Here is a 267,075-nt window from a genome sequence, read left to right on the forward strand (position 1 = left end):
GGATCAAATTCTGGATTACTGACACAGACTTACAGAGTAATCCTCTTTTTTAAGGTATAGAATTATCTGTATCCTTCACTGCTGCACAGTTTTATACACACATTGAAATTATGTGAGCTTTATTTCTATTTTTTCTATTCCTATAATTCTCAAGCTTGGGAAATTTATCATAAGTTGTTAGCATAATCTGAAAAATTATGCAATCATTTTATCAACTGATGTAATAAAGACAAATCAATTTATAGGATTGATTCTTGCTCAGTAAAAATGAGTATACTTTCCTACTTTAAGTTATACTGCCATCTACAGGTAATCCAGGTTGGAGGAGACCTCTAGTTTAGCTGCCTCCACAAAACAATAATAAAAAGGGAAAAAGTATCTGATGCTCAATGCAATTGCTCACTACCCTCTGTTTGATGCCAGACCTCCCCTCAGCAGAACCCAGATCACCTCCTCTTCCAAGTAACTCCCCCAGTTTATACACTGGGCATGATGTTCTATGGTCTGGAATATCCCGTTGGTCAGTTGAGGTCACCTGCCCCAGTTATGCTTTCTCCCAGTTTCCTTTGTGTACCTCCTCACAGTACACAAAGAGCAGAGCACGAGACAAGAAAAAAGTCCTTGACTCAGGATAGTTAACTTAGCAAAAAGACCAAAATATCAGTGTTACCAACACCGTTCTCATTCTGAATGCAAAACACAGCACTGTAACAGCTACTGTGAAGAAGTTAACTCTACCCTAGCTGAAACTAGGGCAGTTGCTAAGAGCTTTATTTGGTCCTACAAACCTCCTCAGATGGAGGCTGCACAGCCTCTGGGGAACATGTTCCACTACCTGACTGTCCTCACAGGTAAAAAGTTCTTCCTTTTAACCATTGTAAATGTCATTTCAATTTAGGCTCATTGTCTCTTGTTCTCCTGCCACACTCACTATGAAGAGCCTGGCTCCACCTTATTGCTAATCTCCTCATAGGTGCTGGTGAGCTGCTGTTGATTCCCCCCAAACTATGTCTTCTCCAAGCTGATGAAGCCCAGTTCCTTCAGCATCTCCTCAAATGACAAGGGCTCCAGTGCCCTAATAGCTCAGAGGCTCTTTGCTGAACTTGGAACTGTTCTTGTACATTTTTCTAGTGCTAGGGACCAAAATGGAATGTAAAAGTTAAATGTGGTCAAACAACTGCTGGAAATTGGGATGTAATACCTGCCCAAGATCTATTGGTTGTGTCCCTGCTACCCTATTCCAGAAGGCTGTTGCTCGTTCTTGTTGCCAAGGAGCAGAGCTGGACAGGGCCCCTGTTCTGCTGCTCACCATGTCCCTGCAGAGCTGGCAGTGGCACTGGTGCTTCCTTCCCATGGGTAGCACTTCACATTTGTCCTTGTTGAGTGTCACACAGCTCCCATTGGCCTCTTCCTTCTGCATATGTAGGCTGCCCTGAACAACAGCCTGACCCTCCAGAATATCCATTTGTTCCTTTCATTTGGTGTCATCTGCAGATTCAATGAAGGTGAATTCCATCCACTCCTTCAGGCCACTGACAAAGACACAAAGCTTGATGGGTCTAGAAAACACCCCAGTGACATTCACTCCAGGGAGGGTGTGACCCCTTAACTACTACTCCCTGCACCTCATCATCCAATCACATTTTCACTCATCTGGTTGTCCACCTATCAAAACCACAATATCCTAACTTGGTTTCACAAATCCTGTGGTACAGTGGCAAACCGAAAAGATAAATGATGCTTTTTTTGTTCTACCCTTTTTCAAAAATCCACTCATTTTATCACAGTTAACTGCCTTTTTTTACTTAATCAAAAAGAAAATAGAAAAGTTTTTTCTCCAAAGTTGGTTAGTATATTTTTTTGTACTACCATAAGACTTGACAGTAACAGCAGAGCCTGCATCTTGTAAACAATGGTTTTATTATACATGGTTTTGATTTTATTACAAACGTTTTTCCAGTGATGTCAAGTACTCACCTGATCTTGAAGAGCTTACTGAAATAGGCACTCCCAGCTATGCACTACTGAATCCTGAAATGGTCAGCATTAACTTAATTTGGGGCATTTATCAAATGTCTCTGATAATGCAACCGACAACTTGTCGCTGTTGACTCAGGACTTTAACCTTTTAACACTAAGTACCTGAACACAATGAAACACAATATATTCGGGAAACCTTAGTACAACTTTTCAGTTAGAAACTTTTTAGGCTGTAAACTGGTAACATTACTGCTTGAACAGCATTTAGTATAAAAAATATAAAAAAATACTATGAATTATAAGACACACTTGTTTGCTGCAAATACTTTTCCAGGACTTTGCAAGCCACATGCCTGTGCAAAGAGGAAGTTCATGCTGGTTGCCCATGGTTTCTTTAAGTTGTTAGACCTTCCTGGTGCAACAGCTTTACTCCAATGAATTCAATGCATTCAGAGTTTGGAATTATTTTGAAACATTCCAAAGGATTTTGGTAATGCTTTTTTTCCTTATCTGTATGAATCTCAATCTACAATTTTTTCCTGTTTGTGACTTGAACCTGTTATTCTCCATTATGTTTCTGGCATTACATCTAAAATAACAACATTGTACAACATTCCTGCAATCTTTCGTTAAGTAGAATCTTAAAAATCACATTTCATTATTTCTCTCAGACAGACTGTTGCATAACATGAAGGATCAAGGTCAAATGATATATGAAGAGAGACTTTTAAATCATTCAGATGGTCATCCTCAATTTTGATCACTTTTTCACTACTTTCCAAAAAATATGAGAGATTCTTAACATTTTTCAAAATGAGTCTGTAGCATCCAGGTATATTTAGCTGTAATGGAGACACTCTGAATTTGCACAACTCCAGCTCATCCTTAGAAAGTCTTTCACGGTACCATTGTCCAACTTTATTACTGGGATACTTGATACTGTGTCCCACCATCGGAAGAACCACCTTCAAAGAAAAAACCAAACATATTTCAGGTAATGCTCACCCATTCCCCCTTAAATAAATGTGATCATTTAAAATGTGTTAAAACCTTGTGTTTTGGGGCCTGAAATAGTAAACCAGCAGACTCTCTTGTGAAATGAAGCTGTGCATTGGCAGATCTATTGAATGTCATTAAAGCAGAAAAAATAATCAATGTATCCGGATTCCTAAAACAAAGCAGTGTATAGCAGTAAAGACATTCAGTTGCCATATATTCAACTGCCATGCAAGACTTCACAACTATACTTTGAAACCTTCAAAAATTAGAATGTCAACTTATTTTGAAAGTTTTTCCAAGTAGACTGAAATCTTTCCCGAAGTATTCAGCTTCAGGATAAATATTGCCATACTGCAAATGACACTGTACTTACTACCAAGTAAATTTGTTATGAGAGTGGAAATTACTTCACATGTGTTTTCTTCAACGAGCATTCTGGCAGGGACAAAGACTGCACCAGTTAAATTGATCACATTATTTAAAATAAAACATTTTAATCAGATAAAAAGATCAACAACTCAGAATTTTTCATACAGACTTACTTGGTATATAGAATATTTGTTAGCTGATTCTTCTGCAGCAGTGACTACATGAACCTGACAAGACATTTAAGAAGAAAAAAACACCAACTTTTTAAAAAGTAAAATCATATGCTTTATTTTAGGAATTATGCACTGTACTCACAAACTTGCACAGAATATTAAGGTTATTTGACTACTGCAGGGGCAATAAACTCAGGTATGAAAAAATCTTAAGATATGCTTAATTTATATTAATCAGTTTACTGGTAGATGGCATTGCATTAAATATTTACTGATGTCTACCACTATTATTCTTTGAGTCTGAAGTTAACAAATGCCATCTTGTGCTACATCAGCAAATGTAAAAATACAAAAAAAAGTTTTATATTAAGAAGGAATATATCTATATAAAACTCAGTAACTCAATACTGAATTGAATACATCTTTTAATTTTATTTGATCTAATTGTTTCATTAACATTCACTCTCAAAAATACTAGTAAACAAAAATATCAATTGAAACACAAGCTAATCCATAGGGACTGGAGGTAGCCTTTCAAATGCTCTTGCCTTCAAACTTGTAAGAGGTTCACCAAAAGAAATTAATTACATTCTGCTTCTGCACACACCTGCTTGTTCTCTAGGAAACAGTCAATGATTGATCTGATCAGGAGAAAGACAGAATCATAGAATAATCTCGATTGGAAAAGGTTGAATCCAGCTGCAAAACATTGCCAAGTCCACCACTAAACCCTCATCACAGACCTGTAGGGATGGTGCCTCAACCCCTTCTCTGGGCAGCCTGTTCCAGTGTTTGATAACCCTTTTGGTGAAGAATATTTTCTAATACACAATCTAAATTTTTCTGGCACAACTTGAGGCTATTTGCTCTTGTCCTACCTCTTGTGCTACTTGGCAGCTGTCTTCACAATAAGGTATGCTAACCCTAAAAGAGAGAGCATCTGAAGAGAGCACTTCAGAATGGACTATGGTATGTCAAAACCTGGGATCAGACACTTCACTGCCAGATTCTACTCACTGGCTCACCTCTGGCTCCATGCACAGCTCCCAGGCTGAGCTATGGGCAAGCAGAAGCACTCCCTTGCCTTTTAGTACTTTACCGAGAAGACCGCTGCATTTTTTGAACAGCTGGTACCAGTTTAGACCCAGCACCAGTGAAACTGTGCTAAACACATCTTGCTCTGTAACTGCAATGAGATTATCAGATCAGCCTGAGGCTACCTTTCACCCTGGACTCACACTCAGCATTGTATTTAGGAAAGGCCTGATGTGGAGAGCAAGACTCTTATCTGCACTGACTAGTAATATGGAAACACCCAGAGTCTTCTACTCTGAAGTCTTTCCTCAGTCAGATCCTAAGAGCATTATATACCATGGAGACTAAATTTCCATATGTATCATTTCTGACCTCCTGTTCCTTCCTCTCACTTGAATAAAATGAACAGCCAAAACAGATTAAAGATGCTAATTGTATGTCTAGCTCATAGCTCTATTTATGGTGAAACAAAAAAGAATCCTACATGATTTTTTTTACTTAGTCACAAATATTAAATATGTTAATGAGAGAACCAAAATAAAGTCATTAGAGTTTGTCTGCTTATGTATTTAAGTACATTGAGTTGTTTGGAGTTTTTGTTGTTGGTGTTTTCTTTTACAAGAACTACTTTACAAAACTCACCTTGTCATTCAGGGAATTGCTTTCATCATTTTCTTCCAAGAAGACAAGATCACCCTCAACCACTTTGGAGCCATAAGTCTTCAGCCTGTATGATGCTGCTTCATTCCAAATTTTACTGCAATAAGCATGGACATAGAATATGCGCAAGGAGTGAGGAATGTTGAGCCATCCTTTGGTACAACCTTCATGATTTACACCATAGCGGTTTAAAGCTCGTAGCAACATCTTCTCTCTCACTTTAAATTCTGGCAGCATTACAAGTGTGCCCTTTGCATCTTCTGACATAAACAAAAAGAACTATGTCAGTAATCCCTGATTATTTAAGTATTACCTGACATTTAAAAAGATAAAATAATCAAATATAGAAAAAAAGTGTCAGTCTAATGTCTCCATGCTTTGATTATTTCCTTTCCTTCAATGTGTTGCCTTAGATAAATTTCATCTTGTATGCCTATCAACACAGACCCATGAATTTTATTCTGTTTCATGCAGTATAAGTTAAACTAGCTGTCATTCAGTTATTCAGCCTAGTTCAAACAATTTCTTTTTTAGAAACTTTTTTTATCACTCCAAAGTGTTTTTTTGACCCAGGTAACTGGAAGGAAAAACCAAGCTATAAAAGAACATTAAATCTCTACTTCTCATAATTTCAGAAGATGTATTTCACAGCAGGTAAAAAACATGTCTTTATTTTAAAGGCAAAAATTACACTGGCCTCAGGGAAGTCTGACTCTTAACCAAGATGAAAATGCACTTAATCAGATTTTTACTGCATTATATAAATGCTGTATATTTAAAATTTTACCGGGTTTTTTTTTCATATTACAAGTGATTACCTGATGAAGTCTTTTGCACAAACTTCTGTGTCTGCTTTCAGGAAAAGGCAAGCAGCTGCTTTCAGGGTCCACATCAATTGGAAGTTCCATGCATCATACAGCCATGTACAGAACAGAATCATTTATCTTACACTTTTTTGTGAAACCAAACATGTCTTTGGCTTTTGAAGCTACATATCATAGTTGGTAAGACAATCTACAGTGATAAGCAGGCTAGTAGATGTGGAATATTTGAAAAGAAAAGTATGTTTGAAGTTGAAAGCAACTTCAAATTGTTGAGAAAGTTCGGCTGAATGATATAACCAATAAATATGGCAAACAGAGCAATCTACTCAGCACACTCCTGCCTTTGACCTATTTTGTTGATTTTAGTTCAAGAAAGAAAGAAAGTAGATGTGTTAAGTGCTGAGTATGAGTTGGGTGCCATATTCCTGTACACTTCCTTCACTAGGGAGAAGGAGGTCATTATCCAAAAGCAGACAGATGGAAGGAGGCCAGAACTCCCCTGATAAATCTTGGTCTCTTCCAGCATTATGATATACAGTGTTTGCTTCCATATTTTCTTGTACCTGAAGTACATTCATTTTCCACTATTTTGCACATTTAAGACCTCATCCTCATATAATTTTGAAACATGCAATTCTATTGAGTTGCACATATAAAAATTATAATGAAGTTCATTATAATGAAGTGTAAGTAGCATAAAGCAGTAGGAAAATAAAAAGTATTTCCCTGTGCAGCAACACAGTACCTCACAATATCAACTCTGCATAAATACTTGGACAATTTAAGTGGACATACCAGTTTGAAGAAAGTATCTTTTTGCATTGTTTACAGGATCATCCGTATCTTCGGGTGTGAAAAATAACTTCACAGCTTTCACCTTAAAAGTACAATTTTTTTTCAGTTAAATATGACTATTTATCAGCTAAACAGGTAATCATGCATCCAATTCTGTCTCAACATATTCTGCAAGCTCTCAAAAATAAATCAGTTTTTAGTGTCAAATTCTCCCTTTCCCAGAAGATCTCATGAACCGCAGAACAATGTGTTGTACCCCTTCTCAGATTAAAAAGAGGTTTTAGTCACCCAGAAAATGTAAAACAGTTTTCAAAGCTCTGTGAGAAAACAAGTCACTTTCTTGGTCATCCCATTCAAACTTTTCCACATGAAACTGTCATCATTCTATCCTGAACAGGAAGGTTCCTTCCATCCTGCATGGTTCATGAAAAATTTAGACTGAACACTTTCACAGTTTCATACAGAGGGAAAACTTTTTTAATTTTGTTTTTTAATACTGACCTGTATTAGGTTAGATGACACTGTGACAAGAAAAACACTACAGTAATCTCTGCTGCTTGCAATACTGGAGGAGCTGCTCAATTTGCTAGCACTTCTACCAACCTGTGACACCTGGCTCTTGTCCTCCTCTGCATTGGACTGTGCAAGCACATACTGGCCCATTTTTAATACACACAGTAATTCCTACCTATTTTAAATTAAATTACTAAGTTAAGACTAAGGATTTAAATCATTACTCCTCAGGGACTGGCACCTGGTCCAACTGCTATCTGATGTCAGATACATCAACAGCAACTTTCATGGACTGCCCTCAAATCTTCTCAGAATCAAAACAAGATTAGAAGAAAAGGATATTCTAGTGTCCTTTTGACTTTGTAGTGTCTGATTAGTCTCCTACCTACTTCTTCTATAGTGCCAAACACTATACTACGTACACTGAAAAGTACATTACTCTTATCTTATTAATTGTTACTTAATAAGCTCAGAACTGAGAGTTTGGGAAAGTAGTCAAGGAATAATGGAAAGCAGAAATCTCTTCTATATTTGCAGATAAATTACTGCAGTATTGAAAAAGCAAATCCTCTCTTACAAACTTATGTGACATTTTTAAGAAGTAAACAGACCCCCAGCAGGATAAAGAAGCTCCAGTTCGGAGGTGATCAGGACCATGAATAAACACTGTATGAAGCCTGCTTCTTCAGTGTTCAAATCCTGTATGGAATGCAACCACTTTGCTGCCAAGTGGCATGATGAAAATCCCAATCACATACTGAACTATCACCCCAGAACTATTTAAAGCTTCACTTGCTGTTTAAAAGAAGGTTTTAGTTTCAGTGTGAATATCTTCATGCTTAAGCTGTTATTGAAACTGATCTAGCAATTGCTTCCAGCACACAGGTGGATTTATCTCACAATTGAAACTGTTCACTGAGAAGGTCAACTCCAGTGCTAGATATTGCAACAGCTATATGAAATTCTCTTGACAGTAAATATTCAAATTACAAAATGGAAATACCATTTTTTCATTCAGTAAAGCCAATCCTATTTGATCTGTCTGAACAATTTGTCCTTGTCCAAATCGCTGAGGTCCGTAGTAATTCACAAAACCTTTTGTCTAGAATGAGAAAGGATAAATATGTTACATGCATGAAAGTACTGGGTATGATCAAGACTAGGCAGATAACACACATACATCTATATTTATATCCAAAATGTATAAAACCAGAATCAGAAGTTACATGAAAAGCAAAACTCAAAATTCATTACGATATTTTGGCACTAAAAAGATATCTAAAAAGACAATCAAGTTCTACCATTGTCTTCACATAATTAAAAAGATCCCAGGTAAATGAAACAAAATTATTCCTATATAGCTGATTATTATAATTACAACTATAGGTCAAGTCAAAGTAATTAAGCTTTTTACATGTGTCAGATTATGTTACTCTACTCAAGCAAATGCAGCACAGCTAATGAACAGTAACCATGGGACATTTTTTCTTAAAAACACAAATCTTTTTAACATGAGATAATTTCTGTTATTACTGCAATATAAAGGTCAAAAGTGAACACTTCTGCTAATTGGGATTTTAAATCTCCTGATGAGTTCTAGGTCACATGTGTGAAGAAAAATCACAGTCATGTGACCCAAGGAGAACACCCTTTTCTAGAAAATAGTAAGTATACGTGGAGTAGACAAGTACAAAACGCATATTTGTTTTGCAAATGGTTATTAGGTTCAAATTTTATTATCTTGCTTTGGACACCTATAGGTTCCATACACAATTTTGCTTTCACAGAAGATGAAAAATGCATATTTTGGATAAATATGTATCGGGTATTGTCATTTATCTTCTGACCAGTAAGGTAAATCTAATAAAGCAAGACACATGATCACAGGAATTTGGGTTCATTTTCCAAACAGTAAAAAAAACAAGTCAGATGGAGCAAAGAAAGCAATATAGTACCAGCTGAATGCTTTTCTCAATAATAAAATTATTTTCCAAAATACATGTAATGTATTTTACTTTTGCACAGTGGGTAATTTTCATTCAAGAGTTTATTCCTGGGTGAATCTTCTAAAAGCAATTTATATTATAGTTATTACTTTGAAAGATAGGGCAAGAAAATCAATACTGTAAAAATATCTACAGTTTTTCCCTTCTATTATTTGCTTTTATTTTTCTTGGCGGCTTAAGAATGTCTGATGATTGGAGTTTCCTTCAGGTACTAAGGAAAGCAGAATCAAACTGCATTTCAGAGGAGTCTTCCTTCTCAGAGATGGACATTCCACATATGTTCATACCATGAAAGTTTTTCATCCAAGCCAACCATGCATGTTCCTCACATGACCAAAAAAGGCAACCAGCTGTAATGTGCAGTGAGCATGTGTGTGTGTACAGGTATCCCATACACACCATATGGATGTGTAAGTACATTGTTTCCCCCTCCATCTGCTTCAGTGAGACCCATCCTTTGGTCACCCCAGCTCTGTGCAGCAATGGCTCCTATATCCACACTCATTGTTACTGAATTCCCCTTTTCTTTTGCTGCACCACCCTGGGGTCTCCAGTCTGAAACACAGAACCAATTCACTTCTTGGAAGGCAATTTTACTCCTGATTCCTTAAGTAATGCAGGAAAGACATAAAACTGCAAAGGGCACCAAACTTGGGAAACATTGCCATTATTGTGCTATTACAAGCATTTTCCTTAAACGTACTTTTTATAACAGCAAAGAATTAAAACTCTGTCCATTATCATGAGTCTTTCTTACCTCAACACTTTCCACTGCTTCAGCTATTCTCTCCTTCAAATCTGCAGAGGAGTCATGGCTGTGGTGCTGGAGGTCTCTCACAACTATGTCAAAGTGATTGCCCTTCAGCTGACCAAGCCTGAGGTGCTGCTGTGCTGGACGGATGTTGTATATTTTCATGCCTTTTTTTTCCATTTTATTTCCAATTTCCTTCAACCTAAATAGGTAATTGGGAGACATTATGAACCATCCTCTACTAAAGCTATACAACTTCTAATTAATGTCCTTTTCACCTTTGCACTCATATTGAAAACACTTTAAAAAATAAAATTGAAAACACTTAAAAAACTAAACACTTAAAAAAAATCAATTATTACAAGAAAACAATATCAAATTAAGAGATAGAGGTCTTAAAATTTATAGTTCAGAAGTACTTTTTAAATTACTGGCGTTTTTATGCTGGAAGTAAGCAATTCATGGAACTTTCTCAGAGCACACAGAATTTATTTTTTTTAATCGAAAAACTAGTAATTTTTTTACTCTTACCTCCTCAAAATCTGTTTTTCATTAAAGAGAAAGGAAAAGAAAAGGTAATGTGCTCTAGCAGACTCCAAAACACAATTTCTCTTTCTCCATCAGCCTTAACAAAAACACTTTCAGTGCACTGATTCTCTGGGTGTGCTCACACATGCTTGTAATTGGAAACACAGCTGACAGTTCAAATATTTACTCTTTAAAATATCCACTCAATCTCTTTGTTCTTATGTGTAAATAAGAGTCATTCAAATATGTGGAGGGATAGAATGTAAGAAAATAAAGGGAGGGCAAAGCTAGTCTCACACCTGAGGAGTTGCAGCTGCACCAATCACCAAAGATCAGGAACATGCCTGCCCTTAACAGGCCACAGCTGTGTCCTATAAGGATGAGTGCTACAAAAGAGTTGGTTAGCTGAGTGAGGAGAGAGATAGAGATTGTTGGCTGTGCTGTGAGGAGCTGACCATGAGAAATCACCAAGAAGGTATGGGAACTTTTGTAATAAGATGACAACACAAATCAAAGGAAAATTCCAGTATAAGAGCTTGAATCCTAATCAATGTTTTAATAACATCATAAACTGTTCATTTATAAAAAAATATTTTTCTTGCTGTGTGGATGCATTTACCTATTTTTCTTCATCATTTCAACACTCATGCCAAGTTTTGCTAATTATCTCTTGGACAACTGGCCTTACAGTCCAGTTTGCAGTGGAGTTTTGCCATTGACTTGAATGCTAAATTGCGTTTAGCCACAAAAGATTAAAGCCGTTTCCACTGTGCTCTATATAGGCAAGGGGAAGACACATCAGTAACAACATTTCAAGGGATTCTACCATGTTGATATTTATTAACACCAAAAACTACATGGTAAATTGCTTGCACCCAAATTTTAAGTACCTCTCAGGAGTCACCTTCTTCACCACCATAGGCTGCAAAGTGATAGCCTTCTTATCTTTGATGCCAGTGTAACTGAAGTCTGAAGGAAGAACATCAAGCTCAGCTGCCAGCAAGCCGATTGCTTCTAGTGTTTCTAGGTTTTCTTTCTGAAGGGTGAAAGCTGAAACAATCATCTCAGAATTATTAGAAACTTGCCTTTATGTTTCAATCTTCTGCCATGACAGATGGGCAGGTTCTGCCCCTTGAACTGTAACAGCATGGAAACTGTAAAGAAACTGCCCTCCTACCCCACCAATCTAAATCAAATGGGGCTTTTACAGCACAGAAGGAAAAAAATAAAAATGGTACACAAAACTCAGACCAAAAACCCTGATGCCTTTAAAAATAGTACCTCATAAAATGCAACACAATTCAACAGACATGCATGGATGTATTGCAGGAAACATTCTCCGTATCAGAGAATGCTTCGAAGAATGAGATCATAAGTCAAATTTGACCTTACTAACTTGTTCAGTATCTAGATGCACCTCCTAAAAGACCACAATTATTTTCAAGGGAAAGCTATCACCCTGGGAATGCCACAGAATGAGTGGCTACAATCAAAAGAACTGTAACCATTATCAGCGAGCAGGGACGCCAAATCCCTGCAGTAACTTGATTCCTCCATTTCATTCTCCAAGGATGTAACACCAGTGCACTGATAATGATTTATTTCAACATAAACAGTGACCTGACAGTATAAAAATTATCCTGAGTATCAGTCTTACCTACAGATCACTATAATACCTGTCATCTTCACTAAAAATGTATTTACCTGTATAAACATCTTGCTTCTCCTGAAAGCCACCAGCACACCTTTTTCTGGACCCACTTTTTTCTCGAAACCGTACCATTATTGATGTACTTGGCTGATCACTGACATCTGTCACGGTAAAAGATTTTGTTTCTAAAAGCTTTCCAAATTTTCTATTGATAAAGTGGTGAACTGTTTTTCTGTGCTCTTTGTTTCCATCAGCCTCAAAGGAAAACGTAGAATTTTCTAGCTTTGCATCTAAAAATTTAAAGAAACCACTTGTTTCCTTTTCAGTCACTAATTGACAAAGTTCTTTATAATCAGGATTCCCTTTTACAATCATTTCGTTGTCTTTTGTAAGAGTGACTAGAAAGGGGAATTTCTGCCTAACAGCACTGTGTAAATCAGCCCGAATTTTCTTGTCCAGCCTCGGTCCTAGCGAGAACTCCCTAGCAGCAGCATCCGCGCTGTTTCCCGAGTGCCACGCATCCTTCACATCGCAGGCAAACTTGTGGAGCAGCCCGCTCACGGGCTCGCCGAGCAAGGATTCCAACACTGGGGCTTCCCCGAGGCCGGGCTGCAGCTCGGGCTCTCCCTCACGCCCGGTTTTGCCCGGGAGTGCAGCACAGCCGCCTCCCGCCCGGCCTGGGCCCTGCCCCGCAGCTCTGGGAGCAGAATCCCGGGGGCACCCGGGGGGCTCCGTCCTCCGTCTTTTGGGCTCCCGCGGACACGGGCTGCTCTGTGCCGCTTCGCTGCTCTTCGGGAGCAATTCAGCTCGGGAGTCCCCGAGGAAGAGCTCGGGCACCTCGAGCTCCGTCACTACGAAGTCCCCGGGCGCGTTTTTGATGGTGCCGCGGAAGCCGGTGTGCTCAGTCAGGTAACTGAAGGAGGGCAGCATGGCCGCGGCCTGCCCTGCGCCCCGCCAGGCCGGACAGGAAAAGGGGAGAGGGGCGGAAGAGCATCAACTGCTACGGAAAGGCTGTTGAAAGGCGGGGAGGGAGGCAGGCAGGGATGGCTGGACGGACGGACGGACGCACGGAGGGAGCGGGGCACGGACAGACACAGCGAGGCGGGAGCGCCGCGCCCCCGAAAGCCGCCACCAGGGGGCGCCACGGCCTCCTCTTCCTCCCCCTCCGCCTCCTCCCATCAGAGGGGCCCAAGGACGTTACCAAGCTCCCCAGGGCCGGGGGGAAAGACAATGAGACAGCGAGCCTCCCCTCCTCGGGTCCGGACATGGGTCGGGCCGGGGGCGGAGCCCCTTTCGGCCGCCTATGGGAGCGCCAGGTGGGAGAGCGCTTCCGCTGTGTCCCCACCGCCCCGGTGACGTCAGCGGCACCGGGGGCTGGGCCCCGCCCCCTTAAAGGGGAAGCTGTACAGGCGGAGGGGAAGCGGCGGTACCGGCCGGTGGGCTTGGGGCCCGGGGGATCGCGGGCGGGCAGCGACGGTGAGGCGTGAGGGGACTCCGGGCGGCACTGCCCCGGCTGCGGGGTGCAGGGGCGCTCCCTGCCGGGAATGGTGGGCGGGGGCCGGGGCGGGCGCTTCCCGGCGAACCGCGAGGGTAACGCTGTGTCCCAGCAGGAGCGGAGGATGGGCGAGCCCGTGACGGATTCCACGCGCGTCCGCTGCCTGAGCTACGGGCTCGTGCGGCGGCTGGCGGAGCTCATCGACCCGCAGGAAGGGTGGAAGAAACTTGCGGTGGATATAACCAACCCGTCCGGGGAAAGCAGATACAGCCAAGTGCACATAAGGTCCTACACCAAAGTCCCGTAACCCAAACTCGTGCATCACCACAAGTACCTTGTTGGTACTTGCCGGCCCCTTACTGTAACTTGCTGCACCTCGTGTGCTGGCGGGCACTTGTGCCTTACACTCCCATTTCCTTAGGGAACGCAAGGTAATTACTTCTACTTGTACTGCAGCTCGGGCTTAAGCAAGCCTCAGAAAATTGACTGAAGAAATTAGGATTAATTAGAACTCCAGACACAGGTATTTTTTGCAATACAGGACGGGCTGCATAACTTTCTGTACGCTAAAGACTAGTAGGCATTGATGTTACGGTGCCCAAGAGACAGCTGCACTGTAACTCCTAACTCACTGCTTCAAGAAAATGGCCAAAAACCTGGGGAGCCCGAGGCCTAAAACTCACAAATTTACTTGAGGAGTAATGCTTGCAGTATTTTACGAGCACCTCATTGCTTGAAGGGCTTGTTGAATCTTTGTTGAAGCTGAGATTTTTACATGCTGTATATATAATTTTGGGTTTCCAGTCTCTTCTAGTAATGGTAGTGTTAAATCTTTGTTTTTCTTTCAGTAATAATATTAAATCAGAATGCTGGATCTCATTTTCTTCTTAATGCCCATCTCAAAATATTCAAGGTGGAGTGTGAATGCTAAATGGATGCAAAACAATTATTTTTGCCATTTCATCTGGGTCTGACTAGCTCTGTGTCTCTGTCTGACATTCTCTTCTGTGTGAGTCCAAGATGCCAATATATTATGGATCCTAGACAGACAGCTGAAGCCATGTATATGTGTATTTCCCATAGTTTTTCCCATATTTAGTGTGCTTTTACCCCAATTTTAAATGTGTTTAGGTTTTTTTGGCTGTGTATTCAGAAAACTCTGATTTTTGCAGTGCATTCAGATTTTTATTTAATGTGGATTATTTTTGTCATTTGCCTTTAATCTCTTTCCCTTTATGCTTCTTGAGATAATTCTTTTTTAAAATACTGATCTTAATATTTATCTTTTAAGGAAATTTGAGGCATTTGTACAAATGGGAAAGAGCCCCACATGTGAATTACTTTATGACTGGGGAACCACAAACTGTACAGTTGCTGATCTTGTGGATCTGCTGATCAGGAATCAGTTCCTAGCACCAGCAAGCCTTTTGCTTCCAGGTAACTGTTACTCTTGCACATTTTCTATTGTGTTCTCAGTTTTCTAAGATGCTAAAGAGCTTCATGCCAACTTGAAAATCAGAAAGGATTAGGTTAAAATAACCCAAAATGAATATATTTTCCACTTTCTATCATTTGTAATAACAGTTTAAGTATGAATTTAAAGTTCCAATAAGAGTGCTGGCGTTTACACATAGTGGCACAATATAACCTGGTGATACTTATGTTTCTCCTAATTTTGAAAAATATTGGCATTAACATTACTTAGTTTTTCTCTGGTTCCTAATGTAGTTAACACTTTTTCTAAATTCCCTTTTCAGAAGCTGTAAGGATGCCACAGGAAGTTACATTACCTCTTTCTTCACAGGAAACCTTGCCTATACATGAGAAACAGTTACCTGTACAAGAAAAAAAGGTGACATCTGTAAAGCCTGCTTTAGCTCAGAGTACTGAGAAGCAGCATTCAGATTCTTCCTACTCAAGTGAAGAAAAAAGCAGCTCACAGTCCAGTAACACAGGTAGACATTTACTTTGGTAGAATTCAGTGCTGTTTTTTTGCTGATCTGTCCTTCCCCCCTTGTGAAATAAATCATAGCAGTTCATAAGAATGATGACTCTATTCTTGTCATGGTGCATCTGTGAGAAACAGCATCTTGCCAATAAATCACCTGCTTTGAGGGAAAACTTAACTGTTGATTAAATTGCAATTTCTTTTTTTGCCACACATAATCCTGTTGTACTTTTCCAATACTTATTTTATAGACTGTTCAGCATCTCATGCTTTGAAACTAGATTTTGTATGTCAGAAATTACTAAGAATGCTGGAGAAAAGATGACTGAAGAAAAGATTTTCAGAAAGTATGTGGTTGGTCTGTTGTTTCCTAAAGGTTCACTTTTGGGTTGCTGCCAGGAGCATGATGTAACCTTGGTGTATTTTTTGTATATAAGCCACTGTGGCTCTCTCTGTGATCTGCTACACATTTAATTCCTGCTACCTGTATTGCAAGTATGAATCAAAAATGCAATCAGATGTGTGCTACAGTGTTAGTTGTGAAGAAAATGTTGCATAGGTAATTGTATGTGTTTATCTGCCTTCCTTTTGTGTTTCTGGTATCTTCATCACAGAGCTGGAAGTAGGGCTCCGCTGGGTCAGGTTTTGTGCAGTAGCAAGTTTTTGTTTTAAGAGAACTGAAACAGAAAACCTTGTTCCTTAAGTGAAAACACAGTTTTGTGCTAAATGTCAATGTCTTTCAGATTTCCAGAATTTTTTGTTTCATGACTTGGAAAGCATTACAAATAATTTTGATGTGCGACCAGAATCAGCTGGAGGTAATAAACTGGGAGAAGGTGGCTTTGGCATTGTGTTCAAAGGCTACATCAATGGCAAAAACGTGGCTGTGAAGAAGCTCATTGCTGTGAGTTGTCCTGGGGATCTTTCATTTTAATGACTGTGTACTTTATCAAATAGACTTGTTTATCTTGTTTATTGTGAAAAGCATGGAATGATAGATTTCCAAAAGTTGTCACTGTCCTACGCATTAGTTGGCTTAAGAAACTTACCCTTAGTCCCATCAGTGTTGCAAGTCAGCACAGTCACAGGAGCTAATTCTTGCCTTCTCTGTAGCTCTCCTTTGAGGGGCTAAGCGAGTTGTTGGGAAGAGCAGAGTGTTTCCCCAGTTGTTATTCCCTCACCCTCAAGAAGTGCCAGAAGAGAAAGGGTCCTAAGGTGGTTTCCATTTCAGATTACAATCGCTGAGATTCACAAGCTAAATTGTCACAGAATTTTAGTCTTCATAATCATTGTTTTGTGTGAATATTGAATTTTTAATTAAGTACTATTGGGGTGTAACTGCAATGAAGGGAATAAGTTGTTGATTGCTGAAACTGGATCAATTTTTCCAGTTATACAATGGTCCAAGGAATTTAAAGTGACAATCTGATACTTATTTTTGAACTTAGTAAAAGGTGTATTGTGAAAAGTTAACTAAGAAAGGCATACAATTCTTTTTGTTGTTTATCTTAATGAACAGCTGTGCGTTTTATTATGAACCAATGATGTTAATGTCAAATACTTGTTTTTATAGATGGTCGATGTTAGTGTTCAGGACTTAAAACAGCAGTTTGAACAAGAAATAAACATAATGGCAAAGTGAGTATGTCATTACACAATTTTTGTCTTTCTAACATAACGATTTGCATGTTAACTGAAAATGTTTCTTGTACACAATCACATTTTGTTTGTTTTAAAACATCACCACACAAACCTGGCTTTATGCAGTAGAGGTGAAACAAGTCGTTGGGAATCCAGTTCCCCGTGCCTTGTGTTTTCCTCAATATTGAAAGTCTCTCAGAGCACATGTGAACAGATTTTTTTTTGTATAGGTGTCAGCATGAAAATTTAGTAGAATTGCTTGGTTTCTCAAGTGATGGTGCTCAGCCATGTCTGGTGTATGAATACATGCCCAACGGTTCATTGCTTGACAGACTTGCTTGTCTGGTAAGTGAATTTTTTTCTAGCTTCCAATTGCCTTACTTTGCTAAAGTACAAGAATCTGTGGAATGTCTTTTAAATGGAACTGAACTGTGATGGCCAGATGATGTTTTACTACTTTCTTATTGTTTTCTAATAACAAGTATTCCAATAAGATTTTACACAAACATTTTAGATAAAGTCAAGTCAGGCTGTCAGTGCAATGTCATGTACTGGTATCTCAAGCATCACAGAGGCTTGCACTGACTGTGCCTGTGTGAGGCAGTGCAGGGTGTGCTGCAGTCTTGTTCCCAGTTCTTATGTTGGTATGTTCTCTGCTGGTCCCTGAGATTCTGTGAAACTGACCTTGTTCATTGTCCTTGTGATAGTGGTTATAATACAGTGCTCATAGTCTGCTTATCTCTTTCTGAAGTAAAGAGATAAGAAATTTAAAGTAAAGTAAATGTAAGTAAGTAAATGTAAATTTCAGTTAAAAAAACTATTATTTTGTATAAATGCTTATGATTTAATCAAATGGTGTATGTTCTAGCCTTGGCCTTATGTAAATAACAAGTTGCTTTGGTTTGGTGAGGCAACTCTGTTTATCAAGGACACACAGTCCAATAGTAAGCCAGACTTAGGGTAGTAGATTAGTGTCTGTGTTAATTTGTTGAAGGAGTTCAAAAAAATCTGCTCAATATTAAGCAATTGCAGCTTCTGAGATTGTAATCTGGTGAACATTTTACATTGATGCTACTTTAACCATTCATGTCCTCAGACCTAAGATCTTGGGCTTGCTTTTTTCTTCTGCACTGATAATCTGGTTGTACTGGTTCAAGCATCTATTAGTTGGAGAAAGATTTGGATTAGGGAACTGATCAGGCTGGTAAAATAATAATTGGTGAAAAAATATTTAGTTTTCATTTGGAGACATTTCCTTTGTAGGGCTGCACAAATACTTCTGCTCCAGTGGGGAAAACATGGTGCTATGATGAGAATGAATGGCAGTGCTTGAGGAAGGAACTAGTTCTGTTAGCAATGCTGCCTCAGTTTACATTTATTTGCTTGCATGTACTGCTACAGGTGCAGTATTTTTTTAGTTGAGTCAGTGCAGAAGAGAGACTGTCTTACCTAAGGACAGTGCAAGTTTATCTGTTAAATGAGCAGCACTTAACAAGGATGTATATGAAAATGGTCATCAGTGTAACTAGCTGTTATCATCAAGGGAGCTTTAAAGATTGGGGAAAATTGAAAGCTAAAGGAGAAATAAATATCTCATCCTTTACAAGAGGACAAATTTATGGCATAAATCAAGGGATCTAAATCAGAATCTATAAATTAGAAAGAATCTTTTTCTAATAAGATCAGAGAGGTGAGTAACGTATTTACTTGAACATCTGTTCTTGCTGATAATCTAATTTTATGACTTCACTGGATGTGTTTGATGCACGGACTCTTGCTTGTATCATCTTTGTGTCTGGATGTTGAGCAGGCAAGGGAGGTGGTAGAATGGGGAGATACTGTAATCCACTTCCCTTGGTCACTGACAACATTTTTGATTACTGGTTTTTAAATGTAGATGTCCTTACTTCTGAGGTTTAATTAGTAGCATGAATAAAGCTATACTCTCAAAAAATCCAAAAATCCTGGAAGACTGGCTTCTTGTTGTTAGTAAAAAACAGTGGATTGCTTTGAATTAGTTGCTTTGGGTTGAAGGCTCTGGTATCAGTGCCAGTACAAAGTGAGAGCTGCAGTAGATACAGATAGGTCTTTGCAGAGCAGCTGACCTTGGAGAGTCAGGGTCAAGCATTAACCAAGAACATTTTTTGCAACTGACAACTTAATCTAAGGCAAAATGCAGGGAAAAAAATGTAATGTGACAAAGGCATGCATTTCTGCCCAAATCAATTAAGAAATGTATGCTGGTAGTGTTTTTAATCATCTACTTGAACACAACAAAACATAGCAAGAAGTTGCTTTTGGGTTGTGGGGGTTTTGTATGTTTGTTTTGGTTTATGTGAGTGTATATATATTTTTCAGATTTTTACTTGCCTTTCTCTCTTCTTAATAAAGGATGAAACTCCACCAATTCCTTGGAATATGAGGTGTAAAATTGTTCAAGGTACAGCAAATGGCATCAACTTTTTGCATGAAAATAATCACATTCACAGAGATATTAAAAGGTAAAACCTGCAGACTATGCCTGGCTACATTTTCACATTTTCATTTTTCTTTTTCATCTTTCCCCTGTTAAAGTAATTTTAGAGAGAACAAACTGCAAAAAGCATTACTTCAGTCAAGGGTACAATCTTCTGCAAGTGACATCCATCTCCACAATCTTGTCTGTGCCACAAGGGCATGACTAGTACAGATTTCTAAAGATAATTATGGGGCTAGTAGCATAGAATTGCTTAGGGTGGAGAAGACCTTTAAAATTATCAAGTCCAACTGTTAATCTAGCACTGCCATGTCCACTGCCAAGCCGTGTCCCCAGGTGCCTGCATCTAGATGTCATTTAAATATCTCCAGGGCTGGTGATTCCACCACTCTCCTGGGCAGCCTCTTTCACTGCTTCACTTGGTGAAGAAATTTTTCCTAACAGCAAATTTAAACCTCCTGTGGCACAAATTGAGGCCATTTCCTCTTGTCCTATTGTTTGCTGCTTGGGAAAGGAGACTGACCCTTCCCCACCTGGCTCCAGCCTCCACCTGGCTCCAGCCTCCTTTCAGACAGTTATTGCAATAAGGTCTTCCCTGAGGCTCCTTTTCTGCCAGCTCCCTTCGCTGCTGGACAGCTTTCCAACCATGAGGTTTTGCATTGTAATTGTAATTGTGTTATATTATGTAAATTGTAATTTGTATTTTAAATTGTATCTGTTACTTTCAAATAGTTATTTGAGTGCCATGAGAACACACAAAGTTCTGTTCTTTAACTGGTTCTGGTGAAGCTGCTGTTGAAGAACAATTAATTTTTAAATAGGGAATTTTTCAGATAAAAACACTTTTTTTTTGTTTTTGTAGATCACTTCTTCAGTGTGTCTCCTTTGATTTACCCCTATTTTTAATGAATACAGTAAAATTACTTCAGTCAGGTTCATGAAGTTCAGGGTTCTTCAGTGATAATGAATGGTCATTGTTTGTTATACCAGAGTTTTTTCCTATGGACATCAGAACTCGGAATAGGTAGGGGATTTGTTGTAGAGTTTGGCTGGCTTTTTCTGGTATTTTCATTGTTGTTGTTTTGTTACTGCTACAGTTGACTATGTTGGTTTTCTTAAAAAAGAGGCCCAAATCTTTGAAGAGAAGCCCCAAATGCCTTCCTCTCTGTGATGGTTAAGAAGGAACGACTGACTGCGTGTTACAGATGAATGTTTCAGTAGCTTTCTGGCTTCTGGCACCTCTGCTAAATACAGGCAAATTCAGTTTTGTGACCTTTCAGCTTGGAGGAACAAGCATTTGCTTCAGCTATCTCATGTATGTGCTTGCTGCTTTGACAGTCTGTTTCTTCTTTCTTCCCTGCTTAAGCCTCTGGAGAAGTGTAATGACTGCAAGGGATGCACTTCTTTACCTTGCGCTGCCTCTGCCCTTCTAACTGCTGTGAGTTGATCATGTTGGAGAATTGGGTTTGGGTTTTTTTTTGTTTGAATAACATTTTGTAACTTGTGTGAGTAGTTCAATACATTTGACTGGTACTATTAATAGTGCTGCCACTCCCAGATAACATTTAGATGAAGAGACATCTAAGATGACTTCAGTCTTCATTTTGCTGTGATGTGTAGAGCATTCATAAACACACAGGCATTAGAACAGCTCCTCTAGGCTAGAGGGGACAAGATTTAATGGGTATTCTCACAGTTGTTTTTTGGGTTGGTTATGCCCAGGAAATAGTTCTGTTCTCTTTTAAAGCTTGAAAGTTGCAGTAAAACTTGCATTTATTGTGCTTTTTGTGGTGTACCCAAAAAAATGACCACTCTTTGGACTGGACTCAAGTTGATAAGAAAGAAGCTGAGATTTATGAAGTTGTGATCTTGTTCTCTTGGTGGATGATGCCTTTTGTAGTGGTCATTATTTACAGAAGCTCTCACATCAAGTGATCCATTGTAACTTACAGCTGTGTTAATTGTGTTCGGGTTGGGTGAACAGGAAGGGGAAGTTAGCAGTATAACTTTCCAGCAAGTGTTATATGTTATATCAGGCATTGTGGATTTCTTACAGTCCCATTAAAGGGATCAGAAAATGAGGATTTCATGAATATTAAATCAAGCTATTTTAAAATGGTTTTAAGTGGTACAAGTTTAAAACCCAGTAGATTTCTGCTGTAATTCATCCCACTGAGCATTTTATGAAAGCGTTAAGGACTTTGAGATGAGCCTCATTTGCCAGGGTTGCCTTTTTTTAAGGAAAGTAAAAGCTGGAGGTCAAGTGAAAACATGGCACATAGAATATTCTAGCAGTAATAAGTTTTCTAGTTTTCTTTCAAGACAAGAGTATTATTCATTTAGCACATGAATTTGTCATGGTTGACTTGGTATTAGATAATAGGTATAAAACTCCTGCTTTTGTTAGTTCTGAGCAGAGATTTAGACTGTAAGAATTAAACTGTGATCCAATAGAAGTTGATCAGAGCTAATTATTCTCTATTGTCTCTCTTAAAGCCAAACCATAAATATAACATAATTGGTCTGTTAAAAGAAAGTTTTGTATTTCTAAGGTTTGGGGGTAGGGGGAGTGTCTAGGTTTTTTTCCTTGTGTTTTGTTGTCCTGCCTTTTATTTTTTTATGCATGCACACACAAGAAAAACATAGATGGATCTTGCAGTCAGTTCTTCATTTGTTTAGAGGAATGAATTTTGAAATTGAACAATTTCCAGCAAAACTAAATTTACATAACTTGTTTTATGAATAATATATAAATATCTTAGTTTTCAAGATAGTCAAAATAGCAGTTTACATAGCAGGTTATTAAAGAATTATTAATCTGTCATAAAACCTATTTACTGTAATGTTCAGAAAACTCTCTTGTTTTTTTTTGTTTCTTCCCTTACCTCCCCTCTCCACCAGTGCAAATATCTTATTAACTGATACATACGTACCCAAAATTTCTGACTTTGGCCTTGCAAGAGCATCTGTAACATTCACACAGACAATCATGACTGAAAGAATTGTTGGAACAGCAGCCTATATGGCCCCTGAAGCTCTGCGAGGAGAGATAACCCCTAAATCTGATATCTTCAGTTTTGGAGTAGTAAGTAGAATGTGGGAAGCAGTATACGACTTCTGTTGTAAAAGATAAAAGCACACAAAATCAAGAGAATCTGAAATGAAATTATTACTCTGGTCTATAATTTTTCTTAAGATAGATATTTTCCTAAGATAGTGTTTCTAAACTTTGTGTTAAAATCATTTGAATATGTTGATTTGCTATGTGAAAGACCAGAGTAAAATAATATTGCAGGTTCTAGCTAAATGTGGTTTGAAGTAGTGTGGAACGTGGTTTTTCCTTGCGTGGTGTTGCACAAACGTGTAACTCAGGCTGAAAAAGAAAATTTTAAATAATGTTCAAAAATTATTGTGTTTTACTATATTCAACACCAAAAATACAATGTCCATGTTATATTTGCCTTAGAGCAAATGTGAAAAAATTCCAAACTATCTCTGAATAGTTTGGAAATCCTTCAGTCTTGCTGTGAAGGAACATGATTTAGGCTGAGAATAACTTGTGTTGAATTTGTAAGCCACACTGCTATTAACAGTTAATGAAAATAAAGATAAGAACAAAACCAATGAATTGTATAGGAAATCTTTGGACAAACACAAATCCTGAGGGTATTTGTTGACAGCCTGGAGGTCATGCTCTTTTTTGCAAATCATATATATGCTAAGGATTATTCTGTGCTTTATTTTATCTTCTGATTTTTTTTCCTCCTAGGTCTTACTAGAAATAATAACGGGTCTTCCTCCAGTGGATGAAAACAGGGAGCCACAGTTGCTGGTATGTTCTTCATGTTTTCTCTTTCCCTCCCACTGCTCCAGGATCACTTTTTTGAAATCATAGTCAGTAAAGAGGTTCTGAGAATCAGTGGTTGGTCAGCAATTTCAGACTGACCCCTGCAGAATATCTGCCTCTACTCATTGCCTCTTATTTATTCATTTATGCTTCCTCAAACAGTACGTGTGATTACAGATAACCCACTTCAAGTGTGTTGGAGCTGAGGACTTTTGGACTAAACCAGTCAGATTTAAAATTTGATTTCTGACTAGAAGTTTCCAGCAGATACTGCAGTCACTGAGACTGGAGACAGAAGATTACTTTACACACAGACATTCATTTATAGGAAGAGGCTTTATAAAAGTGATTTAAAAAATTATACAAGTTTAACCTTGGATATTTGTGTATTATTAGGATACTTAGTTGGTTGTGCCTCTTCTCTTACAAAAGAAACAATACTAGAAAACTGAGCCTTGAAGTGGGAGACAGCTAAATCTGTATGATTTGGCTTAAAGAAATTTGCTTTATGATGTTGTGGTAATTAAAATTATATAGAATAAAAATAATAAATTAATAAAAATTTATAGTTTATTTATAGTCTCACATGCTGTTCAGATACTTACAATGTTATCTGCGTGTTGGTTCAAATTCTCTTGTAGTTAAGTATAAAAGATGAAATTGAGGATGAGGAAGCAACTATTGAGGATTATGTTGATGAAAAGATGAGTGACTGGGATGTACCTTCAATTCATAAAATGTATTCAATTGCTGATCGGTGTCTGAATGACAAAAAAACCAGAAGGCCAGACATTAAGATGGTATGTAGTCTTTCAGAAAACAGGCTTATTTTGGGTGAGTGTGTGTGTTTCCCCTGCATATGGTCACACTATCAGTTAATTATATTTCTGTCTGTTCTCTTCCAGGTCCAACAGCAGCTGCAAGAGATAAAAACTTGATAATGTATTTCTTCTGACACACCAGTGTTTCTGTAATGGAGACACCAGTACCAAACATTTAATCTGTATTTAGTGCAACATTATCAGTGATTCTGCTTTCCAGAACTTTCTGGACACATGTAAGGTGAGCTGTTGGCCTGTCAGCAGCTCTTTCACATTTCCTTGGTCACTGGGCCCTTAACATGGGAAAACTTTCTTGTATTAACAAATTGCAGTGCTGGTACATCATCTTCTCCTGTAACTTTTTAAATGCATTTCCATATTACAATCTATTTGAATCTTTTTATTTCCATGTTTAGTATGTCTGCTGCAAAGAAATATGACTGTAACTGGGCGGAATATTTTTTCTGCAAATTGCTTTCTTGATCAGGTTTACTAGGCCTTTGTCTATTGAAGACAAAACCATTTAATAGCTATAATGATATTTAATGTTGTCTTTTTGAGAAATGACAATTACCCAATTTAAACAAGCTTCTACTTAACATTTTAGCTTGAGAGTTGATATTAGAGTGAATGGTCTGGTACTGTTCGTGAATGTGATTATTATCAAAAAGTCTTCCTGGTGTTAGTTCTAGTCAAATAAAGGCTGCAAGACATTTTCTAGGTTGTTTTTTTTATTTCAAGGATTCCCAAGCAAAATAGTTATCTTGCTGTGCAGATGCATTTACACTTGCAAATGCTTTTTTACAGTGAACTCTATGATGACAAACCATTTAATTTTTATTCACAGGAGGACTCTTAGCTACTTTGACTATTTTAGGAGGATTTAATATTTTTAGTACTTTAGGAGAAGATTCCATATGGATTATAAATACAGATGGTTGCTTTTCTTAAAGGGATCAGAATGATGATGTGAAGACCAGTTCTGCATTTTACTTAGTCAAATAATTAAGCTATTTTTAATATAAATATATTTATATTAACTAAATACAAAAATACACTTCTGAAAGTATAAATGGAAAGCTTTTAAAAATAGAAGCATTGACAGATCAAAGCAGACTAAAAATGGAATGAAAGTGCCTAGTAAGATTCCAGATACTTTGGACTAAGTATGAGCATATTACCATTGTAAATGAAAGATGTTTCTTTCATATAAACTCATTTTGCACCTCGTGAACTTTGTTAATAGCTTAGGGATAAGAACATAGTCTGGCCTACAGTTAAATTTGAAATTCTGTGATTATGTGTGACTTCATTCAGGAATATATATTTTGTTGTAGGAAGCATGTGATTTCAATGTGATGATATCATTAGATTTCTGGCTATTTATTCAGTTTGTATTGCCTTTTCAAACTGCTAGCTTAATTTAGAAAAAAGGATCTACCTAATGGCCTCTAGATTTTTTGAGTATAAGTTGTAAAAAACTGTTAACATAGAAAAACCTGCTGCATTATTACTTCTTTCTACTATTAAAACTTTGAGCCTTGAAAATAATCATCATTTTATGTTGCTTGCATTTCTGTTAATAACATTATGGTAACCTCACTGCATGGAAAAAAGCTGTACAGCTCTGAACCTGGAGAAGAAAGCTGCTATAAAGCTAAATTAGAATAAAATCTGCTGAGGCCATTCTTCAGTTTTAAGCATCTCCAGCTGTTATGTGAAGGTCTATTAGATCACACCTGCTTTTTACTGCCCCTGGAGCTGGAATGCAGCCACAGTGTTGTCTGGAAGTGTTTGCTGTAGCAACTCCCTGCTCAGCTCTGGTCGCCTCTGGTAGGGTAGAGCATTTTTGTTCCTACACCAACTGTGATATTCTTCGGTGTGAGGAGAATCTCAGCCACAAGCACAGGAGTTCCTGCTCTGTCATACTTGACCATTACTGTTTGCAGTGCTGCTCACAGCAGTGAGGTTTTGGCAGTAGTTTCCCTTCCTCACTGAAAATGAAGCATGTTAGCTTCTATTTCATACAGTTTAGAAAAAAGTTTGGAACTTCTTTAGTGAATATGAGGGGTTAACTAGGTAAAGCTAGCTAACTTATGTAGCAACTATTTTTTTTTTTTTTTTTAATATTCAGGGGACAAGGAGAAGGAACTTCCCTTTCCCACCCCAGATTTTTTTGAGGTCTCCATACAGTAAAGTCAACATCTTGAAACACTAACAGAGGATAAGAGTAGCTGTCTTTAGTTTCTTTTGTTCCTTCCAAAAACATTAAATTATCCTAGCATACTTGTTTGTTTTAGTTACTATAATAAGGTAATTCAAGATACTTGGGAAGATCTGGTTTCATAGAACTGGAGCTGAGAGAAATCCAGTGGTATAGTATAGTATAGTAGTTCATGCTGAGCAAGTAAGAACAGATAGAACTGTTCAATCACCTGACAACTACTTCAGCATTTTAAAAGAACAGAAGAAATTTTTGAAGGGGCATATTACTGAAAGTACAGAAACCTCAGGCGAACACCCTTGGATTCTGCTATGGAGCCCTTGGTGCTGCTCCCATAAAGCAATGATAGAGTAGATGTTTCTAACATAGTGATTTTTCTCTAACAGCAAAAGCCAGGAATTCTGTTTCTGCTCACCTCCCTTCTTACACCCCACAGTCACTTTCTAGTCCCATGAGAACTGCCTATTACACATTCTGATCTTAGATCTTCATTAAAGAGACTATGAAATGATTCAAACAACACCAAGCCAAAGCATCAATCTTTATTTATAAAGTAAATTACAAAATAGATAAGGTAAACTTAATTAATTTTAGCATCTGAAGGTGGCTTTCATTGAATACATAAACACACTGATAAACAAATTTTTTCATTTACAATGTCAATCTGAGCAGCAGAGCAATTTTTACCTTGATTAGTTTAACCGTTGATAGGAGTGTTTTAAAAGATCAAGATCTCCCTAAGTTGCAACATAAACATTTATTAAATAATTACCTGTCCTTTTAATTAACTATTTAATAGCTTGTGAGTGAACTGCAAGCAGCTGCATTGCTTTTGGGCTTTATGAAGGCCAACAATTTGAATGGATACTTTCAATTATTTAATGACCAGAGACAGTTAATGGAGCAACTTTGATTAATGCCCACATTTTGCCCTGGTTCTGAACATTCATGAACAGAAGTGGAGGCAACTATGTAGATGTAAACGTGACAGATTTTACAAAAAGAACAGATACTTCTTATTGCTGTTAGGAGAATAGCTACAAGAGGCCTGGAGAAGCAGCCAGCAGTGCAAGACTTCATATAATTATCTTTTTGGGAAAAGAGAAGCAGACATGCTCAGGATATGACTGATTCCTGTCTGGGCTGGGTGTGTACATCACATAGAATATTTTCACATAGGGAAATTTACAATGTCTGGTTTGGGCTGAACTCTAAAGCAGCTCATCATAAATGCTCTTGCATAACCATTTAACCAGCTCTCATCCTCCTCCAGATTAAGTTTTCCATCTCCTATCCTCGTCTACCTAGGGCAGCATTGCACAAAAATCCAAAAACAAAACCAAAAAGCAACAGTGAAAAAAAACCCAAAACAAACATCCAACAAAACCATCACAACATCCACACAACCATATCAGGTCAAACTGTTCATTATTTAAATAAAATATTTAGTCTTAAAAAGCTGAACCTCTTTACTGACCCAAGAAAGTGTAGAGGTATGGGCACTCTTGCTATGGCTGGCACAAGGGCAGGAATACTAAATTCAAACAACCCTCTAGCCGTAATTTTTCAATGCTACAGTCCTTAAAACCAAAACAATACAAAAATTCCAAAGTGAATTAGGTGTGTTGCAAATATTTGAGTTAACCAAAAAATACATTTAATTACAGTGTACAATGAGCTGCACACACAATAACCATATTTAAAAAACAATGACATTTGCCTGACACATAGTACAGAAGGCAAGAGGCAGGAAAAGAACACAAAAGCAAGCAGGAGATTAGCTGAGGATCAAGAGCTATTGAATTGGACTGATGTAGTGTGTAAAATTAAATGAAAAAAAAGCTGAAGTGTAAAATTTCTGCTGCATGTAAAAACCCCATGGTAATACCCACTATTGCAACCTTCACATTATATAGTGCAATCTCAGATGTCAACAGTAAGCTAGTATAGCCAAACTAGATAATAGATAAAACAAATTTTTTTTTCAGGAACCACTACTGCCAAAACATTATCCCCTACCAACCTTAAATCCATCTTTCACCAGGTAAACACACCATTCAGCTCTATAATGAGTATATCCAGCAGCTATGATAATATCCAATAAACCAAAGCTGGCAACTCCTGTGTAGCTTTAAAAAAAACCAAAACCAACAAAACTCAAAAACCACAAAAGTCACATAAAAGACACTAAAAAGCAAGTCCTCACTGGGAATATAATCTATTCACAAGTATTTGCTTCATCACACAGTTTTAAATATTTAAGGTCATCCAATACTTGACTTCCACATCTAATTCTCCCTTAATGCACTTATTAAAATAATCTACTTTTCCTTTTCCTGTTAAACACATTACTTACAGTTCAATCAAGTTTAGACTATTCTGGCTGATTTAAGTATTTTGAAGAAGGGAAGAAGGGAGGAAAAAATCATCAAAATCCTAACTAGGGGCTTGCTGCCAGCAGTTATTCAAGACCTAGTTGGACTTAAATTACAGATGTAAGTTACACTGAAGTTCAGACATTTAGAAAAAGTAATTTTCAGAATATCTTGAAAGTAAAAATTGCAGTTGATAGTACAAACACAGTAGGACCTCAAGGATAACTCACTGTTATGAAGCAAGACTGCTTCATTTTTACTGAACTTACACATTTTTAGATCCAACTGCACCAATAATTAATTACTTTAGACATATTGCTCTGAAAGTAGCTCCATACTCTATTGAATATACTAACTCATTGACTTTTAATCTCCTTTTACTTGGTCATTCAGTACCTAATATGTAACACTTTAGAGTGATACAGAAGTCTGGAAAAGCTATTGTGTTTTATGTCAGATTTCATTAAAAGATAATTCATTAAATCAGTTATAAATTTGAGATGACCAAGTCTTTGCTTCGGAAAATGTCCATCTATTCCTGAATGCTTATATTAATTGAATGACAACTGATTTTAGTTTATCTTTTCCCTTACAAGGAAAAAAAAAACCCAAACAAAACAACAACAAAATCCAGCAATGCATCCTGTCAAAATCCAAAGACAACCTTTTATTTTACTATTGTCCTTAAGTGCTACAAGGAAAAATAAAGTTTTAATTGGGACAACACTAGTCCTTCATCTCTTCTCACATGGAAAGTCTTAGAGGTTTAATAGGCTACGCATAAGAATTCAGCTGTGACTTACTGACAATAAATGAGCTTCACAGTCTTATGTCTGCAAAGTTTATGATCACATGTACAGCTATTAAATAATGGCTTCTAAATTAAAATAAAGGGGTACTATCTTAGTTTTTTTTCTTCTAGCTTCAAAATAATTATCTCTTCTATATGTCATAAAACATGGTCAACAAATATAATCATGTAACAATATAAAAAGTGTTGAGGTCAGAAAAGAGAAGAGTACAAAGAGCTTTTATTTATCCCTAGCATCTATGAATGGAATGATTTCAGTTCAATACCAAAAGCCAGAATTCCACTTCTTACATTAATACTTAAATACAAACAGTTTCTAATCACTTGGTGTTTCAGTCTCTGCTGGACCTCTGATCAGTCTTCGTATTCCTCTCTTCCCTGCAGGACCTTTTGGTTTAGCAAAACTCTGTTTGTAAGCATGTTGTTTTGGATGTACTTCTTCATAAAGAAAGTCAGCAGTTAACTCATCACCATTATCTATTTCAATCTGGCAGAAAAAAAATCATACTCAAAGTCAAAAACATTTAGAAACTTCGCTGAAACTCAATACTATATTAAAACCATATGTGCAATAATGTTGGAAGTCAATCATGAAAAGTTCTCCAACTTGTGCCTAATGCCCTGAGAAATCTTGGATAGTTTTTCTGAAACTCCCCTATACTCTTACCACTATTAAGTGTGACTTAATTAGTTTCCTGAAATGTAAGCACAACTAAACAGTACATATGCTAAGGACTTCTTTTTTGTCACAAGCTTTGGCAGTGTACCTGTTAACACTAACTAGGAGAACACATTCTGTGTTACTTATTTACTCATTTTAAGCATTTAGACATTTTAGGAATCAAAACTGTTCCCTATAACGTGTTTTAAACACTAACTAATTAAGCAATGTGGATGCATATTGTTATCTCTTGAGAAAGAGGGGGAGGAGTTACAAAGAAGCTTATATTATTGGCTGGCTACTGCCACTCAGCAAAAGTACTCAAGTGTTTAGCAAGAAAAAGCTAAAGTAATGAACAGAATGGAGGGGAGTGTTTTAGTTTTCAAAATCTAGATATATGAAACTAAACAGAAAGAAAATAGTGTTCTCAAGCCAAACTCCCCTGTTTTAAATTGCAGGAATTTAGAATTCAGAGAAATGCTATGGCCTTGCTCTGCTGAGCATTCAGCACTTCATGCCCTGCCAACCATAACACCTGACAGACTTGCAGCCCCAGTTTTGCTGTTACAAGGACATGCTTCAGAAATTTCAGTCTGCAGGAATTTTCAGGAGTCACATGGTGCTTTAGTTTTGTTGCAGAAAGGCAATTTCGAAAAAATAATTAAATACAAATACACATAGCAAAAATCTAGTTAATTCGTGTCATCTTACTAAAAATGGTTAGTATTAATTCTGCTATTTTAAGGTAAATGTAACCTCTACAGAAACTAAGCTTCCACAAAAGTGTTAAAAACATATCTATAGATTTGTTTTATGTGGACCATTTCTGTGTTCTCTTCTTGGGAGGTGAGAAGCCACTTTTTGCATTGCAGTAAAATCTATAGAGTGTGAAAAGATCAACTTACTTGGAAATACTTGTTTGCCCCATCAAGGACTCCTAAGATACAGTCCTAATTTTCAGAACTGCAGCTTGAAATGATTTTGAAAATCCCTACATAACTATGGCTTAAAGGAATTTAGTGTTTAACAACAGCAATATGTCGTGGTCCAAAATACAACACAACTCTGAGTAAGAAATCATGTTAATTCTATAAAGTCCTTCAAAGTACTCTCACATACTTCCTTGATGCACAAGGATATATTTGTTCAAGATAAAAGTGTAGAAATTATGAAACACAGTAAAACTTCCATGACTTAACTTTGATCCTCTAGCTCCATCAACAACTATTTCCTGTTCAGGACAAACTAAATTACACTTGTCATTGTTTACACAAGGTGGTGACAGAGACAATTATAGATTTCAATTAAGAAGAGAAGACAGGTATGGAGAAAATACCCATACACCCCCTGGACTTACCTTTCTAGCTATCTGCATCCACAATTGTGTTTCTACAATTTCTAACAGTGGACTTTTGCAACTAGAGTAGAGCATTCGTTCTCGTATACTACAGGTATACCCTGGCATAGAGTAGATGAAAACTGCAGGAAAAGAAAACAATGACACAAATCAGACCACAAATACACTCCATCAAAAGTTGTATCATAAAACCATTTATAGCAAAGAGGCAATGGAAATGAACTATGCAATCTGAAAGCAAAATGTGTAGTGCTGTTCTGGAGCGTTTTTGCTTCAGCAAGTGTTTCATTTCAAACAGGGGACAAGAGAATGCCCAGTATCTGTATCTTTTCACATTTATGGGTGCTCATAATCAAAAGGGATAGCTCACATAAGAGCTCTCCTTCACAAGTTCACAGTTTCACAACTCTGAAATGACTCTGAAACTTATGATCATGCTGACACATCTTTCTCTCTCACTCAAAATTCCTAAGGAATTTGAAACAAGCCAATGAAGTCTCATATTGAGAAATTTTCTCATACTTATGGATTCCAAATAGTCTCCTTCATGCGTGTGCTTATACAGGAAAAAGTGGTAACGTGCAGCATCCTTTGGAACTCTTTTTGGCAAGTCCTTAAGTTCAGTATCAAGGGTGTTGGCCAAAATAATAGTTTCATTCTTCATATCAATTTGCTGTAAACAAAGCAAACATGAATATAGTTAATACACAAAAAAACAAACCAGAGAACATGACAGGATGGAATAAAGTTTGGATTAATCTAACTCAAAATAGTAATTTGTCAGCATACTACATCAACACACATTATTTAATATGTGGGTAATCTATTTTATACTCATTATTAAAAAATAGTTAAAGTGTTTTATACTTGCCAGTTGTACATAATTGAGTTTCTTATTTTTCAGTTTCTCCAGAGCCTGAATAGCATCTTTAGCAATGGGGAATGCTACTCCTTGCAGTGTTTGATGCTTGGTATCTACACCAACATCCGCCTGTACCTGGAACACAAGTCAGCTGAGCTGTTAAAAGAAACCTCTACAGGCATTTATTTGGTTTCATACGATGACTGACAATGCAATTCATATGGTTACACACAGAGTTAGCAGTAGCTAGTACAAGAATAAACCACCCCAAGAAATCATCCCCATATACAAAAGATTTGCATTTTTTAATTTACAGGTCATGTTTGTTTGCTAGCCTGCAAAATTTCTTATCTCTGAAACATGCTCTGTTCTGCTTAGGAGAGCAACAAAGTCATCAGAGGGAAAACTGGTTCAAGTGTCAGTGAAGAAATTCTAAGTTAAAATCTGTTACAAAGACAACAATAATCCAGGAAAAAAAATATCTTGATTTTCATATGTTGTGTTATATTTTAAACTGAAAATATTCCCTATAAACTTTGTTATAGCTTAAAAAAATTTATATCAAAACAAAGACATGATTTCTAGGGAGTCAAAATTTTTGAAGGGAGAAATTATGAGACAAACTGATATTCTAGAAGGATAAGTAAAGTTTCTACTCTCCCTCCTGCTTCAACATACTCCCGCAAACAGCCTCTACCAAAACGAAAGCAAACAAAATAAACAAACAAAATCCTATTTTTTTATTTCTAGACGGTCTACCACAAAGTAAAAAAAAAAAAAATCCAGGACAAGCTAGACAGTTATTCATAATCCAGTTATATTAGTGTCAAATTATTGGAGAGAACAGTTATTTTAAAGCTGATGTTCAAGAATTTATGTTTATCTTAGTATTCATTCAGTTTCTCTTAAAATGAGCTCTGGCCTCCAGTCTTCTTCAGTCTTAGTTTATTGTCCAAGTACTGCTTTTTTAATATATTTACTTACTTTTAAAGTTTCACAATTACATTTAACATTGGTTATGAAGCTGCAAAAGTCAAAAAAGTGTACCAAATGGAAAGTGTGGACCTTTCCTACCCTAGATCTATCAACTAGAAGATGTGCAGCTTTATTAAAAAGAGATGCTAATAAAATATGAAACAAACTGATAAAAAAATTAAAAACAAACACTTGTGGCAAAACATACTTGTACTTCACATTTTCAAGAAAAGCTTGTCAGCAACAAGGAAAGAGGAAAAGAAAGCAGGTGGGGAGCTTACTTTGCACAAGGATTGATAAATTTATGAACAAGGTAAGAGAAAAAATGTTTTGCAAAATCTAAATCTGCATAAAAGCCTGACTGACAAATGTAAAATAGGCATCCCAAAAATAACAAACCATCATAAAATACCATAGTCTAGAATCTAGATTAGAGTACACGTAGAAAATAAGTACTCCAAACTTAAAAACAAGCTGTGAAGTGTGGAGATAGACAAGGGAAGAGAGTAACACAGTGTAACTCCAGATCTAGGAAAATGAACAAAGCACCTAAGTCACTTAAGAATATTTAAATTCACACTGCTAAGATTTAGTTAATAATGGCTCCTGAGTGCTGGATAAAATGGCAGATGAAATTTGCTGTGAATAAATGTAAATGTATGCAGGAGGAAAAAAACCCTCCTCTTCTACTTGTATGGTGACTGGGTTGAGCTGGCTACTACCATTCAGGAGCAAGACCTTGCATGTCATTCTGACTAAATCTGAAAATAACCCCAAGGCAAAAAAAAAAAAAATCTGAACACTCCCCATCCACAATGAAATGTTACAAATTGTTAGAAAAAAGAGTAGAGAACGGAACACGTTATTACGCACTGTAGATATCAGTAACATGCCTGCATCTTGAATACCACATGCAGATCTGGCTTCCCCATCCCTCCATCTCATAAATTACATAGCAGAACTGGAAAAACTGCAGAGAAAAGCAAAAGGATCAGAAGTATGGAGTGCTTTGTTTAGGAGGAAGAACTACCCATATTAGACTTGTCAGCTTGGAAGAGATAACTGATAAGGAGTACAACAGAGGTCCATGGATAGAGAATCATGGCACAGTTGTGGCTGGAAGGGCCCTCCAAAGGTGATCCAGTCCAACCCCCCCCACAGAAAGCAGCAACATCTTCAAACAGATCAGGTAGCTCAGAGCCCCATCCAACTGACCTTGAATGTTTCTAGGGATGGGGCATCTACCACCTCTCTCAGCAAACTCTTCCAGTACCTCATCACACACCATAAAAAAAATTCTTGCTCACAGCTAATCTAACCTATCCTGTTTTAGCTTAAAACCCTTCTCCCTTGTTCTTTTGCAACAGGCCCTGCTAAAAAATCTGTCCCCTTATTTTTTACAAGTCCCCTTTAAGTACTGAAAGGTCCCTAAGATTTCCCCGAAGCCTTCTCTGCTCCAGTCTGAACAAACCCGACTCTCTCAGCCCTTTCTCACAGGGAGTATGTTCCATGGCTCCCTCCTGGACCCATTCTAACAGGTCCCTGTCATTCCTGTGCTGAGTACCCCAGAGCTGGATGCAGAGCTCCAGGGGGATGTCACCAAAGCAGAGCAGAGGGAGAGGACCACCTCTCTTTACACACTGTCCACACTGCTTTTGATGCAGCCCAGGACATGGCTGGCACTCTGGGATACAGAGGGCTTTATCTAAGGGGAGGGGGACACTGAGGATTGACTGAATGACTCTTTTCTGCCTTCACCATACTATCTGTAGGGGTATCAGAATAAACCAGAGATTCTACAGAGCAGTCAATGGCTCTTTACAAAGTATTTTGTCAAGCTGTGGAATATGCTGTCACAGGACCTGTGGCCAACAAAACCTTTATGTGGATTTATAGAAATGACAAGACTAGATGGAAGATGGATAAAAATTTCATTAAGAACAATATAGTAAGATGTCACCTGTTGCACAGGAAGCCCCCTACCTGAAAAGGTTGAAGCAACAGAAGAGCATTTAAGGTACTTATGGCCTTCTTGCCCTGCTCCTACATCCTTCCTAGATTTCTGTTGTTCCCTCAAGGACTTGACAACAGTCTAGGTGATCCTTTGATCAGGCCCAGTAAAATATTTCTTACGGTAATTAGGAAAGAATATACATATGGAAAACTTTTTAAAATCAGAAAGCTTTTTGTTTTCTAAGTCTAACTACAGGCTTTGTGCAAACAATGAAGAGAAAAATGACGTAAGCTAATGTATTGTGAGATGTTTCAAACAAAGCAAAAATGACAGCAATATATAATTTATGTGTCCCTGAAAAGCAAAGGTATTGCTGCTGAAATTTCAGAACACATGAAGACTTGGTTTGTATGAATCACCTTCTAAACACATTGTACATACACTAATACTAGAAGTGATCACCAATCCCAATCCAGAAGTTTTAGTTTCATTACTGTTTTATTTTTTTAAAGCTGATCAAGTAAAATGCAGTATTTCATAATTTCTGCATTGAATTGTTGAAATCAGACATGAAAACTAACAAAAGACACCACTGGGAAAAATAGTGAATAAAATTGCAGCAAAAGCACGGTAGAGTGAAAACAAAAGATACACAACTGTATTTAACACAATGGTATCCAGCTGCAAAAATAAATCATACTTCAAACACATGTACCACAGCTCGAACATACAAGTCTAAAGAACAAATAAGTTCAGCACATGACCTAATTTAATATACATCTGACATAAACAGTGTTGAAATGAAGGAAACGTGATAAAAAGAGTCCTCTGAAACTTTCAGTCATTAGCTATTTGGCAATCATCAATTCTTCTGCTTAAAGGCTCTCTCTCAGGATAGAGATTTTTCTAAAAAGTGTTTTAGCATAAGCAAATCAGTCTTTTAAAGTGATCAGCTATTTGGTTTGGATTTCTGTTTTATTTTTATTGGAATCCTCTTCCCTTCTTCTCAGTCTTAAAGACGTATGCACTGGTACCAGAAACTATGCACCTTTCCTCTAAGAATAAGACTGGTGAAATTCTCCTGGCAATCCCTCACTGCAGTAATTGCTATTCTGTGTTTTCTCTACAATTTCTCCCACCATGGGAAATGCAGGCAATCACACGTGGACAATGACTGAGGTTGGAAGACATCGCCTTGTCCAACAAGACTGTTCAATCAGGGCCACCTAGAGCCAGCTACCCAGCTGTGTGTCCAAACATCTTTTGAATATCTCCAGGATGGAGACCCCATAACCTCCCTGGGGAACCAGTGCCAGTGCCCAGTCACCCTTCACAAAGAAGGACATCCAGTGATACTAAAAGCTCAAGTTGCAATAATTAGGCTCTGCATTTGCCAGGCCTCTGATTCAGACACTAGGCCTTTCAAACACCGTGAGATCTCTCATGCCACTTCAACTCCAGCCACCATCCCCCTGTAGTTTCAACTCATTGAAAAGTATATTTATATGCTCATCCACTCACACTTCCTGAAACTTTCCATTTTCTGTTCTGCCTTTTTTTGCCCTAGAAAGACATTTCCCTACAACACATTTGGAATTCTGCACCATTTCCCACACATTCTTGAAGACATTTTAGGTACCTCATTAATCTTAATTTGTCGAAGTTCCTCTTCTGCTGCAGTCAAAGGTGCGGGGGAGGATTGTGATATCAAATATTTTTTATATCCATTCAGTGAAACATCATCCTGAAAGCATAATATCAATATTTATCAGGGTTTTTTAGAATATTAGAAACTTTTCTTCAATGATTTTCTATGGCGCATTGCAAAAATCAGTTGCCTTCCATACAATTATGTTCATTTTATTTCAATATTCCGATATTCCATTATGTCTTATTTCAGAAGCCCAGAGGTACCCAGTTTTATACATATGAATTAGCAGGTGGGATCACAGTAGGGTTCCACCAAAGTAACAGTGCCTGTTGCAACCAAACCATTCTTAGGTTTAACAAAATAAAGACAAAGTAACCCACTGGATGCTAACGATCAAGATCCTGACTGAAATCAGCAAATTGAACACCTTGAAGAAGCTGTGATTTTCACACAGAAGAACATTAAAGACCAGCAACAATTAAGAAGTTTATAAAGACACTGAAACCAGCATTTTAGAGATATATAAGCTGTAACATAATGAGCCTGGGAAAAGTGAGTTATATCTATGTCATCTTCCATGTGCCCCAGGCCCATTCTGAAATAACAGTAAGACAGAACTAATGCTCTCTCCTCAAAACTGAGATGGAAGCTCAGACTTGTAGGGCTAGACACAAATTCCATATATTACATAGACTGCCAGTGGTTTGGTGCAAGAGGCAGTGAAAGACTGGTTGATTGAACAGACAAGAAAAAAATAACAGGATCCCTACCAGTAAACCCCCTTAGCACATCAGTTATCTACTCCCCTAGAATACAGCCTCTCCATATGTTTGTTAGAATAATGAAGCCTCCATGACAGGTTAATGATAAATATAACAAATTATTTACTCAGTGAGCAACAGAATTATTAGCCTCATGTTCACCACAACAGCCCATTTCTCTTTCACGGCTTTTTTCCCTATTACAATATCCTCTATTCTTCCTCAAACCTCCAACTCCTTCCATTCCATTAAAGAACTCATGCTCATGCAATGAGATTAGAGATATGCCTATTATTCTTAGGTTATTTAGTTTCCATAGCGATTTGAAGCAAGGACTTTAAGCCTGACAATGAACTACACCTATTAACTTGTTTAAATGAGCTTAAACACACTCTAACACTGGAATAACACACATAGCTTTTAACTCTTTTTTTCTTTAATCCAAAAAGACCATAAGCAACCCACATTCATACCAATAACATCAGCTACAATATTCAGTATTTAAAGTCAATGTCCTGACCTTGAAAAGAAAAACATACCTGTACAGTTCCAAATACTTCATCCTTAATGTGGCCACCTCCAAACTCTTTCTTAAGTGTTGCCCGGGTTGCTGCATACAACATTTTTTGACGAACCTAGCAATATAAAAGAACAGTAGCTTTTTGGTTTGGTTCTTTTTTTAAAATTTTGCTGTACATAGAGAATCCAGCATGTTGGTGCACCAAGTCCATCAACAAACAATACTTTCTTGAACAAGTATTTCAAGTGTTGAAATTGCACTATTAAACTAGAAGAGCTCTGAATCATGATACTTACTCATATTATTAAACTCACAAGGTCATGATACTATGTACTATTATCAAAGTAACTTCAAAACTGAATTGCAGCCTTAGGAGTATGAGCTTTTCTTTAAATAGGAAAAAAAAATCAACATAATCGTTACTAATTTTAAATGGGAAAAACCATAATTGTTTGAACCTGTTGTCACCTTGTCTGTTTACTAATGGATGCAACAGAACTAACTCATTATTACTTTTGATTTGATAGTGACTTCAGATAGTTATGGTTCAACTAGAGGGGAAAAATTATGTTTGCTCCCTCTTAACTTGCTGTCTCACATAGTCACTTACTCCTCTCTCAGCAGTCCCACCTTCCCACTTTATTTCACCATCATGTTATCCTCTCCACAACACTTCACCTTTTCCACATAATCCTCTCTATGCACATCAACTTTTGATGTCTTATGATTTCCTAACTGCTAGTGAAAGCAGTAGGAATACTGGAAAAGCTTTGCTTTCTGCCTTCCCTTATCCCACATTCCCAGAATTGGTATCCTAGTTTCTCCTAGAAATCCTTAATTCTGACCTCAGTCCTCTCCCATGCTCTCAAAGCACTAAGAAGGAGTGTATTCTGTGGCACACCACATAGCTACGAGTGCCAGCTGGGCAGCCAGCAAGCCAAACAGAATAACAGTTTGAGCTCACACTGTAATTCTTCTCTATATGAGCATCCATTAAGATTTCTGTCCTATATCTTTCCATAAATTTTCTGAAATCCTGACAGTAAGACAGACAAACAGGGCAAAAAAACTGTATTGTGTCCACCAGTCAGGCTAAAAATACATAGGATCAGTTGTACTCCATTTAGACCTACTGATTTGCTCTTTAATCATCTTAAAAAAACATCTTCCTAGCTGTTTTCTTCTTGGAATGTAGGAAGAGGTTGGGGATTGCTTCATTCCTCAAATCCTATTCCTTCATATCTCAGATTCAGATCAAATGGTACTGTTGAAAAATTATTACCGTGAAGCCTCTGACGACTGTTACTTACAGGAGAGTGATCAGGTGACCATGCAATGAAGATCCATTCATATCCTTGAGCATTCTGTGAATCTAATCTGTATAATATATAACATGGTTGCTTGTCTTCAAGAAGGGGAAGGACAAAGGAATCATAATCCTTTTCCCATGATCCAACTGGCTGTCTAGAGGATCCCACAACAAGCTGCTCTAAAACCAATAACCAAAGCTACAGGTTAGCAACTATACAGTTAATAGCATCTGTCAAAATTAATAATTACAATAAGAAGTTAATTAGACACTTAATTGTTCATAATTATGCCCAGAAGAATGGAAGACAAGAACAGTCAGTGTAAAAGTAGGTGAATTCCTACAAAAGCTGTGTATGTTCAAACCCTAACTTACTTTAACCAAAATTCTGATAGTAGAGAAGTAACAAGCTGGCTGTCATCAAGTTCTATGATCTGAAGCAATACTACTGATTTTAGTTTTTTTAGCATAACATACACAGAAGGGAAATAAGAACTGTGTTCTAACACTAAGTTTATTTTTTAATTTGGAATACTTAGGTATAAATAAGAGTAAACTTCCCAATTTTAGAATTATAATTATATTGCTCTTGGTATAATGTATTACTGTTTGTATTCATTGTAAGGACTCAATAACCCAGTTATATAGTGAAAAGAGTTTGGAATTAATATGGTTGCACTAATCACTAACTTGTCTATGTAAGTAGATAAACCTCTTTCTAAAATAGCTTCACAGCTATGGTCTCTTTAAATGACTGAAGTTGTTTATTATGTATAATTGGTTTAAGTCTGTATAGAATACTTCAATGGTATTTAATTATGTGAACAGCTGTAGCAACAAGATTTTTCTCTTATTTATACATCACACCTCTGTTTCCAAAGGAAATATTAGCATACTGTCTTACAAAACATTTAACAGCTTCCCAAGAAATACTAGCCCACACAAGTGGAATAGAAATACCTTGTTTAAATGGGGTCCTGCAGCAGTTTGAAGACCATCATAGTAGCTAGTATACAAATCACCTTTTGGGAGCCTAGGTCTTCCAAAACTTCATACAAAAGTACAACAGCACACCAATGCCTCTACAGCAAAACTTTGAGCAAAGCATTCCACCACAATAACTCACAGAACATGAACAGCTCAGGGCAAGGGTGTCTGGCCCTTTTTTGAATTAGACACAAAGTACCTGAACTACCTGAAGCTGGACAGTTATACCAAGGGTATTCAGAATGTACTCGCAAATTCTGAACTCTAAGTGGATTTATACCCACTTGGATTTAAGATACAGCCAGAGGAACTTCATGCCCAGCAGCAAATCTCTTCTCTTATTAACTCAGATTAGCAAAACATGATTTGAATTTTATCTGTTGGCTATTATCTGTTCCTTAAAGCTCCTGAAGACAGATGAGGAACTGCTCTTCTTCCAGTATACTGGGAGTTTTACAGGTTTCTTTTTGAACTGCAGAAAATACTATCAAACACTGGATTCTGCTTCTTATGGAGATGAAATGCCTATATGCCGATACCTATATGTTTATATCTATATATATATATATGTTTATACACACGAGTACATACACACAAAAATAGGAAATGAAAAAATAGGGAAAGTATTAAATTTGTATCTTATTTCTAGGGTTCACTTCATATTGTACAGTAGCATATACACAAAAGCATATTGTTTTGCCTTGGTTAATGGGAAAAAAAAAAACCCAAAACAATGGTTTGTCAGCATTTACTTTGTGCTACTCACACTATCACAAAGTCCTGCCCGTAATCTTACTACTCCCACAGTCTCAAAGAAACCTATCTTAAAGTATCAGAAGACTTCCTAAGAAAAGCAAACACAAGAAAGGTAACAGTAGGTTATTTACCTACCAATGAAAGTGTATCTGTATTTGTGTATGTATGTACATGTAATTTTCTCCAGCTAACAGATTTTTACTGTACTGTAAATGAATGAAGTCTAAAACAAACGCCTTCACAGTGGACAACTGACATGCTTGAAAAGATGGACTAAACCAGGAAATATCTTATACAACCAACATTTCTATTAAAAAAAATAAAAGTAATTATATAGTCTGTCTTTCAATGTTTGCAGTCTACATCCCTTGCCTAGAAGTTCAAAAATCAAACTCCAGTTCTGATCGAAACGGTGTAATTTTCTATTTATACATACATGTTGAGATTTAAGAAACAGCTTTAACTTTGAAAATTTAAATAAAGTCACAGATTTATAAAGACATTTTCTATGTAGTCAGATTACCACTTAAACATCTGCTTTAGCAGGACTTTCTACATGCAGCACTTTTATCTGCCTTTTTAACCAGGCTGTATCAGTATAAAATTTACAGTTCTACATTTAAGGTGACTGGTTGTTGTGTAAGAATAGCTCTCTGTCTAGTGAAAGTAAACAGTGCCCAAATGCTACACAGGTGTGGAAATTTTAATTTCCTCTACTCTTTCTTTAGTAAGCGATAAGAATAAGCTTATTTATACTATCCACAGACAATACAGAGCAGTTCTCAGTAAAATATAAAATTACATTTGGGAGAAAAATTCAAATGCAAAAATACAACAGTATTGTAGTAAAAAAGCTTAGGATCACGAAAATTAAAATTTTACCTTCTGTATATGAAAAACCTTAGTAGCATTAAATTTGGCAGAGTTCTGATTTTTAAACAATTGTACGTGTAAGTCATTAAAACTACTAGGAAAATATCTAAAAGAATCAGAAAAAAAAGAATAAAATTTGACTAACCATTGTCAATGACTATTTTTAAAAGCCTGTATTGTCCATTTCTGGCTCCAACAAAGATGTCTTTAACACTTCCACTAGCTGAAAAAGAGAAAATAAAAGTAATCAAATTAACACATTTCACTTCCCTAGGACAAAGAATATTCATGAGGGCAAGAACAACACTGGAAAAAATGTACAATTGGCCCTTTGCTGCAAAGTTGGACAGCAAAACAAGCCCAGGAGTGATGCTGCTCCTACGCTGCACACTGTTCCAACCATCAGCATACCACACAAAGATGAAAGGCAACATTACAAAACAGCCCTGCTTTCTAGCATACCAAATGATCTTCAACATTGTGAAAACTACAGGTGACATCATATCATCAATCTCATGTTTCAGAGTTAACACAGCAACACAATAAAAATATGACGCATCTCAAATTACAACAGCTTCACCAAGTCTGCAGGCTTAGCACAAACTTTCAGACAGAAACTTTACGCCTGCCAGGAAAATGTTAGAGCTTGTCTGGCTGAAGTGATGGTCCTTCCTGAGAGCACCTCTCTGCAGAGTACCAGTGGAAGCTGCCACTCATTGCTCATCTTTCATACCACCTAATCTCCTTCTATGGTAGGCAACATTGTTCAAGCCCCAGCCCACCGTAGCATGATAGCTTTATAGTGAATTTACAAAGTAATTAAAATATTTTTACATGTTTGTAAATCACATTGACACTATACCACCATCATGACAGACTCAATTCCATAAGCACACAGAAGAACTGCCCTTGACTCACATAAAGACTATTCTTAACTGCCCTGCTAAATAATCCAACTGCAAATCAGTTTAAGTATACCAGAGTTGTAAGGATTTACTGAAAAACATTTATTGCAAGCTGGTCCTTTAAGTAATCCCACAGGACAGAGCATAGCACCAGCAAAACAAACATCACACCAGGAAACAAATAAATGGATTATTTATAGTCAGGTTGAGGCCAAGTGAACAGATGGGATCCAGCAACATTTCTGCCCATATTCAAAACATTTTACATTTATGTTCATCCAAGTGGTGCCAGCCCCATCCTGAGAGTCCAAAATGGCATGTTAAAAGAACGTGTTAAACAAACAATTGCAGTGGGTTTCCAGTTCAAGCCCAGTTTCATCCCAGCTGACTTCCCCAGTGCAGACCCCCACAGTAATTTCCTGCCAGCTTTTCAAGTCATCTCTGCTGGTCCTCACCATTCTATTCAGCAACCAAACATTGTGCCGTTTTCTAGACTTTTTGTTGCCCCAAAACATTCTTTGTCCTCTTCTTGTCTATTACTGTTTTGTTCCTTATTCTCTCATTACAATATTGCACACGAAAACAAGAACAAAATACAGCAGCCTCTACACCAATTCAAGAATTGTGACATTTTCCTGAAAAAATATTTTGAGGCACTTGTGAAACCAGCTCACTATCAAGTGACCTATGGGTTTTGCTCATCATGAAGGTTGTTAAATTCCCAACAGTGATATTATTTTCTTCTTAAACTTTCTGTATAGCAGAGGGCAACAGAATCAAATCTGGGCTTATTTCACAAGTATTTTGCAGGGAACATTATATTAAAATTATTTAGAAGACTGTAAACCCATTCAATTGTATTTCCCTTCAGTTTCTGCATTCTGTAACTTCCTACAGAATTTATCTGCACTGGCCCGTTTAAAACGTCCAGTCCTTTTAGCAACTGCCTGGTACATATCACTGTGCCCATGACTTCATTTCTGTTTCCAGAAAAAAGTAGCCCATGCTGCCAAATCTTGTAATTGTTTATGAGTGACAGTAGCCTGTTTGTAGCTAAAGCCAGCAATGGCACAAGTAGAGCTATTCCTCTTCCAAATGGCAGAGGCTGATGCTCTGCTGCAAACAGGACTCCTGATTAGTGCCTGCTGAGGCAGGTTCCCAAAGGAAAGCTGCCGAGCTCTCTCTCTACAGCTCTCCTCAGAGGACAAATGATTCTCAGACACGAAGCAGAGCTGCAGAAGAGGATTAGCCACTCTTTTGCTTACAATAAGCAACAGAGTATTATTCTGCTCCTCCCTGCCTGCATCGCCTGGAGAACAAGGGATTACGATTCACTAACAGGTTTCCCCAGACTGGGGGAAAAAAAAAAAAAAATTCCAGGTGCACCTCTAGCCTGAGAACGGCTGAAGAACTTAAAACAAGAAGCTGCAAAAAGACCAAAGACTGGCATGCAAAGGAAGGAAAAGAAGAGCAGGAAAAGGGTGCAAACCACACGCAGCCAATGGACAAAAAAGGGCACAGAAGAGAGCTAAGGGCTGCCGTGGCTGGGACAAAAGTCACCTTCAACAATAAATACCGGAGAGCAGGCAAAGTACATGGTGCTAGTCACCGAACACGCAGATTGCAGAAATCCAGACAGTAAAACCCGACCCCTCCGTAATCCTGCTATATAATCCCTGCTTAGCAATTCTGTGATTCAGAGGAGCCCGCTAATACTGCGAAACAATACGCTGTCTCCTTCTAATTGCTCCTCGCACCGTCCAAGGCCTGGAAACACGGGAAAAAAAGGTTCCCACATACTTTCCCCCTTTGTGGCCTCCAGTGATGAGCTTTATAGTGGACTCTCGTACGCCAGGGCTCCTGCTCCTCCCCAGGCTCTCGCTCCACGGGAGCCAGCAGCGGCCCCCGGCATATCCCGCGCTGTCCAACCCATCCCAAACTCGGTGCGGCGACCCCGAGCCGGCGACAGCCCTCGGCCGGACGCTGACTCCGCTGCCGCAGGGAAACCTGCACTGGGGGAACTACCGGAGCCCAGGCGGGCCGTGCCTGCCATTCACGGGGCTCTGCAGCGAACACTTTCCTCGGGCGGGCTCCCTGCCTCTCCGGGGCGGACGGGCGCGCTTCGCCGGGCCGATAAACCCTGCACGCTCCGCCTGACTGGGAACGGAGCTACGGGTTCGAGCCCGAGGAGCCGTGGCCGCAAGGGACGAAACCAACAGCAGTTCCCCCGCTCGCTCACCCCCTCGCCAGCCCGCGGCGCAAAGGACGGGCTCCTCCGGCAGCAAACAAAGAGCGCAGCAGTGGGAAAAATCCCGCCGGGAACGGCCCGCTAAGCGCCCGCCGCAGCCGCCTGCCCCCGCGCCGCGCCCCGACCCACGGAGAAAGGCGCTCCGCCCGCCTCCCGCCCGGCTAGCACGGCCACGGCGGAGACGGGGCCGGCTGTCATGAGGAGCAGCGGGCACCGCGGAGCGGAGGCGCGGGGAGCCCCGCGGGTACCTTGGATGCCGGTCTGGTGGGACATGTCGCACCGCGCCCGGGCACCGCCGCCGCCGCCTCCCCGCCCGCCCGGCACGGCCCGGCCCGGCCGCGCGCACGTGACGCGCCGCCGCCACTCAGCGGCCGTGAGGGAGCGCGGCGCCTTCCGGGCCGCGCCGGGCCGGGCCGGGGGCTGAGGGCAGCGGCTGCCCCTGCCCGGGCACCGCCCTGCCCCGGCACGCCCTGCCCCGCGCCCGCTCCCCCTGCGCCTCCCCTCGGCGCTTCGGAGCGGGCACCGGGTGCAGCTTTTCCCTCTCCCGTGCCCTTTGCTCTCCCTCTCCTCTCCTTTCCGCCGCCCCCTTCACTTGCTGTCCCGGAGCCGGCAGCGCGACCCGCCGCGGGCATCGCGGGCGCAAAGCCTGCGGTCAGTCCTGCCTGGCAGGAAGGGCCGTGTGCCCCGCGGCACGGGCTGCTCGTTAACCGAAGTAATCGAAATACAACAGATGAATTTAGTTGGTCTGTAGAAGCCCGTGGTGGAGACCTGCCCCTCTCTCGCTTGGGGCAGCACAGAAGGATCCATCAGGTATGACAGCAGGCTGCATGCATATAGTGTAAATTTTGGATTAAACAGTCCCTGACAAAGAGCCCACAAGTCAGGGAACAGAGCCCACAGCCAGGGCTCACTCCGTTCAAGCCCTTGCCCTGACAAGGCAGTCTTTGTTAATTTTGCAGTATTTGGTACGCGGTGGCACTGCATCAACAGAAACAAGATTTCTTCTCTTTCAGTGCAGATCTGGTGGTTGAGCCACTTGTCTGCTTCAGCAGGGCAAGGATCTATGCTTAGGAAGGATGCATCTGCTTCTCAGGGCCCTATGCACGGCCAAAGGCTCCTTTATGCCTTTTCAAACTGTGTTGATACAGTTTCCCTCAGCTTTTTCTTTCAGAGTTTACAGTGAAGAAGAGTCCTGCACCATGAATTTAAGCAAACTCTGAAGGTCGATTTGCCTTTGCCTTTGCTAGCTCTTTTCCAGGCTTATCTGTCTATGGGTTGAGAAGCATCCTCCTCTTAACAACAGAAGGATGGGAACTATAGCTTCTTTGAAAATCGCTTCATTGTCGTTTTGTTAAAACCTCCCTCATGGGTCCCCCTGATGGGGAGACCCCTAAAAAGTTCTGTGCCAGGAATGAGAGATGGACGGGACTCTTGGTTTTTCTGTCTTCAGGTTGCTGTTTATTTTTCTCTTATCAGAAGTTCAGCATGCTGTCTGCATCTCAGAATCAGTGTACAAAGATAAGGCACAAAAGTCACAAGACACACAGATTCAAGGTCCTTTACAGCTATTTTGTCCAATTAACTATCAGAACATACTTTATTTTTACCTTTCTACCAATAACTAATCATTTTTCTCTCCATGCAATATCTGCATTACGGTTCTCCCTGTGCTCCCAACACTGCAGAAGATGGAGCAGATGAAGAACAAGAAGGAGATCAGACAATGCCAAAAATCCTCCATCTTGTCTCCTATCTACCTCTGTACAAAACTCTAAATTTTTCACCCTGTGTCAAACTATACTGCTGTCTATTTCACACACTCGAAGATTCCTATCCATCCCAATGTCTTAGAAGCTTTCTCCATGGACAAAGGTTAAAAGCAGTGCTCCCCTGGGGGTCAGGACCTCTCAGGACAGGCAGGGAAATATTCCCTGTTCCCTGGGTTCCAACATCATGTAGTTGGCATTTTTAATCTGTGCTGTGGTCTAGATTAAGACTTCACAAACAAAATGTGCATGCTGTAGGCATTGATGCTGATGATTCCTTCAGGTTCCTGGGAGTTACAATAGCACCCCATACAGATTTTATGGGGTGCTATTCAGCTAGGGAACACAAGAAGTGCTGCAAGAGGGCATATCAAATATCCAGCCCAATGGGCCAGACGAGAATTGAAGAGGAAGGTGGCACATGGTAATCCTTCCCTGGTTCACCTTCCAGCCTCCAGGATGCTGCAGCTCAGGAATTTCTGGAGTCAGCTGTGTTGATTAATGTGGGTGCCTGTGCTTTGTCAGATCCCCAGTTTAAAGAACATGTGGGATTTAGTGTCCTATTTGGGAAATGTGAAACAACACTGTAACTGTTATGTGAACTGTGCTGTGTAATGCTAGTCCAGCACATACAGAGTCACTGTGGAGACAAGTCACCAGCTAATGAGCTGGGACTGACAGCAGCTGGGCAAACAGAGAGGCTGCAGTTTTTCTTTCTTCTAGCAAGGAGGCTGAAAGTAACAGAGAAAAGGGTTCATGTGAAACCAGGAAATAAGAGACAGGTAGCACCTACCAGGTACTCAGTAGTTGGCTCTTGTTCCTCTATTGTAAGGCTCCAGGAGCACCAGGATTATATTAAAAAAAGAAAGAAACTCTTGGAGAAGAGCTTTTTCAAGAGGAAAAGAGTACTAGAGATCCAATCAAAGTGGCAACCAAAGATGTGGTTCCATCACAATTACTTTAAATTATTTGATCCCCAGCTTGACACAGGTTCTAAATTCTTGGGTTATCCCTGTTTTAGTATTACTGCTTGTAACAGATGGAGTTGCCTGAAAATGTATGAGGGAAAAAGAAGTTTTCATTGATAGAAGATGTCCTGAAAACACCAATCAGTTCCTTGCTCCAGTTAGTTATGTGTCCCCAGAACCACTGCTATTGTCACAAAGTGGTAACAAGGATGTGTGGTTAAGACTGTGGAACTGGTTTTTTCAGAGGAAATTTATGCCTAGACTGGAAATACCAAAATGGTTTAACATTTGTCACTATATTCAGATTGTCTTATTTGTCTGTCTGAGGACATACCACTGCAGCTTCCACCAGTCTGAGGGCTCTGAAGTGCAGGAATGTGATCTTAACAACAGTTATATATGAAAAAAGACTGGCACACGTTGACATTTTGTAGCACCTTTTTGGCAAAAAGACAAACTGAAAGTCAAACATATTTTCTTTAAAATCTCAGTATCACATATATTTACAGTGTTTGATGTATGCCCAAGAAGAGATGTTGCATGGAAACTAACCCAAGCAAGTAGGGATTTTCTATCTAAAGTTCTGAATTTTAGTGTCCTTCAGATTCTCACTAAATTGCTTTAAATCATTAAATTCCTATCCAAATCATAAAGATCAAAGATGATATAATGAAGCAGTAACTGAAGCCATATTACTATTTTCATTCAGCTGGAGTGAAAATGGTCTTCATACCACCGATTAGAAACTTCGCTTAAATAACACATATTAAAAATGGAGATCATGTATTTGAAAAAAACTACAAGGCAAACATGAGGTGCTATTTGCATTCTTGTAAAACATTTATTTGTGTAACTCAAGATAGAAAAAAAAAATCAAGTATCTATTTATTTTTTAGGAGATTGGGTATGTCTTACAGCAGTCTCTGCTTGTATGTTTTCATGTCAGTTAGGACTGCTCTACCTTCCACTCCATTTGATTTGCTAGCTTTTTCTCCAAGACAAAGAAAATATGCTTAGGACTGTTTCAGTTCCATTTGGATGATCATACTGACAGCCCAGCACATGGTGACTGGAGAAAGACCCCTTTTAGAAAGCTACTGAGGCCTGGAAGAGAGCCACCAAACACAATACAGCCTAGATTTAGAGTAGATCTTATCTGCCAAGATTGTTAATTACCTCCTGCAGGGGTGGCTTGTCTGGCCAGTAGTCATGTCTAAACATAGAGCAGTATTTGAAGTTTTCATGATCTAATGAGCTGCTAGGTAGCTTTGAGTACTCTGGAAAGCAGTAATTTTCTCAAAGATTTCCTCACTCAAATGTTCTGTTATTACAATATATAAAAAATAATTCCAAGGCATATACAATGATTAGGTGAAAATGCATATTACAAAAATTAGAGATTATGCTTCTATTTTTCCTAACATTATCTGAAGGATATAATAACCCTATAGAAATAATTAAGAATTCTCTCACTGACTTTGGTACAAACAGTATCTTCTAGTAGGAAGTATGTGAAATGCTTTTAGTGGCAGATGATCTAGGATGATAAAATGAGCACTTGCATGGATCCAGTAATTTTCCTAGTGAACTCAAAAGAGACATGCTGGGCAACATTCCTTTCATGCCCATTTCCACTTTCTTTTATTATTTACTTTAGAGGAGTGCATTGAGTCATCATGAAATAGTATCAGCTCAAACATCAGCAGCATGCTGATTTGTGCAGTTGTTTATCTTGTTTTCCATTACTTTAGGGATGGCAGCTCCTCTCTTGACAAGGTACAGCTAGTACAAACTAATTCCAGAGGAAGCAAACACAGCTCTGGCCAAGGCATTGTTTGCACTTGATGCTGAAGACAAAGTCCCAAGTCACTTCCTGTCTTAATCAGCGTTTGCAGAGTCTCTGGGCCTTGCTGAGAGTTTTTACTTTGTAGCCTAGGAGTATCAATATTTTAAAGTTTGGGTCATTCATCTTCTCTTTTCTTTGACATTTTGCCTAGCCTTTCTGAGCTCCCAGATTCCTGCCTGTTTCTCCATGGTATGTAACATTGTATGGCTATGATGTAACAGATCATAGAATCATAGAACATTTGGGGTTGGCAGGGACCCTTAAGGCCATGTAGTCCAACCTCCTGCAATGAGCAGAGACATCATCAACTCTATCAGGTTGCTCAGGGCACCATCCAACCTGACCTTGAATGTTAGCTGGAGTGGGGCATCTACTGCCTCTCTGGATAACCTTTTCCAGGGTTTTACCGCCCTCACTGTAGAAAATATCTTCCTTATATCTAGTCTGAATCAACTCCCTTTTAGTTTAAAACCATTATCCCGTTTCCTTTCACTACAGGCCTAAAAAGACTGTTCTCATCTTTCTTATAAACACCCTTTCAGTATTGAAAAACTGCAAGGAGAAGTTTTCTCCACAACCCGAACACTCTCAGCATTTTCTCATAAGAAAAGTATTCTATCCCTCTGATTATTTTTATGGCCCTCCTCTGGACTGTCTTCAACACCTCCATGTCTTTCATGTGCTGGGGACTCCAGAGATGGATGCAGTACTTCAGGTGAAATCTCATCAGAGCTGAGTAGGGGTAAAAATCATCTCCCTCAACCTGCTGACCACACTTCTTTTTGTGTAGCCCAGAGTACAGTTTGTTTTCTGAGCTGCAAGCAGACATTGCTGGCTCATTACCATTTTACTTTCATCCACCAGTACCCCCAAGTCCTTCTGAGCAGGACTCAATCCAGCAATCCCCCAGCCTTTATTGATTCCAGAGTTTGTCCCAGCCCAGGTGCAGGACTTTTCACTTGACCTTACTGGACCTCATGAGTTTCACATGGACTTACTTCCTGAGCTTGACCAGGTCCCTTTGGATGGCATCCCATCCCTCAGGCAAGTCAACTGCACCACTCAGTGTGTTGTCTGCAAACTTGCTGAGGGTGCACTGCATCCAATTGTCAATGTCACTGACTCAGAAGTAAGGAGTATGGGTCCTAATACAGATCCTTGGGGGACACCACTTATCACTGATCTCCATCCTGGCATTGAGACATTGACCTCTACTGTCTGGATGCAGCTATACAACCAATTCCTTATTCACCAAGTATCAGGTTCCTTCCAACGACTTCTTCTTATTGATTCCAATGCTTCTTATTGCTGCTTTATGGTCATTTCCAAAGAAGAAAAGAAAAGGTTCAAACTGTTGTTAGATAATTCCACATTTTTATATAGGCTTCATGAGGAGAGCTAAGACCTGAGGAAGGTCTAAACTGAGGTGAAAGAATGGGAAGACCTGGGACAAAGGATTCCTCCTACTCATGGGGTCCTACTTGCAGGAGAAGAATTCAGTAGGACAGGCTTTTCAACTGAGTCATGTAGAAGTGACACCCAATTTCTACCCATGAATTACTCTATAAAAATAGTAGCAAGAGAACATGGGAAGTTTTATCCCAAAAAGATTCCACAAGGCCAGTTAGTTTGTTGTGGAAAGCATTTCTGAGATGTGGCAGATCATTTCTGAGATGTTAGAGAATAAAATCTAACACAGATCCTTACTATGCAGTGCTTATTGTTTAAATAGAGAGAAATGTGGAAGAAGGGTAAGAGAAAGAATTGCAGTGCAACCCAAAGTAGTTACACTGTTCCTTTCTAGCACTGTGACTGCTTTGACTAGGTCAGCCTGCTTTGTTAGTGCTCAGCTCCTTGCACTTGATTCCCAGCAGAATAAGACCCTCACAGGCACACACAAACTCAGATGTAAGCTATGTCTCAGCATAAACTGAGGGACTCCAGTATTTCATGTTCCAAAGATTCTACAGTGCACTCACTACAGTGCTCTTAGAAATGGAAGGAAATTGAGGATGAAAAAACAATGGATATTTTGAGTCCACTGTGCATTCTTACTTGTTCTCTCAGGCAATTATTCCAAGTGTATGTCCATTTTCAATAGATTTCCAGCTGCTAAATAAATTATTACATTTATCATTGAATTTTTTTTTGCATAATTATGCTTTTTCACAGTGCATTAGCGTGAGATAAAAATAACAGACATTTACCACAGGCTGTTCTTTGGACATTGAAAAAAGTCTAATTGCATAATAGATACTGCATATCCCTATAAAGGACAAGAAAAAGCTGAAAAGAAAGGTCACAAAACCTGGTCTTCTCATCACTTCAAAACTAAAGATCAGACAGCAAAGCCTCAACTCTCTAGACATAGCAGTGTATATATGATTCCCTTATTAATTTTCTTCAGACTATGATTAGCTCTCTCATATTTAGTATTGATACACAATTATTTTCAGTGAGATTATAGTTCTGATTTGCCAACTGCTACCATATGGACAGTCATATTGAAGCTGTTAGCAAGCATATGTCCCTTCTATTCCTGTATTCGATCCACTGCTTGGACCAGCCTTGCTTTGAGGAGGACACCTGAGGGATCTGCTTTGGCAGCATCAGATTTGCTCTTCATTTACATTAGTGCAGTGTCTGCTTTGCCACAGCCTCTATTGAGACAGCCAACAAAGCAGCCAGTGCCTCATAACATTCCCTCTCCTGGCTGCATTTCTGTTTCCCTATTTTGATCAGTTGTACATGGCAATGCACGATCAGAGTCCTTTTATTGTAATAGATAGCATACACTAATTTCAGGTATGCAGAGATTTGAAAATAGTCATTTAATTGTTTGAGTTATCATACTATATTTGAGCTTAAAAGAATACTTTGCCAAGATGCAAAAAGTACTTCTCTCAAAATGCCAAATTTTTATGTCATGCTACACCTACTTTTGTTTTAACAGAAACGGGACCAAGAAGTAGTGAATTAATATGACAACACGGTAAAGGCTCCAGGTTTTTTATCTTACAGAGGCAATGCATTGTTGTAATGTAGTTGTACACACTAGAGTTGTTCGTTGCACTTTAGAGGAGCATCATGAGGCACAGTATGTTGGAAACAGGACATTTTTTGTTTTGTGTTTTTTTTTGTGAGGTTAAGAAATTTCCCCTCATTATTTTTAATCAAATGTTTCTTTAGTATTAAATAAACCTCCAGACTTAACAGCCCCAACTCTCTCAACCTGTCTTCACAGTAGAGATGTCTCAGCCCTCTGATCATCTTCCTTGCCTTTCTCTGGGCTCTCTGCAGCAGGTTTGTGTCCATCTCACGTTGGGGACCCCAGAGTAAGACACAATAGTGCAGGTGATGTCTCATGACAGTGGAGCAAAGGAGGGGAGTCCCCTCCCTTGCACTGCTGCCTGTGCTACTTTCTGTGTAGCCTAGGACACATTTGGCCTTCTGGGCTGCAAGTGCACATAGCCAGGTCATGTTGAGCTTCTTGCCCACCAACACCTGTGTTTCTTTCCAGGGCACCTCTCAATGCATTCTCTGCCCAGCCTGTACCTTTGGGATTGCCCTGATCCAGGTGCAGGACCTTGGACTTGGCCTTGTTGCACTTCAAGAGGTTTGAACAGACTCACCTCTTCAGCCTGATCAGGTCCCTCTGGATGTCATCCCTTTCCTCCTGTGTATCAAGCACAGCCCACAGATTGGTATCCTTGGCAAACTTGCTGAGGTGCATTTCAATCCCATGTCACCTACAAAGATGTTAAACATCACCTGTCCCATTACTGACCCCTGAGGGGTCCCTCAGCACTGGTCTCTGCTTGGACATGGAGCCATTGCCACAGCTCTTTGAGTGCTACCATCCAGCAAAGATGGTCCACAACACATCAAGGGTTCAGCAATATTAGAACCTATTTTTTCTCTGAAAGAACTTATCTTGCCACTTGTGTCTTCCAGCTTAGCTCTATTTTTATGGTCTTCCTGTACCATTGCAACCAACTTGCACAGTGTGGTTAAATAGAATCTGTGTAAGGCTGAAATCAGATCCCACTTTTTCTTAATTTGTGTTTTCTCTAAGTCTGTACATGCCACTATCAGAGTAGCTGCAAGCTGATTATTCCTTTCTTTTTCTAGTGCAGAAGTCACATGTAGTTATATTTGCTGAAAGCATCCATATGGCTAGCAGATGTACTTAAAAGGTGTTTAATGAGTGGGGTAAATTCACTTCATTCAGTTCTCCTTTAGTGATTTCATCAAGGCTAAGTGTATATTGCCTGTCTGTTTGAAACCAGTATGGATTATCTGAAGTAGAACCATGCTTACTTGGAGTAAACTTGGTCTGGGTGAACAGAAGTCATTGGACTATCATCTTCAAAACTGTCAGTTCTGCTTCAATTTTGGTAAGCCCTATATCATTTGACTCTGGGACTGAAGTTCTGCTTGATCATAAATAAAAGGTCACGTAAAGTTCTGGTTCTTCTACTGCTTTTTTTGTTCCTAGTTCCACCAGTATTGTAAAGGTGTCTGTATACTAAATATATATAATAAATATCTATATATTCTGCTCAACATTTTAATTTTGGGATTTAACCTATCAACAGCGATGAAACCATGCCTAACTTCCTCTTAGTAATCTAAAACCTAGTGGAAAAAGATCAAAAAGTACATATTGATCACCCATATCCCAAGATTCCATTAACATTTTTACCTGGAGCATCACTTATATTTCTGAAAATCTATATCCAAATCCTTTTTTCACTATTTTTTTGCCTTAACATGTGTACACACATGTGCATTCATATGTGGTTGTTTTTTTCCCTTTCACTCATTACAACATTAACTTTCTTCTAGTTCTGTGAATTCTTCTCAGCATTTCAGCAGTTAGGAAGCAAACTTAATAATTAACATTGTTGTCTATCGTGTCTTTATTTTTTTAATAAATCTTCAACCTGCCATTTAAGTGTTTAATTTTAGTTCATGCAGTTTACTATCCTTTCATATTATTGATTTAATGGAAAGTATTTCATGTTATGTAATATGCAAACACTGTTACTGTTTGTTTTCCAAATATGCAGCAGAAGCATTCTGCTGTTCCATATTTTTTTACACAATTCTATTTTTTCACATCTAATTGTACAGCAGTATTAGTGTTTGATATATCATTGCCTCTGATTAACTTAACATTCTTCATTTCCACGAGATGTACCTATTTGCCTTTTCTTTCCTCTAAGTTCTTCAACTATTTAATTCTTCAGTTACACACTGTTGCCAGCTTTTGTGTGTTTTTTTCCTCTCCCATTTGCTTCATGTTTTATTGTGCTGCTTTCTCTTCTTTTAGAAGATAGTAAGGAATGAGTTGGGGATGAGATAAGGAGTGGGTTTGAAGTGTTATAGCTGAGACATGTGGTCATAATCATGATAGTGAAATTCCAGAGCAGGGAGTCTTTTGTTCCAAGGATGTTTTCACAGGTGTACTGGTTCTGGCCCAGAATTGACTAGCATCATAGCAGAGAAATTATGCTGTGTTTTGTGTTTGTGATTAAAACAGTGTTGAAAACACACCAGTGTTTGGGCTATTGCTCAGCAATGCTTGCACAGGATCAGGACTGTCTTGCTTTCCCATTCTGCCCACATTCCCATACCAGCAAGTAGGCATGAATTTGGGAGAGGACAGAGGTGGGACAGCTGACCCCATATAATCCATAACATCATGCCCACCAATAAAACAGGGTGGAGGAAAAGGGTGAGATAGAGGGTGTATTCAAAGCTGTTTATCAGAGACTGATGGTCTTCTGTGGCCTTTGGTGAGTGGTTGCCCTAGCATATATTTTTTTAGTCCTTACTTAATACATTTTATAACTCTCACTTTTCCTTTACTTATTAAACCATCTTTCAGTTGACCTACTGGTTTTCTTTCTTTTTCTCCTATTCTCTCCCATGTTTCACTGGGGAAGGAGGCAGGAGGAAGTGAGCTAGCAGCTGTGTGGGTGCTTACCTGCTGGACATGATCAACCCACAACAGCAGGATGGAAGAAAAATACATTAAGAGCACAATCTCTGAGTAGTGGAGGTTTGAGGTTTGAGGGAATTAAGTACCTTTAATGAGAAGCATGCCAGGGAAGAGGCATTTGTGCATCCGCAAATGAAGGAAGGAGGATAGGATGAGAAAACTGTGACTGTTTAACCTTGAGAAGGGGAAGCTCAAGGAAGAGGATCTTATTGATGTGTCTAAAAGCCTGATAGGAGGAGAGATGAAGACAGACTCCTTGTGATATCCAGTGAGGGACAAGAGGCAATGGGCACAAACTGAAATATGAGAAGTTTCATATCATTTATTACAAAAAGAACATTCCAGTTACAGACTATTGTGCTGACTCCTCATATCTGAGTGTAAAATGACACTCAGACAAAAATTGATACTGTAATATCAATTAGTAGTATCAATATATGGTTAGTTCAATACTGACAGCTCTGCTGGAATTTGGGTGTAAAATGGCAGCCTTTACACAAGTGCTATTTTGTAGTAGGAGTGTTGATAGATTAGTTCCATTCACAAGTATCAAAACTAACATTTCAAGATGACTCATTGTCCTGATTCAGCCTGCCTTTTAAGTTCAATTTACTGGTTTTACTTCTGGCTTTTTAATTTGCTGACAGTTTTGTAGGTAAGAGTTTGTTTATATTCTTCTGTTGCAGGCAGTCCCTGGCTTTCAGTGAGCAGGCCTGATTAGTCTCGTCTACTGAGATTATTTGTTAATTGTTGATATTCAGGTGTGTATTTCATCAAGTAAATCTTGATTGCTTGGTTAAAAAGAAGAAATAGGAGCAGTCCATCTTTTTTTTATATATGAGTGAAACACTACACTTTTAAAAATTATATCAGCTTCCTCTTAAAACAGCAAAGGAACAACATGAAATTTGGGGGAGATATATGGAGTGCTTATGCTTTTGGTTACTTTAGTAGAAAAGTAGATAATTTTCATTTTATTAACTTAGTGACTTCAAAAACTTGCTCACTGATTTACTATCTGAAAAAAAATGTTCATGGATGTTTTGTAGTAGCGTGGGTTCCAATCTGAGCTGAAGAGAATATTTTTTGGTGTGTAGGTGCATGAAGAGTATGATCTCTTTGTAGTGCATGCTGCCTCCCTCTCTGTGGATTCTCATTAGCTGAACATAAGGAGACAGAGTTCTGCAAGCGTGGCAGTACACACAGAACTGTTGCATGAACAGGCAGTGCTTTCACTATATTTCTGTACTCTCACATTGCACATTATGATTTTTCTGTTTGAATTTTCTTTTTACTGTAAAGATAGCTTGGGGTGTGTTAGTGTGAAATACTGAATACTGCATCTTTCTATATAAAACTGAGGGTCTCAGACGATTCCACTGAGGAAGATAATGTTGTGATTATGTTGGACATCTTCAATAGCAGTTACATTTATTTACAAAAATACATAATACTGTGTTGCCAGAAGTACAGAAGGGGTTCACAAGTCATCTTCAGCTGCTTGTTCTGATTGTGCTGGTCTTTTGCAACATGACTCTTCTAAAGAGCCTTCCTCATTCCTCAGTGGATCTCAGCCACATTCCTGTATACCTTGGCCTGAAGCAGCCAGTTGTCTGTCTGCCCAATTTCAGATACCCACTCCAGTGGAGCTACCTGACTTTTCCCAAAAATATATTGTGTCTAGCAACTTCAAGTTTGTTTTATCTGTCTTCAGCAATGACCAGAACTAGTACATACTGCATTAAAACCCAGTCATAATGCAATGCTAAGGGCATCCTGTAAACGTTTTCCTGGGATGTCAGCAATACCAGCACACTGGCACTAGGGACCACATCCCACATTAAAAGGCTTTGGTTGACAATTCGGCTGAAGTGCAACGTCAACAACTCTGGCAGGCAGCACAGGGGCATTTTGCCCGACACAGTGACCGTACAGACTGGGTGTGTACCCTGGAGCCTCAGCATAGCCCCTTTCCAAGTAAGTAAATTGGGTGTAGACCTCCTTCCCCTCCCAAATATGAGGGTTTTCGTAGCTCGTCCTGAGTGATCCGGCTGTTATTGCCAGCCCTGTACTTTTGCTTTGGGATAATAAATAGCCAGTTTTGACCGCCTGTTTTCCGTGTTTGTAAATTTGCATAATCCTGGAGTCTGACCGAAGGGAATTGAGTGCTGCTCGGGTTTCGTTCACCTGGGCGGCTGGACAAGCCCCCGTGGCTCCCCGGCCACCCTTTCCGGGGGTGAATAAAGACACCCGCGGCGCACCGCGCACGTTTCGGGTCCTTACCGGCGGACTCCGGGGGAGGGGCGGGCACGGCCGGGCACAGGCGCCGGGGGCGCCGGGACCCTGCCGCAGCGGCGCCGCCCGCTGCCGCCGCGGCTGCGGCACTGCCGGTGCCGCTCTCCCGCGCCCGGGAGCGGAGCGGAGCCGACAGGAGCAGCGCAGCCGCCGCCGCCGCCGCCGCCACCGCAGCCGCTGCCTCCCGCGGCGGCCGGGGGGCGGGACGCCGCGGCAGCAGCGCCGCTGTCAGCGCCCGAGGGGCTGGGGGCCCTGCCGGCCGCGGCAGCGGAGCGGGGCCGCCCGCCGCCGGGAGCCGCACCGGGCGGGCGCCGAGCCGCGCCGCAGCAGCAGCAGCAGCAACAGCAGCAGCAGCAGCAGCAGCGCGCCCGCGGCGCCGGATCCCCGCGGTGGTGAGTGCGGCGGGCGGCCCGGGCGGCGGCGCTGCGGGGGCCCGTGGCCCGGTGCCCGGCGGGGCGGCGGCGGCCGCAGCTACCGCGCCGGGGGAGGCGGCCGCGGGTGCCCGGTGTGCGCCGGGGGCAGGGGCAATCCGGTCCATTTAACAGGTTGGGACGGGCGTGTGGTCCGCGGCGCTGTCGGCACCCGCGATTTCGGCGTTGAGGTGGGTAGGAGCAGGATTTTTGTTAGCAATTTGTCACTGCTGCTGTTGCTAATATTGGCTTCCGATTCTCTAAAACGCTTCCTAAGAAGCCGCGTCTTCAGCTGGGTTTTTGATAACTCTCGGCTATCCGGCAGCTGTCAAAAATACCAGGACGTGTAGTTGTTTTTTTCCGGCCCCATTCGGGTTTTAAGATGGCTCATACACATAAGGAAATACCAAAACTTTTCTTAATGGTAACAGAACGAAAGGAGAACAAGAAATAGCTTTGGGCATCCTTATGGCTCAAAAGGCAGTTTAATCTCCCCAGAGTGGTATTTTCTTAGGCAACGACCCCTACTTTAAATCAGTTTTTTTCATAAAGTTTTCAAAGGACCGGCACTTTCCTTGTGCCAACTTTTAAACTCGGTAATGTGGTATTATTTTCTTTTTCATATGTAATTTATGCATAATGGAATATTATTACCTTCTTTTATTTACTGAATGCATTGTCTGAATCTGTCGAGGGGTTCTTTTATGCTTTTCATTTATTAGGTACAGGATTACTTGCAATTTTACTAATATAAATTAGGTTATGGAATTAAATCATTTTGGGACTAACTAAAGGGAGACATTGAAATTTATGCCATTTCTAAGTTTGTAAGTCCTAAGTTAGAAGTCCAGGAAGGGATGAGTAATTGATAGGGGGTTTAGGTCTTTTGTGGGCTGGGTCCTGTTTGTTTTGGGTTTTTTTCTGCAGGGCATATGACATTTACAAAAATTTGCCACTGTATCCTTGAAGGATCATGCTGTGATAAACAAGCAGTATTACTAGACACATTTTTTTTCTTCCTACACACTGTGTCGCTTGAATAATTTTGGTGTTCTACAGCACAAAGGCCTTGTATCTGTGCATACAAAGTGGTTGAAGAGGATGAAACAACTAATTGGTTGTGAATAAAAGAAAAAGAAATCAAATGGCAAACAACTAAAGTGGTCCATGGTCCGTTGCATGTTTCTATAGCAGTACTTAATAAGTAGGCAGGTTTCAAAATGCAGTTTTTGCATTCATACAGAACAGTCTGTTTTCAGGGTGTCTTATTTTATGGTTTTGAAAATATAGGGGAACTCTCTGAAATCAGTGAAAAGATTTATGCAGGCTTGCCCGACTTGCAGGAATTAATTCTAGAAACTTTTCCAAGATGTTATTCTTTCATGTGAGCACACGTTTCTGATCTTTCTGGGTCATACGCTTTTAAGCTTCCAGTAGAAGACCTCTGGACTTCTGGGCTGGTTCCATCCTTCTCCTACATGGAAAAAGATTTCATTTAGGCTTAGCATAAATTTTTTGTGAAATCTGTGTTGTATGTTTTATGTGGCTGGAAAGGCAATCTGGGTTTTAGGTGCCTTGCCATGTTCTTGTATTCCTTCTTTTCATGCCCAATTATGGAGGAGGTGCATGAAGTATAGTTATTTGAAACTGAAAATCTTGTGCTGCAATGTACATATGTTTGGTTGTTGTTTTTACATTGGAATAGAGAGAAATTTCAGTTTTTCCTGTGTCTGGATCTAACAATATCTTTTGATTGAAACTTTCATTTCTAGTCAAGTCTAAAGTATTAAAAATTACTGATGACAAGGTTACAATGATTTGATTTTGTAATGTGTGAGTCTCTTCTAAACTCTGAGAATTTGGAGTACATATAACATTATGCATTTGTGTCTTTACAGGCAAAACCCAGTTCTGCAGTATCTGAGGATGGGTAAAGACTTCCGCTACTACTTTCAGCACCCGTGGTCTCGCTTAGTTGTGGCTTACTTAGTGATCTTCTTTAACTTCTTAATATTTGCTGAGGACCCAGTATCCCACAGCCAGACAGAAGCCAATGTTATTGTTGTTGGTAATTGTTTCTCCTTTGTAACAAACAAATACCCTGAAGGAGGAGGCTGGAGATTTTTGAAGGTCTTTATGTGGCTCCTTGCCATTCTCACAGGACTGATAGCTGGGAAATTTCTCTTCCATCAGTGCTTGTTTGGTAAGTTAAAAGATGCATCTGCTGACTTCCTGCTAATGGCTTTCTGACTTTTCCATTTAGCTTTCTACTCATGGCAATTTAGTAAACTTTGCTTTTAATCACTTCTACTGTTTAGAGCTGTATAGAACTCAGTACATGAAAGCTTACACTGTGATGGAAACTAATGCCATAGCATAACTCTCTGTGATTTCAGTCAAAAAAGGATAAAAATAGTGAAAGCTGACATGTCTTAAATACTTGGGAGGCCAGTAACTTTCAATTTTTCTGTGTTATAAATGTACTTCTTTGCACTATCAGACATGTTTTTATGTCTTATTATGTAATTTCTCAAAAATTTGAAGAAAAGGAATTCTTCCTTGGGGCAGCTGCTCTTCATGTCTTGTCAAAAGACACTTAAGTGGAAGCAGAGGCTCTCATAAGTGTTAGCAGAGCTGTGCTGAAGAGCTCCCATGTGAAAATGAGAATTCTAGAGAGGTAGGACCTGTCTCTGTTTTAGTACAAGAGCAAATCAGTAAAATGGAAAAGTGAGAAATGGGGAAAAACATGACAGGAAATGTTTCCATACACAAACTGTGACTTAACTGAGGAATGTACCATACATGAACTAACTGAAGGGGATGAAATGGCTCTGGAAAAAAAAAATCTGAGACTGAGAACTTAGGTGTAAATATATAGAGATAGAAAAATATCCATTGTTGTCTTAATTCACCTGTAGAGAATGTTGCATCTGAAGGCTCAAGGCTGTCTCTATGTTCTAGAGGTAACTAGAAATCTTCAGTGGAAAAGATTTCTTTGTTTCTGCCAAATCTAGGGGTCTCCTTGAGCCAGATCTTATGAGCTCTTGGAGACCTATATCGCACCTGAGATAACTCAGCCATCTCAGATGGCATAAAATCAGCAGGATGGCTTCTGTGGTAGTGTTGGAAACAGAAAAGTTTTAATGAAAGGCAAAATAACAAAGCTCTTTACAGAGAAAACCCAAGCCAGGGGCAAGAGGCTCTTGCTCCTGCTAGAACACCTTACAAAAGCGATTAGTTCCTTTTGTTATCTTCTTTTTCTAGTAAATTGCTTAGGCGGGACTTTTTTGCTTCTGTCCAATTAGCTTTCCGTAAGTTTGAGGTGAAGTCCCCAACGTCCTATGAGGTGTCTTTTTACTTTACTGAGGAGAGAAACTTTTGGGCTTACTCCCTTTTTAAGGAGACAAAGGATAATTTGGTCATTCCATCAACAGGAGGCACATTCCTCCATCTGCCAGTTGCACTATTTTTTGAAACGTGATTCTGGGTGTGTTGCTGCTGGTCTGGATGGACAACCCCCATATTCTTATATTGGTAGCACTGCAGGATGGATGGTTACTGGAACACCTCAAAGCACATGAGCAATAGGCCGTTTCCTTAGTCTGTCTCGTTCTATTAAGATCAAGAGAGAGCCACTATTGTTTCAATAAATCAAATGTAAAGTGTTGTGTTGAGGAGTGAACAAGCAAAGCCACATCAAATGACTTTTAATACAGACTTCTCTTGAAGTCGTTATTCTGAAAAATAATTAAGCATCATGAAGACTATTCAGCTGTTTTACCATAATGTAATGGGAAATGTAAAATGTTCCCATAAAGAGAGGATTTTACATGGAGCAAGGACTACCAAAGAATGCTTTCAATTCTGGCTTCCCCAGTTGAGAAATTTTGTTAAACTGAAGATGTTTAAGGAAAAGTGATGAAACTGATGATAAATTTAGAAAATTAGCCCAATAGTGAGAGGATTGAGAGGATAAAAGGAAGATTAGAGAGTGACTTGCTCAAATTTGAAGGGCAGAACTTTTAGTTCAGCATATGTAATGCAAGGTCCAGTGCTTGGAAGTGGCAAATAGCCAGCATTTTTTTTTTATCTGAAAGGCTAGACAACCAGTGGAACAAGTTTTTATAGGCTATGACCTCATCAAGACATGAATTTTTACTTTTAAGAACACATTTTTCTGACAACAGAGTCATTACCTTCTATCTAGGTAGGTTATTATGATAATTCCTTCTGAATTTGTAAGTGAATATCGTATGTAGCTAAACATAAATTTTAAAGTGGCTTGATTCAGTCTTGCTGCCAAACAGGGAAAGTCTGTCAGTGTCTTCTGCTTTGTGCAGTTGCTCAGTGAAACAGGATATTACCCATATTAGCAGCACCCATCTTTTATTTCTGTAAGGATCACATGTCTGACCATTCTGATATTTGTGGCAGCACTAAGATGGGTCAGCATTGAGAGGAAACTAATGGGGAAGAAATTCCTAATCCTGAAGGCAGTGCTGGTTTATGGATATTTGTGGCTGTGGTCTGGGCAAGCAGCAGGGGTGTAGGTACAATCTGATTTGAGGCTGCACATTGAGGTTCATGGCAATTTGAGCCAATGTGGATCTGTCACAACCCCACTCTCCTAATGCCAGCCACATCATTCTGAGCCAGTGCTGTTGTTGATGTGACAGAGCAGCAAGCCAGCTCAGGCAGCCAAACTCATGGAAAATCAGTTGCTTCTGCTGTCATCTACAGCAGCTCCTTGAAGTGATGTGATCACTTGAGTGCCATTGCTGATGAGATGGCCAAGGACTGTGCAGCCAGGATAGCTGGGGGCTGTGGCAGCCATACCTTGTGCTGGCTCCAGTGCTGTGGGGCTGCACCCACACAGTGTGGCAGTGGAAATGCTGCTGGTGATGCGCTGAGAGCAGATGGCAGGCAGTGGGACTGAAGAGCTGACTGTATTGCTGACTGATGTGGCTGTGTAGCTGTGTGGATAGACATTGCTGGGATGAGAATGTGAGTTTACAGCTTCAAGTATCTCTGTGTCTCCAAGAGATTTGTACACCCATGCTGAAATATTTTCTGCCTGTTATTTGCTACTACTTTAATGACTTCATTGCCTAGAAATCATTCCTTTTATTGAGATCCTCATTGAATATGTCCTCTGGATCTTCTGGCATCAAGCAGTTAATGAATTCACCCCATTATTGTTTTTAATTTCTCTAGTCTATTTCTTTAAGTAGCTCCTACTTTTGTAATTTTTCTTTATTTAACTTTTTTTTAATGTATAATTGCTTAGGACCACTCTGGATTTAAATCCTTGTTTGTTTATTTATTTTTGTTTTTTTTTCTCTGCTAAACTCTGTTTGCAGAGGAAATTGTGACTGGTTGTTTCTTGTGGCCTGTATATAACTTCCTGCAGTCAGGAAACCAAATAGCACCAGTCAATCTTCCCTTGTCAGGTCTTGGCTCAGCATGGAGGCTGCAAATTGAAAATGAAAAGGATTAGTCTGCCTGTCTCACTTTAAATGAAGAGAAAACAAATTTCTTTCTCTATGCCCTTTCTGCTTTTTTATTCTTTGTCTTCTATATTTCTTGCTGCTGAGTTTGCATAGAAACTAGAAAGATAGTGTAGCTAGAACGGTGTCATAATACAGTTTACCATCTGTGAGTCACTGCCTGATAGCCATGAATGTCATGGATTAAAAAAATAAAAGAAATAGCACCTTATGTCTCTAAAAGTGGAAGAAGACAGGTGCTGAAAACCTGATTTAGGCTTCATCAGTCTGAGTTTACAGAGAGATAAGGGAGTAAGTAAACTATATTGATGAGAAGTAGAGATTTCAGCTGGAGGACATAGTGGAATGTTTTGTTGATAATATTTGTTGCAACCTTTGAGCAGTATCATCTTCAGGGAATCCTTCAAGACACTCTTCATGACTTAAAACAAGACTAGAAAACAATTAGTTTTCTTGTTCTTCAGTCAAAAAATAGCTTATTTCATTTGGTAAACGTTTCCCATGATAAATATTTCAATGGAAAATAGCCCTTATCGAAGGCATTCTTTATATATTCATGACATGTGGTCAGAACAAGTAGAATTTTAACATTGTCTTTTGGCTGTTATCCACTGTGTTATTTTGATCCATCACTAAGCATATCTTCTGTTTGGTTAGGTATTGTGTTCTGCTGTGCTTTTAATTTTGCAATGGAAAGTGAAAAGTCATAGAAGAATATTGGGAGTTTGGGAAAATAAAAAATAAAGATACATACCCCTGGTTTGCTTTTTCTTTCTGTATGAAAGAATTAATTGAGATAAAGAGGTAATTTCTTGATTAATTTTCTCCTTTATTTAAACCAGATTTATTTAAATCTGCTTGATTAATTTTTCTGCTTTATTACAAACTGACCCATTTGATGACACTATGCATTCAAAAAATCCATTCTAATCTTGGCTTAAAAGAAATTCCTAAATAAGCATTTGCCTATTTTTCATATTGCTCTGTGGCATTATATGGAAGATAGCACAGTCTTTAAGGTATAGAAAGTGTATGTTTTAATTGGCACCTGCTCAGCATCTTCACAGTTGCTCTTCTGCACTACTTCAGACCTAAATTATGAGTTCAGTGGGGGGGGGGGGTTGCCCAAAATTCAGGCTTTGTATTTTGCATCAGTATGGATGAACATGATCCTTATAAATCATTATCACTGAGCCCAGTACAATAGGTATTCTAATCCATACCCCTCTACTGTAAAAACTCCATGTTAGGGACAATATTGAAGCTATCTCTGGATAAGAGAGTAAGCCCAGCGACCAGAAAGGTATTAAAACCTCAAAAAAGCCTAGAGATTATACATATAAAAATAAGTCTTCAATTTGAATAGACTTTTAGCAGTATGCATAAATGGGCAGTATACTTGGAAAAATACCTTATTTTTTTCGGTCCAGGATTTTTGCTTTGACTGGTCCTTATGTGTACTAATCCTTAGCTTATGCTGCATATTAGATACATTAGTTTTTAAAACCTTACTACAAAATGTACATATTTCTGCTTGTCCATTTTTCTGCTTTTCAAGATGTATTAAAATCTGGTTAAAAGCCTGATTGCAGAGACTATGTTTGTATTGTATTTGTATTTGAATCAATTGTCAATGAGTGTTCTTAGATTTATATTTGTAAGTTCCTTTCTAAATAGTGTGGATGGAAAAATTAAATACTTAATGCGTTATAAAAAATTACAGCAAACAAGATATATATAGCTAAATCTGTATTTCTTAAAATGGAGGAATCATAATACAGCGAGTAAATTAGAGCCGTTGAATTAATGTTGAATTTAATGGGTTTCTCTTACAAATGTTCACAGTATGCAGTTTGTTTAAAATTAAATGATAATGTGAGCTTCATAGACACTGGGATAAATGAATAAATCACTCATTACAGGAATTGCACTGAACTGTGGGTGCACACAAATGTTGCAGATTTTTTAATGGACAGCAGTGCCATGCTGGGAGCAATTTCATGATAGATGGTTTCAAACAAAACACTCACCAAGGCTATGTGATCTGAAAACATTACTCTTTTTGTCAAACATCTTCTCTGGAAGCTCTAAAAGATCATGCAAATGTCTTAAAAGCAGACTCTTCAGTGTCACCTTTTATGCTGAAATTTAAGGGGTTTATTAACTGAATGAAGATTGCGAGTGGAAATTAGGCAGACTGGGATTTGGTCAGGTTGATGGTGCACTACATGGGAAAAGTGGATGTTAGGTAAAAGGATAAATTCATACAATATTACATATATGGTCAGTTAGTATCCTGATATTTTAGAGATCATGTTAGTGTAAAATCTAGGCAGAGGTATTGCTGCTGGTGTTGGCATATCACTTTCATAGTGGTGCTTGTGAAATAGCTAGTGAGCCATGTGATCTGTTTGGCCAAAGAAGCTTCCCATAGATTTGTTAAGATTTTTGCATGCTTGTTCTCCAGCCAGATTGCTTCCCATCCTTGTTTGATGGTAGTGATAGGAACAGTTATACCACCATCTGTAGAAACAAGTGGTGTGCATATAGCAATACTTGCATAAAATTCTAAGCTGATTGATAGAGCATATTCTTTTCTGTTGTCAGCTCTGTGTCTTACATTACACTAAGGACTGTCACTTAAAACCCAGCAACTTTGTTCCTGCTCTTTCTTTTCCATTGATGACTTCAGCCTGATAGAAAACAACTAATGTGATAGCTGGTAAAAAAGACTGTCTTCAAGAGCCTGTTCAGTATTTTAATAATAATGACCAAGTTAATACTGTTGAAGGTATTCAAGGTCTGCTGTGATTGCTTCAGGGTCAGTTCACCTCTTTTGTACCAGTAAAATGTTGAAGCAATACAATAAAATTATTTTGGTCCTACAAAATGTGTGCCAAGGGGCCAGTCTAACACTTTGCTAATAATAATGCACAAATGACTGTGAGCAAGCACTTCTGAGAGCCAGAATCCTCAAATTAAAGAAAAAAAAAAAAAGGCAGCAACATAAAAAGAAGAAGCTCTCAGCCAGCCACTGAATGAGTTGCAGGCTCATCAGATTCCAGCTCTGGCAAGCTGACAGTACTTCAGATATCAGTTTATTTTAAACTTTACATCATTCATGAGGGAGACCACAAGTGACCTTTCAAATATAAATGAAAAGCATGCAAGTGACCTCCTAATTTCTTCTCTTACTCTTATTTTTAGAAGAGCCATAATATTTCACTGCTTCCTCTTTTCACACTCAATGAGAAGACTGCTGTTGTCTGCACTTAGCCTTCGTTGTGGAATCAGTCTTTGGGTAGTAAATTATAGAGTTTAATTGGAGAAATATAGGCAATAGCTACAAAAAGATTATTCTCTCTTGGTAGCAGATTTGGTTCTACTGGAGGTGCATACCCCACTCCCCAAGCAGTAGCATAAGAGTGCAGAAAGAGCTACGTGTGTCAGATTTTCCATAACGGGAAAGCTCTAGATAATATTTAGCATCCAGTGACTAAAACTAAAAATAAGTTCATTGCTATTTTATATTGATGTGTCAAATCTGTGTTTTGATCTTTTTGACATAAGTTCCAGATTTTTCTTTCTGTTTGAAGCCAGGAGTGATTTTGGAATGATGCCTGCCTCTTATGGGAATGATGTGTCTCCATTCCCCAATTTCCAGAAATAGAAGTGAGCTTATTCTTAGTAGATGCATCCTGATGGGCACAGTGCAGGTGCAGCCTAGTGCAGGGGCAAATTTCATGTATCATTATCCCATATAAGGAGGAGATGGAGAGGATATTAGTGTGGAACATCACCTTGCCATATGCCTGCTGAAGAGTCCCTAGGAGAACATTATTTCCTTGGTCCCCTTAGGCTGTAAGTGGCATGAAGGTCCTTCACATACAAACTACATTTCTCTCTGTGTGATTCTGCTGGGACCCCCTTTATCCAGCCTGTGCACTCTCCTGCCTGTGCACCTGCCTTATAACGTTTGTTTTTTAAAAATATAAATATATATATAAATACAAACTTTTTTTATTTAATATATTTAATTCCAGAACAACAAAAAAAACCAAAAAAAAACCCTCAACCTGTTCTGGTCCTTAAAAAATTTTGAATGCATTATCAGGATATAAGAACTGTTTAGCAAATAGTAGGTGTGGTGTATGCATTTCGCATAGATATTTTACATATGGCAAAAGTAAAAAGAATTTGTAAATGTCTTCACTAACCAGACTGACTTTCAAGGAGGAAGGATCAGTAATTGTTCCCTATGACACAGGTAGGCCAGAAATGCAGAGTTTCTAAATGTGATTGCTGAGACATGAGGCACATGCCCTAATTTCAGATGCTGGAAAACAGGATTTTCTGCATTCTTCTTTTTTCATCAGGAGGGGCAATGCTCCTTTCCCCGTTGAGTAACTCATGCCAGGGGTTGGCAGGAACAGCAGAAACTCTCCTGCTTTGAGGAGTCACACTGTCCCTGGTGCCTGTATGTGGGAAAGGAGTCTCCCAGGAGCAGGCTGGACATCTGAGTAGAGGTAGCAGCAGAGCCTTGAATTCTGCTTTCATCTGCACCACTGGGGTATGACCTTTCAAAGTGGCCAGCTGTGTAGAGCTTTTTAGGCTCACTTATGTACATGCTAAATAATATTTTCTCTTTCTGTGGCACCGATGTAATGTCTGTCTACTATGAAGCACACTTTCATTTAATAGTAGAGCAAAAAAGAAATCTGTGCATGATTGAGGTAAATTCAAACATGCTAAACAAATAATGAAAAAAATAATTAGGGCAGTGAGGGAGCAAAGAGATGAGGCAAGATGAACAAAAACATTCCTAGAGAGTCACAGCAGCAACAATATTTAATTTTAACTTACTTGAGTAAAAGGCCTAAAGATTGAGAGACTGCAGTTTTAAATAACAAAACCTCACAAATATCCTACCTCTTTTGCTAATAGATGTAAGTGACAAAAAATATGGATCTTAATTCACACCTACAGTGTAATGTGGTAAAGGTACAGAAAAGGGAGAAGGAACTGAAAACTAATATTTTATAAGGAATGTCTGTGGAGTTCCTGATCTGGGGAATTCAGGGCTTAGCAAACATTCAATTTTGTATCGCTTCCATGCAACAAATAAAAAGGTATTTTCAAACAGTTTTCTCCATGTCTACCACTTTGCTTCATGTTATCCTTGATAGGTTCCAGCTAAGATGACTTTGGAGTGGTTTGGGGCTTATATCCCATGAGCTTTATCTCTGTGGCAGCCAAAGGTGGAGCAATTTTTATCTAAATTAGAGGTCACTTTTGTGTGACTTGTCTAAATTCAGAGAGTAAAGCAGGAATGCTGCTCTCTTGGGGATGCCTGCAGATTTCCATCTCTTAGGCAGCAGGTGAAAAGCAAAGCTCTCTTGAGGCTGTGTTTGTGCTTGCCTTGCAGGGATCAGGGGCTCTGCGGAGCTCAGGGCCATGCTGCTGTGCCAAGAGCTGGCCCAGGCAGCCTGTGCCTACCCAGAGCTTATCAGACTAAACTCTGGGTATCAAGGATGCCAAATTACTAACTAATCCTTGATTGGTATCAAGGATGCCAAATTACTAACTATTTCAACAAACCTATTTTATAATGGTGCCACCAAAGCAAGCGATACAAAATGGTACAAAATGAGCTTTCATGTGTTAAATTTTTTTATTTCAGTTTTGGGCTGAAGTTTCTGAAAAATGTCCTCAGGAAAAAAAAAAAGTCAGGTTCTCTGATAACTCAGGAATATGTTTATAATATTTATAGAGTCAGAAATTTAATAGCTATGTCTTCTTTTAATCACCTGAGAATTTGAGGTTTTGCACTTGACATTTTTCCCTCAATTCAAAATTCAGAGAAATGTCATGAAAATCTAAGTATGAATCTGTTTCATATAGTTAGCTTGCACCAATGCACAAGTATCCTGCAATGACATGATATTAAGCACTGTTTATTAATCTTAATTTGCTTTTACAGAAATAGCACATAATTAATTTGTATTTTGTACACCATATAATTGTGTCCAAAAAGGATAATCTACTACATACTGATTGAAAGAGACCACAGACTAGACTAAACTGTCATAGCCACTATATTTAGTAGTAATTTAGGAAAAACTGGATTTTCAATCATTTGATACTATGTTATTTGCAAGAGTAACCAGGACAAATAATATATTGCAAAAACTGCTTACTAGGAATACTCTGGCTGGAGAAACTGTTATAATAACCAGTGAAACTGAACAAAGTAATATTTCTATGGCAAATTTCCTTTGAAACTGGTGTATAATGAAGACAAATTTTCATTACTAAGAAAGCAAAAGGGTGGGTAGGTTGCAAGTAAAATATATAAAAATACACTTTCAAGGTAACTGAATAAAAAGCTAGCAAACTATTAGGTTGGCAAGGAGAAGGGGAGGAGTAGAAAATATTGTAATTGAAAAATATTTTAACTTTTTCCAATATGAGCTTGGTTTTTCTCCTTTGTTTTTAAATGAATAATGAATTTAATCATAAAAATAGTGTACAGAAATATACATTGCTATTCTTTATTTAGCACATTTAGCTCTCCTTATTGGAGAACTGTTTAACTAGCTGCCATGTTCACTTGAGACCACTAGAAGGTGCTCCTCTGTTGAAAGATAATTATTTCTCTCTGAATTGCTGTTAAAAGCTAATTTTCCTCTGATAACTGTGGTTCTGGCCAATTGTTTACACAGACTGTAATTGCAGCCGCTACCCCTGCTATAAACCAGCTGGACTTCATCTGCTGTAACCATTATCACAGCATGAAAATAAAAGATCTGTTATCACTCATTCTCTGATAAATCAAAATCCCATCTGAGCAGGACTCTAGTTATTTCTGCTGGAAGGTGAGGCATGGAAATTGTGGTGGAACTAACAAACCACACGTTATGTAAAGTTAGGAATCACAGAATCATTTTGGTTGGAAAAGACTTTTATGATAATTGAGTCCAATCATACACCTAACACCACCAAAACCCATTCCTGGAGTAAATTAAGGTGGAATGCATCCCTAGTGAGAGTTTGTACACTTGTCTGAAGTCTGAAGGAGAGTCCAACATAAAAAAAAGAAAAAAACAAAAACCCAAACCAAAACAAAAAACCCCAAACAAAACTGCGACAAACATTCAAACAGTCACTTGTTAGAAGTACAACTGCTAAATGTAAGACTGGTCCGAGTCTGGCAGAATAATAATCAGCCTCCCTGTGTGAGATCTGTGCAGATTGCTGCACATACTAATTCTGACATAGGACTGGATTAACTGATTGTATCCTTTCCTGGTGCTCAGACAGGTGTTGATCTGGGTGCATATACAGGCGCATCCTGTGCATGGCTTAGAAAAAAGAAGTTTTCACAGAGTCTGGAAAGGCTGAGGTCTATGCGCATACCCCTGTACTTCACTGTGAGCTAGAGAACATTTTTTGTCACAGGAATGTGCTTCCTCTGGGTCCCACAAAACCAATTCTCCACTTTTTGCACTGGAAACACAGACATGTTCAGTAATGGAGTGCCTGTTTGTCCAATGTGAGATCTAGTCACAGTCTCCATAAGAGACAGCAGAGTTGCAAATATTTATTGAAGACAAAAAATAAACCTCATGCTTAATCTGCTTTGTTTTTTGACTCAAAATTCTTTATAAATGTTTATTTTAAAAGCCTGTGTATTATATACATTGTAAGCAGTTCTATTTACTATTAAAAATAAGCTTATGAATTGGCTTCAGGAGAAAAGAACAAACAGTGTAGAAAAACCCTGATTATTTTGACAAGTTGTTGCAGAGCATCAGTAAACTGGTATTGAAGAACAGAAGTTTCAGCACTTCCCTTCAGAGTTCAGCATCAACATTACACAGGCTATAAATACTGCTATGTTTCTTTTATCTGTTACGAGGTCTGGATTCCAAAGAATTCAAAGAAGGAAAATGTAGTTTCTGGAAGAATGATATATATGATGCCTAAACATTTTGGCTCTAAAATTTAAAAATTAAGGAGGATCATGAAATTGCTTACATAGGTCTGGCAGTTAAAAAATGCTAAAAATTCTAAAAGAATAAAGAGTGCAAAAATATAATTAAATACTTACATGTCCTCTAACTAACTTTTTATTTAATTATGCAGTGAGGCCATTTAAAAAGAGAATTATTTTTTCCTAATTGTTTTGTAACCTGGGATTGGGTCGCATAGAATTAAAAAATCTCAGGAACAAATGCGTTAGCATTTTCTGTTGCTAATGCAGGGTTTTCAGTTACTTCCCCATTTAAAAATGTTCTAAAACATTACAGGAAATCAATATCTATTTTTACAAGTTCCCTTTTATCTGCATCAGCACAATTGTCTAAACCTGAAGTAATAAAATCAGTAATAGTAAATGCTAAAATTAAAATTATAGGCTAAATGTCTATAATGGAAATTGAGAGGTGCAGAAAAATTCAGAATTAAACCTGCCTACACATTAATTCTGGCACAGTCTTGGGCCTTCCCAGGTTATCTGCATTTTACAACTCTTTCAAATCAGCAGCCTAAAGTATTGCTTCTAGGTAGTAACAATGACATGAATGTAAAGCAGAGATGTGGTGCCTTCAGGACCCTCCTGCAAGGTTTGCTATGGCAGAGGGCACTGACCATCACCACCCGGCTCTTTCCTGCCTTTGGCGAATCCATTAGGAAAAGAAAGTGTCAGCTCTTTCCTTGTAGCAGCAAAAGTCAATCCTCCTCTTCTTGTTTTGGTATTCAAAGATGAATGTGCATTCTTATGAAAAATTCTGTTCTTTCCTTCTTTGAGAAATAGCAAGAAATCTTTAAAGGCTATGTGGGATTTCTAAAATGGCATTTCTTTCTCTAAGGAAGGCAGAGGGCTATGCATTTCACCCGTGTGCACTCACAGAGATTAGTTGAGATTAGGCCCTTGAGACCACCAAAAACAGGTAAGACAGGCTGCACTGGAAGCCCAATGGAAAGACATCTGGCTACAGACATCAGTCTTCTGACCAGTGTTGGCTGAACTGGTGGGAAACCCGAGATCCTGAGCTACCTTCGTCTTAGCACACAATGTTCTGTGTGAGGACATCAGTTTTCCAGCTGGGTCAGTAGCTGAGACCTTGGCTGTTACCTTTTGTGACATTAGGCTGCATTTTACCTTAGACTGCAGAAGCTGAGAGCTGCAGTGCTCCCTGATTAGGGTTCACCTTTCCCAGCTGGAGGAAGCCCCATCTGTGCTGAGTCATGTGAGCTGGAAGGGACCAAGCTGGTAAGTGCCAAGCTGAAGTCCTGAAAAGAACTTGGGAGGGCTGTAGGTTTGATAGATCCCTGCAGGAGGCCAGCACACCCCATGATCTCTTGATTGCAGACTCCAAGGAGACTTGGCCCCTCTGAGTCTTGGATGTCTCTCTAAAGAAAGAGCAGAAAAGTTACATTTCTTTACGAGGCAGAGGATGGACTTAGCCATATCACCTGCCTCGGCTGTGGTTTCTCCAGTCTAGCCACATTTTTTCTTGTGTCTAAAGAGATTTGACTTCCACAGATTAAAGCAATGTACAGTAGTGAAGTATTTTAATACCATTGTGGTATTGTTATAGTTTTTTTGCCAAGTGAGGTGATTCTGAGGCATGGCAAAGAAAAACTTTGATACTGGAATACACTCATTTATGTATATTGAAGAGAAAACCAAACTTTAAGCAACATGTGAACATTTTTATTCTAACAAGTAAAGTATTACAAAGACAAATAGAGAATATAAAGATGCTTTCCTTTGCAACTTTGGGAAATTTGTAGCAAAATTTATCTCTTCAATGTAGAGATTTGTGGTTTAATAATTTTTGCTTACAAAACCATGCTAAATGTACAATAGTAAATGAGAAAGTTGTTTTTCTGACAATAGCTGACCATGTACATAAAAGGTCAAATCTTTCAGGCCATCGTCTCTCTTGTGTTCATTGAATGTATTATGATGTTAGAATGTCTAGATAGGGTACACAAAAGCTACCTAGACCTTGCAGTCTGTTTTGTAGGCTAATACATTATTACAATATGCTATAATGTGTTCAAACTCATAATAGTTACGTATTTAACTGGATACCATGGCCTCAGATTTAATCCAAACAAAGATCAGTGAGAAACCAATATTGCAACATATTTTTCATAGTAGAAGGTGTTTACTTTGGCTCTTGGCTGCTTAGTTTATTGTTCACTTATTGTAGCAAAATGGAATAAACATATAATTTTATTTGTTTATGTCGTTCTATCCAGGTAGTATTATAATAAAACATTTTAGGAGCATGTATTTCAAAGTGAAATTACAAGCAAGTAAACATGAACAGATGTCTTGTGCCTTTTAACTCTTACTTTGCAGAAAACCTTTGGTTTCAATCAGGGCAACATGAGCATTAGATCAGTCTAGTTGAACAAAAATGCTTTTAAAAAGTGTTTAATTGATTATATAACCATTTATAATCAGGAAAACAAATGTCTAGAACCCTTATCAGCTACTAGAGTATATTCACTGCTGAGTATCATGAGAAACAGGAATATCTTGAGGTGAGAGATGGAAGGATTTTTTAAAGATTATGCAGTGCTTTTAGACTCAGCGTGTTGTATGAGATGTCCAGGCTGGGAGAACAGCCAGCAGAGGCACCGTGGCACCGATGTGTTTTGTAGCAATGCCCTTAATTGCTTTTTTCCTTCTGATCTTCATTATTCAGGGTTGGTTGAGACTAATTTTTCTAGAAGCGTGAGGTTGTTACTCTCTTTTTTCTCCCCTTTTTCTCTTACGTGTGTGAGCATCTTGGGACCTCTGTTACAGATGGCTTTACTGATAGATCATTAATGAGCTTTATGGAACTTGTGGACACAGACAGCGGAGGCAAGCAGAAATGGAGGCATGTTTCCAATAGACAATTATATAAAAAAAAAGACTATTTTTCTTTTAAAGTAAGAAAAATTGAAATTTTGAGAATTATCAAAGGAAAGAAGCAGTACTTAGAATGAAGTACACATAGGCATGCAATTTTCCTGTGATATTTTGTGTGTGTAATAGTATATCCCAACACTTGTAAAGTGTTTCAGATTATCAGAACTGGATTCTTTTCTTATCACAGTTACAGATAACTAAAAAAAATTCTAGATTTTATTTTTGTATATTTAGTCAATACAATTGAAACAGAACAAGAGACATTGAATACCCATATAGAATAGAATAATTTTATAATACATACAAGGAGAAAATTATATTTAAAACAGTGGAAATTAAAGAATTAAGACTGTACAAAGTATATTAAAATCTATTTTGTCATCAGTAACTTTGAAAGTAAAGTTAATGTGCTCACTGATACATGGGCTTTCATAATTAACAAGGTAATGTGTGGAACTTGGCACAAAAACAAGTCAGCAGGTGGCTGATTACTGGAACATGATTATTTTGCCTGTACAGTGTGATGTGAAAGAACATATATTTAATTACTCTTGAAGGTGGATGTTCTGATGACTGTTGTGCTGGTTGAATGACTAAAATGCATTGTAGTCTAATTATCTTGGACTGTCCTGAAACTGTGATGCTAAGACCCCAAAGGAACAGGAGAAGAAGCATTCTGTGTAGTGGCATCTCTTACCCTTCTTGCATTTCAGGGCTTTTCCAGTGGAGACTTCTCCCTGCTGAGGAGTTCAGAGTTCGTGGCAGAACAAGTGGCTGCCCTGAAGCAGAGCAGTAATAACAAACAACTGCGGTTGCCTGGGTTTGCAGGGAACCCCTGCTGCCTGGGAGAAGGCTTAGCACAGCTCTCTAATCCATGCTTGATTGTTTCATGAACAGATTCACTGTGGCTCTGACTATCCTCAGGGACTTTATCTTACTATTTATTTTTTGTTTGTTTGTTTTTGGAAATGTGCTGTACTTTCCTGGGTTAATGAGGTTCCCCTGCCAGTGGAACTCCAGAGAAAGCAGCATTAAAATGAAGTACTTGTAGAAAGCTTTCTGCAAATGCTCAAGCAGTTCAGCTGTAAGCATTCTGACAGTTATTAATTGCACAATCACAATCACAGCAGCACTTACAAACTGATGAAGAAATAATTCACAGAAACTGTAAGGAGGCTCCTCAACACTGTCTGCCCTTAATCTTGCTGTATTTTTCTCTCCCAGAATTAAAGGAGCTACTTAGAACTTTTAATCATTTTTAATTCCATATTGCATGTACATACAGATAGAAGTATTATTTCACAATAAATTAGAGTATGACAACAATATTTAAAATGCCAATTCTGTAAAGCTAAGAGCTGCTAGTATTTCTTGTCAAGTTTTACTCTGCATTTCTGTGTATTCTTGCTTATTCAAGAGATATCTGTACAATGTGGGCGACCAAATATGAAATACGTCTGATGACACAAAGCCACATGAGCAGCTGGAAATACAAGTCTTTGTACACTGGAGTTTAAGTCATAGTTCTCAGGGACAGAGTGATTTCCCTTACCCTTCCTGTCAGACAACAGCATTTGGGATGACATTTTATACTTTTAATTCTTTCATAGAATGTCTTATTTGCTAATGTAAAAATGATTGGGTCAAGGCAACTGTTGATGCTGCAGATGATCTCTGTGACTTTGTAAATGGCACTTAATGTGCCCATGTTCCCACAGGGTGATTGACAACTAATTCTGTAAATTAGTAACACCATCATCATGACATGGTAAGGTATGAAAGAAACAGCGAACACAACCATAGCAGCTGAAATCAGTAAGAGAGGCCTAACAAATCTGTTCCTTCTTTGCTGGCGTTTACTGAATTGCAGTAACGCTTTGAGAGTCAACATGTAGCATGTAAAGATAACTGTGGCTGGAATTAGGAATCTCAGGATAATTTTGGAGCATGTGAATGGCACGAAAAATTGTATAGGTTCTTCAGTGCTATCCAAGTGATCCGTGAGGCTCTGCTGTCTTCTAGATGCAAATGTGTAGTAAATCTCAGGCCCCGATGCAATCGCTATGAAGATCCAAACCCCGATGGTGCAAAACACAGCCTTTTCTTTGTCCCACCATGTCAATGAGCTGATGGGATGAACAGCACCTATGTATCTGTCAAAACTGATGAGTGTCAGGAAATACACACTTCCATAGATATTAATACTAAAAAGTACTGCTATGATGTGATAAAACTCTGGACTGAAATAGATAGCAAACTTCTGGATATTATAATATACTGAAAAAGGTGCCACAAGAGTCCAGGTAAAGTCACACAGTGCCAAATTAAAGAGAAATATGGTATTGGTAGTCCATGTCTTCATGCAGTAAACATAGTGTCGTAGTGCAAGCACATTGCCTAGAAATCCTGCTAATAAAGTGAAAAGGCAAACCAGAATCAGCAAATAACAGTACCACTCCAGCTTAGGATTTCTGTTGCAAATTAAAATAATGCATGTGCCATTCGTCATCTGTCCACGGGGTACACCTGAAGGGAAAAGAGAGACCAACAACCTTTAAAATAAAAACAGAGTTGGATGCATTGCATTTAAAATTCAAAAATTTTAAGTTAAATTCAGTGTGTTTGAACAGGCAAAAGAATTCAGAACGTAGTATAATGTACAAACTCTCTCCTCTATCTGAAAGAAATGTAAACTCCAAGTAGGTAACACAGCTTACTCTACAACACCCGCACAAGCAGATCTTCATGAACTTATATGAGAAGCTTTATGTACTTTCCTCTTTGCTATTTACTGTAGTGTACGATGGATATGAGAAAAAAAGTGTGCACTCTCAAGTGAGAGCAGTGTCCCTTGGCCACTAATCTATTTTTGGAAAAAGCAGAGGAGGTGACAGAAGGACAGTAATTGCCAATGCTCATTCCATCATTGCTTTGATTGCCTTGAGCATCCATATGGGGCCTAGGGGCAAGCTTCATGTGGGCAGCTGTGCACTGAGCTGTGACTGAGATCACAAAACAGCATCAAAACAAATGAGGATAGAATTCTGCTTTTAGTGAAGGCCACAGAAGCTTTTCAATCTAAAGGGCTACACAAGGTGCTTTTTTAAACCTTTTTCTTTCATTTTCTTCTGTAAATATTTATCCCAGAATTAAAATATTGTGCTTTGGTAGCATTAGAGAATATTCTTTTCATCCAACTTTATGGCCTACTTTGTATAAATTCCCATTATGGAATATGTGGAATTTAGATCTGCAGTGTATTTTTTTCAAAGCAAGTTTTTACTGCTTATTAAGTCTTATGCTTAATTCTAATGATTTTTTTCTCCTAATAAAATCAAAGGCTGGAATATTCTGTCAGAATGAGCTGTTACCAATTGCAGTTTGTTATGTTTCTAGCAAATTTCCAAATGATGCCAGACTGTGAGTCCTGTCCAAGTAGAAGCTTTTTAGGAGGATCATCCAAACAGCAATTTATAGATCAGAGTCCACTCCAGTGCTTGATAGGATGACAGAATAAAATTTTCATCAGTACAGGCCATATTTTGAGTGGAAGAAAGGACCTTTTCAGAATGTTATTGACTTAGTGAAAATTTTGGAACATTTTCAACCACTGAGTTGGCAATAGTGGATTTTTTCCTAAGGTAATGCTTTGCTTTTGTGTTAAGCTTAATACATACTTTTCCAAAGGTGTGTTCACATACATGGGTCAAACTATAACAAACAGAAGCTGCAGTGAAGACCTGCTAAATAAAAGCTGCATTATTGTGCTTTGCAAATTTATGGTCCACTCAGTTACCGGACAAAAAGGTGGTTTAGACTGTACTCAACAAAATTAGGAAGGAAAGTGGTTTTTCTAGAAGCTCAGCAACAAAGGCAGTCAAATAACTTTCCAGGAAATTATGTAGATAGAAAACCATCTGTTCTACTCACAGTGTATTTCACAGATGGGGAGTGTTTGTTCTATAAATGTATTTTTTAAAGTATGGAAGCACTGGACCTTAACCTAAGGTAGCTATACTTTCCCTGCTTCTTAGCATTTGTGAATATAAAAAATTACACAAACTGTGTAATTGTTTTCTTGTGACATTTATAAGATATCTCTGTAAATTCTTTAAAATGGGAAAGATGGTTAAGTAACATTTTCTCATGATATGTTCAATTAAAAGTAGTTTGAATAGGTATAGGAAATTTATATTTTCCTAAAACCCTCTTGGCTAGAGTTTGTGTGTTCTTGGAACTAAATGGCATTTCCTACCTCTCTGCTTTCCTTTTCAGTCCTTACAAATGGCAGTATAAGTAAGTCCTAAACTGGCTACAGACAGTATGGCCATAGCTGCACCAGGGAATTGTAATGCCAGGTTCCCAGTCTTATTGAGCCTCTGGCCAAGGGCAATAGGTAGGTCTAGATGGAGGGAGGCAAACAGCTGTGCCAATACCACCCGCTCAGCTCTGCTCCAAGTTGGCCATATAAAGTCTGGATGTGCAGCCTCGTAACTGTGTTAGGGCAGTCACAGACTTAAACAAAACAAACTCCCTATCTCCTTCATCACCTTCTGTTTGCTGGGCTGCACTCAGGACTGAGCTGTGTGAAGCTGGTTTTGTAGCTGAAGGGGATGGAGCTGCCCAGCTGTGTAAGGTGCATTTGGAGCTCAGAGAGTCATTAGAAAATATGTCTATTTGTGTAGGCATTTCCCCCATGTCTACCTTGGGATTCCTGTTTGAATTTTCTGAAATATTTTTTGCTTTCTCCTGATAATTCTTTGTATTGTAGTAGAGCTTAGAGACCATAAATAAGACTTGGTTCTTGAAGCTCTGCTTTGCAACTGAAGTGAGTGACTTTGAGGGTGGACACAGAGGTACAGGTGGAGAGATAAAAAGAACCTTTCCTGAGATTACTTAATAAGCAAGAGGAAAACACAAGGGGTTTGACCCCCCCATTTGGTGCTATTCCAGGATCTCTTGGTCTTCCATCAGAAGAATTTAAAGCCTATACAATCACAGTTGCAGTCTGACTGCATACAGGAGGACAGGCAGCATGCCCTGCTCTATGCTGAAGCCATTGGAGCTACCCTGATGTCCAGAAGATATGTGCTGTAATAATTTTCAAAAGTGACATTTTTTTATATCAGACAATTGCAAGTTTTTTGTCTACTGTCTTAGCACCAATGGCATAACTAAAGCTACAGGATATGACTAGATTGTCTTCACAGTTTGAATCCAAAATTTTGCATCTGTATTTTAAGAAAACTTTCTTTTTCTGAACATTACAGCATTCACTGCTAAGTCCATATATTCTTAAGCAAAGCCAGCCAACACATATATGCATATTGTATTGGGGTGGAATGAGCAACAGCACCGTGGCATATGTTGTCATTACTACTGGCTAAAATCAGACTTGTCAAACTTTGATAAAAGTAGAATTGGTTTGCAAGGTTAAAAAATACTTCCCATTTATTGAGGTTAATTTTTCAGTTAAACAGTTTCAGTCATAGACGAAGATGACCTGGAGCACTGAGTAGGCAGAAAGAGCAATCCCTTGATGGTGCACCCAGAATTAAAGTAATATATCTGATTCAATGAAGAGCTTGTTATTAGAATATTACAAATATGCCCAGGAAATGGTTGAAGTTTATGGTTTCCATCACTCATAATTAAGACAATAAAGCATGCTAAATGCATGGGTAAGAACTTACTGTTTCTCTTGTTTCTGCTTCTGCAGTTTAATGAGTGCAACTGTCTTAAGGGCTGTGGATCAAAAGATACTGGAAAAACTTGAGTTTTATAAAAAGTGACCTGTTTGATTCAATTTTTTGTATCTGCCTATTGAGTTGTCTTTTCTCTTGGACTGGAAAAAAAATACTGGTTGGTTACTGCCTGGTTTGTTGTAGAACCCTAAATGCTGACATCTCTGCTACCCTGTGTTCCCCCCAGCTGATGTGCTCTCCAAAGCCTTGGAGCAGATAAAAAGACCTGTTTACATTAAGAAACTACATTTTGAGGAAGCTTCTGGTGGAGCTAGGAAACATTATGATATTACAGTCTTGATTTTTGTATATAGTTAATTCACAGTTTATCACTGGTGGTCATTCATATGTCATTTAACTTGCATTTGCAAAGGTCAGTTAGGCTTAAGACATTTATTTGGGGTTTTTTAAGTATATAATTTTTTATGTTTAAATATATCCTAATAACCATGTTCTTCTCTGTCATACCTGTCAGAGTTTATTTTACATTTTTAACAAGTTCAAATAAGCAACAAATTTTCCCTGAAGTAAAAAAAAAAAACAAAACCAAAAAACAAAAATCAAAAAAAGAAAGCGAGTCAAAAGCTTATTTTATGTATTATTATTCCTTATCTACTCTCTTTTCCCCTTGCTACTTTTTGTTTGCTATTCTTTATGGTAAAGGCCCTAATTTTGCATGAACTGTTTTATTTTTCTGGAATTACTCTGAGAATTTTTGTAGGGCTGTTTTGAATTGTACTTGAATCTAGTACAAGTCTATTCCAATTACTAGGTAGGCTTTCCAAATTTCCGACCATTCACACCCCATAATATTTCTGTTATGTGTGTTTCAAAAGTGTAACCTTTTTATAAGAACAAAGCATTATACAGACTCCTAGTTTTTGTTATAAAACCAATAAGCATTATTTGCAATTTTTAGTTTAACAACTTACCTGTTAGGCAATCATCTGATCACCCATTTTTATTTCAACTGAATTGATGTGAAAGGATGTATAAAACAATTTGAACATTATGTGGATCATTTAACATATTTTAGTTTAAGTGCATTTAGCTTGTTATACTTACTGGTACGGTGGGAGCAATAAGTAACAGCTTTGACATTTGTATGCAGTTAGGTAAGAAGATTGTGCAAATATTCAATTCCTTTCATTTTTACGTATCTATGTTGTGATTAAAGTACTATTTCTTTCATTAAAAAATTATGTTGATGAGCCCTGCTTGAGAGTTAATGAAGTTGCATATGGCAAACACAAGCTACAGTAGAAGGAAAGTTAAAGTGGAAAAATTTGCCTACTGAAGACAGTATTTATGAAAATATTTTAAGAATATGATATTTATACACATTAGTAAGTATTAATCAATGTGTAATAACTAAATAGGAAAAAGCATTGCTTTGGAGGGTACAGGTGCAATGAATATTTATTAAATCTTTCCTCTTACCTGGTTTAGAAAAGTTGGAGTTATCTGTTTTACAGAAGTCTAGATTCCAGGCTGTGTTCTTTCTCTCCATTAATCTGGACCTCCTGAAATCACAACTCTATTTTGCGAGTACTGCTTATTATCCAAGGTGTTGGTAGTATTCCATATGCAGTGGCAGCTGTTCAGAGAGCAGGATTCAAACTGCAAGGGAAATACCTTTTATCATTAAGCCCCTCCTCTCAGTAAGTCAGGATAATATGTCATTGCCCTAGCAGCCTCGGGTTGCTCTTTAGGGAAGGACAGACTTATGGGACACCCTCAGTCTAGCCAGGCCAGGGGCTGTCATGGTTTCTAGCAGTGAAAATGTAGAAGAGTACAGGGGCTTGGGGCATGTATATGTGTGTTTGCACTTTCCCTTTCTTCATCTTTCTTCACTCACAGAAACCTTGTTGCTACCCTACTACTGGACTGGACTGTGGACCTCTGTTGCTCTTGTCCTACTGTAGAGCTTCATTCAGCCCCCCTCTATGGACCTGACACTTCTCTTGCCTCATGGTTTCCACATCATTCCAAAGCCTCAGCTTTTTCAAAGAACTCTCATCCTTCAACTGCTTAATCCAGAGTTCACATCCTACCTCTTCAGCCCATAGCCCATGTCTGCTCCAGGTCCTCAAGACTTGTTCCTCCAAACCTGCCTCTCCATCCATCTTCAGTAACAAATACCAGTCCTGGAATCTTCCTGTCTGTCTGAATGAGCGTTTCAAACTTTTTGTTATTTTCTCCCACTTGATAGCTTCCATCTGTATCCAGCCCTAATCAATGCTAAATGTGGACGGTAGTAGTTCAACAACCAGCTGAGAGAAATTGCTTTCATTCCAGACCATTTCACATGTCAGTCTGCTATATCACTTCTCTAGACACTTCCTGTTCAGCTCCTCATATGACTTCTGTTCTCCTTGTTTTCCCATCTTCTCGCACCAGACTGCTCTGTCTCCTCGGTAGATATTGTCCTTCAGCTTGCTGCTTGAATTATCCCTTGTCTTCCTTTACCCCCTCTTGGCTTCTGCTGTGGCACTCTCAGCCTTGCAAAAGCAAAGTCCCATCTCTTGTGCTGCTGAGGTTTTCAATACTCTAAACAATTCTCTAAAGGTAAGAGATGACAGAGAAGAAAAGCTAGCTCAGGAAAAATATGTTTGCGGCAACAATATCATAAAAGTTTCATCTAACACAAGTGACAAGAATAAGCAGAGCTTCTTTTCCAGTGGCAAGACACACCAATATTCTTTGAAAAAAGGTATTTTTTGCAGAATGAAGTATAATACCATATCATATGATTAAAGTGATTAGGTCTAAGAAAAACATTCAGTACAAGATTCTACACAGACTCATAATTTGATTACCAAATTAAATTAGGGAAGTAAATAATATTTGTCAGTGGACATACCTCAAATAATTCACACTGTCTCAGACATGAAGAGCTGTCTTGGACACGAAAAATAAAATTGTGTATGAATCACTAACCTTTTTAAGCACTTGAAATGCATTGTTGTGGCCTGTGGTCTTTCTCATCATCTCTTAAAAATACTGATATTAACAAGTTATTGTTGCCTTTTCCCCCCCCCTTTGGATTGCAAGTAATTTGTAATTTTGTAGCATTATCTGTTCATGCTGAACTACAGAAAGGTACTTCATCTGCATGATGCCAAGTACGTCCTCCTCACACACTGTGGAATAATTTGCTATAGGAAGAAATACAGTTTAGTAGTTTATTTTGGTTTTATTATGATGTAAACATGTATTTACTGACTGACTAAAATACACCGTCTCATAATTGTTGTACCATAGGTCGGTTGCTTCGTCTGAAAATGTTTCGAGAGGACCATGGGTCTTGGATGACGATGTTCTTCAGTACCATCCTCTTCCTCTTCATATTTTCTCACATCTATAACCTGATCCTCATTATGGCAGGGAATATGAGGTAGGTTCCAGAGTTTATTTTTGTCTCTTTTACTCTAGAATATACTTTACTGTAAACTTTTTTATTCCTCTGCTTTCTGAATTTAGGTAGAATAGTAATTTAATTGGTTAATTAGCCCAGAGGATTAAAGTATTAGTTATAAAAAATTGAGTCCTAGACTATTGTTAGCAACTGTTAAATCATAGTAATAATGAATATTATGCTTTTTAAAAAAAAAAAATTAAAATTGTAGCTAAACAAATTTGATTTGAATTAGGGCTGAGTGGTTTACAAGATTAACCATTAATTACCATTGTGCCTGGGGAGGAAGTTTAGAGTTAAAAGTAGTTGAAATATCTAAATTTGAGGAAGCTCATGGATATTAAATGGGTAATATAGTTCTGCTTTGGTTATGTACAATAATATTTGCTGATCCAATTTGTTTAGAATATTCTTAATTTTTTTCCCCATAAGGTGCTCTGAGAGAGCAAAATTGTGTTTGGCTGAGACATGAACAGCCATCTATTATATATGGATTATTTTAAATGGACCACTTTATAATAATTTTCTGTCTTAAGGCCTGCTTTCTCCTATTATGTCGGCACTTTCATGTGTTAATTTTCCTGAGAAAATCTATATTTTTACATATCTAATATGTTCAAAATGAGTTCATTGGGAAATACCCCACAGCAACGTTTTTTATGAAAAGCAAGATAGCATCTAAAAACTTCCCAGCAAGGAATAAGAAATCCAAAGAACTTATGAGTTGAAGAACAATGCAGGTAATTAAATTCCTTGTTCCTAGCAGAATATCAGAGCCATACCAACAGAATGATGATGAGTAATGGGTTGTGGTGTGGTGTGGTACAGATCTTAAGCATGTCAACAAAAATGGGCAGTGTTCAAAGTCCTGTAAATAATGTGGCATAAAGCAAAAGGTGAGTAGGAGGCAGACTGCCTGTCACTGAATGAGCATAAGCTCAGACCAGCTGGGATGATCATGAGATTGTGACATGACTGAATGTATTGGTTTGAGGCAGGCAGGTAAAGCAGCAGACTCATCGACTGTTTTATGAAACAATCACAGTAATGATGTGGTAAATATGAATGCTCAATAACAGGTGGACTAATTAGTAGGTGGGGAGCATTGCAGGTTTCTGGCTTCCCTATTTACATAGTCATACTATTATTGGCATCATGTTAAGTTTTTTATTTGGTCTTTCTAATGTTCCATAAGCTAAAACCAGCTAGCTGTTAGACAAAGCACTAAGAGTCTTGAAAGCCTGACTCATGTCTGGAAATCAGATTTCATTTGTCCGTTCACATTCCTGCTTCCTGTCTCTGCTACAAGCTTCCATTAGCTGCTCTGAAGAGACTGGGTGGCCATCAGCATCCACATCCATGGAAACAGGCACAGCCTTGTACTAAAATAGCTGTGTCAGACAATGTGCCCTCTCGCATTCTGTGGGGTGAAGCCTCTTCTTTCCTGGAGCTTATGCCCCAGCTCTAGATGGGTTGTGATTCTTTTGGCAGGTTCACCATAATGTCCTCATGGAATTACATGGTTTTCTTCAAAGTGGGCTGAGGGCTCATTATAGACATGTTGGCTCTCCATTCCAGGAAGAAAGCATATGGAGCAAACAGTTTCAGTCTCAAACAACAGAACTTAAATCATCAGTAAAACAGAGCTCTTGGATCAGTCCTCTCAAAGCTGGGCTAGAACAATGCGTAGTACTTTTGAAAAGAGGGTTTCTACAACAAACGTTATCAAACCCAACTACTCCATGTTGCCCTAATGAGGTGTTTCAAGGAGTGCATTTTTTTTTCCTGAGTAAATGTAATCCTTATGAAAGTTATTTGCTTCGTGGTTTGTACTTCTGTGCAAAAGAACAGCTCTGTCTGTATCTTTTGCCACCGTGCCTTGCTGAAATGATTGTCACCAGAGAGCCTGGTTTCCAGGATGAAGGTCAGAGTTTGCCTGCATGAAGGTTATGGTGTTTGTGCAGAGAAACTGACCTTTGAGCCTGTGGGCTCCTAGGAAACACAGGCATCCCAGATTTCACATCGTTCAATACAAGAGCTATGAAAGCCTTCCTGTCTACAAGACTAAGTGAAAAATGTTCTTTTTTTTTTTCCTGCCTTTTTTTTTTGTTTTCTGCTTGCAATGTCTCTGGATCACCTTTCCCTGGGTTCTGGCACCAGAGGGATTCTGACAAGTTTCTTTATGTCAGATGTTTGGTCTCATCAATGAAAATCCCTTTCTGACACACACGTGGGAAAGTCATACATCCTGCATTGTGGCAGCATGGGTGACTACAGCAAAAGCCCTTTTGAGGGCTCAAGAAACCTGAAAGCTCTGTCAAATAACCATAGCTAAAAAAGGTATATTTTACAGTTGCCAAAATTTGGGGATTTTTAAAAAGTACTTTTTAAAGACATGTCACATGTGTCTTAGTGCAGCACACTTAAAATAGTGTGAGTATATCCCTTAAAAAATGTAGCACGAGGAACTTGAATTAGCAGGGAAGAGCACAAGCTGAATATTGTGTTCAGTTCTGGGCCCCTCACTACAAGACAGACGTTGAGGTGCCAGAGAAGGGCAATGAGGCTGGTGAAGGAGTCATAAGAGAAGTGGCTCAGGGTTTGTGTATTCTGTAATAAAGGAGACTTAGGGGGGGACCCTGTCACCATCTACAATGACCTGAAAGGAAGCTGTAGTGAGGTGGGGTCCATCTCTTCTCCCAGGCATCTGACAGGATGAGAGGGAATGGCCTCAAATTGTGACAGGATGGTGTGTGTTGAATATTGGAAAAAAAAATACTTCACAGAATGGGTCGTAGAGCATTGGAACAGACTGTCCAGGGAAGTGGTGGAATCACAGCCTCTGGAAGTGTTCAAAAGAGGTGTGGCTCTTGGGGATATGTTTTAGTGGTAAATACACTGGTTCTCAGTAAACAGTTGGATTTGATGGCCATGGAGGTCTTTTCGAGTGTTAACAATTCTATAATTATGTGAACGAGTTGCTGGTATTTGAATTACATTGTACAGCTGTCTGCTGGGTGAAAGCATGACTATTTGAAATAAAAATCTTGTGACCCATTGGAATGTGTCATTTTAAATTTAAAGTCACTGTTTGTTTTTTTTTTTTCTGTGATGTTGCCTTTTAGGTACTTCACAGTGTAAGGCACTAATCCACTGATCACTAGTGTAACGTCAGTGTTCTTGTAGTCAGAACTGAATATCTGGTGGCCATATCTGTTATCAAAATGCCATTGAATACTTTTTTAAAAAGTGAGGGACTTGGGTGTACATTTATTATCTTAGGTCATTTAGATTCTTAAAATTAGGCAGTGATTTTGGCTGTGTAACAGATGAGCATCATGGCTTATTTATTAAAGGCTGTATTTGAGACATAAATGAAAGGAGGAAACTTTCATTTTTCTATATCAAAAAGTGTCTTGCGGCAAGGCCACGTGGTGGCAGCAAAGGGCACAGTTTAAGATGCTAAATCCCCTGGAAGTATATGGGTATCCTCGCTATCAAACTTTTTTTCTGGGTTTTTCTGTGCCACAAGCAAATTCAGAGTCCTTTATTTATTGTTTCTTTCCTTAAAGGAATTTCAGGCCTGGAAATGTCCAGGGACTGTCCCATATTTTTGTCATTTATGTGTGACTTTTGTACGCTTGGCTTACTGAGGTATTCCAAGCCTGTACCTTCTCACATTGAAGTTTTCCCAAGCATATTGCTTTAAATAGAGAATATACCACCAAAAGGAAATCCATTTTCTTCTTTGGGAGCCTGCATCAGTAAATTATACTTTGATGTTTAACGTTGCAACACAGTGATGTCCTTATCATATGACATCCAAAAATCAAAGTTGTGACTCTTGTGTCAAAAATGTCAGCTATCTTGTCCTAGATGAAGAGATTTGCAGTTGTCCAAAGGATGTTCAGGTGCATCATTATTCAACACTGCAAAGTGTCATTGAAATAACAGACACAAACCCATTTTCTCTTTAGCTGCAAATTGTCACATTGCTGTAGCAATAATACAAATTGTTGGGATTGTCTTCTTTGAGCATTCCATGTGTCAGGAGAGGGTTTGGTGTGAATTTGTTACCTGTGCTGTCAAAAGGTTTTGGTTATTCTTATTAAGCACTAGGAGCGAGCACATATTTTTTGGTGTAGTTTTATCTTCTCTTACTGCTCATTTCCTTTGCAGCAAAAAGTGTGGAATTTCAATACATTTTGCATTACTTGCAGAAATTCCTTAGGAATAGCAATGCAACTTTAATTAATTTTAGTTAGAGTGATTTAGTGGATTTGGACCCAATTACAATCTGCATCTGACGAATGCCTGTACAGAGGGCTTGCATTTCATTTGTCAGGCTGAAACAAGGAATCATTGGTAAATTTAAAAGCCACAATAATAGCTTTCTATTAAATATTTTACCCTTATCCAAATTACTTACTGCTTCTTTTCCTTTTTCCCCAAGATACAGATTATTGTGTCCCTGGAAATGTGTATTTATTCAAAGCTTAAAAGCTACATGTTGTTCAGGATTCTGTGCTTAAGTTTGATTGCTCATTAGAGTCAAGGATTAGTCATCATTAGCATAATTTTAGAACAAGGTTTAGGGACAACACAGATTTGGTCTGTTTTCCTAACTATGGTTACTGTTCTACAGAACTCTGAGGCCCACAGTGGATCTATATTAGGCCCCCAGTATACTTTCATAGCTGTGTCTACCTGGCCATATGTTTTGTGGGCTTTATTTTGATGTGTTCTCTGTGTATATTTGGTGTAGCTGTGTATTTGTACTGTAGTCATGCTCAATATTGGGCAAAGATTATAGTGTTATACTGTGAGCTTCAGAAAGTTCAAGCTTTTGTGAACTGCTGGAAGGAAACGTTCCAAATCTGTAAGGCTTCTGTGCTGTTCTCAGACATTAATCCTTTGGGGCCATCATTCTTTCTCAAAATGTGAGTGGAAAACAGGAACACTCTTAGAATATTTGTAGCTTCTAAACAGCAAAAACTGTGACAGGTTTACATTATGTAAAAGTATATAGAGGCAGAAAGTTTATTATTTCTTATTGTATTATGGCTATACAAATTATGGATGTAAATTATTGCTCTCAGAATGCAGTCTGTAAGAGATTTACAAATCAGCCTTTTTATTTCAGGTCGTCCTCCCAGCTGGCATCCTAAGGGACAGGTGTCTAGTGAGATCCCAGCAGCAAGAGATACTGTATTTTCCAAGGCACTGTAATTGGAAAGTGTCTTGAGACAGGATTAGTACTTGAAAATCAAAGTAATTGAAAATTCCAAGCTAGTTCATGGTGTTTCAACATTTATAGCTAAACTTACTCCCAAAAAAACCTTACTTACTGATCAAAAAGCTAAACTTACTGGTCAAAAAGTACCTCTCCATGTGCTAAATCTGCCATATTGCTTTTGTCTTCTGTGAAGTAGACTTCATCAAACTTTTCCTTCTCCTAAGCCAGGAAATGGCAAAGAATAGAAAATGCTTAATTTATGTGTGATTACAAGATGATGATTCTGAAAACCCAAACCTTTTAATGACCAAAAAACTCATTCCCCAAACCACACTCTCTGCAGAGAAAGGGCAAGGGAGGTCTTGCACATCCCAAAGCACGTGGCCTAGAATCATCATAAATCCCAGGGAGGATGGTATCCTAGGACACCAGAGCTCTCTTGTCCATAGAACTATCCCAGGACTACCTGCTGGTTGCTGGTATCAAAGGCTGCCAAAACTCCTGTGGCATAATTGGCTCTCTCATAAGGCAGGTCAGTCAGGGTGACAGCAATGTTAATCACTTGGATAGAATGACTGAATTAATAAGAATTTGTGGAGAACACCAAACAGTGAGAAAAAAAAATCAAAATCAAATTATTTTCCTGTAAACTCTTTTAAAAAGCTTACAGGCAAAGGCCAAACCACAGAATCTCAAGTGACACATACCAGTTTTGGAAGGAGTTCTTTGTCAAGATACAGGCAGAAGACGCAGCTTGGGAGTAAAGTACTTGTCATGTGGCTGACTGAATTAGTCTCAGGTACTTGCAGGTGTTTAGGTAAGAATTATGGTTGTAGCACTGTTGTAAAGCCCCTTCCTCTAAGAGCTTTTTTCCTATTGCCCAAAATCAATGACTCTGGTTCCAGGAAGGTTCTCACTGATAAGAGATGCCAGAGGGAAGAACTGCACGTGCTGAGCACAACCAGACCTGTTAGCTATGAGCACCAAATACAGAGGATGCTGGAGGCTGTACTGGGAGAAGCATGGGAGAGACAAAGGCATGTCCAGCACCAGAGGGGTCTTGTTCAAACCCTAGACAGAGGGACAAGTAGCACTGTGGGGAGGGATAGAATGTAAGAGAATAGTGTAAAGGTAGTCTCACACCTGAGGAGCTGCAGCTGCACCAATCACCAAAGATTAGGAACAGGCCTGCCCTTAACAGGCCACAGCTGTGTCCAATAAGAACACGAGTGCCACAAAAGAGTGGGTTAGCTGGGTGAGGAGAGAGTTGGAGTTTGTTGGTTGTGCTGTGAGAAATCACTGAGAAGGTATGGGAGCTTTGCAATACAATGACAACAGCCTTGTGGCTGTGTCCTAGCTGTCCTGTGGTGTTGCTATGATGTGCCTGTGGAAATGTCTTAGGGCTTTACAGACTCATTCCCCTTTCCTCTTTTCAAATAAATTTCCTTTCCAGTGCTAGGAATAAATGACTAGGTAAATTGATCACGGCACAATGTTATTAAACCTTATGCAAAAGTTAATTGATGGCACAGATGTTACAGATTTTCTTATTTCATACTCCTCTGTATTGAATTGACATGTAGACATTGAGAGTGTTTTCCCTTAACCACACTAACCTTGCTGCTGTGGCATTGTCCAGTAGGATTATGTGAGAATACTCTGCTCCAGCAGCTCTCTTGCCATTTCAGGAGTTATAGCATCACTGCTGTGTTCATTTCTCGTCTTTGCTCATGACACATGCGAGTTGAGTTCCCTGAAGACTGTAAAATACTTTTTCCTAGCCTAGATTATTGAGTTCCAAAGAGAAGAACAGTCTGTGGAACAAGTTAGTGGCTTGCCCTGTGTTTGCAGCTCATGAACTGAGGCCACATGTCTGTGGGTAATATCTCTGTGTAGAAGGTCCAAAGACACCTCCTGAGGCCTGTTAGGGAATAGTCCTTTTGGAATGGTCTGAGCAAAGCATAGTTTCTTCTTGTCTAGGATATCATGTTTTTAGGTCATCTCACCTTGAACTAGAAAATCTGTAAAGCTGCAATCTGCACTTCTAGGAGGTTTTTATTTTCTAGGGAAACCTAAAATTGAGGTTTATCTTCTGAGAGACCTACTGCCAATTTCCTTTAGCTGAGGAGCTGGTCCGTTACTGTAGTGTTTGCTTTTAGCTTACAAGAGGACATTGAGATAAACAGTGTTTCAAAAATAGAAATTTAGTAATGAAAACTTCCATTAAAATCAGTTTTTTAAGAGGAGAAGTCTTCCTGACACTTTTTATCCTTCTTAGTTTTGGCTGAAAACCCTGAAGATACCAAGAACATGGAATAGATAATTCTGTAGCCCAGCTGCCACCCTAGTGAGCCATTTGCTTGCTCTAGGTACTGCTGCTGTATTCTCTTTTTTTCATGGGAGCAGAGCTGGGGAGAAGAGCCCCCTGTCCCCAGCATGCCTGGTGGCAGCAGATGGGAGCAGCCTGGTTGCCTCTTAGGCTGATGGGAGGGCAGGCTGCAGCTGGGATGAAACATGAAAGCCATGGCAGGGAAGTGAAAGAATTGGAAAGTACAGGAAGAAATTTTGCAGGCGTTTGGTGTCCCCTGGCAGCAGCAGCAGCAGTGGCAGCGCTGATGGGATTCACCAGATTTGGCTCCCGTGGTGCATTCAGCTCCCACAGGTAATGAAGGATGATGGGTTCTGCCCTTCTCATACTCCTGGATGCATCAACTGCCTTGTGCTTGCAGGTGACTGCTTGTGTGAATTAAATTGAGCATTTGAGGTAATTCTTGCCAGATTATGGCCCTAATGCTATAATGCCAAAAGTTAAACTGCTCTTGCTAGAGAGGGCAATTTGAAGTATCTGGGTTTTTTTTACCGTTTTGTAGTACAGGGCTAATGGAAGAAAACAGAAAAACGGGTTTGCTTTCTGAGAAAATATGACTTGAGCTCTTTAAAAACATTTAAAATTGAAGTCCCTCCCAAAATTACATGCATTTGTATGACACATTTTATTGTCATCTTGAAAAATTACTGCACAGACATTTTTATATAAATGTCTGAATTTAGCAAGTAATAATGCATGTCTCCCTATTGTTTATCTGATGGTGAAACCATCAATCACCCTAAAAACACAACTGTAACAAAGATGAGTAGTCAATTTTAAAAATATTTACAGGCACTTTTCAGCAATTGCCTGTTTTCTTGGTCTTCTTCAAGAGAATCTCAAAGTGTGATGTAAATAAAACAGCACTTTAGTGATTAACCTGCGTAGTTAATGCAGGTTGTTTTTAAAGCAGGGTATCACTTGTAGGTGACACCTCTTCATTAATATGTTCATACCTCTGCAAATCAGCAGACTAAGAAATGTGCTTGTACATAGGAAGTTATAAATGTTTGATGCCAATTAAAAATGGACCACCTTTTTTCCAAACTAGAAAATGTGGTGGGTTTTTTAAATCAAAATCTTCTGGGTTTTTTTTTTAAACCGAGGCTTATGAATGCTAACATTTTGTTTGTGAAAGGGAAGCTGTGAACAGTTTTTGAGTTTCTAGAAAACCCTCAGGTATATTCCAGTGGGAGAAAAATGCTTAAAATATCTAAGTGTTTTAATCTCTAGAAATGACATGGACAGATTGGAAATAGTTACCAGACTGTAAAGGACACAAATTAAGGTGGTAGAGCAATACTGTATCTCATTCCTGCTACTTGCATTATCTTATCTGATGCTTACCTAGCTTAATCTAAAATGAAACTAGCAGTATTTTCACTATGGAATTGAACTTGAATCCTTAGTCTTCTCTTAGCAATACTCATAGTATGGAGAAACCTTCATACTAGGCCCCCAACAGGAAAAAAAGACAGGAAATTTGTGGAGGGAGGAGAAATTTTCAAGATTTGATACAAAAAATTTAATCTACAAAAGTATTCAGAACTTTAAAGGCATTTTTGCTTTATTTATTTTTTTCCAGTTGATTACTCAGATTGCTGTTTTTTTTCTCTCAGTGAGTCTTCATGCCAAATCTTGAGTTCTTTAGTCAGAATATGCACTAGATGATCCAGGAATTTTTTGCTTGCTAGTAGCTGTAGCCCTCCACTTTCTTTTGCATGTTAACAAGAAATAGTGTCTTAGAATGTCTTCAGTGTTTTTCACAGCATTACACATTTTGAGCATTTAAGCAAACTCTCCAGGTTTTGAAGTAAGTGGTTTTATTTGCTGTGTAGTAACAGTGTACAAAGTTTTGAGGCAGGAATTACTCCTTTTTTTTTTTTTTTTTTTTTTTTGTGCCAGAACTGCTTATTCTGTAGTTTCAGCACCTGAAGGAACTTCACATTCAAATGAGTAGCCAAAGCTCCAGCAAACTGAAGCAGATATTTTCAATAAAACATTGAGTACTTACTTTAAGAAGTTAACAAGCAGTCTAAAATTCAAGAACTCAAAAATAAGTTTGAATAATATACAGATAACTACTTGTGGTGGTACCAGATGGCAGGAAAAAAATGCTAAATTAAAGAGCTTCTTTATAATTAATGTGCCAAAAGCTTTCTCCATGTTATCATTCTTCAATTAAATTTACTGTTAAACCTTTAAAATTAGGCTGAAAGTTTCAGTATTATTTAGACAGAATGCAGTTACATCTATTCTTGTCCATTCTGTAGTAATATTCTTTGAAAGAAGGAAAGGACAGTATATTTTAGTATGTAAGTGTTTGTGAATTGGTACCTGAAAAAAAATATATATAGATTGAGAGGAATTGTGATATATTGCTGTTTCTGAAAAAAAAACGAGAACATACTCTTAATTCTACAGGCATATATCTTTCCTTAAATTCATTACTGGCTGTAGTTATTTAAAGAATTTTTCTTCTTTTTAAAAGTATGCAAGTCTTTTAATGCAATTCATCACTCTTTTAGGAATGAAAGAACTTAAAAATAGCCGAGTGCAAGAATTCTGAATTTGCATGCTGAACTGTTACTCATATAGGCATGCAAAAAAGTTAATGTAACTTAGGATACCAACATTTTCCAATCCAAAATTCTTCATGTGATGATTTCTTACAGAAAATCTCTAAGTATAGGTTAGAAATGTTTTGCCACTTACCAATGTTCACCTAGGAAAAACATAGGATAGGAATTTATTTTTAGAAACATTTTTGCTGTAACATGTAATCAGCATGACTGCGATGGAGAGCACTGCTGGTTGTAAAAATTATAATGAAACATTAAAAATGACACAGTTAGAACCTATCTAAATGGACTCAACCTGTAAAATGAATTGTGATAAAATGACTTTCAGTGACACATGCTCTGAAAAGTGGAGTCAAGATGGACAATAAGTTCTGCTTCTTTCAGGTGACCCATTGTAATACCTCAAGTCTATGTAACTCATAATGGTAACTGAGAACATAAGTTGGTGCTGGGTAACAGCAGCATTTGGCATGTGCAGTGCTACATTTAGTCCCACAGAGAAGAATAAATGAGAATAGACTCAAAAGAACTTTGCCTAGCCTTGAAATGCTTGTGAGGCTAAGAAAGGGAATATTCCTTTAGTACTGTGCTGCAGCAGGAGGGTGATGCCTTGCTCTGTATGAAGTGCAGTGAGGGACCTTGCAGAGGGCTTTTGTTTTTGTCCTAGAGGAGTGGAGGCTGGTCCTGTGTGCACTCCCTGGGTGACAAGCCCACCCTGGAGCAGTGTGACAGCAAAGGCAGAAACCTGCAGTTGTGACTGTGACCCCAGCTATGAGGAACCTGTGTGTGCTGTGATTCCTGGGCTTAGTGCTGGGGCTTGCAAGACTGGCTTGGGACTAAACAGAAACAACAACAACAAAAAAGAAAAGCCAGATTAGAGACTTCTGAAACATATCACAAAAGCCTGAAATTTTCCAGGGCTGAAAATACTCTTCTTAACCTCTAGTCGTATGTAGCATAATGTAGCACTTGGGGGTCACAAAGATATTTTCTAGTCTTTTTCAGAATGGTTTTCTCACAGCATTTACCTGCTAGAAGTATTCCACGCTGAAACGATTTCCATATATGCATGCAATGAGGTGAATGGAATTAGGATAGGAAAAATGAAGAAAAAAAACCCCTGCCAGTACAGGGACACCAAAATTCTACAAGCTGGAGCATACCACCATCCCAAGCCATCTGTCTATGATCAGTTCTTGTGACTCAGAAACACTGATCTTTTTAGATATTTCAGTTTTGGACTTTTTCAAGTAGGAACTGTCTTACCTCCTCAAGGAACTGTAGAGTAAATGCTCAGTTCTCATATTGGTAGGGTTGAGGAAAACCTTGTTTTTAATCTATTGCTGAAAGCATCCTGTATTTCCACACAGTGGATGTTAAGATCCAGGTTCTCATAGTTTTGTTTTGCCTTATGTTGTAGCTCCATAAATGCAACATAAGCATTAAATAAGCAGAGTGCACACAGTGTCAGAGATATGTCTTGAATTTTGTAGCTCCAAACATCGCAAAGAATTTAATGTTCTCATCTGTTATCATTAGTTCCAGCTGTTTTTCATTAAAAATGAGAACAGAGTGAAAAAGGCTATTTAAAAAAAATTGTTTACCACACAGTTATTCTCAGGATTTATACATTAAAATTACAGTAGGCTAGGGTAGAAATCTGAAATGTTTTTAGTACCTCGGTGATGCTTCACCTAAGTTTTCCAGTTTTACCCCTTCTTCTCACCTTTCCTGAAAAAAGAAAGCCAAGGAAGGAACTTCCTTATTATGGAAGTTGTGTCAGACTTCAGGACTGCAGGGGGACTGGGAGCACACTGCTGAACATGATTAATGGCAAAATAGTTTAAATAGATCATTATTTTGTGAAGGTCTGCAATTTCCTGGTGTTTTTTTGAAACAAAAGTGACTGGGTAAAAATTTCCTGTATGTAAGTAGTCTTGTCTATAAAAGGTTAAGAAAGAAGCTGAGTGCATCTTGTTACAGAGAATAAAGTTGTCAAGGAGTATTTAAGACACTGAGTATATCAGGTTTTAGTTGAATCAAGTTTTAGTATGATTTAAGAGGTCTGAAGTGGGCAAGGTGTAGTCTCAAGAGAAGGAAGAGAATATCAAGTGTCCATCAGGGAGTGTTTCTGGAAGACACAGCCTTTGAAAAGGGGCCCAGGTCCCTAAGCCAGCTGGATTAGAAAAAAACATGATAAACTGCCTCTTGCCTGTTTGCAGCTGACTGGTGTCATCTGAGAAGGGAGCCTGGCCTTAGTGTTTTTATCTACCAGCCCACCTTTCCAGGTGTGCCCAAATGTGCTGCCCTTTACTGGTGCTTCAAATTCAAAACAAACAGCATGGATTGCACACAGAAGGAAAAAGCAGTGATAGGTAGAAACCCATTCTTTCTGTTGAGGTTTTTTTGGTCCCAATGAAAATTTCTAATCAGTTTCTATTTTCTTCAGACTGGTTTCCCGATCTATAATTTTCAGGCTGGGAAATGCAATAAGAAAAATACATTTTGTTCATTGGATGTTAGAGAGAGTGGGGTGGGTGGGTCATCATGATAAGGAAAACTGGGTAGATGTAGCACAGTTGGCAATACCTATACCTTTTAACTGGTGGTTCATGCAGAGATTTTTGCTTCCATGAAAACTACACTGAAATTGTAAAATAAGTATTAAGACAGCTAGAGGGCACTGTGGCTAAACATTTGTAATCTGCTATTTACCAAGATCTGATTTATTTGCTAGACATAAACTGTAAATTGAAATTAACAATAGCTTTAAAGTTACCCCTCATGTCTTTTTTTTCATATGTAGAATGCATCAAAATTACTGTAAAAATGCTCTTTCTGTCTTTCATGAGCTCTTGAATGAAGAGATAAAAATATACAGAACTGAATATTATTAAAGTCCCACAAAAGAATATATTGACTATAAACTGTATGATTTTTTACAGTACCATCTACACATTTTCACATGCTGAAATCTTCTATCCGCTACTCACATTTGTCTAATTGATAAATAATTTTTAATGAAGTTGGTATCCACATGTTATACTAAGACCTTTATTTATGTGTATAAGTGACAGATGAGATATTGCTATATATGTCAAAAGTTGGTTCCAAAGGAGGAATTCTGTGCAGTACATAAAATATTGCTGTTTGAGTTTATTTGGTCATTAGTCTGAATGTTTGGGAATCTAAATAAAACTAATAATTTTCTGTAACCTACTCAGTTCCCTCACACAGGACTGGCAATATTTCAGCTGTGAGATGTATCTCTTGGAAATCTTACCAAAGAAAGGTTCCAGACTTTGACTTACTGAGAATGGCAACTTCTGAACAGACAAGGCTGGATTTACTGTCAGATTCTGTTGTATTGATTTCTTTGAGGAATGCCTTAGCTCTCCTGTGACCTCATTTAAACCAGTGGAACAACCTACTGTGAATTGGTTCCCATGTGAGTAAAGCACACCAAGCCTGTCCATAGCTAAACTGCTGTGAATTAGTCATTCAGGTGCCAGATAATCCACTCTAAATCACAGGGTAATCTCTGCTGCATAAGTGATACATGCACAGCTAATGGAGAAAATATGGAATCTTTACAAAATGTGTTTTTAAATGTGTACAGAAAAGTGTATTGAGATGCACAAGGCTGTGATGAAATTTCAAATTTGTGATTCAGAGCACTAGCTTTTTCTTTCTGGATCCAAATGTTGAAAACCAAAGGATGTATAACGTTATTTTTCACAGTTCCAGAGTTCTTGGCTTAATAATTCATCAGGATGCAAAATGGCTATGTATAAGGTTCATTAATGCAAAGTTTACATCTGATATGTCTGAATGTTTTTATCTACATAAATCACATACCAGTTAACTGCTGTTATTTAATTGCACCATCTATTTGATGGAATCATTTATTAATCCCACCTAATTGGGTGTGTGTTGGTAACTATTATCAGTTGTGCAGTTCAGCTGGGATTAGTTTCCTGCTGGGTGTTGCAGCTGCACCATGACTCAACTCCTCTCTTTTGTCTCTGTTTTGTTCAGGGAGATGACAGTGTAGGTAACAGCTGAGCCAGTTATTGGCCTTGGGTTTATTGGTGACTTGAATGCATGCTCGAGGCAAAGATAAAGTGATTTCTGTCCCAAGGGAGCAAGTATTTTCCTTTTCAGGCTGCTTATGGTTGAGCCTATTCCTGATTTTTGGACTTGTTTTTCCAGTGTCATTGAAAAATGTGTGTCTGCACCTTTACAGCAGCACTAAGTATATCCTGTAGAAGATCTGAATTTTTAGTAGGCTTGCAAACATTAAATATTGGTATTGAATTTCTGTCACCCTACCAATAGTTATTCTACTTCTCTGACTAGTGCAGAAAGTATGCTTTAAAAATGTTAATTGGAACCCACTGTGCTGACTTGAACAAATGGTTGCACTAAGTGTATTAAATTAATGATTTTTAAGATTTTATACCATATTAACCTTCAGTAGTCTTAATTGAAGCTGATTCTTATCAGTTTGGTTGTTCTTTACTTTCAATGAGAAAATGGTATAATATACCATGAAAAAGAAATTAATGTATATTGAGGTAGGTATGAAAAAATCAGGTTGACCTGCTAAATCCTTAGCTTACAGGGAAAGTACCCTGATAATTGATGAGAGGATAATTGATTCCTCTCATTAAAATCCAGAGTCTTAAGGTAAAAGCTAACTCTCTATATTAATGCTTTGTCAATTCTAAGCTATGTTTGAGGCAATTTAACATACAATGGATTGATTTTCTGTCTTGTACCTTCCTCTGTCCAACAGGAAACTTGTTTGGCTCCCCTCTGTCTTGTGGTATAAAGATCAAAACAAGAGTAACTCAGGGATTCAGTACAGTGCAGGTTTTAAATAAAAGTCCTCCTAACAGATCATTCTGCAAAACACATATTTCATAAGTGTAATTTTGTATAATCCCAGAAGTCTACAAAGAGTTGTTTTTCCTTTATTATTTAGAAAATTAATGTGAACCAGGAGAGTTATTGGTCTGCAGCTATTTTTTGTGACTACTTAAATTGTGATTTCATGTAAGTGTAATGAAACCTGAAAATTGCTTTTATTCTGATTATTTGATAACATTTTAACCCAGCAAGCATTTTCTGTGTCATTAGTGACAATGTATTTTACGTCTAGGTATTGTAAGACCAAAAGTAGAGAAATAGCTTCTCTTGCACCTGTTCTTTCCTTGTTTATGCATCATAGTCTAATAGATGGTTTGAAAGGCAGGATGGATCAGAGTCTGATTTACACTGATAAAAGTCTTTCCCAGGTAAATGAAGACACACAGAGATTGATGTTCAGGCCGTATTTTTAATAATAAAATTTTAGAAGAGAATAGTGTGTATCCAGTTTCCTGTCCTGTGTGGCGGTGACATTTACATGGGTATGAGTGTCCAGTCACAGAGGTCTCACTACACTGCAGCCACTGATTCAGGTGAAAGCCCTCCCTTCACCCACTCCTAGGAACGAGCCTGCTCCTCATTCCACTGAGTTTTGTCTGGGAAGATGTTACTTACCCCTTATCCAGTTCAACTGTATATTGGGGGCTATTAGATATCACCTTGTTCTGAATATTAGTTTTGCTGAGGTCAAATATCCTCCACTAGAGCCTGTCCTCTGTTGTTAACACACACTGGGACTGAAAGATGTACTGAAAGAGATGTTTCAGGCACCTGGCACCCTCAGTGTTTTGGTTGCTTCCATCAGTGCTCATCAAACAGTTGATGAATACTGGGATACAACTTGCACTCCTCAACTTCAGTCCTTTATTTTGTTTTTTTTAAGGCCAGAAGGACATCGAGTTTAAACCTCTGCTGATGTCTGTAACAAAAGTGCCTTTGTTTGCAAGGAGAACGAGTGTCATCCCTGTCCTGCTGTGTACGTTGCATGGCATGAGCTACTCCTGGAGCTACAGGAAAGAGTTGGAAGATGGGAGAATAATGAAACTTGTAGGCCCCATAGGAGAGTGCCTTGGAGACAGAGCACAGTAGCTGGCTTCCTGTAACTTGTTTTAATAAATGATAAACAGATACTGAAATTAGTGCAAGTCAAATGCCCTCAGTGCCCTGCAGCTGACTGTGTTGCAAGAGCATGGGAAGGAGATAGCAATAAGATTTGTGTAGGAGAGGCACTAAGCTCAGGGAGGATATTTGAATCCCCTACACTGGCACTCCCCATGCCAGTAAAGAAATTCAGAGGTAATAGTCACTTTTGGATTTAATGTATTCCAGTTTGATAGGGTTTTTTTCACGCAGAATTGTGTTTCCTTCATCCATGAGTTTCTCACAGTGTTATTAAGGCCTTTTGAAACTGTTTACATTTATGGGTGATTATCTTGTTCCCTACTCCAGGCATTTGTTGTTCAATAGGAGCTGTTTCTTTGTTTTGCTTATTTTCTCCCCTGGTTTGCTATTTGCAATGCTTTTTTTTTTCTGATTGCTGTATTATAATAACTAAAAGTGGCCTAAACTACTAAACTATTTAAAAATCCAGTATCCTGACAGGTTCCAGATAGTTCTAATATCTGTTCCAAGATATTATTTGGAGCATCTTAAAGGAGTCTGTGTTGATGTTTGTATTGCTTGGTGTCTGGAGAAGTGTACTGGAAAGAAGCAGAATGGCAAAGGTTTTGATGGTCCCAAACTCACTGCAGAGATGCAGAAGGATTTCACAATACTAATTTACTAGATGACAGAATGGCAGGTGACAAGCTATTCCCTCTCAGAACACAGGGCTCAGAGCTAATATAGGTGGTTTTATAAAGACTGTCCATGCAAAGGTGAGCAGAGGGCAAAGAAGAGCATGTAAAGAAATATTAGAAAAAGAGCAGAAAGAGCAGAGAACCAGGAATTGCATTTAGAACAAGGCAGAAATTATTGGGCAACTCCTCATACCACTAATGCTCCTGCATCTTGAATAATATACATGGTTCTGCTCCCCTTCAGAAAATAGTTCAAAGAACTCAAGAATGCATAAAGAAGTGCAGAAGGGATGGTCAAAGGAACACCTTCTATATTATAAGCTGTGAAGTAGACTAAAGTCTATGAAAAGGTCTATAAATTAATGGATGGCACAGAGAGAATTAACTAATTAAACTGTTTATCCTGCTATAAAATTTAGACTATATCAAGTGATATCAAAAACATGCTGTGGAACTCATTGCCATAGAAAACTGCAGATGTCTGTGTAGATGCAAAAGCGATTAAGAAACTCATGGAACAGGAATATGCTAGACTTTTACACGCAGTGTTGTCTCCTTTGCCAGAGAAAGTCCCTGAAAATCTTCCTGTCTTGGAGTCTGTAGTGGGAAGTATCGCTCACCGGGTTTCTCTATTCTAATACTTTCCTTGGTCATCTTACATGGGTAAGGAAATATTGGGACAGACAGATGTTTGGAAAAAATAGAGCCATTATTATTTTATCCTACAGATTTGGTAGTGTGTGTCTCTCAAATGTTTGATCATAAGAAAAGAGATAATTTAAAAAATGTCACATTTGCATTAAGCTGTGTGCAAACACACAGAAGAATGTTACAGATCACATCTCTGATGTGCCCTTTCTACCATTCTCTGAACACAAAATTGATGATTTTTGAGGTGTCTTCTAAGTAATCTAAGTAATGAAGGATAGAAATTGTCTTCCAGATACTATCATGAAAGGTGTAATGAAAAATCTCATGAAGGACAGAAATTCTCTTCCAGATACCGTAAGGAGTGGTGACCTTAAAATCTGGAAATGCTTTGGCACTGAAAGGAAATTTACCAAGAAATCGGGGAAAGTGTATATAGACTTAGCAATAGGGAAATTGGTTAAAAATGCTGGCCTGTGTTTATGGCCATCTGAGATTCTGGTTGTGTGTCTAATTCTATTTGGGATTCTGTTTCTGTGCTATTCTATTTGGATTAGTAGCTTTTGATTCAGTATATATTATTTAAGAGTTGCAGCAAGTACAGGGCTGGTGTATCAAACTTAACCAAATATCCATCAGAGATGCAATGAATATTTTGTCATTCTCACAATGCTGCTAAGCATATAGGAAGGATCATATGCAAAATGTAACAAAGCTGCAAAAGAGTAAGTGACATTGTGAATTGCTAAAGTGTTATGTGAGAGAGATAACAAAGGTTGGTGAATGATTCATAAAGATATTTCAGTTTTGTCAGCAAACTAATGAATTGACTTCTGTCAGACTGTTTCTACTCCTTTAGCATAAAAGCTTGTTCTTTCCTTTAAAAGACACAAGTAGTGAAAGAAACATGCAAAACATGTACTTAGGAAAGTAAAAACAGGTGTTTTGAAGTTTTTTTGTGGTACAGCAGAGATAACATTGTACATTCATTGGAGTACACTGTATATTCTAGTTCTGTTTAAATCCTCCTGTTAACAAATCTGTTCTAAAGACAAGGTGCTGGTTTCATTCAGTCTGTCTTAATTTCATTCATTCGCTCATACAGCACCCAACAGACACTGGACTGAATATTTTCAAATGTTTTCTCTACAGTAGTAAGTTATTAGCTAAATAAGCCATCACTACCCTGACCCTAATGAGTGACATCACATTATAAATATCTAAAGAAGGAAACCCTGGAAACCTTGGCAGTGTAAATCAGCTCCTCTCAGTTTCTCTGGCACCCACACGCACACATGCGTGTGTGTTGCGGATCACATGAAACATTCAAATCCTTAAAGTAGTTCAGTATCTGTCCTTATATTTGCAATTTTTATACTGTTTATCATCACAAGTGTACACATATTATGGTCTTGTTTTTCCATATCCTGTAGGTAACACATTTTTGTTGCATGTCACTAGGATAATTTTGGTTTTGTTGTCAGACTGCTAAATGACAGTGAAATGTCTGCAGTATGCATAAAGCAGCATCTTGTAATAGACTGTAAGTCCCATGTGAGAGCTGAATATGAGTACATTTGAAGTTGCAGCAGTATAGCCTGAAAAATTGTCATCAATAATCTGATTGTGATGTGTGCATGTACTACTTTTTGACATGCCTGTATGCATCTTGATGTAAATCTTCCATGAAGACTGGTGACAGTATTATGACCTGCAGTTAGCAGCTCCCTGTGTTTCTTAACTAAATGATATTACATCACAGAATATCAATAGTTCTGCTCCTATTGGAGAACATGTAGAAAATTTAAAAAGCAGTATTTCAGTATTGCTAGTAATGTGTACCTGTGTTTTCAGAAACATGTGCCTGAGTCCCAAGGATTACCTGAGCAGGAATAGGATGCAGGACAATAAATTAAATTTTAGCTACTCTTGTATAATATAAACATAGAGAATTAGTAAAATATTAGAGAAGTGCTGATGAAATTAAGGTGTTCTTCATTTTTGTTCATTATACCAGAATGTCAGAAAGCTTTTTTACTGACACTTTTCTTAAAAATTGCAGAATTGCAGGTTTAAGAACTTAGGTGCGTAGGAGGCATCTCTCTTTTTGATTATAAATTCTACCAGTTTGTCACATATTCATAGACTTTTGGAGCCAGGACATTTCCAAGATTAATTATTTTAATAGTAGAACATTGCTACCCTTGTTCTATTTCGGTATTTAACCTAATCTTTCCATCATTTAATGATGGTACTTTCTTTTTGGCTGGATTAAAGAGCTCTCTACTATAAATAATCTCCCATGTAAGTATTTGTATAGTGTAATCAAGTCCCCTTTTAACCTTTGCTTTGATCAGATAGACACAAATTCTTAAGTCTGTCATTGTAAGGCAGGATTTACAGCCCTCTGATTATCTAGTACTTCCACTATATGTGTTTTTTTCTTTTTTGCTTGTGTTTTACTTCAGAACATCAGAACCCAAAACAGCACTCTGAAAATACACATGCTGTTCAGAAATACCAAGATATTTACAGGGAGTACCATCACTGGAGTCTCCATAGATATTCCTCTGCTTATATTCCCAGGGATGTTGTTATCCATTGGCTGTGATACTGCATTGGGACCTTGTGTTTTGTTAGCAGTAATGATGCTCATAGTATGTTTTCACAGATGATGTGTCTTGTTTTACAGATTAGGATTATTTTATTGAATATTAAAATGTTATTTGAATGAACACAATGTAATGTGTAATGAATGAACACATCTGTAAATTATACAGATGGCATTATTGTGCCTCTGCTTTTCAGTATAGCTCTGTGTCATCTGCAATTTTTTAAACAATAAACTTGTAGCATTTTCAGGTCAATGACAGCTGATCTTGTAGGACCTCACAACAAAATGTACACAAAAGCATCTTATAATGCAAAATAATTCACCGCACATTCTTTTAGATATCTCTTGTGAAAAAATGATTTGGTTTTGCATTCAGATGTGATCAGTTGAAAGGGTTGTATTCTCTTGCTGCCATGTGTGATGCATGGCTTTGCTAGATGGCTGCTAGTCGGTGGAGGTCTTGAATTAGAATTTTTGAGATGACTCACCTGCATGAGTATTTGAGAATATTTACCTACATGAAGTCTGTCTTATGCTGAAATGGTCCTTTCAGGTTGTTAGCTATAACTGGTAGAGTGAAATAGTGATGATTAAAATAATCATTGGAAACCTTTTCAAACTATGGATTGTGTTTTGTTATGGTTCTGTTGGTTGTTCTGTTTTTTTGTTGGTTTTTTTTTGGAGAAAATTTTACTCAGCTGTTTATGCACAGAGTACCTTTTTAAAGGAATCAAGACTATAGGCAATATTACTGAGAAAGGTGCTGTCTTGGCTCCTCGAGAGCTCACCTCTCCTCCTGCTGAAATCAGTGAAGCTAAATAAACTTTTACCAGCTCAGGATCTGGCTCAGCTTCTGTAATAAATTTTCCACTCACTGGGTAAGCTGACAATCAGATGTTTTGAAGTCAATCTTTTGAGAGGAAAAAAAATGTTGCTCTGGAGATATCTGTCTCTCCTTTATCCTTCTTCCTCCCACTACCTCCAAAAATACTACGCTTGCTCTCCCAGAGTGGATGAAGTTTCAGGGAACATGAGGAGGAAAACAGAGCTGTCCCTTCCAAGGGCACCACACTGATGAAGATACCCTTTTCCTGAGTGATTACTCCACTTCTCTAGGCTCTCTTCTCTGTTTTTTCAAACTCAGATGCCCTTATTGCAAAAGAATATTTTCTTCCCTGAAAAACCATTAAACTTGTTTTCAGACATGTATTTTAAACAATTTGGAGTGGTTGCGGATGAAGTTCTGCATGATGTCAGGCCAAATTTGCCATGACAATTAAGCAATTTTACTGATACTGTGGTACAGGAAAAACTATATTGGGAATTTTGTTTTCCTTTCAGTGGAATACCAGTGACTGCTAAAGACTGCAGGAATGAAATACTTGTCTTATAAGAGTGTTTTCTCTTTGCTACCATCTGTGAAAATTTGAAGCTTTAAACATTTGTCTCATGCATTTCTGTGTGGGAGGTGTGATACTTTCAGTTTAATAAATGAGACTTAGCTTGTTTACAATATATCAGAATTGACTATAATTTGGACAGTGTGCATCTGTTCTGGAAAATGTCTAGTGTACTTGCTTCATAATGGAGTGTGATTATGTTTAATTTGATTTCTTCTGCACAATGAAGCATAATTAATATTTAATTTGTAATCCTTCGGTAATACAGTATGAGGCTGCTGTCAATTAATTGGAAGCAATTAATTTATTAGCTGGAAATGTTAGTATCACAGGAACAATGAGCATACATAGTTGGGCAGTGAAAACATCTGTGGGTGACCAACAAGTGTAGTTCAAGTCTCCAGGCCAAAGATTTTCTTCAGTAGTAAGTGATTTGCTACAAAGAGATGTGCCCGTATTGGTTTTAAAATCTGTTTTTGCATTGTTAGCTCCTCCTTGGAGTCTGACTTTGTGTGTGAGTTGCCATTTTTATTGGCAATTTCCTTCAGACTGCTAAGCATTTGGTCTGGTTTGGCCACTGCACTGCCTTTTAGGAGACAAGTACTTGAGGGGAGGTTCAGGGGAGGAGCAGGGACAGGCTGAGGTACTGAGAATTACTTGATATCTTGGTTCATTCATGAAACCTTTTTTTTTTTCATTTCTGGCTGGAGGTGAGCTTTCCCACCTTAAAAATGGAAAATGAGCTTTAAAGAGAGAAAGGAATAGAGCCTGAGAAACAGAACCCTCTGTCACCACCTCCTAATGGCAGGCAGGAAATTTCAATGGAGTATCCAGGCTACAGAGCTGCGCACAGACCACACAAGGTACAATTTACATACCACCACAAGAGAAGAAGGGATTTTAAGTGTTTCCTATGTACTCAAATAGTTAAAGGACTTCATGTGACTCACCTGGTGCATTAAATCTAGCTGAATTCTTCAATATAGACATGATGGACTATATTCCTGTGGTCTGACTTCTCTTCTGAGACCACCTCAGGGTCACCAGTTTGGTTCTTTTTTCTTTGTCAAGATTGCAGAAAAAAGAAATATCTATTACCACCTAAAGGTGTTTCACATGAATAGCCTAATTTATTGATGTGCTCTGGCCTATGTTATCTTCACAGGACCCCTTTAATTGGCACAGGCAAGAACTACTGTGATTGTCTTGTTCCTTACTGCTACTTTTTTGATGGAGCCTTTCTTTCTGCTTCCCCAGATCTGTTTGCATCTTCCAGAAGGGCAGAGCTTAGGCTGTCCTACTGTGCTTATACATCATGGACTGATCAAGTATGGGTGGGATCCACCATTCCTGAGGAACTTCCTGGCCCTTGTTGTGACACCCTGTGAAAACTCTACCTCCTAATTTAGTATATATTTTTTGACCTTGGGTGTCAAAGCTTTTTTTCTGTTGAGAACCTATATATATTCTAAAATACTTTTGCCCAGTTTATCCTGTTAGGTCAAAATTTGTCCTTGCTTGGAAAAGGAAAAGTCATGGAACATACCCACTTCACAGTTTGATAAAGTCAAAGTGACAAGAACAGGCTCTGTGCTAAGCTAGGACTACCTGCTAGCTTTCTCAAAGGACAAGAATAAACACAGACTGGTCTTGCTTCCAGCTAGTCAAGAGGGACCTGTGCAGCCCATATCTGTGCTAGCAAGTTGCTTAGCAAAATAGGATTGGATCTGTAAAGAAAAAAAGAGAGGTGCTGAGGACTGAGCATCCTTAATACATGTGATGTGGGGGGTGTGAGGGGGTTCAGCCTGGCTCTAGTCTGGTACTGGGGTGAGCAGAGGTGCCCCTGCAGGAGCACAGGAGGTGGGAGCTGTGTAGAAAGCTGGGATCTCAGTAGTGGTCAGCCTTCCCTTTCAGTTTCAATTTTTTACCAGTCAGTTCCTATATTCCTTACCACTGGGAGGTAGCTGATGTCTAGGATCCAAACCAGCACCATGCTGCACAGCAGCCTTGAAAATGGTTTGTGTTGTTAACAGATACAGATGTTCCATAGAGAGATATGAAACAGATCTGCTCAAATACAGTGAAAGCTCCAGTTTTGTTCTGTCTTAGGATAAGTTAAGGCAGCACATTGCTTCCAGTTCATTAGGCTGGTTGTAATAATTTCCTTTTGTGCTGTTTCTCTGAAGTTTTGTGGGTCACTAAAATATCTGAAAACTAGTGACTCTCTAGATGCAGCACTGCAGAGAAGAATGTGAGCTTAACTGAGAACTGAATTTTGATTCCTGTCTATTTACAGCATTTATTTTTTATCAAAGTATCTTTTTTAATATATGCACCAAGGTATGATTTCCTGTTGATATAGTGTGTTAAAGACAATTGCAAATTCAGAGGAACTGTATTATTCTGCAGTTCTTTTGGGGAGAAAAATTTTTTAGTTATTGGTGTAATTTGCTACAGTTAAAATATGCACAGTGGTACCTCAACATGTTAAAAAGATGTTCTGAAACTGTCTGCACTTCAAACAAACAGTGGTTAGTTGCTCTGTGGAATTTTCCAAAGTGTCCTTGGATGAAATTTTGTTGTACCAGGAGGAACATTAAGACATTAATAAATTATTTGTCAGGTTTGCTGCCAGCATATACATAAATAAAACACTGTTCCTACATGTTTGTTTTCCCTGGGACCCAGAAACAATATAAAGCTTCTCTGGTGATACTATTTTACATAGATTTAAGACCTATATTCTGGACCTATATATAGTAGTACTTAATACTACTTTAGCCTATACTACTTACAGTAGTAGGGGTTTTCTTAAGGTGAATTTAGAATTCCACTTCTTTCAAGCTACCTGCATTTTTTGCTTACTTTAAGCACTCTGGAAAATACTTACTTTAAATTACTGATAGTTATATTGGCTATTTCCTAGATTTTATGTTAGGAGACAGATGTAGTCATACCCTCTGTTCATATTGTTTCTCCTTATAAAATTTTGTAATTTATAATACTCTTATATGTCCTCTGCTGCTGTTTGTTTTCTTTTCTCTTAAATGCTCAACTTAAGCCTCAAAAATGGCATTATGTTCAGTGGTATCCAGGAAACAGAAGTGGGGGCTAATTTGCTAAAAAAAAAGGCAGGATGAGGCCAGGGAGGACAATGGCCATCTTGAATTAATGACATTATTGTACCTGCAAGGTCAGCACCAGGTGAGATTTAGTTTACAGTGAAGGAAGAATCCCATGAGGAAATGCATATAAAATGGAATTTATTTTCTTGGATATATAAATTTGAAGGAAGCACCATAAATGGAAATTTATAGACTTTATATAGATTAATTCACTAAATTGTCCCAGTCTGCATTTTTCTTCCCTTTGTTGCATCTATATGCAGGTAACTCCCTTAGAATTTATTATTGCTCCTTATGTATTAGAACAGCAATTTAGCTGGCACCAGACACCTTGCAAAAGAAAGCTAAAATTCTGCTTACTGTCATTGAAAAAAGAATTGTTATTACACCCAGATAGCAATGAAGTGGAGCAAAGCAGAGTGAATGATTTTTTTTTTTTTTGCATATTTCCTCTATTGTATCATCTGTCCTATATATCCTGTCTCATCATCACTAAATGGAGTTATTAAATCTGCTGGATGACTGTGCTGTTTTGACCCAGGGAGGAATGCTCCCATTAAAATCAGCACTTCAGAGAATATTTTGTTTCCTTTTCATCTCATGTACCCTCATTTCTAACTCTTAATGTACAAAAGCCACATAAACTTGGATTTTTTCTTCTTTTCAAAACATTTTAAAAGATTTTTCTGTCTATTTGTCAATCAAATTTAAGGTCTGCCACCAAAATGTGACCTACTTGTTGTGTTTGCATAGTAGTGATTTCTACACCAAAAGCTTTTCCCCATCTTTTCTGCTTCTATCATCACAGAATATTAATTTTAAAGAATTTGATCTTGATGCCTGCAGCTGAAACCAGTTAAGGTGACACAAAACTTTAATGAACAAATTACTTTAACATGGTACAAGGCAGTGAAATTCAAGGGTAACACTGTACTGCTGTTACCAGTTTGAAACTGAAATAAAGTGAATAGTTCAGAGTGTGGTGGAGTAAAAACAGTATGGTCTTCTATGAAGCTGGTGATGAGTTCTGCTTAGACCAGAGTTGCTCTGTGCAAGCACATCTGAGTTTCATCACACATGACTGCGTTTCAGTACAAAGCATTAATTTTTCAAGGTATGTCCTCTCTTTAGAAGTTTTGCAGGAAGACTTTAGGGCTTTTTTCTATTTACTGCTCAGTAATGAAGGCTTTGAAAGGGACAGTCTGACTGAAAATCCTGCCATTCCAAGGACATTCTCCTGCCTGTGGACCACTGAGAAAGAGAAGAGACAGCATCTGTCTGTGGCTTTATACATTCAGGAGAGGGAATGAGAGAAGGAAAGGTACATTTATATCTAATTGTGCGCATTGTTGAGAATCTTACTCAAGCTTTGTGTACACAGAGTTTTGGCATCAGCAGCTGCAAAACAGAGTGAAGGTAGAAAGCTTCTTGAGAAGCCACTTCAGAGCCTGAAAGCTAGGAGAGGGTAACTATGTGAGGCCAAGAGCGGAGAGGAGAAATGGAAATAGCAAAGTATAAATATTTCTAAATTAGGTTTTATGTAATAGAACTTCTTCACATGTCCTTGTAGGTACTCATGGATGTCCATGTTCAAAATACCTAATTTTCTGCTTTTACTTAGTTTTGTTTTGACCACTGGAGGTGGTCAAAGGTTAGGTCTGTTTATGTCTTCTTACTGATACCTTAGTAATGAGGCCTTACAGCAACTTTAAGTAATTCTAATCTCTTAAGAAATAAATTTTGTAGTAATAAAAGTAATTCTCTTTAGCAGTTATGTAATTTCTTTAAGCTACAAGGAGATGCACCCTTTATGTAAATATTTCTTCTATCAGCCACTAAATCTATCGCAGAAACTGTGGCAGAGAACTTGGGTGATGTGTCTGTATTTACGAAAGTTGCTGGTTTCAACAGTGGGTTGAAACTCTTGAACTACTCGTTTTCAGCATTCCTGCAGTATGTCATTAAAAATGTTTGCACATTGCCATTCCTGAAGGCTTCCCCAAATTTGGTCTGCATATGTGTCTGATTTCCCTGTGGCAGATTTTTCTTGACGTCTGCTGTCAAGACAACTGTAGCTAAACCGAGGTGGAAAATGCTGTGGCTCTTCAAGTGTGCTGTTTGACCAAAATCTGCTGCTCCAGACAGGGGAAAAAAAGCAACCAACCAACCCTCATAAATTTGTATTACAGTTGGATAAAACTTTTAATTAAGAATTTTCTACAGAAACTATATTTTCTGCTAAAATAAAATTTTCAAAAATACACTATTTTTTTAATGTTTAAGGAAAATAGCTTAAAAATGGTGGCTTTTACAAGGGTTTTCCATTACAGCTTGCATAAATCTAGGTCACTGTGGTCCTTTATGGGATTATAGGAGGTATAGTTTGGATAACTCCTGTCTTCATAATTCCTTGTCACCAATATAACTTCACGTTGTAGTGAATCATCTCTGGTAGCAGGATAGTCCACAACACAGCACAGAAGATATTCTTTCTAAATTCAAGTCTGGAACTGAGTTTTTAGACTTCATCTTCCATCAGAAGAATTTCTGATATCAATGTTTTGCCCCTATTTCAGGGAAAAATGAGCATTTAAATAATTAATTCATTAAAAATTGGAAAATTATCTTTTTTTGCCAGCTTAAACATGCATGTAAAATTAATTTATTTATTCATACATTTTTCAAGCAGCTCTAGGAAGACTTGGCAGGGCATTCACTGGCTTGTTAAAAATAGGCACTACCAGGAAGGTGAGGTCCAGTTTAGGCCCTTACGTACCAAGGAGGAGAACTAGTCATGTTTAAGCTATGGACCATTTATAAAATCAGACTTTTAAGCTGCTGCCATATAGGTGACATATATAATCTGTTAGTGATCTTGAGCAAATACTTTTTACGAACCAATGACTAGAAAATGTAAAAATGTCTTTACCATGAGACACTCTGACAAGTTCTTAAATAACAAATCTATCTGCCATACTTGGCAGCAAGAAAGGCTTAATAGTCTTAACCTGCTTCAAGCAATGCAAACAGTTCATTAACACTGTTGCTTGTATGAAGCATGTCTGTATTTAGTTTTTTATTAAGTTTTTTGCAGTCAGTGTCTTTAAAGCTAGACGTTTTTGTAAATAAAAATGTGGGAAAGATCTCTGGGTTTCCTTTCTTGCATTACCAAAAAATTGCTTGCATTACCAAAAAAAAGCCGTGACCCACCAGTGGGCACATGCATCCCAGAAAGCCAGTCTTACTGTGGGTTGCATCAAAAGATGTGTGGCCAGCAGGTTGAGGAACAGCGCCATTAGTGAAGTATTGATGGTGGATCATAAGAAAGATGGAGATAGACTTTTTACCAAGGTCTTAATGACAGGAGAAAGGTCAACACTTTTAAACTGGAAGTGATTGGATAGAAGGAGGAATTGTTTTTTGATGAGGGCTGTGAAGCACTGGGACAGGTTGCCTGGCAAAGTTGTGCATATCCCATTGTTGGAAGAGTTCAAGGTCAGGTTTGATGGAGGTTTGAGTGACCCGCTGGTGAAAGGTGTCCCCACCCATGGCAGGGGGTTAAAACCAGATGAATTTTAAGGTCATGTGCAGCCCAAATCATTCTGTGATTCTCTAGTTCTGTGAAACGTTCCCAAATGCCCAACTGCATCTAATCTTTGATGTAGCTTTGCCGTTTTTTATTGGATGGTGAAACCCAGGCTGTCATTTATTGGAAAATAAAAAATGTATGATGCTAAAGATACATAAATTATTTTCTGTCATTAGAATTACTTTGGAATTCATCAATTCCAGAAACATAAGCAACAGCCTGAACTCTGAGATAAACACATCAAGTTCCATATCCCATTAGGATGTAAAATTTGACTAGAACTGTACCTTTGTCCTAGTATGTATGGAACCAATGTTTTTTTTTTTTTTTTCCTGTAGCTTTAGGATTCATTTTAAATGACATCTGTTAAATTGCTCAACTGCATTTGGTACTTTTGTGAGTGTCTGTCTACAAGGAGTTAAAGTAAATTATTTCTATTTATGTCTGGAAGCTGGAAATGTTAGTGGGAATGTCAACCTTCCTCATTTTGGCATTCTCTAGAGCAAGGCAAGTGATTCTAGCAGCATGATCTTATTTATCTCTTGTCAGCTCCATGTGGTTTCTTTGGTCTGTCTGTGTCTGGGATATTAATTCATAACTGAATTATTTCCTCCTCAGCCAGGCATTTTTGCAGTGTCAGCATCTCCCGATTCACACTCCAGTACTGTAATCCACAGTGTAAGCAGGCCTAAGGCATGGTGACATAAAGAGAAATAATAGAAAACCAAAAGACTGAGATGACAGAACCAAGCATGTAAATAAAAAACATAGATAAATATTCAGGAGTTGGAATGCGAATGAAGGAATCAATATAATTTCCCCCACACTTGTGTTAATAACAGAGATTTGCACACAGTGCCAATTGCTGTAAAATGTAGTAAAAGAGGAAAAATTCAGTAAAATTACTGTTGTTCTTAGGTCTGCATGAGAAAGTATGTATATTTAATTCCTAAATTACAGTAACTTCAAAGTGCCCTTGAGTGATTTGCTGATAAGGATGTTTCAGCAGAGCATATTCAAATCTGTAATGGCCCAAATTTGTAGATATTACATTCTTCATCTAGCAGCAATTTTCTTAAGTATTATTGTTTGGGCCTTCTGTTATATGTTAAAGGTAGTATTTGGTGAAATCAGTCTGTATGCAGTACAACAACAAGGTAATGTGCACTATTAATGACCACCGTCTATCTCATATTGAGATTCCTTTTCTTTACTGGATAATCTCTAGCATTAACGCATCTTAATGAAATGAGGTAAAGGTAGGGTCACCTCATCAGTGAATGGAAATTAAACCAGTCCAGTTGGTACCTATTTACAGCAGGATTACCTGCTGTAACATTAAATTACTGATAGTCTTTTAGCTCTAGTTTGACAAAAAACTAACATGTAGCAGTAATTCAATTAATACATTCAAAATATTTTTTATGTCAATGAATAAAGTTTTATTTTGAAGCTGCCAATACCAAGTTGAACTACAGCTATACCTATGAATTTAATATTTTATTTGACAACTACTTTCATTAGTCAATCAGTCATGAACAGATACTGTTTCATTTTGATCTTTTGCTTATGTGTCTACTTCATTAATTATTAATGTCCTGAATTCTGCATTTTTTTTTATTTTACCCTTTTTGTTGGTCCAGGAATAGATAGTTTACTATTGGATTGACTAGATTAAAGCCTTTAGAATGGCACTTGTGAATTTAGAAGCCCATATTCAACCTTAGCCTTTTTTTATCTGATTGGATTTGCTTCTTATTTGCAACTTACATGACTCCGAAAATGTAAGGAGTCCACTAAAAGGAGAGCCAGCTGATATGAAACCATGAGTTGTTTAAATTTGTGAATCCAAGGAACTATGCAGCTCTCCTTAGCTGCCCATCTAATCCAGTGTTTGTGACTTTTGGTTACATTTTTCTTTCTTCAAGCAAGTCTCTCCATGGAATTCTTGACACGAGTACCTGGTATTACATTTTGCTTTGTTACAGTTGATAACATTTACTTAGACATTATTTCTGGTTTTGTATGTTCCTACCATGGGGTATATATTGTGAATTGTTCTTAGTTTGTATTGTTTACCTATGTGTGTGAGGAATTTTTATCTTGAGAGTAGTCCAGTAATCTGCCAAAGAAAATGCATGCAACTTTCCTTAGTAACTTTATATTCACTTTCTGTGAAGCCCTACACATATGACACAAAGTAGTGGAGATCTAGGCCTGTAATGGTTGTAGTTTTGGAGCAGTTGTTTTAAAAATATTTTTGGTTTTTTGTTTATTCAATTCTGGTTTTGTTCACTTTTCCTGTATGAGTGCTGAGGGCACTCTGCAGACTGTATCACCTAAAGCAGCTGAGAAACATCTGCTGTGTAGTGACTGATAAGAAAAAGCCTCTGTTTCCCCAGAATTATTAGGTTACTTCCAAATAACTTGGTTTTACCAGAATACTGTGTTTCAGGGAACCATGCTTAATTTAAGTACACACTTTCTGATATAACTAGCTGTAGTGATACACCTGAGGGTAAGTGTTCTGTTATAGCTGACTATAGCAACCAGCTTGCAGCACAATTTATTTCAAAACCAAAAAGTATATTTCAGTACCTAACTGCTAGTAAAATACCTAAGTTCTCACTTTCTCTCTGGGAGTCACATGAATGTAGGGCCAGTTATGTATTTCACTACTCCTTCCATGCTGTAATGTACTCCTTACATCCTTAATGCAACTTGTATTTGGCTCTGTTGTTTCATTGGATCACTGCTGCATATTTTGTCTCAGTACTTGTTCTTATTTGTAATTAATAAACCCATGGAAATACTGTAGTTGCTGGAATATTGTTTACTTCAGTTGTGTTATGGTTTTATTAGGACATTGAGTGTAGGCTTCTAAAAGGTTAGAACACAGTTAAAAATATGGTTAGCTTAAAATTTCAAAGCATTATAAAAATTACTGACTCTTGTAACCTGATAATACTAAACAAGCACTGTAAACTTTGAACCTATTTTTAAGATTTCATTGACTTGAGCTTCAATTGAGTTCAATTGAGCTTCTAGATTTATTGACTGTTACCACTTTGGAAGTAAATAATTCTCAGGGGGACCTATTTCAAGGCTGGAATGGATCCAAGATAAAAGCCTTTGGACAGGGGATACACATAAATCCCTGATCTCGTTGGTCAGATTATTTTAGGGAGGCCTAGCAGATTAGTGATGTGATGCCTTTCAATTCCACTAATGAAATCCTGTCAGAATAAATTAATGAATATCATACTGATATTTTAGGCTATCTTATGTCCATGTAATGCAATTGTTTAAAAACTCATTGCACAAACCATTTTAAGTGTTGTTGACATTAAATAGTAACCCACAGAGTTACTATGTAACTCAACCTTTCCTGTTAACAGCAGTATTGATTTGGTGAAAAGCAAAATTTACAAAACTATTTTCCAGCAAAGTTGCCTGTATATGACCAAGGTTGCGATCCTACTAACACAAGAACAGTGTGAGTTCTGTACAGGATTGTCTTAAAGCAACTTACATTTACATTTTGAGATTTTGAGAAACATTAATTTTGATCATAACAGCTTTTCTGTCCAAAATGCTGTAACAAAAGCCTGTTTTGATTATATCAGCCTGAAATGAGCTTAAATGCCCTTGCACAGAAGTAATTTATTTATTGCCTTTAATAATTTGTATTTCTTAATGCAATGCAATATTCAGAATTTTAAAAGGAGTGAAAATGAACTGTAGTCAATTTCATTCAAGAAGGAGAGAAGGGAGCAATGCAATTGAACAGAGGTGGCTTGGTCTTGTTTCCATAAAGAACTTACATAAAATCAGGCTCAGAATGCCTCATACACACTGATGTTAGAAGGTAAGTATGAACATTATTCAGGTAATGTAGATTATAAAATATAATTCAGGTTAAATGTATGCTTTCTTCATTTTTGGTTTAACTTTACAAATCCATCATTAGTGTGGATCCTCCTTAGATCACCATGTGAGTTGTCTTTATATTGCTCAAGACTGTAAGAATGGCAATTAAGACAGAAAGAGCTGGACCTTCAGAGACTAGTTAATGGCCAACAAACATGTTTGTTTCTAGAACCCATAAACAAACAAAGAAAAAAGCCAAGGCTCTGAAAAACAGTGATAATGATATCTGCTATTAGTATTTCCATTTGCTGTTTGTACTCTGGTAAATCAGTTTTATGCTGCTCTAAATATAATTTCCAGATAATTTTTTTTTTTACCACCGCAAGTTCTCCTCCAGTCAGAAGAACTTCATTCTAGAAAGTACTTCCCCAGTCAGAAGTTGAACCTTCATCTGTTCTAAAAGTTTTAAAACATTTTTATTAAACCAAAGCATGTTGGCTTATACCACCTACATTCTGAAGAGCAGCTTCACTTTGGTATTTCACAGTTTTATCTTCAGGATCTTAGTCTAAAAATTTCTCTGATGGAGACTGGAAGGGTAGAAAATTGGTGTTCCACTGTACTGAAAATGTTTTGCCCACCTGCAGAGCTTGCATTCCTGCTCTTGAAATGGCAGATTAATCTGGAAAATTGACAATCAACTGTGCTAACCTTTAATCTCTTAACCTTCTCAAAGGTCAGTGCTGGGATAACAGACCAAACCTAAAAGTGTTTTATCCCCAAAACTTCAATTTTTCAAGTTCTCAGTCCCCTCTTCCTGTTTAGGAGTTCATAAATGCCATTAAGAGTTCTCATCCATAAATCAAAAACTATGCTGCTAATCAACACATACCTTATTTTTAAATTGAAACTCAAATATTATAGACAAAATATTGTTAAAAAGTAGTTTAAAACATGAAGTATGAAAGAAATTCTCCTCAGGTGGGCATCATGCATAAGGACAAAATTATTTGAGCAGCATCTGTAAGGAAGTAGTAGTCAGAGCCTGAAGTTAGTACTACACAACTCAAGAAACGTTCCTTTTTCTCCAGCTATAAACTGATCGACTCTGAGTAGGTTCATTCCACTAAGAAAAGACTCGTGAGTTCGACTGGAGGCCACACAAAGTCTGAAATAGAAATAGATGAGTTCCTCTCTTTCAGCATCACTTCTCTTTTTGGCACTTGCTACACTATTGTTTCATGGCTCTTATTCCAGTAAGCAGTAGTCACTTTCTCACTTGGCCTGCCTTAAACATAAATTTCTTTTTGCAGCCATAGTCATCAACACTTGAAGGAACTACCAATTAATAACAAAGGCCTCTATTGTGGCAAAAATCTCCTTGAAGTAAGAAGGTTTACTGTAGTGCCTGCATTGCCCAGGAGAAGAGGGACTGATAGCAAATCTTTTCATTGCCAGTTTTTTCTTAGAGCTGATCTATTCTGTATCCAGTCAGATTCTTCTGCATTTTTGCACCCCTGCACAGAAGTACTTCAGGATGTAGTATATTGGATGTGGACCCCATTTTTACCTTATATTTTGTATATATTTTATTCAAGCTGACCAGAGGGCTTGTAATTATTTGAAAATGCATCAGAAAAGTTATTCAAATGTTCTAAACAAACGTTTGGCAGCAGTATCTTACAACACTAAGAACAAAAAGTGTCAGCATTTCAAATTTGGCCTGTCAAACAGGTCATCGTATATTACTTGTCTTTCTCATCTTTTGGGAACTTATCCCCAGACTATCTAGGGGGAAAAAAATTCTTCTAGTAGCTCAGGATCCATTCCACTTTTGACTCTCTATGCCCTGGAGGTCATCTGATATTATTGAAAGCTAGTATTTGTTCCAAACTGGCACTGCTGGTGGCATCAAGAAAACTCTATTCTCTTGATTACTTTCTGTCTTGAAGGACTTGAAACACTGACTGTCTCTACAGTCTATTCAGCTTTTAAAGAAACAGGATTGACTTATTGGTCTGACTCCAAAAATAATCTCTTCTCTCTTCATTGTTTTGAAGCAAACTGCTTGTGTTTGTTTAATGAGGAGACACTTCTGTCACAAAGTTTCCATAAGGGAAAACATGACCTTTTTAAATGAAAACAAATCCCTGATAAGGAAGTGCATCTGAAGTGTTGCTATTTTGTACCTTGCCAATCTGGCCAAATCATATGGGGTTTCTTTACTTCCCCATTGACTTAAAGAACAATAATTTTTTTGGTTTAATGATCATCTGTTTTGTGGGGAAAAAAAGGTCTGTTTATGTATCTTCTATAAATAAGTTTTCATTTGAGGTTGCAGTTTTATCTCATGGTAGTCATATACCATTTTGTGGGAAAAGGAACCACTGATAACTACATCTTTTTGAGGGATACAAAGAGAAAAGCATGCAATGATAGGACTCTAAAACAAAGGGTGTTAAGAAAAGTGGTGTAAAACCCTCAGAAAACTTCTGTTGGCTGTTTCTCTGGCAGACTGAAGGTGTGATACCAGCAGAGTTCATGCACTTCTTTTCCAAACACTAACTTATTCTGCTATCTGGAAAAAGCCACATGGCTTGTGCTGTCTTCCCACAGGTATCTTTGCGTAGGAAGGAGCACTGTGCTCACTGTCCCAGCCAGCCATACCACTCACAGGATGGATGTGGGGCTGTGCCAGATATTGTCAGCCTGTAACAGATTAGAGAGAACACAAGGTGAAAAAGCATGTTGGAAAAGTAAATGAAAATGTATCATATCCACACCATGATAAGAATCCAGCTGTGCTCCAGAGGACACCAGTATGCTCCTCATCGGGGGCAGGGTTTCTTTCACTCCTGAGGGGTCTGTTAATAAGAAGGAATTCTCTCAGCCCTAGGAAAGCTTCCTGACAGTGTGATAAATGCCAAAATCTTGTTTTCCTTTAAGGGGGATAGAAAAATACATACTTAAAAAAATTATAATTGCTCTATATTTCAGCAGTTCAGTTAAAGACTGATCAGTGAAGATTAGTCTTCTTGACTATCTAAAACTATACCTTTTTATTTATCATTCTGTTAGTTAATCCTTTTTAAACAAGAAGTGTTTGTGGGCTTCTCTGTCCAAAACCAGTTAATGCTTGGTTGTACTTTCAACTGTGTTTTTCTTTATCTAGCAACATGATTACTTCCAAGATGAATGTAATTCATCTGGAATTCTCAGAAATTGATTGCATTTTTTCATTGGTTCAAAATGCTTATCACAAAAAACCTCCATAAAAACACAGCAGACTAATACACTTCTGACCAAAAAAAAAAAAAAAAAAAAAAAAAGGGAGATATAACTTTTGGTTCAAATTTAGATGAATAGTATTTGTCATTCCGAATCTGATCAGTTGAAATGTATTTAAAGTATGCAGAGCATGGAGTAAACTTTTCTTTTGGAGTTCTTGCTCCTGTCAGTCTTCCTGAAATTGGTCATCCAAGCTGCAAAAGAGGACAGGAATATTTGTAGTATTATCCTAATAAAACCCTAAACAGTTTCCCAAGTGGCCCCTTCAGCACAGCAGTGGCTTTCCTTTGTGCTACTCCTCACCTCTGACCACAGCAGCTGGGGAGGTCTCCAACCTCAGCAACCATTTGGATTGTGCTCTGCTTCTGAGGGAAGGAAGATCTTAACCCTGAGTTGAGCAGGAGTTTGCATTAGGTCATCTCCAGAGTTTTCTTCAGACCTAAATTATTCTATGTGTTCATGAGAAGTATAAAAATAGGAAAATATGTAATATATATTTGAAGTGTTATTTGTCTGGGTTTTTATTTGGAATAAAGGAGCACCTGTAAAGCAATTGAGTTCTGGCCAGAAAAGAGTAAAAATTTACCATCTTTAAGTGCTGGTGAATGACCCCCTTCCAGTATAATAGGAAATGTGAAAACCGGATATGAAAAAGTGGAACTGGATTCCTGCAAGGGAAAGATCTCCTGCCAGTTCTGAGATACAATCTTTGGGGAAATTAAAGAGATGACTCAGTGTAATGCACAGTGTGCCTGTACAACCAGTAAATCAAAAGAGACGGTGTCACAATCCATTCTTTTTTCTCTTATCTAGCAGAGGATTTTGTTTTCATTTTCAGTACAGAACAAGAAACGGGATTTAATTCACAAATGTGACAGACTACTGACTGAACAGGCTTCAAACAAAATGTTCTTTAAACGTTGCAGGAGGTAACTCACAGACATGGTGATACTTATTTTTAGAGATTTTGTAGATTGTCTGCATTGTCATGTAATGTTAAAACTTCTCACTAGGTCTACACATTTATCATAAATATAATTGTGAAGTTTTCTGGTTCATAAATTTTGAACTGAGGATGTAAATGCTATGAACGTGCCAGACAGTGGCCAGAAGGGGGTGATACAATCTATATGTAAGAATTTAGTACTTCTATCTAGATTAAAAGAAATTGGAAAATATATAAAAATTAAATTTTATGGAGCAGTTTGGTTTGGTAAATAATTGATATTAGAAAATGAAGATAATTTTAAAAAATCTCTAATCTTATTTAACAGTATGTATTTGAGAGATAAATATAACTAATGTAGATACTGGGAATCTCTGAAAGTCCTACCAGAAATTTGGCATTATGATTGTATTTGACATATTGCTTAGGAATATTTAAATGAATGCTAAACCAGAGTACTTACTACTTTATCAGTTGTGGACTCCTTTCGTTCGTAGAAAGTCAGTATGAACAGAATATATTGTGGAGGGTTGATTTTGGCTGGCTGCCATCACAGAAAGAAAATAAAATGGGCAAGATCATGGGTTGAGGTAATGACAGTTTAGTAAAAAAAAAAAAAAAGCAAAAGCTACATGTGGAGGGAAAAAAAAAAAAGAAGAAATTTATTCACCATTTCATGCCAGCAGACAGATGTCCAGTGAATTTCTGGGAAGTGGGGAATTGGTACACATGGCAATTCCTTCAGAAGGCAAGCGCCATAACCCAAAATATCCCTCCCTTTTATGACTGAGTGTGATGCATACAGTGTGGAATATCTTTTGAGTCAGTTCAGATCAGGTGCCCCAGCTGTCTCCCTCCAAACCCTTGCCTGTCTGCTGCCTGTTGGCCTTCTGAGTGGTGTGGGTTGGAGAGACAGCCCTGGTGCTGTGCAAGCCCTGCTCAGCAATAGCCAAAACATCAGCGTGTTACCAGCACCCCTGGAGCTAGAAATGCGAAGCACAGCCCTGCATGGGCTGCAAAATGAAAGAAAATTCTATCTCAGCCAGACCCAATGTGTGTAGCAATGAAGATGTGCAGTATTATATCTGATATAAGGCTGTATTTAGAATGCATATACTTTTTTGTTCACGAGAGTGTGTGAAAAAGACATTAAAAAAAAGGGAAAAAAGTGAGCAATATATCTGACATATACCTAGAAAATATTTATTTTGGAAAAAAATATAAGTTTACAGTAAAGCATCTTTAAATGTTATTTCTAAATAAGATTTAGAAGTCCTGAAATATGATCATTTAATCATACTCTCCCTGTAGTGACTGGTTTCTATTGATTAGGTCTCAAATTACTTTATTGCCATGTACCTTCTTAGTGGTGTGAGCGTGGCTGCTTGAAAGTGAGCTGTTTACTACTTCTCCTGTGTAGCTGTTACTACACAGATAGCTGTTTACTATTTCTATCTTCTTCTTTAAAAGACCAAATATTATTGTATGAGACTTAAAATACTTGGTTTTATTTGAAGAGTTACATTTGATCTTACCTGCTTCTAAGCATTCTCATGGCTTCAACTGACAGGGAGAATTTTTGCACTGTTGTTCCTGGGCAGAGGGGAGGGTTTAGAATTGCTCTGCCAAGCCTTTCAGCAACCTTCTACTTCTTCCACTCATCAGTGTAGAATACCAGTTTAGTTAGAAAATCTCCGATATAATCAATTTGTAAACTCAGAAAATACTGTAAAATACAGTGATAGTGTTCTTGAAGCTTGGGAGCATCCAAGATAAAGATCTCAAGGTATCCTTATTAATGCCCCCATTTGATTTAGCTAGTAACATGTGGATGATAACATTCAGTCAGTATAAAACTATTTCTGGATCAAATTATCATTGAAAAGTAGCATTGTGAAATGTTTTTCTACATTGAGCATCAGATAAAGGTATTTATCTCACAGTTTATTTAATTATATCTGTCTTCTTTTCAACTTTAGATTTAACATAATGTTTTATGAAATCTTAGTTGAAGTTTGTTCATTCTTTTAAAGGTTTCCTATTGACAATGTTTTGTCATGTAATCTTTTGCATTATTTGGAAATGTATTTTTCAGTCTTATGTATAAGTTTAAAGGTAGTTTTTTTCAGTTAGAATGGTATTTTCCAAACTACATATTTTAACTGAAGTCACTGGCTTTAATTGCAGTTTGGTAAATGTGTAGGCCTATAAGGAATGTTAGACCTTCACTCTAGAAATCTGAACTGTGCTAGTCTCAAAACATAAAAATCCATATTTGGTCATATTTCATAGTTTAAAAATCCAATAAAGATGAGTTTGCACTTAACTAGCTACTTTTGCATTTAATGGAGCTGTAATCCCCAGAAGATGATTCATCTGATTCAGAGGTGTTCTTGCATGTTAACAAGGTAAGCTAACAGCATCAGTGTGTCATCAGCACTCTTTAGGTCACAAATCTAAACGACAGCACCATATGAGATGCTCTAAAGAAAATTGATTCAATCTCAGCCAAACCCAGTGCAGATGTTTAAGATAAATCTAATGAGTTATGTCTAAAGTGCTTATTCTTCTCCATTGACTCTGAAAGGAAGTGGACTCTTCCAGAGAATCCTAGAATTCCCAGCTGAAATTGAGACTTTTATTAAGTCTGTAGCTGAGATGAAACTCAGTAGTATTTGTAACTAGCTGACCTTAAAAATGTAGCCAAAAGCAGCAAAGCTTAGTTTCTGGATGTCAAAAAGGCATGTGCATGCATCTCTATCTCTTTCTATCTCTTTCCATTGTCTGAAGATGTGCTTCTCCTTAGGGAAAGTTAGGAGAATATTCTTTTCAATGAAGTTCAGACCACAAATTTTGTATTTTCTTCATTTGGATGAAGAAATTGTATTATATTACAAGTGACAGTGGTGGAGTAAAAACCTGACCAGTGTGTGGTTCTGATGTGTTTGTCTTCTGGTAACTCATGTGCAAGACATTAAAAGAAGACTGTATTGTAAAATGGACAGTCTGCAATAGAGAGCTGTTGATTTAGGGTAAAATCAATAAAAAACTTCTGTCACTTTTCCCTCCATATTTCAATGATAATTTTATTTAAAATGCTGAGTATTGTAGGGACCAGAAAATAAAAGTCAGTACAATACAGAGCAAAGTTATATCAAGTGTTGGACTGGTATCAGCCATTGGATGGTTAAGAAGTCACAGCAAAGTTGTTTGCTTTGGCAGCCCAGGGGTGGAAGAACAGGCTGTGCTCTTTGCTGTGTTTTCTGTGTAAAACTCTCTGCTGCAATTACATGCCAGCTCCTGTCAAGTGACTGGCCCTAGACACAGTTGTTCTTTACATACAGTTTTCAAGTAATACAGTAAAGAAACAATCTCAATTTCATAATTTGTACATTGCTTGAAGTCTAGTTCTTTTCCATCTGCTCTGCAATCTGCTGCTGATAGTACATCATGAGGGAAGCCAACCAAATCCTCAGACCAGCCCCTGAGCTGTCAAACCTCATTTTCCTTCCATTTCTTCTCAAAGGTACCTGTGAGCATGGTAAAGAATTTTTGTTTAACAACTCTAGTTTCTATATCTCTGTCTGATTTTATAGACTGAAGCAAGACTGATATAAACCAGTCATCTTAAGCAGATTCAAAGCCAAATATACATAACTGAATCATGGCATCATAGAAAGATTTGGATTGGAAGTAATCTTATAGATCATCCAGTTCCAGCCCCCCTGTCATGGGCAGAGATGCTGCCCTCTAGACCAGCTTGCTCAAAGCCCCACCCAGCCTGAAAGATATTTTCTGTTTGCACCTCTAAGTAGTTTTAAATAATAACTTTTACTTCTATGACAGTTTCCCAATTAATTTTGCTTTATCCACAGAATAGTGGCTATGTGTCTGCAGGCTGTAGAACTTGGATAATGTTTTAGAGCAAACCATTTGCAGAGAAAGTGCTTCAGAAGATTCTTATTTAGGGCTCATTTGTAGCTGTATCAGATTGTAGTGTCCCTTTTAAAGCTGTGGCTTACCATTCTTTTCAGATCCAGTTCAAATTCTCTTCAGTCATGATCACTGAGTATCTGTCAGCAGAGATTCTATGTCAACATTTATTTGTTCCCTCTGTTCCAACTCATTAACTTATGACATGTTTTTTGTAATTTTCTGGCATTTCATTATTTTAAAATAAAAACACCCAGTTTTTCTACATCAATTTTTCAGAGAAGTTTAGTAAGTTAAAGAATTATTAATATCCAGAGTTGCATCATCTGCTAATACTTACAAGTTTTTATTAAAATGTAGTTAAATGTTTTTCTGCTTCTGCTTTCCCAGTTGTACTGCTGTTTACAAGCAGAGTCTATCTGGTGTTTTGTAACAACTGAAAATTGTCCTACTTTCCCCTTTCTGAACAGCAATAATGCTGCAGTTACTTGTTCATTCATTGCAATAATGCATTTAAACTTTTCTGTTATCCCTACAGCTGAAATACTTAGAAAGTATGAACTTTTGCTGAAATTCACTGAAGATTTAAAGTTATCAAAGCACTTGGTTAAAAGCATAAAGTTACACCTATAATATTTTATTTAGTTTTGTTCATATTCTGTTGATTGTATGAACAGTTTTCTTTTTCTTTTTTAAAGTGAATAATATTTTTTGTCTTTGAGCTTCAATTTCTGAGAATATTGCTGCACATCTGTCTATTTCCCTTCTTAGCCATGTTAAATGTCAAAAACAGGCATGGACATGTGCAAGCCATGGCCCTTTCTGAAGAGTACAGCCAGTGCAGCATTACTCAAATCCATTCTTACCAGTATCTCAACAAGTTTAAACACAAAGAATTATTTATTTCTTAAAAATGTTTTACCGCATCTCTTTTTCTAAATTACTAATCTAGCTTCATCTTTATAAATGCATTGCCAGTATATTTTTTAGTTTCTGTTGCTTTTTTCAAATACAATGATGCTATTTCCAAATCTGTTATTTTTTAATTTTAGTAGCTGAAATATCTGCAATATTCTAAAATACCACACACCAAAGAAATTATCTGTATTTTAAGATAAGCATATGTAAAACACTTAACAAGTGCCCAAGGCCACCTGGGCACCTGTTTTATCTTGCGTTTTGGCACTTTTTACTGTAAAACTATTCTAATATCTTACTATATAGGCACATGGAGTGAATTGAATAGGTCATTTAATGTACTAGTACAGTGTTGCACAGTGCAGTGTTGCAGGTTAGTTGCAGAATTTTACTAGCCTGTTAAAAGAAATTCTGGAAAGTGGCATGATTCTCTTAACTTGTCACAGTTCTCCTAACTTATCCACTAAAATAATTTTCAACAAGCAATTCACTTAGCTGTGAGAAAATATCGTAATCCTCTCCTGCAGTATCAAACTGGCATGTAAGAGGCAGCCCTGTGTGTCATTGCTTCAGTAAAAACAACTTATGCAGCAGTCACAGAGTTGAAATGGAAGCATAAGCAGCTACAAATAAGCTGCAGTGCTGGTGTGAGTGTGTGCTGGGGACAGGTAGGACTGTGCTATGTGTGAATGGCTGAGCATTCAGTATAAATAGAAACATTTCTGCAACCTATCCTTGGCTGAGTATTGTAGCCTGTATTTGCAGCAGAAAAATGCTAAATGCACTCTGCAGCCTTTGTTTTTCTTCTTTCTGACTAAACAGAGTGTATGTTTTTATTATACACATTGCACATGATTAGCAAAATTCCTGGAAAGTTTATAAAAGGTATCTCATGGACATAATGAATTTGAAAAATCAGTTTGCTTAATTCTTTTTTCAGGCACCTTTTGTGCTTTCCTCACACTATCCTGTCCGTCATAAGTTCCTTGTACTACAATTTGTAAGTTTAGTACATAATTTTCATTAAAACACTTGTGTAATGATGGAGGAAGGTGCTCATCTGAGGGAAGAAATCTGGATTGAATTCCCAACTTGTCCATCATTGTCTCCAATTTTAGTTGTCATTTAAGGTTTGACAGGCACACACAAAAATGTAGGTTTTTGTAGCAAATCCTGTCATTTTAACTTGCTGGAAGTATGTGCCAGCACTCACCATAGTTTACCTGTACACAGGAGACTGCATTCCTCCCATAGTGGAGGTCCTTAATGCTTTTGAATTTGCAGATCCCTAAGATTTTCCCAGTAGAAATGCAGACTCTTACAACCTCTGGCAGTAGGCCTGTCACTATGATTTCCATTTTGCAGCTCCTTTAGACATAAGCTGTTGGCCATTTTCATATATGACGTCACCATGCCATAGAAGAAAATAATCTAAATTACCATCCTGGTTTGAATTGCTGTCAGATCCTTTGATGGTGGAGACAGCCTAGGAAGACTAACATCATTAGGCAAAAGTTAATCTGTATGATACCACCTGATCTGTAAAGAGAAGTCCAGACTCTGTTGGACATCAAGTTCTTTATGCTTGGTTTGCTGGAATAAGATCCACAAAAAACACACAGGAAATTCCTACAACTAGCAGTAGAAAAAGCTACATTAAGAACAATAATATGTTAAAAATCCTGTCCCAATTTGCTTAGGCACCTTAATTTGGTCTGTAGTTGTGATCTAAGCCAAACACCTATACTGACCAGTGGCATCCATTCTAAAAGTGAAGGGAAGGGAATATTTTTCTTATATGTGAAAGATGATATTTATACAAAAACTATGGAATATCCAGCTTCAGTTTCACCTCACCTAACAGCCTCCTAAAACACATATTTCTTATCCTCTTGTGTCATCATCTTTTCACATTGAGAATGACAGTGAGGTTCAATTCTCTAACTCTGGAGGGCATTAAACCAGTGTCCCTTGGAATAGGGACTGGATCTCATGTGTACACTGCCATTTTAGTTGCACACCTCTTCTGCATTAACAGACAGAATTGAAATTGCTGCATTTTTCAATGGGCCTTGTCTCAAAGGCAGGCATGCAAAGCTGGAAGCTAAATGGCCTGTCCCTGTGGACAGTGATGAGCTCCTGTGTATCCTAGCAGCAGAACTTCTCATGGCTTGGGAGCTTTACAAGCAAAGTCCCCAGAGTAACTCACACAGCCCTCAAGCCTGTAGAATGATGAGGAGAGGTTTGCAGAATTAAAGTTCTGCTGCCTGGTTTAAAAAAAGCATGTGTAAATAGTTACCAAGCAGTGATGCTCAGTCACAGAATCGGTCTGTCAGTCTCAGGTGTTCTGCACTGTGCCATGATCCACTGCACTATAGCCAAGCTGGTTTTGCTTCTCAGATTTTTGTGTCTTGGAGATTAGCCTACTGATTCTCTTGTGGCTGTTACCTCTTTGATGTCTTGTCAAGCAAAATCCCTGGTTCAGTGCCTCTTAATTCTCTCTGTTCTGGTGTCGTAGGAGAAGTTTTGTCTGTATGTCTAAAGCATGCACTGGGGATGGTCAGGGACTGGATGAGTCGCTATTGTGCTCTCTGTGCTGTTTGCTGGTAGCTGTGCATTATGCCATCCTCATTATCATGTGCCAGTTTTTCAGACAGCAGGTCTTGCTGTCTCTGGGCACCTTCCAGTTCCCCGCGGCTCTGACTTCAATTCCTAACATTAGAAGAATAGCTTTTCAGCTGAGTGAATTGCTACCAAGTGTCTCATTTGCCATTCTGTCATTTTAGAGTGACAAATACAGATCAGGAACTGTATCTGCAGTCTTTTATGTGTGTTTTCAGTTATTCTGACACTCTCTGCCTCTTCTAAATTGACAGTAATGGAAGCTTGTGGTGCCACATCTAAACACATCCTTCTTTGCAGCCTGTGTAAACTCCTGTGCTTACACTTGTTTGACAATGTCAAAGCATTTCACTTTGTCAGATGCACCAAGGAAGATGAGTTTCATCTATCAATATAATCAATTGTTTAAGGGGAAGGCCAGATAATAAAACAACCCCAGAAAAGTGCATATTGGACTGAAGAACATGTATAGACTTTTTGTTACTCAATATAAAAGATATCTGGGCCTCCCCTCCTTTTCAAAGAGCATTAAGTTATCACTCTCTGTGGATGCAGTTCTTGTTGGCTCTGTACAGAACATGCACTGTGCTCTGTGTGCAGGCCCAGTGCCTTCACTACTCTAGTAAAGAACCTTAGTTAAAATGCATCAAGCTTCCTAAAGTTGCTCTAAAAGGCAACTAAGACCTCCCCAAAGTGTCTATGCTCTCACTGCTGTCCCTGGACACCCAGGGTTCAGTTCAGATGTGCCTGGGTTGTCAGCTATGTCACAGACCTCACAAGGGATGCAGAACTCTTTGGATTATCATCTGGAGATCAAGTTATGTCACTTTACTGGGAATCACTTAGACACATAGGTTTAACAATGCCTTTTAATATGTGAACATGGTTTTTTTTGACATGCTAGCCGTCCAGAAGTAATATAAAGCAACTAAATCCTTGACCCAGTCTGATCAAGCTCCATAGAGAGTTTGACTTCCGGGTTTACCCTTACATTTAAGTGTCTCTATTCAAGCTAAAACCCTTTCTTAGATCCTGTGATGGTCAAGAAAGCACCATCTCAGCACTGAGTCTCAGTCATGACATTTTTTCCAGTGCTTGGAACAGTGTTAGCACCACAGTGACTTGTGCATCTTTATCCAATGTAAAATTTAAAACCTTCCATTTGCTTTCACACTTTGTCATTTTAGCAGTGTCATCCTTCTTTGAGAAAATGCTCTGAGAACTTCCTTTGAATAAAATCTCCAGGCTAGTGTGGTTGTCTTCCCCTTTATCCATTCTGTGCACACAGCTGCTGACTCCAGAAACTGTTCAAATACACTGGGCTATGTGTCTTTTTACTGACTCATTAACATACCTTTTGCATCAACGTGGATGCACACAGTTACTTATGATTTTTTAAAAATATATTTAGAGTTGTATTTATCAGTCTCCTTTGTCTTTTGATACCTCTCTTTTGCTCTCTTCTGTTAAAATGTTGCTCTACCTTCTTTAGACTTTGGCCTGCCAGGAGCAGTTTCCCTGGAGCTGCAGCTTCCAGTGTTACTGTGAAAGGCTCCCAAATCCCAGTCACAAATTTGTCCTTTATCTATAATATTCACAAGTATTGGCTCCTCAGACTGTAATTATTCACACTTATCCTGTCTGTCTCAGAAGAGCTTTTTTACCCTGGGCTTTAACCGCGGTGTTTTTCCCTCGGTGTTTCCTTGGGTTGTGCTGCTCATGCAACCTGCTGGTGCCTTGCTTCACTACACAAATGGGGAAGCAAACAGAAGCCTTTGACAAACTATAGAAAATCTGGGCTGGCCATGACTGTTAACTGGAACCCAGCAGACCTTAGTGCTCCTGCAAGGTGCAGACATGGGTCCTAGCCAGGAATAAGACTAAATAATTAAAGAAAACTACTCTCTAATCACTAGCTAAAGCTAGAAGAATGTGAGAATTTTCCCCAACAGAATTAATTTTACTTTTGGTACTGTTATAATATGTACCCTGCTAGTATAATCAGGAAAGCATGTCTTTTTTGAAAATGTCAAGTGCTCTTATTCCTATTTAAACTAAAACCTGAATATGAAAACCAGAGGGTTAGGTTTCTTTTTTTTTTAACTCATTTTAAGCAGCCCCAGATCCCTATTTTAAAATAGTCAATTTCTCTTTGTGTTTTGAAAGAAAAATAATACTGCAGAGAGAATAAAAGACAGAGGGTGCAATGCTAACAGTTAATGAAATAGTGATGTATTTCATCACTGTTTCTAATAAGATGACAATGCTAAAAATATTCTTCCTGTTCATAAAAAGTTGTAGCTGTATTTTAATCAGTAAATGCACTTAAACCATGCACAGTTTATATTCCTAACAGTTTCTTTATAATAATATGCTATTTTGACACTAGCTGAAGGTTTGTCAATTTGCATATTTAATTCTGGCATTAATTACTTGTAGACTGAAATGCACAATTTATACTAGGCTTCTTTGATGTTTTCATGTTCTAAATGACAGTAAGAGCTGTTGGGAGGACGTGATGGTTTCAAGGCCTTTCTGCGTATTTAAGTATTGTATCCAGTTCATTCAACCTTATTATAAGCCTTCTGGTACTTCTAGCATTCATAAAAACAAGTGATTACAATGAGAATTTCAATTTCCATTAAAAAGAATCTCTTATGTCTGGGTTGATTTCTCTTCTGCTAGCTAATACCTGCATTCAGGGATCGGTGACCTCTCAGCCTTTTTGGTTAACCCTCCTTGTGCCCAGCGGGCTGCTGGACAGGGTGACTGTGCAGGCCTGCTCTATGTGCAGGGCTATAGGAATGGCCCAAGTAGCCCATTTTCTGGGGATGCTGTGCAAGTGTTTGCTTATTGTACACCTGTGTAATGCAAATGAGAATGTGCAGTGCACATAAGAAAAGGTGAGAACCCTGGGGTTTTCTATGTGTCTCCCACTGATGGAAATGACTAAGATATGCTTTGCATTTGAGGGCCATTCCTTACAAGTGACACTTATTGCCGTGCCTTCTTTGTGAACAAGATATCTTTTTAAGGAATGCAGACTTGATAGTTTTCTGCCTTCACAGATGCTACAGGAAAAAAGGAATTCCAAATATTTTCCAGTTCTAAATATTCTAGAAGAATATATCTGGGAGGATTGTGCTTGCCTGTTTTCAGTCTTCCTTTGTTTCTGCTGTTGCCCTCTCTTGGAGACAGAACATTGAAGCAGGGAGACTTTAGGCTGACCCGATGTTCACAGGAATGCATCCTTATTTGTAACATGATGAATTTAGGATCCTGATGATCTTTGAACTACATGGAATACTGTTAAAATAGTTTGGATTTTTTTTTTTCCAGCAGAAAATCAGAGCCAGCATTTATATGCTGTTCAACAGAAAAAATAAACAGATGGCATTTTTTTTAGTGACATACCAGCTTAAAGGTCATAATATGTATAATGAAAAGGGCTGTTAGACTAGGACATTTTTCATCTGTCATGAAACTATTCACTGACAATATTTCTGCTCTACAGCATATTAAATTCTCTTTAAGAAATTATACTATGCTATGCATGGATTAGTGCTAGCAAGACCTTCTATCTTGATTAGATATTTAGATTTTAACAGAACTGGCCCAGAGAGTGGAATCAGTTTGCACTGATCCAATTGCAGAGGTAGGGTCTGTATAGCTCCTAGACCTTGCAATATTTGGTATGTAACAATGGTAAGATTTGAATAATGGATAGCACAATGTTCAAGGACACTTTTGCATGTAACTGTGTCTCTTATGCACACTCCTAAATAGGCATAACAATACATAAAAATGTTTACAAGCATCTTGAAAGCAAAGGCATCACTTGTAAAGTTAAAATACAATTGCCATTCATATTCATTATCATCATATTAGCTCTTGAGGAGAGTTGCCTCTTCTTGACCTCTGCAAAAATCTTTTAGAAAAGGATATCAGTATGTTAAAATGTATGTTTTTTCAGAAAGGTTTTAATATGGAACAAGTAACTTTCCCTTCTTAATTGTCCTTATAGCATCTCAGTGAACATGAAGTTGATTACCAAGTGAGGTTGTAAGTCCTATCTGTTGCATTATTTAAGCAGAATGGAAATACTTCTTTTGGATTTAAGTAAAATATATCTGTGAAAATAAATTGTATAAATCTAGAAACAGTGACATCTCACTGAAATTTTGCAAAACTTGCTTACGCTGATGTGTTAAAAATGTGGTTGCATCACTCATACAGTGAAAAGTCAAGCAGCTCAATTATCTTTTTAAAGATACCTTAAAGATTTTTATTTTTGTCCATGAAGATTTTGCAAAGTCATGGATTTGGAAAATTGTAATTCTATTTGTACGAAGGAAAAAGATAAAAAAGCATAAATCATTTTCTGCTTCCAGAAGCTTTACATAATCCTAAAGTCTTTGCCAACTGTTATTTTAGCACCTTCAAAAGAGACATGGACTTCAAAATCAGATTCACATTGCATTTCTAATTGAAATCGACCCGTATGGGTTCAGTTCTATGTCAAGACTCAGATTCTAGCAGAAAAGTTATTATGGAAGCAATGGGAAATCTTTCACAGATAATCATAAATTTTGTCACTAATCCAAGTTCTTTGTAACCACGTTGAGCAAATATGTGTATCTTATGTTTGTGTTCTTGTTTTCACAGTGCATACATTATAACAGACTTCATGGGCATCAGGAATGAAAATTTTATGAAGGTAGCTGCAGTTGGGACTTGGATGGGAGATTTTGTCACAGCATGGATGGTAAGAAACATAATTACATTTTAAAAGGAAAGAAATATGTTTGTTGCTTTCAAGAGAAAGAGGAGAGGAGAGAAAACTCAATTTCTCTAACTCAAGTGTTTCAAACCAGAAAAGTAAAAAGTTAACAAATGCATAATGGCAGGTATTCAATTGACAGTCCAGAGGAGTTTCAGTTAAAATGTATCGGAGAGATTTTTTTTCTATGGGTGGGAGTTTTGCCATTGGCTTCTGCATGCTGGCCGTCCTTTGCTATGAAGCAGCATCACAACTTGCTATCCCATGAAACAGTGAGTAACAGCTAAAGAAAAATAATTTTAATGAAAAGAATTAGAAGAAAAATTAAACTGAAAGACATGATAGAGAAAAATGGAATGAGAGGAGGAAAGCAAGCCAGTTGCATGCCAGGATTTGAAAGTAGTCTGATCTGACTGATTCATTTTGATCTAATTTAGGACTTAGAAAAATAAAATTTTCACTTGGATTATACTTCTTACAAAGGCATCTTCTATTTGCAAGCCAAAGATCAGCTTAGTGAAAGAGAACCAGAAAATGACAGCTAATTTTTGGGAGCAAAATAAAGCATCTGCACATTTTAATTGTTCACAAAAAGCATTTCTTAAACACAGAGTGATAAAAAGTGAATTTGTTTTTTAAAATTAGGTTTTTAAGATTTGCAGAGGTAAGATTTTTAGCAATTGGATTTTAACACTGTCTTCTCCCCTTCATATTTGGAACATACTGTACAACAGACTGAAGGGAAAAAAAAGCATCAAGAATTTTTTCAGGATGTTGTTCATTATGTGTCTGTGGTTTGTCCAAGACAAACTACTCTGTGAAATGGTGGCCATGAAAAGCAAGTGCAGAGAAAATAATTTGTATATGCTTTACAGTAAGGACATCACAGAATTGGTGCCTTGACTATAATGTTGACAATTAATGTTGGACTTCTTCTGAATTGGTAATAAAATTCATGGGTACTTCTGAATACCTTTAGCTTGCTTTTTTCTCATGGGCTTCCACACCTTTGTTCCACTATCAAAGAAGAGATGATGCATAAACTAAGCTGAACTGAGAGAGATCATGTACATCCTACATATGTGACTGAGGGCTCCAGTGATAGATTAAAGATAAATTGTTCTACATTAGGTAATGTGGGGTTTTTTTCAGTCTCTCTTTTCTTGTTTCCATTTAAAAAACCTCCTGTTTTGTGCAACATTGTATAAAGCATGGAAAGGGTTGATTCAAAAGGCATAATCCTGATCATTTTCTGGGTACTCAAAGCCCTCTCAGCTCTCTTCAACAGCAGAGTCACAACTGGATTGTACCACAGCAGATTCCTGTGGCAGATGGAGGTATCACTGAAGAGTGGGAGAGAGACTAGGAGAAACTACAGAGGTGATTTGATTAGAGGAGAATGTTTAAATTAGTCTGATTCTATTAGTTTTCAGGAAGAGTAGAGAACATGGGATTGGAGGGTCAATGTGTTTTAGGACATGCTTTGATTGCATGAGGAGAATTAAGAGGTGTAGGGATTCATGCTTAGGTCTTCAGGGCAAAAGAGAATAGTGATATTGCTTCTGCAATACAAATCTCTAGGCAAAGTATATCAACCAGGCAATGGAAATGTCAGTGTTCAAGGGTAGCTAGGCCTGGGAGCATCAAACAAAATACTATTAATTTCAGGGTCTCTACCTCAATTAGTAAAAGATGAGATTGGATGTGTATGTTGGTGCATGGACATGTACATTGGCACAAGTCATCTCCCATGGCATCTAATTTAAGCAATCCATCTTATTCTATATGAACAGAAATTGTTGTGTTATTTATATTTGAATTTACTTGACCTTCTGCTTGTAAAGCCCAGTGTGGAATTGATGTCAAAGTAATATGAGTCTTTCTGTGGTATTATATTTTATGAAGTTTCCTCATCCTGTTTTGAAACAGAAAAGAAAAAAAACTATAAAGGAACCTTTGCACATCTTCCCATTCACAGCAGTGTTTATATTTTCTAATGTTTAAGAAGTTTTTTTTATGGATGGAGTCCATCCATAGACTCTAAATCAGAAGATAAATGTGGAGATGTAGCCTTCACTTCACTGTGTTTGAACCATACTGGAATTAGGATCTTATTCCTTATTTCATTGGAAACTTTGGGAAGAAGCAGAAATAAAACGGATGAGATTCTATTTTAAAAATGAATATTCAATACACAATACTGTTAAATCACTTTCCTGATTTAATGACTCTCCCCAAGACAAAAGTGACTTATTAAATCAGGAAAGTGATTAAAATGGGAAAATATGTTTTGGATTGAAAAGGCAGAAGTAAGACTTTCTCCTCAACATTTCCTAGCTGACTGACTAGTTTTGTGACAGGATCTGTCACAAATTGTAATAAAATCAGCAATATTATTTCCATTGTGTGTAATGAGAATGGGGCCATGCTACAGGCGCACTGAACCTTCTCCTTTGTACCTCTGGACAGGAGCATCTGCTACTAATAAACATCTTTGCTGAAATCTGTAGTAAGTGTTAGATTCTGTGAAGTCTGTTCAGTACACTGACTGTCTCTGCACTTTTCCCTCTTTGAAGCCATGGAAGTTTATCTTGCAATCTTGTACCTGCTTTGACATGCCCTCCTGCTCCCATAAAAAGTCCATTGTCCTCATGGAGACTGCTTTTGAGGCAGACACTACAGATTTTTGCACAGTAGGACACCTTGGAAGAAAGGCTGGATTCCACCCAGACAAATCTATAAACTAGCAATTATAGCTGCCTTCTGGGAGAGTACAAGCAGGCTGAGGAAGGAGCTGATTTGAGGGCAGAATCTTTGATGATTATGGTGGCCTCTCTGTGAAGATGAGCAACCTGCTGCAGCTGTGTTTTTGTGAGTGACACAGTCCTGGCGTGTGGGGTAAGGCATGCTCAGAGGATAGCTGCAGGAGTGAGTGAGTGGCGCTGAAAAGTGACACAGAGAGCAGGGTAGTGTTGGCTTTCACACTGTCAAAACTGTTCCCTTTTGGTGGTGGCTTTTTGGCCTCCACAAAGATTGACCCTGAGCTGTTAACTATACTAATACACATGGCAAACTTTGCATTAAAGACATATTGCTGCCTACAAACCCTACATACATGTGAAAGAGGCTAAACAGTTTAGAAGTTTAGAAGTTTGTTATACCTTTCTTAGACATTGCTTGCTAGAATTATCAGAATCTGAAGCAGTTGTCTTCAGCCAGTGTCTGATCTCCATGAATATACCAGGCTGATCCTCCTGACAAGGAATCCTATTCCTATTTGCCTTCTTTCTGAATGGCAATTTAGTTGAGATTCTCTTTTCCCATGTTAATTGCTAGGGAGAACTGGGAACATTTGAGGAATCACTGAGCAGCAGAGACTGTGTGCTCCTGTTCTTAGAAACAATGATACGCTCTAGGGATGGTTTAGTACATTATTCATCAAACTAGTGTTTACCACAGATGTATCAGCATATTCTTTTTAAAAAGAAAAGCCATTAATTTCCTTATCACTGTGCTTTAGCACAGCGCTTGCCACAATGAGTGTGAACTGAATCATTGTAGCAATTCCTGGCTGTTCTTTTTGACACCTTTGCTTGACTTCAGTTGGACTTCTGCCTTGTGTGGGACGATGAAGAATTCTCGGACTGTTTCTCTTTCATCATCTTAGCAGATGAATTAGTAGGAAGTTAGGAAGTAGTATTTGCAGCATAGATGGCAGAGTGAGAGATCACTATTGTTCTGCTAATTCAGTGCTGACTAAGACACATCGTATCTGGATGGACGGATGGATATGGAGGTAGAGACCTTCTGCCTAAGACTTCTTGTCAGGACACAGTATTGGGATTTCAAAAGGTTAGTACTGAGTAGTGAATCTACACCTCCCTTTCTTTATTAGGGGAACTGGATAATGACTCCCATATACACAAGTTGCCTGGGCTTCTTTGAAGTCTTTTAGGGGAAAGAGTCACTTCATTGGATGGCATTCTGAAATATAACTTTTGGTGGGCTGCTCCTTCCCTTGATAAAGATTATCTGGTTTTATGCAAGAAGGATTTTCTGTTCTCTGAGATTTTCAGCATTAGCTGTAAAAGTTCCAGTTTTTCAGCCTTATAATTCCAGGGGAAAACCTCACACCATTTTGTGTTCTGACTTTGCTAATTGTGAAAGAAATAGATTTTCTCCATTTTTTTTTTTAAATTCACATTCCTCTGTTAAACATTTTTGTCTTCATCCTCTGGTGAAGAAACTTTCTGTATTTTTGCATTTTATGTGATTAACATGTCTTACCTGGGCAGTCCAAGTGTAACCAGTAGAGGAGCCTGTGAGTGGTTTGTAAAGAATACTCTAAAGGACTGAAACCTTCCTCTGGATTCTTAATGCTATGAACGTCAATTGTTGACAGGTTTAAGTTCATAGGTACTGCCATACAAGGACACCGTGAATCTGTAGAGTCCTAAACCAGAATGTTTTTCTGTCACATGCACCATATTAGATCTTGGGCTTCAACTGTAAAAAAGCCCAGTTCCTCCGCCTGGTCAGACCAAAAATCCACCCTGACTAGTATCCTACCTCAAACTGTGACTATAAGCAGAAGCCAACCAGGACAGTAAGAATAAGCCAAAAGTATGTGGCAGGGTCCTCTAACACTCTCCTGAAATGTGTGCAATTTTGTGTACATAATGACTCTCGATCTTAGAATTGTTTTGGTCTTTTTGTAACACTTTGCATTCAACTATGAAGAATTTCATCTGCCAATTTATTGCCTAGGGACTTTCTTCCATAAGCACCTTTCCTAATTCTTCACATCCAGCAAGCCATCATCCTTTTCACTCTGCAAAATTTAATATAATTATAAAGCTTTCTCACCTCACTGCTCATCCATTTTCCCAGTTTGCTTAGGCATATGATGAATAACTGCATCCCCTGCAAAAATCCCTGTGGAATTCTGGTAATGACCTCCCTCCATTGCTAGAGCTGTCTGGCTAACCTACTTACCTTCTGTTCCCTGTCTTTTAATCAGTTGTTTATCAACATAAAGACCTTCCCTAAAGCTCTGAGTGTTGAGTTTCCATAGAAGCCTGTGACGAGGAATTTTTCAAAAACCTACTAGAAAATTCAGCTTTGCCTATTTCAAACACATCTCCTTTATCCATGAGTTTTGTTGACCTCATTCAGTTATTCTGTTCTGAAGTATCACCATTCCCATTGTTTACAGAGCCAGCCACTTAGCACTCCTTCTGCAGCCTCAGATATTCCCTCTGCCATTAAAGAGGTATTCTAGCAATGTTGGCTGGCCCTGAAAATGCTGTTTGCAGGAAAGACAAAGTCACAGCTCAGGAGCTGTGAATGTGTGAAAGAGTATGGAGCCATCTTCATCTGCCTTATCAGTGAAAGACAGTGAGCTTATTTCCTCATGTTCACCTTACCTCATCATTACTTTTCTCTGTCCTTTTTCCTCAACACCTCTTTGTCTTATGGCCTGGGTATTATTTTGCACGTGAAAAAAAAAATTAAGTGGTGAGTATTTTGTTTTGTATGTTCTTGCATATAAAAGAATGTTCAGGAGAGCCTGAACATGGATGTTGCTGTTATGTTGAAGACAGAAATATCCCTAATTCTGGTAAGACCTAAATTCTGAGTATGGCCCTGGATTCCGTGTTTAGAGAACATCAACCGTAGATACATAACCTCTCTTTCCAGAAATCTTGTGTAGTCTATGGATTTCTTTGGCTCTTAAGAAGTTTTTGATATTTTCATGATTGGATGGAATTGTTGAATCGTAATTTTGAGCACAGTGACATGTGTTTGCTAAAGTGATTTTTTGAATCTGAGCCCCTCTTCGTAGGCTTGCTGAGAAATGCCTTTTTTCTTAATTCCCTGCTGTACAGACAGTGGACTCAATCTAATTGCTGTATTTTAGGATAGAAGTACTCAACTGCCCCAAATACATTCTCACTTGTCACTTCATTTTGACTTTGTAAATGATGTTATGGTGTTTCTTTATAAAATACAAACATAATGATCTAATACAATGTGCAGTGTAGGGTGAAGTAATGAAGTACATGCATTACATGTTAGTAAATCCATCACTTGATGTTATTGTCTGGTAGATACCTGGTACCTGTAGAATACTCTTTGTGTATTTTCTTCTTTAACAATTTTTGTGATAAGAATAGATGTTTACTTATTGCCATTAAAACATTTTTAATGGCTTGCAATCTCTTGGCAAGAGTTTTAACAGTATTTGGAGATATTTGCTTGGACTGTTGCCTCTGTGATCATGACAAACAACATTTATTTGTAGAGTAGGGTAGCAAGCTATTCAATGATATCAAAGTGCTTTTCTTGGGTCCATTAAGAGAGAATATTATTCTTGTCCTCTTTTGCTGAGATGTAACTATCTATGTCAACATCCTAGAGTAATGAAGAGTTCATTACCACTCTGAAGAAACTAGATTAATTTACCTCTTCATTTTATTTAATCTCAAAATGCATATGTGTTGCTAGGGTATGTTCACACAATGTGAGCAACATCGATGCTGGAAATATTATCATATTGATGAAAATAGCAGGCACACTAAATTATTGCAGTGAAAATATAGAGAAAATAAAATAATAATGTGACTAAAAAATGAAGTTTATTTTAGTTTACTGGAAGGACACCAGTATAAAGTCTATGTTGAAAGAAAACATCACATCATCATTAAAAATAATAAAGTTTCCAGGATTTTGTATATAACTTTAAGACTAAAATAATGGCCAAAAATGTTAACTCTTAAAATTACATTGTTCTTGGAAAGTAATTATTCTATCCAGGAAATTCTGTTTAGCAAAAATAGTGCATAGGTTTATTTGCAAGCAGTGAAGAATCCATTTTGATGCACATTGCAAGGCAGTTTGAAGAGTCGGGAGTCTTGAATGACTGGCACCTTTTTTAACTCATGCCTCTGTCAAGGTTTGGGCATGACAATTTAGATTATGATCAGTGTCAATCTTCTTGATTGTTTCTATTCCACTGGCATATCAAATGACAAAATAAAACTGTAATTGAATTTGGAGCAGCATCCGAAGTGCCGTACAGCTAACAACTCTGCTGTTCTCGAGTAGCGGAAATGAAATTGAACAATGGAACATGAACTGGAAGGAGCAAAGTGGATGACACCTGTTCCTAAAGTCACTTGCCAGGGTTGCACAGAAATGTGACTAATAACATTATTAGTGGCAATATGTTTCTTTCCATTCAGAGAGGCATACAAAAGCCAGTTGCCCCTTTTGTTCACCTGTCTATCTTGTTGGGGTTTTAATTTCTTTTCTTGAGGGCCAGTCCAGTTGCAGAAACATTCTGTAGCTAATCATTTTGTCTCTAGGTGATAACCACTGGTAAATTCATCAGCACAATGGCAGTCCAAATATATCCAGTCATATGAGAGCTGCTAATTTTGTTTTTTTCCACTTTCTGGGGCATGAATGTGCTCATATCCTGCTCTGCTTCCTGACTGCCACTTAGTTATATAAGGTGGAGTGTGCCTGGTGTCATCTGAGTTCATCCAATCATCCCATCAAGTCAGATTGCACTATTATTTATTCATTGATTGATGGTGTTGCCATCTGTTCATATGCTCTAGATTATAATTATCTGCCTTTTCAAGCTTGATCTTTTTTTGTATTCCCCAGTTACTTTGTCATTTCAGTCCTGACCAGGCATTGCCAGAGGTGTTACTTCATCCCTGTCTGTTTCCCACTAGTGAGTTCCTTCAGCTCATTGCTACAGCAGTTACCTTTGTTGATAACCATTTTCTGGGCTCTAAAACATGTGCTTAGTATATCTAGGAGTAAAAGCCTCAGGATTATTTTTGAAGAAGGCCACAGAGAGCTGTACCTCAGAGCTCAAGAATAAGAAATGCAAACCCCAAAGTCAGGCCCCAAAATATCTCCTAGTATACTCCAAAGCAACTACTGACATCTTCCAATTATAAGCAAACGTAGTAGGAGCTCTTTCAAATAGGTGACATTTTCCCAGCTATCTTTTTTTACATTTCAATGTCCATGAACTCATACACAGCTTTTTGTGACCTTGTGCACATTTTTCTTGCAGTCTGGATCCCATCTAAAAATGCAGGAAGGGTCATATCAAATATTAATAAGAGAAATTCTGTTCTCCAAATATCGTGAAGTCAAAAGACAAGCTGTAAGGAGAAGATATGTTTTCCTGCAACTCAAATCTTGTTTGATTGATTTGTGTTGTAGCTTCAGGCAGCCATACCGCTACAAATGAGCCTGGGGGACCTCTGTTTTCTCTTCCTTGTTGTCATACTCGCCTTTGCTCTTTTTCACGTGGAATGGTATTTGCTTCTTGATGATATTTATGCAGCACATCTTGATATATCCTGGTTATATGTATTTAGAAACTGAAGTCAGAGCAGCATATAAATTAAAGTAGCTATGCAGCAATTCTGCATTCTGACATGATGTACTCCTTAGAAATGGTGTGAATGAGTGGGTGTCAGAAGTGCTGGAGAAGTGGGACTCTAGAAATAACATGTTCTTACTGAAGATCTTTGAGTACAGATGGCAAATGTGTAAACTGTTGGAGTCTCTAAGATGGACACTTCCTCTCTGGAACAGTCTGGTTCTGGATGAGATTGCAGCGCAAACCTTTTTCACTGACTGGGGGAAGAAAATAATTTTCTTTCTGAAACTGAAATTGAAACAATTGCTTCAGCTAAGGTGTGCAATCAGGAAGTCTATGATCAAATGGGGCAAGATGGTTTAAAAAGTATTATGAAAGGAGTATTGGACCGACCATGCACATTCAGCTGAAGATCTTTACTGGATTAAATATATAGCAAAGGAAGACCTTCTGTATCCACAGGGAGAGATTAGCAGCAGATGGCAGTGGTACACAGCAATACATTTCATTAATTCTGAATTCCTTCAGAATCTGTGGGATGAACTATTAGACACTGTACACAGTGTACAAGGGAAAAAAGAAAAGAAGGATTTTTATAATGAAAAAATATATCACAGCACTCTTGCCTAAAATAATGTTGAGAATGGTTGTACATTATCTCTTTGTCTCTACAAGGAAGAGCAGGGTTAAAACTGCTAAATTAAGAAAGACACTCTTTCTGATCTTAAATTGCAGAATTTTTATGGGTGGGTGTTCAGCTCAGAAACTTTATCTCTGATGCTCTGATGTTTTGTAGAGAAAATGTATTTAGAATATGTCTAGAAACTAATAGCCAAAAATCACTCAAGTTACCAGAATATTACTCATTTTATGCTGCATATGCCTAAAAATGAAAGATTATTGTCACAGCAGCTACAGTACCTTAAATTGTGTTCCATGTTATCGTAGGTCAACTTAACCCTCAATATGTCAGCAAAGCAATTAAACAAGTGCTTGAGCAAATAGAGAGCAGAATTAAGTTTCCTGTGCACCACTGCATAATATATGAATTATATTATAGTGTGAGAAGTCTTCTCTTAATAGCCCTTCTATGAGCCCTAAATTGAATTAATTAAGGAAACTTGAGTTCTGAGTGAAATCACTCACTCTCTCTTACGTGTATGGAGAAATCTTAGAAACTGTCCAATTTAGGCTTATGATACTCCAGCCAAAGGTAATTTTTTGATATCCATACTTGTGATTGTGCTCAAGAAAGAATGAAAATTCAATGTGTTAAAACCCAGTTTTTACAGAAGTAATCAGATTGGTTGGCTTCCAAAAGCTCTTTGCTGTCAAAACCCAAGTCTAACTTGGGCGCAATTATGCTGATTGTATCAGACTTAAAATATACAATTTCTTCCTAAAAACTGAGATATTAAAAAGTTTCAATGGATATGAATTAAAATTCATTATAAAGCTTCATTTAATAGAAAGCACTCAGTAAGATGAGTCTAATCTCTTGGTTTCTTCTTATTTTTATTTTACATTTCTTGAAGTGGTAACTTGAAGTACTTTTTTTAATGGATAGAGGGATTGTCGAGTTTCACTTAAACTTTTCTAAGTACTTTTAAAACCTCCATTAAAAAGCTATTTTTGTAATTTCTTACAGTACTACACTTCTCCAAATCACAAAAGAAATCATTGCCTCCTACACTGGCAGTAATAAAAAAGGTTTTGCATTTTCCAGACACTAGGGATTGATCTTTATAGCAATCTCCATCTCATGGAGATACGTATGCTAATATGCCCCTGTTTTACAATAGAGAGCTGAAACAAAGGAAAAGGGACAAGAAAAAAGGGAAATGGTGATGGAGCTGAGACAAGACCCTGCCCTCAGTTTTGTATTAATCCCATCCCTGCTCTCCTCAAATCTTTAAGGAAAATTATTCTCTCTATCCCCATTGATGGCAGCATTCTAAGAGGTATCTGTCTCTGCAAAGATGCTGAATAATTTCTTCTGTGGAAAATTGCAATGGAATATATGTGCACTGGAGATACTTCCAAGTGGTGAATGCCCCTGGACTGTGCTCCCTTTTCCCCTGGCTTCAGCTGTGTGTGAACCCAGAGTACATGGGTGTTTCCTGTGATGGCTTGTTCTGGGCTCATTTCTGGCCTGTCTTCTCTTCTGCTTTGTGTTTCTTTTATAACTTGTATATAGCTTGTATAACTGTACCAAAGGGGTGAAGCTCATACTAATGTGTGGTTGCAGAGAATCAAGGCACATATTCCCTATCTCTTAACCTGAAGATGTTCTTGCTTAAATTTTTTTGGCTCATCACATGATCATGCAAAATTAGTTTTACTACCCACCACCCTAATTTTATTGTAAAGAAACAATTTAAGTAGTGTTATTAGACAAGATAATCTACTTCATAATGGACAGAGTCCTGTCAGGAGCATTATCAGAATGAGGACAAACGTAGGTGTGATTATGGTGGTGCAGCACTCACAAAGGTCCAGCACTAGTGCAAGGCACAGCTCAGGTTGCAGCACTTCAGTGTTTTATTAGGCAGGACCATCATTTTCAGACTGCAGACATGTTTTGCTTGCACTTCCTTTTATATCTCACAGACCTCAGAATATCCATGGCAGATGAGGAACAGGCTTTATAGCTGTATGGCTTTACACTGTACTTTGCTTGGGTCGTTACTTGACCCAGAGAATGAAGGTAGGATTTGTGTGACCAAGTAGTAGCTTGGTCTCAGAATTGGTAGGATTTACATTTGGACAGTTACAGATTTTGATATTTTATTTTGAGCTGATTTTCTGGGTTGTCTTAATGGTCAATGAAGAGAAAAAGTCCTGCTAAGTCATTGGACTATATTTGACATCTAAAATGATGCAAATAAATCATATTGTAAAACCGCATATTTCTGTCCACTGGTAATAAAGGAATTATAAGGCGACTCAGAGTTAGATATTTATATTCAAGGTATTCAGGTTTTGTGTCCTGGGAAAACCCAGGACACTTATAGAAATGCCAGAAGTTGTCCCATAAACCAGCAGAATTAAAACATATAATGGTTTACTGTTAAACATCCCTTGGAATTAAAGAAGGTAAAGGAATACTTCCAGAGTGTCAAGGATTTCCTCATGAAACATTAAAAGAACTTCACATAAAGTCAGAGGTTCATGCAGCAGTGGGTAAATGAAACCATAACACAAATAAACCAGCAGGAATCCACATGCAACAGCAGTGTGAAATCAAGGATTGTATGGACAGTAATGAGAACAAGCATGTCAGAGTATCCTCCAGAACTTTGTATTTTGCCTTGAAGTTAGGAAAATTGCTAAGAAGAAATATTATTGAAGTTATCTAAATTTCAAGACGTATTTCAAAGGATATCGGGCATTAATAGGGGAAATAATTTGTGAGTGTGTGTGTTCCTGAAAGGGAGCATTTCTTGTTTTCTGTTGTTACTGATACAAAACAGCCTTAATCTTTATAAGGCAATTGAAGGCAAACATTTATTTATTCAGACTAAGCTGATTTGTGGCCACAGAAAGCTTTGGCTCATTGATTTCCCCTGAATTTCCTGTCCTGTGGTGATTTTCATGTACATTCTCTTTGGTGTGACCAAAGCCAGACTGGGCCTGTATCATCTACTAAGTTTGTTCATGCTGTGCTAACCTACTATTTTTATTGATTTAATCCATTACAAGGTTATGGTAGATGAAGGACTATTAAATGAGTTGAGATAGGATGAAGGACCTGAATCAGCCACATCATGCTCAAAGCCAGATGCTTGGGAATGATTTCAGAACAGATGCCAACACTGGCTGACTATTCCTCTGTGAGGTCTTTTCTCTGGCTCCTTGTCTGGTGAACTCTACACCTCCTTTGGAAATACATAGAGATTTGGAGCTGAAAATAGAATGTAGTGAGACCTCCAAGCCATTCTAACATTACATGGTGTTGCTCTGTTGGGTTATTGAAGACTAGCACTCGCTGGAATAAAAGTTTGTATTGCAAAAATGAAATCTGAATTACCAACAAGTATTACAAAAATCCAGTTATTTGACAAGAAAGGATAATAAGGAAGGTACTGAGAATTTAGCTGTAATGTGGGGTTTGTATTAAAAGCTCTGAAATCTAACCAATGAATGATGATGTCTCTAATTGTTGCCTCGGAAATCAGCTTTTTCCTCTTAAGTTCCTTTTATTTAAAACTCATTGCTTGTCATTCATTTCAAGCTGTAGATGCTAAAAAAAGATTGTCTTTTTCTATTCTTATTTCTGTGTGTCAGTATTCTGGGATATTCTGAGTGGTTTCCAAATATATTTTATTTCTGGTTCTGCCTGTCTCTCTTCCTGCTCTCATCCTTTCTGTGCACCATACAATGTCTTAAACTCCTCATATTTCCTTCTGTCTTTGTAATTTGTTCATTCCGAATCTCTTGTTCAGTATTTTTTACACTGAACAGCCTCTCCATAAGCATTACACTTCAATTCTTTCACAGGAATTAAAATTCTGACCACTTAATTAATGATGGCTTAATTGATCTATTCATTTATTTTACTTCTATCTTCTCTGTTTCATCTTTTGACACCTCTGTGATGTAAAAAAGGCACTGATTTTTTTTCACTGACTATTTGTGTGGGGTTTTGCAAACTATACAATGCGAAGGCTATGCTGCAATAATAAATATTAGTGCTAATTGAATTTTTTAGCATTAACACAATAGCTTCACTCTCCTTGTGTATTGTGGGCAGTGGAGTAAGTCCTGCACACCCCCCACACTTGCTGTCTTCTTGTTGTAATGATAAACATGATGAGTAGTCTGTTTTGAGGCTCAGAGGGGACAGTGTACAAGCTTACAGCTCTCACTGGCACCAAGGGCTGTCCTGGCTGTGCAGTCCTGGTGTGTATTTTCTCATATCTACATGCTGCTCTTCAGCCCAGGAGAGACCTCTCTGTCAAATGGTCAATATTATGGAGAAGGACGAATCCTTTTCACTGAGGATTTAATCAGTGCCCCACCAGACTATACAAAAGAAACTAAAATGAGATTTACAGGAATACAGCAGGGGCATGACCACAGCAATCTGCTAGCCAGTTATAATGGCTATACTTTAATAACACAGTTAAAGGAAATTGCAGGAGACAGATTGCTGAATTAACCCTGGCTGTAACTTTTACCTGTATAGAGTTGCATGAGGTGGGCCTTGGTGAATGTGGTCCTTTCTCTGAGGTTAAACTACAACTTTACACCTGCTCTTTGTAATGAAGCACGGATGCTGGTGACATACATTCACTGCAACAAGGCAATTCAGGGCAGACTTGTCAGAGAAAACTCAGATTGGCATTAGAAATTTTGATTAATTAAGTAAAATTAATTGCTAAAATCATAATGTGTTTCAGAATAAGGTATACAATTGCAGCAAATGATCGGTTTATTTTTGGAAGAGGAGTAGATTGAATAGGTTGTATTTAAATAAAAATAAATTCTAAAACTTAGTAGTAGGACAGGAAGATGTACTCACTTTGCTGCATTAACCTGTGGACAGTTCACTGATGAACATTACCAGGCAGCAAAACTTGTCAACATTACAGAAGGGCTCAGTGTGCCTCCCATGCAGCTATAGCTTGTGAACCTCTGTGCAGTGTCCTGACTATCAGCATTAGTACTGATAAAGTCAGAAAAAACATTTTATTACTGATGACATTAGAGCCGAGGTATTTTTAAAAGAAAAGTCTGATTCCACATGCACTTTTATAATCATTTAGCTGCACCCTTATCAAAACTAGTTTGACAATGTGAGAATGATCATCCCACAACCCTTACAGCAGTATTTGTGTAAAAATTAGTGTACAGATCAAGCCTACAAACCAGTAAATTTGGAGGAGCCCTTTAAAAGTTCTAAGAGAGCTCCCACTCCTTGTTCTGTAGCTCTTGTAGCTGCTGCTCTGGTTTCAGTTCACTTATAAACATTGAATCCAGCCCCCAGCATCATTGCATGAGGTCACTTGAGAGAAAAATTGAATTATTCATTGTGGTTTTAAATTTTTTGAACTTCAGATGTTCAAGAGCTCACAGTTTATTCTATGCAGTATACTGAATGACTTCAGAGAGCAGTGTTGATTTTGTTCTTGGGGTTCTGCTGCTGTCCATAAAGCACTTAGGCAGTGTATGATGTGAGAAGCATGATCCCTTGAGTGAATGATATGCATTTGTATTCGTACCAGGTCATCTTATTACCCTGAGGTTTTTACTCAGTCCAGTTGCTTCCACCAGCTGACACATCTTTGAACTGTGTGCAGCACTTTTCTTCAGTAACACCCATATCTCAGTTAAGGATAAAGTCCCAGGACTGAAGTGTGACGTTGTGATAGTATGAAGAGTGTTAAAAGTTCAGTCTCATTCCTTCTGATCCTAATAACTGTTTATGACAGCCTGTGCTATTTTTCTTTCAGATGCTGAAAACACTTGTTAAAGTGAGTTAAATTTTCTGAGACTGAATGTTCCTTTCCTTTTACAAAAATATTCAAGAGGATATTTTTCTGTCCATCTGAAGCACTGCGCTGTTTAAAACACAGCACTTCTAAGTGGGCTGCTTTGAATTTCCTATCACTGTTGCTTCCCAAAGTGAAAGTACTTTATGGGAGAAGGAGAGAGAAGTGCTTTTACTGGGAGTAAGGACCATTGTCTTTCTAGAGAAAAAACTTAAATTTTAATTACCAGTAACTCTAATTCAATGAGCAAGAAATTGGGCAGAATGACTTGAAACTCACTTTTCAGTAATTTTCATTGGCCTCAAGAGAGGATGTTTGAGACAGAGTAGGTAGGCAGTTTTCTGTGGTTTTTCCTAGTCTAGGAACCATAACATAGGAGCAGTTATTAAAGTATTACACCTCTCACTATGTGTGTTTATTTTGTATTTACATCTGGCAATGATCATACACTGAAGACTGGTATCCAATCCATCCGCCCATTTTGCATTTTGGTGGGGAAGAAACTTGTGGAAGATCTGAGGATTTTGGCTGGTGAGTTTTAGTAGTTTGCCTCTTAATGGTAGCACTCTTACCAAGATTTAGCTTCTGTAAAGTTAGTTCTTCTGCATTGCTGAGCTTCTTCCCTTGGCTGACAGCTTCATTGTTCCAAGGGAACAGAGCTGTCAGAAAAGGTCATCACTGCAGAGGGGATGGAGGTCTCTCAAGTATCTAAGGCCAGTCCCACAGAGAGTTTTGAGGACCATGGAAATAACCTCCACGTGGACTCTGAAATCGTGAGGGAGCTGGTGCAGAGACCAGTGTGCTAGAATAATGCATTCACAGTGGCTTGTGTTGCTAAGCAGACTAGCAGCTGCTTTTGTAGCAGTGGGAGTTCTTTTCACAGTATGTATTTTTCAGTCTTGGATACTATGAGATGCAGTAATCAATCTGGAGGTCATAGGTTTGTGGATCCCTGCTGCCAAGTCTCTGTCAGATTGATTCTGAAGAGAAGTATATTTTTTCAGTACTTCATTCAACAATAAATTGATGTTTAGTAAGGTGGCAGATTTTCTTCATTTCTTTGTAGTCTTTGTTGGGATTGAAGAGCAAGAAGTAGTAGTTTGAATGGATTTAGGAGTGGTTCTTGTATTCCATCTATCCCATACATCAGAATATTCAGTTTCCATGGGTACAGTACGAGGTTTATGGGTTCCCCACTTTGCTCATAGGATGGCAGCTGTTGTCTAGATGATTAAGAATTTCCTGTTAAGAACTGCAGTTCAAATTTATCTCTGTATTCATGTCTGTATAACTAGGGAAAAACAGCCTGTCTGTAATCTGAATGTTCTTTATGATTCTCAGTGTTTTCTTTATCTTTTAATTTGTTTGAAAATATCAGCTAAGAAGTATTTATATTAAAGTAATTGGTGCTTTAAGAAAAAACCATGAGTATCCTTTTTCTAAATGAAAAAAGAGGAGATTCAAAAGCATGTCTGACAGCTAGACTAGCTACTCTGTGGAAACAGTTTTCATGTCATACTCTTGAAATATTTTTACACAGAGCAGTTAACAAGACCTTGAAGGATTATTCCAAATCACGTTTCTGCAGAGAGTATATTGCCACACATAGATACTGAATAAAAGAAAGAAAATTCACTACTGTCACCTCTGACATTACTGTAGGATTCTGTGGATCTTCCTTCACTGTCTTCTATTGATAACAATAAGCAAATCACTTATTTTCAAGTATTTGTGCACCTTACTGATTTTATAGGCAGTCTACCAACCCCTAATTCACCAGAAATGTTAAAATCTAGGAAAAATAACTTTTTGTGAAGAATGCTGATTAGAAAGGACATGACAATTCAAGGTAAAGAATCTGTCTCCTGTGCTGTGTTCAGCAAGCCAACTTGCTAACTTAAGCATTTCACTGCAGCACCTATGTGCTACTAATGATTACTGCCTGTGCTAATAACTAAAAGGTGTTACAAGCAATGCATGTAGCATTTTCACTCTCATCTGGTAGTATGTTGCAAGTATATTTTGAAAAACAAGAACATGGGAATAAGAAAACCAAGCCACAACACAGCCATTTGTGTTAAATTAGTTATCCAAGTAACCCCATTGCATCTTGGTATATCATGTTATAATTCTGCTGCATTTTCTTGCCTTGTCTACAAACAAAGATAAAGCTTGGAGAAAATTAACTGCATCTACTGAGGAATTCAGTAATAAGCCCAGAAGAATAATAAAAACTGTGTTTAAGTCAACAGCTTAAAGGAAACAGCTGCACAAGAACAATGGCTTTTGAAACAGGGTGAATCTTGACAGAAGCTCAGATCCCGTATATTTCAGCCTTGTTCATTTGTCAACATAAAGGCAAGATAAAACCTTGTGGGATTAAGTAAACTCCATAGCTAAAAATATAGTTTGACACTGCTTGTAGACACTTGACAAGTCTACAAAGATAGTATATTGGTAGTCTTTTCATCTAGAAAAGAATATGTTTTTAGGGAGGCTGAATGCCTTTATTGAATTGGGATTCAAGCAGTGTAGTATTAGTACCTTCAAGCAATTTTAACCAGATGTTGTGTTTTTCTTCTTTTCAGACTTTTCAAATACAGATGGTAAGGAAATCATGCATGAAATACTTCTAAATAGAACCTTTAATTAATATTTAGAAACTTTTTTGCATCTGGCAGGATTTCTAGAACTGTTTTTCTAATTTTTTAAACTGTGACCCATGATTGAAATTTAATTTAGTTAATGAAGATTTTTTGTAATTTTAAGTTTTGTATTTTGTATGTACTTTCCAGCAACTTTGTGGCATACCTGTTCCTAAATTGAGCATGCCACCCCCATTGGTGCCAGTTGTGCTGTATGCATTACATATTGTTAATGAGGAGCAGTGACAGGCACCCAGAGTGTCAGATCTGTAATTTGTGTCAAACAAATCTGATGAGAGTACAATAAAACATGACAGGAAAGTCTGACTGCCTTGTGAAGGACAAGAGTGCAGGCAGAACAGTAAAGTCTAGGCTGGACTCTGTTCTCTTTTAGGTGGATTTAGAATAAGTGTCCTTCTTGCCATACAGTCACATTAACGGATTTGCTCTAATCAGTGAAATGGAGAGCAGAATTCAGCCCTTTCATCCTTTTTTCATAGTAACTTTCCACTGATATTGGCAAGATGCAGTTCCTGAGTCAGACCTCCTGTTAACCTTCAAAATGAGCAGAAGGTATTTTGAGATCCCATGTGAATCATAAACTTCTCCATTTTCATTTTTGTTTGGAAAAGTTATATATTGCAATGTGTAGAATAGCTGAGACTTTTCTTCAACATCAAACATCAAAATGTTAACCTTGCAAAGGGCATTTCCAAAGAGATGTTATACTTTGCATGCATGTGCAACATCCTACATTTTTCTGGGAAGATTCTCACACTAGTTCACCCTCCAGTAGGTATCTGGATGGTGAGCCATACTTTCATTATCTCCTGTATTTGCAGCATATTGTTACTAAAATCTCAACAAAGAAAAGGAAATCTGTGGGTTTTGGCCAGCCATAGCTACACCTCATCAGTCTAGGTGTGTGAACCTCACTGCTCTTAGAGGAATGAAGTTTGCACATTTATAACTGGAGCTTCAGGTATAAGAACATACATTTGCCTGGCAGATTGACAGCAAGTTGATGGTGATGCCTTGAAGAGGCATCAAACAACTTTGCTGTTTATCAGTCAGAACACTGAGAGCTGAGTCAGAGCTTGAGGATAGGTAGGAGCAGAAAAGTACAAATGTAGTTTGAAGCTTTTACTGTCTTCCAATCCCAAATCTGGGACTAGGAATCTGGGCCAAGAAATGCTGTTGGCTTAGAAAATTATTTTAAATTAAAGACATAGTAGACTGTTTTACACAGAAACAAATATCATGTGTCTGCAAAGACAGCTTCAGAAAAAATAAAACATGTCCAAAATATTCCCATAATTTAATATTTACTGTGATGAAAAAGCAGTGAAATCTCCAGTACAGCAAACTGGTAGAGCTGTCTGAGCAAGTACCTTTGAAAGAGCTGAAATTAAATGGGCTTGTTCATTTGCCTTCCTTAACATTTCCATGTAGTTGGTACTGCTTATCTGTTTGGTTTTTTTTTATCTTTTATCCTCTGGGAACTATAAAGCAGCATGTTCTTATTGCTGTGATGATATGGAGACCAAACAAAAGTCTGGAAATGAAGATGGTCATGGCCATGCAGAACTTTCCTAAACAGTCTCTTCAGTGTTCTTTTACCACCCATCAGTTTCAGATTTCCCAACCACACATGAGTCAGCAGAATGGCTCATATGAACCTTCTCCATCAGCTTCAGTACAAAGTCAGACAGCTTAAAAAGCCAAAAGCCTTGTGTTTTTCGATCCAGGAAGCTAAGAATAGATCTTCAAGTCCCCAGTTTTGTTCATAAATGGAAAATTGTCATGAAACAATGTGAGCTATAGGAATCTGCTGCTAGTCATATTCCAACTGACAACATAATCTATTCCTAATTATTGTTCCATAATATTTATTGTTGGGTTTCTAATTTATAGTGCAGTTAATGAGAAAGGAGCTTAGTCAGAAACCACAGGACTTATTTTCAAGATGGAATTTTGTTGCTATCACACTACTAAAAAGAAAGAAAATGTGTTGCGAGTTCCTTACCTATTAAACTTCTAAAAACTGCTAAAATAATTATGCTTAATGATATTTCTCTAAAGGGTGACACATTTGTATAATGCTAATATGAACAGTGCTAATAAAATAGTGCAAGAATTTAAAAACCAGAAACTTCTTGGATCAAAAAAATCTAGGCTCTAGAATGTGAAAGAAGACACACTCAAACTAATCAAATAGTCTAACAGTTAGAAAAGCAAGAATGACCAGAGGCAAAAGGTATTTTAGTTCTATTTCAGTATCTTCCTACAGCAGAATGAGTACTGTGAAATATTTTATTAAGGGCAGCCATATGTATGGTGTCTGTGCTGACTGGACATTCTGCTGTAAAAATAGTATAGATGTGTAAATACTATATATTTAGAATGTCATATAAAATTTTGGCAGAGAAATGTCATATTAAATTTTGGCAGAGAAATGCCCTTCATAAATAACACCCTTCAGAAATATCCTGCTTCGTGCTGAAATGAGGACTTTTATGATGCCATGGCCTAAAAAACTCATGTAAATATGCCTTGGTTTGCTTGTGTATGCCCTTTTAACTGATACTAATTTTTCCATTTGAAGTGCTTGGTTCTTTGCTTCAGTAACATTTCTGCAGCAGCAGAGTATCTTCAGCTCTTTGTCAGCCTGCTTTCTAGAAGCACTTTCTTACTGCCCATTTCTCTTTTGTAGTATTTTGAATTTATTTTGCAAGTGAAAATTGCAGTGGAGTTGTGGCAGTGTAGGGACAGTGCAAATTGCCAGAAAGCTGGCATACTTTGAGCTTTCTCACTGACTCCCAAGAAGGTTTTTAGATCATTTTTTGTAACCAGAAGCATCAACGGAGAAAAACCCACTGAGGACAAAATTAATCTTTGAGCTTCAGGTGTTAAGCCTTGAGATCCTTTGTTTATATATTAGGCAATGTTCTTTCATTATAGGAATGGAAAGACATTCAGTGAGACAAATCTGAGGATGGCATGCTGCTGGGAGGCAGGTGGCACACAGGACAGTGAGAGGGTGGTAGATAGTCCAGTGTGATAGATTTCCCTGCCTTAGAGACTGGGGCAAGAGCTTGAGCCTGGGAATGCTGACTGCATTTGACTTTGTAGTCTGTAAACTGCGACTGTAAAGTCTTTGTGGCACTGGGACCTATGTCCCAGTTTAATTTTTTCAGGGTGTTAGTCTTTGCCAGTCAGGTCATAAGAGGACAGACAGGGAAAAGTACCTCTTCGTATGTATAAATTAATATTTTTGTACTTGCATGTGTAGTCACTAAGAAGTGACCACCACTTTTTAGTGTGCTATTAAAAATTCACCAGTAAGATAAACGAATGTAATTTTAAAAACTTCATCAAGTAATTTATTTTTCCAAAAGTGTACATCCTCCTTTTCCTCCTTTTTCTCCTTGTGAGAATGCTTAATATAAGTATCTGAAAGAAGTAGTATGTAGATATATATGTATTATATACGACACAGGAAATCAAATACCCGTTTGCTGTTTTTATGCTACCTTGATTGTTACACTGAAACAGCCAACAAATAATCATGTTTCTAATTATTTTAATCAATTGTACAAGCCAAATTGCAAATAACAGCTATAAATATGTCCTGTTTACTGGTAATTCTCACCTTTTTTTGTTGTTTTGTTTTGGGCTTTGTGGGGTTTTTGGTAATTGTGTCAGAAATGGAAGAAACAATTTTACTGGAAATCATAGAAATATTGCTTTTTTAGTAGTGAATGGCTGTAACTTTTAATATTAGCCATGGCTAAAGAACTGAGACTGAAGACTCTGATTCTGCAGTCAGTCCTTCCATAGCCTGATTCACAGCTTGCCTGCACATTCTGTGTACAAATTGTTTGCAGGATTGTCCCAGACTTTTCATAGCCTTATTTTTGTATTGAAAATGATTGATAGATATATCTGTGTGGAAAGCCAGGGATAGGTGGCTTTGCAATACTGGATTCAAGAGCTGTTCAGATTTATGTCCAGTATTATTGGAACCCAGAAGTTTTCTGGGTGAAGATACATTACCAGAGGTATCTGACACAGAGAACCTTCATTCAACAGTGATAATCACCTTCTTGTTTGTAGACTAGTACAGAAGAAGCCCCAATGAATCAACAGTTGATAGAACATCATTCAGAGCAGTGAAAAACTCAAGTCTTCTCATGCCAAACTTAATTGAACTGCTGATTGCTGACTACAGGATTACAACATGGTTTAACTTATTAGCCTAGTAACTGGAATGAAACATTCACATAAACATGAATCAGTTTACCTTCATTACTTTTCATTTGGCATGGGAAAAAAAAGTAGCAAATCTATATTTGCAAACCCAGCATAAATACAAGGGTGCACAATGCATAGAAGTCAGGCCTGGGTCATAAAAATGAAAGCAATGTGTTGTGGTCCTTCAAAATTAATCTGCCTGTGTCTCAGAAGGCTGAAGCACGTTAGATCCACTGCTTGTGAGCCAAAGCTAAGTGTGTGTAGATGGCTTTGCAGTCCACAAGGAGACACTGCCTTGTGCTGGTGCCAGTTTTGAGTTTTCCTTGCTGGGCTCTCGCATTGCTCCATAGTGGACCAAAGGTTTTTGAAGACTTATATAAAGTCTCTTCACATGTTTATCCAATGAGATAGTAAGGCTTATAAATCACTAAGGAATTTTCCATTGCTCCTCTCTGTATCTTCAATGATTCACATGACAGCACTGGATTCTGTGTGTTTTGAAGATATTTTAATTACTCATGAATGTGAAAAATCTACAGACTACTCCAATTAGGTGTATTTTATATTTAATAACTTCAGGTAGTATCTAATTTCTGCCTGTCTCTCAAGCATAGTATGACACTGGGGTCTTAGACATGAACTTTCTGCTCCTGGAAGTTGTGACGTTGATCTGCCTTGGCTTGGTTCTTGTCCTGTGGGTTGGTAGTTTGTTTTATTTGAACAGCTGTTTGGATTCCCTTTCAAACACATCAGTAATTAATAGTCAATCTGAGATGTCCTATGAAATATTCTGGTTTAAAGCTGTAGTTTTCTTTAATCTAGGGATAATCTACCTGTCAGTGTCAATCCTTCTTTCTTTTGAAGGAAGTGTGAAGAGCTCTGAATTGGATCTCTGTTCTTTTGCAACTATACATTCCTATGTCAGTTTACTAAGATTATTTCAACTCATACTCTCATTTTTAGTATTACATCTTTTCCACACTTCTCACTCTGTCTTCCATCTCACTCTCTTTCTAGAATCTCTTTCAGTCATCTTTGACTGTCTATTTTCTTGTTTCATTTTCCTATCAAAAAATGAAAAAGGTTTTCAAAGCTGATAAGAGTATTTATTAAACTTTGGGTTTGCGTAGGATTCAGGAGGCCCTATTGCAAGCTAAAATGCCTGTATATACTGTATTTTTGCATGAAAAATGCTTCATAGTAGACCTAAGGTCATATCAATTTTAGCTAATCTAGAACTGTAATCATATTTCATTATTCATCTGTTATAAAATGGTTTTGCCAATATACAGAGAGGAGCTGCAATTTTAATAAAACTGTTTACAGACATTACTAGTTTTCAAGCATATATAGATAAATTTTATATGCTTATATAAATAAACCTTAAAAATTCTGTTCCAGTTTTTCAGCCATCTGACATGGACATTTTCATGAGATTCCTGCTTATGTGACAAAAGAAATCAGGGAATGTGTATTTCAGCTTTATGCATTATGCATATGCTGAGCATCACTACTTATATTTGTCATTTATGCTTGAAGTGGTAGCACAGTAATTAGGCTAGGTAGTAGTTAAACCAGCAGTATGCCTCCTAGGTTAATATCCACCTGGGCTAAAATGCAAGTGCACCAGCCCAAGCTTAGTTTTCAACAGACTGTCTTTCAAACTGGAATTAGAGTGGAGTTGTCAGGTAAAATGTCACAGTGCTCTCATACCAATGGGCTACATTGTCCTGGGCTGAGTAATTTGAAAATGTACTTTTTTTGAGCAAGGACTTAGGATTAACAGTGAGAATTCAGAGGCATCAAAACTGTAGTCTAAGGACTGGTTCAAAGATGACCCAATGTAGTCAAGGCAGGGAGGATGAAACTTTAGTAAAGCAGAACACACATATTTGATAGATGTAATTTATCTAAGAGGTGATGTAATTTAAAGTAAATCAGCTGTAGATATAAATTAACTTCAACTATTGCAGTAGTGGATATCCAGTAAAGATACTATCTGTATATTTTTCCAGTTAAAGTGGACTTTTTGTCTCATATCACTTGAGAATATGTAGTTACTATTTGAGAACACTAATAATCTGAGTCTTTGCCTTCTCTTCACAGTCATAAGGTAAAGATATAATTTTTTAAGTCCTTCTGTTAATTCTTAGCTTTTGTTTCTCATTTTTCAACAAAAACTTCTAGAAGATATTAAGAAAATATATGATGTGGGCTCTGGAGGGCAGATTTACATTTCTCAAAAATGTGGTGGTTCCCTCCTTTTGCTAAGAGAGAAAGGCAAACAGCTGGAGCTCAGCCAAATGGTCTACTCAGAAAAACCCAAATGATAATGCTCCTGGGTTATGTTAATATCATAAGAGAGACATATATAAACATAGGCAGCATGACTAGAATAAAGGTGATTTCAGATTGTACATCAAAGCTAGTTCAAGCATGTAAATATAATCTGCATTGCATTTCCAGAGAACTCTGAGAAAAAACAGAACTACTTTGTCCAAGAAAATAATCAAAACACCTGATTTGGCTGAATAAAAGACGTAACTTAACAAAACAGTCGGAAGATCAGTTTACTAAACACAATACTTTGGTTTTTAGAGTCAGAAAGTTTAAAGCAAAATAAGGCAGTCTTGTTATATATTCTCCATGGCATTATACTAAACTTAAAACAGCTTAGCAGCTTCATTGGAAGCTGCTTATCATCATTATTAGTAGAGAATTTGCAGGTATTAGAGAACATCCATTATTGTTTTGTAAGAAAGAATTTAAGGTACTATTTATAAACCCTTCAAAAATTACGGCATGAGAAATGGACAAAGTCTACGAAAGATGTTGAGAAGTCAACTGGTTTTCAACTAAATACCAGCCAGCCAATTTTCAACAAAAGGTGCATGGTCTTAAGCAAAACACTGATTAAAATACTTAATCAAGTAAGCTGAGATGACAAACAAGAGCAGCTGTAGAGCAAAGATTGTACCATATCAGCTGCGCACACAGTATGGCTCAGCCCTGAGAAATGTCCACGTGGGAAGTAGTAATTGACGACAAATTGTTATTCAAAAGAGAATCTGATAAAAATATCTACTTTACACCATGTTGATAAAGCAGCATTTTTTAATTTGCAACATTTGAACATTGAAGAAAACTAACTTTCCCTTTCATGTAAAGTTGGTCTCCTTGCGCTTTTTCTCCTTTGTTCTTTTTTGAAAGAATGTATTGGTTCTCACTACAGTGTTTCTTATAAATATGTATAAGGCAAAAGTATGTTTTAATGAGTGACCATTAGCTGATTTCCCATGGTCTTGTATGTAGACAGTAGATAAGAAACCAAACATGTCTAACTAATGGCAAATAACTGTGTAGCCATGATTTAATGTTGCTTTTTTTCTTCTAAGTGACATCAGTCCTGCATCCCCATGGGATTAATGTTTGCAGATGGATAGTCATACATAAGAAGCCAAAAATAAAACCTGAAAAAAAACCCTTGATTCTTTGTTTATTAAGAGATATTAAATTTCAAATGAAAGTGTACCAGAGGCTAAAAAACAACTATATTTTAAGGATTGTGTTCTCAAGTGTCCCTAAAAGTGGAACAAATTTCTTTCCATTCTCTTTGAATGTTCTCTTTGCCCAGAGGTCCGGGTATTCTTTCACTTCTTATTGAACAAAACCAACAAAGGTACAAAGTTCTGCCTATGCTCAGTAACTAAGCATTTTGGTTAAAGACTGCTATTTTCTATAGACAAGGGCATGTGAGAATGCAGTGTTACTACCAATAATTTCCAGCAATCATTGACTTCCCAGTCTGCAGAACCTCTTATCTACTTACTGTCAAATTGGCTGTGGAACATATTTCAGCACAAGTCCAGAAGGGAGTGTAAAATTCTGTCCCTAGAGATACTGTGATTTCTCTCAGCTCTCTTTTTCCTGTGCCTTCATTTCTGAAATCCTCTCTAGCAACCCAACAAGTACTTAGGAATTCTTCACAAACCCTTATCCCCTGTGTGTCTTCAATATTCCTCCCAAACAAGGATCAGTGTGAAACATTTTCAGTTGTATCCATTAATGTTTAATAACCAGCTTCCCTTTGGTGCTTACTGTACAGAAAAATATCAATATTTGGAGCTGTTAAAATTTGTAATATTTTTTCTTGACTCGGAAGTAGCAGCAATTTTATCTGAAAGCCAAAGTGGAGTTTTGTGTGATATGAGAGTGTCTTATCCTCTGCTTTATTTGAAGGCATTAAATTTGGTGGAGAGTCTACATAAACATGAACCTTAAAACCTGAATGAAAATAAAATGAAACTTGATGGTGGTATCTTTCTTAATATGGTATATCTGAGCTAAGCCAATCACACAATTTTAAGGGAATAGTAATATCAATGGAAATCCTCAAGGCCTTCAATATTATGAATTTTTAATAGAGACAACTTTAGTTATGATCTCAATTTTTTTAATAACTAATCCCAAAAGTTCCCTGTTTAGGGAATAGGGACATTCATTTTGTGTTCTTCTTTCAGCACTGAGAATTCCTCGAACAATGCCAATACTGTTTAAGAGTAATCATTATTTATCAGCTTTCTAATAAGATGCTACATCCTCTTGTGAATTTTTGATGGGTATTTTTACATTTTAATTATAATCTGAATTGTTAAAAAATTACCTAGGTTTTTTTAAAGAACATAATCCAACAAGAAAAATAATTGACTGACTTTTTGAAACAAAATATTTGTTATTCAGAACAGCAAATGTCTTTCCAACAGAGTCTGGTGATTTTCTGCTGTTGAAATGAAACTGGTGCTAATCACCTTCCACTGAATACCTTCCATGAGTACTCTTTAGTCTGGAAGTTAGACCAAAGTAATTATTTACCATTTAAAGAGGATTGAACAAAACTGTGGCCATGCTTGCACCTCAAGTGCAGAATTGTACAGGAAATGGGGACAAATAGAAGGATTTATAACTTGTTGGTGGATTATGTTCTCAGTGTGATTGTAGCTTCAGTATAAAAATGTAATTAAAAACAATTAATGATGCTGCCCAAAAATCTGTCAAAGGACCAGCAGCTGCACATAAATATTATTCTAGTTGTATAATCCTTTACAGTATGATAAAGAAAATATGGGAAAGAGCCAATGTAAGGTTTTACAGAAGTGCTTCATGAATTTTTTCAGTTTGTTTTCCAGTAAGAGTTTGCATGAGAAACTTGTTTTGTGCAGAATTTCTCTCATTCTCTATTTAGACTGAAAATATTGTCATGTAGTAGCTGTGTTTGCCTTGAGTGCAGAACAGAAAAGGCCATGTAAAGGAAGTTTCAAGTTCCCCTTTACTTGCTCAAGAAATGAAATGGATTGAAACCACTCTGAGCTGTCAGTACATCACAGCCTTGAATCAACTGGAAAAGCAGCACGGTGCCAGCAGCATGGAGATGGATTTTCATTTAATTAGGTGCCTTGTTCTGGCAAGAGGAGACAGGCGAGTGTCTCAGCAGAGTGGCCTGTGTGCCGCCTGCCCATCGCCAGGGGCATCCCCGTGTTCAGATGCTTCTCCTGTGCTTCTGTGCCTGGGTGCAGAGAGTAAACATCAGAGCTTGAAATCACATTCTTCATTCAAACACATTCATTAGTCTTTACTAGGTTCTGCATTATGTAGACAGCAATAGAGAATTTTGAAATATATGCTTTTTCTATCTTATATTTACCCTATTTAACTGTTGATCTAGAACAAACTGTGTAAAGTGAAATCAGTTCCCAAAAGTCAAGTGTCGGAAACACCCATTGTCTCTCACATTCACTCATTCATAACAAGATATTTCCTCGTTAGTCCCTAAGTGGAAGTTAATGGCAACCTCCCAAATAATTAATTGTAAATATGCTATTGTCACAAAGTATTGTCACAAAGGTTACATTCCTCACATTTCACCGAATCACACTGTGTACTCAAGTGTTGCACAAGTGTTATTTATACATGTGTTGGTTTTCTTTCGTCCCTTAACCCACCAAATATAATTTTAAAATACTTGTGGGAAAGGAGAAGGCTTGTGAAAGGCACCAAGTGACATGTGTGTTGTCACTTTTTTCTGAAGAGCAAGAACTTTAAGACTACAATTGTCAGAACAGCAAATGCTGACCTTCTGGCACTCAAAACATAGACTACACAGACGTTGCATTGACAGTTTACAACTCTGAGTCTCTGAGGGCATCATGATACAAATGAAAATGATGGCACTGCTCAAGAGTAATAGCTAATGGCCCATGCAGAAAGCGTCTGCATCTGTTAGAGCACATGGGTACGTGCAGGTGTTACTGAGAATATTGTTAGATGGAGATGTTGAAGGAAGACAGGCCTGAAATTAAATTTGATAAGTAGAAACCTTTGTCTTGTGAACCTGTCTGGCATGGGACTCCTTCATGTCTTGGGTACTGATATTTATTCCATGCCTAAGCTCTACAGCAGGTCCTCCGATAAGCCTCCTGTTTGCAAAGTCCAGAAGAACTGTCTTTAGAGACACTCTAAATGACACTCTAATGACTCCTTGTCATTCTTTAGAGACATAACTACTCCTTGTCATTCCAGAATGGCTGGCAGTATATCCAGAACAGCTCAGCATCTGTGTTGTATTGTGCCAAATCAAACCAGAATTTGTTCCCAGTTTTTCATTGCTGCAGATAGTGACTGCTCTGAATTTTATGTTCTGTGTGGGACCAGGCAGTTGAACTTGTCTGTGACAGGCACATTCAGACATCAAAAATTTTGCTTAGGTTAAGACAGTCTCAGAGGATGAACCACACCTGAATTACTGAGTGCCACCATTTGGTGTATAGTTTCATATATGCTAAAACAAAACCTCTGTGATTATGGGATGTGATTGTACAGCTCAAAGCTGGGAACTTGTAAATGCTGAGGTAAATGAGGAAGTGCTCGCATTCATCCAATATTCCAAAATGTTATGGTTCCAAACCTAATTTAAAAACTGCTATTTGAATTTTGCATAAAAATTCCCTTTCAGCATGAACTCATCTTGGACTTTCTGCCATAGGCTACCTCTATATTAATGAGAGTTGGCTGAATTCTTTCTTCAGTAGAATAGATAGTTGTACAATGTAATTCATAGGATTAAAGAAAGGATAAGTTGTGAAGAGTCTGAATCTGCAGCTACAGAAGATGGGGAGACTTGAAGGCTGCTACTTTGCCTAGGTGTGTCTTTAGAATTAAAGTCAATGCATAATGCCTATGATATTGGTTGAAATATAAGCACTGTTAGATCCAAGACTAAAAATGGGCACACTGATTTGACTGCTTTGAGCAACAGTCTACTGCACAGAAGAAAACCAATGCACCTTTGGCATCATTCCCTATAGAACTTTGCAGTTTTAGTCTCAAAAATACAGAAACACATCCTGTGGAAATGTAGGAAAGTACCTCTGTCTCTGATATTTGCATTGTCTGGCTCTGCTCCCTAGGTTGTGTTACCCTTTTATGATATGACTTCTCTATTCTCTAAAATCCTTTGCTAAAATTCTCCAGGACTTGCCAAAGGAACTCTAAGGATTCTCTAAGTATCTTTTCCTGAAACAGCCTAATGAGGACAAAAGCCTACTTTTTAGGCATAGCATGTGTGAATACAGCCCTTTCCGGTGACAAAACCTCATCACCTATGAGCCATCACAGATGTCATTAATTGGGTTAATGACATTTGGGTGTGAAACACTTAAAAATGTCGGAAACCATATTGGGATTTATGTTATCAGACTTCCAGTGGCAGCAGTATGATCATCTGAGCAGGTTCAGATTTAGAGTGAAGAAAAATAGGTACATCTTCATAACAGAATCTATTTTGAAGTGAATTTCACCCCAGAAATATTTTTTTCTTTTCAGTGACTATAAAAAGAATCTACATTGATTTAGATGCATGCGCCATTGCATCAAACATGGCATGACTTCTGTCTCTGGCCTTTCACCTGAACCACCAAGCTCTCTCTCTCTTGCTTTACTCTCCAAATGAGTAAAGCAAGCTTTCCTGTCAGGACAATCTAAAACGGAACTGAGCTGAACACCTTAAATGAAAATCATGATGTGGCTTTATATCTTGCCCTTTGTCTGTAATATGTGACATTACCCAGACCTCTGCTTCTGCATTTGTAACACTAATAAGGAAGCTGTAAAGCAAGGAAAAAAGTCTTCTGAAATGTGCTGTCAATAATTATATAAACAGCAAGTGCTTGCCACATGGCAGCCAGGACATTTTGTTGCACGTATATAGTGATTTATGTGCACAGTAGGGACTGGAAATGTTAGGAAATGAAATGGCACAGCTTAGAGATTTTCTGCAGAAGCTCTGCTTCAGTTGTAAAATTGATCCTAAACAATTACTTATATGTATGAACTGTCAAGGAATTTGCAGGTAAAAGAATTTTTTTTTATTTTTTTTTTCATTTTAGTTTTGGCTTTTAAGAAAAGCACAATCTATTTAGAAATTATTTCTCCCGGTATTGAAATCCAAAGAATAATTTCCAGAGTAAATTGAATAGACCTAAAATAATTGCAGACCAGATTTCTCCCTAACTCACCTTTTGATATCTAAAGTTTTTTACCAGAAATTCATTGTGGTCTAGATGTTGGCTTTGTGGAGCATTCTGTCCTAAATGAATTTGGAAATTGAAAGGAAATGCTGGCAGTAGTGACTTTTCTAAAGTTGAGCCTAAAGTGTATATATTTTTAGTTCTTGCCATCTTGTTGAGTTGTTATCCCAGCATGGATTGCACAGAAACCATTATGACAATACCAGAACCAAATCAAGACATTCCAGCTAAAAACAAAGAGGCTTGCTGCTTCCTCAGTGGGTGGAGAAATAAATTTGCAGGGATCAGTAATGATAGCATTAATTAACATAAGCCTCCTCCATGTTTATGCAGAAGAAGTTCTTTAACTGGTTTTGGTGGATATTTGGGTGTAAAACAGTACACATGTACAAATGTTGTGGTTTGGGAGCATAAAAGCTCATAAGAGCAATACTTAGAGCATGGTGGGAAATATGCAAATGCCCAAAATTATACTGGAGGGCATTGTGAGAGCCACAAAAGTGAACCATAATATTCTTTATCACTCATCTTGGTTACTGAATTGTGGCAGCAATTTAATGTTATTTTTCAGGGTTTACTTATTAGAACAGTATGTGTTCGTAAGACAAGAACAATGTTCTGGCTCTGACTAAAATGAGAAAACAATAAAAAGTATATTGAAGGGGCCATTTTATCTCTGTGATTGTTGTTGCTTTGAAAATGCAAATATGAAAAAAATTCATTGCTATTAAATTGAAGGAGAAGAAACCTAAAAGAAGATTCAATTTTTTTAAGGATAGAAATCAACTAAGTTAGTAATGTTACAAAATAGAGGAAGCAGACAAACTTTAAAGTCTAGTAGTGTATTTACAGCTGACTAATAATATTTAGCTTGAAAAATATTGCCCCCCTTATGGATCTGTAAGCCTAATTACAAATATTTGTTAAATTTGTTTTCAAACACACATTTTGTTTATTCCAAAATGCAGCAGAGGGGATTGAAATAAATTAACAGTTATTTCAGAAGAATGTGTAACAAAGTTCTTGACACTTCTGCTCAACTGCCAAAACTATTTCAGAATTAAAAGAAGCATTGCATATTTTCATGTGTAACATGTATAACAGTTGAGATATGATCACAGAATTGTAAGGGTTGGAAGGGACTTCTGAAGACCATCTAGTCCAAACCCCTGTCAAAACAGTCACCTAGAGCAGGTGACACAGGAATGTGTCCAGGTGGGTTTGGAATGTCTCCAGAGGAGGGAGACTCCACAACCTCTGTGGGCCTGTTCCAGTTCTCTGCAACCCTCTGTGTAAAGCAGTTCCTCCTCATGTTGAGGTAGAACTTATTTTTTCTCAGTTTATGGCCATTGCTCCTTGTCCTGTCTCTGGGTACCACTGAAAAAATTCCGGCACCATCCTCTTGACACTTGCTTTTGAGATATTTATATGTATTGAGATCCCCTCTTTGTTTTCTCCAGACCAAACAGGCCCAGCTCCCACAGTATCTCCTCATAAGATGAGATGATCCAGACCCCTCATCATCACTGTGGCCTCCCCTGGACCCTCCCCAGTAGTTCTTTGCCCTTGTGAACTGTGGAGCCCAGAGCTGACACAGCACTCCAGATGTGGCTTCTCTTGGGCCAAGTGGAGGAGCAAGATCACCTCCCTCAGCCTGCTGGCCACACTCTTCCCGATGTACCCCAGGGTACCATTGGCCCTCCTGGCCACAAGGGCACTGCTGGCTCATAGCTCACACCCTCCAGGTTCCCCAAGCAGCTCCACAGAGCTGCTACCAGGAGGTCAGCCCCAGCCTGTGCTGGCACTTGGGGTTATCCTCCCCAGGTGCAGGATCATGATTTGCCTTCTCTGAGCCTCATTAGGTTTCTTTCTGCCCAACTCTCCAGCCTACCAGGGTCCCACTGAACGGCAGCAGAGCTTTCAAGTATATCAACCACTCCCCACAGTTTTACATTCTCTGCAAACTTGATGAGGTTTTAATGACACTTTTGTGAGAAACACTAAAAAATGTAGGAAACCATGTTGGGATTTATGTTATCAGGCTTCCAGTGCCATTCTATCCCTTTGTCCACATTGCTGATAGAAAAGTTAAGGCTGGTCCCAGTATTGATCCCTGGGGAACACCACTGACTGGATCCTACTTGGCTGACCACAACCCTCTGAGTTCTGCCATTCCTCCAGTTCTTGATCCACCTCACTGTCCATTCCTCTGGCTCACAATTTCTGAGCTTATCCATGATGTTATTATGGGAAATAGAGTCAAAAACCTTGCTGGAGTTGACACAGACAACATCAGCTAACCTCCCCTTGCTGACCCATCCTGTCATGCCATCAGAGGAGTATCAGACTCGATTCACAGAAGATAATTTTCTCCCAGAAATCCAGATGAAAAAAGTGTGAAAACATTTTCCCTATAGGGTACTTTTGTACATCAAGCGAACAGCTCCACAATTTTTACATATTTCAAAGAAGAGAAAAGTGATGGATGGAAACTTTTAATGACTGAGTACTAAATGTTTTGTATATGATCACTGTGGTGAAGTACAGTACTTGAAGACTGAGATATGATAAAGAATTGATGTGCAGTTAGTGGGACACCTATATTTAGCTCTTACCTAAAAGCACATAACAGCAAGGCAAGGGAAGTGTATCCCCTCAGCGGTGTGCATTAGCTCTCATTGACTTCACACTCTGACTTCAGAAAACATAATTACTTTAACCTGATTTAGCCCCTGTTTTTTCTAGAAATAAAACTCACATACTTTTCAGAAACATATAGACAGTGTTCAGTCTTTGCAAAACTATTGATGGATTCTTTTGATGAGGAATGCAATGTTCATAATCTTGCCATGGGGAACTGCCCTCTGGCCTGTCCTGTCACTATGGCATCCTTATAATTTCTAAAAGATTTTGGAATTTATGATATTTACTGTTATCAATGAAATGCCCCAGTTGTGGGACTGAAAATAATGTTTCTTGGTTTGAGTTTGGGGTGAGTGGAGATGGGCACATTATGCACTGTTTAAAGGCTGAGTGTCAAGGGCTACTTATATAGAGGTTACTTAATATAGTGCTACTTACAAAGCGGTTCATGATTTAAAACAAGATATTTAAATTTATAAGATTATAAAAATTGAAAAAAATGAAAACTTTTAATGCTTGAATCATGTATTTGACAGTGGTAGAGATAGGTATGTTTTGGCAAATGCAGTTATCCAGGGTACTCAGTTTTCCAACAATAACACTGTGATGTCATGTTTTTCTGGCTCAGTAGTTGCACACAAACAAACAGCTTCTTTACTGATTTTTTTGTTGGAGTCCTGCTGTCCATTAGACATTTTGCTACTCACTGCGACATCAAAAGAATACAAAAATATTTCATATTTCATAATTTGGTTTGTGTTTTCAGGCTTTTCTTGTGGATCTTAGATTCTTCTACCTACTGTTGAATTCTGGAGGGCTGCTCTTACCCTGTTTTGATGCTTTATCCAAGTATGAATAAAGCAATGAAAATTCTCTGTTAAGGGCTTGTCTCCATTTCATGAATATTGCAGGATAGAACATACTGTGTCCTAAAGCCCAGAGCCCATTTCTCTAGTAAGAAACAGTTTCTGCATCTGGTTATATGAAGAAGTGCTGCTATCAAACCAACTGATGTAGTTTTATATTTCTGCATTTCTAAAATGCAGTTTGTTAGATGAAAGCAGCTTGGCAAGCAGCCTGTGCCACATGAGTTTTCTGTGGGTTATCTTTTAGTGCTCTAAAGATGATGATAGCATAGTTCCTGGTAGCGGAGTATTTCGATGATACTTTGTAGGCATGACCAAAGTATGAGTCCATTTTCTTTTTTTTTTTTTTTAAATTTAATTTTTTTTTTATTTCAAAGAAATTTCACTTGCTGTTAACTTAGAAGGGATACTTTGCCTTAGCTGACACTCCCAGTGCAGAGGTTGTGTCTGCTGGGAAGGGAAGGACCCTGTGAGATACAACACAGCGTCACTTGACTTGAGTGTGTGTGGAGAGATGTAAATTATGTGCAGTGTATCCTGAGCAATAGGCTCAAAGAGTAACTGCAAGGAAGGAATAAATGATCCTTAAGGAGTCTTTCTGCACCACTTGGTACCTCTCAGATATCTTAGGTGCCTTACTCTATTGTCGTTTTTTTTTTTTTCAAAGTTTTTTATGATTTTGCTTTCTGCACTTGTTGTCTGAGTAAGTTACTTGCTCTGAATGACTTTGAATCCCAGATTGTTTCTTCTGTGTGGTATGATATAATATTACAAATGATTGTATTATATATTGTAAAATAGTATCTATCATAGGCCAGGTTGGATGGGGCTCTGAACGACCTGGTCTAGTGTAAGGTGTCCCTGCCAAAGGCAGGGAGGGGTTGGAAATAGAGGATCTGTAAGGTCCCTTCCAACCCAAGCCTTTCTGTGGTTCAATGATTGTATCAAACATCAAAAGGAGCATATCAAAATGAACAATTTTATATTTCTGTAACGAAAAATGGGAGTCATAACATTTTGCAATTACTGACAGCAATATATCTTTTTTAAACCATTAGGAGTTAGCCTCATAATTAATATAATGTGAGTAATATCAATAGTTGATAAAGTCATATTTTATAGGACAAAATAAAAATTGTCATAATAAATATAAAACATAATAATTATTAATGTAAATTGAGCTTTTTGTGGCATTTGTGTAACTTATAAAATCAGACAGTGTGTGCTTTTGAAATTCAATATAGTGTAACTGTTTCTCTCTCATGAGATACTAAATGAAACGAAAATGTATACATTGCCTGTATGTTGGGGCCATTCCTTTTTGAACTGAAGCAGTGTAATTATTGATTACTGCATGTCCTAGTTCAAGAAAAAAATACATTACTTTATTACATTGTAAGTGGCTTTCCCTATTTTATTTTGATGATGTGAGATGCAGGCAGACATTTACTAAAGTGTCCAATTTTTTTCTATTCCCATGTATCAGCAATGTTTTCAAACATAGTCCAGCAAAGCAGAAATAAATATATGCTGTCCAGGAATAACATTGTGAAATACAAATAGAGAAAGAAAAAACCCCACATTTCTTTACATGAAGCTCTGCAAATTAAATTAAAATTTATATTTTTTTCTTTTTCTAAAAACAATGGGTATTTAATATATATTTAAAACTTCTCTGCTGTATGACAGTGTTGAGTGCTTTTCTCCTGTGAGCTGTTTTCTACAGTGACTGTCCTTGACCAAATCAGAAAATGAATTTGATTTCTCTAATGCAAAAGGTAATTGGATTTCTCTTTATGGAATGCATCCCTTTAATGACTGTCTCTGCTTTAGCCAATTTAGCTGCAACTGACCTGACATTGATCTGGTGATATGACTTTAAAAAAATGCCAAAGTTGGGAGATGAAAACCAGCTATTTGGTAGCAGAAAGAACATTTCCTGCCTCATCTTGCCATTTTCCTCAGAAAATATCTCCATCTCGAATGTCATTCTTATGAAACATGCTCCTTTGGTAATTGGTCATAGAGCTGCAAATTGCATCCTTCTCCCAAATATAATAATTTTCCAGAAACATCTGGAGAAACTATTTTGAAACTTGTATAAAGCCTCTTGAAATAGCTGCTCTTCTTTGCAAATATTCTTTACTAGGTAGACTCTTCCTAAGAGGAAAAAAAAGTGTTACTAAGTGAATTGAATTAAATCTTTACAGAAGTCTTGTTCAACATTAAATATTTATTGAAATATTTATTTAGATAATCAGGATCATATTAAAAATATTGTAGCTTGCTGATCAGAGAAAAGATATATGCACATTAAACAGTTATTAAAGATGGTATTTTAGGATATTATCTGTTCTTTGTTAAGAAGGTTTAATGGAATAATACAATTCTAGAATGTGCATTTCTATTTATTTAATTTAGTCATTATCCTTTAGACCCAGCCCAGGCTAATATACTGAGCTCTTTTAACCCCAAATGGACTTGAAGCCAAAATTTAGTACTTGGATCTATTTTTAATTTACTCACTGGCTACATGTTCTCTTTGATAAACACTCTTAATGCCATTGATTGAAAGTGGTAGCTTACACTCTGTATGACAAATTGGATTTTAAAGCAGCTGTGAAATTTTGTCTTTAGTTTGAAATTATTTCCTTCTGGAATCTTAAGATTTATTTTCATTTTGATCACAACACATAGTAATTTCCCACTCTCTACTGATAACAGTGATATGGAATTTGGTTTACTTATCTGCATTTTGAAGCAGGTGGTCACCCCCATTTCCTTTATCTGATCAATTATTTCTTAAATCTTTACAAATGGATAGGCTTTCCACTCTGCATCTTTTGCACAACAGAATTTATGAGTTTATTGTGATGTAACTTCTGGTACTTTTTAGTACAGTTAATTTGAAGTAAATGGATATGAAAACACAGCTTCCCAAAGAAGCAGGTGCCTGAGGGGTATTCACCTCCCTCAGTGAGCTGAAAGTCATTTTTAATACTTCCATGTACCTCCCAGAAGTACTGCATACATATGAGTATCTGGACAGAGAAACAGATGGTCTCTTTAGACAGGAATTATGAAAATGAGAATAAATATTTCATACTTTTAAAAATTTTTGCAAGTTTTAAGGGTTTTTTTTTTTCTGTTACCAGTCCCAAGTGTGCTTTTTATACTGGTAGTAGGAACTGAGAGGACATTATAAATGTTATGTAGTGCTTAATGCACAGGCTTCCACTCCCTAGCTGCAGTTCTGGGCTCAGGAGTGGAAATTCTGCTGATGCTGCTCTCAGGGAAGTGCTTCTCCTCTCCCAGATTGGGCCAGAAAGCTCCACAGCCACAGGGGAATGTAACTCACCTCCTGCAGGTTGCTGTAACTTTCACATTGGTTCCTCTTATCTCCTTATCTTTGGATCTCTACAGGTTTCATTGTTTCTCAAGGAGTTGCACGCTCTTCTAGAGGCACAATATGTAGCCCAATATTCATTATCTTGATTGCAAATAACAGTGGGCACACTATTAGTCCACTGTCTGTTATCATTATCAGAACTGATGCAGCTGTGCCACACATAAATGAAAATGTTCCTTAAGTCCTTGCTAGTACTGCCTTAGTGTAACTGTCTACTGTTTCTTCTTTCCCTGTAGGTCACAGATATGATGCTTCAGGATAAACCCTACCCAGACTGGGGAAAGTCTGCCAGAGCTTTCTGGAAGAAAGGAAACATTAGGATCATTTTATTCTGGTAGGAAAACAGTAAAATCAAATTACTGTAAACAAACCTTTTATGGAGCATTGAAAAACATGTCTTCTATGACTGTCTGTGGCAGAAAAAGATATGGTTGAAAAAAAGGGTAAATCTGGTCTAAATAAAAATTGCAAAACTGGTATATGAGTGAGGAATTACTAGTCGAAAGAGTTGGTGTAGAAATACAATTTTAAAATTGATTTATAAATTTTCTTTTATTCTATTTTGAGGCTTTATAATTGAGTTGTGAAATTTTTGCTATATATTTGTTAATATATATTATAATAAAATACATATTATATATATAACATATATATTATATATTTGATAATATATAATATATAAATAATATAACCACCCACATATTATCAAATATTTGATAATATGTGATAATATTTGGGTGTCCCACTGTAATTCCTTGTAATGAAGTAGATATTTGAATTTCCTTTTGTGGCCATGAAATGAATTATAGAAATTCTTTGAATTACCACATGAATAGGATTCAAAACATCACGTCAGTCTCAGATAATGAAGAAAAATATTTAAAAGCAATGCAAAAAGCTGTGAGGGTTAAGAGTTTATTTCACCTCAACTGTAGCCTCTTCCAGATAAATTCCAGACAAATGTAGCTATTGAAACAGAACACAAATTATGACAGGAAAAATGGAAGATGGAGAATATATATTCTAAGAAGTAGTCTGAAGACCTTATAGCTGAAAACATAAGAAATAGCAAAGATTTTTTCAATTATATCAGAACCAGAAAAACTCATGAAAATGTCATCAGACCTGCTGTTTTTAAAAGAACAGATGTCAAAAGAACTCTTACAAAGAAGCTGAAAGATTTGTTTGTGTGAAGTCTCCTACAAAAAATGCAGTTAGCTATATTGCACTTTAAAAGAGTAAAAATTAGCTATTTTATTATGTTGAGGCAATAAAGGAAATAGTAAGAGACATTTGAAAGGAAAGCAGAATCAGATGGCTGATTGGCTGCACACAAAGCTTATAAGGAACTGAAGGGGTTGAGCTGATGCAAATTTTATTAGCACTTAATGCCTATTGAAAAATTGAATATTAAAATTTGGATATTGTTTTGCTTTTTCTGCCTTTTTTTTCCATCAAACTAATAATATCCTACTAGCCTGTAAGTCTGAGTTCAGTTTTAGCTAAATAGATTGAATATATGAGTATATATTATAGATCATTATATTTCAATAATGGAAATAGGAGCAAAACTTTAGATTAATTTCTGCTAAAGGAAGCCAGGGAATCTCTGCTGAAAGAAAACCTTCTCAGATCTGTTAGAACTGTATGCACATGTCATTCAAGTAATGGTTGAAGGAAAAATGCTTGGTATAATTTATTTGGATTTTCCCAAGGGTTTTGACAAAGTTTTTTACTGAGTGCAATTAAGAAAACTAGTAAGACTAAGTGTGCTAACATTTAGAAATCATCTCAGCAATGTGCAGTGAACGTTATGAATAAAATAATAATTTTCTGCTACATTGATGAGGCTGAGGAGTTATACTATTTAATGTTTGAAGTAGTATTCATTATTTATATACATCATAAATATTAGTGACGTGACAGAATTTAAAGATCAAGTTAATAATTTGAAAAATGCATGAAAGAGTGATCTAAGAAGAGTAGGTGAAAAAAATAATGCGACTGAATACTTGAATTATAGATGGGGTTAGGGGGATTCAAGCAGCTCCTTGTCATCATTGCAGAACGTGCAGAGGAAGATTCTGTCTCTCTGCAGGGATGGGCAAAAAGGTAAAGCAGATGTATCAAAAAATTCACAGACAGGTGCCAAGTGGGCAGCCAATGATTACAATGTCATCTGAGCAAAAAGCCCTGTCTAAAACATCATTGATTTTTTTCACCCTTGTCTGAAGGAAAGCTTTGTCTGAAAGACTGAAAAGGAGATTAGTTAAGATTTAAGAAAAAACTTAATTACATGAAAAGACTGGAAAAATGAGAAAAAAGGATTAAAAAGCAAGGTGACATGATAGTTTTCAAATTTATATGCCAGACTGGGAGACCAATAAAACTGTATTAAAATTACTTAAATATTATTGCAAGCAATTTTCTTCTAATCTGAAATGTTAAAAATCTGTATTTTATTTCTAAAAATAGTCAGAGACAAATCCTACTAAAAGTTCAATATAGAGATAAATTAAAAAAAAGGGTTTTCATGCAAGAACCTCATACAAAAGGGTATGCTCAAAACCTAAAGGGCGACATAGATGCTTTTATTTTTAGCTTTAAGCAGTGAAATAAAATAGCCTGGATGATAGTTTATATTCTGTAGACATTATTTATATAGTGCAAATTAGACATCAGTAAATTTTTTGTTTTCTCCTGCAGATAGGAAAAATAAAGGAGTGATGATATTAAGCATGGTAACATGGGGTTTTTGTATTTACTTTATTGTTGCTTAAGCAATGTGATGTGTATAGCCTCATTTCTGAAATGTCCTAAATGAAGCATCCTCAACAGTGTGTCCTAAACAGATACTGATATATTACAGCGACCTGATGAGGGTCTTCAGGGTGAGAGAGAGAGACGAGAATCTTGGTTCATGATCAGAAGGCTGGATTTATTGATATATGATATATAATACATTATTGCTATACTAAAAGGAATAAAGGGAGAAGTTGCAGAGGCTTGCTAAGCTAAAAATAGATTCTAAAAACAAGAGAGTTCTCTGTCACTGTGTTCCAGAGAGCTTGCCCTGTGATTGGCCCTTAATTATACACATGGAACATGAGCCAATCACTATGGCACTAGGTGCACCCTATTGCATTCCACAGCAGCTGATAATCATTGTGTACATTCTCTTTCTGGGCCCTCAGCTTCCCAGAAGATGAACAAATCCCAAAGAAAGGATTTCTATGAAAATATGTCTGTGACACTGGTAGGTCAAAAAATCCATTTATTCGGGACATTTTCTAGTAGCACACCTGCTTAGTAGAGCTACTGCGACACTGTGAACTTATTTTTATTATTCCTAGTATAGATACATGATGTACAGTCTAAAGTGGTTGATGATATGAAAACCTTAGATACGAACTTGACTTGTTTTTCTGCTAGTGTCTTTTTTATTTTCGTGTTTACTTTGCAAAATTAAAAAACTTCTGTAAATGTACCAAAGATAGATGGATTGTAAAAGTGGTTAATGCACCATCCATTTATTTATGATAGCTAATTTGTGTCTGCTTTGTTTCTCATTTGTAAATGTTTTCAGCTCTCCAATGCAACTACTTCACAAAGGTTTTGATTTATCTTATCATCTGTTTTAAATCATTCTCTGGAAGCATTGTCAGCAGCCGCTTGTTGGTTGCTCCTGAGGATTCTGGCTGACTTCTGAATTTCTTCACAATATAATGCTTCCACAAACAGCTCATCTAGTTAAAGAATGATCATTTGCTATTTGCCTTTGTGTAGTCCATCACTAAGGAGTTCTTTGAAGTGCCTTCAACTTTTTTGGAAGTCAGAGGTTGTCTTTTTTTTTTTTTTCATAAAGGTCCCCATTTTGGTTGTTTCCAGCTCTGCTCATAGCTAATTGCAGCCTTCTGAGACAGCTTTGTGTAATGCTGTTGTATTGCTAAGTGATGCAATGCAAATACAAACACACTTTCTTATGGATTTAAGAAAGTGTGTTGTCAAGAGGACTTCTAGGTAGCAATGAAGCATCTTGAACACTGATGGAATTACTATGAAGTGCAGACCTGTTTGTGGGTCACAAAAGAAAGATACACACAAGGAGTTAAATATCTGCACCTCCTGCAGTCAGATGAATTTCTCTACAGACCACTGTCTCCAGTACTCTGTCATCACCATCAATATTGCAAAATTATAAACATTACTTGAAACAAGCTGATTTTTTTTGATATGTTGATAACTTGGCTGATTCGGGAGAGACAAATTATATATGGCAAGAGAGGGCTGGCATTTGAAAGAAGCAAAAATAAGTTTGTTGAATAAAGTAAAAAAAAAGATCTTAGACAAGACTGATGACAAGTCAACAGCTGTTGCTAGTGGTAAGATAAATAAATAAGACAATATAGAACCATACTTGATGTTTTATATTAGATGAGGCAGGGGCCGAAGTAGAATTTGAGAGGACTGATTGTTTTGCAAATAATTTATTTATTTTTCTCCAACCATTTAATGAGCCCAACCTACACTAAAGGTGTCCCCTGCACATCTGCCCAGGAGTGAGCTGTCCCCAGCCGTGCAGCTGGTGGTGCTGTCAGGGGCAGCCACAGCCATGCCCAGTATGTGCTCGGGCTGTACAGCCACTGCCCAAGCCAGCACACAGCTTCTGCCGCCAGGCCTGGCTTACCTCTGCCTGCCCTGTGCCTGGAATCACTGGCTCCTCCTTACAGTGTCTGCTGCACTCACCTGCCACGTCCTGGGGGGAACTGACTGTAGAAGCTGGAATCAAATCCTAAGGACATCTCTGGGCTGTGTGCACAGTTTGCTCAATAGAGGCAAGACCTGAATACTCTATTTTGACAAACGGCTCCAATATCAATTGCCCTCAAAATTTTCCTAGCACAGTATGGAGGGTTTATAATGAGCAAAGCATAAAGAATGTGAACTTTTAGCCAAAAAACAGAGCACAGTCAAAAAGAAACCAGTTTATGGGAATAGAGGAAAAGAGCTTCTGAGGTCTGTGTAAGCAGGTAACAGAAAATTGATATTCAAAGGTAGATTATCAAAATGGGAGATTGTAGAGATAGGTGTGGATTGTGCAGCTGGATCTTGATTGCAGACAGGGTGATGGAACAATATACACAAACGGAAATTTTGAATATGCAAGTTCCAGGCTGGAATCCATTTCTGTGATGTCCCTGGCTAGATATTCACTGTATGTGTATGCAATGATCAGTCTTTATTGGTGCAATGAAGGCAGTTGTCCTTTGACACAGGATTCTTGTCTGAAATAATGCAAAACAGATACCAACAGGGAAAAGAAATAAAGTAATACAGATAGTTGTAAATTTTTGATTCTCTATGTTTGCTGTTTGACTTTGCAAACTAAATATTCTTATATTAGTATGTATTTCCATAAGCTCCCACTAGCTTTCTTTAATAAAAAAATACAGCTATTCATGCTCAGAAATGTGTGTTAGGAATCACAGTATTTTAATGTAACAAATCAAGCTAGTAATATAGCTTTAGAATAAAAATTTTGCCGAATTACTAGAGAGTTCTAATTTATGTACATATGTTTATACTGGATTGTGTCAAACATAGCTTAGGTTAGTATTCTCAACTGGACAATATTTTGTACCCTGGAACTAGAGAAAGCTTCCTTATGAGCTAGATAGCCACATCACCTACAAAGAAATAAAAGCAGTTTCTATAAGAGATTTTCTATTATGCACCTATGTTTATGTTTAGTTTGCACCTATGTTTATGTTTAGTTTGATAAATTTTATTTCCATATTGTATGTTTTCACAATCAAGATGATAAGTTTATACTGGAAAAGTATGTTCTTTTCACATATATGAATGTTCTAAAGATGGCTTCTAAACACATTCATTCTTCTCACAATAGGCTTAATTGAGAAAAACTAACTACACATTATAGCTCAGTCAATTTAAGTTCTGTACTAACTGAAACAAAACAAACCTTTCATTAAGTTTGAATAAAAGTTTTTGGGATACATTCCCACAAATAAAACTGCATGAAACAATGAAATAATTGTATCTATGATATATGTGCATTTGGATACACATACAGTATTCTCTCCCTGGTTTGAAGGCTTTTAAGTTTATCTATTAATTCTTTCATATTTAAGTAATTTATCTGGGTATAAGGTACCGACTACTGAACAGAAACCTAGAATCATCCAAAAGGTAAGGCAGATTTCCTGGTAAATAGCATAAATAGTATAAAAGAATATACAAATATTTTTCAATATTATTGCTCACAGTAAATCTTATAGTATAACCCAAGTGAATAATATCAGTTTGGATAAGCAAGACAATACGTAAGTTTCCTATGGTTTCCTTTTTATCTCAATACAAAAATTTCAATAAGGTACTCCATAGATTATTTATATTGAGTGATCTGACTACTAAACTTGTCTGGCATTGTTAAATCTATTCTGTCAGGATAAAACTGTCCATGAATAGTGATTGTTACATTTAGTCTGGCTGTCAAGTTGTACGATTATAATTTTTCAAGAAATGACTAAAAGATTTTTGAGAGCATTTATTTAATCCTGGGTATCATTATTAAGCTATGCTGTGAAATGACAATTTGTTAGCATGAAAAAATGTTGAAAATAATTCATTATAATACATAATGGTGAACTTTCTTTCATGTAAATGAGAGTTGTTTAAGATTGCTGCCTATTTTTAGCTTTCATTATTTACTATCTTGAATATTTGAAAACAGTGAAAAAATACAAAAATATTGTATTATCAGAAATATTCGCAGGAAAGTTTTTATTCATATCTGTGTTTGGTCCTGTAAAAATTCTCTGGGTCATGTCCCAAGGAAAACTTTTCCACTAGGATAACCAAGTGCTTTTACAATTCTAGTATGGAAAAAACTCACCAGAATGGCTGAGGCTTGGCAACCACATGAGTCAGATACAATTTTTGGACCATGTTCTCAGATGCCAGCTCTCCTCAGTGCATGAAAACTATTGTATCAGCAATTCAGGGCTCTCCCACCAACCTGCTCTCCCCAGTGGGTACTGCTGTCAGCTGGAAGTGTCATTCAGTGCACAGAGGAACATGTCTGCCCTTCCCTTCTTCCCTTTTCCCTTCCTCCAGCACAGCAGTAGCCCAAAATGCTGCATTGTTTGCAAAAGGAAAGGGCTGGAAATGTCACTCAGTCCCTGCAGAACATGTCTGCCCTTCCCCTTCCCTTCTTCCCTTCTTCCCTTCTTCCCTCCTTCCCTTCTTCCCTTCTTCCCTTCCTCCAGCACATCAATAGCCCAAAATGCTGCAGTGTTTGCCAAAGGAAAGGGTCAGGATGACCTGGGGCCCTAGGTCAGCTGTGGGGAGGGTGGCTTCCCACGTTGCATTTGCTGATCTAACATTATGGTCTGCCTCAACCTTTCCCTGGCTTTCCTGGAGCATCTCAGGGACTGCAGTCACTGCCAGGCTCCCGTGTGGCTGCATGGAGCGTGTTCTGCACAGACTGCTAATGCACTGCACAAGGGATGGGTGCTTTGCATGACATTATTTATGTATGAGCACAGAAAAGGTATGCATATGGGAGGGCATGCAGGTGGAAGTCTCCTATCTGTCTCAGCTACCAAGAAAGAAATCTGTGGCTTGCCTTGCCCGTCTCTGCTGGAAGGGCTGTGTCATGCGTTTTCCCACACCCTAGTTGTGATAGGAAGAATAGCGAGACAAATCACTCTTCATCTCACTTTTCTTCTCAAGGCAAAGCACTTGAGAGAGATATAATTAAGTTTAGGGAGATCTGAACTCTGAGATTAAAAAAAAAAAAACAACCAACTTTAAAACCAAAGCAACAAACAAAAATTGTGAGATCTCTTTAGCTTGAAGATTAAGTTCTTTATTTGTCTCATTCAAGTTGCATAAAGCAGTCTTATCCTGTTTTTGTCTAATGGAGACTCCTAAAAATCAAACAAAAACATATGTGGCTTCTTATCTGTATTGGCATGAATAAGAGCAGGAGGCAGAGGAGGAGAGTGAGTATATTGTGGCAGCTTTCCTCTTGCATTAAGTAGGCCACACGTGCCCATCTACATCCACACACCCAACCACACACTTGAGAGGGCAGCAAAGGGGAGGAAGGGAGCTCCTAACACCCCTGCACTTTCACCATTTCCCTGGTAAGGGCTAATGTGGAAACATTTCATGTCCTGGGCTTTAAAAAAATATTCACAGACCAATGTGGCTGAAAGATAATTATAATGAAGAGAGAAAAGCATTATCCATTAGCTGCAATGGGATTTTGGACTGGGCCCACAGACATAAATTTCACCTTTAATTTGGGTTTAAATTCTCTGAACCACTGTAGTATGTATTTATTTTATACCATATCTTTTCAGTTCCTCATCCTGTTTAAGTTTTTTGAGTTATATTTGGTAGATACTTGCAATTCAGTAGTTGATAGCCTGCTAGGAAAAAACCCTGTTTTTATTCCTACATAATTGCTAGATTCCTAAGTATAGTCTTCGTAATTGGATGGATGTGGCAGTTCATGTTCACCTCTTTCTAAAAGTCTAAAAGTACATTTTATTCCATCTCTATTACTGAGAAAGAGGTATATCATGAACAATTACTAAACATATTTCATCTAGTGTATCAGTGTATCGCTTTAATAAAACTTAAAGTGCAGTGTCTCCAATGTTTCAGTAATAACAGTACTGCCAAATGACAATAGTTTCATAAAATCACATTCTATGCCAAAACCTGAAAAGCTCTTATTCTTTGATAAAAATTTTCCTTGTGAAATTCCAAAAAGTTCTTTTCTCTGAATGGGCTGTTGCAGTTCTTTGTTCAACCATAGTTGGAGCAAGTTCTTTTCTAGCACCTTCTCTCCACTTTCTGCAGAGTTCTTGCTGAGCAGGAGACACCTCTTCTCCCACTCAGGCACTGGAAGATTTTCTAGAAGAGCAGAATCAGTGATGTGATTGTTGTTATATCATTGCCCACTTTCTGCTTGAGCTCTTTACCCCTTCCTTTGTTTGTTATTAGACTTTGATTTCTATCTTCAGCATTTACAGCTAGCCTAGGCCTCAACCACCCCAAAATGGTCCACCCCAAAATCAGGATGAGTGTAGCTGTCATGTAATACACATTACGTGATCATATAGTCAGACAAAAGTGCTAAAGATAAAGAAATATATAATATAAAAATAAAAATATATAGTCAGATAATTGAGATAGCCACTCCAAGATAGAAGTTCCAAGTCTTGCAATTACATCAGCATGCATATCGTGGAGTATTATTCTTATAACAAAAGGAAACATTTCAGACTATCAATGTAGAAATTCAGTCTTGCATTCTTTCTGCAGTGTGCAGAAGCCTGGCAAAATCATAGCCTAAAACACGGTCAGTTCAACTGAAGCTCATTTCTTTGGGAAAACTGTAAAGAATCCATCACACCAAAGACCTGGTACATACAGAAGCTGCAGCGTCAGCCAGTGGTTTTGTGCAAGATGTGAACTCTGAAAGCCCAAAAAGTTCAATGGAGATCAGAAAGTGAGTGTTTCAGCTGCTCATGCTCTCAGCCAGAGTTCATAGACTTTGTCATGGCTGGATGCCAAAAATCAATACAGTTTTCTAAAATAAATGTGATGATTAAAGTAATGAAATTATTTGCCTTCCTGGAATGCTGGAGTATTTTTAAAAAATTATATTTCTCCCTAATGGCATGTTTAAATTTGTACCTTAGAATTTGCTGATGTACTTAGCTTAACTTCTGACTCATCTTTCTCCTAGAATTGTAGAATGGCATAGGTTGGAAGGGAATTTAAAGATTATCTCATTCCAGCCCCTCTGCCAATGCCTTGCACTACACCAGTTTTCCAAAAGCCCCATTCAAGCTGGCCTTGAACACTTCCAAGGATGGGGCATCCACAACTGCTCTGGACAACCTGTTCCAGTGCCTCACCACTCTTACAGGAAAGGATTTCTTCCCTATATGTAATCTAAACTTGCCCTCTTTCAGTTTAAAGCCATTCCTCCTTGTCCTATCACCACATGTCCTTGTGCAAAGTCCCTCCCCACCTCTCTCGTAGCCCCCTTTAGGTTCTGTAAGGCTGCAGGAAGTCTCCCTGGAGCCTTCTCTTCTCTGTTTTGAACAACCCAACCTCTCTCAGCCTCTCTTCATAGGAGAGGTGCTCCAACCCTCTGATCACCTTTTTGTTCCTCCTTTGGATTCTCCCCAACATGTCTGTGTCCTTCTTTTGGGGGGTCTCAGAGTTGCCCATGCTGCTTTTGCTGAAGCTCAGGGCATGTTTGGCTTTCTGGGCTGCAAATGCCCATTGACAAGTCACATTAAGCTTCTTTTCCATCAACACCTGCAAGTTTTTCTCCCCAGGGCTCCTCTGCCAAGGGGAGAAAGTAATCCAGTACATTCTGTGCCCATCCTGTACTTGTGCTTGGGATTAAGCTGACCCAGGTGCAGGGCCTTGCACTTGGCTTTCTGGAACTTCACGAATTTGCACAGACCCACCCCTTAATCCTGTGAAGGTCCCCTTCCGTCTAGCATGTTGATTCTACCACATAGTTTGGTGTTGGCAACCTTGCTGAGGTGCACTTGATGCTGCTGTCCAAGTCACTGACACAGATGTGACACAGTGCCCTCCCCACTTCCAACCCCTGGGATCATAACCCATCACAAGTGACTGATCACAACTCCTTGAGTGTCATCCAGCCAATCCACCCACTGGTCTATCCATCAAATCCACATCTCTCTGTAGTTTGAAGGAAGGCTGTCATGCAGTACAATATTAAATGCTTTGTACAATTCCAGGTAGATGATGCCAGTTGTTCTTTCCTTATCCACCAATGCTGTAATGCCATCTTAGTAGACCACTGAAACTGTCAGGCACCAATCTTCCCTTAATGATAAAATCAGTGTTCCGGTATTTTCTGTAAATACTGAGTATTTACACATTATCATGTTAAATGTTGCTTGGCTTTCAGATCCATCTGAAGAAGCAATTCTGAAACTTTGTGCCCAGTGAAGGTCAGCTTAGAAATTCTGTTTTTAAGACCTGTGGATTTCATGTGTAACTGAACACACTAGCACAGTGAAACTGTTCCACCAATATCAATGGGATTTTTAACAGTGGGAACTGAAATCAGTCATCCTGGGGACACTTTGGATGAGGTTATTAATCTTCTGCAGTTTTCAGAAAGATATGGCATTGAGTATCTGATTTTAAAAGTTTTATTCCTCTTGATTTCCTGATAGTTCTTCATGATGTGACTTCTGTTGTGTTTTGGGCATCAATTTTTCAAATACAATTAGTGAAACTCTCCACCTGTTTTCTGATGCAAACAGGCTAACAGCCACAGATTTATAATGGTTCCAGTGAAATCACATCTTGAGATTCAAAGTGCTGCACATGATCAGAATGTGGTTGTAAATTCTAACCTGAGATGCCTTAAAAGGAGGAAAAAATACCTTGGTATATTCAAATTCAATTCAAATACCTTGGTATATTCAAAGCCAAATTTAGGCCTAAGAAAGGAATTATAGTACTCTGTCTTTTGTAAAGACTGGACTTAAAGTTGGAGCGAGAGGTTATTATTTGAGTGCTGCCAACTTTATCCTCTATCCCATTCTGTCCCCATTCAGATTCTTACACTCCATGACCATTTTCAGAATGAACCCTTTTCAATACAAAAGCAAACTTAATTAAAACTATCTTTTTAGGATGTGCTTAAAACAGTTATAAATATGAATGTATATAAACTTATTTAGTCCATGTATAAAACCTCAATTTAGATGTAAGGAGCCTTTCTTTTGTTTCTTACTTGCTTTTCTACTTTGAAAAAATTGGTATGGCTGTAAAATTAAATGCATCTGCTGACAGCTATCTTAATCAAGGCATTCAAATTCGTATCTTTTTAGGCTGGGTACCATAATGAGAATATTGTGGCTATATTTTTATTTCAGATAATTGCATGTTGTCTGACTGCAATTGTGACTGTGGAAAAAGCAAGGCCTAAAACAAAGTGTAGATTAAATTTTCAATGAAATCCCAACAAAAGGTTGTTAACAAAAGGTGCCCTGCAGGGCTCTTGTTTTCATTATGTACGTTTTGATACTTCAGCATCTTTGCTAGATTTTTCTTCTTTTAACACTAAAAATCATGTTAGCAGTTAAACCTTTACAAAACCAGCTGCCAGTTAAATTTCAGACCATGCATATGTGAGCATGTTTTGTCTAGCAGGAAGTTATCCTGATGAACAGGGTGATTTTGTGATACTGACTAATCAAAGAGCTTCAGTAAACAATATTTTTAATACAATACTTGACATTTTCCATCTTTTCAGATTCTTTATCTACTGAAATGATTGATCTACTCCTTCAATCAAAACCACCTTGACTCCAGTTTACTGCTGTTTGCTTTGTATTACTGATTGTGTTGGTGCATTGGTCAGCACAGTGCTGCTTCTCATGCAGACAAAGAGTAAATATTTCTGGATTTCAGTGAAAAGGGCATCAGCCCTTGTTTGTGATGGCCAAGGGGTAAAGCAAAGCCAGTGAAAACAATTGGAAAACAACTTATTCAGCCTTGAGAAAGGTTCATATTTTTCAAAGCTTTGTTTCCTGCTTTTTGCTGTTGTACTCTTGTTTGCTGCTTCCCCATTTCTTTTTTACACATCCTACCAGATGTGTAAAAAAATTGAAAATTGAAAAAATTGAATTTCATTTCATTTCATTTCTTAAAGACTATCTTACAATTGAGAAGGAAAAGGCAAGGACCAGGAAATTATCAAATTATTACATTAGAATGAAGGAGGTTTTCATTTCACTTTTGTGACTTGCTATGGCAGTTTTAATTTATTCAATGCTGTGCTTAAAATTATAAAAAAGTAAGTAATTTCTTATTTTAAAAATACTAGATACAGCTTTGTCCCAGTTCTGAACAAACCTCTTTGAGAGTGTGCACTTTTGCTAGCTTCAGTGCAAGCTCCTTTTTCATTCATACTTTTCATTTAGATGGGTTAGTTTGAATTTTTTTTAAAGCACTTCTTCTATGAAGTCAGGCTGAGAGAGCTGGAGTTGTTCAGCTTGAAGATGAAAGAGTTCCAGGGAGACCTTATCACAGCTTTGCAATGACTTAACAGGCTGACAAGAAAGATGGAGAGGAACTTTTTACAAAGAGGTGTCAAGATAGGATGAGGGGGAATGGCTTTAAATGAGAAGAGGATAGGTTTAGACCAGATGTAAGGAAGAAATTCTTTCCTGTGATGGTGGTGGAGCACTGGAAGAGATTGTCCCAGAGAACATGTGGATGTCTTAGCCCTGGAAGAGTTCAAGGCCAGGTTTGATAATGCTCTGAGCAACCTGATATAGTGAAAGGTGCTGGCAGGGGAGTTGGAAAAAGAATATCTTTAAATTCCCTTTCAACCCAAACCATTCTGCTTCTGTGATCCCTACTATAAAATAAAACAATAATTTTATAACTTTTAGAAAATTCGTTTTGTATAAACACACACCTGTGACCATGGTTTAAAAACAAACTGCTGTTATAAATGCTCTTACAGGGGACCTCCATTGTGCCAGCATTGCACAGCCCAGAAGTGAACTCTGCCCCATGGAGGTTAGTGCCTGGAAGTCTAATTTTAAAAAGAAACGTGGCACAGAAATGTGCTGAATCCCTTGACTATAAACATATATTTGCTGCTCACAGAAGTGGTGTGCCAGTAAAAAAATGGACCAGAACACATGCTCAGCTTCCAGTTATTTGCATGCTTTGACCTGACCTCATCTATTGAAATATTCAAGGCCAGTTGGCATAGCACGGGAAGCATAGGTCTTGGGAAGGAAATAGAGTGATGCATGTTTTCAATGACAGTAAACAAGCTGGAAATATCTTATTTGACTTTTAAATGATATACTGAGTTGAGAGATGGAATTTAAGTGGGAAACAATCAGTTTTAAATTGAATAAATTTGATCTGGAGGGTCTGGAGGAAGACAGTACTGGCAATGTAATTTTTAATGCATTATTTCTCAGGATGAAACTTCTCTCAAAGACAGGTCCAGATTTCTTGTCTGAGCTTCTCGTTAGTATTCTGTCACATAAATTCTAACATACTCATGTTTGTAAAAATTATAAATAAAATATAATATGAGTATTAGTGCTTCCCAAGTATACTTTCAATATCTGATTAGGCTTGACCAAGCTGCATGAGCATACCCCTATTATAAGGCATTTTTTCTTTCAAAATGTGACACAACTGATATTGTAATGTCTTAAATGCTGAGGATTTAAGACTGTCTGTAGCTTTCAGGTTGATTATAGAATCATTTAGATTGGAAAGGACCTTCAAGTCCATCTGTTAACCCAGCACTACCATGTTCACCACTAAACCTTGTCCCTAAGTGCCACATCTACATGTCTTTTAAATACCTCCAAGCACTTCCCTGGGCAGCTGGTTCCAATGCTTGAGAACTCTTTCAGTGGGGAAACTTATCCCAATAGCCAATCTAAACCTGTCCTGGTGCAATTTGACATTCTTTCATCTTATGTCACATCTTATATCACTGGTTACAAGAGACTGACCCCACCTGTCCTCAGCCTCCTGTTAGGCAGTTGCAGAGGACAGTAAGGTCTCCCCTGAAAAAGTTCTCCTTTTCTCCAGGCTAAACAACCACATTTCTCTCAGCTGTTCCATATACTTGTGATATGGACTTGTGCTCCAGACCTTTCATAGGTTTTGTTGTCCTTCTTTGAATATGCATACTCCAGCACCTCAAGGTTAATGCAGAATCAGGGCAGTACTTGTGGAGATCTTGAGGATTGCTTCCTCAGGATGGCTTACTCAAAATTTTAGCTGATATACTGTAGTTATGTTTAACTTTAATAATTTGAACAGGAAAAGTTTTGGTTCATAGTAGAATAATTTGTAGGGTACAACATTATCTTAGTTTTAATTAAGGTGTTTTAAAAACATTCAGCTTTTCCTCTTTTGTGTATCTGAACTGATAAAATTATCTGAATCCTAAAGTTTTATTTTTATGGAATGTAAAAAATTTATACTTTATCCCAAACCAAATTAATTAAAAAGGTGCAAGCACAGGCAAAAGCATCTGGTAGGTGATAATAGTATTTCAAAAAATGATTGGTTTATGTTTCAGAAAGGTTGGACTTAGAATTAAGCTTCTGTATTAAATGTTGTTTAGCAAAGTTTGTCAACCTATTATACGATTTCCAACTCTTCCCACCTGAAACATTTCTGTGAAACCACATACTGATGTCTTCAGTTAAGAGCACCACTTTCTTCTTGTGCCACAAGATTTTTCAGTGACTACAGTATATGTTGGCTGGTTTCAAAAAGCATACACTGTCTTTTAATCTATACACAACCTCAATTAGTGTTCAGGTCAGTAAGTGGGAAGACATTTATAGAATCAATCATTTTGGGTTAAGGAGTACACAGACTGCAAGTGTACTAATGGAATGGAAATAATGCCTGGAACATCTCCAGAACAGTCACAGTCTCAATGGAGCAATTAAATATGTATGAAGAATGTTTGCAGTGAAGTTCAAACACATCAGCCTGAGGCTTATTTTTTGGTTTAATTTATTCTCTGCCTTTCTGTGTACTGCTGCTTGATGATTCTAAAACACTTCTGCATACTGCCTCCTGCATCATCTATGTATACACTGACTGACAGATACAATGACAGTTGCTATTTTTAATCACTATCTCAGGAACAAGGAGTAGACTCTACAGTAGAAAAGTGCAAGGTGAGTATTGAGGTTAACAATTTTTATTCATTAATGAATTCAACATAATTCACAGAATGGAAAATAGTCTTCAGATTTAATTCAGGCAGTGTTTGAATATTTAGCAAAACTTCTTAGTCTGAATCTGTTGGTGTGATTAGAGTATTTCATTATATGCCTTGTAGTCCATACCTTCATATTGGTGCTTCTTTCCTTCATGAAAGAGATGCTTGTCCTGCAGTTAGAGACTGATTTTTTTTATATCATTGTGAAAGCAAACACTCCTTAAAAAGTTAGTGACTCTGTTTCCTGGTAATTGCTGTTCTTCGCAAAATGTGTAAAAGGACGTGCTATATTCAGCTTTCTTTGCTGTTTTCAGCCATAAACAAAACAAAACTATCTGGGGCTTTGTAAAGCATGTTTGTTTCCTTTGATGGGTCGGGCTTCTATGATTTGTGAGTGATCAGAGAGCACCAGTGTATTAGCTGGTTCATCTGTTATCAATTCATGCGCTCTGAGTGAGCACCATTGTCGTTTAACCAAGCCAAGGGCTATTGGCAAAGCAACTGAGCAAAGAGAGCCTTTTAAAAGGATTACTGGTAATGTAATTACTTGTGCAAGATGTATGGATATCTCCTGAATAAAAACACCAGCATCTTAATATGTTCTTTAAACAATACCATTAGTGGAATCAGAGCTTGTGTTCCAGTAATGGCGTACGCTGCTGTTGGATAATGGCACAGTGAAGCAAAGGCATTTGTGTGAGGTAAACACTGAACTAAAGCCAGATATGTGGTTTTGTTTCTTTATATAGTTTCGAGGCTGTTATTGAAGCAAAATTTGCTTTCTAGCGATGCTAGCATTGTTTTATTAAATGCAATGAGGTTTTGAGGCCTCAGAACTTCCAGAAGATTTTCTTTAGGTCTAGAGGAAAATCTTTTTTTATCTATAGTCAATCTCTAACTGCTAATAATATCAATAATTGTAATGAAAGAAATATGCTATTAATATCACCCATATTACCAGAGATATCAGCAGTATGTAATATAATTTAATTTTATAAAGAAACAATTTATTTCAGACCTTCAATTCATGCATAGAATAAGCAATCTTGGTGAAGTTGCAAATTTAAGAAAATCTTTATGCTTCTGAACAGTTGTTGTCAAAGGCTTTTGATATTGACTTTAACCATCAAGATGATTGACTTTTTTAGTGAATAGGTACATTCACATGTGTTTAAACAAGCACCTGACCTTTGTCTTTTGGAAATCAATGACAGAAGCCCAGTAGTCGTCAGTGAAACTTTAATCCTCCTTTTGATACTGACAGATTTTTTTTTCCATTTAGGTGTAGGGGATGTTTTCCCTTGAAGTGTTTAATAAGCTCCATGGCATCCATAAAAATAGATTATTCAAGCATACAATAATACCTGTCCTGTTTGATTTCTTTAGTCTTAAACCCTTTTCTCAACTTTGATAGTATTTCCCTCTAAGAACTTCTATACTTTTTTCTTCACAGTGTTGGTTCTTATCTTCTATTATTCCATAAGCAAACTTCTGATGCTTAGTGTGTGTTTTGTTTTTTTTTGGAGTTTTTATTTGTTTCCACCTTATCTGGCTCTTTTTCACATTCACTTATTTTTTTCTTACAGACCTAATTTCCGATTTTGAGTAATAACAATATTCTTAACACGTATATCTTTATGATTCTTATATAAGAAACCTGATTGGGTTATTGTTTGTGATATGTGGGGAAATAATCTGACTTTATCAGTGCCAGAAGTTACATACTTACCTTGTATGATACAACATCCTAAACTTTAATGTGTCTTGTGACAGCAGGTTTTGTCTCTCAATGGAAGAACAGACTAATAAAGAAAGCTGACACTAATATCTAGGTGTATGTAGACAAAATATTCATACCTTATCCATCTGAATTTACTATCCTATAATATTATTTTAAGCATTGAAATATATTAAAAATTATCTTGAATTTGACCTACATATTTGTGGGGCTTGCAGTAATCGAGATAATCAGACCATTTAAATATAATTCTCTGGCTATGGATTTAGGACCCTAGCTTCAGTCACAAACTAAAGTTTTATCATAAAATCTTCCAATGGACCTTGTGAAAATTTTAACTATCCATCCATCTTGTCAAGCCATCTTATTATGCTCATTTTTTGTGTTTTCTGATCAGTTTGGAAATTGAAACAGGTTAAAAAAGATTAAGAGGGAGGAATCACTACTTTGTAATGCCATTATTTATTTTATCTCCTCACTTTTATAATTTTTGTTTTTAAGATTATTCATGCTATGTGAATATCTGCAGTGATAAGACTTTTTGTGATTGAGGTAATTCCTAGTAAATGGACAAAACCAGAGCTCCTTGAACCAAAAGAGGAAGAATTCAACTTTCATGTCTCTCCCTGCATGAGCAGAAAGAGGAAAAAGATATTATTATCCTATTTTGCCATCTAAGGTCTGGGCTTTGGATTGTTTCAGGAACCTTTTGGCCTTGTGACACAGCTGTGCTCATTAGGACACTGGCAATTAGGGCTCAGTTTTATAATTTTCTTTGCAATATGAACAGACTGAATGAGCATTAATAACACTCTAATTGGCAGCAGGTATGACTATGTTCTGAAACAATCCAAAATTAAAGAAGCATTTTAATTTGCTACCTAATATTAAATTTTTCAATATAAATGAAAGGAAACTAAACAATCACTAGCAGGCCTTGGGTTGCAAAAAGAATGGGCTTTAAAAAATCACTACAAATAATGTAATAATGTAAGTAGAAGGCTGTTGGAGATATTTTTAAACAATTCCTTTCTAAAGAGCACCTAGGTCAGACCTATTTGGAATGTAATCGATGGGAAGGTCCAAGGTGCCAGCACAGCAGGCACACACACCACCAGCATAGTATGTTAAGCAGGGGCTAAGATTTTAATTAGCTTTCACGGGTTTCAAGTTACTGATTTGTTCTAAACTTTCTGGCTTTGTGAGCTATTCTGTTATCATCTTTCTGAAAGAGATTTGAGGACACTTTTCCACATGGTCAGTCCACCTTGGAAGTAGTCTTAATTCTTCAAACTGAGTTATGAAAACTTATTTTTTGGTTTGTTGGTTGTTTTTTGTTTTTTGTTTTTTTTTTTTTCCTTTAGAGAGAGGTAATTTATACACTCTCTTTGAATTATGCCTTGTAACCAGACCCCTTCATATATTCACTTATTCCCGTTCAAGTAAAGCAATAGAGCTCTGCTAGTGTCGTTCATTACACATATCCCATCCTTTAAACAAATTTCATGCAAATGTAATTACAGAAATCTAAATAGAATTAAATATGTGTTTTCCCAGAATTTAGATTTATGCAAATTCAAGGAAAGTATAAGTTGATTGACAGAGAAATTGGTAACAGCATTAGTGTCTAGAAGCATTGTTAAAATTTGTTCTAGCAGCATATTCTCAAGATCTTGTGTGCTATAGAATATTCTGAATGAAGTTAAGGGCATCTTGCTTAGCAGGCAGATAGCTTCAGAGAAGATGTTGTGGCATTCTGCAGTTACTGTTTGTAATTGCAACTGGTTGTCACCCCAGTCCTGTATAACCCCTATCTGAAGCCCCCTTTAAATGCAGAATGAAATGCCTGTATAAACAATCATTGGTTATAGCATTTATGAACACTTTTAAAACTAAAAAAAATCCAGAATGTAAAGTCTATTCCTCCCCAAATAAATATCAGAATACTCTTCCTGTGCACTGAAAACCTGCTTTAACTCAGTGAAGGTAGCTTCTGCTTGAGATGAAATAGATTTTTTTTTTAGTAGACATTGATGGGGTTATCAGCTCAGAAATGTCTGTGATAGATTACCAGTAATGGATGGAAAGGCCCAGGGATGATTTTAAGTCACATTCATCTTTCATGGCCTCTTAGCTAGAGATGACAGTTATTTTCAGGGCTCCCAGGAAGAACATAAAACCAAAAAATCTCCTTGAAGAACTGGTCAAATTAATTTAATATCAACTCTGTACAATGACTGGATGACCTAGGAGAAAACTGAAGATAACTAACCAAGTTAATCCAAATGACTAAGTGAAGCTTTCTGAGATGCTCTATCTAGTCCCCAAAGCTGTCTTCCCTCTTGGAACCTTTGTGAAATGGATGCAGTTATTTGCAATACAAAAGTCTAAAAATGTGGCTGATTCTAGTCTTTCCAGTGGTTGATCAAAGAAGCCCATTTATTCCAAATTCTGATTTGTTTCAAAGTCTCATGAACAAGACAAAGGTTCCCTGTTTAGAGAGAAAGTGAGATGCTGCAAAATATAGCCCTTCCAAAAGTATTCCTCTAGCTTCTCACTGTAGGTGCTTGCTGGAGATTGACTGACCAATCATATACATGGTGGGGTGGCCGCTTGTAGGCATTTATGCTCATCAAACACACGTGTTGAAGCATTTACCAGGAAGAAAAGGATCATAGAGCTGTAAAACTAGAGGGGACACAATCAGTGAGGAGTAGAAGTGTTTAAGAGAATATTAAACATGGAATATATGTTTAAAAAAATTTGGTCAGCACAATCTCTATCAAACTTGGGGTCTCCTTAGCCACAGCTGAACTATTTTGAGCACAGTATAGTCATGCAAGCAAAGCAAAATCTGATGTACTATTTGGGTCTCTGGAAATAAACTGGGTGGATACCTAACCTCACCTAGATGTGGCCCTTTGTCCAGACAGCTTGTCTATTTCTTGGGCATGGTAAAAGGCCTGTCCCCGGCTTGTAGCCTGGGTCTGGTGAAAGAACTACCTTGTTGGATGGGTATAAGAGTTGTGATTAATCAATTACTCTCCAAGTCTTTCTAAAAGATGGTTATAACCCTAAAGGAGATCCATGAGAGAAAACTGTGGGAGAAGAAACAAATGCCTCTGATTATACCCCAGGAAAAAAATAAAAACTGACGGCTTTTAGCAGTCCCTGTAAATCCCTACTGTGTGAGCTCTGCAGTGTCATTCAGCAATCCAGTACTACTACCCTGCCTTAAATCCTGCTGAGGTGTCCTTAGTCCTTTGCATTAGTCCCAGATCAACAAAAAACTATCAAATCTTAGGGCCAAAGAGGCTCTATTACAAGTTAAAAACCACCTGGAAATCCATTCAGAACTAAGGTCAAGTTGACAGGTAAGGAGGGAGAAGTGGGTCTAAAATTGAAGAGTACTGACTGCAAGGAGGGAATGTGAGCTAAAAGCAAATGGGTTTTTATTTCAACATAGAATTATGTGACTGAGATGGTAAATTCTGAGCATCTTTAATGCTAAGTATTACTTATCAGGGTGTTAGAAGTTGAAGAGACCAAGGCTGGAGGGTAAAGGATGACAAATTATTTATGGAGGAAAGGGATCTTTGCTTATACTTTTTTTGGGAATCCTGAAATAAAGCTTTTGATTGCTGTATTTTAAGAAAACCAAAAAATTAAAATAAGTATCATTATTGGTTAACCTTTCATTGATAAATGTTTCTCATCTATGGGAAGGAATTTCTGAGCAGAATTAGCGAGACCCCTGTCTCCTCAGAGTAGCCAGCATGATGATCCAATCCACATGGATGATTGCTGATCTGAGCCCCTGCACTTTTTGCAGGGCTGGTGTGGGACAAGCTTTAGCCCGGGTTTCACTGCATCTTTGCTGAGTTCACTGAATATTGCTGTTCCTTCCAAGATTTATCTGGTTTGCATTTACTGGAACAATTTAGAAAAGAGTGCAGATTAGTCTCAGCATAGAACACAGGACTTTTTCTGAAATACTGAAATGTTTCTGTTTGAGGGGGTAACTATTTCCTGGAAAACTCAAAGTTTATCCAGTATGTATCTGGGCAGCTTAGTGAATTTAGCCATAATAATTCCCCAGTTCCCTTATGCACCTTCTTCTTGGAAATTTCTAATATTTATCTTCCACTGAAAAAGTGACAATATATTCACATTGTCATAGAGCTGTGAATATAATTATTAGAACAGCACTGACTGTCAGTATGTGTTTTGGTGAGTCTTTTTATTAACTTCTTTTTGTTCAATCTTATTTCTAGTCCTGTTCTACTATTAGAAAGGTTAACTTTCCAGGAAGTCAAAATCACAGTAATTTGCATGCAATTTTTCTTTTTTTCTTAAGAAGGCCTGTCAGCATTATACTGGAACTGGCTCAACTTGAGAAAAATAAGTTATATGAACTTTCCTTTTTCTAGAGAACTTTTGAGTTAGTATAAATTCTCTTTTCATCCTGTCATTCGCTTTCTTGGAATAGGTTGGCTCCATTTTCTTGTTCACCTTCCCAGGGCATTTGGTGGGGAGCAACTGTTAGCTCCTCCCATCCCCCAGGCTCTCTTTATGGCACAAACGCTTCAGCCCCTAACCAGTAAAGCTTTAAAATGCTCCACTTTAAAAAAACACCACTTTAGTTTATTGCTAACTTTTATGTAATGTTGGCCAAAACCTGGATGTGATATTCTGGATATGAGCAAAGTAATGTCTCTTGATCTACTGGTTGTGCCTCTGTTATTGCAGCCCTGGACCCTGTTGGAACTTCTTTATTGCCAGCAGACATGCCTGGCATGCACTCAGCTTGCTGTCTACTAATACCCTTTTCTCACTGAGGTAAAATTGATATTATTTGAAAGATTTTTGACACAAATAAGTGTTGTTCAGGAAGCAAGATTAAAGTTTTGTTTGGTTTTTTGTTTGTTTTTTTATGTTGCAGTTGTTTTGGAAATACATTTAATCAAAACAGAATTAAGTTGTTGGGTGAAAAACCCTATATTTATTTGAAATGCTATGGGGAAAAAAACCTGAAGAACATTTCAAAACAATTGCAATTATATATAACTGTGATAGGGTTTGCACAGATATATCTATGATATATCCTATTATTTTAGGCTTCATACACCATCATATCTATGGGATACAGTTTCTCATATCTATGGGATACAGTTTATCATTCATCAAGATGTTGATGAATGAGAAACTGTATCCCATAGATATGATGGTGTATGAAGCCTAAAATATTGAGAAATTTACTGGTCCATAAAAGTACTGTGTAGATAGATTATACACCTAATCTAGTCTAGAACATAGTTAGCTATTAAACTGTTATGTTTAATTTATTCTAAATTTGAAATGCTTTTTAAATTTCAGTTTTGGCTGTAATATATTGTCTGAGAAGCCTTGACTGTGCAAGTGTATACTGTATAGTTCTCCTACCCACTTACCATAAATGTTTTCTAAGAGTAGCAACATGACAGTATCTGGGCAAGGACAACATGTTCCATATGTTCTGCTTAGATAAAGTAAGTTCCATTTTTGTCCTTTATGCTTTGTAACTCTTAGAACCATAGAGTGATATTTTTATAGTCACACATACTATGGAAAATTTTATAGGGTCTGTTCTTGTTTTCTTTTCCAAAAACTTGTGAAGATAATTTTATGACTGCCACATCAAAATTATATGTGAAATCATTTCAATTTTCTAAAATATGTTTTAAAAAGCAGGTAAACCCCAACTTTTCAGTGACTGCTTTCATGTGACCATTTATAAATACAAATTTTCCATTATTTTATTTAAACATGAGTGTTGTTAATTCCTACATAAAATATATTTGGTTTTCAATTCAAAAATTCAAAGGCTTTTCATTTAAAGAAATTAAAACATCAAGAACTGACTTCAGTTTTGAGATCCAGTTCTGGGTTCAGGTGTCTGGTGTTTATGTGTTGATCGTGGCTATCAACATGCCAGCTCCTGCTACTGCCAGTGGAGCTCTGGCCAATGCAGGTGATAATCATTCAGCTTGCACAAGTAGAAATGTACATGTAGTCACCTGCAGAATTTTCCAGACTCCATCATTTGGATAAAGGTGGGATTCAGGTCCCTAGACATGGGCATTGGCTAAAATTTGAAATGCTTTGCTGTGCTGAGATAGTGCACAGGCCTGGTGGACAGGACACAGGGCTCAGAGGAGACCTTCTGCTGCAAAGTTTGAAGACCAACCAAAGTACTCCACAGCAGTCCAAATCACACTAAACTAAATTTGGTTTAGGCAACCAAATCTCACACTACATCTCTGTTGACTGTCATGAGAGATTAGATATGTTATTTCACATGTAGACTTCTGAAAAAAAACCCCCTCAATGGTTAGGTTTCTGGCTGATTCTGAATTCCTTATAAAATTTTCTAATTGCACTAAACTAATCCATATGTAAAAATAATGTATTTTTAAAAATATAATGATCAGTTTTTTGCTTGGCTCTAAAAAATGTAGCAGATCTCACTGTGCTTTCGGAAAAACTGGAATAACTTAAATGCAGAAAAGAAATATGAGTCTAAAATATCCTGAAGTAAACATTCAGAGTGTTGTTTATATAGTAAAACATGGATCAAGTTTAAAGTTCCATTAATGATTAAACTAAGTGTGAACAGAAGCAATGCTAATAAATTCAGCAATTGAGAGGTAATGAAAGACTCACTTTATTAATTAATAATTTTTACCACTTTTCTTACTTAGATGTTTTCAATTGTGTCTTCTGAAAATCAATCAGTTTGTCTTAAATCAATCATCTAGAAATCTAAATAATGCAGATCATAGACAGGATTGAAAATGTGATGTTAAATCCACACTTACACTCTTTCTTGTTTCTAAAATTAGAATTTAATAATGTGTCTCAATTCAGGAAAATCAAGGAGATGTTGAGACATACTTCCAGCTCCTGCTCTAGGTCTGAAAAGCTCAATTTTAGGCTTTTAGAATAGCGTTTCAATTACCATCTAAATGCACTTGAAATAGGTTTTCCTTCTAAATGTTAAAATGTATATATTTTCTGTTTCAAAAGTTTTTTCCTGTTCTACATTGCAATGAATTTAAGACTTTACTGAATATTTCATGGTAACTGAGAAATGGAGACCAATAACATTTTGTTCTCATGATGAGTTTCTAGCAATTGCTGAGGATGCTGGAAACATGAAAGCCCAAGTCCCTGTTTTGTATGTTTTGGCATATATCCCATGTCTTGCTGTTATGATAAATGGCCTTTACCTCACTCTAACCAGGGACTGGGAATAACTGAGCACTAAGACACATGGGTATAGGAAATCTGTGTCCTGAGAATTGTTGACTCATGACTAATGTCATATCATGACTAATGCTGACTCATACTAAGCAGACCAACTCCAGCTAGAGAATCTGAACAAATTGTACCTTGTAGCATGTGCAAATCTTCTTGTTATTGCATCCAGCTGGTCTCATTAACACTGGTCTGACTTCCTCAGAACAGGTAATGGCCTCTGCACTGTTTGTATCATCCTGTGTAACTGAGATGCTGCCCAGCTCCTTAACCACAATGAGGTGCAGGGATTGTGCCTGGTTCTGACACAGCTTCCCTCACATTGCAGAATTCACCCCTTTCACAGGTACATTTTGCACATTGATGAGCTGCACTTGTCTGAATATGCACAATTTTTGCTGAATAATTGCCAGGCAGGTCTATCCTAAGGCATAATGTTGCTCTGAAAATATTTTTTAAATCTTTTTTTCTGTGATTTTTTGAGCAGCTGTCTTCCACTCCCCATTCCATTGATGAAATAAGTGATGTATCCATCTGAAAGTAAAACAGAAAATGGCTTCTCTTTACCTTATATAGAATTGTGTTTGGTTTTCTGTTTTGGTTCATGTTTTTTTCCAAATGCTTTCTGCTGGAGTTAAGCAATTAACTTCTAACTTTGGAATTTGAACATAAAGTAGAATTCCTTTGATATGATTCATGTGAGTTTTATACTACCTTGCATATGATAGTGGTTGAAAATGTTCTTTACAAGTGAGACCCTGAACTTTCATAAACTGTTTTTGCTTTTTTTGTGTCACAGATAGGAAATAGCATTTGAAATGTAAAGCTTATGGTGATGAATTTAATTTAAATGAGCTGCTGTTTGAAATAGATAACACTTCCATTTTAGTAAATTAATGGTGTGGCAAAAAGAAACTCAAAGATGCTTCTACCTGTAATAAAAAAATTATGCTCTCTAGAATTCTGATCTTGCACCATGTGATTACATTACCTAATCTTATTAATTTTATTACATGAAACATAGCAAAATGTTTTCTTTATATATTAACATAAATGTAATTTCAAGCTTTATACAAATCTTTGGGCAAAAATCCCAAATAGCTCTGGAATCATATTGATACACTCTAATAAAACCAAAACTGTTACAGTCAAAAGATAGATGTAAAGCCAGGTTTGTGGGAAGGATGTTAGGATTAGGGTAGCTGCAGGAACATCTGGGGCTGGAAAAGGCAAGACAAGGTGATCCCAGCAAGGCCTCAGCCTTGCTGCTCCTCCACTTTTCTCATTTGGAAAATCCATAGGATTTGCTTACTGTTAGGGCTTAAACTGGGCTTGGGGTTAGGGTTTAGTGTTCAGTTTAAGGTTAGGGTTGAGAGAGTCAAAGAGCCTAGAGCTCCAGGAGCACTGGGGCTGGAAAAGCCATGCCAGCACCATCCCAGCAAGGCCCCAGCTTTGCTGCTCCTGCACCTTTTTGGACTGGAAACCCATTGTGTAGGGTTAGGGCTAGCCTAATGCTGGGGCCAGGATTAGGCTTAGGGTTAGTGTTAGCTTTAGGGTTAGGGTTGAGACAGTCAAAGAGCCTAGAGCTCCAGGAACACTGGGGCTGGAAAAGCCATGCCAGCATGATCCCTGCAAGGCCCCAGTGTTTCTGGGACCTCCATTTTTCTGGTCTAGAAAACCCATAGGATTTTGTTAGATTTAGAGCTGAACCTGGTGTTAGGGTTAGGATTAGGGTTATACTTAAGGTTAGGGATGAGAGATTAAAAGAGCCTCAAATTCTAGGGACACTCTGGCTGGAAAAGACATAGGAAGTCAATCCCATCAGGGCCCCAGCCTTGCTTCTCCTACATCTTTCTGATCTAGAAACCCCATAGTGTGAATATATAAAAAAGCAGAAAACCAATTCCAATGTTGCCGCCTCAGAGCGTCCTTTATACTCTGTGGTGTCCAATTTCTTCAGCTCACCAGTCAGAATGACAAGAAGCATTGTTTAGAAGATTTAACTAGGAACCTGTGGTTCTCAAAATGTGCAGTGTTTGCTATTGATAAGAAGTTATGAGCCATACACAGCATAGAGAGTTTCAGACAGGTATTTCAGAGCTGGTAGTTCCTGGCAAATGCTGAATTATACATTACTTTCAACAGGACAGAAGTCAGGCATACACTTCTGTGGTGACAAGAACGTTAAAAAATAATGTGATTCAAAGTTTGAATTATAAACCATTTTCTTCTAATTGATATTTAACTTCAGATAATTAAGTCTCATTGATGGTAATCTGCATTAATGTAATTTCTCCCACTTATTCATGTCTGCAGAGTATGCCATGGGGAGTGTGGTGCTCTGAAATCTGACAGTAGTATTGCTTCATATCTCTGCCACGTACTTGTCTCCATCAGCATCAAACACCTTACTTTAACAAAAGAGTTCCAATTAATCAACTCACCAGATATTCCTAGATTTCTAGGGTCTGTATGTATTACCAATTCCCTTCAGTAGCACATTTCTGGGATGGACCTGCCTGTTACCTCTCCATCTGCCCTCTGGTTAATGGTATGGATTGCTCTGGTGTGCACAGGTGGGTTTTCATCTGGATACGTCTGAAGTGCAGACTGGGATCTCACCTGGTGTGCTAAAGTTATGGATGTGTGCTCAGGTCAGTCCACACTACCCAAACACTGTGAAAATGGGATCCTCAGCACCAACTGTGTCACTCTGTGGCACTGCAGTAGCTGCTGGTAGCACAGGAATCTCGAGGCCCTGCTCTCTCTTCTTTCAGAGAGCTGTCCTGTAGGGGCAGGAGAGCAGGGGCCAGCTGGAGGATTGAAGTTATGCTGCTCCAGGGAACACAGATGCTTTCCACCACCAGAGCATCTGTCCCTTATATTTGCTTAATTGCAGAAGTGATTCTGACACCAAGCAACAGGCAGACTAAATATTTTATTTTGAATGGGCTTAGAGTTGCTATTTTTGACAGATTAAATAACAGAGCCCTTCTTAATTAAAATGAGTGAAATAAAAAGTGTTGGCATTTGTATATGAACATCTGCAGTAGCATTTTTCTTTATAGTTATTGTATACTGTGTGACTGTGTATTTGGCCAGTGCTGATTCTGAGATTAAAAATTATGCAGAGTATTTGACTCAATGGATTATCTTTCTTTGCTGAGGACTGGAAAGCCCTTTTTAAATATAAAGAGCAGTAAAATTTGTTGTTCCTTTTCTGTATCTGTTTTCACAGGATATTTGCTACTATTTGGGTATGTTCATGAGAAGTTGCCAAGGCAATCTGAGCCAGTGCAGGTGCATTCCACAGCAAGTGAAGGATTGTGACATATGGGGGGTGGTTTCTCAGTTGGGGAAACCCCAGGCAAGTGCAGAGACATGCCAGGAGCTGGCTGTGTGATGTCAGTGGGACAGCAGTAATGGCAAACACCCACTCCCACAAAGAGCAGCCATAAGGAGTGTGACTGACCAGTTTCTTGGTCCTGTGTTCCATCCCAAATAAGCATTGTATTAAGCAATACCTGGAATTCTTCTTAACAATGTTTCATGATTTACAAATGACCCAGCTTAGTCACAATTATGTGTGAAATTAAGATGAAAAGTTCTCAAGATGCTGAGCCATACAAATCTGAGAGCTACTTTTAAGCACAAGTAGTTTTTTTCTGGAAAATGTGAAGTAAAAGGGCCAGATAGTGGTTTTGCCTCTTGAAAAAGACAAAATGAAAATGCAGAAAATAACTAAAGTTTGTCTTTCATCTCTTCAGTTGGTCTTAACAGAACTCTTACTATCTGATCTTCAAAGCTGTAGCGTCACAAAAGATTTAGCAGAGGGTCATGTAAGAGAAGAAACTTCTAAATATCTCCAAAAATGAGCAGCTCAAAGTCACAAGTAAAGGGAAGGTAGTGTTGTGCAGAGAATTGTATTTAACCTTTGAATTAAAAACTTCATTTTCTCTATGTTACAGTTTGAGAAATGAAGTTCTATCACAGACCAAAATCCATTTTTTATATACTTTGCCCTGCTGATTTAGACATGAAGAATCATGAGACTCCGATTAGAAACAGTTCTTGTTTCCAACATTAGATGTTTTGTGAATTTATACATTTATTAGCTTGTCTTTTATCTTCCCAGGGAAAAATTCTGGATTGTTCAGGTCTTCACTCAATACAGACATCCTGAGGGTGTGGCTGGATGGAGTCAAAGATACCTCTGGTGTAGGTTTGGAATGGCTTTGTGGTGCTGCCTTGGGGCTGCAAGCTAACGAGTTGTGGCCTCAAGGGCTCTGCTTATGAGTTCCTGATGAGGGAGGTAAGACATGCTAAACAGTAGAAGAGAGTGTCTCCAAACATCCAGGATTTAAGATAACAGCAGCTCATTATGCTTCCTCTCTACAAGTTTAGGTTGTGATCCTGTCTGCTGTGAGGGAACCACCACCAGTGACTAAAACCTGCTCAGGCTTCTGGTCCATGTGGATCACAACCTCTCATAATGTATAATATGCTGGATGATAGACATAAAGTTGGTCAGTTTGATCAAAGCTTACAGTGCAAGAAAGAGTTGTGGAAAGGGTCAGAAGGGAAGATGCACTTGTTTTGGACCTTGCCAAGTTTTTGAGAACCAGATTAGTCTGTTGACAAATGGGCCTGTAGCATGGATTCAGTTTGCCATGAGTGATTTGGTTTGACAAATTCATGACCAAACTCAGTCCTGGTAATTAAAGATTATTATAGAGATACAGTCTAAGAAATTGCCTGTTTTTTGAGAGGATTCTGGCAGCAAAAGTTCTTCTCTTTCAGCCTCTCCTTTTTTATCCCTCCCCAGTAGCACTGGGGATTTTGAATAATCGCTGGCGGTGATAAGCACAGAAGTGACTTTTTTGGACCTGCCTAATAATTTTAACTATTCAGTATGCTATTGGTCTAGACAGTGTTTATTTGCACTCTTAAGGAGTATGCAGTAGGTTGTAAAATGTGTGTTATTGCAGCTGAATAGGTGTCCAGGGCACATAATCATTCAATACAGCAAGTTAGAATTAGAAGTGAAATATAAAAGTGTATTTCCTTCGTGAACTAGAGACAGAAATTGCATTTCTTAATGCCTGGTACAGAGAAGAGTCAGTCCTCTCTTGGCCTTCACCTTGTAGCCTTTCTCCTTCTGTAATGAGGAGAGGTCCTGCCAGCAATACGGGGAATAGTTTGACGGTGTAGCTCTTTCTCAATAATGTGCATTGCAGAATAAAGGGCAAACTATACTAGGCTAGGTGTAGCAGGGCAGCTCATACTGGTTTATCCAATACAAGTTATATCAAGTAAAATTAAATCCTCATCTTTTTTTCTTAATCTCCAGGGCACTGTACTTTCACAAGAAGCGAACTGAACTCTAGCCCAAAAAAACTCAGTTTATAATAACTCCAAAAGCACGTATTGAATATCTTGCTGTGTTCCAGTATCATAGGTCAAAAATACAACTGCGTACTAATTATGCTGTTTAATGAGACCGTTTTGAAAGTCTATTTCTAACCTTCTTTGTTGGTCTCGAATTTTCTTATTCTATTAGCGGCCCATTTTCTGCTCCCTTCCCTCCCTGTTTGACATTTCAGAATGAATAACAAAGCCATTTTCTAAGTGCATATGCATTTCCTCGAGGAAATCAGGACTTGAGTACACACATCGGTCTTTGCATGCATGCCAACAAAGCATGAATAAAAATAAGCCTGCCTTTGCTTGCCTACATGCCAAAGTCTGATCTTCCATGCTTTGAACTCTTGCTCCAAAATGCAAATACATAATTCAAGAGGACTGAGGCAGAATAGTCTTGAGCATAACTTCTGGGTATATGCTTCCTATAGCAAAATACTCAGATTTCAATTATGGTTTTAAACTTCCTCTGCCCCAGGAGAGGTGGTTCCACAGAAAGAGGTCAAGGAAAATCAGGGTGCCTAGTGGCTGGGGGAGTCTGCCTTGGTCAGCAGACAAGTGCTGAGGATTGCTTTCTTTCTGGAGAACCTTTCAGGTAAAGTAAGAACATTAACCATGAGAATTTCAGATATGAAGGTGACATAAGTAGGAAAAAAACCTTTGTGTGTCTCAAGAGACTATATGCAAAAGAGAGAGAACTGTCTTTCCAAAGTAAACTGTTCTGTGTATGTGCCAAAGTGGAGCTTGTAGAAAAGTCAGTCAGGTTCAGGTATGGACAGTGGAGATGGTAGGTAAACAAATGTTTTGGGATAAGAGGGCTTGACTTTTCCTTAGGTCTGATTACATCTAATAGGCCTCATTTATTGGTTCTTTTCTTGCCTAGGTGCTCATAATTCTTTCAAGGAAAATTGTTGGGGTGTCAACCATAGTGTTGCATGTAACTGAGTTAATTTATTAAGAACAAAAATAGAAATTCCAAGGTAAAGGTGGTAGCAATCAAGTAATTTTGTGTCTCATTACATTGAGGAAGTGCAGCCCATCATATCACAGAAGAATAATGTCTATGAGTCTAAATGTATTATATTATTGCCTATGTGCATATTTGGTTTCCCTTCCTCACAGATACAGACAAGGCTGCTGTATAAAAAGAAATGCATACAGACTGGTAGTGGGTGACTGCTGGTGTACATTTTTTTTCCCTCTGCTGAGTATTGGTCCTGTTTGGAAATGTCATGGGAAATATTCTTCACTTTATTTTACAACCCTCAGTAGCTGAACAAAATGAGATATTATTGCTGTAGAAAAAAAATCCTGCCACAATTATTTAGCCATGAGCATGCATTCAGATTTTGATATGCCACTATTATAGCACAGATTTGCTGACAGCTATGGCTAGTGGAAGAAGCCTTGCTCACCCTTAAATTACCAGCTAAATTTTCCAGCTTCCGCGGAACGAGAAATTCAATCAGTCACTGCTGCCAGCTCTGTAAGGTATTACCAAAGTGATGCTGGAAATGATGCAGAGGTATTTTGCAGGGATAGCTTAGAAATATATTTTTTAAGTACTGTGTTTCAAAATTGTGTGAATTAGTCAGGTGTCTTCTGGAATTCTTGTAGCGTTTATACAGAGGCCTTAATACTTTTGTGATTCACTCTTCACTGACTTCTCAGAAAAGTCATAAAATAGTTGAAAACTTTTACAAAGGAAATTTTATAACACATAAAGCAAAATCTTTCTACAATCTCCAGAATTTGAAAACAATTAATTTATGCATTGATTTTTTTTTTTTTAAATGGAGACATGTTTCTGTATAAAAAGACTTCACAGTTAGTGTCTTACAGCTCCTACAGCTTAGAAAAGATTTTCAAAGGTTCTAATGTCTTTGGTGCCTTGGACAATGTTTTCTGAATTAGTTGATTTGAATTTGGCCTACATCATGCAGACCTTGGTACATTTTACTTCTTTCTTACTTTACTTAACTGGTTTTCATCTTCAGTGGAAAGTACAGAATGAAGAACCGAAGTAATATACTCCAGCTAATTTTGCAACATGCTTAGTACTAGATACTAAATTTATTTTCACTAAGGATACAGCTGACTGCTTTCTTTCTTAAATTAAAAGATTTGTTTGTGCACTTAATTTTTTTTTAGTCTGTTTTCATCAGTGGGAAAGTGCTGATAAAATACCAGCTGACCATTAGAAGATAGATAAAATAGAATGATACATCTTCATTACTATCGTATTCTCTCTGAACTATTTTTTCTTCTTCCTTCCAGGACGGTTCTGTTTACTCTGACCTCTGTAGTTGTGCTTGTCATCACTACTGACTGGATCAGCTGGGACAAGCTGAATCGTGGATTTCTGCCAAGCGATGAGGTCTCAAGAGCCTTCTTGGCTTCTTTCATCTTGGTGTTTGACCTTCTTATTGTCATGCAGGTACACTCTCCTAATGTTCCACTCAGGCTGTTGAGGCTGCCTAGTCACTCTATTTCTTCTAGAGCAAATGGTGTTTAGCTAAGGCTACAAAAAGGTAAATAAATGTTTAGTTTGCAATCACTACGAGTAATGGCATTTTATAACACCATTCTCAGTAATTTTGCAAAAAAGGCCTCTGGCCTTTGATTGCGAAAATATTGCTGATTTCTCTTCTTAGAGTGCTAGAAGCACTGCATGAATTTCCAAATTAGAAAGTGTTTTCTGCAAAATTTACATCAGGAAAAGAAACCGCAGCTGGTTGTTTTGTAAATTCAAATCTTCTCTTAGGAAGATGAGATATATGCAGACAAACAAGAAAGAAATACTTCCAAATTTCAAGCATTTACAATATTAGGTATACACATACTAAAATACTTTAATAGATGAAAATGAGTATTTGCTATTAAGATTCAGCTTTCCGCTTCTACGTGAATTTTTTTTTTACTTGATGACAGGTCCTTGTAGTGTAATGACTTCTGCCTGAAAGCTTAACTGGGGAGATAATTCATTGTAATCTGCCTGATGTCTGCTCCTTTGAATCTACCTGCTAAGAAAGCAGTCTGGGTCACAATTATGTGGCCAAAAACCTTCTTCATGTGATGCTGTCCTCTCCCCTTTGCATCTGCATGTGGTTTGAGCCCTGTGTGAAAAATTCACCCAAAGCTCTGTTATAAATTATGTCATTTGGGCTGAGGTAAGGAAGAGGAACATGGAAGGCCCATGACTGCTCTTAGTTCTAGATACGTTAGATCTTAGTTCTAGATATTGCAGCAAAGAACGTGACAAGAACCAGTGGATCCATCCTCTCCAATATATTATTAATTCTGCCAGCAGAGAGCATTTCTGAGACACTCAGTTCTTTTTAAAAAGTTATCTATTACTTGAGTAATTATCATAGAGGTGACAGTAATGGCACTCAGATTTTATCACTGCTGTACTAGGACTTGCAAGGTGCATGAGTCCTACAGCTGAGTTTTGTTTTCTAATGTCCACTACTGTTAAGTGCTCATTGTGGTTCATGTTTAGAACTGGGAGGATAAGAAAGGAAATACTGTTTTTCTCATAATACTGCTTTTCTTGTAAGATTTCTGTTGCTTTGCTTTCTCTACCTTTGAATTTTACATTTTGTTTGATGTTTCAAAAAGATTCAAGAGAATGTATAATAAATTATTGTACTTTATAGAGCTGTAATGAAAGTATGAATGAAAATGTATCAAGCTATACTGAATTTGATATTGCATGCAGGCTAGAAAAACAGAGCTGTCTTCATATAAAATAACTATTAAACCATCCTTTTGGCTTTGAAAAATGAAATCCCAGGATTTTGATCTTGGAGTTGCTGAATATAGAGAAAAATCTTATGTGAAACAGCTTGTCCTGAGTACTCTCTCATATTTTCATAACACAAAGCAAGACGCTCTTTTTAATTGCATTTCTAAGTGATATTTGTATGATGGAGTTATCTGTTTACTTGAAATTATTTATTTGAACTTTGAAAATATGGTGGCATATTTTATTTAAAGTGTAGTTTTAGCATTGCTACTGCAATAATGCTATGTTGAGAGAGTAAAGTATTAAATCACATGGAATCACAGAATGGGCCAGGTTGGAAGTGACCAGAGTGGGTCATCTGGTCCAACCTCCCTGCTCAAGCAGAGTCATCCTAGAGTACATTGCACAGGTTCTTGAATATCTCCGGTGAGGGAGACTCCACAACCTCTCTGGGCAACCTGTTCCAGAGCATGGTCACCTGCACAGTAAGAATTTCTTCCTCATTTTCAGGTAGAGTTCCTTGTGCATCAGTTTCTGCCCATTGCCTCTTGTCCTATTGCTTGGAACCACCAAAAAGAGTCCGGCTCCATCCTTTTGCCACCTTCCCTTCAGATACTGACAGAGATGATAAGGTCATCTCTCAGATGTGAACTGAGCAATAAGGGCAGGTGACCAGTGAGAGGTTTTCAGATGAGTCAGAGATTTCTGAAAATTTCTGCTCCATTTCTGAGGCAGGTTTTACAGGGAGGAACCATACACTCTGGACTACTTCTGTCAGAGTAATGTGGGGTGTTTCATTCCACTCAGAGTATATTGCTCTTCCTAGCAGATTTTAGACACGCCTGTCAAACAGCATTACAGAAATGGATAACCATTTTGAAGACACACTTGTACTCAGCTAATTGTGCAATGTTTGCCCAGGAATCCTGCTGTTAGGACTGGCTCTGTTGCAGTGCATCCCCCATGGCCTGCTGATCTCTGAAGGAGAAGGGACAGGTTCAAGTGGGGTGACTTTGGGAGAAACCTTTCTGTAGCAAGTAATAGAATTTCCTTGCTGCAGTCTCTCACACAGTAAAGACTTCCCCCTCTTCTTGTGTCCTTTCTACATCCTCATCTATCTATAGATTGTGGAAATGTTCCTTATCAGTACTGATGTAAACCATTTGAAAATAATCCTGAAAATAAAAGTGAATTAAAGGAGAGGAAAGGACAGTTTTGACCCAAAGCTTCACTTTGTACTTATTATGAAATTCAAGTGACATACCTGAGTATATTCCTAAATACCATTTAACAAAAAAAGTATAATGTTTCTCATGCCATTATTGGCACCATGGCATTTCTTTGTAGTAGATCAGATGTGAATCTTTCTTTCCTATCCTAGATTTCTTTTCTTGAATCTACAAGGTGCCTCTACAGCTGCTACTTATGGATTTATAGCTTCATTGAATTCCTCAGTCCCAAAGTGCTGGGTTTTTTTTCCTTGAGAGTCACTGCTTTGAATGATATCAAATCTCTTTCCTTTCAATTTTGAACATAGAGCACTAGCTCTCCTGAGCTCCACTTTCATCCATCAGGCATCTGTTTTCTCTTAATTTTCCTGTCTCATCTCTCTGCGACTGGTAACAAGGGAGTGAGTTATTGTGTGCTAAGAGGGACTAGTTAGTGTGGTCCCAGGAATGGCCACCTCAGGAACAAGCACATAGAAGTGGAATGTCCTACAGACTGAAATATCCCTGCCTTTCTCCTGGCAGGGAAGTAAGGCTCTGAGTAACCAGGGCATGCAGCCTCCTTCACTTTGTTGTTTACTGAGGATAGGGCAAAAAGAATGGAAATGTATTCTATTTACAGATCAGAGAATGAAATAATGCTTTGGCAATCCAATGGTTTTATTTTAAAGGAAAAAACTTTAGAGTTTAATGAAGGTGTAGGTAATGTTTACGTAAAAGAGTGATGAGGGGCAAAAAGCATTGATATGTGAAATTAAAACCCAGAAGCCTCTTCAGTTGAAATATTTTCAAGATCCAGCAGGATATATAAATTCCTTCTAAAAATCCTTGAAGTATTCTTTTGCCCCCTTGCCAGACCCCACTAAAAATTACAGTTTATTTCTTCAAGTCTTTTAGTTACTTTGGGACTAAGAAAATTATAAGCAAAATCATTTTCTGCTGAGAAAAGGTGGGTGTATTTTGTCCCTTATTGCACATTATATACCTTACCATTTTAACGAGCTGTCTGGTTTTACTTGCAGTGTTACCATTCTGTGCTTGTCTAGTTTGATAACTGGCACCATCATTTTATGCTGGGGATTTTATTAAACAAGACATGTGAAGCACAGTATTTTTAAGTACATTTCATCTTTTATACTGATTGCAGATGGTTAAATCTTGCTCGGATGCATTATATTTATCTCAGGCATTATAAATCCAACTCCAGTGTTTTCTTTAGCTGCTGTAACTTGGTGTATTTGTGATGACCTGAATCCTCTTGTGCCAATTTATACTGGCTGAGGGCTGAGCCCTTTTTTTAGGTCTGTCACTTAGTTCCTCATTTGCAGAAGAGGAACAACTGTAGTTCTTTTCTTTCACTATTTATGTGATTGTCTACTTGAGCCCCCAAGGTGCTCAGTGAAGGAGGCTGACTTGGTACAGCTTCTAGTGTAATCAGGCACCAGTCCCAGCTGGAGCCTCATGGCTCTGAGATGACTACACACAAAATGAATTAGCTGGAAAAGCTTCTCATTTGTCACAGTCATTCCCTTTTACCCTGACAACGGGTACATGCCATACATGTGACACTCAGGCCCTTCTTTGCCAGTGCAGGTGTTTGCCTGAAATAACAAAGCAGTTGTCTGAAAGCAGACCCAGCATTTTCACATACTGCCCCTGGAAACCGACATATCCAGCCCAAATTCACAGAAAAACATGCACTCATAGGAACAAGAAAATCTGGGAATTATTTGCAAATCTTTCACAGGAATATTTTCATCTTTAACAGCAAGGAGAGCCTTTTCATAGATTCTGCTGTAATCAGTGTGTGATAGGCTTTGTTATTGCTAGGTGCATGTGTAAGAAATGTTGCATTGCTTAAGAGTATATTGGAGTGATTTATGTTGGTATAACAGTAATGGTGACATTCAGATAATTTCAGCTCTCCACAGCAATGCTCTGGAATGTATTATTTGACTGTAGAAATCTGCTCTTTTATGAGCGTTACACAGGTTTTTATGTAAAAATAAAAATTCTGAAATTAGGCTGAACAGGTTCAGCTGCTTTCTAAGTGATAGAATTGCTTGCAATTTTTAAATGCAAGCAATGAATTAAAAAGAGAAAGATAAACCTCAGTTTGCCATCATTAGACAGAGCACTGCCTTGGCAACAAGTTTTATGCCCATCCTTATCTTACCTTTAGCTACGTGGCATATTGAACATACAAGACTTACAGACAGGTTGTACAGAGCATACAGATCCACCTATCAATAATACTGAGTTCAAGTAAGACGAGGGAGCAAGAACAGCTTGGTTGCTCTTAATCAAAACTTAGACGGGAGAAGAAACAAGAATATGCTTGAGATTGTTAGTATAGCTGAGTTATTTCTGCAAAGCTGATTGAATGGCATATGTTTATACTTCCTCAAAAAGTTTGAAGCCTGTAATATAAAACATTAACAAAAAGACAATTATTTTTATTGCCTTTGACTTCTTCTAACATGCTATAAAGATTCTGCTTTTATTTGTATAACAAAACAGACATATTTAATCCCTGAGTGTCTTGAGATACAAAATGCATTAGATATTTTACATCTGTTAGAATCCAGACTTTACTAAGCCCATCAAGAAATAATTTGTTTCCATATGTATAGAGGAGGGGAAGTATTCCCTAGTGCTTTCAGTGATTTGACATTATAGGTTGTGATGGTTGTCTGAGTTTCAACTATCATTTAATTACTCAGCTATACTGTGTTTGGCATCATGTCCCTGTGGGTGATAGGTGTTGTGTAAGTGCGGCCTTCAGTCAACCAGGTTTCTAGATTCCTACAGGTAAGAAGCTAAAAACTTTCCTTCTTCTGGAATCTGACCATGTTTGCTTCTCTGTCATGTAATGATTTTTCGGGAAAGGAGATTCCCCAGACTAACACCAGGTTTGACAGATAGATTGGGCACCAGCACTACATAACAGTGTAATTTCTGTATTTCCCACTGGAGCAGCAAAACAATGAAATCAGCATGCCTATAGAGTCTCACAAAGTCTCAGTAGTGTCCTGCAGCTGGCTTTGGACTGCACTATGCCTCGGCTGGTCCCCAAATAATTAACCTCTTCTTTCTCTCTTCCTAGTACCCAGGTAGTATTTGCAATATAATTTTTATTAAGATTCCTTAGAGCCATGCCTGAGCCAATGGGTGCTGTAGGCATATCAACACATCATTGCTCTTGTTGAAACGGTACGAACAGAGACAAAGGTGATGCTGCTCAAATTGGCAAAGAGCTGTAGTTTTCACCTCACTTTCCCCAACACTTTTTTGATTGCTGCAGTAGCCAGCAATGCTGAACTTGTCTTGATACCTGTAACGCTGGAATGACACAGCCTCAGGTAGTGTGTGATGGTGCCATGTGCTTTCATCTCCCGCTTCATTAGCAGAGAGGGCAGCCACAGGCATGGAGGGGACCATCCATTAGCAACCAGTGCAAGGTGGAGCTGTCAGAGCCTCTGAAATCAGTCACAGCAGGCATGGAATCCATTTCTCCCTGGATGAAAATAGCTGAATTGAAGAGCTGCTTTCAGGGCTGGCTCTGGGGAAGGCAGTGTGTGTCCTAAGGCAGCCCAAAGCTGGGATTGGTTTGAAGCACTTATGAGGGCCATAAGGTAGAAAAAGTCCAGGCCCAGCAGTCTTGGCTGCAGCTTCAAGCCTGGCCACCTCCAGCTCATAGCAGACATTTAAAAGCAGTTCCCTGTCTCTGCATTAAGATCATGGTGGTAGCATGATAGTCCTGCTGTGCATGGTAGCAGTTCAGCAGAGAGAAAGGTTTGAAATTGGCTTAATCCTCTGCAATGGTCTCCCTCCATCCAGCAGCACTGTGTGGTGCACCAGAGACACAGGAGGAGGCGCAGACCAAAGGCAATTGCTGGTGGTGGTGCCCCTCTCCTGGGGAAGTGCTCATTGTTTCAGTGACCCAACTTTGGCAGGGCTGCTTTTCTGCTGTGGCCAGCCAAATTTGGCCATCACCTTCAAGAAGCTTTTATTCTGTCCTGGTCAACTCTGTTTCCATCTCTTTTTTAACAATCCTAGAAGGCTCTGGAGCACTGCACTTCTCAGTGAATTCATGGCTTGCACCCCTGCCAGCATTAATTTAGTGATACAGTAAGTGAGAAGACTGCACTGTAGTTGTTCTGGCTGGTAATGGTCATTTTGTCTGTGATTTTATTTCATCTTTTAGGAGAGACATTAAAGTTCTTTCTTTCATATAAACCCAGCTTTGATTTCACTCTCCATCAGGTCTCACTGAGCTTTGCTGTGATGTTGTTTCCCGCATCACGTACCACACAAGGAATTAAATGATGGAAATTTGTGGCTAGGTAATCCATTCTATTGCTTGTACATGAAAATGAGAAAACAGTGTACATCACTTTCTAATGTATCTCACTATGGATTTAAGAATATAATCCTATAATCCTCCTTGGATGGCTCTTTACTTTTAGTTTCACTCAGGTGGTTTTTGGACTTGACTATATACAATGTGCAGCACGCATTTGGTCTATAATGAAATTTCATTCCACTTCAGAACTGTGTGCCCAAAGTGGAGAAATAATTCTCGACAACAGCACTGATCCCATGTATAAAATACAATCTGTTAAGGAGTAGGTGGCAGAAAAGACGCGATTAAGTGATCTGCTTTATCAGACAGCTAGAGTTAGAGGAAACCAAGAAGACACTAGTTCCCTGTCAGGAATGCAAGTGTACATTTTTATGATCTTGATTTGGCCCAGTTTTTGCAGACTGTGTGTTGGAGAAAGCTGCCCAGACTCCCCAGAATGTGCTGGATGACATTTCTGAAGGCAGCTGCTTGGTGGTGTCCCAGCCACCTGCAAGTGCCACCTCCCAGACAAGAACTGCAGCATGTTCTTTTGGCTCTGTGTTGTGCTTTCATCCTGACCTTAAGTTGAAAAGCAACAGCTACATCCTCTGAATGAATGCTAAATACCCTTGGGGATGTTTCTGGCATCTGGGCCAAACAATTACTGTACTAATCTAAATTACACAAACTCTTACTGTTCCTCAAGGTCAGGCTGCAAAGATTTTCATATCTGGACAATGTGTTCTGAATACAAGGGATTAGAGAAAGAAAAGCATCACACGAACAAGCCTAATGTCAGAAATGAGCAGATGATAATTTAAGCAAGACAAATACAGTGATGTGTAAAAAATGGTGTTAAAAATGTGACAACACCACTGAAGCTGCAGAATCGTGCATTCAGGAATTAGGAGATGTCAGAATTAAGTCATCAGTATAAACTTTTCACCCCTATTTTGTCCATGCATTGTGATACAATCTTTAATTATCTATTCACATTCCATTTTTCCACAGGACCTCTCTCACTTGCTGTACTGGATGAATGGTGTTCACTTAATGAGAAGCTATTCGATATTTTGGTTTACCTTTTCTGTGCAGCCTGTGGCCCCAGGCCTTACTTACTGCACATGATTGGAACCTTGATATGAAGATGAAATCATTCATTTCCTTGTGGACTTTTTTTGTGACACTCATTGCTGCATTTCCTAAGGGCTTCTCAAGTATTAATATATTTATCTTCACAATAGCCTTGACAACAGGAGTATTATTGTCCATTATTGTCCACATTTTACACTGAGGCACAAAGAAATTAAAGTCAAAGAGCCCCTAATTTGAGATGTCTGAGGACATTATTATGAAAATTCATATTATTACCCATCTCTTATCTGAGCAGTTACCTAATTGAGGGAGGAGGGCCTAGCATATTATTTCATCAATAACAGACAGTGCCACATATTTACTTGATGTAATCTTATATATAATTATACTGACAGACCTATTTCTCTTGTAGCATTCAAACTATTTTAAAAGCAGTTTCTTTTATTGCTTTGAATTGAAATGATGCTTTGAATGATGCTTATAATTGTGTCAAATATCTAGCTCCATAAAAAGTCTGGTTACTTTTTTATGCTGATCTTAAAGGAGTACAATTCAGTCCTATCTGGACAGTGCCATGCACTACAAGACTTTTGTTCTCCCCACAAATATTGTGTCGTCTCTTCCTGTTCCAAGTGAAGCTAAATTCAGGTGCAGCTCTCGTTAGTTTCAATACCAGCCATGGGCACTTGTCACTTGTACAAATCTAAGCATAGGTAGGGTGGAGAGGCAATGCCACAGGGAAAAAATAATAGTTTGGTTCTAGAAATTCACTTGGTGTCTCTTAGATGTCTCATAGCAGAGTAGATTGAGAGATGTGTCATAGCAGAGCTGGTCAAATGCAGTTTCTCCTAGCAGCAATGACTTCTGTAACAGGAGGCAAATGTTTTCACATCTGCTGCTGTCTCTTGCATTTACACCCCTCTTCCCACACACTTTCCAGCTTGTGCAGCAGATGCAGAGTGCAGCAGAACTACAGGGGTCTCTGTCACTATATATTTCCACCTCAAAATCATAAGTTAGATACTCTTTCATGAAAAAAAGTTGTTACTTCTCTGTGTGATCCAGTAACTAAGAGAGGATTGTACCATGCCTACCCAAAGGTACAGATAACCTTAGTCTGACATCTAGTTCTTGAGTCTTCAACATTGAAATATTCAGGCAGATGCCTTAATGCAGGACTTTCTGTGTGCGTAAATCTGATATCTTTTTACAAAAATATAGCAATCTCAACATCAAAAGCCTGCCATATGAATTCAATATGTCTTATCAGGTACTGGAACTCTTACCTCCCCTGCAGGGATGTTTGCCATGTGAGCAACTGCTAATAGCAGTGTGTGCTTTTTCTTCCAATGAGACAGTTCATAAGAAAGAAGAGAAGTATACTTTCCTCTGGACTTCACATCTGCTTGTTAACAGCAGAGAGTGGTGATAATTAGAGGCATGGTGGCCAGTCAAAACTCCAGAGCCAGTGTGGTACTGACACCTTCCGATCACATCCCCAACCATGGCTTTTTCCTTCCTGTCACTTCCAAATCCTTTCTCTCTGTGTCTCCTTTTTTGTCCCCATCCTGGGTCCTGTTCTGTGACATATCCCATTATTTATATCCAATTCCAGCTTTAAGTCTTCATGTTTCTCATTTCTAGGCTCCATATTTAGCAAATCTGACTCATCCATCCTGCAGCTGATGTTCAAACCAGAATCACTCCTTGTCTCCCTTCCCCTTCCCCCCTTTTCCTTAACCAGCCAGTCCCAACCTCTTGTTCTCATCTCTACCCTCTTGCCCTCATTCAAGTCTCTCCTCTCTTCCCCCTCCTTTTGTGTAGTCTATTCCAATTTTCCTATCAAACCCTTGTGTCTCTGGTCATTTCCTTTCATAGCATGGCCCAGGCTGTGTGGCTGCCCATGGAAGTGCCAAACCTGCTTAGCCTTTAGAGAGGGCCGCTGGGGAGGGAGGAGGACAGGGTTTAGCATAGAATAATTTAGGTAGAATGTTACCCTTAAGATCAAGTTATTAATCTAACACAGCCAAGTCCACCACTAAACCTTGTCCCTAAACATCACATCTAAGTGTCTTTTACATACTTCCAGGGATGGGGACTTAATCACTTCCCCAGGCAGCCTGTCCCAGTGCATGTAATACAAAGTTTTGCTCTGGCTATGTACAGCTTGAAAAAGGTGTAAATACCTTTCCTTTGATTCAACATACTGCTGTGTTGTGCTATGTGTAAAATAAAAAGACCAAAATATTAAAATTAATTTTAGAAACTAGTCCCTGCTACACTCAATCTCAGACCCCGAGCCAAATACTCTTTTGCCTCCATCTTCCCTCAGCTCAAGCTGCACTTGACTAGCTCCAGCTGCACACAGAGTACTTGGGATTAGTAATTAGAGGAAAGCTGGCTCTCTGTCTCTTGGCTGCTGTGCAGGGCCAGCTCAGTCCTTGTTTGAGAGCAACTCAGAGTCCTGCCAGCAGCAGCAAAAAATGGGGGTGGAGGCAAAGGGGAGATGGAGGATGCTCTGTCTCCCTTCTGAGATTTGCAGTTTCACTATAGAGCCTGATGTTCTAGGAGCTGAGGGACTCTTTGGCATGCTGAGGGATGCAGTTTGGGGAGATGCACATTTCTGAACCTTTAGCTAGATTCTTGCAAGTATGAAAATTACTGACTTTTCAAAGATACCTGAAACTTTTTCAGTTTGGGGCAAGTATTTACAGGGAAGCAAGAGTCACATCTCTGATGCAAAGTTGCTCCCTTGCTAAACTATATGTCTCCACTTGAGATATCTCTACAAAGCAAAGCAACTTATTTTCTGTTTGGTCTCACTCTCAGAAGTGATTAAATGGTGCTAGTTGAAAATGTCAAAACTCTAACCCAGAAACACAGAACCAGGTAGGAAAAAAAACCCCAAAAGCCAGCCTGAGGCACACACCAGGCATGGGCTGTGTTCAGCCCAAGCAGTTATATTTGGAAAAGTTATAAGCAAATGAGATGAGTATGTGCACAAGCTCACTTGCATGGTAAGCAGCAGCACTGTGATTTCTGCCTGTTCCATATGGCACCTGCCACAGTGGTAGCTGGGTGTCCTTGTGTATGAATTCCTCCTAGTGCCATTTTTTATAGCAAAATGAACCCAAAACCACTCTCTTTTCATACTGCAAGGAACTTCCTGCATTTTTTTCAGTTGCTTTGATAGAACTACACTAAGGGCTGAGTTTTCTCACTCTGTTGCTCTGTGGGAGGGGACTGGAAGGAAGAACAGCCTCTGCTCCCTTGACCTGCTGAAGTTTAGATCAACAGGTGAGACTTTTCCCAGCTCTAAACTGTGCTCCAGTCTCCTGGCTCCATTTTTAGCCTTCACTGAGATGGTGGCTCCAACTTGACACAACTGTGCTGATTTGCAGACAAAATGCCTGGTTCATACTGGTGATGCTCAGAGTCTGAGCAGAGTTGTTACGTAGCCACTTCCATGCAACTTTTCTCAACCTAATTTTTGTATTCATTTTTCTAGCCGTAAAAATCTTACTTTTCCTTTACATAGCGCTTGTAGGTATAAGAAACTTTGAACTGTCAAAAAAAAAAAAAAAAGAAAATGAAGTTTTTGTTCCGCATACAGTTCTGGTAAATAAATTTCTACAGTGTGTCCCAATGCAAATATACACAGTTGTGAGATTTCTTGTGCAAAGAACTCTTCAGAAAGTGCTGCTCACTGGGACAGTGAGAGGCCATCAGGACAGTATTATCCAGCAAATGTATTTTATCTACTGTATCAATTAAGGGTGTTCTTTGCTTCTAAGAGTTGTTTATAAGAATTTCCAGATTGCTACTGAAAAATCAGAAAAGTGGTGAGAATCTTAAAAAAATGTAGCTAAACTGCAAGTTCCATTGGGGATAGAGTAACTGTGTCTTTATAGCCATACACATAACCATACAGGCTAGGTGGGCCTTCAGGTTGTATAAGAAAATTAAATGAAATTATTACTCTGTTTTGTGTCTAAATCATAGATTTTTGTAATATTAAAGGTAGAATGAGAACATGCATTTAATTTTACTTAGGGATTTAGTTCCAAAAAGGTAGAACATTCTGGTAGAAATCATTGTGCAGAATCATACTCATAAAAAGATATAAGTATGTGATTAGTAGTTGCCCCTTATATCATGGAAATCAGTGAACACTTTCAGTGCTTTTTTAGGGAAGTAGAATGTTGTCATTAGTGCCAATTAAGTAGCAAGCCTCTAATAACTCTATTTTCTGTCAAAGAATCTGTTTCAGGGGGCTTCACTCTCTTCATTAGCAAAAGGATTTCCATGTATCTAGTATAAGTTCATAGGAAACAATTAAGTGTTTAGAATTAGGCATGAGGGAATGTAGACTTGAATAGTATGTTTATCATAGGAAGGAAATAATACTGCTTGCTTCTTAAATGATTGCTACAAGAGTTAAATGAGAGATATTTTCCTTGAATTCTGACTCAGCATTTAAAGCAAAAAGTTTGGCAGCTGACTGCAGGAAAACTCAGAACATAATTGGGAATGAGAGGCAAAAAATTATTATTTTAGGAAGGAGCATTTGAATATAATACGAGTTCTTATTCTGAGTTTCTAACAAAAGGCTTGGTCATTCTAAGTGACTGTTAGGGAGTAGTCAGTACTTTGATCACTCTTTTTATTGGTCAAGAATACAAGACAGGAAAATGTTAAAATGAATTTTGTGTACTTAAGCATTATGTATCCCCCTGTGCTATATTCCTATAGGAGCTTGTAATCTTCTATGGCTCACTTGAGCAAAAACTTTAAAAAAAAAGTCTTTTCTGGTCAGTGGTTTTTGTAGCCTTGATCAAGGAGGTCTCATTTGTGAATGACATTTTAAGTAGAAAGATTATGACCTGGAGTTTTCAGGTGTTTCCAGCATCTGAAAGGCTGTCTTCACTATAGGAAATGAGAAATGTTTTTTTATTAGTAACTTAGCTTTTGAATTTTTGCTTGCAGAATCCAGTGAAATTGAATTTTAGGCAGATCAGACCATTTGGCCAACCTCTACTCTCAGGCATGCTGATGCAGACCAAAAGCCCAGTAGTCTTTAATTTCTGAATAGTACATTCCTGTAATAATAACCTGTCATGTGGTTCTACATTTTCCCCTGCATTGTAACTCTCCAATTCTGGTTATAGATTCTTTGAAATTGCAGTAGTACTTGTTATAATCTGGTTTGCTCGTATTTCTTTCATATTTGCATATCTTGAAGCCATGCTTTGCACATGTAAAGTGGATAAGCCTCCGGAAAAATGTACTGTGTCTGAGGAGACAACAAAGCAATGGTCTCTGTTTTTTTTTTTTTTTTTTAAAAACATGGCAGCAAGCCTATTGTTCTCTGGGCTCTAATTGCATTTACATAATTAATAACAGAAGTACCCAGCCAAGTCAACACATAGCAGGTTGCACTGCTATAGACCAGCACATTCCTACATAGGTTTTTTAGAGCATTTCTTGTGCACCAAAACTGCTACATGTAAGTGTGCAGTTTCTATCTGTTCATTATTTTGGTAAATGTAGATTGCCTGGGACCCTCTGATGAATAATGACATGTTTGAATGAGCACAGCAATTTCAGTAGCAGACATTTGTTCTGTAGATGTGTTAGGAGAATTATAATTGATGCTTTTTTTATCACTGAATGAAAAGAAGATAAAAGTGCTGCTATAAACTGAGAGTTGAAATAAATTATGTAAAATACATAATTCGCATAATGACTGTCCCTTTATAAATGTTCGTATTAAGTAACCATATCATTTGGGATAATTCCTCCTTGAGGAATGCTATGAAAGAACAGCTCATTCATTTTCTTGACTGGGTGAATTGTTCTAAAACAGCTCCTCTGATGAGAAAATTGATTTAGCATTTCTTTAAACTATTGAAAACAATGCTTGAATTCTATACTTTCCTGTTCAGAATGTTTCAGTAGCTGTGTCCACTGTTATGGTTTTGACTAGTTAAACTGGAACTCTCCAGAAAAAACCCACACACATCTACCTCTTGCCTGCATGCATATACACATGAGAACCTTGCTTTAAAACTCCACCTGGCCTATTAATCAGACTGACAGACTAATCACTCAGCTGCAGTTTCCCTGATTCATTGATGGCAGTAATTAAAAGTTTTGGAGTTTGGAAGTTTGGAAGCCATGCATTTATCTGCAGGCATGATCCTGTGTCTATTTACTGCCCACATAACGGTGTCTTTGAGAATAGTCAACGTGTCATTTCCCAAAATTTTTGTCAGGAAAGTTCCTAAAATTAAAAACATGCACTTATGAATTAAGTCTATCACTTGTAGATGTTACAGAGGAAGTTGTGGGAAAAAAGACAGTAAAGGGAAAACAATTTAAGTGTTATTGTTTGTGGCAAAAATTAGAGAGACACAGTGTTATGGGGTAGATGAAAGAGCAAAATTATTGAAAAGAGAAATAGTCTAAGAGACCATCTTTCCCTCCAAAAAGAGTGGCTCATGGGGCACTTATGATTTTCCTCAAAGAAAATTCTCTCTGAATAGAAATTAGCAAGTTGTCTTCCAAAAGTAGCATCAGCAAGAGGGGAAAGGAATGTCTTTCAGATCAAAAGTAAAGACTAAAGAGAAGGGTTGCAGGAGGACATTCTTCAAGAGTGTCTGTTAGTTTGGATAAGTTTCTTCCAAGAGCTGTATATATGGTTTCTTATCTACACTGAATTTCCAAATCTTTTAAGCCTGTCCACCCTGTCTCACTCTGTCTCATCTGTCTTTTTTTTTTTTAATTCAGCCTTACCTTATGGTCAACATAGTTGCTATATTTAGATTAAAATGTCAGTGGGAGAATACTTCAATTCATTGCATTCCACCAGCCTTTGATTTTGTCTTTGAGATTAAAAAACACACCTTAATAACATTTTCTCTGCTCCTAAGGATTTTGATGGGAACAGTTTTGAAATTCAGACCAAAAAGCTGTGTTTGCCAAGACCAGGGTGAGTTTGTGCAATTAGAACTTGGTTCACTGTGTTTTTGACAAGCTCTCCCATGAGGTTTCTAAACACTGAAAACCTTTTAGGATGAAGTTCATGTTTTCTGCATGTGCTTGGCAAAGGCAGATATATTGCTCTAGTATAAAAAGCTGAAATTGCAGTTTTCCTCTCTCATGCTCAGGAAGTGAGTTTCACATGGGGCATCAGAGAGGAGGCTGTAGAAAAGAGTTATCTTCTCTAATTTGTATTCACATTAAAGGCTATCCTTTTGGGTTATGATATTGTTCATTCTCTAAGGGATGTAATTTATGTATGTGTAACATAGGGTACTAGCATCGCTTCCTCAAGGGAGAAGAAAATGAATGGGTTATTTGGAGAGGGGAGGGCAGATAGGAAAGAGAGAGCTTAAGCAAATAATTCTGCAACTATTAAGAGGCATGCACTGTCTCTAATAAGAAGATATGCCATATCACTGAACTGCAGAGAATGACTAAAGTAATGCTGTGCCCTCAGTGGAAGATACACTACAGTAATCCCAGCCACACACTAGTTCTGTGTAGCCTCTTATTTACCAAAAATGATAAAACTAGTAGGCCTGTACTTACACAGGGAGACTTACAGTTTTCTTATTTTTCTCAGGGCCTGGAACAGATGTGCCTAATGGCCATACCACAGATTTTGCAGATAAAACTGGAGGTAGAACTTGTTCCTGAAAAAAAAATTAGGTACAGATATCCATGTTTTGCAGTCAGCCTTTCTTCTCACAACATTTGCACACAGTTTCCTTTATCTTTCCTTATATGTTAGAACTGATATATTAATTAGCACAAGTTATGAAGAGGAAAATAATTTTGTAAAAGAGCTATTACCATTTTTTAAGGAAAAGGGAATTCACATTGACTTGTTTGCAAACTCCACATTTAAATTCATGAGACATTTCTCTCTGTGTTCCATATGCATTCAATGTTTTTACTTTATGTCGCCTTCAGCTCTATTATTTTTTCAATATCAGTCAAATGCAGCATGTAATACTTGGGGTTTTTTCCAATGGAAATTTAATATTACTGTTTCACTACCTTAATTGCAGCAATCTGAAACTGCACATGCAATTTTTATTAGTTATAGCTAAACCAAAACAAGCTGGATGAAAATTTCAAACTGAGACCATTGGTCCAAATCTGCCACTTCAGATCACACTGAAAACCCAAGGCAATTTATAGTTTTCTTTGGAACCAGACAAATTTTGGGGACTCAGAATAGGTGATGGTAAAGCTCTTCAGAGCAGATATAATAATCCCAAGGAATTTTGTCCAGAACAGAGTGGCTCCTCAGTCATGCATTTCTAACATTGATGCAGCTTTGGTTTGATTTACTTTCCACCTACAGTGAACAACACACTGTAATCCCCTTGCTCCAGATGCTCTTAATTTTTATAACACCATTTTTATTGCACTGCAAAGCTTATAGCGAGGAAATACCTGCTCAGGTATTTGACAGCAAATGTTTCTTCTCAGGTTTAGGTAACACTAAAAAACACCATTTAAAATTTAAATATCAGGCAACAAGGAAATTCATGTATGTGGGTTTTTGGAAGGAGAAGGAACAATATTCATTTTAATACAGCTGAAGGTGCTGCAGACAGTTGTCTTAATGTAAAATTACTTTAGATCCCTAAGTAGAGCTTGCTATTCTCAAATAGGTACAAACGTCATTAGCAGTGTTTACAAATCCAGAAATGCCCCAGATACCATTTTACTGTTCAGCTGCAGTGTGCATATATTTCCTACAATGTAGTGGTATATGTTTCATTGCATGTACTTCTGAAATATTCTGATATTGTTGAAGATGATTGTACAGCAATATATTTTGAATTTATTTTTATTCTCTACATCATAGTCAGATATTTGGTTTTCTAGGGTACCAGAAAGATTGACTCTTCTGTCGTGATTTCCCTTGACAGTAGGATGTAGTCTCAGTAAATGTGTAAATATAAGTATTGTGTATTATTGGTGAATGTTCATTTCTCCTATTCACCACAGAAATGGCTTTCATAAAGTGTGTCACTGAGGTAGTTAGAAAAGCCATTACAACTGCCTGGTGGTTTAGGGAAGTTTCAAGTAGAGAACAAGACACAGTTGCTTTACTGGAGCTAATTTCTTTGTCTTTTATAGATATTATATTGTAACATTAACACATTGTTTAACAGTTTAACAGAGTCAAGAATTAACTGGAAAAATTTTGGCTGATGTTTCTCATTCAGATGGATTATCTGATAGCTGATAAGCTCAACTGAGGTCAGACATGAGTGAAACAGTAAAAGAGTAAAAGCTTACAGAAAATATAGACACTGAAATAAAAGCCAAGAGCATTTACTTTTGAGTACATTTTTTAAATCAGCATTGTCAGCAGTTGTGAATAGCTATTCAACAGGTAAGAGTGATTTACAGCAAAGAAAAACCTCAGAGTGTCATCTTGGATCCATAAAACCTCGCATTTGCCTGATGAAAAAACTGCTGGACTTGCTCCTAGGACATCCTGGGAGTAAGTGCACAGTGGCTGTGCTTTATGGTGCCTGCCACTGCTCAGGAATGGATAAAGGGATTTCACCTTGTTCCTATTTGGCACTAATAAGTACTTAAAACTTGAAGGGTAGCTGTAGGACAGAACAGTCCTTGCCCCCAGCAGGAAATGCTGACCACTGCTATCCTGGTCACTACACTTCTCAAGATGTGAGACCTTCTAGTGTCTGCCCTTTCTTGTGCACTGGCTTGTTTTCAAACACAATTTGCTTGTAATGTAAGAAAATTAATGGATAGCCATTCACTCTTCACACTACTAGCAGTATTTGTCCTATCAAGAAACTAGCAATGATCACTAGGGACCAGAGCAGTGTTGTGCTAAAAGATAATTAAAGACAGCCAGAATACAACTCAATTCCTAGAGAATTTCATTGGTATAAAAAATCCCAGAGTTATAAGTGGTTAGACAGGTGGGTACAAGCAGTAGCAACTTTATTGGTCAGGATGACAGGTAAGCCAGGATACCTAATTCATGACATCCCAATGTTTTGTCATGCAAAAATAGAATAATAAAGAAGAATGAGACAGGCTAAAGCTCTTCAGCTGATAGAGAACTGCTCAGAAGGAAAAAAAATCTCTAACTAGATAAAAAAATTATAGTCTGAATTCATAGACTGATTGAAGGAGCAGCTGTTTGTATATAGGTGTTGAAAGATCTAAAAGAATTTGAATGAAAGGAAGTGGCCTGTGCTTTAGTGTATGAAAGAGAAGAATTTATTGGTCAAAAAATAGACTAGGAGAAAGGTCTTTGCAGCAGCATTTCTGTATCAGTGGAGAACAGCACCCATGAAGGCCAGAGGGAAAGGTGCCAATGTAACTGAATAGCAGATGATGAGAGCCTTGATAAAAAATTTAGCTGTGAGGTTTGGTAGGAATCTTCATATCTGTCACATGTTATGTAAAACAAATCTGCAGTATCAAGGCACTGCAAGGTTCTGAGGAGTGAATAGAGGATGATATCCAAGCCACAGTCACAGGGGGAAGACAGGGAGGTGCCATCTGTCATGAATCAGGCATAGAAATGCAACTTTCAGGAAAATGCAAGCATTCCTTATTTTGGGTGGACAGAAATACTGAGATTACTTTGAGCTTCCTGTGGAAAGGCTAAATACCAATACAGACAGTTCAGTAACAAATTGTACTGTTTTGAGGAAATGTGCATATGCAGCTTTGTCTATGCTCAAATTGCATTAGTGTGTAGATTCAGAGTGCAGAGTGCTTATTTGGGTCCTATGTGGCCTGGGAACTGTTGCCTTTAAATAAGCAGAAATAGATAATAGACAAAGGATTCTCTAATGATTTTTTTCATGGAAGAGGTCATTCAAGGCCAAGCATGTATTGCTGCTCTCTAATAGAGGGAGTTATTGCAGTCTTATTATTTTCTCAAATGAGAGAAAACTAGCAAGATTTGCAGTGGTCTTTCTAGAGACAGGAGCTTGAAGAAGCTAAGCAAAGACTGAGGAGGGAAGGGCACAAAAATTACGGAGAGCAACAGAATGGTTGTGTATATGTTAATGCATTGCCATATAGTGCTGGGATAGCCTTTCTATACCTATGTCTGGTCCTGGGGGTTGTCTTCAATCTTCTATCTTTGCACCTTGGATCTCAACTGAAGCAGTTATTCCACCACTGCAATGTTTTTTCCATATTAAATTCTTTAAATCAACACTGAGTGATAAAAGTGATAAAAGGTGAAGCAGTGTCTTCAATAAGGGACTTGGTACCCCATCAGGAACTGATGGGGTTTTGTTATCATTATTGTCAGTAACAATCCAGACAGGTGAAGCAAAAAGAGATGACCAGATCAAATAAAATTCTCTGGACTTGAAAAATATGAAGAGATTAGCGCTGATAGTACCAACATGAAAGAGTTCTGAAGAATAGTGTGTCATCTTTCACTGTGGGAGCTGAGTAGCCCCACTGAAGCCATCCAGGTATACAGGTGGTGACGTTAAGAGTAGATGTATTTTATTGTTTAACAAGGGCTAAAACCAGCACTGCCTATCAAACTGTCTTCCTATATTTGTCAAAGAACAGAAGGTCAGAAGGTGAGCAGTAAGCTTGATCTCACAAGCATGAAAGTGATTTCTAGTCATGGCTGCTGACTTCCTTTCTTACCTATGTTTGAATGAAATATTATAAATATGTTTGCAGTTTAGTGGCTCAGAGATCTGTCAGCTGTAGACATCACTGTGAGTTGCAGCACTGCAATGAAGTTAGACATAACCACAAAGAAGTTGAACCTTTGTCTCTGAATTCTGGCTGTTCATTTCTTACTTCAAACACATGCAAAAATAGGAAACCATTGCATCTCCTGAAATTTCCTCATGATGTCTGTCTGTCATGTTCTAAGATGCAAAAATATCTGAAAACAGTCTTCACCTCAAAATGTTTTTAATAAATACATAAAAAATGCTATAGGCATTCATTCACATACACATTCAAATACACATTTTTTCAGTTCCTGCCCTATTTTTATTTACTGTTTTGAGACATTTAAAGTACAAGTGTGTTCATAGCATTAAATACAGCATATGTCATCATTACTTAAAGCAGAAATATTCAATGTGCATTATTCCTCTTCCCCTATAATATTTCAGCAGTGTTCAGCAGTATTTATATTGTTCTTAGTGTTATTTCATATTTAATGAACGCACCAAGAGCTACATGCAAACAGGAAGAGAGATAAAACCGTGGCACATTTGTTCACCATTAGTTGTCAGTATTTTCTAATCATGGTCCCACGTTCTCTGTGGCATTTTTCCCTGGGAGGAGAGGCTTATAGCTGAGGCATGTGGGGCTGTGTGTGCATGATGCATGGGATGTGGTTTGCTGAGGGCTAGCATTCCCCTCCCAGACAGCTAATGATCCTGACTTGATCCTGCCAGCACCTGCTCCTCATCCTCTGGGGACACGGCCCAGAACCTGCAACAAAAAACACCAAGGACCCAACCTGCACAAACCAGCACACTAGGCATTGCCAATATGCTCCTGGGCAGCTGTGCGTCCTGGCTTGAATGGTCAGGAGAGGGCTTCCCAGGAAATGCCTTCTCTTTCCCTCAGACAATAGCAAAAAATGGCCAGATCATATCGGAAAGTCTGGCTTTGATGCTTAGTTACCATTCTAAAAATATCTTTACTTAAAGAGCTACCAAACTGGTGCTGCTAGCTGCACTGCAGGCTCTTAAACTAACACCTGACATTGCAGCAGAGAGTACGTGCATCTGTTTGGCCTGGATAGCTAGAACTAGAACCAAAGAGAATCAAAATACCATGATGTCCTCCAGTTTTTTCTGTGCTTCGCATTTAATGAAGTAGCTGAGGGAAATCACAGGTACTCTCTGCCCATTGCAACACCAGGATGAGACCCTTGGTGATTTTAAATTCATCCTCTGGCTGCCCTTTCCTCAATGACTAGAGTGAAATGAGGCAATAACCTTATTTGATTTGCACATGCCACAGAACTTTCCACTGAGGTTAGAGACCTCTGAGCAGCTGATTTAAGCCTGCTGGTTCTGGGTTGGCTCTGCCTCCACACACAGAGTGGATGTGTGCTGCAGCCCCATCCCCCCAGGCTGGGAACCACTGAACTCAATGAGTATTAGAAATCTGATGGTGATGGATTTAAAGGAGAAACAATCTGTTTGTGAAGTATGAAAGGTACATATATGAGCTAACCTTGTGCTTGTACAGCTTTATTTTTACAATTCTGCAGTGCATTCTAAATATGGTATTTTAGGCCCAGTTCCTAATGGGACCCCACAAATGACAGAGTACAGGCACCTCAGCAATGAGGACTAAAGCTGATCAAGTGAACTTTGCATAATTATGACCTGAAATCTTTAAAAACATAACACAGGGCACTCATATTCCAATGGTGTGCGCAGACAGATACCAGAGGCCATAGAGAGAAAACAATGTATAGGGAAAGGTGATGCAGGCCTGAGCTATGTTCCAGAGTGGGAAGTGTTTGTATTTATGGGCTTGAACATTTGGTCTGTTCGTGAAGCTGTTGTAAGTGAGGTGGAATATATCTACAAGGCATCTTGAATTTCTTAGGAAAACGTTTTTCTGGATATTGCTGAAATTAAGTTGTCTTTTGGCTTTCAGTAAGGGAAAAACCAAACACATTCAAAAGATTTTGGACAACATTTTCTTAGAATCTAGATAGTAAAATGGCCACTTTGTTTGGCTTGGATTTGATATTGGCATTAGCCTGAAAATGTAATAATAATCTACTTTTCTTTGGCACAGTAATAATACTACAGCTATGTATCTGCAGGTGATAATGTCAGTACACAGTTGACACTCACACTTGGCAAAGCTGTGAGTCAAATGAAGATCCAAAGGCTATTTAATCCCTAACTTAAAGCTTCATTTTCCTAACTGCTGCATCTGTAGTGACTTCCATAGAAGTCAGTAGGTTTAACTCATTATTTTCATTTCCTTATCGTAAAATTGCTTTCAAATACATTTTATTATTTGTTGGTGGCTTTAAAAAATATTTTATTTCTGTAATTTCATGGGACTGTTCTTAAAAAACAGACTGCATAAATGTTCTGATAAAGGTGTTACATTCAAAATTTTATTTATGGGGAAGGAAGGCTTTACAGATAAAGCCAAGATTTTATTATAACTGTTATTTTTAAACAGTGTAATCCACTGATTATTAGTTGAGATCTAATCATTACAGAAAAGAATACTTTTGTGCAGAAAGAAGTTTCAGTAGTAGTAGTAATAGTAGTAGTGATTAATAACAATAATAATGATAACAATGTCTAAATTCTTATGCACACACTTCTTAGTTTCTATTGCTTTTCCTTATATTTCATCCATCCTCCCTCTGTTCCTGTGGTTCTTGAAACGGGCAGTTTCAGCCTGATGGGGTTCAGTGGGAGCGTTATGCATGTCATTGGCATCTGCACTCCTTGGCTGGGAAGGTTATGATCTTCATCATTATGGTTTGTTTTTTCTTGTGCTAGAAGTTGCTTGGGGCTATTTTTATGTTTGATAACATGTTAAGACCTTGCTGTTTCCTCCTTCATTAAGCTTCACATTACAGATAGGTTTTACAGATAGCGTCTTATGTTCTCCTTGTTACCCCTAAAAGTAGTTTTGCCCAGCCCAGATCTGCATTTCTTTAGCTGAACACCAGTGAGTTGTTTATAGGTGTGAGGTCTGCAGCACCAGCCTGTGCCCATCTCTGCAGTTATGGCCACACCACATTTACAGTGCTTCAGTGTAATAAGGGCCATGATACAATTCAGGCGTGCTTCACGCAGTATGGGACATATATGTAGAAAATGTTATTACTCAGATCCAGATGAGAAAAAACTCTTTTTAATGAAAAACTCAGATGCAGAGACACAGACCATTGCAAAATTCTGCATGGTGGAATTTTATCTCTAAATCAGCAAAAGGCACAGTAGGAGCCTTGGGGCAAGGCAGGAACAGGAGGCCAAATTTATAGACCCCTGTTTACTTATAACTAAGACAGAGTTCACAGTTCTCCATTCATTTACTTTCAGGAATATGTAATTTATTTCTTCCTATTTATTCCTGGGTGAGAGTATGTATGAGTTGACAAGAGACACCAGTCCTGAGATGTATGTTAGAAACAGTGAACTGAAAGTGTGCACGCATAAAATTTTTATCTCTGGGAATTTTTAGAATGCCTACCCCCTGCAAGGGGATGTCTACAGATGCAGGGTAAGGGACTGCAGCTACCAGGAGTGCATGTGTTGCATTAATGATGAGGCAAAATGAGAGCATCCTTATTTTCTTATCTTCTTCATCTGTAAACTGGCACTTTCTGCATTTCTGTGAACATTAAGAACTAGGGAAAGGGTGTCAGATTTTCTCCTTGCCTGCACTTCTGTTAATCCATTTAACTCAGTATAACAAATAGTTAGCACAGATCAGCTGTTAGTGATCAGGCTGCGTGTTTTCCAGATCATAAACCTCTTCCATTTCCCTTTCATTGTAGAAAATGTTGGAGAACTTAGCAAGTCTTGGAAATTAAGTTATATATAGTGATTAATCTTTCAGAGGTCATATATATAATAGAATATCCTCAGTTGAAAGGGACCCAGAAGGACTGCTTCTGGCTCTGCACTGTACAACCCCAAGGATCACACCATGTGCCCAAGAGCATTGTCCAAACATTTCTTCAATTCTGTCAGGCTGGTGCTGTGACCACTTCCCTGGGGAGCCTGTTTCAGTGCTTAACCACTCTTTGGGGAGAAATCTTTTGAGGTATGTAACATAAAATGTCCCCTGACACAGTTTCAGGTCATACCCTTGGGTTCTGTCACTGGTCACCACAGAGCAAACATCAGTGTCTGCCCCTCCTCTTCCCCTCATGAGGAAGCTGCAGACTGCAATGAGGTCTCTCTTCGGTCTCCTCCAGGCTGAACAGACCAAATGAACACAGTCCCTCCTCACAGGGCTTCCCCTCAAGGTCCTTTACCATCTCTGTTGTCCTCCTTTGGACACTTTCTAATAGCTTTATATCTGTCTCATAATATGGCCTCCAAACCTGCCCCCAGCACTCGAGGTGAGGAGCAGAGCAGAGCAGGACAATCCCCTCCCTTGCCTGGCTGGTGATGCTGGGCCTGATGCACCCTGGACAGGGTTGACCCTCCTGGCTGCCAGGGCATGCTGACTCAAATTCAACTTGCCATTGATCACGACCCCCAGGTGCCTTCCTCCAGCACTGCTTTCCAGTATTGCACTTCCCAGTGTGTTGGGAACAGACAGGGTTGCCCTATCCCAGGTGCAGAATTTGACACTTGTCTTGGTTAAACTTTATACAGTTGGTGGTTGCCCAGCCCTCTGATTTGCCAAAATCTCTCTGCAGGACCTCTCTGCCTTTGAGGGAGTCAACAGTTCCTCCCAGTTTAGTAGATGATTCTTAGTTTTGAATATTTTTTTATTACTCTGAAAGAAAACTTCCTATCCTTACAAAACTGAAAATTGAATAATGGAATTGGTTGTCACAGGAAAACAGCTATGCTGGAATGGTTTTCATGTGAAAGAATCAGAAGTCGTTCATAGAATTCTTCACATTTTGAATTCCTTTATTTTATTTTTAGTAATTCAGGTGCTTGTGGCACCAGCTTGTTGAATACAAATCCAGGAGTGTGCATGGGAAGAGGGGCAGTGTGTTTGTAACAGGAGATCATCAACAATCTGCAGTGCGCAGAGTAAAGACACTGGCAGTAATCATCCTGATTCTAGCACTATTGCTTTCAGTTTGGGCTCTAATGAGCCATGCTGTCATACCCATTTTCTAGTGACTGATGGTGGGTACAGATAACCAAGTGAAAAATTCCTTTAAATGCAGCTCTTCCTCAGCTGGGGTACCACACACTACCAAAATTTGCATAATGCTAGGTAAGAGCTTCCACATTTCCAGCATTACCTTGTCAGCTGAAATATGGCAGTGGAGAAAACTGTGCTTGGGTTGATTCAGGCAGATTATGCTGAAGGGCCTGCACTTGCAGTGATTGTTTATTTAAATGTATGAAGGCAAAATACGGAAAACACCCTGCAAGTTGAACAAGTAGAATGCAAATATTTGTGGTGTTTGAAAGGCTTAGGCCACCTTTGCCAATCTCATACCTGTAAACTGTTTGCCAAATTACAAATTACTAAGAGTAAGTAGCATAGCAAGGTTTTTATATAGGTATTCATAGTGTTGCCAGGTTTTGAATAAGTATTCTTATCCTTATTCTGTTTTGTACTATCAGCTGGTAAGTTGGATTCAGTACCGTCATTCTGAGATGAACTTTGTATACACATTTTATACAATTACATGGAGTTGAGGTAAAAATTATATTGTAACATCTAATATAAATAAGATATTCTATTTTAAGTAGGTCAGTCAAATTTAAAGTAAGAAATCCAATAATGGAGGCTTAAATATAGAACATTTCTGTTTTATTAATTCAAGCCATTTTAAAGACAAAAATATACTGTGAAATCTTACTTTTAGGCTCTTATTTTTCTTTTTTAACAGGACTGGGAGTTTCCACATTTTATGGGTGATGTTGAAGTGAATCTTCCAGGCTTGCCTTCAGCACACATGCAATTCAAAGTACCTTATTTCCAAAAGATGCTGAAAGAGGAATATCACATACACATAACAGGTAGGTAATCTTACAGATTGTGACTGTCACACAGTGAGCTGCTTCTATGTAACAAATGTATGCTACCATGGTCTTAAATGTGTATTTTTTTGTGTTTGTCCCAGACTTTTTCTGTTTCTTTATCTCTCCATATCCATATTCCCCATATATAACCATTTCAAGGAAATGAGGAACCTGTATCTTACAAATCAGAGGGGTCTGCTATTTCTCACAGATTTCAGCAACTTCTTGTGACATTAAGTAATACATAATGTAACTTCAGACATCTTTTATCTAAAATTGCTCTCTCAGGGAAATTAGCAGCTTATTTCATCTCCAAATCTCTTATGCTTTCAGATGCCTTTGCTATGATTTATGCTAATATCTTTTTATAACTTCGGTCATTCTCATCTGGCAAAGGCCACTCATAGCCCTACTTCCATCAGTCATCTAACAAGAAGCAGACAGTTAAATAACCTCAAATAAAATAGAATTGCAGTTATCGAAATGGATGATACATATAGATAAAAAATACCTGATCCTTGCATTCTGTGAATCAGTATTTTAATAACAGTAGGGAATGAAAAAGAGAAGGAGGTTAAATAGGGATAAATATTTTGGTATTACCTTCAAGCTATACAAAAGGAGTATAGCTCCTCTCTCTACATTGAGAAGAGATGGATAATAATGGATAACAGAAGAATGCAGGTGTGAATTGGCAGGGGTCTTTAACTGCTAAGATAAAAAGTCACAGCACATGACGCCACACAGAAATAAAATAGATGAGGGCAACCAAGGACAAGCCAAAAGAAACTCCTGCAGACCAGGGACAAAAGGAGCATTCAGAGATGATACAAAGATAAGGCCAAGAGTTAGCAGGTGAGTCACAAGCTCAGCAGACAGCTGAAGCAGAGGGAAGAAAATGTGTCACAGAAAGAATGACACCAGCACTGAGCTGAAGCAGACTGAATGAGGCCTCGGAAAGAAGTGTTTTCAGCAGAGAATGCAGAAATGAGATTAAAAAACAGAAAAGAAGATAAAAATAGTGCAGAAGGTACCTGTTGGCTATTGACTGAGGGAAGGCAAATGAGCCAGCAGGAATTACAGATGGAGGGATAGAAAGTTTTCAAAATTGAAGGTAGGTGCCCTGCTGGAACGCTGACAGAGAACAGCCAGCTAACAAGGAGAAAGAAGAGCTGGTACATATCTGAGGGAGACCATTGAGCCATTAGTGGTTTATGGAACAGGATAAAATAAATTATGACCAGTCAGTGACTGGAAGGTGGAGGGTGAGAGGAGATGATGTTATGTGAACATGATGAACACATTTTTGTCTCCCAAGTGAGCAGAAAGAGAAAGGAGCAGAGGAAAAAAAATTAGTTTAAGCATCAGATATTTAATGTGAATTACAGGTATGAAATTCAGGGATAGCAAAAATGATTTTTTTTTCTCAAGGCAGGGAATTAATTTGGAGCGGCTCAGTCCCACAAGGTTCCCAGATGCCATACTGTTATTCCATTGTATCAGGAGAAGTAGTGGAATGGATGCACAGAGGAGTAGGAAAAATGGCTGAGGCCTGGTAGGTTGGGCTGTGTCACCAGATACAGAAACTTGGCATATAATTAATTGGTGATAGAAGAGGAATTGAAGAGCAAAGAACAGTTTTGCATTGTAGAAGAGACAGAGACATAGATGATAATCAGGTATAATCAAAGAATAAACAAGAGCAAAGAACATAAATTAGTGATCAGAAATGCAATCAGTAGCAATGCTGCTGTTTGAAAACAGGTCAACCAAATAAAACCAATATTTATGCATTGTAGTCTTCTGCAGAGAGGACTGGAATCCTTTCTGATTTTCTAGTGAGAAGGCATTCTTTTAATGAGGATGAGATAATGAATGAGGGCTGAGGAAAATTTTTCCCTGCTCAGCATTAACAAGATCCATTTATTAGATTCGCTAGACAAATCAATCCATTTGACTGCACATCACGTATCCTGTCTACTGAGAGCCTGTTTTATCTCAGAGCTAGTCCACCCTTTAGGAGATCTAATAAACAGCCATAACACATGGCACAAGAACCTCCCTTTGGGTAAGTTTTGCTTGAACCATCTGTTCTTGCCATCAGTTCTTGTCTTAGGTTAGGGCATCATGTAGGATAATTTGCAAGCTCTAGTGACTGTCTGGATGTGCAGATACTTGAATATTCTACTCAAATCAAGGTGTAAAATATTTGAAAAGAAAAAAAAATCCTAATTTTATATATATACATATATATATATATATAAAATATCAAGATTAATATAATTCAATCTAAAATGATGGACATGGATGCAACTACAGCAGGTGACATGGGGGTAGAACAATGGTAACAACAGGGAGCCAGCTTTATTTAAGCCCTGTTTAATACACAGAATCCAGAATTTAAATTTAACCATAGGACTCTTAAGTAACAAGCAGGAAATGAACACTGAGGCCTGAAAAATATTAATTTTAGCACTAGCTACATAGATAAATCCAGGCTGTAAATCTATGACTTGTGCTCTAATTTTTAGAAACTGAAAACCATTTTCTCCCAAATAGCAAGGAGAAAGAAAGCATGGCTGAAATAACATTTGCCATCCTTTTCCTGGCAAAGCTTATTCTTTATTAGTTCTTACACAGGCTGTTTTAGCCACTGTTAATTGATATAAATAAAAGCAATCCTATTCAATATTGTTTTTTCAAATAAGCAAAGGTCCCACAAAGGAGCAGCTCTAAGGAAAGCAACATTCTGAGGAGTCAAGGATTTCAAGCCACCGTTCTGTTGGTTTGTCCTTGATGATTGGTTTGTCCTTGATGGCTTTGAGCAAGTTGTGTACAGATGAATAATTTCAGTTGCATGCTATGTGTTGCCAGGTCTCCTGACTTTGTCACAAGTCTTAAGACAGTTGCACTTTTTCTTTTTCTTTTTCTTTTTCTTTTCCTTTTTCTTCTTTTTCTTTTTCTTTTTCTTTTTCTTTTTCTTTTTCTTTTTCTTTTTCTTTTTCTTTTTCTTTTTCTTTTTCTTTTTCTTTTTCTTTTTCTTTTTCTTTTTCTGTTCTTTTGTCTTTTTCTTTTACTTTTTCTTTTCTATTATTTTGTCTTAAAAACTTATCTCCTGAATACAGTGAGTAAATGAGAATTTCAGCTTTCATAAAATAAAGATCATGATTGCAGAGAAAAAAAATTAAAATTTGCTTCTGCATAATTCAGTTCCTAAAAGGGCAGAAAAATACAACTATATAAGGCATATTATTTTAACCCATGATACCTTAAACTAATAACACACTTCCTTAGTCCTGACTTATGATTTCTTAATGTTGTTGGCAGTAATAGTGAATTAACATCTTCTGACTCTTCAGTGTAATTTTGAATTTATTGTGAAAAGCTATCTTATTTTTACTGGTGAGTACCTCATTTTACTCTCATTTCTTTGCAGCTAGGAACTCCTTGCAATACTCCTTACTGAGTATTAAATATTTTCATTCTGTTTTGATAGCCACTTTTTTTGTTTTTTGTGAACATTTAAAAAAACTTGAATTCCTGCATCTGCTTGGCTCATCTGGATTTCCCTTGACAGATGGCTCATTGTAAAGTGTGTGTTTTCCTTTTTAGGCTGATGTTTATGAAAATACATAGTCTAGCCCAGGTTCTATAATACCCAGGGAAATTTGTAAAACTTAAAATAAATTTTGTTCAGCTTTTTTTGTGATTAAAAGACACTGGGTAGGAGGCCTGCCTTGTACCCTTTAGTGGCAGCATTGGAAATCCAAGAGCATCTACTGTCAAGTATGCAGGTAATTTCCAAACTGGAAATGTTACTATTTAGGTATCAGAAGAGATGGGAGATTTCTCTGGGTGTTTGTAACATGTTTCTGAGGGCTCTCTGACCCAAGTACCCTTCCACCCAAAGGAGGAATCATCTCCTTCATATCTGGGGAGTTACCAGCATGGCTGGCTTGTGGAGTTAAACCAACAGCGTCTCTAGATTCAGCCCAAGCTTACACAGGGTAGCCTGAGGGAGTCTGTGGGCAGAAATAGAAAGGTTAGAGGTAAAACCAAAGCTTTCCATGCACACAGACGTGAAAAAATCTCAGAGGATTAACATCTTATATCAGCTGTGAGTGGTCTGTCTGTATGCATGTACCTAGTTAATAACACCAATGTGACAGAAGATAGGAAGAACATTTCAAATGTTTTGCAGCAGTGTCTGAGTGGTTTTAGACACAAATTACAGTTGAGATAGAAGTCTAAAGCAAACATGTCCTACACTAGCCTCTGGCTGTGGTTGCACAGCATGAGGCTGCTTGTGTCTAGCCTTATTAAGTAGAATTTTCACATTACCTCCTGACCTCAGAAAAGTTCCTGAGGATTAGCTTCTACATGAGATCCTTTTGTTGGGAAATGAATGGTCTGTTCCAGAGTGGGCATACAAAAATAAAAGTGCTCCAGAATCAGCAGCTGTTATGGAATATTGGGATATATTCCAAATATTGTGTGGAGGATTGCCCAAAAATCTTGTTTGATGAAGAAAATATGTGAATTTCTGGAAAAGAGAAAAATAAAAATCCATACTTCTTTCAAAATGAGAAGACCCCTGGCATTCATGTGTAGTGCACAGTTGTTGAGCTTCAGCAGTGGGGGGAGACTGTTTCTAAGCAGACTTCTGTACAGGTTGATGCTCAGAGCATGGTGTTATGATGCAGGTCCAAGCTGCCACAAGTGGAGGTTATTGTAGAGTCAAGGTTTCCTTTCTGGTGAGTATTCTAGCCAGGAGGATACAATCCTCTTCAACAGACATGCTTTGGCAGAAAACAGGAGTGAATTTTCATCCCCAAGTACTGGTTGTAGTCTACAGTGCCTATAAAATCATGACACGTTTTACATCACAGCCTTACAAGGACACTAACACTCTTGGGTCCAGTTTTTATTTTGGAGGAACTTTGTTGCATCAAATTGCACTATTGTACCGTGTTTCCAAATACACCAAATCAGATTCTTAATTCTCCAAATATTATGTGCAGCTTGTAAGATGTCAGTGCTGCAAAAGTTATAAAGTTTTTAACCAGGTCACTTTTCAGGTAGTGCGTGGCTGAATGACACAACCTATTTTCCCACATGACTTTCTTCATTGTTAACTTGTTAACTATTGAAGACAGGACAAAATTCTTTCCAGTTTGCTGAAATGATTGACTAGCCTTCCAGTCTTGAGAGTTGATCCTATTACATTCTTCCATTTCAGATTTTGTCTTTGAATAAACCACTTTCCATCCAAGAAGGGCTAAGTGGGGTCAGGTATATGCCACTATTGGCCACACAAATTTCATTGAAGTAGGGCCAACCCTAAAGCAGCAGTAATACTAATCCTACGGAAGCCGGGTAAAAGACAACTTAAATGACTTTGTAGTGTGGGGCTCCAGTTTCCCTTGTCACTTTTATTCTGTAATGAAACTTGAAATTTTTAAAAATAAAATTAGTATCTGTACCTTCATAATACATTTATTATAATCTTTTCCAAACTTACAAACTTGAGTTTGTTCATGTGCAAGATCAAAGGTTGTGATTGACTTTTCACTTACCTAGCCTATTTCCTTTATAAGCTTGATATATGACTTAAAGATTTCTATGAAAATGGTTATGCTAAAATTAAGTTGCAATAGACAATCATTTAATATACATACATTACAAACATTTAAGTTATAATGTTGAAGCTTGGCCAATATATCAAATCTCTGTATAACCACATTTGAGCACAATGACATCTTTCTGCTCCAAAGCATCTCAGATCTAGGATGGCTGGGTTGGCTTCTTTGGCTGTCGTGCTAGCTAGCACAGCAGTGAATACCTGTCTTGGAGAGGGATAGATGGCAGAGGACATGAAAAAGGTAAATACTTTCTGTGAGTACCCAAGACAGCACTAACTCAGTCATTTTATTTCTAAGGACGTTAATGCAGCCCTTGGATAAAGGGATTATTGAGTAGGAGCAGAAAGATGTCATTGTGTTCATATATGGTTATAGTGAGACTGTTACTCATACACAGCCTTTGGTTCTGGTGACAACTGTATTCAAAAGAAAAGGAAAATTTATAGAGCTCATCAAGCATAACAGTGAAGCAGAAGGTGAAAAAATTGGCTGAAAATAAGAAATTTAAGGATTTTTGAGAAAATCTGCTATAGAACAGCAGCTGTTCTCAGTCATCTAGCTGCCATTTAGACATAGAGGTGGCAGCTCATCCTCCCTAAATGGGATGATGGACCTGAGTGGTTTGTATGACCCACATGAACCCAAGAATCACAGCAGCTGAGCTCAGGGCTTTGTTTCTGCCTGCCTAGCTCTGACTAGGAGCTCAGTGAGGGAGTTTCAAGTTCATACTTTCTATGAGACAGGAACAGTGTATCTTTCTATCAAACACTCAGCATCAAATAACTTCTGAAACCATTTTCAAAACATTTTCAGACAGTGAAAATACAAAAAGTAGTGCTATTATCACTGTGTCCTAAGAAATGGTGCTAAGGTAAAAAGGAGTCATCTAATTGCCCAGCTGAGGTAAAAACAAGAAGTCAGCTATTACATTCTGCCTGACAACAGCTATTGATCAGTGAATCCTGTGTCTTTGTGTTGAAAGACAAATGTGATGGGAAAAATAGAAACACTAAATACATGGCAAACATCCACAGGATACATCAAGTTACACTGAATTGTTTGTTATGTTATTTCACGCTTTAGCATCACTTTAAGTCTCTTGGGTGTTGATTTAAGAAACTAAAATATTATAAATGTAGTGTTAATAGTATGAAAAGATAGTTTTCTTTAACACGTCAATTATAAAATTTACAAAATCACAGGAGAAATCATAGAATGGTTTCAGTTGGAAGGGACCCTAAAGGATATTTGGTTCCAGCACTTTTGATGTGAGCAGGATACCCTCCTCTACACTGGTTTGTTCAAAGCGCATCCAACCTGACTTTGATAGAGGAGTTAATCAGGAATTATAGGATTGTCTGCAAGGTCTTTTCAGTTCAGTTTTGTTTCCAAACAGTGACGACTGTTCAACATAAGAGAATAACAAGAGAATAAATATTCTTGTTTATTTTCAATCTATTTAATCTGAACTGAAGAGAACCATTAAACATAGCTCCTGAATGCATGAAGTTAGTCTCCTTACCCTCCTGAAGAATTCTGGTTGGACAGTTTGAACACACATACTTTCAGGAATTGGAATCCATTAATTCTGTGCAAGTCACTAGCCTAAATAATCTGATAGATCCTATGATGATACATTTTCTTTTTCACTTGAAGCATACTTCGATATTATTCCAGCAAAGGCCATGATCATTCATCACCAGCAGAAACATTCCTCCATGTATTTGTTTTCACTTAATGCTGGCATGTAGATTTGCCAGGTTCTTGCGTGATGGCAGTCATCACTGCACAGGTGAGATCTTAACATATGTCTAACTAAAATGTAAGATATGCTATGACTGTGAAAATAGTATAATTCATTATGCATATTCATTGACACAGATTATAAAAAAAAATTAGGCTAGACTCAGAAGTCTACAATCAGTCCTTGCTATTTCTCAACAATCTCACTGTAATTCTATAAATCACAGTTTGTCTGATTGCTCATACCTGAATATATCTGCACTCCATAGTTGGTATATCAAACAACATAAGTATATACTCTTAAAATTCATATAGTTACCAACCTCAAAAACCTCAGTCACTCAGTACTTTCTGGAATATAAATGGTTCTGTCAAATGTGGCCTTTTTATGGAAAATTTCCATGTGAATATTTTTAAAGCTGTGGAATTACTGCTTTTTCTAGGTTTATTGCTCTATTACACATCACCTAGCGATCTAATAAGCTGGTCACTTACAAACGGTAATGTCAATTGAATAGTTCTACTTCTGTGCTTGTGCTACAAAATTGTTTTGTGTCCAGACCAAATTGTGAAATACTAGAGAACATTCAGCATAAATCTGACTGTGGTGGAAATTTATTTATTAATTTTTAAAAATATTTATACATTTATTTATTTTATTAATCTTAACAGGTTAATAAAAATGAAATTTTTGTTTTCTGAGTATCTTTTATGTGTAATGGCATTTGTACTGCGTTTAAAATGGATATATCAGATGACAGAATTTTCTTTTTCCAAACAGGCAAATGGTTTAACTATGGAATTATCTTCCTTGTTTTAATCTTGGATCTGAATATGTGGAAGAACCAAATATTTTACAAACCTCATGAATATGGTCAATATATTGGTCCTGGACAGAAGATCTACACAGTGAAGGACTCAGAGAGCTTGAAAGACCTTAACAGAACTAAGTTATCTTGGGAGTGGAGATCCAATAACACAAACCCATTGACGAACCGGACCTATGCCGAAGGGGACATGTTCTTGCACAGCAGGTTCACAGGCTCCAGCCTTGATGTCAAATGCCTGGCTTTTATTCCAAGTTTGCTGGCTTTTGCTTTGTTTGGTTTCTTCATCTGGTTCTTTGGGCGATTTCAGAAAACTGACCAAGGCATGGAGAATTTAGACAAATCGTACACAAGAATGAAACGAAAGTCACCATCAGATATGGGAATGACACGAGAAAACACACAGGTGTTAGAAGAACCATTGAATTTTCAAGAACCACACCTGGTATCCATAAAATCAGACTTAAGTGAAATAGTTTTTAATTCTTCTCTTCTAACTTCTGAAAACTTGAACGCACAACTGAACAAACAAGACAGCCCTTTACAGCCAGTACCAGACTCCTCTGTCCCTAAGAATAATCCTGTGACATAGAGGAAAATACCCAGGAAAATCAGTTTAAATAAGCAGTTACTCTAAGATTTCAGTTTTACCTTTTGTAAGTTAAGATTTACATAGTGTTTAGAATAAGAAACTCAACCTATACCAAGAGGTGCTCAGCATGCTTTTTCTAGGAATTTTGGTTTTTATTTGTATTATAGTATGTGCCTATTGTATATCTAACATTCCTTTATAGATTGCTTCCCAAAATTGCACAAGCTATTTATTAATACATTACCTTAACAGTATAATAGTGTATTAGATGATTACTTGCAGGTATAAAATTCTACCGTGGTGGTGCCTTGAGACATTAAACTGTTTTTTAACTCAACACCAGGTGTATAGCACAGTTCTTCTCATCTGTTTTGCAAAGCTTTTTGTATACGGTTGTTTCAAGTGTCATTTGATATCTTGACAGAGGAGAAAAATATAGTTATTCCTAAAGGTTTTCTGTTAGGATACCACAACTTGACTTTGTTATTTACTCATCTGTGAAGTCAGAGATTTTGATGACCAGACTGCAGAGAAGCATGGTGATTACCTTTTAATTTTTCTGGCTAGCTGCCAAACACAAATACAGATTTATTATGCAGTAAACAGCAGAGACATAATATGACATGGGTCACTAGTTGTGAAAATATGAGTCTCTCCATCAGTAATAGCAATTATGTGATAATGCCTAATTATGTTTTTCTTAATTAAAGATAAACTGCTCCTTGATTTAAAGTTTTGCCCTTCACCTTTTAGAAACAGAGGTGAAAATACCGGGTTGAAGCAACTCTTTCCATCATCACACCAACCCCATGCAACATCAAAGAGCCAATGGAGTGATTGTAGTAAAGGACACAAAGCCCATTAAATCCAGCATTTTTGCAATTCTGTGCAGATATGGTCAGGGTATATGTGAAACACACTGCTTGTAGTCTCATTTCTCCAAATACTGAAGAAATATTGAAGGTTTTTAATTAACATAAATTAATAGTTAAATTTTATTGCACCTTTTTTTTTGTCCTTCATTTGTTATTCATGACTATTCATAACTTGAAATCAGAAACAGAGGGAAACTTGGGTTTTTGCTTTTTTGAAGGGTACTTCATAATGTAAATTTCTTTGCTATATGATCAAACTATATGCACTAGAGAAATCACATATCTAAAACATCAGAAAGACTCTGATTTGCTTCTATTTCAGTTCTATAAAATTGTTGTTACAAGTTACCAAATAAGAAGTCATTTTTAAGACTGAATTATTCCCTGTCACTTTCTGGTGTTGCTGTATTTTGTCTTTGTGACTTTTTTATCTCTGTTGGTTTTGATCTATTTGCTTTTAAGTTTTCAGAATGCTGAATTTAGCATGCATAATAGAACTGTGCATTTATTAACTGTCACTTGAGAGCTAATTTTAATAAACATCATTCAACAATTGTTTATTATGAGGCAGGAACACACTCTGTCAATTTTGCAATTTTTCAAACCACTTTACCCATGCATTGCCCTGTTTCAATTGACACTAAAAAAGACAGCATCACAGTCATGTCAAAATCTAATATTTTAAATGAAATATTTAATGTTTTATCAGAAAAATAATTTTGTAATCATAGTAATTTTTTATCAATTAAAAATTATGGCTAAACCCAAATTTATTCTCTTTTGCCTACTGCAACCTATAAGCTTGTTTAATTGACTTACTATATAATCAAAGACAAGCCATTAATAAGTAATGTTAAACCAGCGTGAGATCCTGCTTGTACTGTATAAGAGCTGATATACTGATGTATGACATTAAAACAGCATTTGATCTCTTAAGTAGTTACAGAAATAGCTGCTTAATTTTGCAGATACATGCTTCTCTGTATGTTTTGGACCCTGTAAACCCAAGTACTGAAAATCTCTCATTGACTCATTTCTCTATTTGTGCAGCGTAGTAGTTAAAGACATGAATATGTAGGCAGAAAAATGAAATAATTACTTGAGCCTTACAGCCTACATGATTTCTTGACTCTGAGGAAACATTATTAAGCAACTGATTTCACAGCTAAAATAATTCCTTGACCTTATATTGAGTTAATGCTTTTAAGGTCATTATAAGCCTTCATGAAAGAGAGAAAAACATCAAGTAATCCTAGATTTTGCATGAGTATTTAAATAATGGCCAAGCATAGAGATTGCTTATATTATTTATTATTTGTAAGAGGTTTAAAGATTCAGTGTAACCACTCACCATGGTCAACTCATCTAGTTAATTAATGGAGAAAGGACTTCTCAGTCATGTAGGAGTCTCATTTGTAATCACAGACATGGATGGAAGAAGAGAGGAGTATTTTCATTGTCCACTTCCAGTGTCAGGTTTGAGAAGCCTGAGTTAGATGGCCAGGCTTGCCCCAAGCACCTTCTGAAGGAGGCAGGGACTTGGGAGCTGAGCACCCTTGTCGGCACAGGGGCAGAAAATTACACCTGACCCAGGTGTAATTAGCACTGACTCTGTGATGCAGAAGGCTGAACCATTGCTTTATTCTTCTATACTACATTCCTACTATATTCTTAAGAAACTCATAACTTCTTCTAGCTTGTCTGATATAACTTTGACCTCATTGGTCAACTAACTAAAACACTACCACCCTTTGGTAAACAAATTTCTATAACACATTCCACATCTGCTTAGCAACAGGTGCAGCAAGTGGAGATAAGAATTGGTTTAATTCTTTCACAGCTTCTTGCAGGGTTCCCCAGGGAAAATTCCTGGGAAGGCCTGTACCTGCTGTCTATGGCCAGAGCTGCTGCCACACACCCTAAAGATGATTCAGTACCTAACTCAGTCATTTATTTCTGCATTTCTGAGTAGTGCAACCCAGCCAGAGCAGGTTTGTGGAGTTGGTGCTGAGGACCCAGTGCCCAGTCTGTGCATTTCAGGGGTTTATATCAGTTTAGCTCTTGTTTGGTCCTGATGGAGTGAATGAAGGATAGTGGCTGGGGTACATGCAGAGACCCTGAGCTGGAGGACCTCTCAGGGTCTGAGCTGGAGGAGAGCCAGTGAGCACCATCACAACTTTACTCCTGAGCTTAGCTGCTAATGCAGAGTCATTCTGAGTCATTCTTCCCAAAATGGAAATATTCTTCCTCCAAGCACAATTCATTATTGTCAACTGTTGTTCACTTTTGACATTCTAAAACATGTTGCTAACTCAAAGCAGTCTGAACTGCTTCCTATTCTAGTACCCATAACTGGGACCTCAATATGCACATTTGACCTTCTCCTGAAAACCTAACTATTGAATAAATTTATTAGGCTTCTATTTCTTTTCCTGGGGACGTTGAAAAACCCATAGGAGGGGAGAAACTGGAGGAAGTGTCAGTTTTTTCACAAACTACACATCTCCAATCTACCCTCTGTAATGTACCATCTAGAAGCTTCCATCACTACAGGGTTGGCCAGTGTCTGCTTTGACAAAGATCAGATTTGGTGTCTTTTTTTTTTACCATAGATACATTTTACAGTGATGGATGATAGAAACCACTTGATATAGTATATATATAGAAGATACATCTCTAGGATAAGCACATAAGATTTATGAGCCCACAGGTACTCGTAAATTGCCTTAATATTCTCAACAATTACTGTTACTGAGATGGAAATTACATGAAGCAAATAGAAAGTACGAATTTTTGTAGAAAGTACCTTAAATATAATATGCATGCTTATGGAAGTGTACAGATATCTTCAAAAAACACATATATAAAATGCCTATGTGTATGTACATTAGGAGCCCAGGGATTAGTTGATTTTGTTAGGAAAAATGCTGAGTTCCACAAGGCAATTTACTACTGCCCTTTTCATGCTACATTGTTCCATCAGTTACTTATTCCAGGTTGTTTCATCTTCTCTGCCTCTACTTATTTTGCAGAGAAAATATAAGACCAAAGAAAGAGCATTTAATTGCACTGTCTGTGTCCTCAAGTTATTTCTTTGTCAAATTTAATTTATTGCAGAAACTAAATGTTTTCTGTTTTAAAAGATTACTTTCCTTTCTGGCTAATATCATCATACTTTGGGCTACTGCACTGTATTACAGTATGTGTTAAATTATTGGTTTTCCTGCATTGAACAGTATCCATCATGACAACCACCTGGGAACAAAGAGCAGACACTTCACAAAGACTGGGAAGGTAGTAAGCCAGTTCCTTAGTAGACTGGCAAGCTCATTTTCCCACAAGTGAGCAGGTCATGGCTCACTAGTAAAAGATGTAACAGATTTTTAATACACTGGCCCTAATTTTAACAGCCTTCTTGAAGGGGCTCAGTGGGAGAGGACTTTTTATCTTAGACGATAAATTTGAAGTAGTTACATCCTGCAAGCAGAGGTAAAGGTTTCCACTTTTTAGTCTGCATTTAAAAGTAACCAACTTAAACTTTGAGCAGATTGCAAAAACCATAAAAATTAGACAACACTGTGAGTAAGAATATGAAGGTGATTCACTTTGTGCTTCCCAGCACAGGATGGAGACAAAACACTTTTGTCAGATGTGTGAGTGGCCCTGTGCTTGCAATTATAGATAAATGCAAAGATTCAAAGTGCATTTATTAACAAACAGTTGCAGTACCTTTATCAACAGAGGTGTCCCTGCCAGCCCCAGACAGACCAGCTCTTCTGTCATACGCTCTCTGTCCTGTCCGTCCATGCTAACTTGCAAGTGACAAAGGAGCTGCTCCTTTCCCTGTGCGCTCAAAACTGTCCAGTGGGGAGTCTGGGCTACCTGGGAGTGCTGTGGCATGCCATTGCAATGTCTAATATACAACTCCCAAGAAGGACAACCAAGGGCAGGCAAAAGGGGGAGGTCTGGTCTGTCAGTTTTACGGCCTTGTGGTGAAGAATGTCACTTACGTGACCATTTCAGAAGCAAATCAATGTAAGTAGAAGTCCTGTTTCATAGGAACACAAAGGGAAAAATGGAGAGACAGGAAATCACTAGAAATCTTTTCCATCCCCTTCAGATATTCAAACAGAAGCAGCAAGTCCCTGTTTCCAAATGTTCACAAACAGTTCCCAGCTTCCAGATGACTTCTGGGTGAGTAGCTCTTCTGGGTAACTAGGTTTTAACACCACCATAATTCCCTCCTAACACTTCCTCTGCAAGGGGGATGTCAGCAGCTTTTCACTCTTTGGCGGAATGGAGTAGTTTTCTGAAAAGGAAGTGGGAAAGAAATTGTAAGGGAGATGCTTCATGAGGCTGGTACTCCTGACAGCAAACTCCTTGGGGAAAGAAAAAGCATAAATCCAGCTGCTTTGCAAAGAGGACTGAAGTAGCAAAATCAAATCCTTTCAGGAATATATCTTATATCAGCAGCACAGTCACAGAGGTACTTCTAATCTCATGCTTTTCCTTTAATGTGTAGCAGTTGGGGTGTGCATAAGAGCAGCTTATCTGATTCTGGCAGGCAGGTTATAGACGCACCTCCCACACTGTTTGTGACATCTGCAACACTTCTCTTCGTATTGAAGTCCTTCTTATCTTCATTTTTCTCTCGTTTTTCCCACTAAAAGTCCATTTCATTTCATCCCTCTCTTTTTATTTCCAATAAACTTTTATTGTTAGTGACCTAGATGGCGAGTTACCCTCCAAAGGCCCAAAATTGCTGTTATTGATTTGGTACCATCTGTATCCCTCTCCCTCCCCTTCAATAGGAATTAACATCGATGGTGACTGCTCTGAGACACTGCATGCCTTGCTGACCTTTCCTTTGAGAGCTCTGAGGGCACATAAAGGCACTTGATGTGCTGGTGGCTACTAGGTCATTTGGTCAGCAGAACACATAGTCAGACATGGCTGGAGTTTCAGTATTTAACTGTTCACAGAATCACTTGCCAAGCAGGTATAGCTTGAACCCCCAACAGCTTGAATTAGAATATTCCAAAACTTCAGTGGCTCCAGCTGCTCCAGATGTTTGAGGGCTTTTGCGAGGTTCATTCCCTGTTGGCTGTGGCAGCATTGCTGAGGATGCATGTGTGCCTTAACTTTAGTGTCATCCAATGATAGCACAAGTAGAGATAATTTCCAGTGATCATTGTTTCCATGTTTCCATGGTTACTGGATCATTTTCTATTTTTGCTCCATGAAGCTATAAAAAACCAGAATGTCTTCCAAATCTTTGCAAGGTTAAAGTTAAATCATGAGTAGACAATCTAGCCATTTTCGCTTCATCTGTGCAACCTTCTTACTCCCTTTTCACCCTTTCCATCAATTTTGACCTGCTGATCCACAGCAAAGCTACTCCTCAAAAATAACCCCAAAGGGGACAACAATCAAATTCTTTCCTATGCAGTCCTGGAGAGACTTCAGACATCGTTCATTCAAATAAAAAAAAAAAAGAAAAAAGAAAGAAATATTGATTCTAAGGTCTAAGGAGGTTTGTATTTGTATAAAAAACAGTTAAAGCAGATGCAATAGAAGTTGGCAGTAACCTCCTGCTCTGTTTCAATAGCAATTGACCCCCTTATTATGATTATAATAGCCCCCCCTCCATAATTATATTAGCCCCCCTACAAGGGCATGAACCTGTCAGCTACAGGCACATTTAGGGCGTAGTATTTAAAGAAACCTCCATAGAGATATGTGTTGTTGTACTTTAAAAATCAAGTGGGTTTTTTTTCAGTTTTCAATCCCAGGGGATAAGAGAGCACAGTGATAGGTCCTTAGTTAGCAACCAGTTTGTACCAACAGGTTCTTCCATTCAAAGATAGAAGCTCAGATCTGTGTGGGCTATATGGCTATTTTAGGTCACTGCTCCTGAACAGTGTGGCCCTGTTGCTCTGAGGAGTGTCACAAAGGCACAGGGTAATGCTGATCTGACTAGACTTCAAAGGTGTCTGCTCATTTGGATGTACTTTAGTGCCTTTCAAAGTGCACATGGAGGAATAAATACATAGAGCCCAAATGTCCCTCCTGGCGTTTTAAAGGTTTCAGCCTCACATCACAGAAATACCCACCAACTTTTTGGAGACATTAACTACAAAGTTTACAAGACCTTTCCTAGAGATTTCTCCCCATCTTCTGTGGTCACTGGAAACTGTATTTTACTAAAACTACCCACTCGTATTGCACTCATAATGGCATGACTGTTGCATGTAAGTCTCTCAGACAAATACAGCTACAGAGATTGGAAAGAAACTGCTTGAAGATTTTGCAATGCAAGAGAAATGTAAAAGTAGAGAAGAAAATTAAAAGTCTAAGACATTAAATTATTTGCTCAATTTCATACATGTCAGGTATCCCCTGCTTGCATATTTTATTAGGACTTTAGTCTTTCTAGTTTGTTGCTGTCAAATGCTTTCTTTGCTTCATGTGATTCACATATACATGGACATAACATGAAATATCCCAGGAACAGAATTAGGCATATTCCACCCTTTCATAAATTTCTGCTGGAGAAATTATGTTTTTGAAATCAGAAGGCAGTTTTGTTAGCATCAGATCGCTGTCTCATGCCTTGAAACTACCTCAGGGTAACTGCACTGGAAGTGTAGATTCCTCATTTCTTCCTCAACTGCCTTTTGGAGTTTGCTTGAGAATAAACCAGTCTGCTTTCAGATACTGTGATCTGGAAAACAGACTTCAACAGGGCTTCAAGTAACAGCAAGTGACATGCAAAGGACTTACAAAGCCACTCTTTTATGCCCTCAAATGGTGACATCCTATTGTTCCTTTGCAAAAAGGAAGTAGTTAAATTCATTTTCTTAGTAATAGCAAAGACTGACAGCATTTTTGTGATTGAAACTTCAAAATTTATACTGGACTGTATTTTCCTTCAACTCTATCAAGTGTCACTGAGGAGCAATGCTGGGAGTTCAAAAGACAAGCAACAAAAAATTATGCTGCTAACATGTTCCTGTCATGTACACTGTGAATGCATTAATTTTGTCTTAAACGATGAAACAGAGAGACCTGTAAAGCAACAATCTATTTGTAATGGGATTCTGCACCTAGAGTCCTGGTACACAGTCTTGTCTGAGATTGAAATTCTGCCAGTATCAGATTAAGACGAGGGGAAACATTTGCCCAGTGAGAGCCCAGGTGAGAAGCAGAAAGTGACAAATACTGTGCTACATTTCTGCCTGCACACAGCAAGGCTGGACTGTTTTGCCAGTCAAGGTCAATGTGTGCAGATGGAGGGAATGGTGAAAGGCAGGTGGTGGGATAAGCACTTTTAAACACATGTATCTGCTGGCAGCTTTATCATCCAGACTTAAGGTTTTCTTTCTCCTAGTTTCTTGAGCCAAAACTTTACTTTGAATAATATTGGGGAATGTGAGACTGCTAGAATTTTGTCCTACTGACTGAATCTTTCTGGAGATTAATTCAAAGATGCCTTGAGTTTTAATAATATAAATTGGATATTCTTGTTGAGAGAAAAGCCTGGACATTTCTTCTTCACAGCTAGGGAAGAAAAGCAACAGATAACATAGCCATATTTTAAGAGTTCTATCTCTGAAGGAAAAAAGTGCTTAAAACAATCTAAAAGGGAAGAAACTAAAACACATCAGCCTCTTAGATAACTGTAATATTAAAAAAGTCATGTTCTCTATTCTGACAGTTTGTAGAAACCTGAGGGGCTTACATCATACTGCACAAAGTTATTTCAGCGTTGTTCTTGTTTTTGTAGAAGGAATGACTTTGAACTGTGAGCAGATTCGCAATTTAATTTTGAAAGAAATGAATGTTCCTCTCCAGAATGATATGCAGCTGGGACTGGTGTGAGTGGTCTGGTTTGCAGCCCCAAAATTTACAGAAAGAGAAGAAATTTCTCAGTTTTCACTGCAGGTGTGGCCTGAGAAGTCAGCTTTGTGTGCATAGCTTAGGTCCTGTGGTGTAAAAGGATTTTCAGATACTGATTGCATTCTATGTACAGCTATGATCACACTTTCTCTGGCTTGTTTTGCATCACCTCTTTGAACTGTGCCTGCTGTCTAATCAATGATTAACTTCCTACACATACCATTGGATGATGGTGGAGGATGGTGGCCTTAAGCAATGTCCCTGAATTCACCGCAGATACAAAGGTGCACTTGTGTTCCCTGACTCCCTTTGACTGAGGGATGTGAGCCCCATTACCGAGAAGCATCTCCCCACAAACCCCCTGAAACCACACCACAGAATTGGTTGCACCACGCAAAGTTTCTGAGCAGCTGTGTGGGTCGGAGGGTACTCCCAGGAGTCATCTCCCAGAGGCACCACACAGAGGCTTGGTTTTCAGCAGCACTGGGAACTTCACTGGAAAAATTAAGTCAATTGCAGACAATCGAATGTGTTTCCTCATTCAAAAAGTGTTGCACCTTGCACAGCCCACCAAGGGAGATGATGGCTGCAGCCATGGGGAAAGTGCAAAGAGGATGCTGGTAAGAGTGACTCGGGGGCAACATTTCTATGAAGAACATGAGGGATTTTCTGGGGTGTCACTGATGCTGCGCAGCAGTGTCTGGAGAGTTTCAAACTGCCCACAGTGATGGGAGCTCCCACTTCTGGTTTGCTCTCACTGAGAGGTTTCTCCTGGTCATGAGATTAGTTTTCCCTGGTAGTACTGAAACTCTTTTTTTTCTGGACCTAATTAGCCTAGAGATGTTACCAGTGATTTTCCAGGACTTCCAGGAGTCAGTTCCTTGAGCGGTCTTTATCTCACAGACAGACCAGACTGAATTTCTTGTGCAGTGTCATGGCTTACCAGGATTAAAAAGTAACATGTCAGCAGGCACCTGCATGCAAGCACATACCCTTCTTAGAGAGACATCAGATGTGACACAAGTAGGGCGTGTAGGAGGATCAAACACTCCACAGTAACAGGTTACCAAGAGAATTTCAGCAGCTGAGTGTCTAAAGCAGCAATCTGTTCAAACAGCAGTGAGGGGCACAGAGTATTCGGGGTAAGAAGGGTCAGATCTGTAATTTCTTTAATGTTTTAAAATGGCTTTCTTGGACTTTTTAGAGCACTTCAACAGGCAAGCAAGATGTGATCAATGCTGGAAATGGAAGAAAAGGACTGAGTTACAGTAGTCAAAATCTTGATGGATGTGGGTGCTCAACCCTTTTGAGAACATTAATATATATGTAGGTGGCAAAATACAGATTTGAACTTTAACTGAAAAGATTGTGAATGGAGATATTTTACAGGTACCTGTTCTTATAATGAAAAAAATTATTTTTCCAACTCAACTTTTTCCCTCTTTTCTGTAAGAATTGTGACATCTGGTAGGGTACAGGAAGCATCAGCATTCTGCAGTACATCAAGGCTATGACCCTAATGCATGTGCAAGGGGAAAATGACCTTTGGATGAGGCAGAGCTTCCAAGTCAGAGAAGAAATTAAGTCTGACTACTGTAGGTTTTAGCTCAAAAGTTTCCACATATTGGCACAATCTAACTTCAGTACTAAACTAGTCTAGGGTAGCAACCACTTATGACCTGCAGACTAAATTTCAGGATTCCCAGAAGACCCTGTGTTATTTCCCAGTCCACTCAACAGGTTCAGGGAAAGATAGTTTGATTCACTCTGGGTGATATGTGGGAAAACCAGCAAAATTCTCAGGAGACTCAACAACAAACTTTCACTTGAGAACTTCAGACCATTAAGGTAGAATAAGGCACCTGGCACATTTTAAAACAACATCCAGACTATGTAAGGCACTTCACAAACTTAACTCAGCAAACTTAAGCATAACCAACTTTAACCTTACTCAGACACAAGGCATTGACTGGAGCTTTTTTTAGTCTGGTTTACAATATTTTGAGAAGTTAGGAGAAGAAAGAGAGAAGGAAAGAGAAAGAAAGGAAATAAAGAAAGAGAAAGAAAGGATAAGAGTAGAAAGATGTTACCACTCATGGATCCAGTGATGAGGCTTGGTTATTGAAATTTAGACGTCCTTTCATCAAAGCAATGGTTGCAGTCTTGATCCAATTGAGGCTGGGGGTAGGGGGAAGCCTGTGAAACACAAAGTTCAGTGGATTTCAGGTATAGGTGGGAATATGTGTTCAGGTGTAGGTGAATGCCCACATACCTCCCTTGTGGGGGGAGTTTTACACTGTCAGATGCGACACTGTGGATCATGACAGGCCTCTGATGGAAGGCCCCAAGAAATGAGTCTGTGGGTGCTTCAGGGGTCCTTGGTGGTTTATGACACCTTCTAAGACATGACAGCTGCCTCTCACATCAGTGTTGTTAGCCACCTGAGCCCCCTCAAAAAGGGATGAATACCTTCAGGCCTATGTGTAAATGTCCCAGTACTTCCCCAGAGGGAACTTTTCATACCTGAGCCAGTTGTGTAAGGGAGTACTTCCTTTATCTCGCTCAAAACCCAGATTTTTTGCTAGACAAAATTTGGTTTGTCATGGTCATCCTCTGGTGCTTACCCTCTCTGCACCTGGGCTATTACCTTGCACATTGACAGCAAAGCACCCCTGCTTTTGAAAGTGGTTAACTGTTTGAGCCATTAACCATTACATTTCAGTCTCTCATACCCTAAGAAACAGAAGATGAGAAAGCAGAGTTCTAGGAGGCTTCTGTTTGCTTTAAGCATCTCCCGGAATAATCCACTGTCTTATGCCCCACTGGTTGTTGCATCCCACTGACTTCACTCTTTTTATTGGATTTGTACATTTTCATAGTTGGCTCTGCATTTATGTGTGTGCATGCTGGGTTGTACCGTATCTGAAGGGAAGGTGCAAAGATGACAGAATTAGGCTCTCCTCAATGGCAGGATGAGACAATCAGAACAAATTGAAACTCAGGAAGTTCCCTTTGAATATCAGGAAACAGTTTTTCACTGTGTAACAGGTTGCTCAGGAAGGTTGTAGAGTCTCTTTCCCTTGAGAAATTTAAAAGCCATCTGGATATGATCCTGGGCAACAGGCTTTACATAGCCCTGCTTGATCAGGAGAGTTAAACCAGAAGACCTGCAACCAACCTAAATCACTTTGTGATTCTTCAATTCAGTGAAAATATCACACTTTTATAGGTGTTTTCAGTGTTTGTCTCACATTTTTCTTGTCTCTCGGTACAGATACAGAAGCAACACTAATAATGCCTTTACTATATTTGCAAATAAAACAAATCTCGTATACCTGGTGGATACTTACTGAGATGTTGGTCAAGAACACCAAAGGCAAGAATTTTAAATGACCAAAGAATGTTTCAGTGATCTGCTTTTGACTGAAAGCTTCCTACCTTCTCCTAGAAAGGTTGTTATAGATTTGTGGGCAACAAATGTTCACTTCACAGATACTGCTCATGGGGAACTAGTCACACTCTCAAATGCTGTTTTCTGTACAACATGACTGATAATTGCAAAGCCCTGGTTTTCCATATGATGTATGTGAAAAGGTAAATGGGACAAAAAGAGAGCACATGGACACTGGCAAATGAAGGCTTTTTCCACACTGGGAAAATTCTGACTTCACATCTCCTAGTCCAGTGCAAAGATGCTGCTTGGTTAGCCAGTGCTTCATTCCCGTGTTTCACCCTCTATGGGGAAATTCCTAGCTTTGGAGATGTAGACAGCCTGGTTAGTGCAAACCATGCTCTTGTCACAGTCCAGCTCAGGATTCCCCTGCTGAAGCCACCCCAGGAAACCTCTTCCTTTTAAGTCGAGCTTCATGACATAGCCCATCCGGGCACTCATGAGGTTCAGAACCAGCTGGCTCTCTGTGCTGGAGCCAGCCAAATGCTCCTCAGTCTCAGACAGCACAGGTTAGCTACTCTCACTGTCGATATAATGGAAGAATGGAAGATGGTGCTGCTGGGGTCCCCACTCTGTGGCTCTCCACAGTGAGAACACACCCCCAAATCCCCCACACAGCCCACAGTGCCCATGGATGGCACCATGCTGGCTGCACACAGCTGGCTCACATCATCTGAGCAGGCTGCTGCTGGCAGGATTGACCTCACTCACCAGTGCAGCATGATTGCCACGATTTATTGTAATGTAGGAGGCTTTGGTGAACATAACTAAAGGCAAGGGACTGAGATGGAGCTCAGCCCATTTTGTCTCCTGAGCTCCTCTTTGTCATATCAGAGTGATTCCAGCTAGCTGGAGCTGCTGCAGCTTGATCATAAAAAGGAAGACATATTCCTCACAAATCCCACCCCAAAACACTGTAAGAGTGATTTGAGATAGACCTGCACAGAATAAGTGTGCCATGCTTGGGCCCAGATAGATGTGGGAAAGGAAGAGAAAGGATGCAGCACAGGAGATCGAAAAGGCATCTTCATCCAGGGGAGCAGGGATAAAGACAGCTCCAGCAAGGGCTGCAGTGAGGATCAGGTCTGCAGCTCATGCCAAGGGACATCTGTGAGCAGCTGATGAGTTGAGAGTTCAGAGGGAAAGCACTGGCACATGCTCTGCAGATCCCTGTTCCAGAGGTAATGTTCTCAGCAGTAGGTTGAGGATGAGGGCACATGCTGAAAATTAGAAGATCAGGACAGCCAACAGTTTGGGAAACAAGTCAAAGAAGCACAATGAAGTTTAAGTATTTCCTTCTCCTTGCTAATTAGTCACATTACAAGGCTGTCAAGATTCTCTTTCACAGCCTCTTTACCCCATCCTCACTTACAGTGTTCTCAGGTGTTTCTTCTTTTAAGGAAATAAAGAATTGAATTAACATGCTGACTGCAAACTGTCACTCAGTCTCAATTTCTTGGCTGTTGTGTCTCATTCTCAGAATCTCTTGCCTTGCCTTGTTGAAAGATAAACTCTTTGGGAAAGGAACTGTTCAGTGCCCTGGGCTGTAGTGAGAAGAAACAGTTTTTCAGCTGGGTACAGAATTACCAATAACAAAAATATCCTTTTTCTTATTTATGCTTGACAATTTTCAGAAGTCATTGTCTTGTGTACAAGTTGTGTGGTTATGGGTGAAAAAAATAGCTTATAGCTACTTGCATGAGTGATGATGCATTGTCAAATAAAAAAAAAACCCCTATAATTAGTGATAATATATGAATTGAATGCTAGACTCCCATGGTTTGGTTCTCAGACACTGATTTATGATTTACAAAAACTGCTTATAGCTATGATCTCCATGCTGCCATTACACCAAACCAATATTTCATCTCTATCTGTACATCTCCTGGGAATTTTAAGTGCAATCTGAGCATGCAATCATCCAGAAAAGGAGGAAACATTGCTTTTATGTCATGGTTTATTTTCCTTTCTTAACTTTGATTTCTACCTTGAAGTTAGACCAGCTAAAAATGTACAAAAGTTGTTTCTTTGCACTTTATGATATCTTTGACAAAATGATCTTTAAATTTCATTTCCAGAAGAACGATACAGTTTATGTTTAAGAGAAGTAAGCTTCAAAAATATTGTAGGGAACATTATATTCTCTTTGCTTGTGTTGAGGTATGGTGTCATTGATTTTGAGCTTCCAACTGATATCAGACAAAAAAGAGCCTTTCTTCTGAATCAGCTGCACTTCAGAAGTTGCAATTGGAAAGAAAATGGATCCATACCTCACTATATTTAATTCCTCAAACCTAAGCATAGATCCCATAACTTTCTCTCAGTCATTTAAGAATCTTTATGCAGTCCCACTGTGTTTCATAGTTTTGCGCAGCCATCAGAGAAGGCTGCGGCATTGTTTGCTCCTGGTTTCATTCTCTGAGAGTCACAGGAACAGTGCTTTGGGTTTGAGCTTCCTGGTCTGAGTTTAAAATTTTGGACCTACAGACTCAGAGGGAAATGGAAGGTAATGCCCATGATGTTACAGAGTTGCAATGCAATACCGCACACAATGTAGGGCTGTGTTGGCGCGGCCCTGGAGTGGCCAGGCTCAGCCCAGGGGGCTGTTGTCACTGGGTCTGGACATGGAATGCCTTCCCCAGACACCTCTAGGTCCAGGTTCTAGTTTCACCACAGGACAGGGACTGATGGCGTTTTAAGAGGATTAATGTAAAAGTATTGCACAGGTCTGGTTTGTATTCTGCTGCTTTCCACCAGTCTGTGAAGGGTCCGAATTTGTACACAAATTCCCTTTGTGAGTTGAGCTGCCTCTCTAGCTCTCCTGAGGTTGACATGTGGAAAATGGAGTACCTGCATTTGAATTTTAAATTTCTTGTATTACATGGGAATTACCATTAGTATTACTATACTGATAGTGCTTTAGATTCACTAAATGCCAGCACTGACTTTCTTGAAGCCAGCTTTACAACCATCTCATATGCAGTGACAAAACTGTGAAGAAACTGTTGTGGAGAACTTTGCATGCACACAGCCACTGTTAATAGAGAGAGAAAATAATTCCAGGGGTTTTATTTTGACAAGCAGTGTCTCTGTGGAAAAAATAATGTGTAATAAGCACTGTGTGTAGGACCGCCAGCCAGAGTTAAATGGATAATTCTTATTTGATATTCACATACATTGCATAATTCACTTGGCAATCACAAGGTCTGTTTATCTTTTAATACTCTCATTTGGATGTGATTAAGAGATATTGTGCATAAAAGTAAAAAAAAAAATGCTTTCACTAGAAATGTTTTAGATTTAGTCAATACATTTCAAAACAGAACTTTTTTCATCTGTCTTCTAAGTTTCAAAATACTCTTTATATTAATATTAGTATTGTCCCAAGTTGTGGTATAAAAAATTACCCTTAATGTCAATGTGTACCATGACATCCACAGAGCAGAAAAACAAACTTTTCCTACTGCCAGTTGGTTCTAAACCAACTTGTTTTGCAACAGATATAAAGAGCTGTGCCACACAGCCATTCAGGGAAACTAATTTCATCAGCAGGCATGGCAGTGTGCTTGCCAGGATTTTGTAAGCCAAAATCTCTCAGCAGCTTTTTTTGGAAGGATCAGCATAAGTCAGGCTGACCGTAAATTCAGAACACTTCCTTTACTGTGTGGCTGATCTCAACATTTAGTGAGCACATGCAATAGTAACCACTTTAAGGATTTATAGCTGTACTTGGTAAGTGAGGAGGTATAAGAAATACAGCCGAGCCAGCAAGACTTCAAAGTTCTACTGTGATAGATCTTACTGAGAGAAAGTACTGCAAAGCTGTCAATAGCTGCTTGTAAACAGTAGAGCTTGAAATAGGGAAAACGTGTTTTTTTCCCCTGTCAGAATGGCACAAAGGCTTGGCTGAAGCCCTTGCCTGGCCTATCCATCTGGCTGATGTGAGAAATGAGATATCGATTTTTCTGATACCATACGATCAGAAACTAAGAGGAGCCACAAGGCTAGCAAACAACACACAGTTTATTACACTCTCAATGAGATGCTGGAAAACTTTTGCAACACGTATCTTTTTATTTACTAAATAAAACTTGATTCACATTATTAACAAAAGAAATGTACAACACACACCTCTAGATTTGCTTCTGGTGAGAATTGATATAGTTAGGAACTGGCTTGCTGCAGCATCCCACGGTACAGAGGATTTGTTCCTGACAGGAAATAATTCCTTTGTTAAAAATAAGGTGTAAGTATGAAATGTTTCAGAATCACTCCATTACATTAGAAGCACAGTTTCTGCTCATTTCAAGGAAATATGTGCAGCCAAACCCATTCTGCATCTGTGAAACTATCAATCTAAGCACCCAGAATGATCTCTTATCTAGAAAATAGTGATCAAGAGGAAATCAAAGTGGAAAATAGGATTTATTATATATTATATTATATTATATTATATTATATTATATTATATTATATTATATTATATTATATTATATTATATTATATTATATTATATTATATTATATTATATTATATTATATTATGAAATCACAGGGTAAAGGCAAGAGTACCTGTAGGTACTTACAAGAAATTAAGATCTCAAGATACAAGAACATAAGCTACTTCATTCTCTCTACTCAAAGTCAATTAGTTACAAGGATCGAAACACAATAGTTTGAAGATCCAGAAACAGCAGCGGGAATGAGAACAACATGCTCCTGGCATCAGTAGCAAGTTTGCATTATTTTATCTCTGCTAGAGAGACATGGTAGCTCAAAACTTTCTTAATAAGCCAAAAAGTCCCAGAGGGCTGCAGTTTCCCATAGGAAAAATATATTTTAATCATGGACCATATCTTTTAATGATAATCCAGCACTCACATTCTAAGCATCTGCTCTGCTGACTGCCCTTACTTTAAATAGCCACGGCATCAGCCTGTCTGCATTTAAATGAGCAAGGGGATAAACAGGCCTTTTTCAATTTCCCAGAGTGTTGCCAGTGGGAAGGACAAAGGCCCAGCAGGACAGCCCCAGTGAAAGGCACAGATCCCCATGGGCAGGCAGGCAGGCAGGGAGCCGCTCTGCTCAGAGCACCATGGAGAGCACCATGCTCCTCCTGACAAGAATTTTTCTGGGAGTTGTTTCAGAGCAAGCCAGTTCAAAAGGAGGAGTTGAATATTCCTCAATATTTCCCAAAAAACCCAACCATAAATGCAGATTCTGACCATGTAATCATATGGGAGGAGATAAAACATGAAAAAACCAAGTCCAGCAATTTGCACAAACAACCCTCACAATGAGACAAGCCTCATCATCTGTACATGTATCTAATTTGAAGAAAACATGTGAGACATGGAGTCCAACCTTGACCAGCACTAAACTGAGAACATGGAGTGAGTGAAACTCCCTTCTTTGTGCCCTTTATCTTTGTTCAGGGTTCTGTACCCAATCCTGGAGCACATGCTAGCTAGCCAGGCGCTGTGGGTACCCCCTGGGCACAGCATGCACATCCCCTGTAACAAGGTCAAACAAAAATTCCACCATCTCTTCAAACCATTCCCATGCAGGTCTCCTGCAGGTTCAAATTGGGTCGGAGCTCCATGAAGGCGTGTGGGGACTCCTGTGCCCATGTCACCCTGGGAATGTCTACTCAACCCATCAGTGGTTTGCAGACAGGCACTAGGGAGGAGGTTCTTCTTAGCTGGACTGTACACTTCGCGTTTTTTTCTTTGTATGTGTGTCCTTCCAAAGCCAATGAGGACTGAGGGCTTTCCCAGGAACTGAACACATCTGCTACATTTTTTATCTGGAATACTGTGTCCAAAACACTGTGTCCCTACTTTGATGAATAGCCCTTCTACTCTGTTTTGCTGTTCAGGAGAGAAGAGCTGTTTAACTACAACCTGTTCTGTCCTGGAGAGCTTCACAGGACCTGACACTTGCTTCCTTCTATGGAAACATGTTCATTCTTCTTTAAAAATTCATGATATCTTTGAGAGGTTCATAAGAATTTCTTCTCTGGTTCATTTTCAGTGGCACCCTTTGGCATTACAGAGTTTATTACAACTGACTTCTGATGAGAGAATTTTGATCCAGAAACCCATATGGCTTATGGCCATATAAGATCAACACTAAGTCCCTCTGAGCCAACAGTCTGGTGGGCTCTTGGCTAGGGGAGGATAGAGGTACACCAGTACCTCCCTGGCCAGCTCATCCTGGTGTCACAGCCCCATGCAGGGCTCATACCTGCAGACCCAATAGCACAATGGCTGAGTGCCAGGGCTGAGCCAGCACGGGCACAGTGAGGGTGTGCTGCCAGTGCGTGACCCTGACCAGCACCAAGATGGAGCAGCTGTTAATGGAGGCTCTTGGCCTGGGAGCCAAGGGAATGGCTCTGGGAGTGGGGCATATGGTGAATTCATGGTCTGAAGGCAGGGAGCCATGGCAGGTTCTCCACCCTGGGGCCACCAGGCTCAGCACTCTCTAACAGGAGTGGTTTACTCCAACCCTTGTTTTTGAGAAATTCTCACAGGCATCTTGCGAGTATATACATCAGGTCAGACAGAACTGACAAGATGCTTGTTTTAGCTCCCATCAAGGCTTCAGAAGGAGCTAGATGCTCAGCTGTCTAGCACATCTAGTCTGACAAGTTAAACCCACCCTATTTGCTTGGGAGAATGCAGGTGTTTGCATGTGTCTCAGCTGTACTTCCAAATAGAATATTAAGAAGTGTATAAGGATGGTATAGTTTCAAATTATCATTTCAAATGGTGTAAAGAAAGTCAGATGCTTCATGTTCCCCATGACTTGCTGCCCAGCAAAGGCATCCTAGGAGAACTTCTCTCTATTTTCCAGTCTGGTATTGTCCATTTTGAATGAGTTGCTATGCCTTTTTTTCCCCTTTTAGCTTCCAGATTCAAGCCTAGAAGTGTATTTGTTCAAAGTGGTTATCGTAAATAATTGAAATACACTAAGAAGTGGAAGTTTTCATTGGCTGATTTGTACAGTAGGGAGAGTAAAGTGGTTGTGACCTTCTGGCTCTATCTTTGACAAGCATATAATTGGAAGGCAAGAGGGAAGCTCAAAAGCATGCCAATACATGGAAAATGAGCCACTTTTGCTTATGATGATAAGACATTGTTCTTCTATATGGTTTCTCATTTATGCAATGCACAGTCTCTTTTAACAGCTTAGTTGATTTTTCCAGATATTCCTCAGTGGCTTGTTTGGTTAGGTATGGCTTGGTTTTAGTGGTCAGAGAACCTGAAAGCAATGCAAGACAAATGAGTGAAAACATTGTGCACACAGTGCCAGGAACCTCAGGAGATAAACCTCAGGAACACAGAAAAACAAGAGCAGGGAAAGTAAAAAGGAGGAGAAAAAATGTCCCAGATGAATTATTGTGGTTTTTTTTCTGTCCCACTAATGGTCCTCAAAGAAAGGTGAGAAGTCCTTCACATAGAAGTGAAGGGAATTACTTCCTTTGTTTCTTAATTATGAACTAGAATTGGCTCCCTTATTGGTCACTTGAACTGCCTGTGAGCTCATGTCCTCTGCAGTTCATTCACTGGCTTTAAATCTTTCATGTCAATGTAAATAACTTGTGATCACAGAGAGGACCAGGTTCCTCACCTACCTGTCGCCACCTAAACATGGGAGGGACTTTAGGAAAAAAACACCATGATGCCTTTGATTCTGCTCATCTGCACTGACCTAGTGCTTCGAAATGGTTTATTATTTATGGAGACAATCTTAGGCCTAGTGTAAAATACTTTGTTCCTCTGGAAAAAACAAACCATACTATATTAAGCATGAATTTTATAGAATTTCTTATATTGTTAGCTCTTGATGCATACTAGGAAATGCACTTTGCAACAGTCCTTTTAGTCTCCATGTCAATTTTTTATTAATGCTTTTCCTGTAATTCTGCATTTGTCTCTAATGTAGGTTGGGAGTAAACTGAAAGCTCTCCAGTGACTAATATGGCATTTTTGAAGTTTCATGGATGTTAACAAAAGACTGTGCAGTCCAGTGAATGAAAGCTACTCAGTAAGTTAAAAATGACACTAAGATTATATCCCATGTATATATTTTTAAATTAAAAATTAAATACTAAGAGACTGTGACTGTAAGACAGTATTTTTAATAAAATTTAGCAGTCCATGAATGAAAATGGGAAGTGCATGATCAGCTGCCATTCTGCTATTTGATTTTCTCTAAATCTGTGTGCATTGGCAGTGCTGAAAAACTCTTGACATGGGGCCCTTGTTGTGTGGAATTCAGCTTGCTGTCTCCTCAGAGGCATTCACTAAAGGGCTTGGGGGGCACACTGATGGAAGGTCCTCTCATCCACCACACGCCTTGCAGAAACTGGACATCCAGGAATGCAAGTGTTTTGGGCAAAAAGGAGACTGAGCTCAGTTCTAGGCTATGGTGCTTAGCTGGGAGGAGAGATGGATTTTTTAAAAAAAATCAGACTAAAAAGAAGCATAGGGAAAAGGAAAAGGTGAGAATGGGACCAGAAATGTGCAGGAGGTTATGGCTGGGCACTTACTTCCTGGGCAAGTGAAGAAGGAAACAGAGAAGGGTCTTGCACTTCAGTCTGCTCCTTCCCAGAAGAGCACTGAGACAACACAGCTCAGCTGCATAAAGCTTCTTTTTAGGTGAGTGATTCTAGATCTTCCCAAGGGGTCCTTGAAAGCAAACATTCACCTGATTCATTACTGCTATTTCAGAGACTGCTCTCTGAAAATTTACAGTGCTGAAGCAAACATTTCAGAAAAAAACATTTCTCTATTTCTATTAATTTCTTCCGGCTAAAAATTTTCTGATATATACCTTACAAATTCAAGTAGTGATAAATAGAGTTATTTAAAGACAGGCTTTGGTTTGACAAATGATGCCATTGTCCCATATCAATAACATTGCCAGTTCTAACAACACACATTATCCAGTGAGCTTATATATCTATTTTCTTTAAATACATTGAAAAAAATGTTTGCTGCTTTAATGGGGTACATATGTATAATTATAGCATAGGACTTGTAGGAAAGCAATATAGATTTGAGGAACTACTACTGTACTGTAGAGATAAAGGTACAAGTGATTAAGAAGAAAAAATTATATTCAGAGTTCAAAAGAAGTTTTGCCCCAGAATAAATGTAAATGAGCTTTCTGCTGTTTCAGGGTTTGGGGTTTCTTTCTGGGCTTGAAGTTCTTATTCTGACCATACAGGAGGGAAAGTATACACAGCCATACAAATAATACAAATTTGTTCCATTTGAACTTTGGCCTATCAACTAAAAAGGATGTGAATTAACTGAGGCTGCATAACTAAGCAGAGCTAGGAAATGTCAGCTATGTTAATGAGCAAGCAGACATTTATCCAGCAATCACTGTGAAAGTAATCTTGCTAAGCCATTGAAGATAAACCAACAGGTTTATATATTTTATATATTTTATTTATATTTGCATTTGTAATTAGGGACACCAAGGCACACAACTTGGTGTGGACCCATGCTTTTCTCAACCATGGTGTTTCAGTCACATGTCTGCAAGTCTTTCTTGTTCTTTGTGTCTGTGATTTTTTGCATCGCTGCCCCTAATTGTGCACTCTTTGGAAAGCTACCCCATATCAAATGGATCTTTTTCTTTAGGACACTTCAAGAGACACAGACAGGGCCTTCCTGACATTGCCACCCAAGTTTTCCTCTCGGAAACCAGAATACATTAAAGATACATTTGACTCATTTTCTTTTTGCCTCAGTCAAACAAAATAGGTCAAATTTATTTCCCATTGTCATAATTTTCACGTTTATATATATTTATAGCTTCTTTGAACTTCATCCCGGTGGAGAAAGTGATGGAAGAGAACATCTGCGCTGTGCCAGTTATGATATGTAAGTGCTCCAACCATACTAAAAACAATGGGCTGGTAGCACTCTTTCATTTAGCATGTGAATAAATATTTCAGGGCCTGGCTCTGTGTGATGTCTTCCACCAGAGGACTGCACATGATCCCCAGCGTTCCAAAAGACAGTGTAAATCTAACCCACTCTGGGGGAGCTGCCTGGATGCTCCCACATACACCTGAACATACATTAACCTGTTGAACCCCGTGTTTCATGGGACCCCCACAACCAAGAAAACCAGAGAGAACCAACGGGACACCTTCTGGATCCCTGGGTCGTGATACCTTTCTACTAAACCTGTTTCTCTGCCACTCTCTTTCTCCTCACCCCCTGCTTTTTTCCTTTTTCTTTCTATCTCTGCCTCACTTTTATTATTAAATAAAATCCTTGCTATAGACTTCAGCATATGATCAGTTTGCACCTTAATTCGGGGGGCACATTGCTGGGAGATCCTTCCTCTCTTATTAGAGAGGTATCCCTCCAATAAACAAAATAATCAGATCTTAACACAGGTCCTTATATGAGGGAAAATCTCCATGGACTTCTCTGGGTCTTGGATCAACTCCCTGAAGTCTGTTGGTGTCTCCTTGGCAGAGGTCAGCAAAGCAGGGACAGCAGCATCCCTAAACTCTCCTCCACCATCCCCTGGCCGTGTTCAGCTGCCTTTAATCACTTCTGCAACATGTCTAAAGCTCGGCACCAGGAGTTTTTCAGTCAAAGACACTTTTTTATCCTGAGGAAGTTTTTTAACCACTGGCCAATATCTGCACTATTCAGTCAGTGCCATCTCAGGATTTTCTGGTGTAGACCAGTACAGTACTCAGCAAATGCACTATAACTTCACCTCCAGGTTTTCCTCTGATCTTACTCTCAAAATCTGAAAAAAATTTATTACCTAATTCACTTGAAACCATTCCGTATATTTATTTTTGAACACGAAAAGCATTTTGGTGACAGCGAACTCTCTGCTTCTCTATTTTCTCATAAATGTCCATGTGTCTTAAGTTTTGATTCACACCAGGCAGGCAATGACTGCAGTTGACCTTGTAGTGATTGATTGTTCAGAATCCAGGTTTACACTTATAAAGTAGATTATTGCAAACCTGCCGGAACATAGCTGAAGAACACAATAAAACACAGAAACTATTTCAAATACTAGAGCAAACACAGTTTTGCCTTCATTATTATGTGTATTGGGCAAAATTCATCTCTCTGTAATATTTTCTTTTGCTGACCAGGTGTATAAATTTCAGGAATATATTTCATATATGAACCTTAAATTCTAATAACTAAAAAAATTCAAATTCAACAGCTGAGAAGCTTTATGTGCAAAAGGATATTACCCACAAGAAGCAATTCAAATACATGAAGCATGCAAAAATCCCTTGAAAGATACACAAATGACAAAAACTTGCTATATAAGAAACAAAAAGATCACTTAAATGAGCCATATAATGTCTGAATATCTATAGCTTTTCTAGGAATTGATGAAGCATTTTAAATTTCGGTATAAGGGGATTAAGAAATTAGACCTGTGATTGTGAGGGTGCAAACTGGCCTTCTGAGTTGCAGATTTTGGAAACTGCTTCTGGTAAAAAAGCACAGAAGTGGATTCTTGGTTTGCTTTATTCATTCAAAAAGAAAACAAAGTTAATTAGAATTTCAGCAACCACTTACTCAGTTTGGTTCAATTTCCAGAGCAATAGAAAACACAGATGAACCTGAAATGTGAAAACTGGAACTAAGGTAAGAACTTGACTCCAATGTTTATCCAAATTCATTTGCCTTAATTGTACAGATTATTAGGAACATATGCACAGTGGGAATCCATATATTTGAGTTTTTCTAAAGGGATGGTTAACACTGCCTAAAACCTCTAAACCAACATGAGTGATCTCCAGCCCAAGGAGTGACAAATTCCATGTAAGAAAGTTTGAAAAGGTGGGAGAATAAAACCACCTGCTATGGAAGCCATGGAGAGAGAGAGGCCAACACTGAAAGCGATCTGCCAGGTACTGACACTGGAGGCCACAGAGGAGATGGGGGTGGGAACAGCACCAGATAATTCCCATTATTGTGACAGGGATGCTAAAATGAAATGCTCTTGCTGCTGAGGTTGGGGGCTGCCCAGAGCAGGCAGAGTGTCACTCACAGTGCTCAGGGTGGGTTTCTGCTCAGTGCCAGAGGGTCACAGGCTCTGTGAGCTGCACTTCTCCTTCCTTTGAACGCAACAGCAGCCAAACAGCCTCTCAAGCTTACCTAGAGAGGAAAGAATAATTTCTTCCTCACCTGCTGAGTTCTTCAAAGGAGCATCAGGGCCCATCAAATGTAATAATTGCGCAATGGAAATTTAAAATTAAAAAGAGACTGATTTTAAAAAGATCATTAAAGTAATATCAGTGTTATCCCCTCAGCTTGTCACCAGCACTGTCTGCAAGGCCAAATTTTAACACCTTCTTCATTAACTGACTTTGACATCTGTCACCATGATATTTTCTGAAAAATCCCTTCGCCAGGATTTCTTCTCCTGGGAAGCTGAGAGGCCTCAGAAAAGAATGAAAACAATAATTACCTGATTGCTTGGGAATGTGGTCTGGAGATCGTTTACCAACAGGTGCATCTTTGATTGCTTCCATGTGAATTGCTTTTAGTTAATGACCAATCACCATCAGCTGTGTTGGACTCTGAGGAGTCAGACACGAGCTTTCATTATCATTCTTTTCAAGCCTGCTGATGAATCCTTTCTCTTTCTTTAGTATAGTTTTAGGATATGATATGATATGACATAACATAATATAACATAATATGACATATATAACATAACATCATATAACATAACATCATATAATATCATGAAACAATAAATCAGCCTTCTGAGAACATGGAGTCAAATTCACATCTCTCACCTCGTCCTGGGGACCTCACAACACCAGACACCCATTTGTCACCAGACTGACCCGTCTGGGCTGTGGGTTGCACATGTTGGGGTGATATGGGAGCTCTTGGGACAGCACCAATCCCACCCCTGCATCTCTTTGCACTGACAAACCATGTGACTTGCAAAATCCACATGCAGCAGCCAAAAGGGGGAGACTTTGCCTTGCTTGCAAGGGTGCAAGAGGAATCAGTATGAGCTGGGTCATTCTGGTCACTGCTCATGGAGCACCCAACTACCTAGAGCTGATAAAACCAGCAGGATTACACCTTTGGGTAGGCTGGTGCCTACAACAGTCTTGGGCAGGATGCTCCAGCTGTGATTCAGTGCCTGCTCCAAAGGGGGCCACACCCATCCTGCACTGGCCTTTTCAGGCATTTTTTACACTTTTAACAAAGGCACTGAGAAAATAAATAGGAAAATGCTGTGGTTCAGTCAGTCAGATGAAATATTCAAAAGCAGCATCAGCTAAGGAGCTTCTTGTGAAAACTAAGGTTACCATGCACAAGGCTGTATCCCACTTCTTCTTCAGAGCAGCAGTCATTAAAAGAGGACAGGAACAAGTTAACATCAATGGGATTGGGTTTTTTTGTTTTGTTCCCTCTTCCTCTCCATGAAATTTCTTTCCCCACCATGAAATTGCAGTGGAGTCTACTTTGTTGTTCTATTTAGATGGAAGCTCTCTATGTGTAGTGCTGCAATTCTAGTTATTCTGGTTTTCATATATGACTGAGTCCTAAAATAAGCCCTTAAATTATTTTATTTTATAATTCCAAGTAATACTGCTGATACACATATGACATATTGAGAGTTATATTTGAATGGTAACATGAGATTACTGTGAAAACAATAACTACGCTTCATCTCAAATTTTGAGTTTGGCTATCCTATGGACAAAAACTATGCAATCAATAGATTTTTATTATTTGTAGTAGTTAAAGTCGGAAGTTATAGAAATAATCTATAAAGAGATTAGTAGGATATAGGGATGTAGATCTCCTGCTATAGTAAACAATGCCTGTTTGTTTGGTATTTTAGAGACTATATAATTTCTGACAATAAGAAAATACTGATTAGTGCAGACCTAGATGAGTAAGTGATTTCAATAGCGGATTTTTTTTATTTTTATCATTCTGTATTAGCACCTTACTGTCAAAAAGAAAAAAAGTGAAGTACACTGACATGCTAGTGGCCATTCACAAGGCTGATAAACAGCCACAGAGAGATGAAGAACAGTTTTCAACACCACCTTTTCCTTTTCAAGCTCTCTCTAAAATGCTTCTCTTTACTCAAAACTGCAGTAGTACACTTTGTTTTTTCTCCCAGGACAGAGGTTTGGCCACTATGCTAAATCAACAAGAAGCTGTTAATTTTTAATTGGAAATTAAAATAGCAACAGGAGACATAGCCAGCACTGTGACTTAGTGAACATGACTGCGGCTTGGGTAGAAGACACAACTGCAGTGGCTTTTCACTGGTGCACTGAAGGAGAGACACAGGCCACCCACTCAGGAGATGCCAGAGCTGCTCTAGCCTTCTTTCTTGTACTACTCTGAAACATTTTCTTTTCAGAGCTGGCAAAAGCTAGCTAGCAATTTTTAGCCTAAATTATTAACTGCTTTGGGGACAAGCTAAACTGCATTTGCCTGTATGTTACACTATTAAAAAATAACTAGCAGAGCCCTACTTTAAAGCTGCTGCTATTTTTATCTGTGAAACCAAGGGAGTTCCCTCCTGTTGAGAGGGCATGTCAGCTCAGCACTGCCATTTGCTGCACTTTGGAGAATCTGAGCAGGGGGAGATCCTACTGCAGGCACATCCTGCATCTGAAGCAACCTCAGTGTGGCTCATGAGACTGAGGTGACCCAGGATGAACCTGCTGTAGGCCAGTGGAGCTAATGGTGAGATCCTATGCTGGAAATGAAGGAGGGCACTTTTACAGCCCTCCCTGTAAACAAACACCCACTTTTAGGCGTCCTATAAAAAAAGCAATGGCTGGTATTATCCCTAGTAAATTTGTATGTACCTGAAATCCACAGGTGCACAGTTAGGTCCCCTTTCAACAGTTTTACAATGCTGCTGAATTTTGTCAACTTGTTTCTCCATAGCACTGAATTCAGCATTGTAACTGAAGACATCTCTGCCATTATATCTGTAAGTCTATTAACTTAGGGCAATTACTCTGCAGAGAGGTGACAATTCCTTTATGGAAGTTATTGAATTTTGGTACTGCAAACAGTGCATCAATAACAAAAGGCCAGTAAGACAGCACAATGTACCTGCATCATGCAGAATTGTTTTGGGGTTTTTTTATTGACTATATTGTCCAACAGATAATTTAGGCTTAGAAATTAGACACCAGTTTTTCATCATATTTAAATTTACTTTTCAAGGAAAATTAAAAGCACAAGGTACTAATTACTGGCTGGGCTGAACAGGAGGGAGATGGCGGAGGGGGGAAGAGAGGGTGAAAAGGAATGAAAATGAGGGTCACCAATATGCCTTCTTGGAGTTTGCTGACCTTTAGAAGAACTCCCAACTGATTAGTAACCTTAAGCATTGATAAATTAGACAATATTCACTGAGTCTATTCTCATTTTTTATTTAGTAGAGACTTCCAGCTTTGTTCAGTAGTATGACTTCTGCTCTTTACATACAGGCAACACCAAGTGTCTCTCCAAGGATCAGATTCAAGTTTTAGCTATTACCTTATGTCTCAATTTTTGGATTTTTGGCCTATTAGTGTACAACCCACAATAGTAGAAAGATTCTCCAACACTCAGCTCATGGTAAGCAACAAAGAAAATGGATGGTGTTTTGTCATCTATACACCATTTCAGTTTTGATTAAAAGCTGGTACCAAACACCAGTATTTATTAGAAAAAGGATTGAGGGAATATTTTGGAGACAATTTTCCTTAGAGTTCTCATATTCGTCATAGCTCTGAAACCAAAGTCAGAGGATGCACAGAGCTAGATTAAGGACAGACACCTGCCTCACCTGCAACTTTTCTATTCACTGCCAAAACAGGGATGCTTACAATGTTCTGTGGATATCTGCTCCACCAGCTCTAGTGGTTCTCTTCAGAGCTTTGTTCAGCCACTCACAGAGCTCAAGGATTCTGCCCTTGAAAAATGTTTATTCTTTAAAAAAAACCTCTGGTCTTCATGCATTTGCTATGTCTATCTTGTACCTATTCTTGAATTAAATTGAAGTGCAGTTCTCGGAGGGTACACAACTTCTGCTAAACCTTCTCTCAGTAACAGGCAAGCAGCAGCTCATGAAATCCACTGGAGATGTGCCTCAGAGTCTGAGGCGAAAACCTGACCTCCTGACCATTACCAGCAGGCAAGAAAACATTGCAGAGAAAGCATCCTTTTTGGGAGGGAGTTAACTCTCTTCTTTAAAAATAGTGATTGCAGATTGCCAGGAATAGGACAAACCAAAAAAACCCACAACCCTGTGAATACTGTTATTTGTGGACTAGGTGAGGAAAAGGTTTTATTTGGCCTGGACATCTTTATAACTTTATTTTTTCAATGTAAAATATCCATTTGGGTATTTTTCCCCCCGATTTTTAGTTTCTTGGACTTTAGACTATTAGCATTTTGTGGCCTAGCATCTCTTGCATCCTCTAATCCAAAATCATCCAGGTTCTAGGGAATACCTACTGGATACATGCAATTGCATGAGTTTCCTTTGATCTCCTGGAGTACATGAAACTGAAGTAATATCTGTTTGCAGGAAATAAATCTGTTTTTTAAAACCACATACATGGACCTCCCTTAAACTCCATATCACACAGGAGCAATATTATTGGAATTTCTGCCGGTCCAGGTTTCATGACCATCTACTGAACTTGTAAGAGAGATGGTGAAGAGCAGCAAGGCACTTTGAAAAGAATGTGAGTACTAAAGCAGCATTTAAAGAATGCTGTCATCTTGGGCATCTTCCTCCTCTCCTCTTTTGTCTCCACTGTTTGTGATGCATTCTTTACAAATTCAGCCTTTTTAGTCTGCAATTTGTAAGCATTGCTTTATTCTTTATTTCTCTTTGAGAATAACACAGGTTTGGTCACGTAGCCTCCTTTATTCGCTGTCCCAACAGAGCAGTAGTGACAAAAGGGTTTGCATTTTGCAGTAATCCTCACGCATTAAGACCCTTCACACAAACAACAAAAACAGCTGCAGAGCTTACG

General features: G+C 38.1%; 5 protein-coding genes and 1 long non-coding RNA gene across 13 annotated transcripts; 2 read left to right on the forward strand and 4 right to left on the reverse strand.

Moving 5' to 3' along the window:
• Positions 1-1,908: 1,908 nt before the first annotated feature.
• PUS7L (pseudouridine synthase 7 like) lies at positions 1,909-13,562 on the reverse strand. The gene is given in 10 exon segments (XM_064701808.1): positions 1,909-2,945; positions 3,522-3,575; positions 5,199-5,476; positions 6,836-6,917; positions 8,352-8,450; positions 10,112-10,307; positions 11,524-11,683; positions 12,338-13,243; positions 13,246-13,397; positions 13,399-13,562. Coding segments are annotated over 10 exon segments (2,316 nt in total). The 5' UTR covers positions 13,464-13,562; the 3' UTR covers positions 1,909-2,621.
• On the forward strand, positions 13,066-26,085 carry IRAK4 (interleukin 1 receptor associated kinase 4). Of its 5 annotated transcripts, none has more exons than XM_064701810.1 (12): positions 13,066-13,193; positions 13,895-14,064; positions 15,071-15,216; positions 15,537-15,734; positions 16,471-16,631; positions 17,301-17,365; positions 17,599-17,713; positions 19,760-19,869; positions 22,746-22,929; positions 23,614-23,676; positions 24,333-24,491; positions 24,597-26,085. In XM_064701810.1, exons 2-12 carry the CDS (start codon positions 13,904-13,906, stop codon positions 24,627-24,629), a joined length of 1,395 nt encoding a protein of 464 aa, XP_064557880.1. In that variant the 5' UTR covers positions 13,066-13,193; positions 13,895-13,903; the 3' UTR covers positions 24,630-26,085. The 5 variants fall into 5 exon arrangements, with proteins under 5 accessions (XP_064557880.1, XP_064557879.1, XP_064557881.1 ...); XM_064701809.1 differs by lacking the exon at positions 13,066-13,193 and adding an exon at positions 13,693-13,760; XM_064701813.1 differs by lacking the exon at positions 13,066-13,193 and adding an exon at positions 14,201-14,302 and having other exon boundaries at positions 13,946-14,064.
• Positions 26,086-27,263: 1,178 nt separating this feature from the next.
• Positions 27,264-46,080, reverse strand: TWF1 (twinfilin actin binding protein 1). 2 transcript variants are annotated; one of them, XM_064701814.1, is made up of 9 exons: positions 45,990-46,080; positions 42,734-42,811; positions 39,974-40,152; positions 38,683-38,778; positions 37,367-37,475; positions 32,812-32,933; positions 32,463-32,613; positions 31,941-32,062; positions 27,264-30,409 (listed from the first exon to the last, which is right to left on the reverse strand). In XM_064701814.1, the coding sequence occupies exons 1-9, from the start codon at positions 46,012-46,014 to the stop codon at positions 30,239-30,241; spliced, it is 1,053 nt and encodes a 350-aa protein (XP_064557884.1). In that variant the 5' UTR covers positions 46,015-46,080; the 3' UTR covers positions 27,264-30,238. The 2 variants fall into 2 exon arrangements, with proteins under 2 accessions (XP_064557884.1, XP_064557885.1); XM_064701815.1 differs by lacking the exon at positions 45,990-46,080 and adding an exon at positions 45,733-45,831.
• A 12,085-nt stretch (positions 46,081-58,165) lies between these two features.
• On the forward strand, positions 58,166-238,144 carry TMEM117 (transmembrane protein 117). Of its 3 annotated transcripts, XM_064731039.1 has the most exons (9): positions 58,760-59,015; positions 59,169-59,224; positions 60,932-61,236; positions 84,482-84,614; positions 133,171-133,270; positions 170,825-170,922; positions 203,147-203,306; positions 228,871-229,000; positions 237,170-237,912. In XM_064731039.1, the coding sequence occupies exons 3-9, from the start codon at positions 60,960-60,962 to the stop codon at positions 237,805-237,807; spliced, it is 1,536 nt and encodes a 511-aa protein (XP_064587109.1). In that variant the 5' UTR covers positions 58,760-59,015; positions 59,169-59,224; positions 60,932-60,959; the 3' UTR covers positions 237,808-237,912. The 3 variants fall into 3 exon arrangements, with proteins under 3 accessions (XP_064587100.1, XP_064587109.1, XP_064587090.1); XM_064731030.1 differs by lacking the exons at positions 58,760-59,015; positions 59,169-59,224 and adding an exon at positions 58,166-58,305 and having other exon boundaries at positions 237,170-238,144; XM_064731020.1 differs by lacking the exon at positions 59,169-59,224 and having other exon boundaries at positions 58,888-59,015.
• Positions 76,987-82,727, reverse strand: LOC135456864 (P2Y purinoceptor 1-like). Its single transcript, XM_064731006.1, has 2 exons — positions 82,658-82,727; positions 76,987-77,999 (listed from the first exon to the last, which is right to left on the reverse strand). The coding sequence occupies exons 1-2, from the start codon at positions 82,725-82,727 to the stop codon at positions 76,987-76,989; spliced, it is 1,083 nt and encodes a 360-aa protein (XP_064587076.1).
• Positions 238,145-260,913: 22,769 nt separating the features above from the next.
• On the reverse strand, positions 260,914-262,450 carry LOC135456884 (uncharacterized). The gene is made up of 5 exons (XR_010442621.1): positions 262,413-262,450; positions 262,095-262,201; positions 261,620-261,663; positions 261,475-261,530; positions 260,914-261,059 (listed from the first exon to the last, which is right to left on the reverse strand). It is a non-coding gene; the product is annotated as an uncharacterized LOC135456884 (long non-coding RNA).
• Positions 262,451-267,075: the final 4,625 nt, after the last annotated feature.

The sequence above is a fragment of the Zonotrichia leucophrys genome, chromosome 1A (assembly GCF_028769735.1).
Source record: "Zonotrichia leucophrys gambelii isolate GWCS_2022_RI chromosome 1A, RI_Zleu_2.0, whole genome shotgun sequence".
In the NCBI taxonomy this organism is placed as follows: Eukaryota; Metazoa; Chordata; class Aves; order Passeriformes; family Passerellidae; genus Zonotrichia; species Zonotrichia leucophrys.

Excerpts from the sequence above, each read along its gene's own strand:
- IRAK4 (XM_064701810.1), top strand. The coding sequence starts at position 13,904 with ATGGGCGAGCCCGTGACGGATTCCACGCGCGTCCGCTGCCTGAGCTAC. Across the intron at positions 14,065-15,070 it reads TACAGCCAAGTGCACATAAG|GAAATTTGAGGCATTTGTAC; the intron begins GTCCTACACCAA and ends TTATCTTTTAAG. Across the intron at positions 17,714-19,759 it reads TTGACAGACTTGCTTGTCTG|GATGAAACTCCACCAATTCC; the intron begins GTAAGTGAATTT and ends TTCTTAATAAAG.
- TWF1 (XM_064701814.1), bottom strand. The coding sequence starts at position 46,014 with ATGTCCCACCAGACCGGCATCCAAG. Across the intron at positions 38,779-39,973 it reads GGTCACCTGATCACTCTCCT|GTTCGTCAAAAAATGTTGTA; the intron begins GTAAGTAACAGT and ends TTATATTGCTAG. Across the intron at positions 30,410-31,940 it reads GGATGCAGATAGCTAGAAAG|ATTGAAATAGATAATGGTGA; the intron begins GTAAGTCCAGGG and ends TTTTTCTGCCAG.
- TMEM117 (XM_064731030.1), top strand. The coding sequence starts at position 60,960 with ATGGGTAAAGACTTCCGCTACTACTTTCAGCACCCGTGGTCTCGCTTA. Across the intron at positions 84,615-133,170 it reads ATTATGGCAGGGAATATGAG|TGCATACATTATAACAGACT; the intron begins GTAGGTTCCAGA and ends TTGTTTTCACAG. Across the intron at positions 229,001-237,169 it reads ATATCACATACACATAACAG|GCAAATGGTTTAACTATGGA; the intron begins GTAGGTAATCTT and ends TTTTCCAAACAG.
- LOC135456864 (XM_064731006.1), bottom strand. The coding sequence starts at position 82,727 with ATGGAGAGAAAGAACACAGCCTGGAATCTAGACTTCTGTAAAACAGAT. Across the intron at positions 78,000-82,657 it reads CTCCAACTTTTCTAAACCAG|GTGTACCCCGTGGACAGATG; the intron begins GTAAGAGGAAAG and ends TTTTCCCTTCAG.